Source organism: Pseudopodoces humilis, chromosome 5, assembly GCF_049639895.1.
Source record: "Pseudopodoces humilis isolate 2021_Gansu_Grassland_sample_001 chromosome 5, ASM4963989v1, whole genome shotgun sequence".
In the NCBI taxonomy this organism is placed as follows: Eukaryota; Metazoa; Chordata; class Aves; order Passeriformes; family Paridae; genus Pseudopodoces; species Pseudopodoces humilis.
The window spans coordinates 59,750,761-60,039,118 of NC_142204.1; the positions used below are offsets into that span (position 1 = coordinate 59,750,761).

Sequence of the window (288,358 nt, forward strand, 5' to 3'; positions counted from 1 at the left end):
TCTAACTATTGAAGGAAATATCCATAAATACTAAGGACATTCTTTTAGTGATTGTTTATGGGCTATGATCTTTTATAAACCCTGTGTTACCTGGGTTATGCTTGCTCTATTTATCTATGATAACTTCATTTTATACATGAAAGGGTTGTGTAAGCAGCCTTTTCAGCCACCACCTGACTGGCAGCTTATGCAGAAATGATCACCTATGGTTACTCCTAAATCTGTCTCTGAATTGCTTCTTGCCAAGACACTGCATGTCTGTCTCTGGCATTGTGTAAGTTGCTATTTGGCTACCTGCCAGTGGATGTCACGGGACTGTGATCAGGCAAGTCAGGTTTGCATAACAATACCCTTGGTCCCTCTTTATACCCCTCAACTTACATGTCTCCCACAGACTTTATCAATGACAGGTTTATGTCATAGTCTAGGTCACCAATGAGCAAACAAATCGTGGCAAAAAGATCCCAGTCCTGTGGCATCACTGCTAAATGTGGTTTTGCTCATTGGTGACCTGCAATGATCAGTATTTTGAGGTCAATGGAAGAACGAGTTTTTAATCCACATAGTTAATTACGTGGCAGTTATATATTATTTGAGACTTTGAAACCAAATGCAGTGTTGTACTAATGCCTTGAAGGAATTAACATTGCATTATGATGGTTTTCTTTATTCAACAGACCTGGAAAAATAAAATAACAAAAGAAAAAACACCAGCCCAATTTCATTCCCTTTTTACTACCAGTTAGCAATGCTCTGAATTGAAATGTTAAGGACAATCTTCTTCCTCCACTTGGGTTCTCTTTCTCTTTTTAGCTTTGATCAGGACCTGCTGCTGGCCAAATCCTAGTTTCTACTGCAATACCTGATGAAAAATAACATCTTTAGGTAAAGAATGTGTTGGGAATATTTGGCTGGGGAAAACACAGCCCCAGAGGAGAAGTGGTGTCTGTGTGTTAGCTAGGTAAAGTCACAGGAGAAGCAGGGACCATCACCCTGGGGACAGCCCAGACCTGGCTGGTCATCCATCCCTGGACACTGTGCTGCTCCAGCCAGGACCTGACAACCCATGGTGGCTCAACAAACCTCTGGGAGAGGAGCCTGTGCAGGTTTAGAGCAGCTGAAATGCAAATGTGTGCTGTATTTAGGGATTACCTACAGTGCATCAGAGCAATGCACATCTCCCAGGGCCTGCCCTGGTTGCCTCCCTGGTCCCTCCAGCCCTGCTTAGTTGCTGGGAGTCAGGAGTGTTCATTTTCTGCAGAACTCAGACACCCACTGCAGCCTCCACAGGCAGTTCCCTGGGGCCTATGAGATCCTCATGGGGTATCAGAGAGCTCTGCCTGGGGTGGTGTTCACCTGTGCAGGACAAATACAAAGCAAAACTGAGTTGTGCAGGCCAAAGGAGTCTGTAGGGACTCAGCTCTGACAGTGCCAGATCCCTCTATCTGCATCTAAGAAAAGCCAGAGGGATGAACACTGCTTTGTGTATCCTGCTGAGCTTTCCTGTATAGCTTTCACTGGTGACCTGTCAGCTCCTAAAATCTTGGATGTAACTTACTGAAATACACTTTGCCTTTACTATCACACCTGTCCAAGTGGAGGTGGGAGGAAGGAAGTGAGCTGGAGCTCACTTGGAGCATGCTGCTCCCCTGGAGATGCCAGGGTGTAGTCAGCAGCATGGCCAAGCTTGTCCTGGGGCCTGCAGCAAGTCCTTTCCATCAGATGCTGCTCTCAGGAGGGGCCTCTCTGTCCCTGCAGCCCAGCAGCCCCTGGGGTGATTCCACTCACAGATCAGGTAAGTCCAAAATGTTGGTTCAGACTCCAAAAGGACAGCACACCTCTGGGTGATGGGCAGGTGTGGCAGAGCCCATGGCCCGTGGGAGATACTCTGTTCTCCTGCCTCATTCATTGGCACTTCCTTCCAGATGAGATCCTCTCCAGTGGGCTCAGTGTCAGCTTGGTGCTGGTAGGAAATGGGCAGCAGCACCTGGAAGGAAAAATAATTTCAAAACTGGAAGAATCAGGGATTCCCTGATCTCTTTCTCTGCTGGGTGAATAACACACCACACAGCCACAATGTTTGTAAGTGGACTCCATATTTTTAGCAACTGATCTATGAGATCATTTTTCTATTTCCAGTTGTTTGTGACTTGGGACTTTTCTGCTAGGAACATTGTGAGTGGGAAGGAGCACATACCCTCAGCTTCCAGCGAGGGCCTGAGCAGACCCTGTGTACCCAGTAAATGATATTCATCTTCTGAACACTTACCTCCCTGGAGCATCATCAGTCCGGGGCATCTGTTGCAGTTTGAGAAATGCCCTCTAGTGTTCTTCAAGATGCAGGAGAATAAAAGCACATACCAAGAAAAGTCCAGACAGTCTTCAGTGAGCTGACCAATATTTCCATATAAGCAAGCAGTGTGTCTGTAAGCCTGGATGGCATCTCCCATGACCCCTTCACAAGCAAACAGCATCTTGCTTGAAACAGGAAATACAATTCCTGCGTGTGCCTTTTGGCAGTGCGAGGGGTCTCACAGCACATTTCCATATCCTGCAGGTCCTGCACCATTCCCAAGCTCCACACAGTGCTGCCTACAGGCACCTGTGTCTGGCAGCTGGGCACCCTTGGCAGGCCTGGCCTTCCAAGGGGGCAGCTTGGCCATCTCCCCCTTGCCTGCCCCTCTCCTGCCTGCTCTGTGGCATCCCAGTGTGCCTTTACAGCATCTCTTATCTCCAAACACAGAGACCCTGACCCGAGGGCTGCTGTTCATTCATTGAATAAGGATGGAATAATTAATTGACTGAGAGATAAGCCACAGATTTAACTGTACATCAAGCCTTCAGGATTCCCTCAACACCGCCCATGCTGTGCTAAAACTGCGGATTCCTGCACTGGTGCCAGCATTTTAACATGTGTTAAACAGAGACAGCCTCTTGCCACCAGGGCCAGGCTTGAAGAGGTGATTTCCTGGGGTGAGAATGCAGGGCTGGTGTCCGCAGCTCCACACCCTCCTGCCTGGCCCCTCAGACACAGCCTGACCCCCTTGCTCCACCTTACAAATTTGTTCACATTGTGGAACAATGTAGCAGCCTGAGTTCTCTGCTACCTCCCCTTTCTTCCCTGCTGGCAATGTATGAACGTGCACCAGCCTCTCTCATGGGATAAATAATCTACCACTGCAACGAGCCTTATAAAAAGAAGCTTATTCTCCTTCCCCAGCAAACCTGCCCCACATCAGCCACCCTCCACCAGTCCCTGACACCTGGGTGCTGGCAGTGCCACCGTCCCCTCTGCTCCGTGTGTCCCCAGCCAGGCCACCACTCCCTGCAGGACACGGGGGCTTGGCTCACACCCCAGTCCTGCTGACCTTCAGACCTTGCCAGAGCAGCAGGGTTTCCAGCCAGGATGAAATTCTGGCTCTGGAAACCCCAGGGTAAACCTGGGGCCAGAAAAGCTAAATTTCACTTGAGCAGACCCCCGACTTCAAGCTAATTTTTGCACTTTTTGCATGTTGAGGGCTTTGGCAGGGCTTCCATGAGTGATGTCTGAACAACAAGCCAAAACCCTGCATGGAGGCACAGGACACTGCAGCTGCCCACAAGGAGCCTGGTGGCCACCTCTGGCTTCTGTGAGCCAGTGAGCAGCAGCTGTGTCAGCCTTGGGAGTCTGGTGTTTCCACAGCTTCAGCTTCACCAGCTCAGCCACAGAAGTTTTAAGCTGCTTTATTACATTTTCTGTAGCACTTATAAAAGCACAAAATGGCACTTTTAGTACAAAAAGGAGACCATTTATGTATTTTTATTTCCTTTTGGGTTAGAAGAGGAAAGTGAAAGAAAATATGAACTTGCTTTCTCCAAGAAAACAAACTGACCTTTGAGTGTTATAAAAGCCTTTATACAATACTTTGGCCAAAGAGAACTGGAATTTCTTCTGCAAAATATATTTTTCCTTAAAAAATGCCAATTTGCTAAAACTAGAACAGTTTGCAGAAAAGCTTGTTTTAAGTGAATCTGCCCTTTTGGTAGCTACTTAGAAAATTTTTGGACTGCTAAAATGCTGAATTTGTCGGCATAACTCCTCAAATATGAAGTTAATCTACAGGTGGAATTAAAAAAACATAAATTTAAAAAGTAGAAAAAATAAATACAATTTAAATAAAAATGAAGCAATTTTGCATTATTTAAATCCAAAATGTTTAAACTGACCTGTTCCAAAACACTTTGTGATCATCAGTTCACAACAGCTTTGAAATGTGGCTTTCTGGGGAGTGGAAAGTTCACTCCCTCCCAGTTAAAGCTACTCTGGAAAGCTTCAGGCAAGTGTCAGCCACACTGTGGGTTGAAGTTTCATGCCTGTGCTCTAGAGAAAACTGGGGAACCTTGTGCAATGGCATCTCTGCCCCCTATGATAGGTTTTCTTAAAAACGAGATTCACTTAATAAATTATGAAAAGAATTTAATATAAATAAAAGACAATTAGGAGACATAAGAAATAAAGCAAAGGGTTAAAACGGCCGGGTGCCTTGGCGCGCTGCCAAGAGCACACCTGGTATCTCAGGGATCTCCTTTTTATCCCATCCTTGCTGTGAGGGGTTAATGCATATTCAAGCATGTCCCCTCCCTGGTTCCGCCTTCTTGGATCATGCTTTTCACAGTTTTATTTTCTGCTGGTCAGCATATATTTTTTGCTGGTCATCATTATTCTTGCTGGTCAGCATTTTTCTGGAGTTTGGTTTCCTTTCTTTTTGCAAATGGTCAGGGCAGATAACAGTCCGGGGCCATCATCCTTCCCCTGAGGACAGATGGGTTTCATATCTTCCGCTGATAACAGTTTGGCCTCTATTGTTCTCTTGATAAGAGTTTGGGCCCCACTGTCCTTGCCCTCTGGGGTTTCCTTGCCTTGTACCTAGGAAATTCTTTTAAGCTTAAGACTTGTTAGCAAGAAAAAAGTACATACATAGCTAAAAAGTATTTAACATATAATATTCATCTGCGAAAGCCAATATCACAATACAAATTTATAACAGTTTTTATTTCAGCTTTCAGTACGGCACGTGTTCAAAGCCACAAATGAAGCATTTCTGACTCTCCCCCTCATCACCAAAGGCAGTGCAAAACATCTAATTAAAAAACCCATTAAGCTAAAGGCACACATTGGTCTTGCCAGCCAATACTAATACTAACTAATCTTAAAAAGCTTATTACTGTTTTGGTGCTGCTTTTTACACCCCTCCCACCCCCCCAAAAAAGTATTCTGGGCTGGAACTACTGTGAGGTATGTTTAGAGCAAGATAAAGGTCTAAGAAATGCATATATTATTGTCCAGGATACATACTGGGAATAACTGGCTGGCATGGAATACCAAAGGAAATAATTAAAAGTGGGAGTGTGAACTGTTTATTTTCCATTTTGGTGTTTTTTTGGTTTGTTTGGGTTTTTTTCCTTGCTTTCTGCACCAGAGAAAGCACAGAAAACCAACTACATTCATTCTAATTTTGAAGTAAAGTGAGGGTTTTAAGTTCACAAATAAAAATGGAAGCCTTTATCCTGCAATAATACTCTCCAGAACCTGCACTGGCAAGGTACAACTGCACTTCCTCTCTGGATGAAATGGTGCTGCTTCTGGCCTTAAGTCCCATGACACACCAAAGTCATCAAACTGAGGTTCTTTACAGAGATCTTTTATTGTGGCTTAGGGCCAAAAAGGCAACAATAATACTTACATTTGCACAGCGTGTTTCTTAATTCCTTGGGGCTGCAACCAAGCAGGTTGTGTGCAGCTGTGCCATCCTGCCTCTGCTCCCAAAGTACCACATCAGTGTGCTGGTTTCTGCTTGTTACAGAAGACAAGTGGCCTGTCTTTACTCCTCATCTTTTTGATAATGCCTCCTGATTCAAGTCCTCCTGAGAGCTGCTGCTGTTGAGTTTTATCATCCATCCCAGGGCTGAAACAACATAATACCAGGCAAGGTATAATCAGTGCATATCTGCCCTTGCTCAGGTCCTCAGATGCATTAGATGCATCCTCAGATGGACCAAGAGATGCATTATCTGAAACACAGTAGGCAAAGTTTTTCCTTCTCTTGGTTGATCATCCTGGCAGATTAGCATGAGGCTCTTCCATCTGGAATGAATGTCTGCTCTTCAAAAATCCACCCATTGCTTATTTTTTTTCCTTCTTGCTGCTTAGCCTAACTCTTTCCTGAATAGCCAGGAATAAAGTGACATTGTGTGTTTTTGAATTTCACAGAGCTTAACAGTCACAGAGATTAACAGTCAAAAAACAAAAGCGTTGAGACTAAATATTTCTAATTAATATAATTGAAAGAGAAAGAAGTCTGAAGGCATTTCTGCATCTGAAACAAGTGATTCAAGGGTCATAAAACATTCATTGCCATAAAAAATATAAATGTCTGGAGCTTTTGGAGTAAATCAAGTACAAGCTCAAAGATCATCAGTCAGGAACGCCTTTAATAAATGTTTAATTAATCAATCATTGGATTGTCCAATTCCTAGTTCCCTTCTAGACATTTTACCTGTCATATTAGTTTATCTGTGCACAGAGCTCACACCACAGCCCAGTGTCTTCCTCCTATTCCTGTCCAGCTTTTTGAACTCTTGTGTTGTTAGATGGAACTGGTTTCTTTTGAGGGCCATCTTTACTTTAACTATTTATTTTGTTTATTTATTTTGATGACCAAACTAGTATTAAAAATGCTGGTTTTACTCCAGCCCCAGGATAACAGCTTTGGGCAGAGCTGCTTTAAATTTCAGACCCAAGAAACCAGTACTGGGCTTGCTGAGGGTGCTCAGCTGCAGCTCATTGGCATGCTGTATCACACTTAACTTTGCCTCTTTACCGTAATGCTGCTTGCTTTTTTTGACATTTTGTCTCAACAGGACTACAGGGAAATTATTTATAACCTCTACAAATCATAAAAGAAATTAGGTGGAAACCCACATAGGAACACTCTAGTTAGGATCCAGAACTGCATCTTCCCAAAAGAGTGAGCTGACATCTCCTGGAGTGAAAGACTGAGTTTGGCCCCCTCAAAGGACAAGAAAATATGAGCATGTCCCCACCACTGCAGACAGATGGACACATATCCATCCTGCACCTCTTCAAAGGTGCAAAGCCTTCATGCCCAGTGTTGGGCTCACTCTCAGGCTGGTGCTGCTTCCTGGAGGCTGGGATCTGCTGGAGTAATCCCATGGACATGAGGGCACATTTATGTGTTTAGACATAAGGGTGACAACTGAATGCCTTCACGGCTGTGCTCAGCAGCGTGTTGGAGCGAGGCTGCTGGTCAAACTTGTCACTTTGTGATGGGAGTGTGAGCTTTGGGAGAAGCCAACATCAGTCAATCTCAGCATTTTCAGCACCTGTTACATGAAGAGCCATCTGATTCTGTGAGCACCTTCCCCACTCCCATTATGGTCCAAGCAAGTTTCTTCTTAGCTGCCTCTGCACCCCTGTGCTGGGGCACTTGTTGGGAGAGGTGGGGATAGTGTCTCCATCCCTCTGTGTTCCCAGGCTGAGGAGCTGCTCCCCAACTGGCAGGGACACTGCCACCCCCATCCTCACCTTGGGGTTCCCTGAAGAGAACATGTCAGCACCAATGACTGCACAGCAAGTCCACAGGACAGCCCCTGAGTCACACATGTCACCATGCCATTTGTCACCACTGCTTCAGTGACTGCTGGCCTCTCACTGGTTGTATTTTTTTCTAATGAGAGTAGATGGACTTTAAAACCAGAGGAGTGATTTCAGGCAGGGGAAGGTCTATGCATGGCTCAGTCTTGCTGAGCACCTTCATGCACTAAGGCTAAGCTGAATTTTCTGGTTGTGGGTGAGAAATGTGTGGATGTGCCTCTGCTCCAGGAGACACACATCTTCCCACCCAGGCAGCCCCTGGCTGCTGTGACCTACCCTGGCTGTATGAGGGTACAAACAAATTTTCCATGACTTACCTGAGGGGTGGGATGCATCCCTGTGTTAGGCACAGTCACAGGGAGGGATTTCACAAGGTAATCAGGGCTGGCAGGGAACTACCAGGACATGTACCACTGGAAAACAAGCCAGCACATCTTGGCCACTGAGCATCGGTCTGGTGAGGCCATTGTGGCTTGTATGGGCTTCATGTGTGGGTACAGGTATGGCTGGGAGAGGTTCAAACAAAGGAGAAAAAGACATCATGTAGACAAAGAGGAACAAATATGATTTTATTTTCAAGGAAAAACTACTTTTAAAAGAACCCTGGAGGAGTTGGGGTGCTGCTGCTCCGCCATCGTTGGCTTCCGTGAGCAAGGCAGGGACCTGGAAAGCAGCTGGCAAACAGACCTGGGGAGTGTGAGTCCAAGGCACATGGCAACCACAGCTGGCACTGTCTCAACACCAAGGCTTTGTTCTCCTGGGACTGAAAACCCTTAGGGTGGATGACTCTGGTTTCATATAAATCACTGTAAATCAGACAAAGAGTGACATTAGTGCCATCTGTACCTCATTGCTCAGTCTCTCATATGCCATTTCACAAGGATTCCCTAACTTCTTGTAGGTCTCCTTTTCCACACATTTTCAAGAAAGTGAATTAACCTGAGCCTGTTAATGTGTAACTGAAGTTGAAATATTTGCTGGTGAAACACAGAGCTCAGGTTGATAATGACAACTGGAAATGGAGCTAGAGCCAAATGCAGCATCTGGAAACAGAACATCTGGGTATGCACATGAGGCTGAGTTGGTTTGGTGGGGAGCACTGATTTACCTCTACAGTCAATTGCTGCCACACAACTTCTCAAATACTCCCTGCTCCCACTTTTGTTCCAAAGCTAAAAACCACCAGCAGAGCCAGGGAAAGGATAGATGAAATAACAGCTCTTTTTGTCTTTTCTGTTCTTAGCAATATGGGAAGAGCAAATTGTGAGGGGAAAAAAGAAGAAACAAATACATATCTGCCAAGATGAGGTTTGTCCTTTCGGCCAGTGGGCTGAGCAGAGCTCATAACATCTTTTTCAGAGGAATCATGACTGCAGTGAAAATTAGAACACTGGTGTCAGGAAATTCAAAGCTCTCCCACATGAAATGACCAGAGGAGACATTCTAGTCACTGAAGACTATTAGCCTCTTTCCCAAAGGCAACACAGGATTTAAAAACACAAGCAGATTTTCTCAAGTGACAGGACTATATAAATCTCTGTCTCAAGGGCAATAGATTTGAAAGCACCTCAAGTGCAATTGGAAAATCTTTCATTGTTTTTCACTGGGTACAACCAAACAGAATTAAATCTCTATTTTTTTCCTTACTTGGGGCTGTGCATCTTGTAGATAAAGGAAGATAAATGCACAACCATCCACCTCTGGCAGCTTGTGTGGTTGATACTCTATGCACAGGGGCTGTAGAAAACCAACTTCCAGATTGAGGCAACGACTCATCTGTACTGAAATCAGGCCCCTTTCTTTCAGCTAGGGAAGATCCAATATCAACATTGCTGTTATAGCAGCTGCACAGGGAAATAAGTGATTTCCTGTCTGAGCATGTTCCATCACTCAGCATTTTATTTTTGTGCTAAACCAAAGCCAGGCATGCCACCCCACCCTGTGCTGGGGCACTCTTCCGCATCCCCTGACACAGGAAAGGCATTGGGAAAACATCAGTGGGGTAAAACCTGACACAAAATGCCCACTCATACTTGTGCCAAAATGCCTTCTTGCAGCCAATAATTTTTTTTTAACTTGGAGTAGCCAAAGACTATTCTCTCAGCATATACCACTTTCTCCCAGAGATGTCAACCTGGTCCTGGTTTTGGCTGGGATAGAGTTATTTTTTTTTTTCTTAGTAGCTGGTACAGTGCTGTGTTTGGGATTTAGTATGAGAATAACATTGATAACACACTGATGGTTCAGTTGTTGCTCAGTGTGCTGACCTCTAAGTCAAGGACTTTTCAATGTCTCTTGCTCTGCAGGGAGCAGGTGCACAAGAATCCAGGAGGAGCATGGCCAGGGCAGCTGACCCGAGCTGGACAAAGGGATATTCCACACCATAGAATGTCATACCCTGTCTATAAACTGGGGGGAGTTGGCTGGGAGGGGCCAGTCACTGTCCAGGGACTGGCTGGGCATCGGTCAGTGGGTGGTGAGGACTGTATTGGGCATCACATGAATTTTTCTTCCTTGGATTTTATTCCTTTCACTCTACATCTCTTTTCCATTACAGTTGGTGCTGCTAATATTATTACATTTTACTTTATTTCAATTATTAAACTGCTCTTAACTCACAGGCTCTACTGTTTTCAGATTCCCTTCATCCTGATGAAAGAGTGGGAGGTGAGTAAGTGGCCATGTGGGGCTTAATTGCTGCCTGAGGTTAAACCATGACAACTTGGCACAACTTCCAGTCTGAACTTGCTCCAGAACCCAGGAGATAATGAAACTTTCTGTCTGGCTGTGGTGTAAATAATGGAGGGAAAAACCACAGAATAATTCTTATAATAAGACAAAAGGGTTAACCAGCACCCTCTTGGGTGCAGCGCCTCTGATGTCCATGAGAGGGCTATGGGCAAGCGCATTTGGGTGTTTCACACTAATGCAGAAATGCAGAAAAACGCGCTGCCAGCTGCTTGCAAAATCCACGGGCAGCCCCTGCTCCCGCAGAAGCTTTTGCACAATCTCTGCTCACACTGAAGTGCCCTTGCACGGGCTGGAGCAGGGGCAGCAGCTGGGTGCAGTGAGACCTGCCCTGCCCAAAGCAGAAATTCATTTAATGATATTTAATGTCTCGAGGGGTTCTGCTCCCACCCTGGCTCCCCACAGGCTTCTGGACAGTTTTTTGCGTTGTCAGAGTGTTGGAGACAAGCGCCAAGGATTGATTTTCTTAATATAGCAATTGAAATAAACCTTATTTTTATCACACACAGCTGAAAGATTTTGTGAGATCCAAAATAATGTATTTTGCGTCTGATCAGGTTTGAATTTATTAAATAAGGCATATTTCAGAATAAAATGTTCTTCCACAATGGAAAAACTAGAGCGTTTGAACTGAAAACATGTGAAAGTGGAAGCTTGTCTCTAAATAAAAATATTTAATACCATTTTCTTCTCTGCATATATCATACCATTATCTTAATCAAAAATATGCTTTCCAAATTAAATATAGTTTTTAGTCAACACCAGAGAGGTTTTGGGCAAGTGATCTATAAGAAGGGAGAAGGAAAAAAAAAAAAAAAAAAGAAAAAGAAAAAAAGGAAAACACAAACCCCAAAATCTTTTCTAGATCTGAGATTTTGTTTCCATTTGCTTTTGCAGTCACCAAGAGAGCTGTTGGCTCTTCTGAGTGCACCTTGAGGGAAATTCAACCCAGTCCCGAGGTCAACATGAATGTCAGCATTACCTAGATGGACAGGTCCTGCTTGAGAGGTGCATGACCTATGGACTTTGCAGGTTAATTGCAAAGGGCTGAATGTGCCCTTTAGAATGCCCCTTCATCTCATCTGAGACTTTGTACATTATCTTTGGGACATTAAGCACAGCAGGATGAGTCCTCCAGGGAAATTTTGCCGCATTGCCAGCATTCTGATGGCTGGTCCCTTGAAACACGATGTACTTCTATCTCCAGCTTCTGGAGTCATATGATTGTGTGAGGATCTCAGCTTTCATGACAATGAAAAGTAGGTTTTAGTCATTGATACTGTAGAGAAAAGCTGAAAAATGTGACCTCCAAAAGGTTACAGATCAAAAAACCAGTGAAAAGAATCTCAGCTATATATCATGTGCCTGAATTTTAAATGCATGGTTTAAAAACAGCATCATTTTGAGGACCAACTGTTAAATTTTGAATACTTGGAATTTTTGTGAAGAGAGGAAAAAATTGCCTCTTGCTTTTTTTCTTCTTCTCTCCTTGTGCTTCTTCCCTTCTTTCTAAGGCTCCATCCTGTTGCTTATGGTCCTGATTGTTCTCGGTCTGGAGCTGCCAGTGGACACCAGTCAGAAGGAGTGTGAGTACTGGGAATTTTCCAGGTTTACAAAGCGTTTTCCTCGCATCTGCCAAAGCCAACGGCGGCCGTCGCTGAACACGTGCCACTGGAAAATCACAGGCAGGCTGGCTGCCAGGGATGCAGAGCTCTTTGGACCGGGGCACGTCAGGGTGTTGTGAGTGTGAGAGGACACGGAGCGGTGCCTGGGCCGCCTGGCAGAGCGAGCCGGGTGCGAGGATGGTCCCCCAGCCTCGGAAGAGCGCTCTGACTCGGGAGGAAACAGTTCAAGTGGGAGCAATGTGCTTGCTCCACATGGAATAAACAATCTCAGCAAATGGCTTCAATCACAGCTCAGCAAGGACTTCTCCATCACCCCTTGAATCTTGTGCCAAGCCATTAAACCCTCTCACCTGGCAATGGACGTTTGCAAAAAGAGGCTAAAAAGGAAGCTCCTGAGTAATTATGTACTGTGAGTGAAAGAAGAATGTCACCAGGGTGGTGTGGGGCATTTTAGATTTATATTACCCGTATATGTGTGTGTATATATATATATATATATATATATATATATATATAATTCAGAATGTCACCAGTGGGGAATTTTAAATTTATATTGCCCATGTATGTCAATACCCTCTGGCAGTGCTCAAAACTGGGGGAAAGATATCTAAAAATATGGAAGCTTTTGTCCCAGCATTAAATGACACATGACACACAGGATTTGGTCAGGGAGTCCATTTGCTATTCCATTTGTTGTTTTTAATTTATAGCAAGTTAATGAAAAAAAATCAAATGTATCTTACAAAAGGTTTTGTCAAAACTTCAGGGCCTAAATTCTGCCTTCCATTAACAATATGCATTTTAATCAGGTGCTTGAAATTCATATCTTATTGTAGATTATGTGCACACACATTACGAGCCAAGCCTATATATACTTGTTTGAGGAAGATCCCAAAAATCCCAGACCGTCAGTTTTGGATATTAACAGGAAAGCGTGGAGAAGGTAGAAATTTTAGGCACTCTGTACAGCCAAAAATTTGGTGCATGCTCAGTGCAGAAGGGATGAAGGGAGGAAACACAAGTGGATTTGTGGCTTTGCAGAACCAGCCAGGCTGGGGCAGCCTCGCAGTTTGCTGCCTGTGCCCCTCAGAGGTTGTTGCAGCTTTCTGTACCGAAATGCTGCCTGGGGCTGACAGGCTACCAGCAGGACCGATTAAACCAGCTACTGGAAAAATCCCCGGGAAGCTTGTCAAAACACAGCGTTTCCAGCGCTGAAACACGAGCTGTGTTAGTGCCTAGAGCCGACTCCTGGGCTGGTTTGGAGTTTCCCGGTGCCAGGCAGAGGCGGGACAGCGAGGCGGCAGCAGCCGGGTGCCTCCCGCAGCTCCGGGCGCAGAGGAGGCACATCCCGCAGCTGGGCACCGCTGACAGACACCTGTTTGCTGAAAGACACATTGCAGTGGCAGCAGCGTGCATTAATGACCCCAGAGTAACCACATAATCCAGAAATGTAGATCTTCCTCCTAAGCTTTCTGTTCTTCAGAATTTTCTCTGAGTAAAGGGCTGATTTACGAGTATGATGAGTGGCTCATGAAATGGCTTGTACAGCAGGATGCTTACAATAAAACGGATTTAGAGCATAGAAGGCAGCATTATAATTATTCCCCTGCCTGGCTGGCTTCTTGCCAGCCTCCTGCTGCCTTCTATCTCCCATCACCCGAGGCTGGAAAAACTCCCCCAGGATTGATTAACATGAGAGAGACCTGTGAAAAATGGAGGCGGTGTGAAGGAGGGAGGTGATGGCTGAAGGGAGGAACCAGGTCTGCAAGCACTGACACAAGTAGTTAAGTGCCTGGAGAGGTGGGAGAGTGAGGAGAGTCTCTGCAAGAGAGAATGAGAAGGAAATCCTGGAAAATGTCTCTCTATGGATATTCCAGCCCTCCCACAAAAATGCTGCTTTGACACGAGAAAAGTTCGTGAGTGGCAAGGGGAGCCACCTGCCCTCGAGTGCTGTCAGTCAGAAAACTGCTGAGGCACTCCAGGGCAGGAACTGGACACGTAGGCATGCTCCCACATAATTCCCAGGCACATTTCAGGGATTTCATGTCACACATTTCAGGAGTGACAGTGGTCCAGGGATGGTTACAACCAGGACACGGAGCCACCACGGTTTGGAGGCTGAGGCTTAGGAGCAGAAAGTCACATAACACCATGTCAGCTGGCTCAGAGCTCAGGAAGGCCCCTGGCCACATCTCAGTTACTGCAGCTGAAACATCTTAGGAAATGAAGGTTTTCTGCTGCATTTTATACTACATTTTACTCTGCATTCATATTGCCACATGCTGCATTAATAAGGCCTAGAAAGTTAAGAGAACTTTTAAAAAAATTATACTGAGAAAGTCTTAAAGCAGATCTTATACATGATTTCTAAATTCTTTCTCTGAGGCCCAGCTTTTTACAGCACAAGTACTTGAAAATCTGGACTTGTCAGGTCACATGAAGGAGATGTTTTCTTTTGTTTTCCCTGTAATAATTTGCCAACTTTGCAATATCTTCTTTCTCAAATGGTATCCTCTTTTGCTCAATTTTCCTGCCAGAAGTCATGCTCCTGTTGAAGCCTGCAGTGTGACAGGCAGGTACCAGTAGTGGCCCAATTTATTCCCTGACTCCAAGCAGCAAGAAAAGGGCAGGATCACTGTGTGCCTGCTTGATTTGCTTCTGCTAAATGTCAGGTGTTGAGGCAGTCTTGAGGAAAGATGTTAAACATGCAGCTGCCAAATTGCAGTGCAAGAGTACAGTTTGCTTTTTCTATGTGAAGATGATCTTGGCCAAACTCTTGGCTTGCACCAAAAGAGAGCTCACCCTTGCATTTGAAGGACTATGCACTTTTGGACTAAGGATTTATGAAGTGAGTAGCATTTGCATTTAATGACTTTAAGAGAGGCTTTTTCATTTCTATAGGCTGCTTGAGACTTGTTTAGTTTGTGTTTCATTTTCTGGAGAATTTAGTCCAGTCAGATAATAACTGAATGAACTACAAAGCAATGTTTTAATTTCTTACATCCTCTGTTTTAGTTTTCACTTTACTTCTCATAGCTTTTTGCATTTTATTTAACCTGTATGCATTTTTTGCAATTTATGATCTAAAATATGTGATCTCACTGTGATTGAAAATATGTGATTTCACTGCTTTCAGTTTCTTAACAGACTCTGTAACAATGTCTATTGTGTCTCATTTGGCAGACAAATATTACCTGTTTGACCATCGGCATTCATGTGTAGTTATTCCACCCAACTCCACAGACTTCCTTTCTCACCATTTAGAACAAGAAATACTTGTACTGTTAAATAGATTAATTTTAATTTTGTGGCCTGATGTCCATGACATGGATTTCAGTTATAAACCTGTCATTTGCCAGGGCTCGTTATCCACTGATTGCATAAACTATTGTTACCAGGATAAATTTCAAATTCATCTGAAAATCACAATTAATCTTTTACCAGCTCTACAAATAAGGTCAGCCAATCTCTCCTGTCCCTAAGTTCATAAGTTTGCTGCCAGGCTATCTTAGTTTTAGCTGCCTTGATTTGTGTTATAATCAGAAATATCTCATTTCAGATTAAAATTACAACACTAACTCAAGTGTGTTGGCAAGCCTTTTAAAGACTCACATATTTTAAATATGTGCATAGATGATAAAGTAGCAAGATCTGAAATAATTACTATTTATATCCTTCCATTGTTTTCTACAAAAACAGTACTTTGGACTTAGATATTGTTTTCAAAATGATTAAGCTGACTCCTAGAATGTTTTTCCTAAAATGTTTTTGTTTTTTCAAGTCCAATAATGCTTCACGACTGTTTCCATCTGGTAGTAATAGTCCTGTTTATTCTGGAACATCTTGGTTTATATTATGCCTCTGTGCAAGAAAATCTATTGAAATCATGCAAAACACCAATCTCTCTGCCAAAGTCAGTAAAATTACTACTTGTTGAAGAAAACAGTAAACAACAGAACTTCATAATGATGTCATTAGCACGTACTTTGTCAACAGTTGTGAAATCTGGAACCTTCAAGAAATATAAAGAAGGAAAAAAAGTAATGCATTCAGTTCAGTTGCATAATTAATTATACATAAACTTCTAATGAGATTTGGTTAAAAATGCAAACAATTTTATAGCAACATTAGCTGCACAGCAGCATAGCAGCAGCGCTCAGCAAGTAGAGTGGATGCTGTTTTATCCATCCATCAAATAAATGGGCACATTTTAAAGCTTCTTTAGTGCTGAGATTCAGTGTGCTACAGCAATCCCTGAACTGATCTTGAATCCAGTTCAGGAGTCCAATTTGATACATTTGGGAGCTCCAAAGGTTCTGTCCTGCCCTGCATTTTCTGCTGGGAGCAGAATTCTACTCTTTGTGTTCAGATGTTCCTGGGAGGTTCCCTCAAAATAACCTCCTGCTTTGCACATGCACAAGATTTTTTTGCATCCATTTGGTACCAAAAAACCCCCAAAACTATTTATGGGTTTATTTTGTGTCCTGATCAGTTCAGATGTGTGACAGTATAACCTGCAGAAAAGAGTGCAGCCATGGGCAGAGCATGTTTATTTAGCTGTCAGTGCCAACCAAGCAACACATAAAACACCACAAAACCCAGGGGGAGGCTGAAGCATGAGCGACAGATATTGCCTAAAGTGGCACGATACAATCAAAACTTAATTTACTAGATTAGTTCTCAGAGATTACTGTCAAGAAATTAAGAGAAGGAAAAGGGGAAGGGCTTTCCCGATATCTAGATTCACTGAAAAGTAAATTAATAGTAGCACTAAAGAGTTGTTCTTTCTGTAAGGCACAGATCACGTGCAGCACTAAGTACAGTGAGACCAATGTATATTTACAGATGGTACTGATGATCCACACCAAACTTAAGTGGTCTGGCAGCAGCAAAGAATGCTTTCTACCCCCTTTCCTCCGTGTGGAAATCAGCATCCCTGTCATTCTTAACGGCTTCCCTTCGTCCAGATGGTTTCAGAGATGACAAACATAAACTGGTAATAATTTATTAAATCAATTAAGTCCTCACTCTGAAAATGGGCCCTTTCCATGTGTGCACTGTCTCAAGGCGCCACTAGATGGTAGGACAGGACTCCACACAGCCCTGCAGCCGCCCCGCCTGCCCAGACAAACCCCTCCAAAAAGCAGCCGAATCAATCCTGCCTGAAGATTCATACCTCTACAGTACAACTTAGAATTTTTATTCCAGCTGCATACATCGTACTCTTTGTCCTTTGTAGCTAACTGATATCTTCTAGAGCTCTGTCTTCAGCAGCGGAGAGCAAGGCACACACCAGATTTAGCACAGGGGAGGTCCCGTGGTACCCAGCTAACACCTATAAACTATGAAATTAATAAGTTAATCAGTGATAAACTATGGAAATTAAGCCACAGGATTTATCTGTAAACTGTGATCCCGTGTGTAAATCGCACTGGCTGAGAGGCAAGAGCAGCTACAAGAAACTTCTGCTTGGAATCATCCTCCAGATGAGGCGCTGCCCCTCCGGGCAGGGCTCTGTTCCCTCTCGCTCTTGGGAAACGTGCACAGAAATGTGGGGGGTGGGGGACACCACCACCCGCTCTTCAGTGGCTTCCACAGGTATCGAGGAGAATAATGAGAAATTTTTCACCTGTAGTGGTAGAAAATTTAAATTCAAGGCAGCAAGGATGTCAATAATAGTTCAGAAATAACTAAGCTGCTATGAGTAAATGAAAAAGAGGCAGTGCAAAATGACTAGATTTTGGTTTCAGATTTTTTTTTTTAATGAAACAATATCTTGTAAAATCTAACTTGTATTAGTCACAGAACTTAAAGCCTGCTTGGATATGAAAGATGACTGGTACATCCGGTGAAATACATCTCAAGGACTTTCAGCAAAGATCAAACACATTAAACAGTGATTTCCAAAGTCTCGGAGAAAAGGCAGAGGTGTGCTACAGAAGTCAGAGGAAAGGAACAATCTAACTTAACGTTTTTATTAGAGAGCCAATAGAAATGAACTGAATAATAAATATACTTACAGGTCTAAAGAGGAAAGATTTAAAGCATCAGAGTGCACAAGCAAATAGAATGATGCAGATATTTGAAAACATACAGACAACTAACAAAATGCAGATCTCTACACGACAAGGAACTATCTGCAGACAGTTAGTGCCAAGTAAGCTTTATTTACTACGGGAGAAAGAAAAGCACTTTCTTCACCTGGTGTTTCCAGCCCTGCTGAATAGACAGTGCTGTGGACAGTCCTGGGCAATGGTTCCCCCCTAGCAGGTGAGTATTAACTTAATCATCCACTCTTGCTTTATCTGTAAACACAGAGCTCAGGACTTCCCTGAATTAATCCTTGTTTGGACTGTGTAGGGGATTGGATGGGCAAAGAACACCATGAACCTTCAAGAGATTTTAACACTGCTATCACAAACAACAATACTGCAAATATTCCAAACTCCCTATAAAGCAACTTCCAGTATTTGTCTTCTGCTGGAAGATATTTTCAGAATCTCACACTTTATGTTCAATATAAATCGTATTCTTTGATTATATGCAGGATCCTATTGGTAAAACTGTCTCTTAGTATAAATCTCTGCTTTCCCTGCATCTACTCTCTTGTGCAGCTCAAGCCAGCAGTAATACCTGTTAGTATTTTCTTCACTTTGCTAAGCCACCAAAGTTCTTTAGAAAATGAGCTCTCTGTGACTCTTAATTATCTGGGTAGTTTGTATTAATCTTCCACAGGCATCAGTAAATGAGACTGCTGCACAATGTTTCAGGGGAAGCCTCCTCTCTCCTCACTCTGGGACACAAGCCCTTTGCTGTCTCTGTTACACACACATCTCTGGGACAGCCAGGAATCCCACTGGTCTCTCCCACAGCTTTGTCACATACCATGAGACCAGATATATAGATGCCACAGGTTTTGTCCTTTTTTTAACCTCCAAAGGATGGGACTCAGTGTACTGAGAAATAAGTCTTTTTCACTGGTAGTATTGATTTTCAGTTCAGTCAGGTACAGTATCTGATTTCTAATTAAATCAGTGATTACACGAATTTTACATCCTTCCAGAGTCATCAAATACCAGGCCAAATACTTCACAGAACCTGAAACTATGTTACAGTGTCAAATATTATCAGACCAGTCTTTTGATCAGCTTGAGCATCAGCTAATCGGCCAAAACTGACTCCCAAGTGAGCGTGCAGCTTGACATTAACTGTATTGTTCTAATTTAATTCTCCATCAAGAGGGTTCTGCATCAGTCACCCTATCTCTTTTCTTAGGATCAGGGATAAATGGATAGGCCTACACTGTCATAGCAGTCAGACATCTGGATCTCAGTTTCAGAAATGACTGCCAATCATTGTCCACATTAAAAGAACTCCTTTATCAGTCCTGTCCAAACTGGGGTTGCTGGGTATTGACAACTGATATAGAAGCTTTAGCAGATGTGCCTCAGCACTCCCCTGAGCCCTGCTGGAGTGGAAAGGATTTATTACATGATTAGCATATTAATACTGTCCTGCTTTTTCCCAAATACAGAATGCAATACTGCCTTTTTCCCTCTTGTTCTCGTTTGGATTTTTTTTTGAGGGGGGAAGTTTGTTTGGTTTTTGTTTTTTTACTGAACTTTTTCAGTGAACCTTACAAATATAGAGTCTTTCTGCTTAAACCTTTCCTTGCAGATACTTGATCCAGAATTGGTTTCAGATTATAAAAATAATCATTTGGAAGGACCACTTGTATTTAAAATAGACTTGTATTTAAAATGTCTGGTATCACTTTGGAATGAAATCCACAAGGAGAAATGTTCCAAAATACTTTTAAAGTCAGGGGAAAGATAAGTTATATGAAGTGAAAAATTAAGAGCTTTTTCCAATTTTGAATTAACAAGCCCACAGCTAGAACACTGTATATAGTTCAGAGTACATTCATACTGGACATCTGACATCTAAGAAGGCTTGAGGAAGAAAAAGCATAGAAATCAGGACTGAGAGCCTTTTTGAATAATGTTTTAAATAATTAAATGGTTTTAATTAACTGACAAGTGGAAAAACAGAGTAACCAAACCAATGTCTGTATGTATTTTTAGGGAGATACATTGCTTATAGCATTTAAGTAGGATATGCAGAAGAATGAAGACAAAAAATTGCAGAGGAATATTGGATGAGAAGACAAAGAGTTACTTGGTTCATTTAGGCTGAACTGAGATTGTATATGCCACTTATATATGGAACAGATTTTCTTTGGCATGGAGGATGTCAAGAAGATGAGCAAACAGACATTTCACCTTGGTCTGTCCCTGGTTTTATACTCCTATTTTACCCCTGTAAAGGCACTGGCTATCCAGGCAGCAAAGCTGACCAAGGTGGCTTGACCCTTCAGCACTGCTTGTCTGGACCATGGTGTGTTTTCTGGGAGATTTATGTATTTAACAAAGCAGTGAAAGAAAGGAAAGAGCCATCCTTTTTGCAGCTTTAACTTGGACTCCCTCCAGGATCTGTAGCAGCAGGCAGATGTCAGCACCTCTCTTGGTCATTGCACAGAAAGCTGGGGTCAAAAATTCTGCTTGAATTGTGTGAGAATGGCAGACCCTGCAGCCATCCAGGCAGTTTGCAGCAGTGCAGCCCCAGGCCAGCTGAACACTGGCTTTGTTACCATTCTCACAGGTAGTCCCCAGCCTGGAAGCTTCCTCCTGTATTCCCACCCTTGGCTGGCCTCCCATGACTTATTCACAGCAAGAACCTCTGTTACAGAGCAAACTCAGTCAAGCCCCCAGTCTCCACAGCCCTGAGCAGTCCTTCCTTACCTGTGGGTATCAGGTCCATGGAGCACCTCAGCATGTCAGCCCCAGGACTGGAGAGCTGCAACTCCTCAGCAGTTCCACCTGAGCCAAGGGAGAGCTGATCCCGGCCGCGCTGGGACAGACACCCTCAGCGCACCACTACCACAGCTGAGTACACATCTGCTGCCCTGTGGAAGCTGCTGGACCCTTTTGGCACAAGCTGCTGCACCTTCTAACTACACCCAGGAGCTGGATGCAAAGCCAGTTCTTCCATTGGCATCTCCTCAGCACCTTCTTCAGGGCTGTCTGGCAGCAATAATGGCTCTCAGCTGGGAGCCAGGACCTTTGCCCAGGATCTGCCTGCAGATCTTGCTATAAGCTGCCAGATCAGGTGGATCCTGCTAGAAGCAGCCACAGTCTCCCATAGCCATCCCTTCCCAAGAGCAGCACCAGACACCCTGATGTTCCTCAAAGGCTCCCAGCAACCCCCAGGAAGCTCCTAAAGGATCTTTAATCAGAGCCAGGAAACTGGCAGTAAGTGCTGTGCCCGTGGCCACCTTGGCTATCCATGGTCTCTGGGCAGGGAAGAGGGAAGAGGGCAGCCCCTCTGACAGCCCTCAAACCTTCTTCAGCATGAGTTTCAGCTCTTCACTTCTACTGATGATTAACATACCAGCAACAAAGTGCAGTCACAGAAAACAATCAAAGCTTAAACAGTCAAAGGTAGTGGATGAGATTTTGACAAGCACATGGATTGTCAGGTGCCTGTGCCTTGTTTGCCATCAAATCATCAAGCTCAAGGTACAGCACATGTAACTGTCCAAAGTGTCCTGGATGGGGAGAGAGGAGGAAGTCACTGCTGCCTCATTGCACGAAATAGCCAGTGCTGTTCCCACTGCCTCATTTTCCCAGCACCCAGACAGGGCCTGGGGCTGAAGAGCCTCAGCTGAGTGTCCGTGGGTGGGTCCATCCCCCAGGTGAGGGGGTGTGGCAAGGGGTGCCCCTATAGGGAGGTGCCGGGGATGCTGCAGTAGTTGGCTGGTGTTGGTTCTGGCTCCTGCTGGCTGCCTTGGTCTCTCCCATGATGTTGGGCTTGAGGATGGACTTCAGCATGCTCCTGGAGCCTCTGGGCTTTGTTAAGGTCCTTGAATGGGTGAGTGGAGCTGGGGAAAGCTGTTTCCTCTGCTGGCCCAGGCCTGGCTTTGCTCTTGTGCCTGGGTTGGGTACCCCTGGGGAGGTGTGAGCCCCTGGGCTGACAGACCCTGCCCCAGGCTGTGGGTGCTGGGTGTCCAGCTCTGGGCTGCTCCTCTGCCACACCCTTGGGCTGCAGATACATAAACCTGATGTGTCAGCTACAAGTGTGTTATGGCAGCTTGTGCTGTTCTGATGATTGGGGGTTTAGGGTCTGGGTAGTGAAAAAAGGGAAAAGAAGAGCTGCTTAGAGAGTCAAGTTGATGTGTGATACTCTGAGCAGGTACTTTCTAATTATTTGAACATATAGCTGTAGGTATGCAAGACTTGTAAAAATACTATGCTGGCTATTTGCATACAAAAAACCCAACAAAATACAAACCCCAAAAACATTTCAATGTGCAACTGAAAAAATAAATGAGAAGCACTTTTAAATGGGCTTTGGTTAGCAGTGTTACTTATGCTTTTGGATTTTAGAAACTCAGCACTTTCTTCTCGACACCACTTCATACTTCAACTTTACTAATTTTGTTGCTATTTCAGCTGAATGTTGAGTTTCCTTCCTTTGAGCTCTAGTGGTGTGCACTAAAGTGTCTGTGTATCAATTCTCACAGGTTCTTGCCATCTTTGCTTTTACCACATGTGGAGGCTTTCAAGGTGAAACTGCTCTTTTAGTTTCCTGTGAAGGTGTGGTAAACAAAACAATTACAGCTTCTTTTACTTACCCATTTAGGTGAGCATTAACTGTTCAGTTATTACTTGATAATTATTTCTTACTCCCCTTTTCCCTGTCTGTCTCCTTATGAACATTGCTGTATAAATGAAGATGTGAATCTTCTGGCTTGGCCTGTAGCAGCAATATATAAATATTAAGTTATAATTGTTCAAAGAACAGTAGTTGTTGGTACTCTATAATTAGGTAGAAATGGCAATAGGTTGTATTATGCTTTGTATGACTCTGCCTTTAGCCTCTAGTCTAGCAGTGCATATATGCTATAGAAATTAATTAGTAGGCAAAACAACATAATTTTAACAGCCTAATTCTTTATCAATTTGGAGCTGCTTTGTAGGCCCAGATACTATTATTTTGAATGTGCCATTATCATATTTTTGTTCAAAGACTGAATGGAAAATTCTTCTCAGTTTATTCCAGCATTTTCTTGGTGAGGGTGTTGGGCACAAAAAACATAAATACTTCAGTGTCATTGTAGTGCTCTTGTAGAGATGAGCTCTTTTCCTGGAGCAGGAGGAAGGAGGCTTCCCCTGTGTCAGCTGCACAACTACAATGAGTGCAGGGTTGGTGTTCCATTTGTGTTCAATAAACATAATAACATAAATAAGTATAGAAATTGATCCAGTGGACAGCCAGTAAAAGCCACTACAACATATAGAATTTGGTCACAAAACCCCGCATTGTAACAGCATTTGGAGGGGAGAGTGAGGCTCTGGAATAATTCTATGCTGGAAACAGAGTGGTCAATGCTAGTCACACAGCTTTGTTTTATCCAGCTTCAGTGCTTGTGGTTTTTGTAGCTATAATGCCTTTTAAGTCCTCATCACCCTTTTTAACTGCCAGTCTCTCAAGTAATGTTAAGTCTGCTTCCAAATTAGGAATTTTTTTGTTCAACTGTGCAAAAAATAAAATTAGGGTTCTTATCCTGAAGATACTATTGTTTATCTTAGTGTAGAATGGGGCACAATATTCAGATAGCTTGGCAAACCCTGGTGTTACATATATGTATATAAATAATCAATTATGTATCTTTCAGAGTAAACTTATACAATCAGAATGCTGAAGCACTGTTGCTGTGATGCATGAAGTATAATTATATGAAGCTCCCACTATACAGCAAACTCTAACTACATGGATATACTCTTCACAGGTTGAATACTGTTGTATTTAGTGCACCAGACCCAAAAGGCTGTGGTGGTACTTGGACTGATGTTTACCTCATGGGCAACTTCTCCTCTTCTGCACAGTTCTTTGTTACACTGGCAGCGTTGGTGTTCCTCTACTGTATTACTGCCCTTGTGGTTTATATCGGATATAACCATGTGTATCAGCAAAATAACAAATTTCCACTAACTGTAAGTAATACTAAGCTATTTTAATGCTTTCTCTTTGAAGCTACAGAGAGATGAGAAATATTGCTAATGCAAGAATAATTGACTGGTGGTGAATATCCAGTAGTTACAAAAGTTAAATGGAGTGTGAACACAAGTGTCTCAGACTGGTCCCTACAGCACCCAAGCAGAAAAGGGGACCCAAAGCCCTTGGCTATCCATATTTAAATCCTCTGTCCTTCTTCCATCACCCTCACTTTACTTAAGCTTGGCTTAAATTCTCATAAAATAGGTGATAGATTTTAGAAACAGATTTCTTAGGTTAAGATTGTCTTTTGCATCTATAAAGCACAAGCATAAACTTTTGTAGCAGGTTATCAAGACTGAATTGTAACTATAACATTGTTAATGACTAAATTGGCTTGTGGTCATTAGCACTGATGCAGTTGTCCTGGTGATATAATTGATAATGTCTCTGCCTTGCTCTCATGTACATTCCTGCAATTTTTTTTTACCTATTAATGAGTATTTCTCTTGTGTAGGACTTGGCAATCAGTGTCTTGACAGCCTTTTTGTGGCTGGTCAGTACTTTTGTTTGGGCAAAGGCGCTTGCTGGCATCAAAGTGTCCACAGGAGCCAGCATTATTCCAGGAATTGACTCTTGCAAAGCACCAGGAACAACTTGCCATTTTCTTTCTGTGACCAACATGGGAGTTCTGAATGTGTCTGTGGTATGTATGCCTTCCACCATACAGGTACAAAAATTGTGTTGGAAAACAACAAATGGTACCCAAGTGTCCTGCTCTACTGATTGCATGTGTTGCTCTGTGTTAAGATTTCTTTATGGGTTGTTTGTCATTCAGGCCCATTAATATTGTGGTAAAACACTGAGCAAATAATTTCTTGGAGGAAACAAGTTTTCCTCTAAAGAAAATAAAGAGAAACAACTTGCAGGCTGTACCTCTGGAGCTGTTCTGTGCAGCATTCCCAGACACATTTGAGGGTCTATTTATGCCTCTAGCTAACAGCAACTTAAAATATCTTACTAAGCCACCCAAGTGGTTTGATGACTGATGTAAGGATGGAACGCTGAGATGGTGCTGAACCCAACTTTTTACTCTTCATAGCAGAGCAAGTTAGGCTTATTGTATGATCTTCCTAGTGAATCCTGATTTTCAAAACTTCAGCTGTTATTCATTGGCCCAATAATAATTAGTCATTTGGTCTGAGAATGCATAGGCAGAGGTGCTCAGTGTCTGAAAATAACTTGTCTAATTCTGTGCAAAATATAGAGTAAGTTTGACTATCTGGTCTACAAAGAACTCTGTTAAATAGCTAAAATAGCTGAAGAGTGTGGAAATGTCTTGTCCAGATGAAAGGGGTGCCAAAGACACTGCTTGTTTCTGGTTTGCCTTGAAGAGACATTCTGGCTTTTTTAAAAAAAGGGAAAACAAAACCAAATCAAACACTACAAACTTAATATTACCTTCCCTCCCCCCCTTTTTTTTTCTTTATCCTACAGGTGTTTGGCTTGCTTAATATGATTTTATGGGCAGGAAATGCTTGGCTGATATACAAGGACACCAACTTGCACAACCAATGGAAGAGAATTTCTGAAAGTCCAACTGAAAGGGTTTAAAAACAAGTTGATATTTTGAAGTGCTTACCCTTTCACATCACACTACCAAGATCATGGAGCCATTAGGATTCATTTCACTAATAACTGATAATTCATACGAACTTCTATTTTGTACTATAGTTTAACATAAGGTCGTGGGTACTCCAACTGAATTGTTTAATTATAATGAAATATATTGTGTCCTTCAAGGCTATGCAGCATTATATTACAGTTTTTGAAGAGCAAAATGAAGAGGTTATCTGGATGCTGACCCTTTCTTTTTCTTAAATTAGCCTTATAGGAGGGATGGCTGAGAAGCCACTGTATCTGGGATATTATTAGTTCTGACAAGTCTTCTCTGAAAAATGGAAAGTAAATTCATCCAGGGCAGGTGAGAGTGCAGTTAGTTTCTTCTTATCACTGATACCTTGAAAAAGTCACCTGAGTAGAATTCATAGCTCTGTCAAATTTGTAGCCAAGATGTGTAGGTTTCCAGATACTCCTTTCAGATCATTGTATCAGATCTGCTGCTGGCCTGTCAGGGAGGACATTACTTCTATGTTTAATATGTTGTTACTGTTTAATGGCTTGGGATAATCTCTGAACAAGGACATTTGTTGAATGAATTCATAGCTCCTAGTCTCCCTAATGTGAGAGTTTGTATACAGCTGCAATAGATGATTTAAACACTTGAAGGAGGTGGGGGAGGAAGAAAAAATAAAGTATGGCCCAAAACATTTACAAATACTGTAGAAATCAAAGTTGATATATTCTGCTACTTACTGCTCAGGCTTCTGTCTATTACTTTTGAGGTTCATGAACAGAGGTTGTGTGTGAAAGGATGTAAAGGTCTGAATATGACAAATTTGTTATTGATGTTGTTCAGCCCGTTCATTGGGAGCAATATTTGGGTATTCCCATGTGGACTTCTTTATCATGGTGTCTGTCTCCCTGGGAATTGCCTGGAACCACCATTTTGACAAACCTGATATAAAAGCTGTTCAGTTCTTTCTGGTCTGTTTAAACTGTTTATGATGAAAATAGACATAATAGTGTGTATATAATGCAAATTGTAACTGTTCAGTGTGCCAGAGCTATTGACCTTCTGATAGTGAACTGTAGTCTCAAAGAGTATAATAAAGTCAGTATGACTGCTGCTGAAAGAACATGCCCTGGGTCCTTACTGCTGTAGCAGTGGATGCAAATGCATTGGCTTTGTAGCTTCTTGGGGCATGGCTTTAGCTGTGGCTGCCCCTGTTGGCTGGAGGAGTTACCTGTGCTACAGGAGGGGCTTTTACACTAGGGCCCTGTGCTTTTTTGTAAGGAGGACTATGTATCACTCCTGCAGGCTACTGCTGCCTAATGCTGCTCAGTACTTCTTTGTCAGTTCAGAGCAGGGGGTTTTATTACTTGTAGCTATCCAGTATTTCATTTTAATTGCCTTTTGGAAGAGGTAATAAGTGTAATTTTCACTTGTTTGCATTACTGTGCTGATTTATTTATTTAAAAACACATTTCATTCTAAAATCTAAAACTCCTATTTTCATATTGTCTAAGAAAAAAATATGGTAATTATACATTAATTAGGTTTTTCAGCCTTTGGGATATAAGCTTACATATGATGTGGCTAAAATATTTTATTAACCTTTAACACTTTCCACAGAAATATGTTCCTGCCTATATCTTATGTGCTTATCTACTTTGTCACAAACAGACCTGTTAGTCACTGGCATGGCCTAGTTATAAAATGGTAACAATATTTTTGCGTATAGGAGAACAGTAATGGATTAGATCAGTTTAAGCCTTATTGATGGCTGAGGTCTAGCCAACAAGTGAAACAGAACTGGAAATCTTAGCACACTTACTGATTGTTTCAACAAGAACTTAAATTTCATATGTGCTCAAAAAGACATCCCTTGTTTCCTTAAGGCTGAAACTTACCTGCACACTATTTTGCAGAAGAAACAGGTGTGTCCCATCCCCAGAGTGCTTTCCTTTAAAAGAGGAGGAGATAGAACATGACAGGCAGGACTATAGCTGGTAAAACAGATTCACAAATAAGGGATTGTGTTCTGTAGAAATCCAGGCTGCTTGTGTCTGTTCCACAGAGCCAAACACAGAGCCAGATGCTGTTAACAGGCCAAGGTAGGTGTGATATGTAGTCCACAGCAAGGAATATTTTAAAAAAGTGGCCCCATGTGCACTTCTGTCTGGTTAGGATAAAGGTTGTTTCCCTTTGTAGGGGGGAGGGACTGGTACAGAATATGCAGGCTTTGATGGCTGCTTGAGTCCTGCAGCTGAGATGAAATGGAAAGCATTGTGCAGCAGGAGTAAGCAGCTGTTCTCATTTACCCTGGACACCCACAAAGGGCTGAGCAGTCTTTCCCTTTGAATTAACATCATATTTGTGCTGGTAACACCGAAACATTCAGTGTCTTATTTACTCGTGGCAGAGGAGGGGGATGACTGTCTGTTTTACCAGCTTTATCTTGACTGCACAAGAATCACCAGCGCTATCAGGAGATGCAGTGTGCTTGATCCCTCTGTACTGAGGGAACAAAGGACCTGGAACTCTGCCAGCTCTCTACAGGTTAGTAATCCTCAGCTGGCAGCAATTTTACTTGCAGCCATCAGTGGAGCAAGCTCATAAAAATCCTCTCATGCTGCAGGAATTATTCTGGTAGCAGGCTATAGTTATGCAACCCTAGCAAGTTAACTGCTGTATGATCCCTGGTGAGATGCTAGAGATGGGGTTTTGATCAGAAACCCACAGTGGGAAGAAAGGCTGTAAGGTGATGGTGAAGGAAAACCAAGCTGAGGGGTCAGAATGGGGCAACAATAGAGAACTCTTTAGTGAAGGATAGAATCTATTGGCATTAGGATGTGTTTAAGGAAGCAAGTACATTGTGATTTAGGCTGCTGTGACCAGTGATCTGGGGATCAGACCCCTGTGACAATGCTGAGAAATGCAAGTCCCAACTCCCAAGAGAGTCCCTGCATGGGAGCTGGTGTGGTGTCAGTGTTGGCTGAGAGCTTCACCACCAGCCTGCAGGAAAAGCAGTGGGAAATTAAATCCAGGAGAAGTCTGGCAGTGTCAAATCCCCAAGAGCCAGTGCCAAAAGTGCAAAATGGAGTCAGTCTGGGGTCTGTACCACTTTGGCCCTGTCACCTCAGCAAACAAATCCCTCTGCAGCACAGGCAGGGGCTGGGACACTGAAACAATAGCTGACAGGCCACCACCATTGCTAGAATGGATTGTACTGGAGACAAAGAGTGCCTTGTGATGAGTGGTGAATTCCTCAAGGCTTTGGGCCTGCTGCACATTTGGCTAGCAGTGGAAGACAGGAGTGTGGAGTTCTCACTGAAGGTGAGAAAGAAGACAGATGCCACCTTGATGTGATCACCTGCTCATGGGCACAGGGTAGCTGTTTATTTTTCCCTATTGCCTAGAACTGAGCAGCACATAAAGCTGGGGCTGTGCTGGTTTGGCTGCCTGCCCTACTCCAAACTCCTGGGGAGCTGGTAGGGTACCTCACTCTTGGAAACTGCCTGAAAACAGTCCCTCATGCTTCCACAAAGGCCCCACTCTTGAGCAAGTCATGACAGTGTATCAAACATTCTGGATCGTCATGGATCTACTTTTATTCTTATGGGAGTATTTAGTGTGTGTTCATTCCTAGCAGATTTACTGTATTGCCTAAAGCAATAGAGACCAGAGTCAGAAGCCAGATTTTTCTGCTTAATCACCTTGAAATGCTAAGCTGAATAATTAATTAGACAAAAGAATGGTACAGGATAGGAACACGTCCCCATCCCTTAAATATTAGGAAGTGAGGTGGTTTTCTTCAAGTTTAAGATCTAGTCCCTGTATATTAGGGACACTCCAGAGTTGCCTTTGAGAGACTGACTCAAATGTGGAATTCCCTTCTATCATGTCAAGCGAATCCAGGTATCCCTTATAAACTGCTTTCCTACAGACACTACATATTTAGAGCAGGGAGAAGAAAGTAAAATTTCAGCTGTGTGTTTTTACAAATTTTCCGTTTAATTTTCAGTTGCAGCTTCCAAAAATTTACCTGTACTCAGTAGCACTCCTCTTGCCTGGATATTTTGTTCTTCATCCTGAGTTAGGAAGGCAACAAGATAGAGCTGTGTTGTGCCATCCTTAAAAATTTGTGATCACATGGACACAGTCAAAGGTTTTGCCCTTTGTTTTAGGTCAAGCACTCTAGGTGCTAAGGAAAAATGTGCTGACCCTGACCATGTTTTTCTTCCATTCTTTCCTTGAGGAAATCTGTCTCTGCCAGATCTTATTCTCTGCTATCCATGTTTTCTGTTAATGCTTCACTGTAGACTCTGCTTGGCTGACACTGAAATGCTCCCTCACGCTTTTTTTTTCCCCCCTAACCTCCTGGACCAAACCCATAATACTCAGTAAGAGCATTCTTCTAGCTCTCTAAGTAGGTTCCCTCTCATTCTACTACATCAGCATTTGTTGCAAATATTAGGGGTATATTTGGACAGCTGGATCTCATAATCCATCAGGCCCATGGAATCTGATTGATTGCTGTTGCTGCCAGGAGATTGTACCTGCTGCTTGCAGGTATCTATGCCCTATCAGCAAAGGGTAGTTTGTACTTGCTATTGCATCCTGTCAACAATTGAGCAACTCCTCATTTATTCATAAAACATGCTCTGTCTTTTCTTGGCTTCTGACTTCAGGCTATCGCTGTCAGCTGTGTTTCCTCCTTACCTGTCTGTGCATTGGACTTAAAGCAGTCATAGAAGAGGCTGTGTGATACTTAACTCACAATCTGAGTGAAAACTGGTACTAGCACAAGCTTTAATCAATTCACCTGTTTTGTTTCAATTCAATTTGTAGTTGGAAGTAGCCCACACTCAAGTCCAGAGTTGTTACTTTCTGTGGCCTAAGATAAGCAGCTGAACCCCCTGGGCTATTTCTTGTCATGTAAAGCAGTAGTCATTTTGTGACACCCCCCCCCCCCCCCCCACCCAGGGATGGTATTCTATCTGTTGTTATACATACTGATCTTAGCTCCTTTTTATTTTCTCATTTATATATAACATCCCCTAAATCATCTTCCTCTGGTGACTTCAAATCTAATTCTCCACTACTTTCTGCAGATACAGCAGCTATTTTTAGTTTTTGCATCCCAATCTGCTTTTGCAAGCAGCTAATTTTAGCTTCACATTTAATATGATCAGGTTCCCTTGGAGTACTCCTTTGCTCTGGGGTGAATGGCTGCACTGCACATGCTAGTCCTTCTGCTGGATTTTCCTGTCTTATGCTTCTGTGGCTTTTCTTTCCCCTTCTTATGAATTGAAAATACTATATTTCACTATTACCTTTATGAGCCTCCAGATTGTACTCCTTTTCAAGTTTTGTAGTATTTTTTTAAACAGCTTTCAGATCAGAGAAATTATTTTCTGCTTTTACACTGGCTCTAGCGGAACAAAATGTTTTAGCTGTTCCCTCAACAGCCACATTAATATAGGAATTGTATCCTCAGGTTTCATTTCATAATCACTCTAAAATAGCTAGAGAACACTTATTCTATATTGTGCCTGATCCTATGAGCTGAAATGGCACACCTCTTCTTCCACAGAGATGGCTTTAGCATGGAAGACCTTGGGGGTGTTTTTTTGTAGATTCTCTTATATTGCTCAGATTTTTCGGTTGGCATTTGGGTGGCAGCAGTGACTTGTCGAGGTGTCTGCCTGCAATGACATAAAGATTGATGTCCAGCAAAGAAACAAAAGACTGGGCAGACTGTAAAGGACAGATGTTGGCTATCTAATGAAAAAGTCTTTTTCTGGTACCATGTGACAGCCTAGTCTGCATGCAGCAAAAGGAGGCTGTGATGCCTTGAGACTGAATTTGACCTGCTCTTATACAAGGACTTAATGGATATTGCATTGGGAGCTTTTCCTGCCTTAAGAAGGGCCAGTGTTGGCTCTGGGCTCTTTATGGACATTCTACTGCCCTGGAGCAGGTCCTGTTTACACCATGCAAACAACTGCAAACTGCAATTCAACTGGACATTTCACTGTGAGCTGACCAGCAAACAAAAGATCCCTGAACAGAAGAGGAAGACACAATAGTCTAATAATGAGTCCAAAGGAGAAAAATGGCAATAGAGCCCTTCAAGCTGCAGCAGCTCAGAGCTGAATTTGGGGTTTTCAGAAGTTCCCAGTAGTGACAGTGGATGCTCATCTTTATGACAGTGTGCAAGCAATGATCCCAGGTACAACACCAGCAGTACCCCTGCAGAGGACTCATACGGAAATTGGCATGATACTGGGAAGGTACCTTCCTAGAAGATCATGAACGCAGGTAGATCAAGCAATTGTGGTTAAAGAATAAAATAGTATGTGCTAGCGGAGGAGATGAGGGAAATTATTTTTAGCTTTAGTTTCCACAGAGACTGTGCATCAAAAGTAAGGAGAAAGGACTGGCAGGCACAGGAGGCTTTTTGCATTCAGCTCCATGAAGAGCATCTTGAGAATGAAGATAGATCAAGAAATGAATTTGAGAAATGCTTTGCTAAAATAAAAAAGCCAAAGGGCCTGTATTTCCTTTTTGTCCTGAGGCCCTGAAAGCTCTTAATCAAGGAAGTAATTTAATTTTGAACTTTACTGATTGCCTGGTTTACTATGTGGCAAATGTAGGCACTTCAGAGCTTTCAACATTTTCTTGCTGGAAGTAGAGCAGGACTTGTGGAAACTTGGAAGATCTCTACTTTCTTCTTCAAGAAGTCATGAACTTATTTTTCCATGAGCTGGGAAGTTACTTGTATGGATTTACAGCAAGGGCAATAGGCCTCCAGACTGGAGTTTTACTGGCCATGCATATGTGCTGGTGCCCCAAAATGGGCAGAAAGGATCAGTCCTGTCTGGATTAATCCCTTGAGCTACCATTCTGTTGCAACCACCTGTCATGACCTACAGCTAACAAAGCTAAAAGGACAGTGATTCTTTCATGCAAGAAGAGCCAGCAGAGTGATTACAGCCAAGTTCTGGCTGGAAGCACCCTGGGGCTGGCTGCTGCTTTATTTTGTTAAGAGGGTAAGTTAATGCCCTTTTAACTCTGTGGAAAAAGCTTCTGGTTCAGTGATGGGGCAGGATCTCTTCAGGAACATGTAAGAGCATGGTATTGATTCAACACTGGCTATGCATGAGGAAATCCCTGTCCTGACTTATGTGTCAGAACAACACTGGAATGCTGTCTTCAAATGTCTGTTATTTTAGTTCTTTGTTGATTATCCAACACTCCATGTGCAGCAGTGGTGGGGAGGGGACAAAAGGGTTTAAGGTACAAGCTGCAGCTCTGCTGTGTCTGGAGGGTGCAGTGATGTGGGTTAGCTGTCCTACAGGCATCACCCACCCCGTGCAGACAGACAGAATTACACCAATGCTCTGCTCACTTCCCCCTTCTCTCTCATCCCCTCCAGCACCACTGGGTTTGGTAGGATGACAAAACACATCCTGGCACCAGGCAAAATAGTTTAGGGAACTCTTCACTGAAGTTTGTATATCACTGAGCTTGATATGCTGCTGTCAGACATTGGTGGGACTCTGATCTGCCTGGGCAGCTTCAAATGGGATGTTCAGATACCTGGGGAGGCTTCTGGGGTAGCGATTGACACAATAAGGTGTCAAACTTCTTCAGACACTTTTATAGCTGTGTAGCAGCTGAATAGGTGATGTTTCATCTGGATTTTAGTCCTTGCCTTTTAGTATTTCCTAGCAAGCAAATACTACTGTATTTTTGGTATAAGGGACTAGGAAATACCCTTTGGCAGAAATTAGTGTCCATTTTTATCTCTTTGAATGCTGTCACTTTTCTAAACTCATGTTTCCCCCCCTGAAATTTTAGGGGTGTCTAATCTCATAGATGTTTCTGCTACAGGCTGCATGCTTTCACATCTGTAAGGACATTTCAGAATAAGTGTATTAGACAGCTAGCCCTGGTGCTGGTAGTTAACAGAAATTCAGCCTCCTCTCTAGGTGTCAGTGTGGTTATACTGCTTGCATGAAGTGGAAAGATGTGATCAGGCTGGATATTGCAGGGAGGGGCGTTTAGAAATTGTGTGAAAATTGATTGAATATGGTTCCTCCTTGCTTTGGTGCCCAGGGCTGTGCAGAGAACTGCCAGAGCATCCTCTGCCTGCTGGTTGCATCCAGTCTGCGCGGATACAAAAAGTAGGTGATGAAATACAGGAGCACCCGTCCGCGTATCAGACAAACAGCAAGGAACGGGTTCAGTTCAGTGTGGCAAAGGGAGGAGCTCAAAGCAAACAGAAAATAGGTCATTTGATCGTTCCTGGAGTGACCCAGTGTGCTCTGCAAGGGATAAATCCTATAATGCGATCATCTCTCTCTGGATACGCCTGCATGGCTATGGTGCCGGGCGGTCTGGCTCTTTTCCCTCGTTTTGCTCAGATTTAGTTTTCTTCCAGCCTGGTCCTTTCTTGTGGGTCCTGCAGCTGCCACCCCTGCACCGCTCGGGCCCCGTGCCGGTGCTGGGGGTGTGCGGGACAGCCCGAGAGGAGCCCCGGGCGGCGGGGCCGGGCTGGGGGCTCCGCGGGGCTGTTCGGGCTCCCCGCTGCCGCGGGTGGAACGCCGTGCCTCCGCTCTTCCGTCTCAAGTGCTGTCCATCCCCTGCCTCCCTCGTTGCCAGCAGGGCCTGGAGAGAGTTTCAGCTGACCAGCCAGTGAGCGGACGGCACAGAGCCCTTCTCTGCTATCGCTTTCAGTACCTGCAGGAAAGGAGAAGCGGCTGGAGCGAACTGGGACCAGGTCAGCTAAGGGGGCCCTGGGGCTTCTCCTCTGCCTGGGGCCGGTGGGACCAGGCGTGCTCCTGTTGTTACAGAATTACGGAATAATTATTGCTGGAAGGGACTTTCAGAGAACTTCTAGTCCAACCCCCTTGCCAAGGCAGGATCACCAAAATCAGGTTACACAGGAACTTCTCCAGGTTGGTTTTGAATGTCTCCAGAGGGAGATTCCATGACATCCCTGGGAAGCTGTTCCATTGTTCTGCCACCCTCAACATAAAATTCTTCCGAATACTGAGGTGGAATTTCTTGTGGGTTTTTGGTTTTCTATGACCGCTGCTCCTCATCCTGTTGCTGCACCACTGAAAAGAGTTTGACACATCCTCTTGGCATCAGCCTTTGAGATATTTTTGTTGAGATCTCCTCTCAGTCTTTTCTAGATTAAGCACACCCAGCTCCTGCAGACTGTCCTCATAAGAGAGATGCTCCAGATTCCTCCACTGTCTTTGTTGCCCTTTGCTGGAACCCCTCCAGTGGCTCCTTGTCTTTCTACCCTGTCCCCTCTCAGGGTGCTGTGCCCAGAGCCGCACTAAATGTGCAGATACAGCAGCTTGTGGATCCTGCTGCCTACATGGACAGAAGGCAGTGTGCAAACACTGCCTGAGGGAGGTTCATGTGCATGGGACAGACACAGCCCCTCTGTCACAGCTGGGCACAGAGGGGCCAGTCCTGTGCAAACAGAGAACTGCTGCTCCAGTCTGCATGGCCCCAGCTGGTATCCACATAAAAAAAAGAAAGCAGAGCTGCATGGCCAGACCAAGCCATGCCTTGCCCATGTCATTCACCAACTGCTCTTCTCAAGCTTCAGAAGCATGGACTCTGCCCCAAAATTAAATCCCAGGCATCTATTGATCACAGAAGCTGAGGTTTGGTACCAAAGAACTGCAGAGTGATACCATTCTTGAATACAATTCAGAGTAAGATGTATTTATCTAGTTTGTTTGCAAGTGTCTCACTGAATAACCTTGAGCCCACTGCAGAAACTTGCTGAAGCTTGTATTTGACTTTCTTTAATCTCCTGGCCATGCCCATGCTTTTCTACTGCGCTGTTTTGATGCACATCTCATGACATCTGATTCCAGATGCAGAATTACCCAGGTCCCAGAAAGCAGACCCTGGAGCACTGACAAAGCATGGGTGGTGCCCCATCTCACCCTGGGCTCTGAGCAGGCAGCAGCAGAGCCTGGCTGCCCTCCGTGCTCAGTTTTTCCCTCATTTTCAGCTTCCTTGGGCACTGGTGCAGTGGTGCAGACCTGCCCTCACCTGAACAACCTGGGCAGAGACTCAGCTGATTTATCTTTGTGTGTACTCTGTAGACATCGATACCTGCTTCAGGCATCCAGAAAGAGCTGTTTTCAGGGCACAGTTCATCTGATCTATTCTAGATGTGAGATGTTAATAAATCACCCCCAGTGTCTCTTTCTCCCCTGTGACAACATGGGGAGCTTGCAGGGACTAGTTCAGACAAAGCATGTGCAGATGGAGCCCAGTGGGGGCTGAACCTGTGTTCAGCCTTTCAGCTGGAGCTTTGCAAAGGGCCTGATGTGGCTGGGGCTGTCAGACAACTAACCAGCTGGGACATGTGCAATATGCAGCTGTGGTTGCTTGCTGTTAAAGCCTTACTTACATTACAGTGTTGCAATCTGGCTCTCATAGGATAACCTAGAAACCAGATTCTTTGTGCAGGAGGAGGAGGATTTCTCCCCTTGTCTGACCCTTCTTCTCTGTGGGGATCTAAACACCCTCTCCTTCTCCTAATGAGCAGTCACACAGTGGCAGCCTCCTGGGCAGACATTCTCCATCTCTGCACCTGAAGTTGTTCTCATGTGTAGGTTTCTTTCAGATCATGAAGAAATGCATTTATTGGCACTTTTATATTCCTTGATATAAAAGAAGTTACATTGCCAGAAGCTGAGACTTCTGATGTTTATTGCAAGTGCTATTTATAACACCAGCATGAAAATGGAGCCTTTGAAGAAAAGCACAAGACCCCAGTAACATGATCTGACATAAACTGCTTGGGGGAATTAGACCCCGTCAAGAAAAGTGACCTGTGCTCTTCCCTAATCACCCTTGAAGCTTTCAGAGCAATGCCAATCCACAGATCTGGAAGCACTTCAGAGATGTGTAATAGGTGGAGACACAGCAATCAAAAGCTGTGGCAGAATTAGCACTGATTTCTGTTGACTTCAGAAAAAATTATTGCATAAGAGGCAGCTGTAGGTCGGGAACTGCTGCCCCCCAGTCAGTCTGCTTGAACCACCAGATGCCTTTCTTCCTCTTCTAGTCTCAGCTTATCAGTGTCATCAGTCTAAAATAAATGGCACCAAAGTTCACACCTTGTATCTGTGTTCACAGAGGCTAACAGAGCTGTTGAAGACTAGAGAAGCTGTTCCCCTCATCTAGTCTGACCCTCTACAGCACACAGCAGCAGTTCTTGACTTCTGAAAGCTTCAAATGATGGAAAGGGCTCATGTTCTTAGCTAATTGTTCCAATTATCAAATGCTTTTATTGTGTAGAGCTGCACTTAATCTTTGCTCTCAGTCCATCTAGTGGCAGTTCTATACACTGACTCTGTGTTCTCAAAAGACTTCTGAATTTAAAAAGCACAAAAGCTCCTCTGACAATGAGAAGAGGTTTCTAACATTTAAAGCTGTACTGCACAGTGTACTATAATCTCTATTCTTTGAAAAAATATATGTTGCTTTTATATTAGAAGTATATTTTCATGTATTGTTTGGTACAATAAGTAACAAGTGTACACCTGGGTCAGTCAGTTCTGCCTTCCCTGCTTTTGTCCTACCAAAGACAAGCCAGAGACATGAATGGATGTGCTTTGGCTCAATGAGACCAAGAATTCATTCTTGGTTCCTTCACAGAGAGGAACACCAATAGTAGTAGGTGCAGCTGATAAGAAAATGGTGCTGCTTTAGCATAAAGTTCATATAAAACCTTGTTATTCCTTGATTTTGTGACTCCTAAGCAAGGGAAGTAATCCTCTGCATGTCCAAAATAAGATTTTATAGGAAAGATCAAGATGAAGAATGAGTTAGAACAGGAGATCAGAATTTCACATATGGAAGCAACAGTGTAAGGAAGGGTGAAGCTGTGCTTTATGGTCAGCACACTTGTTTCCTCATGCAGAGAGTTGCGTGGGACTCACAGGATACTTTACCTTGCTTAAACCTGTCTCCCCCCCACCCCCGCCCCAGATGCTGAGTACACCAGCTAAACCCACCTCAACTGGGTGCAGGCATTCCAGGCAGTGTTAGTGCTTGGATCTGGCATCTCTTATATCCATGGTTCCTCTTTGCTCAGCTGTCATTTTTTCTGAGACAGGAGTATGAGAGCACCATGACAAGAGCAGTTGGTTTTCACCCAGCTGTTGCCCAGCTGTGGGAGAGCATGGCACCAGCAGTGCCATGACACTGTGTTTGTGTACATGGAGCTCAGAGCCCACTGTGATACCAGGTTATGCTGCTGTTAGGGCTTTTTGCCTAAGAAGGAAGGAAATAAGTTTGTGCAGTTCAGCAGCAGGAACAGTAGTAAATAAAGACGAGTATTTATCTGCATCTTTTCCAGTTTCCTGGATGAAACAACAGCCTGTTTATCCCTTTCCTCAAAAAAAAAAATTATTCATCTCTTAATCACTGAAGTAGAATGAGAATCATCAAGGAAGCAAAGCAGCTGTCCCAGAGAAATGCCCAGGAAAGTCAATACAAAAAGCCTGTGTGTTTTCCTGTCATGAAAGTAATGCAGTTAACTTCTTCAGGTAAGAAAATTTAATGTCTGGAGGTGCCAGGTGTGCCTATGGGTAGTTTGGTGTCAGAGTGCTAGGAGGATCTGCTGAGAAACTGCAGTTTCTTTATGGTTGGAAACTCACCTGGATATAAATTGAATGTGCTGTATTTACAGCTAAAAAATACAAACAATGGTGGGTTGGAGCACTGAATGTGTGGTGCCCCTGTTGGTGCCAGAAGATCAAACAATGTTATGACAACTGCCATGGACACAGTAAAGTGATAACGTTCTCAGAGAGTATAAATCACTCTTTCCTGTCTGTATTATTGTGGTGTTCATTACACACTGGGGTCCTGATTGTGCAATGAAGTGGCATTTGGCTGAAGATGATTTGTATTTGTCAGGGAAGTTGCTCCCGAGCCGAGCCACTTCTCTGGAGCACAGAAAAGAGTTACAGCACCATGACAGGTGCTTTTGTGAAGTGTAGGATCCTTGGAGAAATTCCTGTGGATTTCTCCATCCAGATCCTTTGTTGTGTGACAAAAACGGTGTATGTGAGAGACTGAATAAAATGTTCATTGACTGCCCCTGCTCAACTTAAATCAGAATTTTCTTCTGCCACCTGATATCAGTCCCTTGCTGTCAGAAAACTTTGCAATCAGGAAAGTAAATAAACCAAGACATAGAGTATAAAGTCATCATTTATAATTATTTTTCTTCAGATTAAAATAATTTTATAAAATCTTGTTGAGTTTGTTTTATATCAGGTTTTTAGATAGCACTTACATTATACACGCTCACTCTCAGAAAAGATTATTTCAACCCATGTGTTTACTGTCATTATTCTTTTGAGTATATTCCACTTGATTCTGTAAAGCACTAAATGTGCCAGAGGAAATACCAAAGGTGAAGATATTGAATGCTCTTAGTGTTACAAAAGATAAATAAGCTGAAAGTGTTGACAGCCTGAGATACCACAAGAAGCTTTGGGTTTTCTCTACTCCAGAACTGCTTTCAAGCCATGGTCTTTTCTACAGCAAGATGGGAGGGCAAGGAAGGGTTGAAATGAAATACTGAATGAAAATAAAATATTTTTAACTTTTACCAGCAAACATTTCTACCCTGGTGTGCTTTTCACTCATTCAGTTACTCAGCAGGGACAGGAGACCCCATTTATTGTTGAGAAAACACATCTGTGTATGCTGCCATTCCCAAAAGCAATCAGAGGATGTGACCATGCCTGCCAGAGGTGCAGACTTTTCTAGGGGCAAACTACCAGAGTCTGTAGGAGGCAATGGGCACTGAATGCTTCTGTCCATGACTCTGCTTTCTTTCCTCTTTTCTCCTGCTCTTACATGCACCTGCCAAAGGTACATTCAGACTAATCCTGCCTTTGTGTCTGGTTTACAAACCTTATAGCCACCTTTTGTTTTACAGCCAAGAGAGACAGAAAAATCACGTCTGATTCTTTGGCTGTTCAGATCAAGGGTCAGTTGGGAGAAGCCTTGGAGTCTCATGCTCTCTGGCTTAATAACAAAGCAGAGGTCATTTTGGGAGAGGAGGTCAGTTCCTGCCGTAAGGGGCTGGTGAGGATAACTCCCCATCCTCAGACTCCTGTTTCTTCCTTTGCAATCTCAGCCCAGATTGGCCTGGTGTTTCTGATTGCCCTGCTGAGGGCTTGGAAGCTGGTTTTGTTGCTGCAGTCAGCTCTTTCCTCTTCTCTGAAGGTTCTTTTTCACTTGGTGCCTCTGCTGTATCCACCCCTAGGCCTCTCTTTTCTGTGGCACTGGAAGTTACCTGCATAGCCAGCACTGGCTGAAGGGGCTCATTGCTCTTCTTCCATCTCCGGGCCCCCGACTGTGTACTGAACTCGTACATTCTGCCAGTAACTTGCAAGAACAAAAAGACAACAGATTAAAATAATTCTTGCTTTAGCAGATTAAGACATGACAGTTCTCAGCATGGGATTGGAATGAGAAACAAGAAGCACTTGGAATTCAGCTGAGCTGGGGAGGTGGCCCAGAGCAGGAAGGCCTCATTTCTGTGGGGACCTGGGCATTGCAACAGCCACTCAGAGATGTTGGCTGTTCTGCCACTATAAGAATTGTCTTCACAGTTAAGAGAACAAGGATATTTAAAACATTCCTATTCCAAAAGAAATAACTTTCTTATCACCCTATAACTCTATCCAAATTCCAGCTACCAGGGATTAACTTGGGCAGTGTAACAAACACATCCATAGTTGAATGGACAAAACTTCTGTCTTTAACCATACTAAGCAAGACCATGGTATAGTCTGTGCCTATTTTGTCGTGTAGAGTTTCCTACCAGAGGTAGCAAAACCTTCTCAGAGGCACAATATGCTACATACACCTTCCAGGCCATGTCAGCTCACCTGGACTGACCCAGAATTTGGAGATCCAATGAGTTTTGGCTGTGTGAGTTCCTTCTCCTTTTGTGTAAAATGCTTTCTTCCAGATGCTTTCTTCCACTTTGCCATTAACAGAGTGAAGTACTGTGTGTTTCATACAAGTACATGATTCTCTCATATATATAAAATATTGTCAAATGCGTGTTGTTTAGCACACATGGCTACCTTCCCTTGTCAGAAAGATTTCTATCTCTATTCAGGTTTCATTGGTAACTTCCACTTGTACATTAAAAGCAAATATCCTGTCCTTCAGTTCACTGCTACCAAGAGATAAGTCTAAAAATTACCATGTGTCCACTGTGATCACAGTCTAACTCAGTGTATGTTGCTAAACAGAGAATCAGAAGCTATAATGACACTTTCTGTAATTAAACATTAGCAATAAGAGACAAACAAAAGACCATTAAGACTTGGAAAGAAACAGTGGTTATGTGTTACTAAATGTTGCAGTTTGTATCATGATTAATCGTTTGTGACACATTAACACAATTTGAGCAACTCAAGATGAAACTGGATCTCTTTACATGTTATTTTTTCTGACGGCTTATAAGGCGGGCATATTAAAGTGGCCCAGGTCAGGAAACAGGCTCTGACCATCCCTCCTAATCATACTCAACAGATGATGTCCCAGGAATTATTAAATCTCATTTCCAAACCAGAAACCTTTGAACCCTTAGGGTTTGCATCAAGCTGTGGGGAAGAGAAGGAAGAAATGGGGAGCACACATTTCCCTGCTGTCACCACAGAGCTGTGTTAGAGCTTAGTGTTTGTGTCAGGCATGACACAAATGCTACGGCTCTGGATGGCTCTTTGAATGAGCTCAGACATCCTTAAGTCCCGTATGTTTAGGTTGGTTGAGAAACACAGCCCCAGCAGCCCTGCAAGAACACTGGAAAGCAGCTCTTTCAGCAGCCTAGAGACTATTCATGTTTAATATATTAGAAATGCAGTTACACAGGGGAAAAAAGCAGGGACTTTGGAGCCCATTCTTCCAGATCTCTTTATAAATAGCAGGTGAGCTTGGACCTGGATGAAACTGGCCTTGAGTAGGCTTGTGGATGGGTTTAATTGCACAGTAGGGTCCCACTTGTTTGCCCAAATTGTACTGAAGTCTCTATGCCTAGAGTTTCCCATTAGCCCAAGGCATCCAACCACTCTGAGCCAGCTAATAAGAAACACAAGTCACAGGCACTTGGGTGGAAATAGGCCAGATGAATCCAAGCCTTGAAACAAGCCTTCTTCTGGATGATTTCTAGACCTATTGTTTCAGACCTATTTTCAGATCTATCTGTTAAAAACCTATTTTATCTGATTGTCACATTTTACCAGCCCCCCCCCTCTCTGTGCCGGGGCCCTCAGCCATTAGGTACAGGGCTGGGCATCCTGATTCCAGGCCAAGCATCAAAGTAAGGGGCTCAGGCAGGGGCTGTGTTTCAAGGGAATGAGGTAAGCCAGATCAACCCTCAGGAAAACAACAATATTTTTCCTGTAATGAGCCCTGCTGCAGAGCAGTGGCTGTCATCTGGGAAGCTGGATGAACTCCCCAGTTCATCCTGAGGTTTGTAGCTTTCTCCTCATTTTCACTTTTCCCGGCTGGTTTATCAAATATGCCCAGAGTTTGCAGAGCTGGAGCCTGGTGACATAGTAGCTGTCACCAGCTGATGGCTTTCCCTTTTCTCCCCTACAAGCAATGCTTGAGCCTTGAATAAACAGCAGCAATGCACCACTGCTGTAAGGGAGGAGGTTTGTGCAGGAGCCAGCAACTCACCCACCCACCCTGCATCCAGGGAGAGGTTTAGGAGGCGAAGGCAGCACTTCTGCAGTGACATTAATCTCCTGGCCATTTCCCAGACATGAGATTGGTGAGACCATGTAGCTATGACAGCACCAGGGCAGGAGACTTGCAGCAAATTCCTCCTCCCCTCCCACCTTCCTATACCACATCCATACATTCCAGTTTAGCAGAGTAGTGAACAGCATGACCATCAGATTTGTGCTTTCAAGGGCTGTAAGTAAATTCTACTATTACAGATGTTACTGAAGTACTGTCTTGATTTTCATTTGAGATACAGCTCCCATTCTCCTTGGAAATAGCAAACTGGACATATGAAAAGCCAATGTTAAACCATATTTAAATCAACTAATCCAGTTTGGTTACAGCCTAGTATTCATGTCCTCTGATAATTGCTTTTTATTACCTGGGTCTCTGGCTTCTCCATCAAAGATGGTGTTTAGCTTTGTCATTGTCTGTGAAGAAACACAAAATGTGAAATGATACCTATGAATTAGTTAAGTCAGAAGGAGGAGCAGTGACTTGGAAATGGTGACCTACATGGATGGAGGTGGATTTGTGTGACCTGTATATTGCATTCCTTTAGGCTGGGTTTAATCTGAACTGGCAACAAGAACCATTTGTGGTGTAGGGTTTCATCAATAAATATTTAAAGGAGAATTAATAAGTTCTGACATGCTAAATGCCTCCATGTGTGTAACCACAAAAGGGTCTCCTCCACCCAGAGTAGCTTGGGAATCCCCTCTCTGAAAAATCTGGGGAGAGCGAGTTCACTGATCAAAGTGCCTTGCACAGATTCACAGAATCTCCTGAGCTGGAAGGGACACACAAGTGTCATCGAAGTCCAGCTCCTGGACCTGCAGAGAACCACTCCAGGAACCATACCACAGGCCTGAGAGCACTATGTCTATTTATGCAATTATGCAGCCTTTATGCAAACATATCTATGAAAAGGAAGGAGCCCTGAGATCCAGGAGCTAAGAAACATCTCAACAAAATTACATTTTGCTGCAAACAGCTTATCATGGCCAAACTCCATACAGCTGGCATACCTTAACTGGTTGCACCCTGGTGGGTCAGAGTTGGTTCCACAGGTCAGTGGTGTCTCAGCAATGCACTGCTGCCATCAGTGAAGCTGGGGCACTTGTCATCCCACCTCTGCAACTCTGCAGAGTGTCCCTGTCATTGTGGGCACAGCCTGTCTGACCTCCCAAGTACAGCATTTTGGCACTTGGAAGCAAAGGGGCCCCAGTGCAAGTGACCACCCCTCACACCCCATGCTGCTTCCAAACACAGAGACCAGATGGGACAACGAAGTGATTTGCACTTGAGGACAATCATTTTTTCCTTTCCTATCATTTTCATATTCTCTTTGCAAAACAGACACCATTCATAAAAAGGGTCCAATGATGGTATCGCATGATGGGGCTGGCAAAACGCCTTTCCTCTGAGGCCAGCAGTACTTACTACAACCACTTCTTTCTTAGGCTTCTTCTTTTCTACAGAAAAGAAAATGCACACTGTTAATAATCAGAATTCTCTGATAGTGACTGTAGATACTAAAGTTAATACTTTCTCAAAGAAATAGACATTCTTTCTACTCAAAAGCTGAGACATCTTAAATGAGTCTTATTTCTTTTCAAAAGCTGAGTGAGAATCCACAGTTGCCAGTGACTAATCAAAAGACTAGTCTTGAAAACTCAGTAATGAATAGCAGTGGTTATCAAACAAGCTTCCCTTTCTAAATAATATGAGCAAATACAAGAATTCACCTTTGAGAATAACTGAACCAGAAATGCAGATTATTGTTTTACATGAATATTTGTGGTTGCAAAGCATGTGTCAAATATCAGCTTGGAGACAAAACATGGAAAAGCTGCATTTTCAGTCAAGCAAAATTCAGACTGAAGAACAGTTTGGTTGTGTGCAAATTTACCACACTATTAACTCATCCCACATGCAAACAAATACAACAGCAGTGCCATGGGCATCTCGACAGCATGGATTTGTGGATGATACCTAACTAGCTGCTATGAGGGCTCTTCTTGCTCACTCCTTGCCAATTTGTTTAATGGCCTTTCTTTGGAGAATTGTGCCTGGCCACAAATGTGCTTTGCAGCCAGGTGTGCAAAACTCTGAAGTGCTGCAGGTGGATCTCAACCTGAGCAGTGATGGGAAACCTGTTGTGTCTGGACTTTGCTGCCCAGCATTTGGGAACCAGTTTTTCAGAAAGCAAAAAGCTTTCCCTTTTTGGAAACCAGCCAACACTGAAATGTCTCAAACTGGGCAACCAAGAGAACAGCTAATTTTGTGGGGTTTGTTAGTCCTGTGTTTTTTCCAGTTGGAGACACTGACTGAGGAAAGTAGAATTACAAAAGCAGGGTCCAACTAAGCCCATATGAGCAATGCTTTTTAGCAGAAATGCAGTAGGACTAAAAAGAAAAAGTGTGCTTAAAAAATCATGCTTTTCCATGTGTGATTTATCTCCCTGTGAAGTTATACAAACCCCTTTAAAAGCACTAATACTTCAAAATAAATCTTTATTTATGTGAAGTAATGGTGTCAAGAGAGCAAATGAAGTGATCAGAGAACAATGATCTCTCTTGAAGGTGCTATAGATGGCTGGGATTGTTTTTAGAAAGATAGCACATAAATTGTGTGTGAAAAATGCAGTTGTTCTTGGCATCCATGCCAGAATACCAGACTACTCTGAATTTGTGTTTTACCTAATAGTTAATAGATTTGAAGACTAAAAAGGCCATGAAATCACTTTGTCAGGCCTTCCACAACTGGCTAAGATTATCTAATCTCAGTACCCTTCTACTGTGTCAAATTTATATCTAGAAATTAATTTACATATTTTACATGGAATCATAAACAAGGTCTTGCTTTGAAGCATTAAAATATAGAAAAGAGCTACACACCTGGAGCATTTATCCTGTAATGAAAAGAAGATTAAGAGCGTAGTTAACAAATGTCATGGTTTTCCCTACATAAAAAAAAATCATTGTTTTTATTCTCTTTCACTTGGCAAGAAGGATGTGTTCTGAGATTTGCTTGATTTATTTGGTTTTCACAGAAAGCCATTTAATTTATCATATCATATCATTTAATGCTGCTCTCAAACAAGAAAACCCTAAGACTTCTTCAAGAAGGAATGTTCTTAAAATAATAAAGTCTTATTGATGATAGCATAATGGATTTATATAATCTGAAAAAATGCATTTTCAGATATTGTCATTTTGTCCCATCCTTGGAGGAAGGTCAATTTTTTTTGATCTGATGTGCTCAAAGAATACCTTTTAAAATATTTGAATGGTTATAAATGTTTTTGAAAATATAGAAATTGCTTTTTAATGGGAGACCCCAGCTGCCAATAAATCATTTGCCCAATTAATAAATAATAGCAGTATCTTAGATTCATTTGTCATTTTTATCACAAGCTGTTAATGCCTTGCTCACACTATTTGATTATAGTCACGGTGACATAGTAGTTCTTTACATTTAATGGAACTTCTAAATTGATGTCCAAATCCTGAGAATACTTGTAGAAATCCCTTTTTTTTTTTTTTTTTTGTAATCCCAGCCACTTAAAGGACTGCTTATCTTTGTTTTGTGAAGTACAAAGTGAATTTAGAGGCAGCCTGGCTCCAGCCCACTGAAAAGGCAGCCAGCAGGGATCTCTGCACTTCCCACAATGACTCGGAGCTGGTCCCAGGTGCTTCCATGCCTTTTGCCAAGCACGAACACTTAGAGGTAAGCTTTATGGGCCAGAGCCTTGTAACTGGCTTGGTAAAACTCCAGGAAATCTGCAGAAGTTTTGCCAGAACAATGAATTTGGCATGAGCACCAATATTTGCAAAGGACGCCGGGATCTGTAGCTGAGAGGGAGGAAAATGCATCCAGTAACTACCTAGATGGGAGCTCCCTTGGAGTGGGGGTCAAATACAGACCAAAATATTTGTGATCTGACCCAGGCTCTGACTGAGCCTCATGAACATAGCTGCCTTTAGAGATTATAATTGCTAATTCCACTCCTACCTTCTGCTAATGTTAATATTATTAAACCCATGGGAAAAAAATGCCGTGGACGCATTTCCTTGCGTTCATACCATTAACACCCAATACCGCTGTACCTGCTATTAGCATTTCCTACAGTACAGGGCGTACCGCTATGAAAGATGTAAAGCAGCGATATGAGGGCGGCAGAAAGGCCTGAGCCACCTCTGTCACTGCGCTGCTGGCCCTGTCCCGGTGCCGGGGACTCACCGCGGGGTGCGGCGGCCCTTCCGCGCCGGGGCACAGCGGCTGCGGAGCCCCAGGGAGCCCAGCAGCCCGAGCAGCAGCAAGGCGCCGAGGGTGATGACGAATGGCACGTACCACGCCGACCGAGAGTAGAGGTTCTCCCTTTTCGTCACAACAGTGAAGCCAGGCTTTTAAAAGAAGACGGGAAGAGTTCCTCAAGGCTGCGTACTGACAGCAACATCACCTTTCACTGGCTGAACTTCTGCACCGAGGCACCCAGCCCGAGCTTGCCCCGGGGCTCTGCAGATGATGGAGGGAGGAGGAGGGAGACAGTGATTCATCCCATGTGCCTGCCTGCTGACTGCCAAGGCAGCTCAGATGCCTGGGATGAACCAGCGAGCTCCTGGGGCAACCAAAGGCAGGTGAAATGGAGCCCACCCACAAGGAAAAGGGGAGGTTCCAGATCACGTTTCAATATCTTATATTAAAACAAGCATGTCGTGGTGGAGTTTAAAACCCTCAGGTTGCCTGAGAGGCTGTAAGCACGCTGTTGGAGGGCGGGCAAGTTCAGGGAATACTGCCATTACTGAGATAATGTTTTCTTGTTACCAAAGGCAAAACTGGAAGTGGGTCATCTTCACTGCAGTGATCATTCAGCCTGCTTTGTAAGAGGAGTTGAACCCTAAGGAACTGGATTACTGTATAAAAAGAAGTGGAACTCCTTTTTTACCCAGTAACTTGTTCCAGAAGGAAAAACCACACTTCCTGAGCAGTTGCAATCTCCCACATCTTCCTGAGTGTCAGGAGACACATATCTGAGCTGGCACATCACTTGGTGCTAGCAGCTCATTCATTAAGGTCCCATCATGAAACTATCCTCACACATTTCAGAAATTACTCATTTACTCTACGTGGTTCATTACCTAGTGTGATACTATTAGTTTTGATCATCTACTGAAGTTTTTATTTAATTTTCTGTAAGGCATTTGTAATCACACTGAGTATGAAATTGAGCAGGGTATCTATTTCTTTCCAGTTTAAGGATAATTTTAAAATAATCTACTTAGTCTTGTCAAAAAAAGATACATTCAAGCCTTAGAGAAAGGCTCAAATCATCTCAATATCACCACCACCACTTTATCTTCACCTGCACTGAAGTCACAAGTTACTTTTTGTGATGGGGCTTCTTTTCTACACTACCAGCTTTCCAGTTTCTGACTCATCAAGTTGCTGCACTGAACACATGTAAAGAATAGTGATGGGAGAACCTTCTGTAATGGAAGTGTTCTTCTGGAAAACAGCCTGAAAGTGGAAGGCTGATATCTCTGGGGAGACACATTTAATGTTGTGGTATGCGGTTGAGACTGCTTGTATTTGTGGTAAAGCACAGGAAAGAAATACAGAATAAGTTTATTCAGCTTAACTTTTCATTTCCACATCAAGATTTGCTCCCAAAAGAGCATTAGATAAGAACAGGGTTATTAATCAGTCTGAAAATTTGGATCTAAGCATTTTCACAGCAAAGCAACTAGACTTGTATGTGCTGTTTGCAGGATCCTTTGATTCTGGCTCAGTTAGCAGGAGCCTCTAGAAGATCTAGACCATGTTAGGGCAAAGGCCTCTTTCACCACTTCTCTTGGATACTCATTTTCATTCCTGAATGCCAAAGAGCAAAGGGTAATGCCTACTGCAGGCAGGCAGGGAATGGATGGACTGTGGATGATGGAAGATGGTGCAGTAAGGCATGAAGGGATGACAGGTACAAGGATAGGGACAGAGTGATCCGTACCCTCAGGTTGTGTCACATCTACAGGCAAGACAAAAGCAAGTTCTCTGCACATCCTGCACTAGCCTAATGGAAAACAGCTTCAAAATTAAACTGGTAAGACAGAACTCAACTGGGATGGTTGTGCAGAGAAGTGAACAGTACTGCCTGGACACAGGCCCACAGCTCCACAGGCTGTGCAATGTTAGATCCCACCTGGGCTGCCAAAAGTTGTGCAGGCTTCCTCAGCTCAGCTATGGACCATCACATGGGCATGGAGTTCAGGAAAGACCCATCCCAGCCCTCTGGATTTGCTGTCTGAAACCTGCTGAAACTTCAGCAGCACACTGAGGCTGTGCAAAACTGCTTCAGTTCCTGACATGCTGCTCCAAGTTTTACATGACAGTGACCTCAGGTCTGGAAAAGAGACCCTTTTAAGACATGAGGACTTGTTGTTGTTGTCTGTTTCAACTTTGATAGCCACAGATTAATGTGCTCCAATGATAAAGAAGTACACAAAACTGTGAGGCAGCTGGGAGGGTGAATAGTTATGAATAAAAAAAGAGGTAGTGCAAAATGCATGAGGTAATTTTAAGGTTCCAGGCAAAGGTTAATCCCTGCTCTTTCCTTATTAATAAAGCTGCCAAAATCTTTAACTTTCCAGTTGCATGGTAATGGCAGCATGCCCAGTCCTTTGGCTTCATGCCCTTTTTGTTTTAGAAATACAAAACACGTGTTATGACTCTGTACCTGGGACTAATCCTTCATGATACTGAGCACATCCACCACCTCTGGCTTCATCATAAGAGTGCAGGGCTCAGAACCTCCCAGGACTAGATGCACTCTAGGTTTTTGCTTTCTTTTTGCATAGGTATTTACTCCTGTGGAGATTACTCCATAAAAGAAATGCAGAACTGGACATAAGTTTTAGTGAACTTACTGTAGTGGTTGTGGCAGTAGTGGGGTTTGGGATAACTCTGATGCTTAAAGTCACCGTTCCAGTTTTAATTAAGTGTGTAGTTTTGTCCCTGGCAGATACTAAATTGTCATCTGTTATGTGGACATTCAGACTGTAAATCCAGTTTGTATCAAGTCCACTCTCATAGTCAAACCTTGATGCAAGAATCAGACGGGATGTGTTGGAGCCAGCACTTGGTGAAAAGATGAAATGTCTATTTTCATTGCCTGCAAAAAGGTAACACCAAAATGCAAAAAAAATTACTTTAATCCCATATTAAAGTAAATGTGTATAACAAGTGGTGAGGTGTGGTGAAATGTCAATGACAAGAAGGGCTCCTTGATCTTCCTTGTACCATATAAAATAATTTAAAACAATACAGTCATAAAAGCATTGCAATCTAGAATAAGACCTTATATGGGGACATAGCAGAGTGGATGCTGTGGGAACACTTCAGAGCCATAGGGCACACAAGAGCATAGGTGACCTGAATGACCTGGACTTAGAACCTGGGGAGCACCCAACAACACCCTGCTGGGGTGAGGATCCTTCATTGTGGCAGGGCTCATTCTGCTACTGGGGCGTCCCTGGAGTGTTGCTCCAGCCCCTCTTCACGGCTTCTCCATCTGCCTGAGGCAGTGGCCTTCAAAGACAGTTAGACTTGTGACATTCATTGCCTCCAGTGCTCTGTCAACATCATGGGGCAGGGAGGAGAGTTCAGAAATGCTGGCTCCCCACCCCTTGCTTTCTGTCCATTGTAGCTGGATATGGATGCTAATTCTAAAGCAGGCAGCATAGTTCCTGTGAAGTAGCAGGCCACATAGCTTTCTCAGTCTTGCCTGAGAAAGTGGCCTGGGAAATCATGGGGAGGAATTAAAACAATCCTCAGAGATAGAGAAAGCCTTGCAGGTGCTGTTTTTCTGTTCCTTGTTTTCTTGCAAGAGAAAGTCGAGGGGTGGTGAACCCCACTGACCAATGATGGTGATGTGTTAGTTTACTAACCAATAAGAGTTTTCTTTTCTGTAGTTTTCATGAATTGGTCTATAAAAAAGACCTGAGGCAATAAACCGGAGAGAATTCTCCTGTTCGATTCCACGAGAGAGTCTGTGTCGTTCTTTTCGCTGTTCCCAATAGAGCGACAGCTGGAGAGCTGCTCATGGCCCCAGCTGCAGGGAGACCAGCCCCAGCAGCTAGGATCTGGACAGACCACATATACAGGAAATCAGAGCCTTGAAAAGGCACCAAATATGCTTTGGTTTTGCTCTTGTGGCCCCACAGAGATGGAGTTGACATGTCCTTGAAGGCCATGCTGTTTTATAGCACAAAAAGGGCCATGAACTGCTCTGTGGCTAAGAGGCCAATGCACAACACAGCCCAGGTCTGTAGCACCAGGACTGGGCCTGTGGTCAGAGATTTACTAACACAGCCGTTATACAGATTCACATGTTAATACCATGTCTGCAGAGCTCCTTCTGTGGCATCAAGGGACTACAGCAGGACAGAGATTCTCTCTTTTGATGTTCACAACTTTTTGCTAGCACTTGAACAATCTGCTCCCTCCTTCACAGCAGTCACCTCAGCAGAAGGAATTTCCCCAAGGGAGTGTGCTTCAATTTTTGTAAAGCTGAGTGTCATCCCATACTACTGCAGTTCTCCAAGTGGATGCAGCTGATCATGAGGGTCAAAGAAGGATCTTAAAAATGAGGGTTCATTGCATACAGCATGGACCTACGACAAGCAGGTTCCAGCAGTTGTTTTGAACAGTGCACCAGCATCTATGTGATGATGAGATACACAAAGCTTTCCATCATTTCTCAAGATTTAGTCAGCTGTAATTGGAAGGGAAATTTGACACTGCACACCATTCCAGCTCATCCTTCTGAAGTTATATTCAATGTGTAATTAATAACCTATTGATTAAAATGGCAGGCAATCCAGCCTTGCAAGGGGGTGGTTCTAGCTGCCAGTACCAGTAGCACCAGTAGCCATCTTGTGGACAGAGGATCAACGTAATGATATGCAGAGTTGTGGATCACAGCTAGCACATCAGAAAAGTAGCACACAAACTATGTTAGATTTTTGTTTATAAATGTAAGTGAACTATCAGCATTCACTATTTTTTTTCACTGTTTCCAGCTCGCCCACAGTACCTTCATTAATGAAGTAACGGAAAGACCTGGGATCAGAATCACGATCTTGGCATTCAATCCTGAAGCCATTAATATTGGTCCCAACAGCTAAATTGACTGGGATTTGAAGTGAGAAGAAATTGGGTGAACAAACTGGTTCTTCATCATTTACTTCCAAAACATTCACGGTTACCTGGAAGAAAAGAGCAATATCAAGCTGAAGCTGCTTCAATGTACTGGGACAGATTTTCTTTTCATTTCAGAAACTGTTTGGTTTTGTCCATTCTGTTCTTTAGATCAACAACCATTGAAAAGCACTGAAGTCCCTTTCTAACCTAGCTCCCACCAGAAAATGTCTGTGGTCATCTGTCCTTCAATTCTTGTGATCAGCATTCTTCTGGAAACAAGTTCTGTAACCTGAGCCATCTTCCATAAGTGAAGGGTTTTCAAGATGACATGTCTGTTTGAACAACCTGACTTGTGTTATAGTTAAAATGAGAAATAATAATAGTACCACATAATCATTAAACTCCCTTCCAAAACTCTCAACTTGCTTCACAATCATTACTTAGGCCTCTTAGCATATTTAATAACCATTTAGAGTGTGTTCCATGGAAGCAAGAGTGTTTATAGACTCTTCCCAGTGAGCGAGAAATGCTGGTAATGGCCTCTTGCATAGATAGGAGCACCCTGAGTAGCACCAGATGTGTTTGATATCATCCGGGATTAGCTAGTTAAAAGAAAAAGCTTTCCCTTCCCAAAGTTCTTTCTTCTAATGTCTGTTAGTCAGGCAACAGATAAACTTGACATTGTTAAAAGCTTCTGATGCTAAATTGTCATTAATTTTCACCTTGAAACATTGTAGATGATGAAGAGATTAAATGACTCCTAGGTAGCAACTCTAGGGGTGGTGCTTGGCTGGAATGAAAAGCGAGCCTAGTACCTGTGTTACCCCCAAGACATGCGTAAAAATCAAATGTAAAGGAGTCATGAGGGACAAAATGTGAAATCAAAAGGAGCCTGTCTGTGAAGGACACTGGGATTTGAAAGAAGTTACTATAAAATACCTTTGTGGATATAGCATCTATACTTTTTTTCTGAATAAAGTAGGTCTGGGCAGAAAACCTAAGCTCAACCCTTCTGTTAAAGGTTTTCGTGGTACCTGTCATGGTCTTGGCTCTTGCTAGATAACACCATCAGGAAAAAAAGGAGATCAGGGCAAGGGCACAACTCCAGCAGGCCAAGTGGACACAGCTACTGGCCCTCTGACACTAAACCAAGAGGCTGCCCAAGCCCTCCTCCCATCCACATCCTCTCTCTACCACTCCATGAAAACACAACTCTGATACGCTGCAACACAATTCTCACACTACTTCAAACACTTTTCAGGGAAAAAAATCACAAACAAATTCAAAAGTATGTTTGAGGGCCAAGGGACACCACACAGACTCTAGAAAAAATTTGCCACGAAGCATGGCTACAATTAGATTGTGTTACCTGGCCTCATGATCCTGTCCTTTTTCTGTTTTCTAGTACCTCTATAGCCATAAAGAATAACTTAAATTGCTTAGGGTGCAGAAAATAATTTCACTGTCCAGGTAAAATAAGAAAAAAAAAAGTCTGAGAAACAAACATCACAGTTAAAAACATTAAAATATTATTTTATCCTTTTTGCGAGAAATAAACCAACACTGAGTGAACAACACCTCTTTCATCTGAGTAATATATTACTGGCAGGGTTGAACCTGCCTTTTACAGATCAAAGTGTTTTGCCCAATGTCTTATTATTCTTGCTAGGAAGAAGAGAGAAAGATGTAGGTAAAGGCGAAGTAGTAGAGTGGGTTTACTCACTGATGCTGTTGTAGACTTCTCTTGGTCTGAGGCCTGCACTATGAAAATATGTTTCTGAGTTGTTTCATAGTCTAATCTAGCTAAAATCCTCACATCTCCTTTTGTTGGGCTGATCCAGAAGATATTTGTGTAATCCCTGGTGCCAGTTGCAGCTACAATGGAGTAAGTGATGACACTGGGTGGACAGTCCTTGTCTGTGGCATGCAGTCTTCCAATGCTAGATCCAACTGAGAGACAGAAAATCCATATTTCATTCACATTTAAAGTAACAGAAGGTGCAGATGAAACTGAGCTAAAGATTTGGTTTAGTTTTAACTAAAAATTAAAGCAATGGTGGGATAAGCACTATTTCCCTATGGTGTGCTATGGCTCCCCTGTGCATGGGTTGCTAGCAGTAAATACCAAAACACAGGAGTCTCTCAAGAACCTCAGCAGAAGTGCTCTGTAGTTGGGCCAAGGGAGTCCTCACTTGTCTGTGTCAGTCTGTAAAGGTTTCTGTGCACCATAGTCTCTCCAAAAGGCTAATTTAGCAAGAGCAGAAAGACAGTGTAAAACAAGACATCTGAGCTCAGTTCCTGGCACTGTCCCAGATTTCTTGTGCAATTGCTGAATTTGTCTGTGTCTCAGCTGCCATCTGTACAATTGGAGTTTTTGCCAGTTTAGTCTATTTAAGGGTAGTAGGTGGTTGTATGGTGAGACCCTAGTTGAACTGGAACTTTGAGCCATTTGCCTCATCTACATATATGAAAATTCATTTGGAGCGAAAAGGCACTTAACAACATGGCAACATTATTTCTATCATTTAGGTTCTATTTACTGTACCTTTAGTAATTTCTGAAACACTAAATACATAAGATAAATTACGGAAGACTGGAAAAAATTCATTCACTGGCTTTATCCTGATGTAAATGTAGATGATATCTGGAAATATAACAGAAGATTAAATCATAGTTAAGTATGGCTGTGAAATTTTCTCATGCATATATTCAAAATACATATGGTATTCTTCTCTCCATGCTGTTACAGCACAGAAAACTATCAAAAGAAATGTAAAAGGGATACTTGCTTGAGTAGGTAGGATGGGCAATATCTTGCACCCTGACAGTCAATGTATAAACTTCAATGCCTGGATTAGCTGGGTTTTCTAAATCAATAGTTCCATTGATCTAAATAGAAAGGAACATAATCATAATTATACCTCCATACATGAAGTCAGAATACACATGATGACAATTACTCTTTTCATCATTCTGTGAGTGTGATTTGCCCCTTGGGTATATAGAACAGTTCTATAGGAATAACATAGGCAAACAGTCAATTCCAGGATTGAATTCCAGGCTTTTTCTACATACTCACACTTCTGCCAACAAAATTTCTTCCCCTTAAGAGCAGAAATTTTATCATTTGGATTATAAGGTCTTGACCTTTTACCTAGTCAATTCAAAGCTTGTGTAATGAGCTGGCTATTTACACTATCCTTTCTTGGCTCAACAAGGAATTGCCATTGTTAATAGTAATAGCTTGAGCTCATGCTGCAGACATTGAAAAAGAAGGTATCAGGTCCAGCCACGAGGGTTTGTCCAGGAACCAAGTTGTTACTAAATGATGGCTTGCACAGATTTAAATTCTAATTTTCTGAGCTCTCTATCTTTCTGTGGAACCCTCATAAACTTTGGGGCAGCAGGACCAACACACAGGCATCACAGGCTGGTTGTCTCTTCAGGGAGATTCCTGGAGGAAGAACTTACTTTGTATAATTTGTTACATTGTACATACACAACAATCAAAGGCTTGACAGCAATCATATCCTGTGCAGCAAGGAAAATTATTTTTATGTTGGCAGATGAGGCAGCTAAGGCCAGTTCTTATTGACAAGGAAACCTCAGTTCCAAAATTAAAGTAAACCATACAAAATCATTTTATTGCTCCTGTAGCACTCTTGTCTGCTAGACAGAATGCCTATTTTTTGTTGTTTCCCTTTTTTTTTTGTAGTTGCCCGTGGTTCTTTTTAAAGCAAAAAAAACCCCACCATTGCACATGTCCAGGAACTGGTGGGGTTCTGGCCAATGCAAGTCTGCCAGCAGCTGTCAGCAAAAAGAATCCATATTTTGACATGTGAAATCACAGAAGTGAAAATCCTACCACTTTTTTGTGAAATTTTGCCACTCAGAGTGGTTTTAAGATTCTGACCATTTACTGAGTTACTGAGATTTCTCAAGTATTTATATTCTTCATGCTGAATAGCAAGGATCTTCCACAGTCTGTCATGAGTAAATGGATAAGAAATGGCATCAAATTTCTCTGTTTTTCCATATCAAAGTTGGTGCTTCACACTCCCTAAAAAAGAATATTTTTTTTCAATCATATCTAGCACATTTATTTAAAACTGAAGAAAACAGTCTCTGTTCACTAAATTCTGTGGAATCCTTAGAAAGCATCCTATCTAGGGGTACCTAGTTCACAACTAGTCAAAACAGTTGTTCTCCACATAATACCTACTGTGAAATGGATTACAGTATTTTTTTTTCTTGTACAATGAATTAGAAAAATCCCTTATAATATTTCATAAATTGACTTCTCTATGGAGTAATCTAACATAAAGCCACAAATGACTGACCAGAAGTCTTCCAGACACAGTGGACTCCAGAGCAAAGTTATTGCTTCCGAAACCAGATAATCCAGTGAAACTAAATTGGTTGTTTGATGGATCAACATCAATATCTTTACAGTAATTTCTAAGATCAACAAGAAATGTTCCAGGAGTTGTATTTTCATTTGCTTCTTTCCTGTATAAAACAAACATATTTCCTGTCAGAGCAACTTATATTTCTCCTTTTGCACTCTTCATATATCACAGGCCAAAACACTGATTTATTTTTTAAGTGAAGTCCTAGATCTAAATATGCAACAATGGAGAAAGCAACCCAGAATCTGACTCATGTGTTGTGATGGACAACAGCCCTGTACAATGGGCAGGCTAATGACAAACGTCCACTCCAGCTGCAGATCTGGGGATGTACCCTAATCTGCTCACTGGTCTGGGGCAGAAAGGCAGTACCAAGGCAAGGAAGAGACTCCATACCTGAAGGCAGAAGGATTGCATTCTGGTGGGTTGTCATTGACATCATCAATAATGATTGTGATCTCCATTTCACTGGCATGGCCACTGCTGGAGCCATCCTCCACCCGGACTATCAGTGAAATGTTAGGATGGAGCCGCAGTGGAAGCACATCCCGGTCAACTCTCCCGGTCACCTGCAACACTCCAGTTGCTGTCAGAGAGCAGCCAGAAGTCAGATATTCACCATGGGAGAAAGCAACAAACTGTCATGGTGCATGTGCAAGAGGGTAGGCCAGCTCCACCGACAAGTAGCAGAACAAAAAGTCTTCTGCTCTGTGGAAATTGTGGCTGGTTTAGTTATTTTTTTTAAAGTGATACAAAATGGCTCTGACCATTCTGGGTAAGATAAATGGCTAGATACCATTGCTGAAAAATACACCTTAGGAGGCCTTAGCAGTGGGTTTGTCAAACATTTAGGTTTCTCTTACTCTCAAGCTTCTAGTGCAAGCCAGAAATGAGCACATTCACAGAGTATCAAGGACAATGAGCTGCTAATGTGCCTGTGCTGCCCTTGCTCCCCAGAAAGTAAGACAACTACACTTTCCACTGTTATCATTCAAGCATCCTTCAGCACCTCCAAATCTACTCACACATCAACAGAGCTGTGACAGACTGTGCCAAGTGCTCTGGTCAGCCACTCACTTAATACTGTTTTTTCACTTCTGTTTGCCTCTATCAAAAGTATTATGGAACAGTACAAGTACTATTCCCAGAGCACAAAGGAGTTAAAAGAACAGTGAATACATCCTCTGCATTTTGGAATGCAATTGAGGAGGAAGGTGGCAATACAACGCCAAAGGGTATAGGGAATCCAAAGTTTTAACCATCCTTATCCCCCACAGCACTGTGCTGTGTGGCACTTCTTACAACTGTGATAAACAGTTCTAAAGCAATAGCAGACAAGGGGAAAAGCTGTCACTGAATGCCAGCCCTGGAGGAAAAAATCCTGGGGAAAAAATGTACAGACCCCAGAGGGCATGAAGAAGATAGGGTCACCATCCTTTTTGGATGGTCTTGACCGAGGAGGGTCATGAATAGAAAAATGAACTTGAGGTATAGAATTGCTGTGCACCTCAGTGTTAGAGAGGGTTTTAGACAGGAGGGAAGACATCATGGTCTAACTACCTGCAGCTGTTTCAAGAGACCCAGAAAGGTCACTGCAGTCCTCAAAGATTGAAAATAATTCAGCAATCTTACTTCCACCCAAGGAGCCATGACCCTCCAGAAACAAGTCAATATTTGTCAAGAAGTCACCTTTGGTCTACTTTCTTCAAGACACCTTACCAAGCCTTGGTCAGCTGACCAAAGAATTTTACCTTAATAAGGGACTGGGCACATTCCTTATTGCTACAAGGAGCCACAAAATAAAGTCTATTTAAAACTAAGGCAAAAATAATTTCTCCAAAGTAGACAGTCTCTTTTTTTTTTTATTTTTCAGATGTCAGAAGTCACATTTTTGTTTGTCTGACCTGGGTTTATGGAAAAATGTCTGTCAGATGACTGGATGCTGTAGAAAAGTCTGCTGGGAGAATCTTCATCATCAGGATCTTCAGCTGTTACATTGGCAACAATGGTGCCCGGGCTTTGCTCCTCTGGAATTCTGTAGATTCTTTGTTTCCTACAAGATAAAATTCAGCAAAGCATGCATCTTGTTTGTAAGGGCAGCTGATTACAGACATAGCTGAGAAGCCAACTGTAGCAGCAGAGCCATAGCCTTGCTGGGCTCAGTGATGGCTATTTGCACGTCTGGATAAAAATCCCAGTCATTGGTTCTGCCAGCTGGACATGTAGCAGTAGCTGAACTGGCACATGTTCATAAAGCATGACACAGCCACACAAGTAAGAGCTCTTCCTCTGCAAGTTTTCCACAGTAAAAACAACTTAACTTTCACAGAACCATGGAAGTTGAAGAGGGGGTGGTTAAATCAAGCCATCCATCTCTGTACAGAGCCACCAGGTCATAAAGACATTTGCTTTAATTCCTTCATTTTGTGAGAGAAAACCAAAAATTACAATAAGTAATGTAGTTAATCATCTTTTGGGATGAATGCTGGAGCACTCTTGGGGGCAACAGTATTACAGAAAAACTGAATTATTGCTGCAGTAGGCAAAGGCAGGAAGGAGCGCTCTTCTGGATGCCTAACAGAAAAACATCCCTCAAACTCCAGCAGTATCTGTCTATCTGATGCATTTTACATTGGGAAAATGGTTCTCTACTGCTGCTGTTTGGTGTGCCAGTACTCCCAAATTTTCCAATAATTGTGTTTTATAGGTCACAATAAATTGCATTGTGCAAGCAATTGTGCAGGATTGCTTACAGTGGTTGCGGTTTGATGTTCACATGGGTACTCAGGTGGACAATTTCAGAACTTGAACCACATGTAAAAATAGGCATAGGCCAGGACACAAAAATGGTGCAAGGAATTTCAGAAGACTGATTCCTATTACTCACACATGGACACACACATGTCTCCTGATTCTGGAACTCAAAGGGAGTTGAAGGTCCTCAAGAGTTAAAAAAAAACATTTGAAGTGTGTTCCAAGACTAAATACTTTTTGCAGTTTTAAAACATTCTAAGCTACCACTTAGGTAATTGACTAGTCTGTAGTTTCTAGTACAGGAAAACACGAGTTATTTGTTGTTCTCTGAAGACACACTTCATGGGGCACTTAGCAATTGGAGCAGAGAATTGCAGAGACAGAACAGAAGATCCCATGCCTCAAGAGCTCCACTTGCAATTTTAAAATGGTTATGAAGACACACTATCTTCAACTGTTCTGTCAGTTCATATGAAAAGAGTCAAGTATACAGGCGAGAAATCACATAGGGTTTTCCCAGTAAAAACACCTAACTTACAGACAGAAGAAAGCAAGGAGTTTTTGAAGCCTGTTGTGTCAGTTATTCACAAAGTTTTGATCTCATCCTTGGCACTGAAGCCCTCCCTTCCTTGTTCTCCTGTTGCTTCCAGAGTCATGCAGAAAGAAACCGATCCCACTCACTCCCACCCCTCTAACTGTATTCAGCCCAAAGTAGGAAATTCCCTAGGACCACTGGAACCCCAACTCTAACCTCTCTGTGAACAGCAAACTCATCACAGTTCCACCCTCATAGTCCTACCAACCCTTCTGCAACATGGTCATTATGCCATCCCCACTAGATATTTTGGGAAGAAGTGGGATATTACTGAGCACACCCCCATAGCACAAAGAAACAGCTGGGGAGGAGTTGGGGTCACTTCCTACACAGCAGTGTCTGGGATGTGTCCTGTTGTCATCTGTCTGCCACCTGCCAGTGGCTTTTTACAGGATGGTTCAAGCAGACCTTTTAGTCACTGCAATATAACTGCAAAGGCAGTATATGTTTGTTTTCTTCTCCTTTGTTTTCCTGACTCCACAAGTTTTCCATTGATTTTAAAAGGAACAGTTTCAAAAGCCTGAATGCCAACATAGTGTTGTGAACACCAAAACCAGATGTGCTTGCATATACTATGGGAACAATTAAAAAGACCCTTTGAAACTCGGTTCTTGACATCTATGATTGGGGTAAAATAAAGGAGGTTTGTTAACTCCTCAAGTTTCCCCAGCTCTTACTCCAGAACTAATTATTAGTGTCAGGAAGTACTTAGCCCCAGCATGCAGCTCACATTATAGCAGGGGACAGGCCACATATGTGCATATTAAGGATAGATCATGAAATACAATTTAATCTAAAATTCTTTACAAACTGAGCTGCTCTTTTTGATCAGTAGTGTCAATCTAAAAAAGGACAAGATTCAAACAAATACTAGACTCTATTTGTGCCATATGAGTCTTAGAACTTAGGTGTTACAGATTCTCAAGCCACTGCAGCTTTCAACTAATTCAAACAAATAGATATTTAAAAGAGCTCTTTTAGCATTCCAGACACAAGAACAAATACACAGAAATGGCAAAATAGGAGGCAACAATCATCTAGAACACAATGTGCAGACATTGGCACTGGGAACAGGATTCCTTCTCCTTGCAGAAGTACAGTAACATGGAATCAGCTACTAGAGTTCTTGTTATTGCAGACATGAGGTTCAAGTATTAAGTAGGTAGCAAAAACAACATCAACAACAATTTATGCCTATTTCTAACATTTAATTATTTTGTTTCTTCAGGTTCTTCACCCCTTTATCCATCAAGGTCCAGATCATTGGCCTCAGCCCAGGAGCCACCCACTGCTCTCGGTCAAGACAACACCCAGAAGATTGTTCCAAACAAGTGGCTGGAACCTCCTGGCATGGCCCCAGGTGCTATCCTGTCCTCACTTTTGCAGAGATGGCATCATAAATATTCTCAGCAGGGAACTTGCAGAGTCTCACAATCAGGAGACACGATGGCATTGCCTTGAATCCCATCAGTGTCTCATACAGTGACAAAGATAAATCAACAACAGAGTCAGATCAACTGTGATAATTTATCAGGCTCCTGCTTCAGAAACAACTGTCCATTGTGTTTTCCAGAGCAATACAGCTTGCTTGTAGCACATGCATATTTTTCCACATTTTCAATATATCCTGTCTCCATTAGCCTTCAAAAGCTATTTCTGACTTGTGTGTTATGACACAATTTCCTGCTTATGACATAGTAAGAGACAACAAAGTTTCAAAGATCACCTATTATTTACAAGTGTGTCTGGGAAGAGGAAGACTGATCAAAAGGGAGACCTTCTTATGTCTAGACATTTCTGCATGAATAAACACAATTATGATGAAATGCACACCTACATAAGGAGAAAACTCTATATGATTGTATTCACACCGGGTGAAATTAATCTCCTTGTCTGAGCTTGTCCACAGATCTTTGCATAGCTTTAACCTCTGTAAATGCTAACAAGTAAAACAAGTTTGTTTGTCTGTTCTTAGTCTGAAGGCAGCGCCTAGAAAACTTTAAACTATTAAGAACATAAATAAGAATAAATTAGGAACGTTAGGATAAAGCTTTCCAGTATAAGAATAGGAATCATAGCAAAATTAAAATGCTTTTTTCAGTAGTATTTTGTTGTCATAGTTATTTGCCCTTATGTTAAACCCTCCGACTGGTGCCAAAGCAGTAAACCTGAGAAAACACCTACATTTTGAATGCAATGGAAAAATTTTACTCACGTGGTAAAGTAAGGTCTTTCATCATCGATGTTAATTATATTTATATTCACTGTTTTGGTTGAGTTGAGTCCTTCTGGATCTGTCACTGTTATGTTTAAAAAGTAACTGTTAGATAAGAAAAACAGAACAGGAATTATTCTGTGTATGTCAGAAAACATTTCCCTGAATACTATAAACTATGGGAATAAAATACATTCTCACCAGTGTGGATCTTTCTCATAATCAAATTCTTTTGTGGAAAAAATGTGTCCACTTCTCCTGATTGAGAATGGCACTGTTGCAGGGAGCAGTGAATACTGAAATGAAGAGAACAAAAATTCAGTCTTTTTGTCTTTAAACATACCTCCATTCATTCATTCCTTGCCTTGTAGAAAAGGGAAAGTTATTTGCACCATGCAAATAACCTGCAAAAGCCACTGAGCAGATCTGTCCAAGGATGTAACAGCATTTATTTATTTGCAGCTTCTTATGCCTCAGATATGTCAGGTTAGAGGGCATATGGAACTCACTGCCATTGCTTTGGAACACAAAGCAGAGCTAAACTCCCACAGTGCTGCTTCCCTCCTCACCAGCTCAGTTTGACTGGGCAAAGACTCAGGACAGACTTCAAGCTAATTGCTTTCTTTAAACATTGAAGTAGCATCTTTGGGTTCAGTTCTTGAATGTACTGTACTTTATAAAGCCAAACTAAATAAAGCAAAGATACAACATAATTCTTAGTTAAGTGCAGTTACTTTTCCCCAGCTACCAACTTAACATTTTCCACAAGTTTTTCTGAATACCAACAGTATTTTCAGTTCAGCCAACACATTTTCATTACTGAAGGTCACAGTTTGTCCTGAGATTGTCAAAAACTTGATATTAATTTGCCTTGTAAGTGATTTCCTTATGGTCTCATTTAAAAGAATTTACATTGTGATACAGAAATTAAAAATTTTATTTATTTTTAGTCGCTGTCATCTATATGAAACATTTTGTGAGCTATTTTTTTAATTTTAAATTCACAATTTTTACTGTCTCTCTGATTAACTATATCAAATTCTGCCTTCAATATCCCTTAATTTTGGAAGGCTGAGAACTTAAAATATAATTTTTGTCCAAACATTAAGGCTGTTTTTTCTTAGTTTAATATTGAGAATGCTTATTTTTTTCTAGATCAAACCTTTCCTGTGTTTCTGATATGGAAGGAAGTTGTTGAAAGATGATGGTAATTCACATTTCAGACACAGCAGACTACATAAACTCTGGAGTTTTTTGTTTAGTACAACTTACTTGGAGTTTTGCATTTTCAGGATCAGCTGCATCAACTTGGAAAATGCGTTCTGGAGGTGTCCCTTCCAACACGTAGATGGTCACAGCTGCACGGACATAAGAGTACTCTGTTATCTGGGTAAAAATAAAGGACACAGCAGCAAAGAGACTGATGCACTGAAGCTGTCAGGATGTATTACTACCTGCTACATCTTCTCACTTCACAAGTGTAATTCCAAAATCATCATAAAGATCACAAATACTCAAAAGACAAAAAGAAACCAATTACATATCTGTAAACAGGCAACAACCACTGCAATATGAATTGTCCATTCAGGGGAAGGACTGATCTTTCCTTATGGCCGATCTTGAGCTATTCACAGATTATGGGGAAAATTATGCATTTGGGCTACATTTGTGGGGTTTTTACTATGCAGGTGGGAAGAACACAATCCTGTGCTAGGTCCTCATCATCATACCCCTCCTGTCCTGTGCCCTGCCAGGAGACCTCAGAGCCTTTCATCTTAATTTCTGCTTTTCCTTTACACCTGTGAGGCAGATAAGTAGCTGATGGTCTGCACAGACTTAAATGTTTGCTTTACTGAGGCTGGTAATTCAGTGCAAGGTATGTTTCTCTCCATGCCAGGGATTCTCACAGCTGGTCTATCCCATACTGGACTACTGGCAACAGCCTTATCTCTCCTTGGGCAGAGCAATTAACAGGACAACAGATCTTTAGATCACATTATTTGCTTTATGCCCTTTTGTGTATGCTGAATCTGCTCTTTCTGGACTATTAATTTCCACTGTGACCCCTACTGACTGCTGCTCCTCATCAGAGCAGTAGGAATCCCAGAGCAGCATAATGAGTTGTTCCCAGAGGACAACAATATGAATACAAAGTTTAATGAGAGGGAGATGCTTTTTCATAAACAGCAAATGCACAATTAGTGTCTAATTGTGGCTGGTACTGTTAACTAAAGCCACGCAGTTAGACAGATCAGACATCTGTGCTCACCAATTTATGGCAGCTCTAGCTGAGAGTTAAGCTGATGCCTTTATTTGTAACAAGTTCCCACATAGTGTGTTTCATGCTGTGTTGATCCCTTGAAGCGTCAGATTTAATTATTATTAGATTCCAGTGGCACCCATGATATGCAAGACACCAGCTATACCAAGAAGATGACACAGCCTCTTCCCTGGGGAAGCTAATTTGCTTTACAAACTAAGTATTGTATGGAATCAGCAATGCCAATGTTCTCAGGAGGCATCAGTGAGGAAGGCTGAATGTGAGCAGGCTGCTCTGAACCCGTCCCCTTGCAAAAGTCAGGCTGCAGCCAAGCTTCACTGTCCCAGCGTGGTCAGTCCAAACCTGAGGGGTTAGCAGCCAGCTCTGAATACCTGCCACAAAGGGATCACAGTTTAGTATTTTCACATGTTTTAAAACTGAGTATTGAAGTATGCTTGGCCATACAGTGCTGCTATGACAGCAAGTTGTCAAACAGGCTCTCAGTACTTTATGGAATGAACTGAATTGTTCTGTCTGCATGTGAGCACATAATAAATCACTATATTCTGATGTATCTGTTACCATTTTTGTAGGTCTTCTTCATTAGTAAATAAGCAAGATAAGATCTCTTAGAGAGTAGGACACTTATTTCCCATCCTTTCTGCTGGAGTCTGAGATACAGAGTGTGTGCCCTTGTTTCTAACACTTAGTTCTAGGATTCAAAGAAACACTGAATTTTGTATAATATGAAATTCATGAGCATGTTTTCATGGTGATACATGAAAACAAATGTTAAAGTTAGATAGGAAAAGTGTAAGTATGTAGATTAGAAAGTTTCTTAAATAACTAGGTGAAAAAGTAGTTTAGAGAACAGGAGACAAGATGGAGGATTTAGGGTGTTGTCTCTTGTCCTTCTTTCTTCTTCATGTTCTTTTCCTAGGGGTTTTTGGGTAGTAGTAAGTGACTGGATAAAAAATACTGTAGTGCAGCACACAGGTGTTAGGTCATTGGGTCACTAAGAAAAATAATTTAGTTGGCATCTGTTAATTGGGTAAATGGACATATAAAAGACCTTGAAGAGGATATTTGTTAGCCATTTTACCCCTTTTCTATCATAATGCACATAGCTCCTTGTACCTTGTAGTGCTGATAAGAAAAGAATAAAATGCTGAGACCGAACAAGAGAAAATAGCCTCCCTCTCATCAATCTTCAGTTCAAAGGGAGAAAGAACCTAATCCAAAAGTCCGTAACGAGACACCTTTCTATTGATGGCAGTGTCAGGTACAGCACAACGTGCAAAGCCTGCACTGGCCACAGCTGCAGTCCAGTCTCTCCAGCCTCATTCCTAAGGCTACTGCACATTCCTCCCCTTTGCATCTTTGCCCCTGGTCTAAAAGTAAACTTGGTTAACATCAATTGCCCCATGTAGGGGCCTCCTTCAATTTGTATCACTATAGATCACAATCTCTGAGGTCTCACTCTTAAGACTGATTTTCAACTTAATTTCTCGTGTGAAGGTGCAGATGCCATATGCAGATATAAAACATCTGCAAAGCCAGATTTTTATTGTTTTCCCACAGAAATTCTTGCACATACAATATGCTCTTGTTGAAATTTATCTTGCTTGTCAGTCCAGTTCTCAACAAACTACAGAAATATGGACCCATAATCAATAGTTATAAACCCAGCAAACTTTAATTTTCTAATCAAAAAGAACATATGTATTTATTGGTATTTTTTTTCCTTTAATTCTTCAGCTGCTTCAAAATGGGTAAACAATTTTTTAACAAAACTTCAAGAAAAATGAAAGGGCATTTCCAGAGATGAAGCATACCAACTCTTTGTGTAAAACAACACTGATAAAAACAGTGTCCTATTCTTCCCTTGTTTTCCTGAAGCAAAATACTTAGACTACTTTAGACTTTACTTTAGACAACTTTAATTACAGGCAGTGTATGAGCTCAATTTTTTTTAAGCTGATGTAATCTTTTCAAGTATTGTTCTTTTCAAATTCTACCATTATCTTACTTTGAATTGCCAAATTTCCTCGAAATACAGGATGTTCATTTTTATCTGTTACGTGAATAGTCAATGTGTTAAGGTCAGTTCTTCCAGTTACATCTTCAACAAAAATCTGCAAATCAAAGCTCTTTGGCATTGTTTCATAATCTAGGACAGGGTTTCCAGTGGTAATAACCTGAAAATAAAAGATTATTATTAGCACATAATGCAAGAGATGAAACTTAGAGTCCAAATGAGTGAACACAAATCAAGAGACACTTTCAATCTGTAAAGAGTGAGTGTTCTAGATAATCTTTTACTTGTTGGCACATTTTGCATCAGTGGCGAAAATGTGACAGAAACAGAGTAAAGAGATCAAAATGTTGTCTGGCTTCATGGACTAACTCAAAGAGCTTTTCTGTGAGGAGCAGTTTGAGGAGGAGATAGCCTGGAAGGAGCTGCCTTGCCTCACAGACAATGCTTTATCTTCAAATTCAGGCCTACAGGTATGTCTCTGTGCCAAGTGTTTTCCTTCCTACACCATGCTCCAGGAGTGCTCAAGGTGTGATGGACTGAGAATTCAGAGGAAGCCTTGCAAGACACAAGGGCAGCTTCACTTTTTCTGTGAATTAGGAACATGAGGAGGAAGATCTTTTACTTGAAATAAAGAGTGTGAAGGCAGAAGACCATATAGTCTAGAAGTTACTAGAACCTTCCTTGTGTAGCCTGTATCTGGGAGAAGACTTGCAGGAAAACCACAAAAGGGAGCTTCATGGGTACATTGTCTGAGAGAGGCACCAGAATTGTTTGGGGAAAATGCCAAACTAATTGAAAAAATATCCTAGGCCTTGAGTTCTGCAAGATTGATAAGGCAAACATTTGCTTTATTTTGTTTAGGGGATTTTATTTCGAAGGCTTTCAGCTCTACATATTGCTTCTTAACACAAAATATGTACTAGCATGAGATTGACACCCTATGAAAAAATGTAAAATGCAATCATTCTGGATTTAGGATGAGTCCAGAGCAACAGGAGGTTACTGAAAGTTGTGTGCCTCAATCTTCACTGCTGAAACCAATAATAAAACAAGATCTTTCCTTTCTTGGACAAGAAATGAAAAGGTGACCATTAAGTTTTTTTACGTGGCTAAAAATGTGTGAAACTTGAACCCAGTAGCAGGGTGCTGTGGAACTGGAGAAGTAGAAGAGCTGGGATTCATGAGTGTGTATGACAAGTAGCATGTCAGTATATTCACAATACTGCAGAATAGAGGAGACTGAAGAGCATGCAGAAGGAGAACAAAGAGATAAATCCTTGGGTTTAGATGAGATGCTGTGGGCCAGAGGACAAACACAAAAGCACAGCACAGTTAGAAGACAGAAGTCAAAAGAGAGACAATTAACAAAGAGTTGGAGGAGAGTGAACAGAAGCACAAATGTTTTGTCCTGACAGCTTCTGTGCTGTCAGGAACCTCATGGATCTTTCTGTTAAAATACTGCAGGAGAAAATAACTGTGTCCTGGATGCTCTCCTTTCCTCCTATACTGTACAGATATGAGTTTCCCATAAAAGTGATGCTAACACCGAAGAAACATTGTAAAAAGCTTGTCACAACCATGGAAAGCTTGATGTTCAAAATTAATGTTTGATGGAGATCTAAATACTGTAAACACATACAATGAATTCAACATTTTAAACTGTCCAGTTCTAAGAAGAAGTTATGTGTTCTGGAGATTATCCCTCCAGTTCACAGCCAAATATTTTCATTGGTGCTGTAACTACAGCTGGACTAAATGTGTCTAAATGCACATCTTCCACCCTCCTTTATGCAGGCCTTGGAAGTGAAGATGTGAATCTAAATGATCTTTCTAGGTTTCTTTTGAAATTTTTTGGGAACAGCATGCAACTGGCATAGGCTGTGAGCAGCTATTCTCCTTTCCTTCAGGTAGGAGCAAAGCTTACTGATAAAAGCAGGACTGCACACACTTGAGCAGCTGCAGGCTTCATAAAGGGGATCTAGAGTCACCCCTGAACTGTCTATCACTCATTCCACATGAGAAATTCACTGCTCCCTGCTCCACCACCAATATATTCAGAGAGCTCCACTAAGAGCACCCAGGTAGTTTCAGGCAAAAACAGGTTTTCATGCATTCCACACATCTTCTGCTCTTGAGAACCTTCAAACAGGAGTAAGGTGAGGAGGAATGGGCAGGACTGAGATCTCAGAAACTCTTACTTTCTCAGAAGTCTCAAAATATATCAAGAAACATGATATTGTTTTCTGCTGCTGCAACAGGACTAAATGTGCTTCATAAATACTGAAGAGCCTGTCCTAGCAGGTACTTAGCTAATCTCATAATTCATTCATTAAATTAGTTCCTTTTCTATATCTTAGCAAAGATTTAATGACAGTAGATAGAGCTGAGGTGTCTGGTTTTGGATCACATCTCTTTTATGAAAAATTGTACAGATCTGCTACAACATAGCATAAGTAATTAAAAGTAGCAATCCTCAACAAATAAATTAACTAAGAACATCCAAGTATTTATCCTTGCTTTGAGCTGCAATTAGCACTCATCAGCTAATTTGCAGAATTTGTATGTAGCTTTCTTTATGTTTTTTTCATGACTTATATTCACTGGCTCAAACTCTTTGTTCTAGTCCTCTGAGTTACTTAGGAAATGTTGGAAAAAGCAACAGTTCAAGCAAAACATAGAAAGGTTCACAGGCCATTCTGGTAATGTGGCTGCGGTATGAAATGGGTCCAAACTGGCACTTTGGAAGAAGCAGTCTCTTCAGCTTCTTTGGCCATCCATTTTCATCCTTGTGTCACCCTTCACTGTGCTAGAACAAGAATTTCTCCATCATCCTTGCCATGAAAAATTCCAAGAAGGACTTTTTGTCTATTATTTTTCCTGCAGATTAACTTCTCAGTCACACTCAACAAGCAGCAATATAAATTCTTGTGTGTCATAATATAAAGATGGCATGGGACATGAGCAAACAGGTATAAAAAAGGACTATTTTGCAGCAGAAGGGGTCACTTTAATTCAAAATGCCAAAATAAAGCTTAGGAAGGGAGTCCTACATTATGGATTCTCTGTCAGCAAAGCCAGTTTAAGGGATGTATCTATTTCCTTCTGACTGTTACCCAGGAGTTGAGGAAAGAGCATGAAGCAGAGTTCAGGGAGGTTTAGGCTGGATTTCAGGCAAATGTTTTTTACCCAGAAAGTGGCTGAACCCTGTAACAGGCACTCCAGGGAGGTGGTCACAGCACCAAGCCTGGCAGAGTTAAAGAAGTGATTGGACAATGCTCTCAGGCACACGGGGTGATTCTTGGGATGTCCTATATAGAACCAGGAGCTGGACTAGATAATCCTGAAGGAACCCCTCCAACTCAGCATATTCTATAATTCTACAATTCTATGATCTCTTCAGCTGACACAGTCCAGGTATTTGTGCAGTCCCACCCTATGCTTCACAGGTGAAAGAAGGCTCTTTTGAGAGGTTTTTTAATCACTTCACTGACCTGGCTGGGGAGCAGTAAAGAGCCATCAGCGCTGGCACAAGTGACCTTTGTACTCTGCTGAGAGGCTGGAGCATGGGAGCCACAGCAGCTCCCTGCAGGCACATCAAATCCATGAGCCAATACCACCTAGGCCTGCAGCCTTACTTTTCCCAAATTTTCTCCCAAAAGCACCAGCAGAGAGAACAAGAAAAGAGCTGTTGTATCAGTTCTGTGAAAACCCAAACACCCAGAAAAGGATATTCAAATCACCTTTTTAAGACTCTGCACCATTTCTATCTGTATCTATTAAAGCCACTCTTCACTGTTCAGGCTCAGATGTACAAGCAAATTGCAATGGGATGACAAGTTATCAGGCATCTGAACACTCATTTCCTGTGACAAATGTGAGCTAATAGTTGCTAATTTATTCAACAATAAAAATCAGCCTGAAGTAATGGAAATTGCTCTGCATTTGCCATGGGACAGGAGTGTGCAATGGATATAGGCAGGTCACAGATGTGTGGAAGGGTGATAACTTCTTACCTTAAGATAACTTCCTCATGTGTCACAGCCTTTGTTCAGAATTAAAAGATACTTTGATCTGATTCAGCCTCATTTATTTTGGAAGTGAGACAAATTTATTTTAACTCCTGGTGAGAGTGGCCAAACAGTGGTTTAACTAAGGCACTTTCGTTTCATTTCACTTCATACATATTAAGCTGAAAAACTATAGATAAAACCCCAAAACAGAAGCAGATCCTCCAGGTTCTTCTTCACCTCTTATTTTCTAAAAATCACAATTTTTCTATCACAGAATTAATGGAATTATTGTGATGAGTGATTTTTCCAAGATGCAATTAAAAATCATAATTACTATTGCTGTTCGTCTGTCATATCTATTACAGCATTTTTGAATATTACCACAGTCTGCATTTAAAATTCTTTTCTGATTAAAAGATGTGACACTATGCACTGTCAGTGCTCAGTAATCCAGGAAACATCAGCCTACAACAGAAAATTACTCAAGTTAAACTCACCCTGAATTCAAGACCTCCTTTTGATTCAATGTCAAAAGCTTCTGTGAGTGGATTTGAATTTACTATGGTAGGAAGAATTGCAACGCCTTCAGCAGCCAATGGAGAAACAGTCACATTAAAGTCATAGACTGAAACACCAGCTGCTGAGTTTTCTTCAACAGTGCTTGTTGCAGGTAAGCCCTTAAGCAACTGGGTTCTTCTTCCTGAAAGATGAAAATGAATGTAAAATTACTTCTGGGAATCTTGAGCTAATAAGTACACAGCTTTTGTCAAGAGCTGCCATTAAGGAACACAAAATGCCCTGACTCTCTTTTTACCTATGAATGGGGGCATTGCATCATAGTAAATCCAGTGTTAATGCCTAAAAAATCCATTTTTTCTTTTATTCAGTCCTATAATGTTGTCATCTAGAGTGTTATTGTTAAAGAATTATTTTACTGCACCATTTGCCTTCATATATGTTTTTATACCTAAGCAAAGAAGCCAAATTTTTTTCTATTTTTTCATTTTTCCCCCTGTACTAATTAGTGCCTCTGTTCACCGTTACATCAAAAAATACCTTGAGAAACAGACCCAGATACTAAAGAAATAATCTTTTTTTGTGGACTATACTATCTGCACCACCTGTTCCCTCCATTTTCCCTCTTCTAATTCTTTCTATGGCAGCTGTGTGCAAGCCTGGCTCTTGAGTAGTGTGAGTTAGTAGCAGTTTCAGGGGTGGTTCTGTCATGTCTCCTGCTTTGAGCAAGGAAGAGCAATCTGGAGAAGTCTTTGCAGAAGATGCAGGCCCACAAAAGCACACTATGGTTCAAAACTGCATGAAGCTGTACATACTGGGGAGGCATCTAACAGATCTGCGCAAGCTCCTTGTTTGTCCAGACCTCTGGTCTCCCCAGACCGAACTTTTTGCTGCCCCTGTCATTTAGCTTCTAGATTTTGGTATTTTTGACAAAGGCCTGTTGTGCTTCATCTTATGAAGAATGTCAGAAAACATAAATCAGGACTGCTTTTGGTGCCCTGAAGCAGCACTTCATTAATCTCACATCCCTGAACCAGCAATGTACCTCAGCACCAGAGTACGGCAGGGCTGACTCTTGCTTGGGGATTCTTCACTGGCTCGTCCAAAACACTCTCCAAGAAAGCTGGCTGTGTTCAGCCAAACTTCCTACACACTGTGCCAAGAAGGAGACAGATACTGCCCACTCAAGGGTCTGGACAGGCTCATTAATTACTGTAATTACAGTAATTACTGTAGCAAAAGCCCCATTAAGTTGTTCTGGTTTTTTTTGCTGCAGAGCTACAGGGTGAAAAGTTGCTACAGGAACTAGTCTGAGACCACTTGAGCTGCAGCCTAAGGGCCCCTCCACAGCTGCATGGAGATTCTCATGCTCCCACACTGCAGATACAGCAGGTTCATGAGTCACTGATCCAGCTGGGATTACTCTGGCATTTATGGAAAATATGGCATTGGAGAAACTCTACAGGTACAGGCTGGGATGTGGGAGACTGTGAGGTGGGAACTGCCTGAAAGAGTTAATCTGAACAGGTCAATCTGACACCTTAGTAGGACTGAGTTCAGCTGAGCTGTTACTGATTTATACCAGCAGGAGCAAGATAACAGTGAAGGACTAAGTTTTTATTACTGTTATTAGAGATTCTGGAAAACATCATCAACAAAAATCACCCATGCAAATGAGGCTGAGCTGAGAAGGGCTTCTGGAGATACATTTCCATAAGTGGAGCTGAACTTTGAGTGTAATCTCCTGTGGACAGTACTTGATGAATTCAGCTCACTCATCAAGCCACAGTTCATTAATGGAAACCATCTATAAAAACAATGAATTAATTTACTAGTATTTAGAAATGTAGAAAGGAGTTGCTATTTTTGTATTATCTCCAAAGATTTCATTGGCTTTTTATTCAGAATTTGTCTTTCTAAATAAAAAGTTCTTACTTCTTTATTTTTAACTGAAATTTTAGGTTCTTCATCTAAATGCTTCTTCTTTTTCCAACCAATTTTACAAAACCCCTCCTTCCATATTCACAAATCCTTGCTTACCTCTTTACTTTGCAGAACAAAATATTTCTGAAGTAATTTAACACATTATTTATCAGAATTATCAATGACAATCATTGACAAATGATGAATACAATGATATTAGTTTGGAAAAGTTTATGTATATTTAAGACTTATTTGTCTGTGATGTGCCAGTCTTTAGAGTGTGTTTGAGTAACACCTTCAAGATTTTCTCTATCCACCACCATGCAGGTTAGAAAAATGCTATTTTTCAAAGAAACCTGAAAGTCACAGGCAGTGTCCTAATCAATCTGCCTAATCAGGCAGTTTTGGGAACATCAGGAAAACCACTGAATACTGTCAGGTTTCTGAGGGATTGCAGAAATCTTACAGTTCCTTGAGAACAAAATGACCCTACCTGAGGAAGTAGCTTACAGCAGCAACAGTGCTTCATGTGCCATACAGACTTCAGACAGTTTGAATATCTACTAAGTTGCTAATATACGAATACTCATATTGGCAAATTTCCCATGTATTTACACTGATCAAAATTAGTGATTTTGCATCACTAATATAGTCCATAAATTTCTTTCTGTTTGGTCCTGTTTGGTTGCTTGTTTTACTTTATCAAAGAGAAATGTTATCAATATTTGAAAGGAAGATACTGGAGTATAACTACTAGTTGTTGTTTCTTGGAGAGCTGACCTCCTTTCCCACTCCAGTGCTGTCACACTGAGCAGTGGCTATTAGAAATGAAGTGCCTCATTAAACGAAGTGTTTTAGCAAAGAGTCATATTCTCTTCATTATACTGCTGTAACCACAGAGCCCAATCTATTTCAGTAGGAAAATAATTGTTACTTGATTTTTCCCATCTGTGTCTGATCCCTAAATATGTATTATAAAATTCCCTAGAGAAAGTATAACAGCCAACAGTGTTCTAATTTTAGCAGCATGATGAAATCATGTTCTTACCAGATACTACTCCCAGCAAAATTAGGAAAAGGATCGTGCTCCTCATTGTCTTTATGACCCTGTCCTTCATGTTACCAGGATGCAAACTGAAGGAAGATCACAGTATGTTTTCTGCAGTTTAAATCAGCTCCTCCTAAATTCTTCCTCTTTTTCATGTTGAGCAGTGAGAAATGAAACAAAGGACCCACGTCTCTAAGGGAGTTCCCAAACACTGTCAGCTTGTTTGCTTGTCAGGGAACTGCTCCTTGCTGACACTTCATTCACAGCCCTGGTCTGTACTTGGGAAAACAGTCATTAATTGTCCTTCCACTATAATAGTCTTATTCAATGAAGCATTATGAAGAGAATCTAGTATTGTTTAAATCTGGAAATACCATGCCGCTTTCACCACTCTGTCAATGAGGTGCTCTCTTAACACACCAGAATCAAATACTCGTGTTTTTTTTACCCAAACCTAGAACCTGAAGTTTTCTTACTTTTCTGACTACTAAAGAATCACTCAGACAACAAATACTACATATTTGGAGGTGGGGCATGTGCACATGAGGAAGTCTGTACATGATGCAGCTTTTCTGTCTCAGGAACAGCATGGACCCCCAAAGAAGCGCACTGGCTCCCTTAGATTAAACACTTAACTTGCTAGCCTACAATACAACCAAATTTGGTTTGTTTTTTTTTTTTTTTTTACTGAGGAGAGTCCTAGTGTTATTTCATTGAGAATAGGAGAGCAGTGACACTAATACTGGACCTGAATGAAATATAGATGCATTAGGATTGATTAATAGAATAATTTAGCCTGGAAGGGACCTCTGGAGGTCACCTAGTCAAATATCCAGCTCAAAGCAGACTTAATTAAATCAGGTTGCTCAGGGTTTCATCCAGTTGATTCTCAACACCTCTGCACAAACTTAGCATCTCTGCTAAGAGGAAGAATTTTGAGATTTATAGTTAACACAGCTGTGGAGAAACCTGAATGATTTGTGATCTAAGCTGGCATCTCTAGATGTTTCTGCATGACCCTTTCTGGTTGTCCCACTGAAAAAAACAGTTGCTCAGAAAGTTCTGTCCCTTGCTTCTGCGTTTTGTGTAGCACGAGCACGTTAATTGAACATGCTGAACATGAGCAGCCAGTTCAACACTGGGGCAGGTATTACCTATGTTTCCTGTATTCACACCTTAGGCTATGGTACCTATGTGGCCTGGAGAATTCTGCTGACACAATGGACTTGGAAAGGATGCGTCAGTAAAGCCTACTGATTGGAACAGAACCACACCTATCTGATACTGATTTGAGAAATCATGAGAAGTACTCATTTGATGGCTAATCTGCATCTATTCTAAAGTGCTTCTAGGATCTTGTAATGGTTTAAAGTGGATGTGGCCACACTGTATCATCTGGGAACAAAACCTGTAGTACCAAGGAGGCTGATCTTCCTTTGTCCCAGGAAATGTGTGCCTAGACTTCATGTTAGTAAAAAAAGTGTATGGAAAATCTCACCCTCAAATGACTTAGATATGCTGGTAAAAATGTAAATATATTTATATTGTTAAAAAATTCTAACCTGCCCCTTTACTTATCAGGTCTTTGCTCATCCCTTCATAGCATTTCCTGAGTTCACAAAGAAACTTTTGATCTGACTGGACACCTCACAGAGATGAGGTCTGTGTGCACAAGCATGAATCCGGCTTGTACAAGGTGACGTCTTGTACAGTGATCTTCTACTGAATACCAGAACACTGGTATTCCCTCCTTTTGGTTGTAATGTGTAATCTATCCCATTACAAGCCAATTTCTTTAAGTCTTGAAAAAACTATAGAAACATCTGGGATAAGTTTCAAAGTCTTTCAGATACATTTCTAAATTGGTTTAGTATTTATTTTGAGTGTTAGGACTGATTCCATCCTATGCTCTGGATAGCTAAGCCTTCTCCAGAACTCAAAGGTCACAATTTTATCCTTTATTTTCTTTCTTTTCTTCTTAGGCTGGGGTTTGGTGGGGAGGAGGAGGATTTTATTTTGGTGTGGCTTGAGGTGTTTTTTCTTCCTATAAACGTAGTTTTCAGCTTCTTTGTTTTGATCCTCCTTCTGACAACGTATACAGATCTACTTTCAGCAAGGATTCAAAGTCCATAAACATAAACCAGACATTATTTATGATATAGACACTGTAGAGAGATACAGGAGACATGTATGAGAAAGGTACATGTGCTTGAAATGCTATCCTGTCCCCAACTTCACCTGGAAATGCAAGAGTGATTGTTTCAGGTACTAAGCGAATACCCATGGAGTAGTTAATTTCTGCTTTCCCTCTAAATATGTCTCCAGGGCTTTCAAATAGTTCCTGCTAAGCCTCATGGTTCAAGCATGTTGTGAGGAGACTGTAAAGGTGACCATGGAGATGAGGGGAGAGCCAAGCATAGCACACAGGAAGGGGAGTGTGGAGAGCAGCTCATTTTGGTGGAGTAAGGGTGAGTATAAAGGACTCTGGCTCTTTCTTCTGTCTTGAGTCACTTCCAGTGTGTCTCATTACTTTCCTCAGATCTCTCATTTATTTTATTCCTCTGAGTGGAGTTCTATGGCTCTCTGATTCAGTCTGACAGGCTGTGAGGCATGAAGTGAAAGGGGAGCCAGAATTAAAAGAGAGCCCCAAAGAGGTTGAAAATCAAGTAGGAAAAAAACATATGAGCTGGTTAGGAACAGGTGAATTAGGAAAAGGTGAGCAAGGCAGAAATTTACTGCCAAGTCTAGCAACAGCAGCACTTACACTGCCAGGAGGTCAGGAATGAGCTTTCTGGGAATATAATGCAAATATATGAAGAGAGGTCAATGCAACATTAGCAAGAACACAACCAGGGAGTTTTCAGGCAAAATGGAGGGAAGCTCAAAAAAAAGGGTTTTTTTTTAATTCTTTGGCTTTCATGATGACTTGCAATGTAATTTGGGTGCTTTGGAGCAAAAAAAAATGCACTTCTGAAAGATGTCTTCTGGATAATCAGGTAAAGTGGGGAATATGAGGAAGATGAAATATCTTTCAAGAGATGAAAGAATCCTGGTTCCAAAGAAAAGATCAACAGATGGGATGCACTGCTCTTAAGTTGGGAGAGAGAAAGAACATGAGAAGTGAGGGTTATGAGGTGGGAAAGATCAGGACTTGACGTTCAAGCTTCCAATTGCCTGTGCTCAGGAAAGTGAGGGATTTCAACAGAGGCCAGCTTCAGAGTAGTCCACTTGCATAACATAATGTGCAGGTTCAAGATGTTCAATTGTTTTCTACGCATTTAATTCTCAATTGACTTCCAGTTTGTCAGCATCAAGGAAATGTTCTCTTACTTTTCAAACACATCAGAGGCTCAACACATAATTTTTCCATTAATGGTTACTTCAGCCAGAGAAGTGTCTCTCTTCTCTTTAACCAGAGAAAGCAGATATTTTGCTATCACTGTGGTAATTACTCACCAAAAATTAGGCAGCCTAAGGAGAATTTTCATACACCTGATTCAGCCTCAATTTATGATTTTTATTATTGTTGTTTCATGAATTATATTACTGAGACTGTTAGGTTTTATTTTCATTTCCTTTCTCTTTAAACATTACAGCTTCTCCAACCCCTGCCTTGGTAGCCTTTCCTAAAATATTAAAATGGTACCTTAGCATCCTACACAAGAAACTTATGCACCATTTCCTTCAATTTCTCAGCTTCCTTTGTACCATTTCTTAGTAACAAGAACAAATAAAAGTCATAGAGTACTACCCATTCTACATTAATCATACCTATTGCAATCCCATACTAGCTAGGTCAGTAACCCATACAATTATGAAAAAAGTCCCAGGCAGGTATTTTTCCAGCATTGACTTGTAAACATGTAACCCCCTTTAGTCACTCCATTGACAATTATCTTGAAGTGCTTGTTAACAAGAAGAGATTCCATCATGCTAATTCTGTTTTGGGGATCCAGGTTTAAGTAAAGAACATCCTAAAATCTGTGAGTACACACAGAGGGCTGAAAATGATGCTGTTGTCTGTGTTGAAAACAAGTCTTCCCATTATTCCAGCAGTTACACACTCGAGAGATGAAAGCATTTGCCAGAGAAGAAGGAATCCTAAGAGTCTGTCTTTTGCAACAAAGAATTTGAGCACTTATTTTAGGACCACTGGGAATATGAAAGGCATTAAGTTAGCAGAGACTGTTCCGTTCTTCCCATTCCCTCAGCTCCATCTAGATAAATGTGGACTGAGGCAGACAGATGATTACAAGGACATGAATTCAAGAAAGCTCTAGAGGTACTTGAATGCTCCCAACGTAAAGACCAAGTGACATCAGCAAGGCCACACAGAAACTCCAGAAAAGCCAGAGGTCTTAGTCCCACTCCCAACAACAGTCATGACAACTGTAAGACATCATGACTGTAAAAAACACATTGTTGATAAATGTTTTTCTCTTTAAGAACTTCTTGTGCTGCTTAAAAATATTACATTTTCTTCTTCCTTAACAAAACACAGAAGTCAGCGATAACAAGTTTTAATATTCTTTCACCCAAGCAAAAGTAGATGTTACCAGCAAGTATTTTGTGTCTGGTGATTTGAGATCAATAATGTGTTGTGGCATAGAACATTTGGTGCCTGCAAGAAATCATGTCACTTGTCCATACCAGATACATATAACACTTGACTTTTAATCATGTCTTCCAAACTAAGTTCTAGTGCGAGTAAAGATACAGTGAAAAATGTGTTAAGGCCAATGAAGTCTTCTTTCTGCATTTACTGGTTATTGGATGAGGGCCTGAACCCATGCAGCAATACTTTGTACCTCATTTTACAGCACTTACTGCATATTACACATTTGTTATTGTAATTGCTTGGCCACCTGAGCTGTTTGGTAAATATATAAACCAGGCTGTGAATAGCAAATGATCCATGTGCAGCAAGAAGGAATGCTCTGGGAAAACATGGGTACACAAACTCTAAGGTTTCTATGTACACAGTGTGATGCACTTCATTTAGTCAAGTATTTTATTATATCAAGCATTACTTAAACGGGCCTTCCCTTTTTATCAGCAAGAGGCTGATTATTTGATTATTTGATTGTTTTTGCAAAAGCAACGTTGCGTTTTAGCACATGTAAAATACTTTCTATTGATTTTGAAAAAACAATCCACAGAAAACTGTGCAACTAACAGAAAAGGGCATGGCTGGGCACAGGGTGAGGGCTCAGGTAGTGGAGTTTCACACAGAGATAGATGGGTTTTTACACATAAGTTACTCCAGCCTTTGAACAGGAGGAGTGAGAATAATTCACTACCACCTAACAGTGTGAAATTTTCTTTGTTTATGGTTTCAAAAACTTTGAGATCTTCAGCTGGGCTCTGTGGCTCTCCAGGGGACCAGAAGAGGGGTGTGGTATAAGCAGGGGTGTTTTACTCTGCACCTTTGTTTCAGAGTACTTAATTATTGGAAAATCATGATCTTGTGAATTACTGTGATCGTGGTCTCACAAAAATCAATGACAAGCTTGATTTTGAAAGCAGCAATTTCAATAAACCTGGACTCCACTTTTGGAGTGGTCCAAAGGCAAAAAAATCCTAATCACACAAAGGAGATAGGCAATATTCATTGCTGGCCCTGTTCCTTGCTGTCTATAGGCTCTTTAACTAGAGAAAACATTTAGAAATATTACACATGGATAGGGTTAAATTCATCCAGGTACAGACACAGAATTACTTTTTCACAGTTGCTGACTTTAGATTATGCTGATTTTATATGAGAGCAAACATGAGTGGAAAAACTAATCCACTTATAATTGACATGAGGCAACATTATATCTGAGTAATGACTTGACTGAATCTGCCACCACATTAATACACAAAAGGCAGCAGGAAACCAGTGCAATATTCTGGATGTTTATATTTCTTGTCTGTGGATTTGAGCAGCAACATCATGAAGCAGCCTGAGACCATAAGAGCTCTCTTAATGAAACAGAAGATCCCACACAGTAAACCTAGTGTCCAATAAATGTTTTGACAGAGAACTGTGAAGCTGTAAAGGTAGGTGGATGAACGCACAGAGATTTTAAAAAGCCCTACAGCCCAGATTGAGTTTAGTCATATAAAACCTGGCTGTTATAATATCAGCTGCATGGGTGATAACAAGGAAACAAGGTCAGGATGTGTCCCTTTGCTGTGTATTGCTCCCCTGACCACTGTAGGAGCTGAGGGAATATTGCCATCTAGTGCCACACAGAAATCCAGCTGTCTAAACAGAAAAGAGCCATTTAATTCATGTATGCAATGATGACAAAACATCCTAAACCCAGCTATATTATGTGCCAGGGACATCCTTTTGGTCAGTGCCTTTGCCAGGTTTGTTATTAGAAATGATACATTTTTCTCCTTTAAAAAATTACTGTGTGTGGGAGCTGAGTCATAACACTTCAGAGGAAAGACCCTGTTCAGTTGTTCTGAGATAGTGAAAAAAGTGCAAAATATTCTCATAGCTGCTTAGCAAGTAGCTGCCAGAAGGATGGGATGCTGTTGAGAATGGGATTTATCTTGCCTGCCTTAAATTTACTAAAACACAGACCAGACAATATATGTTATTGTTCTATGGTCACCCTAGACTTCTTTTGGAAGCAAAGAGGCACTGCTAGGGCCCAGCTGGTGTGGCCAGCTTTAGCTGTTGCATTTAGGATGTGATGTATTATATTAGGATTAGGGAAGTTATGTACTTTTGAAACATCTGTTTCTCTGCAGAGACAACAAAGGAGTTTGGGGATATCTGGTTCTGATGTTTGGAGCCTTTGAACCTTCAGTACCTGTCTCTCAGTACCATTTTTTAACTAGATAGGCAATAATTTTGAGGACTTGTTGGTGGAAAAAACACCACTTTTAGACTTCTAAATTCCATTATCTCAGTTGTGTGATTCTCATTCAGGTTGGGGGGACACATGTACTCACACAGAAACTCCTGCTGGCCAGTACCAGGGTACAGTTGCTGCTGGGCAGGTGCACTGGGACATGACACATTTCATATTCACCTCTGTGTGCAGCAGCATTATGAAGCTCCTCCTGTTGTCATGCCAGAAAGGGCCCTTAGGGGTGACAGAGCAGTTCAGTTCCCTTCAGCCAAAACCCTGCTGATCCTGAGATGAGGGGGTTTCAATCAGCACATATGTTTGAGATACTTTTAATGAGGCCATCAACTCACTTATCTATGCTACCAAATATGTGCCAGATTATAACAATTTTCACTCATTGCCCATCTGGAGCAGATTCAAACCAGTGGTTGATTTTCAAAAGCAATTTGAAAATCAAAATCAGTTAAGTAATCAAATCTTCCAAAGCTGCAAATAATGTCCATATTTTCAAGCCAGCAACATCATGTTTATAAATGTTGACTTAAAATTACTTAAATGTCCCACCAGTACCCCTGAGTTAATTGCCATGTTATTGCTTGTGGCTGTGACTTTCCCAATATTTCTATCTACTAGACATGTAAAGGAAAGGATTAAATCAAAAAGAGCATAAGAATCAATAATATAAAAAAAATATTGTTTTTCAGCCTGAGAAAGTTTTAGACACCCACCACTCCTTTTCTTTTAAATAGAATGAGTGCCAACTGAGCAAGAGTCTGCTAAGTTAATTGGCTTATATTTTAAAAATCCATTATTTCACATCATCAGATATAAACCTCTACATCAAATATAAATCCTTTCATTTTCTACACTGATTTAAAATATGATGCAAAAAATGTGTATCTGAAATTCCTCCAAATGAGGTATTATTTAGATAATAAAATGTCTCACAATAATACTACTGTATAAAGTTACTGATGTCAAACTCTGCCAGGATTTTTAGGGTTGTTTTCTTTGCTTTTGTTCATTTGGCAGTCTTTAAATGTGGTATTAGAAAATAAATAATGTTTATTATTTTTGTGCACAAAAAAATGTGCACACTCCTGAGTGTCCATAATGTGAATTAAAATTCCATCTGAAAAGGAACCCGAAAAGCAAGGGATTCTAGATTTATAAACAGGTTTTAAAGCACATAGAAATGTGACTTTCCAAAGCCCTCACTCTTAGCATCTCAGTTCCCCATAACTAAGTTTAGCTAAAAAAAAAATCTAAGCTAACAGCTTCCAGAAATAAATAGCAAGAAACTGGCAGCAAATTCTGGAACTCCCCCATACCTCTTAGTCCATGGGGACACTGACTGACCTTTCAGATGCAATACGAACCCAACTGATTTCCTCAGGCTTTTGTGTGAAATGAAGCCTGACTCAGACAGTTTGGGTGTTCTAGGCAGGCAGGAAAGGATTACTAACATCAGCTCAATATCTTAATTGCTGGACTTAAGAGCCTGCATACTGCTGGATCCAGCACAGAGAGAAAGCTCTCACTGACTTCACCAGGATCTGGATCAGTCTTTTAAAGTTTGAAGGAGCTGGGGAAGTGGCAGGAAAGATGGATGGCAGATTTTACCTGCTGTACAAACTGCTGGGACTATACTGACATTGCACCAGCTGAGCCTTTACACCAGGACATGCAGTTTTATGAAGCTGTGACATAAAATAGATTCACAAATTGTTTTCCTGTGCTAAGGAGCAGCAGTGAGATGACACACCAAATCTCTTTAAGAATCAAGAAGTGAACACCCCAGAATGTCCACACACCCAGCAGTCTGGCTGGATGAAGTCTTAACATAAAAAAGGGTGGTGTCCATTTAAGTTGAACATCAGCACCTATTTTTCTTCTGTTTCAATCAACATTAATGGCAAGCGGTGGGGCTTGCATATTTTGCTTTACTGATATTTGCAAACATCTGAGATTATTTCCTTGCATGAAACATTTTTCTGGGCATGGACATTTTTCTTAATGAAATCAGACTAAGCTGCACAGTCCACTCAGTTGTGTCATATCAGCCTGGGCTGTCCCATGCTAATGCACCTGCACAAGTGCTGGTGTTGCTGCACAGGGAACTGGATCCATGAATTGAGGCTGGATAAGAAGTGACCAAGTGGATGATATGTACAGGAACAAATGGACAGGAAATAGGGGTCTAGGCAAAAAAATTCCTGTGGAATACAGCCTGGAACACACCCTTTGTTTATGTTCAGATGTGGAGTAATGCTGGTTCAGTTTGTGGGATATAGCAAGAGTGAGTTTTAAAGGTCCTGAAGCCCCTAATGTTGTTGTTGCTTCTGTTTAAAAAACAAACAAACAAAAAAGTGCTAAACATTATACTGTTAGTTTTTTTCTGTTGAATTAAATGCTCTGTGAAATAGCACAGGGACAGTCACCATGTCCCAGCTAAATGGTTTGTTTGTAGCAAATTATTTTCTATTTTTACTGAAAAAGAATTTAATAAAGTCAGAAACAAACTACATCTTGACAGATTAGCAGGATTGCTGCTGTTAAAATAAATTTGTTGCCAGATTTGTTTACAAAACTTATTTTTTCAGGGATGGGTGAACTTCCTGGAATTTGCCAATCTTTTGAATAAATATTGAGGAGGATTTGTAAAATGAAAATTAATTAAAACTTTTCCTGTGAGTGCAGACCAGACATTTTTCCCAGTGTAAATAAATTGCTTGAAAGCTAAAGGGAACACTTTGAGGGAGGTGGGTGGAGAGGCAAGGAAATTTGAGCACTGTCTTTCCTTTTCCAAACAAAATTTGGGGTATAACAACTATGACTAATACAGGAATTGTAATTTATATATCAGATTTGATATATCCATTTTTAACTTGCTTCACAGTTTTGAACTGACCTCAAGATATTTGACTTCAGCTTTCAAGCTCCTCAGAGATTTGTTTATTTTTCTACAAATCTTTTTGGTTTGGCTGCTTCTGTACAATACGTGGCAGATGTGCTCATTTCTGGATGTGGAGCTTTTTGATACTGGCTCCTATGTATGGTTTGCGTCGCTCTAAGAAGGCTTTGCAGCTAGCTTGGGTGGTATCACTACCTCAGACAAAGAGATAAGCTTACTGTCATCATCCATTCATTCTTCTGGGATAAGGGAAAGAATCAGATAATGAAATGATTATCCTAGCCAGGAAGAAAACAAGGACAAGTATTTGCATTCCACCTTTTAATTCACTGCAAGTTGGTTTTATTGGTGGGATTTTGGACGTTTTATTATTTTTACAAGTTATCATGACAAAAATACTCTTCATCTATGAAACAGCAGACAGCAAACCTTCTACTCTTTCATGCATAAAGTCAAGGAAGTGTCACTAAAGTCCCTTAGAAGGATTTTTCAGTGACTTCTTTGGAAAGGAAATCCAAAGATAGATTTCTAATAAAAAGACAAACATTCCTCCAATTTAGACTAAGATTTTTCACTTTTTTTTTTTTTTTCTTTTCTTTTCTTTTCTTTTCTTTTCTTTTCTTTTCTTTTCTTTTCTTTTCTTTTCTTTTCTTTTCTTTTCTTTTCTTTTCTTTTCTTTTCTTTTCTTTTCTTTTCTTTTCTTTTCTTTTCCTTTCTTTTCTTTTCTTTTCTTTTCTTTTCTTTTCTTTTCTTTTCTTTTCTTTTCTTTTTTTTTTTTTTCTGGCAGAATGTCCCTAACCTGAGAAAATAGTCTTGGACAAAAGCCTTCAGTGCTACAATTTGGAACACATTGTTTCAGACAGGGGCAGAAGTCAGTCTAGCAGTGGATAGTCTGCAACGCCCAGCAAGAACTTGAGGGACACCGTCACTACTTATCTAGGTGAATCAAGTACACGGGCCATCAGTAAGTCCTACAAATAAATTACAAAACAGTTCATGGATTTCACAGAAGACACAGGATTTTAAACCATGCAGTATTCAGGCAAACAGTCTTTCTTTGATTCTTTAGGTATCAAATCAGAAGGATTGATTCTTCCCAATCACTTTTCTCTAAAAATTTTCCAGCTTTTAAAATTACCATGAATGGTCTTAAAGGTTTGATTAGTTAGAGCTACCACACACTGCTGCTGTACTAATTAAATTAAACTCCACTGGGTCCATCCTTCCAAAGCCTTGTGCATTTGAGCAGTGTTTCCCATGGTCATATGTATGAAGCTGCATGTTGGCAGGATGGATAAGAATCTCTGCTTTAAAGACAGCCTCAAGCTTTTGCTTAAAGAGGCTAACACTGCCACTAACAACTAGGAAATCCTGGCAGATAGTCCACATGAATATCTCTTTCTATATTTGCACAATGTCAAACACACTATCAGCACTGAATAAATAATAATCATAGAAACCTGGAGTCAGCCAGGAAATAGCTGTGAATGAGACATTCATATTTTAAAACCTGAAACTGCAATATTATCTTGTTGTGATTCTGGGAAAACTATTCTTTTCCTTTTCCCCTCTTGTTTTCTTTTCCCAAAAAAGAAGAAATGCTAATACTGCTGCCAAAGGTACCAAAAAAACTCTATTTGGTCCTGTATTACAGAATTAAACATCTGAAGTGTTCTGCCTGCTAAATCCTTTTAAAAAGAAAAATGGAGAACAGTGCTGATTTTAAATCCAAATAATTTATTTCTAAGTGAAAAAAAATTAGAATACAACTGCATTATATGGGAAAAAAAGGAAGAGAAGCAGAAAAGCAAGGCAATCTTGCTTTTGATAATGTCTTGGCAAAGTTGAATTTTTTTCTAAATTTAATTGAAACTCTCTGTTTAAAAGGATTTATATTAGCCACAAATCTTTAAAACAATGAGCAAAATTCATGAGGAATTCAGTCTCCATCTCTATAGAAAAAATAATGAAGGACAACTCTCTGTAGTAAAGCTAGTTGAAATTGGTAACTCTTATTTAATTCAGAATCTTGACAAACATTCAGGGTTACTCCTTCTTCACAAAAGAATCATTTATTTCTCCTTTTCTGTTCAGATGAAGGGCTCCTGTGGCAGACTAAGCATGTTTTAAGACTGTATTTTTGTGGTTACAGATGAGAAGAAACAGATTCTTACTTTAAAATCTGGTTTTATAATTGTTGATGGGGATACACACAATTTTTTTTTAGTATATTGGTCACCTTTAACAGAAATACAAAAAGATATGAGATCTGAGGACTGTCCCAGTATAATCAAATTGCAATTAAGTTAGTCCAGAAGCATTTGTCAGAAGATATAATGGCAAGGATTATAAAGGAGAGGAATAAACTGAAAACACAGAATGCCAAAAATCACCATCTGCTGAGATGATGGGAGTATCATGCTCAAAGCTGTTAAGGTGTTACTAGAGCTGTTGTCTGTTACAACATTAAACAGTTAATTGCAGTTCATGGGTTTTAAGTAAAAGGACTGGGGACTGCTTTTTACCATAGCAACCACAAAAAAGAAATCTCTTCCAGCATGTGTGCAACATGCGCCAACAAAAAAGCAAAGAAAATAAATATATTTGGAATTCGGCATTTCAACTATAATTATTTGGAGAAATTTCTCTTTCCAAATTTACATTCAGAGCATCCTGGAGAGAATTAGATGCTCATTCCAAATTTACCAAATGTCTTTCCTGAGGGACAAGAAGATGTATTACATTCTGTATCTTTTCCCACTAACAACTGTTAGGATGACTCCTGCTGCTTAGGTAAATAGAGTAGGGAAGTGAAAAAATACAAAAGAAAGGAAAACTTGATCATCTCACTAATGTGTGGCCACGTGTGCTGCAGACAGGATGAGGGTATAAATGCATTGGTCAAGATCATGTGTACCATTGCTTACCTTCTGCAAGCCAACCATATCTGCTGTCAGGTCAGATCACTGAGGTCAGCCTACTTGTGATCTTTGAGCGCAAGAAATATGTTATGGTGACAACACTGATTGTTTAATCCCAGGTCAGGTCAAGTTTGAGACAGGGACAGGAGAAAAGGAAAGTGACAGTTACATCATCATAATGCCTAAAACACTAACACATAATATTTTGGTGCCAGTGGTATGCCTTATCAATGTTACTTTTTGAAATAAAATGCTGATGAATTCAAACATCTTTCCAGACATGGCTCCATTTTGATGGAATAGTTGTTTTGAGATATGATTTTTCCAAAGCCTTTGCAATGTCCAGACAGCTGTAGAGCCAGCAGATCAGAGAGGCAGCCCAGCAAGTTACCTGGAGCAATGACCTAAAAGGTGAGCCAGGCAGGTGAAAAGCAACGGGGAGCTAGAAAGAGGGAGGTCCTGCCAGTTGCTATCCCTAGAGGATGTCCCAAGGGCAGGAAGCAATAGGAAGGATTGTATTTCACTAGCCCTGAAATAACTAAAGGTTTGAATATGGAAGTGTTTTTAAAACATCTATTGTAGCTGCTGAAAACAATTATGTCTGTGGCATCTGCCAACTCTCATAATTATCTGCTGTTGTTTTAAAAATGTGTATGGGAAATTTTACAAAATCTAGGACCAATAATCCCATGGCTGACACAGCATGCTCTTAGACTCTTACACCACAAATGTAGTGTGAGAACAGAACAGAACAGAACAGAACAGAACAGAACAGTTGGCTACATTAAGATTCAGATTGACAAAGACAGACTGAGGGGGTTTTGTCAGCTAATGTAAAAATTTTCATAGGCAAAAACATTAAACCCTGAATAAATGGAGTAATTCACCCTCATATGAGCACTTTCAGAACCCAGAGATGCTATTCAAATTTTCTCTCTACAAATCCAGAAGACACAGGTTCATGGCTCTATTCACCTGTAAGCTCTCCATACAAGACATTTCTAACCCCTCCAATGTAGACTTACCTTTCAATTTCAATTCCTATTGTATTGCTAGTATATATTGTGTTTCTCAAGGTGCTGTTGTTAGGTCTTGTCACCACCAAAACTCACTCTGCTTCCATACAACCTCTAACATTGTATTTTTTTATAAGAGCATGACATAAGTTTTGCTCCATTGGTTACAAACAGCTTCAGAAATATTCAGAAGTACCCAGCTCTACTGCAACATGAGCACATTACTCAATAAAATGCCACTGCTTATGCTATTAATAGATTTCAGTGAGTTGTATCAATTTTGCTAATTATGATGATGTGGGAGGGCACAGAAAAAGGGCTCCATCTCTCCTGTAAACAGAAGAGTAGACACCTCTCTTTATAGAAAACTGACAGTCAATATACGCTTAGAAAAATAATCTGCTGCAAAACTTTTCAGCCCACTATACATAAAACATTCTCATTTGCCAGCTTTTCTATGTCACAAGCCACAACATATTGTATTATTTTGAAGTCATCAGTACCTGCAGTACCAATACTCTTCTTAGTGCAGAAGGAAAAACAAGCATTGTTTTATCAGATTACTACAGAATCTTTGAATGTCAATATGAATGCAAGTAAAATTTTAGGAGCTCAGGCTTAGTATTCACAGAAAGAGATTCCAATTCCATAGAAAGAGGAAGAGGAGTTCATGCTTAATTAATGGTTTGAATTTGAGTATTTTCAAATCATCTATTATTATTGTTATATATTATTTGGCATAATTAAACACAGACAGGGAATCCACAGATGCCTGCTGTCTCCTAAAGAAAAAGCACTTTTTTCTCTGTCAATTAAAGGATTTGGAAAACAGCAGCTAGTTCTGTTTATAATCTTGGATCAAATGGGTATCTGAAGTTGAATTACAAGATTCTCAAATGCTAATTTTGTAATGATTTTTAGTTAATTTTTTTCCCCTTTTGTTCACTTTTCATTGGTCTTGTTACTTTTGCATATACCAGATGTCACATGCTGAGTATCTACAAAACAGGATTTGCTTCAATGCACAGATCTGTACCACTGGATGTTATTAGTCAGTTAAAATGTTTGATGGCCAAAGATGTACAAAGACTCTCTTAATCTGAGCCTGCAATGTTGCAGTTTTAGCTCACAGGCATTCCAGAAGTATACACCCTTCATAAGTAACATGGGATATTTTTAATGATGTCTGAACTTTTGTCTTCTTTACTAGCAATGGTTTCCATTTAAACCCAAAGCAGTATTAGTAGTATGCTTATACTTGGATTGCTTAAAGAAAGAGTGCCTCAGGAACACTCAGGTGGTTTGGAAACCACTGGTTTCCAAAAAATAACAAAGGACTATGTATTTTTATCATTAAGAGGAGTATTTAATTAAAAGATTCACTTGATCTGTAAGACTATAACTGAGGTCCATCCACATCAGGTCTCTGCAACCACATTGCCTTTGTAAAAGGTCAGGTGAAGTCTGATGACAGAAGTTCAGGGCAGCCCATGAGAGGTTTATACATGTAAGTTAATGCTTAAACATCACACATAGGTTTACTTTACATTTAGTTGTCAAACACATCACTAACTATACCCCAATTCCTGCTAAGGCCTTCGAGATCCATTTTGACCGAGTACAGAACTTGCAGTGCTTACCAGAAGATACTACATCTGACTCTTACGGGTTGTAATGGGAATCTTATTAGGACAAAGCTCCTTGCAGAGTTAGCACAACGATGCAAGAGCTACAAGAGAATTCCCTGTATAATAGATGAGACACAATTGATTTCTGGCACTCCACTTCCAGCCTCAGCCAGACATACAAGATGAACAGGCTTGCTTTCTTCTGTGATTTCAACATGTCTGCTTCCTGTACAAGCTGGAAGTAGGACATACCATAACAACTGGCAAAACATTTCAGAACCTCGAGCAAGATGTGATTGGAGCCAGCTTCTAGAAGCAGAGAGAGCTTGAGGAGCCATGTGAGCAGGCTGGGCCCTCTCTGCTCTCCACTGATCCAGGGACCAAATGTGACCTTACCAAAGGTGTAACAGTGTGATTCTCACTCTAACCTCTTTTCTGGCTGGTCCCAAACTTTCACAGCCAGGCTGAAGGACACTCGAGTGACTGCCAAACACTGAGGGACATCCCTCCCAGGCTGAAATCTTCTGGCAACCTGTGGGTGCCTCCCCTCAGCCCACTCACACATGGCACCCGGCCCTGCCAGACATGAGTCCCTGTCTACTGCGGGGATCAATGAGCTGCTGAGACAGGGGGACTGCCAGGGCACCAGCACTTGTGGAAAATTATGGGAGAGGAGGCAGACCCCTGCACTGAGGCCAAGGGACTCCAGCCAGGGCCAGGGGAAGGACTGCTGGCTTCCCAGGGAGAGGAAGAGAAGAGTTGGCTGCTGAGAGGAGGGGAGAAGGAAAGGGGACATGCCTCAAGACAAGAGGAACCATTTGGAGAAGAGGGCAACTCCAAACAGCTTTGTGATGGAAGAGGCAGCTCACTGGTAGGAGAGGTAACTCAGGACGGGGAGGGATGTGCCCCCCACTAAGGGAGACATGGGAAAGGAGAGGAAATTCTCCTAACTGCAAAGTAGGGGATAGAAAACAAGGCATTGTATATTAAAATACATGATCACCTCTGGTGAGGCATCTGGACCCAAGTGGGACGGTGGCAAGAGAGTAGCTGAGAGTGAAAACCATGCCCCAAACTGCTGTTCCAGTGGAGCAATCTGGCACAAGATGAAAACACACCACACAAGGTTAGGGTAAAGTGACAGAAAAGTGGGAACAAAATTCAGAAAAGGGAAGCGTTTGGGAGAAGGCGAGATACAAACAGGACAAATATGGCATCTGTGTTGAAAAGGAACAGGAGAAAATTGGCTACAATGCAATGAGGGAAAGGCAGAAAGCTGCTGTTTTGTGCTGCCACCACACACAAACATGGCTGGTGAATGGAAAGTTATAATATACATTATTCATCAGGGCAAACTTAATTTTTAATGAAAGAATATTTCTATGCCTACCTCACGAGAAATGTGTGAAGATCTTTGGGGACTCATGTTTTGTGGTTTTGGTTATTCACAGGGGCATTTTGAGAGAGCAAAGCACAGGAAAGCAGCACACTATTTGAAAGCAGACTTCACACTGAGGCAAGGTAACTTTCTCCATCCCCAAGAGGTTTTATATCTCAAAATCTAAAGAAGTTTGCTCTGTCTTTCAAAAATGCAGGGAATTCCTACAGCTTTCTTAGTTTCTGTCCCAACTAGACAGTTAAGAGCCTTCCTCTAAAATCTGGATATGGCCTTTGATAATATGATTTTATTTTTTAATAAAAATATTATTTTTAATTTGTTATTTTAAAAATATTTTTAAATAAAAATATTATTTTTAATTTGTTACTATTATTTACCAAAAATTCTCTTTCAAATAAAAAAAACCCAAACAACAAACCAGACGATAAACAAAACTGATGAATATTTAGTAAGTATAAGACAAGTGATTTGCTGCACCAGTGCTAGATATGCTTTAAAATTTTAAGAAACAGTAAGAAACATGCAGTGATGATACTTTAAAACAGTTTGTCTGAGATTTTTCCTGGGTACCTGTCAATACAAGCAAACTGAATTTTAGCCTGGCAAGTACTCTTTGGCAAGTACTCTGTTATTCATGTCTTCCAATTTCCAAAACATCCACATTAGTCCTCACTCTTCTTCAGTAGATGCACTCCTCTGACCTGGTCTCATCCTCAGTTTCTTGCCACAAGAGCAGCTGATGAAGTGTTATACCAAGGACTCTGGGTACTGTGTTTTAAGAAGGGAGTTTGAGATCCATGTTTCATACAGGTTATACTATAGCATGGAGACTGGATTTTCAGGTGTTTGGTGGAGGTCAAGACATGGGGAATGTTTTTGAGGGAGAGAAAGTATTGGCAACTGAGATGGATCAGAAACTGAATTTTCAGAGACTCCTTGCTGAAACCCGAAACTGTTGCAGAAAAAAAAAAGAAACTGTTTTGTTTCTCTGAAGTAATTGGAAAGTTCTGGAGTTCAGTGAGGATACATCTCTGTGCTGCACAAAGAGGGCCAATGGTACACTGATAGTTACCATTGCCAGCTTTGGTATGAGAAATACTCCGGCAATGGTAATAAAGAAGAAAACTTATCTTCTGGAAAAGACAGTACAGTAGTAGGTTAATGCATTTAGATGACAACCAACACTTGAGAAAAAATTGTTTAGAACAAACTTTAAGGCACTGGAGCAAAAAGATGTGCAATTTTTTTCACAGTGCTTGCATAAGTCTTTTGGGTTTGAAAAGTGCAGTAACTATTGATTTCCATCTCTAGTTCGTACCCTTACTTTTGGTATAATTTCTTCTTTAAACTTCCCAAAGTTCAATGTAATAAGTTACTTAATTGTGCATTGTCTGTTCAAAAACCTGTGCAGTACACCTCCCTTTAGATTTCCCATTTCATCTGATTAGTGCTGCTGTAGCGTTTCAAGCATTGCTTTGTTTTGTGTGAAGCAATTTACAAGCATCTTTTGAGAAACAACTTTTTGTTGGGATACAAGAGTATCACACTTAGAATTTCTTTTTCAGTTCTTCATTTTTTCTGACTGTTTCTTTTTTAAGTGCTAGTTTCTTTGGCTAAGATGGAATCAAAAGCATAATTCAGATTTTTTTTTCTTCTGTTATTTCAGAGGACATTAAAAATAGATTTCTCTCCTATAAATGTCTATTTAATACCATTTTCTAGCTCAAGTCTGCTATGATGGTACTCATAACGTTTGAGACACCTTCTATAATTACAGAGAGATCAGAAATATTACAGGGACTGCACTTTTGGCCAGAGTGGCTCTAGGGAGACTGGCTCATAGTGGCTTCTAGATTTGGCTTGCTAACTCCTGAGTTGTTGCAATGGCCATCCTGTATAGATCTTTTGCAGAACCCTAGATATAGGACTTTTTTAAAAACATCCAATTTATTTAATTAATTCAGCTACTCTAACTATCACATACTAGATATTACTAGCACACTAGAATGTTACATTGTATTGAAAAAGTTTCAGAATCCGTTTTAATACAGAAATGCAGGACTATGCATTTGGTGGATTTCGCACCTTTTCAATACAAACTTCTCCGGTAACCTGAGGTGTTGCTGTAGCATTAAATAGAAACTTCTTTTATCCACTGTGGAAAGACAGACTGCAAACAGATGACTGCAAATAGATAATCTACAGGTTTAAAATTAGCACAAGTGTAAAAGTCCACCATAAAAATAGTTTGCACAAAGGTAAATGTACAAGTTAGTTTTGCACTCCTCGAAATGCTGAAGGATTAAAATTTCTGCACCACTGTGACTGACAGCCAGCTACTTTGCTGTTGCTTTTCTTATGCAAACTCCATCACTGACTATCTGTAAGAAAATCTTGTGATTCACTTACTGCTCCATTTCCACCGAAGCAGATACCTGGGTTCATAAAACTGTCTGCTATGTAATAATTTCTGCAATATAAGACAAAACCACCATTGAGGTAAATCCATTGCACAACAGGATCCTGGGAGGTACTTAAGAATCTCCTTCCAAACTGCTTAAATCATGACTCTGCCACAAGCATCATATGTTTATAATCTTGTTATGATATTGAGGCCTTATACAGCTGTTTTTTTATAATACTTTTGTAGCCTGTTTAAAGCCATCTGGTGAACGTATTGCCAGGTATATGTGATTTTGTTGTTGTGACTACACACACACCCTTAGCACTCTCATGGTATTTTCTCAGTGTATGACAGTACAATTGAAGTTAAAACATGTCATTATTTATTTGTACATGATGGCTACATATGATGTTCCTGATAGTCACATGTGAGCATTGCTGTTTTAATTTGTCATGTCTTCCCATTCACATCCTGAAAATTACATAAAAATGTTGGATTGGTCTCCAAATAAGCCAAAGATTGATATGCAGCTTTGGATCTCTTCTAATATCATAACTTCTACTGCGCTTTTATAAAGCCCACGTCTTTAACTATGATTCTAATAAGTAGATACAGGAACATATGATTTTTATCTTCTGGTTACTTGGCAAAAAGCTTGCATTTGGAGATCATCTTATTAAAAGACCAATGATATATGGATTAAAAAGATTAGAGGTTTATCTGTATTTTGCCATTTATTAATTAAAGGCCATAATTTGCTTATAGTTTACCTTTTTAATACCATGTTATGATTGGATCACTGTAGTATTAAGAAACTGCAACCAAAACCAAGGCTACGTTACCTTGAATTCTGAAAATCACATAGAAGAAGAAGGAAGCTTCTGCTTGGCAATTGAAATAAAAAAATCCTCAGGGTGCAGGGAGGGAAAAAAGGATCTTTCCTGACTGACTTAATTATTTTTCTGTGGCACAGTGACTTCTTTGAGGTTATAGAAGAATTAAATTTCTGTATTGGTGAGCAGGTGGAAAAAAAACAGAGGATGCTTAATCTACACTTACATGTGCAGATTTTTTTACTGAATTCCTAAGGAAATAAGTCTTCTGTGAGCATGTTTGTGACTTTCTCTCTTTTTATTTTCTCCCTACACATAAATTTTGGCCCAACTGATTAATAAAAACAAATCTGAAAGAGGAATTAAAGTCTTAAATAGGTTTGTCTTTCTATGAATTTTGTGGAAGCAGATGCCAGGAGAAGAAACTATCTGAATGGTCTTGCTACAGTAAAGCTGCAGCTCAAGTTCACATTCACATGACAGAACTACTTATACTCCTAACAATGGGAAAACTTTTAGGATGTCAGGTCAGCTCTCTTCCTATTTTGCCATAAGGCTCTGGAGCACAATCCCAGCTGTCCATGCAATATACACTTGTTCATTTGACACCGATGTAGAGTGAAATAAAGGTGTTCTTGGGGAGAAGCCCTGGTGCAGAAGTGAGGATACTTTTCTGCAGCTTCAGGACTTGCACCCTACAAGACAACGGAGACAAACTGACAGCTGGTTTGCTCAGGGATGGTGTTATTTCTTGGTGAAGTTCATAGCAGCAGCATAGATGTAATGAAAGCAAAACTCACACTTTTTAAACAAAAGATGCTGATCACAGGAAAACTGGGCGTATGTGTAGATGTGTCAGTTAGGGACATGTTTTAGTGATGGAATTATGGTTATTGGTTGGTCTCAAAGGTCTTTTCCAATATAAATGATCCTATGATTCTGATTGTGGAACCATTTGTTTAATGATACTGTTGTTCATAAATACATAAGGTAGGGAGGAGAAATTCTTTGGGGAGGGCTTTGGAAACCTTTCTCTTAAACTGTAAGTTACTGGATTGTTTCTTTCTAGGAAGGAATTGGTACATCTTAAATCTTTGATTTTATGCTAATTTTCCTTCACGCGGTCTGTTTCTGTTGAGAACCTTGACTGTAGTTCTGCAGTGTGTCATGGTAAGCAGCATGTAGCTCAGTGCCATGTGTTAAAGCTGGAAAGTTTCTTCACTTTTTTCCCACCCCCCCCCCTTGGTTTAAGGCAGCTTGTATTAAATACTTTACCCCTCCCTTTTTTTCTCAGTTGTGTGGTTAGGAATTCTTTTACTACTTGTGTATGCTGTGGTAGTGTTTAATACTAGTTAGACATTTGGCCACCCATGCTTCCCTGAAATCTAATGTTGCCTTTCATTGATGGGGATTTCCTGGGTGCTCACATGCCTTTCTTTTGTATCTTCTCTCCAGATACACATCTTGGGTAATCACAGCAGTTATGTATAAGCTGTGCAGTTTAACTTCTCTAATTATGAGACTATTTGGCCACTGTCAAGACATTTACCCAATTATCTTGCAGTGAATTTGAACACAAGTGTCAAACACAGTTGACTATTCAGTTCATGTCATTTATCATTCCTTCTAAGGAATTCCATCATGCTATTCCTGCTATTCCTGACCAAAGAGTTTTTCAGTATAGTGGGCAGTCTCAACCTCAACATAAGCAATTTATGCCTATTCTTTATTTTTTCTTCCTCATTGATGATTAGGTGTCCTTATAATTAAAAAACATCAAACATATTCACTACCAGCTGAATTTTGTTAGATTAATTAAAACTCTTCTCAAATGATAGAATCTTAATTCCTCTGATCCTTCTCATAACCCTTTCCACACATCGTTTTTTGGGGGGGGTTTTTTTGGTAGGAAGATTAATTTAAACTGGTGGATGGAACTGCACATAATATTCCTGAATAGATCTTGCCAGGGCTACATCGCAACTACCCTTCCAGCTTCTGGAAACTCCACATATAGTCTGTGAAAGTCATATGCCTATGAAGTCTACGAAAGGTCATGCATTCTCTCTGCTTCATGATGGCTGCTAACAAGCCAGCTGTGGTTGCCTGCTTTTATTTGAAGGGTATTTTGGTGAGCTTTCTGCTTCTTTGATGATGTTACTGAAGTTTCCTGTAGCTAATGTTTACTTGACTGGAGGCACTCTGGCTAGGCCATACAGAATGAAAGCTTTTAGTCTCACCTCTGGGTATTAGGGATGGGACTTGTATATTCCAGTTACTTTTTGGAAGAGGTGGAGTATGTTGACAGTATACATAAGGCAACAGTGTCTGTCCTTTGCCCCAAATCTTTATCTGTTAGCACTGTAAAGAGCTTAGTCTTAATGAAGTTGTGGGAAATTTAGTTAGATCCACTCTAGACTGCAGCACCTTACACCTTTCGACAGGCAGCAGTGCTGACTTCAGCAACTCCTGTCCTGTCCCTCTGGCCACAGCTCCAACCTTTGAGCAGGCCTAAAATGTTTAGAGATGTTTTTGTTGTTGTTGTTGTTTGTTTTGGTTTTGTTTGGGTTTTTTTTGGGGGGGGGAGTTGGTTTTTTTTTTGTTTGGTTTGGTTTTTGGAGGTTTTTTTTTTTCAGTCCACATTAATTCCGTGCTCTATTTCAGTATTGCCTAACAATGGTTTGAACCAACAAAATGTGAACGAGTGTCTGGGAAAAGATACAGGACGGGGACTGGACCACGCAAAGCTCACTTCACCACCCTGAGAAGTGTCTGTTGAGCCATTAACTTCAGTCATCACCACCCCTGAAGGGGCTGCAGAACTGTATGAAAGACACTACGTGAGGGACATGCGAGGCTGCTTAAATGAAACCAAGTCCTTCATTGGGAACGTTTATATTTGGCTTAAGAGGTGTGAGCTGAAGAAACAGGCTTATGCTGAAACTCCTAATCCAGAGCAGGTATACTGAGTATTAAAATTTTCACAGTTATTTTCTACTCTTACCTTAATGGTGAAATAAGCAAAAATTATACTATCCTAAATTAAAACCATGTATGTCCCATAGGTTATGTAGAGCGAGAAGAAAACCTCAGTATTGTTTGAGTAGACGGACCTGCGAGTTCAGAGCTCCTGTACCGTAGCCTAGAACACCAAAACGAGAAAAAAAATCCCATTTGCAAACAAACGAAGCCTACTACAGATCAGGCAGTAATCGGACAACAAAATGGCTGTGGTTGTGGCTATAGGTGATCCACAAGAGCGCAGCTGGAAGTAGGGGAGCGGGGGAGCCCCAAGCCCGCACTCCGGGTCCGGTTCGCGGCCGCGCTGGGGCGCGGAGGGGCCGTGCCGCAGTTACCGAGAGCCCGTCCCAGGGACTTACTGCGGGGAGCTGCGAGACGCGGGGCGCGCAGCCCTGAGGCGCACACGGCCGGCGGCTGCGCCTTCCCGGCGGGGCTCCCGGGCCGCCGGCCCCGCTCCGCTCCGCCAGGCCGGGCCGGTGCCGGAGGGGCAGCGCGGGGGGTGCGCGGGTCCGGCGCCCCTCGGGGCGGGCGCGGGCCCGGTGCCGGCGGCGCGGGGCGCAGGCGCGGGGGGCGCGGGCATGCGCGCTGTGCGGCGGGGAGCCCGATCTGATAGGGAGCAGGGGCTGACACTACCCCCGTGTGGGCGGCGGAACGTCCCGAGGATGACGTGCGGCGTTCTCGAATCCCGTGTCTCGCTCGCTCGCTCGCCGCCGCCGCCGCCGAAGGAAACGGGAAAAGCAACAAAGAGGCAGGAGCAGGCGCGGCGCCATGGCGGCCCTGGAGCGGCCCGTGCCCAGTCCCGAGGCGTCCCTGGGCCAGCCCTGGGCCGCCTGGGTGCGGGAGGCCGCCCCCCCGCACGCGCACGGCGCCGCCCCCCCGCACAGTAAGGGCAGGGACCGGCCGCGGTCCGGCTCCGCACGCCGCTCCCCCCGGAGCGGGGCCGGGGTCCGGCCGGGCCGCCCCCCCCCTCCGCTCCCCTCCCTCCTCCCGCCGGGGCCGGGAGGTGCCGCCCCCCCGGGCGCTCAGCTGACGCTCGGCCGAGCCCCCGTGCCATGTGTGCGGGAGGCGCACGCCGCGCCGCGCCTGCCGTGCCGCTGCCCCGCGGCGCTGGGCCGGCGCCGCGGTGGGGGAAGGGGGCGAGGGGGAGGATGCGCGGAGGGGCCGGAGGATGCCGCGGGCGGGGAGGGGGGGGCGAGGGTGCTGCCGCGGGGGGCCCGGCGGTTCCGCTCCCTGGCAGATGCTCCGACCATTGTGCTTTTCCTGTTGCAAATAGAAACACTGCTCACCTCCTCACCTCTCCTCCTCCCCTCGCCAAACAATAAATGCACACCTCAGGGCCCTCGGTGCTTCCTGACTCTGCTTCTCTTCTGCAGGTGTAGATCTGGAAGAGACTGGAAAGGAGGGTGGAAAAAGCAGGGAGGTTATGAGGCTTAATAAAGAAGGTAAGTGGCTAGTGCTGGCACACCTCTCTACCTGTCTGTTTCTTGGTGGTTGTGAATGACTGTGGTTTGGCCTTGACAGGGTGGTCTGATAGCATATGGATTTCCCTGCCGTGAAGAACGTTTCAGGGTTGGATACATGCAGATGACTGTCACTGTGTCAACTTCTTTTGAAGTATGGGTATAACAGGTGTATACATGCAACTGACAGACATGGTAAAAGATAAGACAATTTTGAGGCAAAAGACAACTACACGTCAGTGGCCATATTGGATTTTTTTGTGGACCCTGTCCCTTGGTGCAACATTCCAGTTGCTTGAGTGAAGATAAGCATATAAACTTTAAACGTTATATTATTAGGAACTTAGTAGAGATGTTTTCCCTTGCAGTGAGAAAGGGTTTGTTACAATCTTTAAGTTCATTCACTTTAGCTCAAATCGCATTTTATTCTTCGTTTGCAGTGCTGAGTGCATCAACTGAGCAGCCAGCATCAAATATTATCTTAGGTTACACTAACCCATGCATATTATGCAAAAATAAATAAAATTAGTAATTTGGGCCATGAGTTCTTCTGGTACTGTCAGTGTGAGCAGGCAAATTCCAAGTTAGTGGTATTTGCCAATATGCCAGGCCTGTCAGAGCTCTGTCAGCTTCAAAAGGAGAAACATTTTGTTTGTGATGTGTGTCGTTAACATCATGCTGAGGTAACACCTAGTGCAACTAGTGAAATGGTTCAGGACGCTTTTTCGAGTAGCTTCATGTTTGTTTCTGTTCGTTAAGAAAGCGCTTTATGTACACAACCTCCCTGTCTTGGGAGATACTTCTTGGGAAGTCAGTTCATAATGAGCAATCCCATCACAGTTAAACTTTGGTGTGACTTACTCATGGTGAGAGAAATCCCGCTATTACCTGTAATGTCATAATATATATTCTGAAATTATGTTAAGTTTCTCATTACATTGCAGTTGTCATTACACATGCGTTCGATTTTGAGCATCTTGGCAGCTCAAAGGAATCTTATGTTTTCTAAACAAGCTCTTGAAAAAGGAATGAATTAATGAGTAATGTAGATTAGTGTGATAAACTATAAAATTGCATGGAGTATTCATGAAAGTTATTTAAAATACCATAAAACTTCCTTTTTGAAAGACCTTTACAGAGATGCCAAGCTTGATTGTGTTCCTATCTTGATTCTTACGTGCCTGAATCTCTCTATTTTTTCAGCCCAAAGATAAGTTAGCAGCAGAACTGTGATTTTCATGTAGTTATTTATAGGTAAAAGGTTCAAGGCTCTGTACATCTATCAGTAGTGTTGACTCAAAAATAATTAAACAATAATTTTACGACTTCAGCTGTGCCTTCATAAGGAGCTTAATTTGTTAAGATAAAATGTTTTGTGCACAGAAGTCCTTGAACACAAATTCATATTATAAGCTTGGGACATAAAGACTGAAGAGTCTCTACTACTCTACTATACATAATATGCAAATTAGAATCTTTCTGATTTCCTAGAAAGATTCAGTTTAAATTATCAGTTCTAGTCTTGTTTGGTTTTGGTGGGGGGGGACAGAGACTCCATCGAAGGAGCGCTATTTAAACTCACTATCCAGAAAAATTACTTCCAAACAAAGCATAATGTCATTGCTGACATTATGATCATGACAGGTGTGAAGCACTTACTGGCTTTTATAGTACTTATGTCATAATACCATGAAAAAAAACCCAAAATTGACTGTTATATTTAGAAAATAAAAAGCCTTAGGGATATTATTGCTTTCAAGTAGTAACTTGTGTTAGATCACTTTGAAAGAACTTCCATGAAGTTTGAATAAATTAGTATGTATTGAAACATTTCTACTATATTCACTTAGGCAGCCTGTTAATACAGGTGTTTTCACCACACCCATCTGTGTGTCTGAACACCCACTGTAAGTCTTGCTTGGGCCTCCCAGTCCTTATTAATAAAAGTGGAGAAAAATGTTGAGAGTTAGATTTGTCTGCAGGAAACATTTTTCATGTATTTGCAGAAATGCTTGTGCTTTTACTCTGACCTTGCTCATGTGTTGTGTGACATTTTTTTACCATTTGTTGCATTTTTTACCTGCTTTGTTCATAGATGAGGGTTGTGGTTATGTTAGGTCTGAATATAAAACCCAACTCCTTTTTTTTACAATCTTACCAGCTTGAGTAGACCTTTTTAATGGCATCTGTGATGCCAGGAGATTGTAAGTGGTTTCTTAGAAAAATCAAATGTTACTTGTAACCTACTTGTATCAAGTAACCAGGGGCGACAGACAGACAGGATTTTAAGTATCAAAAATTACTGTCCTGTTTGATAAAAGTAGTGTAAAACCTGATCTCTCTGCTCTTACTTCTCATATTTGTCTGCACATCATCTTTAGTTGATGTGACCAGGTTTATGCTGCCATTCCTTTGTGAGCAGTTTATCAGGAAGGCTCTTTAGGTGAATGAAACTGTGTGCAGAGCAGAGTGGGAGCTAAAGGGTGGGAATATGTTGGTCTTCAGACCATGACAAGGTCATGGTTTCATGTTGGTTTTGAAGGAAAACAATGCTGGCAGGTGGCAAAAAGTGCTTCCAGTTAGCTTGATCCCTGCTTCTCTGGCTCCTTTCTGGTTGTGTACCATGTGTGTTTAGAGTGGTGGGCTGCTCTTCTTCCTCACTTTGGCCTAGGAGGGGATGTGGAAGGCAGCATTTCCTGGAGGTGGGGGGTAGGAACACTGCCTGCCAAGTCTCTGCTGTCCCAGGGGGTTGTGTCCCTGGGAGGAGGGGTCACAGTCTGATTGTGCTCTTCATTTCTGTAATGCAAGAGATGCATTGAGGCCTTGTGCCCCATATTAAGGGTAAAAGTAGAGACAGAAGTATTGCTCACTGCTTTCCTTTATTCTGCAGTGTATATGTAGGTAGTATAGAGGGAGAGAAATTTCCTGAATGTTTGTTCAGTTTTCTAGACAGAATTGCTTTTTGCATGCTGACACTTAATTCTGAGTTTTCCTATAGCAAATGCAGTCTGTCCATAGTTGACTATTACTGGCGTGTGGATTTGTAGAGAGGGGATTACAAAGTTCCAAGTGCTCACAGAAAACGAGAAATTTTATACATACATGTTTGTGCCAGAAAAAAAAAACCAAAAAACTTATCTGCTTGTCTAATCAGGAAACAGAAACAGTATTGTGTAACTTATCTGACAAATCACTACTAAGCAACCGACTTAGCTAAAAGAGAGGTTATCAGAATTAGAGCAGCATTTAGAATTTATGTTGAATTCTAAAAGGTTGAATGGCATATTTGAAGAATTGAAGATTTTCTTGCAGAGAGCAGGCATACTAAAAGAAGTCTGTATTTGAGAGTTTGTGTTCTGTAAAACACCACAGTTACTGTGTGCCTGAGTCAGGTAGTGTGTTCTGTTATTATCAGCCATAACCTGTAAATTATTATAAATTAATTTTGGAGGCTTGTATTTTACTTTATACAATATCTGACAAAATAATGGAATAATGGGATTATTTTGGTTTCATGTACAAAACTTGTATTAATAATTGGTTTAGTAATGTGCAAGCATTGAGTGTTTGCAGGTAGACACAGGCTGTAAAGGAGCAAAAGATATCCTGTGTATCTTTGTGAATTACAGCAGAGTTAAATATGACCTATGGAATTTAGGTCTATGTCTGGATACTTGGTTTCATAGTCAACTTCAGTTTCCCAGTTCAGTGCGTTTGTATTATTGAAGTTTAAAAATTCTGATTGTTTTGTTCCACCCCAAACTTGACCATTTTACTTTATGATTACACTTGCGAACTGGAGTTTTAAATGTATTGGATAATGGTTTACAATATATTTTTTCCCATTTTGACTTCCCACACAAATATCTGATGGAAAGTTTTTTGATAAATCCTTTGGCAACATAAAAACAAAATTAAAGGAATACTGATTCATTTTGCTTTCAGTATCTTTTTAATTCTTCATAAAAATATATTGATGATTTTATTATTCTTGGAAAAATAAGAAGTTAAGGAGGTTAGGTTGTGGTAGGGAGCACTTCTATGGGGGGAAAAGGGTGCGACATACAACATTCTACTTTATGAAAAGCAAGAGGAAGAGAACTAAAATTATTATAGGGAGATTGTGAAAGAAGAGAAGACAAAACCAGCTGGTTAATGCAAGCATAGAGAGTGGAGTTAAATTATTATTTATTTTTTTGTTTACTAGTGGTTTGCTTGTGGTGCTATTTGTCTCCTTTAAAAACATACTAAACAAAAAAGAATAAAACCATTCTTGTTTTACTTACTGCCTTCATCTTCCACCTTCTTGTGGTAGTAGGGAATGTTAGAAAGGGCTGAGAGGGAAAGAAAATAATAACAAGGTTTTAAACACATACTTGAAAAGAAAGAAGTGAGGTTATTGAATTTAGACCACCACAGTTGGTGATTTGGGGTTGGTTTTGCAGTGGGCAAAAGAGAGAGTTGAATGTTGTGTAATTATTTGTCTCTTCTCTGTAAGCTAATATAATCTTCCAGAGATGCTGATACTTAAACACTTGTAATATTCTGTGGTGCTTGATGAGTGAAAAAACTGAGAATTAACAGGGCAATTGCAATTTGCAAATAGCAAAACTGTGGCTGTTTTCAAGAGAAACTTTTTCTTACCATTCTTATCTTTATGCTGAGAATAAGAACAGTAAGCAGAGGTCCCCTTGGGGTCTTTGTTTAGGATGAGAAATGACAGTGGGATTGAATTCTGGTGAGCATTCTGATATGTGACTGATCAGTTCTATATATGATATCTGGCTCTGATTTTTTTTTGTTTTATTTTTTTTTTAATATGGATAACTTCTGCAGGGGGGTGGCATGTCTCCTGGTTATGGCTGTCACCTCATTTAATGTGTTTCAAGGAATGATGACAGAGGAAGAATGAAACATCATGTATGATAGCGCCCAGAAAATTTAGTCAGAATTGTAGTTTATCTTCATAGTTACATAGTTATTTTCTGAAACCTGTCCTTTAGATCTTCATCCCACACACTGGATAAAAGGAGTGGAGTAATGGTAAGGCTTTCTGATCAGGCATTCTGTGTTTTGAATCAAGATTTTGATGTTTTTGAATATGCATCTAAAACTGTTGTACTGTAAATGACTTCATTAAAAAAACTGGTTTTGTTAGGTTCGCATATCTTGATGAAGCACATTATTTGTGCAACAGTTGTTCTGAAGAGGTTACATCTCCTGTTGTTTAAGGTACCTTTTTTTGATTATGTGTGGGGAAACCATGTGTGATTCCCTGTCAACTGCCAGCACTGTCACTAAGGATCTGTCTCTGACATTCTTTCTACTAGTTGTAATTTATAACCAGACTTGAGAAAGAGGGAAATTTATGTGTTTACTAGAGGGTACCCTAAGCCCTGCTGTCACTACAGAAAGCAAATGACTTTGTGTGTCTAATTTTGATTTAGATATAAAAACATGTGTGTGTTTTCTTGTTGATCTGCCTCTGTATGTAGTTAATAGTTTATGGATGAAATATAGATTTCTGTGTGTTAAAAATAGATTACACAAGAGCTGAATTATTTCCACTGTAAAATGGAGTAATTTCTTTGAAATATACCTTTTTTTTTCTAGTTAATTAAAAATTAGGACATGATCAGATTCTGTTTTACCTTTGGGCAAAAATACTAGCCATTTAACCAAGGCTGAGGTGTATGAATGAGATGAAAGCAGTGGAAACTCCTATAGAAAACATTTCAAATTACATTTTAAGTTGTGAATCACAGGAGTCCTGTTGGCAGAAAGCATAAGTTTCTGGTAGACAAAGCAAAAGTTTCTGGTAGTCACTGCATGAATTACTAAGAAGGATTACCTTCAGTAAAAATAGTATTGTTGCCATGAGTGTTTCTTAAAGAGTTAACTCCAGTATAAGTTTATCTGAATGCCATGACTATTCATTATTAAGAGTGATTTTGGAATAACTAGCAAGAAAGATTATTGGTTTGTATGGGCATGATTAAGTTGCTGGATCTTTCTCTCTTCCAAGTTGAACTTCTTCAGCTTGTATTTGAAAAAGCTGATTCAGGAGTTAATGGTGCAGGATGCCAGGTGAAGCTGGTGTCTTTAGGTAATTAATATGCAAAAAAAAATGCTTGGCAAATGCTGTCATGACAGTAAGGGTGTTTGACAGAGGTCTGTTAGCAAGTCTATAGCAAGAAATCTTTGATGGTTCTCTTGCTGGATGAGAAGGGTAGATACTATGAGAGTAAAAATGGCCCAGTTTTTTATCGCAGTGCTATGCAGCTGACTAAGCTGTCTCAAATTGAAGGAAGAATCCAGCACAGCTACTTGCAACTGATACGAAACAGAGAAAAACCAACTATGGCATGAATAATTTCTCTCTTTTTCTTTTCTGTGTTCCTTTCTATGGTTGATGTTAAGGGACTGGTTTTGTCATAACTTTTTGTATGGCTTAAAAAAAGTCGTGCCTGAAAGCCAGTAATGTTGCTGGGGAAGTGAGTTTTCTGATTGCTCTTGGTCTTGTGCTCATAGAAGTAAATGTCTTCCTTATTTCTGAAATGTTTTGCTTGTTGTTCAGTAATTCAATTTCATGTTTTACCAAGTTGTATTAATAATACAGTGCTTAAGCCAAACACCTATTCCTATCTCTCTGCTTTCTTGACAGTAATTAGAATTTACAATTATTTGGTCTTCTAACTTTTTAATTTCTGTGTTCATGTATTTACAAAGTGTGTGCTGTTTGGCAAAAGAGAAGGGGAGTTTTCGTAGATCAGAAAGAGCATCAGCCAGAAGTAGCAAAGAACATACCAACAGAAGTTCCAGGTTCTGCACAACTGCTGGTTCCAGTATGTCTAGTGCAGTTTCACTTAATCTGCAGGCCCCTCCTGAATCATCCGTAAAACGGAAGCAGTTGTATTGTGACAGAGCTGTGCGTGGTACACAGGGGGTTAGGCTGGTTTCCCTTTCCGTTCCCTGGGAGCAGGTGTTCAGCAGAAGAGACAGAAGAGTGACTGGTGAAGTAGCATCAAGACATAAGAATGACTGGCAAAGGGCAAGAGTTCATAGGGTTTGGTTCCATGTGATCTTTATGTTCCTTATTTTGTTTATATTTGCTTATATTATACAGTATTTTATGTTTTCTGTCCAGTCATTCTTTCTCTTCCTTTTCCTACTGCAGGGGACTAGACATAGGGGTCAGACAGAGTTTGGGAATTTGAAGTTATATTTGAACAATGCTAATGTCATATCAATAGCTGTTGAGAAGTTTGCTGGATCAAAATTCTCTTCTCTAGCAAGACAAAAGAGGATGGGAATGGACCTCTCCAGTAACAGAATAAGGTGACGAGCTTGCCATCATTTTGAGATGAAATGGCCAGAATGGAAGCTGAGATTTAAAGAAATGTAAATAATTTGTGTGTTCACTTTTTAATCTCTGATGAGTATCCTGTCCTCAGGTGGCTTTCAGGCTGGCCACTAGTGATTGTCAAGATTAGGTAGATTATCATGTGATAACATATGTAGTTGTTTCTTAAGATATTCTTAGTTATGTTTTACTGAGACAGGATGATACAATGATTTACATCTAAAAAGTTTGTTGGACCCATGCCACCACAGCAAACACTGACAGAGCCTTGTTTGTTTGGGTCTGATAATGGAGATAGGCAGAGGACAATGATCTGGAAGAATATAAGTAATTGATCTGTTATTGCAATGACTAGGGAGGCAGTATTATTATTTGCATGATCCTAATGCCTAGCTGAGGCACCTAGCAGCCCCATCAGGCACAAGATGCTACTCTGCAGGATACCAGCAAAGGGAGGAAGGGTGTGTACTTGTGTGTGTTGTGAAACTGTGCTGCAGAGAACTTATTTTTTAATGTATGACGAAGCAGAAGTTTTAATATTGACAAACAAAAGCACTTAGTTTCTCAATGTGGTTGACTTTAGCCTAAACTAAAGTGACTTTCTTAGAACTGTAACAAGGAAAGCTTTAAAGTGATATCTGGATGGCAGTGAAGTAATTTTGCGAGAGCTTGGAAGGTATCCTTACTCAGGTGTGGAAATTGGTCTGAATGAAAATGCAGGCTGGTTGTTGAAAGCTTCATAAATGGATACTGATGCCATGAACCAATTAGAAATGTGAGCAAATGGTGTGACAGCAAGTAGGATGTGGACAGTTTAGTGTACATAAAACAGAGGAGACTGGAAGGCAAAGATGAGTTGTTCCCAAATTCAAATTTGTAATGGAGGATTGTGCATAGAAGGATGCAGAGAGTAAAGTAGTATGAGAGTATAGGAGAAGGAGCTTTTGGAACAGTGTGAACAAGGTGGATAATGTTTGTCAACATGTAAAATAAGAAAATACAACTAATGTGAGGTGAAGGCCCAGACAAACCTTTAGCTCTGAAGATGCTTAGAGAAGACTTTGTCCTAGGGATGCAAGACAGGAAGAATCATTTAGATTTAGCTGTAACCTGAATGAATGGTTTAACAGAGAAGCTACCGGCAAAGATGACATACTAGTTTATCATAGTGTTTTTTATCCGAATGATGGACAAGTTGATTATGCTGTCCAGGGTGATCCAGAGAGGAGGTGTAGAAAAAAGGGTAGGAGTGGTGAGATCTAAATTCTGTTCTGGCTGTTTCGAGCTGAAGCTAACAGCTACTCAGTGGCAAGACGTGTCAGATAGAATGAGATTTTTTTGTTTAGATGTAAATCTACTGTATTTAAGACCTGTTCTCAGGAACAATGTAAAATTCTCAGACATATAAGTAGTAGTAAAAGATACAGCTCAATGGAGACCTGCTAGAAGACAAAGAAGGAATGAGGAGCCTGCCAGTACTCTGTGAAGGGATTGGTACAAGAAGGATGGACAGTAGGAGAGGGGAGTGTCATGGAAGTCGGAAACAGAGAATGAATTCTTCAAAAGGAGAAAGGCATTTAATTTTTATGAAGAATGCACAAGGGTGATGGAAATGATTAATTTGTGATACTGCAATAGTAAGATAGTAAGATACTGCAAAGGTTTTTAGACATTTTAGTGAAAATAGTTTCACTGGATTGCAAGGGACAGATGAAGGAAACTCACGCTGGATTTATAGACAAAAGTGTAATTTGTTATCAAACAGAACATAATAAGCTTAGAGGTGAAAGAAGGACAGGAAGAGTAATGCAGTTAGAGAATCACGGGGTCAGAAGTAGATTTCCAAACACAGGAAAGATTCATTGGCTGTCCTGCTGTTCTGTCAGAGCGGGAGGAGAAAGGAGATGTGAGGTATGGGCTCATGCAAGTGAGGCAAGGAGAGAGTGGGACAGATGAGTTTTACCTCTATTGTACGAGGAAGAAGGGAGAGCTGTAAAGGGAGAGAAAGAGAGTGGGAAGGGAGAATGTGAAATGGTTATTATGTTTTCTCGCTTTCTCTTGGAATAAATATTTGCATTCTATTGCAGAGAAAGAAATAGATACAAAAGAAAAGGTTTGAGGAGTGAGTCAAAAGTAGGAAGAAAAAAGGCTGAAATTGCAGGTGTGGGTTCAGCTCAACTGGAGGAATGGCACAGATTAGTAAGCAGCAGGAGAGAGACAGGGAGAGAAAATGTGCAATAACCTCATTTTCAGACTGGTTCTTTTTTCCACTGCAAATTCTAGGACAGGCGAGAACGTAGCGAAGAAAATGGATGTTTAAGATGAGCATGAGTTCAGGCTTGGTGAAGTTGGACGTGGTATTGGCAAGCAGAGCAAAAACCATCACAAAAAATAAAGCTCTTCAAGGAGAGAGGAGTGTCTGGTCATATCTATCACATAGCATGATGGACATGAAAGTATTCTGTTCCTTGCAGTGCATCATAACTAGATAATATATCTACATGATTTGTTACATACTGATACTGACTTGTGCTTCCTGCTTCCAGAGCTGAGACAAGGCCACGGGATTGCATTATCGTGGACTGGGCCCCCGGTAATGTCGTACTGCTCAGGGTGTATCGTGAGAGCTTGGGCGCGGTGCTGCGGTAACCATGGTTGTATGGCTTTTGCTTGTCTTGCAGGGCAAAGCAGCTTGTTCCTGTCTACATGCTACAGGCAGGCATGCTTTATGATACAGCACTTTTTTTTTTTTTTCTCTGAGAAAGGACATAGTAATTTTAGAGGGGTTACATGGAATGGCTGTCATTCATGTCATTCAGTGTCTAAGAAGTTAATCCTAGGTTTTCACATCTCTTTAGTAGATCTAAACATCTGTTTAAAGAAGAGGAAAATGCTGTGGGGGAGATTTGTTCCTTCACGTGCAGAGCATTGAGCTGATCCTTTGACTTGGAAGGCTTTATTCATTACCTTGCCTGCCTTTCCCAAGCAACTTTCTGCATGTCCCTGTATGTTATCAATGTTCAGTCATCCCAGCAGCTTATACACGTCACCATGCAGAGGTGCTGAGAAAACAGGGAAAGAAAAAAGTCTTCAGATTTTCTTTTCAGGGTCTCTCAGGTGGTTTTTTTTTGTGCACTATCATGAAGTTTTGTGGTTCTGATTGTATTCATGCTTTTGCTGTATTTTTGGCTTTTTAGAGGACTTGGAGAACCTTGGGCAAATATATTAAGAAACTGAATGCATGGCAATGGAAAAACATGAGGAGAAATGGGAGGAAAAATATTTCAGCTCTTGAAATTATGGTGAGCTGTGTGTATAGAGCTTTTAATAGAGTCTTCGAACATTCTGTGCTTGGTGTAAGTTTTCTTCAGCTTCTCTCATAACTCGCAACACACTGGGTGTGAACATTACCAAGCCTTTTAGGTATTTAAATTTTGAAAGAGGTAATGCAGCTTTACATATTTTTGGGTTTCTTTCTCATCAAAAAAAATTATTCTTGACTGCATTGCTCAAGGAGGCAATGCTGCGAGTTTTATTTGAGTGGCATTCATTATTCTTTCCAGCTTTTCAAGATGCCTGTCACTATTCTGTTTGTTTTCCAAGCTCCTTGGCAAATCAAAGGTATTGTAAACTTTTATCGCTTTCCTGGAAGGTAAGAGTATATCCACTGTGGGAGTTCTTGTAGGCTTTTCATTTGTTTTGAGTTTTTTTAATACCTTGTAATTAAGTGTGTATTTGGAAAAGTTCTAAAGAGATGTGTCATGTATGTTCAAATGATGTAATGTATATAAGTGTTGGCTTTAGAACAGCAAGCTATCATCTCTATTTCTGAGAGCTTCCAATACATTTCAGACAAAACTGTAAGTAGTGTATGTTGTGAAGACAAAAATCAGTCTATGAATGTTGAACAATTTCATGCAGTGAGCTATTTTAAGGAGGAATTTGAAGGAGGTAGAGAATAATTAGTTGATGTGGAGGAAGGAGGCATCAAAGCTGATAGTATAGCACACAGGAAAGTAGCATACAGAACAGATTTCTAGTGAAAACAGTTCATTTGTAAAAATAAACTCTCCCTGTTTTGTTAATATTGTCTTACTGTCTCAGAGTTGGAAAGCAAAACTAATTGTAATTGCCAGACTGCAAAAATAACATAAATATTGAAAGATAAATCTTAATCTTACTTAACTCTGTTCCCTAAACATGCCCTCTGTTCTCCAAATACTTAAACATTCCCTTTATTATTAGGCTTCAGCCTCATCTGCTCTTTTGAATAGTGCCCTAGTTTTGCTACTATAGGCAGAAAGTGAAGAGAAACTAACACATTGTGTATGCAACAACATTTGTCATTCTTTTACACTCTTTCTTCTGTATTAGTTCTTTTCTGCCTATTTGTTTGTATATTACAGGCTTGAAGAGTAAGTGACATGCAAAATTCTGAACTGTTTTGACTCTTGTTCTTGACTATCTACCTTAGAACGGGCCTGTGTCAAAATTTTTGTTTCCAAATTTTGTGTCCAGATTTCTCTGAAGTTTAAATTTCTTTCAGGAGAACCTCTTTCAATGTGGGCTTTCCATGGCAGGTTTCTGACATACCATGTGTAAGCATAGTGTGCTATGAAAACAATATGCAGAACAAGTGGCTTTAAAAAGGCTTTCTCATTTTAGTGTTGTGATGTTATGGGAGAGACTTTCCCTGTGTTCAAAATCATTATATTGAACCTGCTTTGAGTAATAATCAGGATGATGTGTATATATCCAGGGGAAGGGTATGAAGTAGGATTCATGTCAATATGAGGAAAGGCAGAGGGAATGAATTGATGGGAAGAAGTCATGAGAAGAAGCAAGTTGACTACTGATGTTTATAGATCACCTCTCTTTGTAAAGTGGCCCAAGGTGTCCTACCAGCTATGTGTAGAAATTTTTTGTCACTGAAAGAGGATAGGAAAACATGGCTGCTGCTGCTGGAAGACCAATCATACCTGCACTGGAATTAGCTGAAAGAACGCTAAAAGCTACTATTCCCTACTCATAGGATATAATCCAGTACTCACTGAAGTATGTCGTTGCATAACAATTTTGAAAGGAAAGGAATGATGCCTTATTTCTAGATTACAAAGAGAATACAGAATAGAATGTATTTATTTATGGGGGGAAAAAGAAAAAGCAGAATACCAGAGCACATTACCTTTCCCTATGATTGGTTGTGGCAGGCTTTATTGACTAGCACTCTGTTTAGTGTTTTTCAAAAGTCGATGCTGCCGCTGGCACCAAATTTTACTTACATTACTTTACTTACTTTACACCATATTTTACTTACATTATATTTACTTACATTAAAGTAAGGACTGACGTACTTCAAAATGTATTGCTGAGGTTTATCTTTCTCTCAAAGAACAGTTACCCAAGCCACACTTAGAAGAATAGGTCAATTCTTATTACAGCAAAAACCCACAGCAGTACTTCACTATATTTTAGTAAGTCACCACATATTCTAGTATGGTGCTTTTCAATAATTTTTACATTACTTAAAGGAAGAATTGGATGTTGCTTGCTCCTTTTCTGTGCAAACATTACTGTCATCTTTTTTGCACCCGCTCTACCAGTGAGGACCATGGACTTCACCAGATATGATAGGATATGATTTTATAATCTCTAATTGGATTTTTTTGGCAGTTTTCTTTTTGTTGTGTTGTGAAAATGGTCATCCTAGATACTTCATGATTTTACTTCAGGATAGGAAGGGGAACTAGCTGGTGATACAGTAATAATTGAAGATTATAACTGGCAATTAATTTTCACTACATGGGTAGATTTATAACATTAGCAAATCCTCCATGACTAGCCTGCAGCTCTGCCTTTTGTCTGGAAGAACACTGACTTTAGCCTGAAGCAATTTTTCCGTTGTGCCCACTGGATTTTGCTGAGAATAAAACCTGCTGTGACCACCCAGCGCCTCAAGAGGTGAATATATAAGTAAGCATCAGAATGCCATAGTGCAAAATAGGTTGTAAATGTTGAGTTTATTGAATGAAATAGTAGTTTAAAGAGGGAGCTTTAAATTGGGTAACTATTACATGATTGCAGTGTAATCTTTCTCTGCAGTTTTTCTCTTGTAAAATACAGACCCTGAATTTATACATTTCATCATACTTGGAGCTTATGCAATAGGGGTTAAAAATACATATATTTTTCTTTACAGCAAACAAGTAAACTTGGTCCATTCTGAATTTTTTATATTTGGAAGAACTAGATAGAATGTAAGTAGAGATGGAAGAATTGCTTTTGAGAGTTGATTAATTGAAGTGTTACTCCTTGTGCAAAGTAGTCTTGAAGGAGGCTGAAAGTGCATGACTGGGAGAGTAGGGGGAGGTGAATACTGCTACGTTTTATACAGCTTTACTGAAGTGCTGTATCCCAGTTCCCATGTCCACATCTGGTGTTGGAAAAACTGGAAGGAGTTCAGAAAAAATCTACATTAATTTGAGGCCTGGATAAGCAGCTTTAGAATGGAAGACTTAAGAAGCTCAATCTAGTTTATCAACAGACAGTAGGGGCTACCTGATAAGTCTGTAAGTACTTAGACAGGGCAAAGGTATCTGACAGTTAGATAGTTCTTTGTCAGGTAGATTAAGGGGATTCTCATGGCTAAAAGCTGAAGCTAGATCAGTTCAGAGTAGAAATAAGATGCAGTTTTCTAATGATACAATTAAATAGGAACAGCTTATCAAGGGATGTAGTAGACTCTGTTGCACAAAATCCTCGAATAAGGCCCTGGTCATTTCCCTGGAAGCACACAGTGCTTTAGCCATCCATAAATCTTGGGTTTGAGGTTAAAATAGTATGATTAAATTCTGTGGCCTGTTTTAACATAGAAAGTCAGTACAGATCATAAGGAAGATTTTTGTTCTAACTCCCTAAAATTTCATACATTGTTACTGCTTCTTTTGTTAAAAAAATTTCATGTTAAGGATGAGGTGATAAAAGCAAAAAGCAGCTTTCTAATGTGGTGAGTGAGAAGGGACTGTCCTTTAATAGCAGATAAAAGAGGAAGTTACACTTTCCAATCTCCTTTTGTGTTCTTCTCGTAATCAAAACCATTAATATCCCTCCAGTCATTAATTCTAAACATAACTTAATCATTTACCAATGTAATTGTTGGCCTTTTCAGAAGCATTGCAGATAGTTTGTGCCTTCTCATTGTAAGGTCAGGTAACGGACAGCTGGACCCAAACACTTTCCTTGACTTGGTTTGCAAAGCAAAACAATCTTTGTCAGCAGGTTTTCCCTGGTGCTGCCTTCTTGGCCGTGGATTTATTAGGACATAGGAGATCAATCTTTGTGGTAAAAGGCTCTGTAATATCTAATGAATTGTATAAGAACTAATTTTATCCTAGTTTTGCAAAAGAAACAGTAGGAGTTGTTTGAAGGATATCAGTATATGTATCATTTAGTTTGCCTCTTTTTTGTAAAATCACCATCAGTTTAGGTGAAAGTATCACATTTTTTCTTGGTTATGTTGACAGCAAGACCAGTCAGTGCTGATTTAAGGTAGATTCAACCTAGATGAGAAATGTTATGTATGTGGGGTTAAAGGAAACACCTAACCTGCTCTCAGAGGTTTTCCCAGCACCAGTGGCCCTATAACTCTTGTAAGCACTGTATACAAAATAAGCAGAGAGCAAATTTGCTGCATCTCAAGTTTATAAATTCTTCACCCTCATCCCCTTACCAGTATTGCTGCCTCCAAAAACTGTAAAAAAAGACAATGTGAATTGCTTGAATGTGAATGGGAAAAAGACAGTGTGAACTGAAAAGAAAATAGGTAATATTGAATTTATTTGTATTAAATATCAAGGTTTGGGGCTTACACACCCAACAAAAACTAAAGAATTTCAGTACTGTGGAACAGACTTTGTTGTTGGTTTTGCTGCAGTTGGGAGGGCTAAAACAAACTGAATTGGACAATGAGGTTTGCTCCAAATATGTGTTAGTATGTGTTCTATTGCAGAGCCATGTGAACTCTGAAGCAGAATGTGAGCTTTTTCTGGTTGGGAGTGTATAGGGTCACACATATCCTGTGCTACCTTGTAGTGGTACCATGAGGAGACTCTAAAGGCTCAGGAAATCTGAGTTTTCCTCAGTTCCTTGTTGTTGCCTGTGATGATGTTGCACAGCCTGGTGGGTATCTGATCCCTCAGTTTTTGTTTGAGTAATTACAAAATATTTAGATGTTTACAATTGGAGTCACCTTTAATGTTACTTGTATAGTAAGCTGGACTGAGTGTTTGGACTTTGTCATGATCTTCTCAATAGGTATGTCCTGTTATCCAACAAATGTTGGATTAGGTCAGGATCTGCTGTAAAGCTGTGGAGTACTAACAGCTTTGCCAAGATGAATCAGATAATTGGTCTGCTTAACCTTCCCAGCATCATTCAGTCCATACCTGTATTCACATAAATTGTATTTGAGACTGTGGCAAATATGACAACAAAATATATTTGCTTTGACATAAGGCACTAAAAAGGATCATTTCTAATATGAAAGCAAGAATTCAAGGAGACTTGAAACCCTGCAGGAGGGAGAGATTGATTAAAAATTGGAGGAACTAGTCAGATAAAGTTATTCTGCTGGCATGGTGTGTCCAGCCAAGGCAGTGGTTTGCTGGGCTATGTATTAGGCAGATCGGTATCACTATTGCTGCTGGATAAAGATCTTTAAAATGTACAGAAACTCAGTGGTTCTGTAGAAAGCTCAGAGCTTTACCTTCCTGTTAGGTGCTGTTACTCAGGCTGGAGGTTAAGAGCACCAAAGTTCTTACTTCTCATTTGCTTTCTACAGGAACAAATTACTTGTTGAAAAAAATTACGCTGTACATTGTCATGCCATAGTCTCAAAGTTTAAAATGGATTAGGACTGTAATCTTACAAAAGTTGTGTTCCCTTCAGAAGAAATAAGATGCAGAGCTTCGGAACCTCATATCACAGCACCAAACTATTCAGGGCATTTTCTTGACTTTTTGTATCAGTGTCCTACCTACAAAAAAGCTAGGCATCTTGAGCCATGTGTTTCCATCTGATATCTGTTGATTACAAAAAAGCCCTTCTTCTCTTCCCCACTTCCCTTGCCAAAATGTCACTGCATGCTTCTGCAAGAGACAAATGGCAGCAGTCATACCAGAAGAGTTCCTGTCCTGAAATGGGCAGAAGCCTGCTTACTTGCTAAACACTATGTTCTTGATATGGCACATAGGTCAGGTGCTGGCTCCAGGAGAGAAGTATATCCATCTCTGTGCATCTGATGGAACTGAAACTCTCCTTTCTTACTGCCAGTCACCTGCTGAGAGAGAGCTGTGCTGATCTGTCAGGAGGGAAAAATGTTGTTTTTACAGTAGTGACTCCTCAGGATGCTACAGACAGGATGGGTTCTGCAGTGTGGACATGGAAGCGTGCGATTGAAATGCTTTGAGCTTAAGTGGGTGCTTAAGGATGCAATAAGCTAGTGCAGAATCCTGACAGTTGCATCAGGCCATATTTAAATTGTGTGCTGGATACACTAGCAACAAAGTGCAGTACAAATATACATTTGCAGTCTGAAAAAGACATAAAGCACACAAGTTAGCTGGATTAAGATGAGGGATGGCACCAGAGCATTGCTATATGCTGAAAATCTGCAGTCAGATTTCCTAAAAATATATGCATATGTGTACACACATGTGCTGATACCTAGAAAATTGTCTGGAATAATGTTTGCTCTTGGGTTTCAAGGTTTTTGTTATCTGGTGGTTCAAAATTACCTTTTTTCAAGGTATCACTTATATTCCTTGAGCTAATGTTACAACTTTTATAAGTGTGTGGGGGCTCTTTTGCCTAAACGAGAACTGGTTTTAATCTGTGATACATTTGAAATTGTTTGTCTTACTTGGCTAGTCATATTTTAATAATTTTAAAAATTACAAGAAATCATACTATTATTTATTTGTTTCTCTTCTGAGTTTCTTATTTTGCTCCAGCTGTCTCTTTTAGCTGGTTTTAGCTATAAAAGGTATATATTATATACCCTTAAGCGTAACTAGTGTTTGGGAGTTGGTTGGTATGTGTCTGTATTTTATATAGCTGGTATTTTAAGACAATCTTTGTCCATTGTCAATGTTTTAGGAGAACTGTTTTGCTTGCCGGAAACAGCTTCCTGAGAATTTTTTCAGTGATATTGCAATAAAAACAACAATTGAAAAAAAACAAAAGCCTATACCTGGGGTTTGTATAGATACAAAACTTTCACGTGAGATACTGGTTTGAAAGATGTCTAGGGCTTAAATATGTTTACTGTCAGTACTTAGTGTATTGTTTTGCAGGTGTTTGGAACAGTTTGCCCTTGTCTTTATTAGCATCTGAGCTGTTTCCTGCCCTGATCAGGCAACCTGTAGTTGACATCTGCTGCCAGTTAAACATTGTTGATTCCTTAGTAGAGATCTTTCCCTGTGGTCTCTGTGAGACACTGGGGACAGTGAGTCTGGCTGGACACGTGTCACTTTGATTTGGCATTACTGGTTTGTTTCTCTCTGCTTATCATCTCCTTTGGGAGTGTAACAGTAAATGGATGGAAAGGGGGTTCTGAAGATAGTCAAATCTCCTGATGTCCTAAAATAATAAAATACCTGTCTGGAGACTTTTTTCCTATAACAGCAAATAAGGTAAACATGATACTTCTGTATTTTAAAAGTGCAGCCACCTTTTAAGGATATTGTTGGTTTCATTTTGGTTTGGTTAACAATTTACCCTTTCAGAACCAACACACACAGTTTTAATGCTTTAGTAACACACTACTCTAAAGCTCTTGGCAGGCTGCATAATAAACTTAGAAATGTGAGGTTCTTTTTCTTCAGAATTTGTGTTTAGATCAAAGGAGTTGGTAGAGTAGCAATTTGATGCTACCATGTATGCTCTGTAGCTGGAAGGAGGCTTTCCTTCTCTTTAGTAGGTATGAGTTAATTATTTTATTTTTATGAAAGAAAATTGACTCAGAGTGCTCCTATGGAGTTGGTTCATTCAGAGACATTTCTTGCTGCAATGCAAGGAACTTGCTTGTTGTGTTGTATGTGATATCATCTTTTACATAGTTTTGAGTTGCTCCTGGCTATTTTTTTTCCCACCCATAGCTTTGGTTAAATTAGAGAGGTTTGAGCAAGTGAAAGGTTGGAGGGGGCTAGAGGTGAGTGGAAATTACCATGGGGTAGGATAGGCAAGAAGAGCCAGGGGGAATTCGTACCATGGCAGGGTCTGGGAATGGATCATCTGAAGTTTCAGGGGATGTGTCCTGCCTGGTAGTGTGACCTCTTGCCTAATTTGCTTTGTGTAAGTGCTTCAGATATGCCTAATGTGAAGACAATGGGAGCTCGCAAATCATCAGAATGTGTTTGAAGCAATCAAGAAGTGTGGTAAATGATTAAGGTTTTGTTTGCTTAAAGTGTTCTGAGTTTTGATGTGTCTGGGCTACTGACTGCTTACAGTTCCTTTGGTATGTGTGTTCTGCATGGGCAGATAAAGGGCAAAGATTTCAATAACAGCAGCATAGCTCCCATTACGAATGATCTCACTCACCTTACATGTCCAAAATCTTCCTTAAAATTTCAGAATACTAACTGTTTTGAAAATGGGCACATCACTTTTTCATCTAAGTCTGGAGGCTGTAACATCTAGAAGTCTTCTGAATGTAACTGAGAGCCATGCAGTCAAATCTGTGCACCTGAGGAGATCCTTAAATTCTTGTATGCAGATGCCATGGTGATACACAGTAATCTAGTCATTGAAATGTACTTTGTTCTGTAACTTTTAATAAAGTGAAATGCAATTCAAGTGTGTGAAATAAAAAAATAGTGCTGTATTATTTGCTTCCCCTGCCCCCCCGCCAAAGAAAAAATATTCACCTGGAAGGAATGCTTTAATTTTTTATTTTGGTTTATTTATTGTATAGCATATCCTTTTGGTGGACTTTTAGTAGAGATGATTTTATTCACAAATTCATCAGCAGTTTTGCAACAAGTTTGACATTTTGTAATGCTCTGTTTCCACAGAGAAATAAGTCCTTGTAAGGTTACTGAAACATGTAGTTGTAAAGCACTTGGAATGTAAACAGTGATTGTGAGCTAGCTGTGAGTATGTTATTTTAATAAGAATTGGGGCATGTTTTGATAATTGACTGGGCATGAATCATTACTAGTGATTTTTATTTTATAGCATTACAATTTTTTTCATTATTTCTCTTTTTTTTTCTCCTTTCTTTGACAAGGGGAGTTATCTGTTAATTTCTGGTAGCTACCCTGTTGATACTAAACCAAAATAAATTAATTGTGAATAGCCTAGTGGTCAGCATCTAAACTGTAAGTGGGAAATAGTTGAAATATTCTCCTTGCTGTAAAATATAATTCTAAAATGAAACTCAATATTCCCACTTTATATATGTGGAGATACAGACAAAAATTTTGAATACAGGGTTAAATCTTAGTTATGCCTGTGTTTTCTACTGAAAATGTTAGTGTATTGCTGTTGAATTTAATAGCTGATGAATTTGCTAGTGTTAGCTGTAAAATTCAGCTGGTGCATGAAAAAGAAACCGCTTTCACTTAAATGATGAAAGAATAGCAAAGTAGTAATTAACAAGTTCTAATTTGTGTTTATGAAGAATTTAGGATGATACAATCAGGAAGAAAAGAACAACTCTCACTAGCATGAAATCTTGTGGAAAAAAGGTAATATTATAAGTTTTTAGTACCCTTCAAGTATTTCAAATATAGGTAGAATAATAAAATTATAAAATAATTTTTCAGATAGTAAAAAAACTTATTGAATCGGTAAAGAAATTTATAGGTAAGATGTCCAAACTGCCTTAATTCTATTATATGGTCATGTAACTATGCAGTAACTATGTATCCTAGTAACTTACTCAGAGGATGTGCTTCTCTGTAGTTCATGCTTTCTTTTCCACAGTTCTTTCAGGCTTTTTTTGCATTGTAGAAAAACATTGTTATAATCAAAATAAAAAGAGTCCAGTTTTATAAACTACAAGAATTCTTTACTCTTTAATGCTTGCAATTGAGAGAGAAGTTTTAAACAGTCAAATGACCACATTTTAGGTATCACATAATGTACTGCACTTGAACATGAAGTAACAAATGTGGTATAAAATTAAGAAGCTTTGAAGGTGCTTTGTATTCTAACACTCTGGAAAAAAGTGTATTTGGGACTTAAGAGTTCTTGTTAGGCAGATGCTTTCTATGATGAATACTTGAAAAAAAAATGGACTGTTCAGCCTTTCTGCTCTGATACAGAATATCCTTTCTGTTGGAAAGTTATTGGAAAAAAATATTTATGATCATCTTGGAAACAAGTTGATATTTAACTACAGAGTAGTTGTATAGATCATTTACAGAAGCTTCATTAACAGGGAGTTTACATTAACAAGTTGTGTCTGCCATTCAGATACACAGTTCAACAAAACTCACATGTCTATCCAAGATGAGATTGTTGAAGAAGTACACATCACTAACTTGTTTTTGTGAATGTGTGAATTTTTGTGAATTTTGTGAATGACACTCCAAAAATGTGCTTTACAGCTGTATATGGTCATTCTTTGTGCTGTGGTGAGTGGGGTGTTAGTGCTTGTTAGTGTTAGACTATTATAGGTATTTAGACTCCTTAACAAAGAATTTCACAGGCTCTTTTGATTAGAATAATGATTCTGTCTGGTGTTGTATTACCCTTCATTACTTTTCATTAAATCCATGGACCACATTGATCTCTCACCAACCTGCTGGCAAGATTCCTGAGGCTGGTGCCTTCTACAGCTTTGGTGCTACAACGGCATACACAGTGCAGTCCTGCGCTGTGTTGCATCCCTCAAAATGTTGATGTACCTCTCTATACTGAAGCAGCTTCAGCTCATGCAAGAAGATCCAGAGTTTACTTCTGATCTGCAACTTGGAGAACATGCAAAATTTTAGTGGACAGATATTCACTCACATGGCTGCTGTACCATATTCAGTCTACTTTCTGTTGTGGGGTTTTTTTTTTTTTTTTCAGAAGCTGAATTTAGTTGAATTGAGTCTTTCGGAAAAGTAGTAATACCAGTGGTTTTTTTCCATTTGAAATGCTTTGATAGGAATTAGCTGTCACTTATACCATTGTAATTATCACATAAAGTTGCAGATGAGTTGCTAGCATTTATTCAAATGTGCATAATAATGGATATACTTCTTTTCTTGTGTGATGCTTTTCGTTCGTAAATTTGGAAGTGTTTAATTATAAGTCAGAGATGTATGTACCTCCTCTTGATGTACAGGGAAGGACACTAAGAATTTGAGAAATTTTTCTGAAAGCTTTCCCCTTAGGGGGATGAAGGAATGCAGGGTTTGGGTCCTTCTGTGTCCACTGTCCTGTCTGCTGGATTATGAAGTAATTAGTAACAGCCCTTCAAAGACCTGTACTGTTAAAGTAAATGGGGATAAGGTTTGTTCCTTGTGATAATGTGGAAGATATTTTTGTTAAAAGGGGTTGGTGAAAAAGTCTCCTAAGTGGTCTCTGTCTGTGCATCTTGATGACTTTTTGTTGCTTTATGATGCTGGAGTGTACTTTAAATTCATGAGACAAGGCAGTGTATTTTTGCTCTTCTATCTTCTTTTTCTCAGTTCAAGGCACTATCACTCCTGAAGCCAGGTATGTGCCACAGAACTGAGTGTCTCTGAAGAGCTGTATCTTGAACTTTATCTAGGAAACCTCTTCTTCCAATGACCCTACAATTAGATAAATCATGGAGTACTAAGGGGCACAGCAGACTTGAAGAAAAAAATGTGGATTCTAAACAAACGAAAATCAATCTTTAAACAGAACTGGTTGGTTGATATTTTTTTAGTTGTTGAAGAGCTAGCACAGCACTCTCAGTACTGGATGAAATAAATGAGCAACTGCTTCCCTAACCCCAATCCTCAGAAATAAATGAACAATTACTTTTCTACACCCAAATCCTCAGAAAAGTATAATGCTGGAAGGGAGGTTGCTTCTAAGCAATGTTGACAGGCATCAGACTGCAGCATAAGAGGTGTTAAGTGGTCTGCCCATATCAACGAGCTGTTAGGTGGATGAGATTAATGCAGGAAGCTGGGTGCTGGCAAAAGCATCATTTTGGGACCAGGTTGTGTCAGAAAGGGTCATTGCTGACCTTTTGCACATTTGTGCCAAGAACCTTAGACAGTCACTGAACAGGGTCATTTTCAGCAGCTTGCTTTAATCTTGGTGAAGTTTTCTTTGTGTGTGTTACGATGTTCTGAGCCCAATAAATATCTCTGAGCCTTTCATATCCTAATTTCAGTCAGGCGTCAACAGCAATGAAGCTGCAGTGTACCTTCTGAAAGGAGTGGCAACTCAGTGGCTGCACTGAGAAGGAGGCTTACTACTTTCCTGGTTAAATGGGTCTGAAATATTCTTATTTTTTTCATCAGTGTAGCACATCTCAACTCAGCCTGCTGATACTTGATCACCTGCAGAGATCTTCCTTTAAAGAGAAAAACTTCTTAAGTCTTGGAAATGCTACTTCATGGTATTTGAAGAAATGCTACTGTGTGATACTTTTCCCTTGGAAGTACCAATCAGGTACTAGGAAATCATTGCTGCTGCCAAGCAGCAGAAAGTGATCCACTGTTGTGAAGAGCAGTGAGCTGGACAGATCCTTGTAGTAGTCATGTATTTAAGATTAAAATTAGGAAAAACTTATCTTTCCATATTTGAGTAGTTTATTTCACAAAAGCCACTTTTTTCTCCTGTCTAGGAGACAAAAAACAGCTCCAGAGACATGTGAAGCATTCCCAAGTCTCTGAGAGACAAAAGCAAAATTGTTGCATTTTTTGTTTGATAGATAGTGAGTATTATGTATGTGCAGGTGAGAATATGACTTGTGCAGTATTCAGTGTAGCAGAAATTGAAACAACAAGAACATGATTGAGCTAATAAACTGCTTCTTTCTTTCATTAAAAGGAAAGAGTCCCCATTAATAGCTTTCATTATATTAGCATGTATGCCTTTGACAATATTAAACCAATAATTTGTCTCAGGCGTAGGTACTGTGCAACATAACAAGTTGATGACAGATACAAGTAGTAAGTGTGTCTTCCATTGCTTTTCATTTCTTTCTTTTGCTTCTTTGGTACTACTAGATGGGCAGGTTACTTTAGACTTGCCCTTTAAATTTTTTGAAGGTCTTCAGAACTGAAGTATTTTGATGTTTCAGAGGGAAAATACTTAGAATTTCTTCTGCTCATTCTTTAGTTGATAAAATCTCAAGTTTCTTAAGGACTTTTTTTGCTTGATGTACAAGCAAAATACTTATTTTTACTCTCATTTAATGGCAGCAAATTTCATGAGCTTGTCTTGCTAGCGGAGTTTGCTCCTTTAGAGAATGGTCACTTTAACTGCAAAGCTTTATTTTGATTTAAATTGCTTTAAATTGTGGTTGATCCTGCATCTTTGAGAAACTGTTAGTAGCACTAAGTAGTACCACTAAGGAGGGAGGTAGAAGGAACAGAATACCTCTGAATGCAGTGTTTATATCTTCTTTAATATGTTCATACCAAAGATTTTTGGGCACTTTGGTGGCATACAGACTTCTATTGACCTGAGCCCTTCATGACCATGTTCTTTAAAGGTTGTGACTTTTAGAGGTAAGAACACTCCCTGAGGTATTTAGCAGGTTCTTGTCATGGACTCGGTTAGTCCAGCAAAACTGCTTTTATTTCCTGCAATGAGGACGAGACTACTGTACCAGCACAGAGTGCTGCATTGCCTGACTTGTTTTTCTGTAGGCAGCGTGTTGAACCAGTAGGAGCATATTCCTATCCTGGGAAATGTTTGTGTTGTGCATGAAAGTGTACTATATAAATCCCAGTGTAAGAGCTGATGATGTATGTATGCTTTTTCAGACAGTACAAGTATTTGACTGATTGCACTTGCAAAGATAATTATTCCCTTGAGACCAGAATTCTTAGAATGAGGGCTGTTTTCTGGAGTTGTGTGATAGTAGAACTATAGGCTGTTCTTCAATTTGTAAGAATTTTTTTACTATTTTGTCTAATTGGCCTTGAGGTAGATATTTTGTATGTTTGAACTTTGGTTAGAAAGTTTCTCATTCATCTTTCCACCTCCTGTTATTCATTAATATTTTTTCTCATGTATTTTTCCTTGGCATAAAGTGCTCTAACTGAAAAATCCCCACAGCTGAACACTTTAAGCAGAAGCTTGATCTGTATGCTAACAAGAAAGAGAACTAAAACTATTTCATTTGGAACTGTGTGAAGGAAAAAGATGTTATTCAAAGTCTATCAGGAAGTAACTTTCTTCAGAGAGTCGAGTTAGATGAGAGGCAATATTCCTGAAAAGAGGTGCTGTTATAGGTGTAAGAGGCAATACAGAAAAAGCTCAGAGAATTGTCATAATTGTGTCCTTTCAGGTAGTACATTTAGACAATACATTTCCACTTAATATCCAACTGTTGATTAAGAATGAGGAGACGCTTTCTATCTTGAGTGAGAGGAGAGTTAAATTAAAAGATGTTCTTGGCCTTGGCTCTTGTTGTAGGGAGAAGTGAAGATCAGTGAAATACTTAGCCTTTTGTAAAATTACGTAGGTGAGATTAAAGATTTTATTTTTCTCAATGTTTATTTGCTCATTTACTCATCATTTTCCCTACTAAAAAAAATGGTCATTTTCTGAGAAATATTTTTCTGATAATGCTATTTTATTTTTAATGATAATAATAATAACAATAATGTTATTAAAGAGGTGGCCTAGAAAGCTGTGAAAATTTCATTTTTATAATATGTTCTTTAAGCCTTAATAACTTATGTCCTTAATCAAAAACCCCAAATTTCTGTCAAGATTGTCATAAACTGCTTGTAAAACACACTGCAAGTTATCTTATTTGTTGCTTGTTCCATTGTCATAGTGAGGTTCCAGCCAAAATGAAGGGCCCCATTGTGGTCCCAGTGTATGGACAAATAGTAAGAGAATACTGAAAGGCTGCAATCTAAACAGGCAGGGCAGACAAAGAGCATATTATCCTGATTTTAGAGATGGGATACTGAGGCACAGAAAAATCTAATCAGGGTCATGCAAGAATGTTGTTAGGGAGCCAGGAATTAAGCCAGCTCTCTCCTTCAGTCCAGTTGTACTGCCTTAAACCAGAGTCACTCTTCTGCAGAAGATAATACAGCTTTGCAGGCGAGTGTGAGCGTGCCAGTTGTGTCTTGCTGAGTGTTTATGAGGGAAACACCAGTTGGAGGATTAAAGTCGGTTTCATGGCAGCCTGCACAGAAGAAATAGGAATGAAAGATTTTTTTTTTGGCCATGGGATTTTTCTCTGTAGGACTGTTTTCCTGCATAAATAATTTTTTCGTAGTGTGCATTGACAAGAAAGAAAATGAAAGAGGAAAACCTGTTATCCTTGTAGTATTTAATTACTAGCATCCCAGATGTTGGAATTAGTAAAAGTATTGCAAACAAATTGTATTTAAAACATTTCTGTCTTTCTGCTGCAAATTCAGTAATCCCTAACAGGACTATTAGTAGTCCCTAATATGACATATTCAACATTTCCTTAAAAAAAACAACCAAGCAAACAAAAATGTCAGTAAATGTCAGAGAAGATTTTTCCTTTCAAATTTTATTTTTCAGATCACTAATATTTGTACACTTAATATAAGATCAGTGAAGCTATGAGGGAAATGGGGAAAAATAAGGAAAAACCACTTTAGTACTCACTCTGACTCACTCTAAAGATGATGTGTAGTACAGAGCTACTGTTGTGAAGTTTACAGATGGGTTATTAAATTATTTTGATTCTTTGTCAGTGAGCATTTGGTATCTCCAGATCTTTGTCTTACTCCTTCTGCAGGACCAGTAGGTTCATGATGTTCCATATGTTCCATACCTGTTTAGTTTATTTGGATATATATCAGAAAGGTAATCATCTTCATGCAGAAAAATCAAAAGCTGAAACACTGTGTATTTCTATGTGTTATTGTAGTTAAGTTGCAGGTGACATCTCTTATATCAAGGTGTGTTTTCCCAGCATGGAAGTTGTCAGAGTCCACCTGCTGCAGAAAGTATGGATGCGGTACAACCCTCTAACTGTTGCTAAAGGTCTAATGTCTGATTCCAGGGAGCTATACATCAATCTGAGCTGAAATTAGGTGCCATCATCCATGAAGGGTACTACTTGTGCTGACAAGTCTCATTTGCAGGGAGGCTTCTCTTGATACATATTTGAGAAAGAAAGAATTGCTCTGTTGCTATATGGTGGTTTGTGGAGACTGCCTAGTCAAGGTGCACAATATTCACTTTGAACTATGAGAGAAATTAAGATGATTTCCAGCCGTTCCTCCCCTTATGTCTGCCCATGGGATGGGCAATGTGATGGAAATCAGAATTCTAATGTAGAGACTGATGATTTTCCTGCACATTCCCTATCCCTTGTACACCTGTGTGAAGCCATGCTCACTCTCTGAGGTTTTTGATAGTAATATATGGGAGATTTAAGAGAAAGCCACTGTATTTACGGGGTTAGAAAGTCTCTGATCAGCTCTTTGCCATGCTTTCCATACTCAGGAGTCTGGAGACAGTTATGCTGTATGTTCTACCGATAGAATGTCACCTCTTCTTCTGGATGTGGAGTACATAGTCTGGATACTTATAAATAATGTGTCTTTTTTTCCTTGCCCTCAGTAATTTAATTTTTGCTGTCATTTGATAATACTATTGCTGTCCTGAAGATTTCCAGACATAAGCAAGATGAAATTTGTAGCTGAAGGTGATATCTTTAATTAGACTAAATGCATCTGGCTGGGAAAATAGAGATATTTGGTCTCCTTAAATCCCAAAAGTCAGATCTAAATGTTAACTTGTTGTTTGAACACACTGTTTACATTTGCATTACTCTTCTAGCTTGCTTTTGAACACATTAAAAGCGTATCTCTTCCTTGTGTTTTGCTCACCTAGCTTTTTGAGGCATATTTGGTAACTGATTTGTGGAAAAACTGTTTTTGTTTCAGGATTTTTGTTTGGGTTTTTTTTTTTCGTTTTTTTATGTCTTTGGATAATAATATGTTTAACTGATATCTATTTTACAATGTAGCAGGATTTTCTTCTGGGTATTGGCTTTGTACAGTTTTATAATACAAACTTCATAAGTAGTTATAGTAGTTCCTGAAATATGTTGTTGTATGTAAAATAAAAGGCAATTTAAAATCCAGGTTCCAGGAAGAAGCTCCTTTAGATAATTTCCCTGAAGTACAAACTGATAATTAAAGAAAAACGTAAGAACAGTTAATGATTTTGTAGATGTTACTGGAGTTGTTACAATTGCCTGGTTTTCTTATGTTACAATTACACTTACCTTACTGAAAACTAGATACTGTGTAATTTAGTGATGTCCATTTCAATTACAGGCATTGGTTTTGTTGTCTTTCACCCTGCTAAACTGTATTTTGTTTTATTTTGCAGCCTTGTTCACTCTCCAGATTCTTCCAAGCAGATTTGCTAGAGAAGGGTCAGTGCAGAGTATTGCCAGGGTGGTGAATAGACTGTCTTTGCTGTAGCTGATCTTTTTCCAGTGCCATCCCCTGTCACTCCAGCCCTGAGCTGCAGTGTCCAAGTACAGATGTTCACTAATATTTATTAATATATTTTAGGAACTTTTGTTGTTGCACTTGCCCGTAGTTTAAACTCTGATGGTAAAAAAAATAAAAAGAAAGTGTTAACCAAATTTCTCATAGTCATCCAAACAGACCTCAGTGGTTTATAACCTCCTCTCTTAAATGTACATTGGTTTCTGAGTACCTGCACCCTTTATGTCTGAAACAGGGTGGTTCTTTCACTGAAGGGCAGGCAGGAAAGTCACTGTGTTCAGAAACTTATAAGGTAGAAGTTACCCTGTATGGATACTTTCACAAAATAGTTGAGTAGTTAAATGGCAAAATGGGAATCTGGTTTTAAAATTAGTTCTGTAATAGAAAATGTTAGAAACATAAGGAATTATGTCAAAGAAGGTGATATGCTTGTAGTGGTTGGACCCTAGCTGGAGGCAGGTACTGACCAAAGCTACTCTTATCACTATCCCTTCTCAGTTGGACAGGGGAGAGAAAGTATAACCAAGACTCGTGGGTTGAGATAAGGGCAAAGAGAGGTCACTCACCAATTGCTGTCATAGTCAAAACAGACTTGATGTAGGGAAATTAGCTGAATTTATTACTAGTCAAAATCAGAGCAGGATAGTTAGAAGTAAAACAAATCCTAAAAATACCTTTCCTCTACCTCTCCCTTCTTCCCAGGCTTAACTTTATTTCCAATTCTCTACTTCATCTCCACCCAGCAGCACAGGGGGATAAGAAATGTGGGTTATGATTCAGTAGATCTTGCTTCTGCCATTGCTTCTTCAAGGGGAGGACTCCTTCCCATGCTCCAGTGTAGGTCCTTCCCATTGGAGACAGCCCTTCGCTACCTTCTCCAACTTGAGTCCTTCCTGCAGGCAACAGTTCTTCATGAACTGCTCCAGTGTGGGTCCTTTCCCACAGGGTGCGGTCCTTCAAGAACAGGGTGCTCTAGTGGGGTCACAAGCTCAGCCAGCAAACCTGCTCTAGCATAGGCTTCTATTTCAATGGAGTCACAGCCTCCTTTTGGGCATCCACCTGCTCCAGTGTAGGGTCCTCCATGGGCTGCAGGTGGATCTCTGGTCCCCCATGGACCTCCATGGTGAAATAGGCTGGTCTTCAACATGGACTGCTGAGGAATCTCAGCTCCAGTGCCTCTTTCCCCTCTACTGACCGTGTTGTCTGCAGGGCTATTTCTCTCACATATTCTCTACATCTCTATTCTCTGTTCACGATTACTTCTGTAACTTTTTTCTTCTTCTTAAATATGTTGTTACAGAGGCATTGATGTGCTGATGGGCTCAGCCTTGACCAGTGGCAGGTCTGACTTGGAGCTGGCTGGCACTGGCTCTGTCAGTCATGGGGGTAGCTTTTGATAGCATCTCAGAGAAGTCACCTCTCTAGCTCTCCACACTACCAAAACCTTGCTACACAAGCACAATGCAATGTTTCTGCATCTTTTTATGTTACAAATTAATAAATATGTTTACTGCTATTTTTAACTGAGAAGCAAGTATTTTTACAAATATTCTTTTGGATCCAAGTGTCTTCCTTTAATATTGCACAGATGGCTGTGTGACAGATTTCAGCATAATCTAGAGAGGCACCACTGCAGTTTGTACTGATGTTGGTCCTGCTGGCCTTCCTGCTGTCCAGTTCTGGGTTCTACATTTCATTCCCATCACACTGGTGGTAGCATTCATGAGGTTCTGCAGTGTGGCAGCTTATGGAATCAAACTGTCAGAGAACCTTTTCCTGTTTTGTTATGTCTTTCATATTCCTTTGCTCCTGATTCAGTTGGCTTGAATTTGACGCCTTGTGTAATCAGTTAATTGATGGTACAAGCACATGGGAGGGGCAGGAATATGAAGATGGGAGTCCAAAAGAACCATACTAGTGGCGAACTTTGATTGGTTTAAATTTTGAGTTGTACAGAGAGTGAAATAAAGGTTCCATAAGAGGATGAGTTATCTTCTGCCTACCCTAGGAGCTAAGGGGCCCTGTGCCTCCATATAAGGAAGTTTTTAAAGGTAGGTTTTTCAAGGAGGAAAAACTTAATTTAGGTACTGTCTTAAGGTACCTTACTTTAGGTAGATGTTTTAAGATGACTTAGATGTCTTAAGACATGAAAAACTGAGATTTCTAGGTGTCACAGGTATGCAGCATACTTTTTGATGTGTGAGTTTTGTGTTTTCTAGTATTACTGTGATATGTTAATCTGGTAGCCCAGGCAATTCTGGTCCTTTATTGCCTTAGACTGGGATGGCAAATGGCCTACATAAATTGCATTAAAGCCTTCAGAATTATGGAAGAACTGCAATGTCACATTTTCCCATGTTTATTTCATTCTTCTCTTTACTGATATGTAGTGTCTTATGCAAAATAGTAGTGTCGTGTTGCATAGCTTACTTTATAATCCCTTCCAAACAAAGGTTGTTACAAAAGATATGTAGATATGGTTATTCCACAATATTTGTTTAGATCATTGGTTCCCAATTATGAACTTCTGTTTTTTCTTTTATTATGGATCTTTGGGAATGGAAGGCACTGTTTCCAGCTTCAATACCATTTCAGAATGCCTAGATAAGGCAGTGGAGTACAAAGTCTTTCTGCGTCATTGCGGATGGTATTTATTGTTTACACTATAATTAATGAACTATTCCCAGCATTCTTTAGGATTGCTACTATCCTTATGATTGGTCTAACCTGGGAGGCAGCATACCATTCAACCATACTGGACTCATTTAAATATGTCATGACCTTGACTCTTTACCACACTGACACTTGAAGTCCATTTGATGCTTTTTCCCTGCATTTTTTTTTTTTTTTCTTCATCACGGTCATGTTTCATTTATTATTGCTGTTCCTGAGAAGGCCAGTATTTCTGTTTTCTTCTCACTGATTTTCTTTCTCACCTGACTTTCTAGCATGCTGAATCTTAAGTTCCTTGTATTAGCGCCTGAAAGGCATCAGTCAGGACTTAGGACAGTTGTGTTTGGTCCTGTGTTAGTTGTGTCATGAATATTTTATTTTTTCCTCAACTTTATGATTACTTTAACCATGACCAGCATTTTTCCATCAGAAAATAAGTGATCTTGAGCATTACTTTGTGGTTCTGACCCTAAAGTTAGCCACAATTTCAGTAGGATCTTGGAGTAAGTGACATCCAATGATCTCTTTCAGTTTAAATAATTCTGTGATTAATTTGCAAGTGTGACTGACATTTTCAGGGGTAAAATGCAATTTATACTGGCGAACTAATTACTGAAGTGACTTACTGGTTTTTGTGTAAGAAAGGAAAACTGCACTCGGGGGAGAATAAGCTCATGTTAAATGGAAAGAGTGTGACATTTATTTCTATGATAAGACCAACCTGTCTATGCAAGCGTGTTTAACTGCTGTCTGAATAATGCCCTAAAGATTGTCTTTTTATTGTTTCAGTTTCAAATTTCAATTCACTACTCAAATTACTTAGTTTTTTAAGTAATCTCAAATGTAGAAGTAATCTACTGCACTGAAAGATTTTGTACGTTACTCTAGTTCTTGAATGATGTACGGATTTGTCGCTTCTATGGAACAAAAGGGAAATATTGGGCACAATTCTAGATGCAGAGTTTAAAAATGTGTAGCTCCAGGAGCTGGAATAATCACGTGTATTTGGTGTTGTCCACTGCCATTTTTGCCTTGGCTTGTTTCTTAGGTTTTCTTTTTTAATTTTAAATTAGTGTGCAGTGTGTCTTGAATAGTCTTCCTCTTCCCCTCCTCACTTGTCTTCTCTTGGCACATAAACATCACTAATATTTTTCAAAGCAGGCTTTGTGGGTATATTTAGTGGAGCAACAGATATATAAGTGAACATTTAAACTGTATAATTTATAGCAAAATATCATCATTAAAACTCAATTTCCCACGCAATACTATGAGGTCTTACTGTTTGACAACCTTAATTCTGCAGTGGAAGAATGTTTTAGATTATTTCTAGGTTGTGTTTTATTATACAGTGGGATGTAAATGATTATGAATTATATAATAATAGAGAAGGAACTTCATATAAGTCATCTGCCTTTGATTGTTACTAAAAATGATTCCTTTCTGTGTGTTATTGGAGAAGATAAAAAGTTGTATCTGACACCTGCATTTTTGTGTTTGTGCCACAATTGGCAGAAGCAACATTTTCTATTTTTTCTATGGTATGTGTGTTCCTAATGCAAATTTCACCAAGTTGATGTCTTACAAAACTATGTTGTATGGTTAAAGCTCTCTTTTTATTTGAAAATGTTAGTAATATAAAACCTACAGGAAGAATTTTTCAAGTGCCATAGCAAAGTATACAGAAAGCAATATTTTAAGATTTTAATCTATGAAAGTAATTTCAAACAGTTAGCATTCACAGTCTCAGATTTCGACCTATATACAATATCTTTCCCATGATATGGGCTGCTTTTGCATCCTGTTAGTTCAGTAGCTCATTTTCAAGCAGGATTTTGTCATTGAATGTGACACGGCTATGTCAGTTATGTTTCGTTTTGAGGGGATGACAATTCAGTACTGCAAGGAGTGAGGTATTTGTGGATGGCCCTTTTGGAAGGTATGTGGGTACTGAAAAGTTACCACTTCTTTTTGCCATCAAGAGTCTACTTTGAATCTGCTGGAAGTATCTTCCAGTAAAATGAGGTGACTGTGCTGGGGACTAAGGAATGCTTTCATCTTGCAGAAGGGCTGGGCAGCCCTTTCTCTCTCACACTGGTAGCTGTCTGTATTGACACAGAGGGAACAAGCAGCTCACCATGCCAGTGTGTGGTGAGTCATGCACACTGTGGTCAGTTTGTTTCACTTTTAGATGGTAGGCAGTTTTTTGGTAGAAAGAAATACTCTTTGCCATTGCTTTTCTGTCCTTCTGTGTTCTTTTTTGTAGCTTGATAATTATTTCAGTACCATTTGATAGTCACTCACCTTATTCAGTAATTATCACCTGTCTTTTTCAGCAGTCTTGCCTCTTTGCATGAAAAAGTCTTTCCTGAACTCACTTTAGAGACATGTTTTCTTCCCCAAAAATAATGTTTTCTGAAAAGCTTATCACCGTTGCTTCTGACTAAGCAGACACAGAGATGTGATTATTGCCTTTAGAAGACAGTTTTTTGTTTGGAGAGGCCGTTGTCTTTTTTTGTTGCACACAGAAGGTCCAAATTCTCAAATCGCTGCAATCTGATCTAAGAATGATACCACTGTCTAAAATAATCTTTCAGTCTTGGTTACTTTGAGTAGGACATGGTAGCATTTAACTGTTCTTATTAAAAACAGAAAAACCTGTATGAAAATATATATAGCTGTTTATCTTTTCCACTTCCTTTTAAATTTCAAACGTTCTTTGCTTTATTCATTTTAAATTCTCTGATCTGGATTGCATTTGTAGTATTATTACATCTAATAAAGTGCATCCCCAGTTGGACTTTCTAGTGAGACAATATTAATATGTTGTGCAATTGCAATTGAAAAGTAATTTATATAATTACAAATCATGAATTTAATAATGAGAACAGATTGATACCAATCTGGTTATAAATTTTATATTACTAGCATTCTCTGAAATAAACTAAGAGAGGTAGTTGAACCTGCTTGGACTTAAAGAATTTTCCTTTCTTAAAAACTCCTGTATAGTGAAAGCTTTAAGGAATCTTAAAAGATGATCTTTTAAATCTGAAAGGTGGTGTTTAAGATTTTTATCCAATTTGGTTCAATAATAACAGTATATTTGTGTGCTGCGGTTCTTATTTTCAACCTGCAGCCTTGTGTCCTCAAGATTCTTGGATTATTTTGAGTAGACTTTTCAGAGGGGGCTGATAACTTCATACAGAAGACTCTCATTTACAGTGGACACTTGCACCTTCACTGGGCTATTTCTAGGCACCTGCAAAATGAAAAACTTCCAAAATGCTGCTTCAGGATGTCACTTACTCTGCATCTGTGCATCCTTTTGATGCTGTGTATCTCACAGCAGCATTTTGGTGTGTTCTCCTACATGTCTCTGCAATTTTTTTATATATCAACCCATAGGGAGTATGAAAAAAAAACCCTCAAATGGTGCTATTTACCTCTAAGGTGCAGTGGTTTTTGCCAGGGTAGTGGAGCAAGCTCACAGGACTTTTCCTTCACTACTCTGTCTCCTTGGCAGTGCCTGATGAAAAGGTAGATGGTTTTGTGATCCTGTGAACTAACCTGATTCCTTTTCCCACCTATGTCCTTGAATGGTTTTCGCCAGTATTAATACCTTATGTTTTTTAAAAGTTACTCCCTGCAGCCAGAAATCATAAAAACAGAGTCAGACCCAGCCAAAGTTTAGACACCTCAGAGCTGGATATAGTTTAAAGGTTAGGATACAGATCTGTGAAGGTTAAAAGAACTTAAAGAATTTAAACTGAGAAACAGTTGTAACTTTTCTGTTTGTGAAGGCCAAAAGTCTCTGTTTTCATAAGAGATTGTCACTGTACCTTTCTAACAACAGAAAAAAATAGTTTGAGATTTTAACCATTTAAAAAATATTTCATAAGTGTAATTAAATGCATGTTTTTGAGTTGAGACTTCTTTCATTCCCAGAAGAAATATTCCTTTCTGTGAAACTTAGAGTGCTGTTATTGGAAATCTGTAGGTTCTGGTCAAAACTATCCAGGTAAGAATTCCCAGTGTAAAATAATTATTAAGGTCACTGAATTATCATATTAAAACAATAAATAGAATTTAAAGGTCTGTTTAGTGCCTGCTTAGGGTTTTATTTGTTTTACCAGTAAGGAAGATTTGATTGAACCTAACTTTACACTTCTTGCTTCACTAACAGTACTAACAGTGTACTAACGGTAATTATACCAAAGGAGTTTATACTTCACCAGTGGCATTCTTTTAAATTTAGGCTGAATGTGTTGGTTGCATTCATCTGGCTGTACTGCATTTGAAGGCTTGGTTAGTGCAAGACCAGCACTGCAAAGGTGTCATGTCTGGTTAATTATTCAGCTGGATTTCATAGCCTGGTACAAGCAGTACCAGAAAGAAAGGGTTTTGGTTTGCAGGGGATAAAGAAACAATACACATCATATCATACTATGAAATACCTGCAGGTTAATGGGGCTGGTTTGTGCCCAAAAATTCTTGAATGAGCCTCTTTAGATCTATCTGTGTTACTGCCTGTATTACCATGAGAGTGATGCCCCATTCCTCTGGGCTCTTTGGGAACTGAAGACATTTTACACTTCATTGTGCCAAGCACTGCCATCATAAGCAGTGATCTAGAGTGCCAGAGGCCAGGGCAGAATTACTTATGAAAGTAGTTCTAGGGCCAAAATAATTGCTTTAGTTAAGAACTAGTGAACTAAGGTACCTGCTTGAGTCAGTTTTTGAAAGAAATTGTTATTTTTTAGAAATACGTGACTTAATGGAGAAGTAGGATTTCATTGTTGTTTATCAATCACAGCTGCTGTTGTACATGTTTGGTTTCTTGATTTTCCTCCTGTTTAAAAGGCACCAGATTAATATTTCAGTCTACACTTGTAAGTTCTGTAATAGATTTCAGATGCTCCTGAGTAACACTGAAATTTACAACATATTTATTTTTATAATCTGAGAGGTAGTGTGATCTGTGGGGCCACTACTTGGCATGGTGTTACTAATGCAGCAACACATTTATTAGCAACACTGGGTATGGTGACATGATCCCACTGAAATGCATGAAAGTGTGGAGTTTCTGTCCTCCAAGCTGAGCTGTGGTGGATGAGTATGTGTGCTTGTTCTTTATAGCAATGAAGAGTAGAACAGGTTACCTCACTTGTAATGTCAGAGTTCTGAGGCCTTCAGTTAGTAATTTAAGCCATTTTACTCTGTTTATAATGGCTTAAGAATGCATGTGTTGCATTATGTGTTTTGGCTGAGGACAAGTGCCTGTCATCATCTGACTGTATCTGTCTTTGGAGTTCATTAAATTCCTCGTGCCATCCCCAAGAAATACCTCATTAACCAACTTTGTCTCTTCCCACAGTATTTCCGACAAACCTCAGCGTGTCGGAACTAGGGAAGGGCATTTGCACAGAATCAGAAATTTCATGTGGAATTGTATTCCTGGCTGTATTTTAAGCTGTAGGATCCTTGACCTTGGTTACTATAACTAGCTTTTAAGCAGGAACCTTTCTCAAGCAACTTAAAGTCAAGTTTAGAATATTGTAATATAGAGCATAACCTATGCAACATGTTTTCTCTAAGGATCTTCAGGCAGAGATTTTTAAAAAAATACTTCTTTACTGTTTCAACATTTGACCAGTACAGAAATGTTTATTCCACTTCTTGGCAGTGAGTGTTAAGAAAAAGTGTTGCAGTCTGTGTTCTGACTCAGACTGAGGGATGAGACTGCAGCATTAGTACAGGACCTTGAAACCCAAAAGAGGGAAAAAAATCTCTTTAACATAGTAAGAATCTCTTATGGAGCAATGTATACATTTGCTTTGTGTAAATTAATATAACAGTAATGGCCCTACAGTATTTTTGATTTTTTTTTCTTAATACATATTTAAAGCATAACTTCTAATTCTTGTATATATTTTTAACTTTCCCACAGATATGCACTTATTTGGCCATTATCCAGCTCATGATGATTTCTATCTTGTAGTGTGCAATATCTGCAATCAGGTAGTCAAGCCACAGGTTTTCCAGTCACACTGCGGTAAGTGAATGTTTTCTTTCCTGAATTACAGTGCCAAACTGGCGTATGGCTCTCTTAAGAATCGTTGCATACAATAATAACAGAGGCGTTGCAAATAGACTTTTCTGGTTATCATGTGTTCTTTCCACAGAAAATACCAGCAATGCCTTCAAATATGCATTCCTGTAGAGGAAGTTAAATTAGTTGTTCTGGAAGCTGAGCTTTTCAAGTTGAACTTGTTACACTAAATTAACCTGTTACAACAAATAAATCCTGTTAGTTAGAGACTAGCTAGGCTAAAACTATTAATACCTAATATTGGATTGTCTTTTATCAAAGCTGTAAAGTGACGTCTATGATACTGATCTACATTAACTAGAAGTTGGATGTTATGGATTTTTTTCTGATGGAATTAAAGTGTAATTATATATAGGGGATATTTTTATATTTATCATAAGGTTTAATTTTTTACAAAATTGGCATTTTGAAACACATTTCTTAAATTAACATTTTTCAAGAGAGTCTTGAAAAGCATATGCATATATTAATTTCTCAGTTTGACAACAAGTTTATGATTTTTATCTTGACTATTTGAAAGCAGAATTACTCCAGTTAGAAATTTTTGGTATTGATTAACAAACTACTTTCAATTATTTCTGAAAAACTTCATCCCAAGGTCTGGTTTATTTATTACTTATCTAGTGGTTTATTTGTTATTTGTCCAGTGATTTGTTTCTGTGGTGATTTTTTTATTGTTTTTTTTTTTAAGGCATGCAAAGAGTGATTGGAATAGCTAGCTTTTTATGACGTTTAATAAAATTTAGTTTAATCAAAATAATTTGAAGGTGGTTGCATAATAAAGAAAGGCAGCTACTACTGAGGATGCAATTAGTTGAATACATTAAGAAAAAGAATAGCTCTGCAAGATTTTACTTGTCTAAATACAAGTAAACTTCACAAATCCTGTAACTCTTCTAGTCTTTTTGGCAACAAACTAACTCAGTAAGGGAAAAAATGTAAGTGGGATGCACAGAAAAATAGTTTATTTATTTTTAAAGACATATTACCAAAATACTGGGTTGTGTTTGTATGGATAGCCTGCTAACAACAAACCAGGAGCAACTGCATTCATATTGGGAGGCAGTTCTAAGACTTACCACCAGCTTTGACCTAGACTGAAATAATTGTGAAAAAATGGTTATAGTGAAATGCAGCTTTCTATACAGTGAATGAGAAAAGATCTAGAAGAATTTTCTAGGGTGAAATGAGCTTATTAATTTAATGATGGGGGCAGATGTTGATTTTAGTGTGTTAACAAGCCATCCTGCTATTTTTTTCAAATTTTATTTCTTGTCCTTAGTCTTACATGCTTCCTTTCTGTCCAGCTTTAGGTATCTTATGATTCTTTCAGTGAGTAACAGAGAAGCTTCTCTGCTTGTGGTTGTAGGTACAGTGGGTACATAAACATTGAACTCATGCATCAATAAAATGTGCTTCAGGGCAGAAGAACCTGTAGGATGCCTTGCTGTGACCTTCCATAGCTGTGCTCTTTCCTGGGCATTAACCTGGCTTGGTGAGCAGTGTGAAAGTTGGTCCTGTTTTCAGGTAGTAGGTGCATAGAATGATACTACTTCTAGATGAGAGTAAGTTCCTTCATGTTAGAAAGGATTTTTGAGCTCTTTGTAAGTAATGCATTGCCATCAGTTAGTGTAATGCATGTAAACTACAAAGATCCCATGAGTTAGTCTGCTTTTCTCTTTTCTCCATTACTCCATTATTTTTACTGTTCCCTTTACTTCATCTTCATTATAGCAATCCTTTTACACTGGGTGATTGAATGTTAAGTTCTGAATTGCTTGATTTAAGAGCTTAAGGTCAAAAAAGACTTGGAAAAAAAACTGGACTGTGTTAAAAAACCCACAGAGAATACTGAAAATAATTGACCAAAAGTCTGGATGATTGTACTTAATCTAATCAGACTTGTTTCAGGAAAAGTATACTGGAATATTGCTGAAAGGCCTGTGGAAGGGCTTTAAATATATAAATACATGATTTTGTTTTAAAGAAGAAACAATAAAGGAAATGTACTAAAACCATATAAAAGTATTCTTAGAAAGTTTCTTCAAAGTCTTGAGAATTGTTGTAAAATAACTAATAGTTTATTTTCAAAAAATCAATATGTTAAAAGAACTCCATATTATATATGTTAAATGCATCTACTATTTTATTATTGTTTTCATTAGAAATTAGTAAGATTTAAAGAAGAGCTACACATAGATGTTATTAATTGATCTGTAGTTGCATTGTCTGGTTAGAAAATTATAGAAATCTCCCATTAGAAAACACATCAACCATGAACTGCTTGTGATTGAATAATTTTTCGCTGGATGTGTTATGGTTCCAGTAGTCCATTGAGAAAGGTCTGGACAGGGCCTCATTTGAGACATTGATTCTGGCTGCACAGAGCTCTTCTGTGAAGCAGGAATATTTAATCCTCAGTTCTATTTAGAGTTTTATCACCTTCAGACACATTCATTTTGGTGGATCAGACTTTCTTTAATTAGAGGGTGCAGCAGAATGCTTGTAAATTCAGTGATGCCAGGCATGTCTGTCAGTAGACTTTGAGGTGTTTTAGACTATCATATTTACCACAAAATGCACTATTATACAGTTACTGAATTGCAGCTTCCAAGTTGTAGCACGGACAATGGAATGAGAAAGCGTTAGAAGGCACTACTGTTTTTTGGCTCTCGTAGGTTGTATCATGGGGAGTCTTTATTGCTACTGACAAGGGCTTGTAGAGATTTATCCCAGAATCTCCCACAAAATGTGGTTTGTTGTTAATATCCCTGGTAAGATCCAATCCATATCCTCTCAGTAAGAAATTAGGTCCATGCCAGGCACATGCTTTATGTTTCTAGGTTCCCTGCCTTGTAACTTGAAGGTCTTGGCTTCGGAGCAGCACTGGAATGCTTTAGTTTAGCAAAGGTTTTTGTAATACTCCTCTTGAGCCCTTGCTGGCATCTGCCTTTCTCCAGAGTGTAAGAGGACCCACTGTTTCATTTGCCTCTGATTTCAGACATGTGGCAGCCATCCTTGCTGATGGCTGTGGGAAGTTGTGAAGATTATAGAGGCAGATGTTTAACTTTTAAGGGTTTGATTCCTGTAATATCAAGCAGAAAAAAAGAAAAATCTGGTGTGGCTCAAGCTGTTTTTAATAGCAGGCAGTTCATCACAGAACCTTAGGCAGTAAAAATCAGAAAGGTAAAATAAGAGATCTGGCTAATTAGAGGACTGACTTGCTGGGCTTGAGAGTGTATGTTGGGAACGCAACATAAAGCTTGGTGTTGCAAGATAACAGATCTATTCTAGCCCTTAAGTCAGAGAAATACTGATCTGTTTTTAAGAGCAGTTTCACATCCTTGCATCTGCAGGATAAACATACCCATTTGTAAGTATTAAACCATTCATTTATATATGATGTAAGTGCACCTGGAAGAGAGTTGCTGTTATAGGCTGCTGGATAAACCATGTAAATCAAATAATTTCTTGAGATTGTTTGGTATTACTGTGCACTTAGAAAATAGTATATCATAATGTCATCAACAATAGAGATGAAATAGTGGTGTTGGCTTCTGAAGTAATTTCTTTTGAGTATCTTCTTGTTACAGTATCTTGGATTTACTTTTTTTTTTAAATGTAGCTGTATTTATTCCTCCATAAAGTAGATTGAAATAAGAAGTCAGTCTGGATATGCAGCTTGTTGCATTCCTAAGTGTACTTGACATGTGAGGAACTGTAGTTTTGATTTTCAGAAAATTTTAATTTCTTCTCAAGTGCCAACCTCAATGAAGATCACTTCTTGGAACATCAAAATATTGTACCATAGTACAATACTGAAGTATGATTTTGTCCTTGCTGTTTGTTTAGGGATTTTTTTCCATCTGTTTTCTAGGAGACTTTTAGGCTGACAGTCAATGCTTAACTCTGTCCCTTTGACTTCTGTTAGCTCCAGTTGTGTCATTGTTAAATACTGGTGAAGATGTCACCCTGTCCCATTTCCCAGGAGGCATTTCCATTTTTCTTTGGTGCCAGAAGGATGAAAGCTTCATGTTCTTATGCTGCATTGTCCTTTATGAGACTAAAGAGCATCAGATACTGTTCTGGTTATTTTTTTTTAATGTTTTGTACATTAATAGTCTTGTTAACTTTGGTCTTTCCTAGTTAAAAGGAAAATCTCTCATAAAATGTAGCTCTGGTACAGTGAAGATCAAGCAGTGTACATTTAGAGAGCTTGTCAAGACATCTTGACTTCTACTTCTGTTGTGAGGAAACTAATTAATGATGGGAAAGTTTTTTTTTTAAAAAAAGAGAAGGCTAGGGAGGGTCAGGGGGAAGAGGTGAATTAACCAAGGTAAATAATGCAGCTTGGTTAAACAACAGCAGCAGTATAACCATCAAAGAAAACTTCCACACATGTTCTGGAACAGTTTCCAAAGCTGTGGATGGTATCCTAACAAATTGTATAGTTTAGATCCCCATTTGATGAAGTAGCATACAGAGTAAACCAATTTTACTTCATCACAGAGAAATGACCACAGAGATCTCTTTTTTTTTTTTTTTCTTTCTAACATCTTTACTGGAGGCTCATTGATACCCATTCTGCCTGCCTATAAGGTTCTTTTAACAAGCTTCAAATTAAGGAGTTCTTATTCGTTAAAAAAAGAAAAAAACCTGCATTTTGTTTTCATTACTTCTGAGTTATAAATCCTTGGGTTGGTATCTTCATGTCCTCATGAAAGTTGCAAAAGAGTATTTCCTTTTTATCCTTCTGTTTGGCTGTATATGTGTCATTTAAAATAAAAGCAAACTAAAAAGTAATGGAGCACTGAAGAATATAAATAAATTATTTTGTCTTCCATATCGTAATTATTTTCCTGAGAGAGGTTATATATTTTGAATTACTCAGACTAGCTATTTTACATTGTGCTAGTAGTTACAATTTTATGAACCATGATTAAAGACAAGAAGGCTAAACTTAAAGTATGAACAATAATGAAGGGCTTTTTTAACACTAGCTTGAGCATTACTATTTGGCACCTTCCTTGCATTGGGATTTTGATCCAGGTGTCAGTGTCACATTTGACAGATTATTCTGTTTTTCTATTTTCAATTATTTGGTACCTTATTTTTTACTAAATACAACTCTTTGGGGGTTTGTAATTGTTAATATTTTATCCCCTGCATTTGACCTTTTATCAGAAGCACTTTTGTGCCCTTAAAGGGCCATGACATTTGAGTGATTCTCCTGTTACTGCGATTTTCTTTATTCATACCCCTGTCAAAACCTGTTCTATGATATCATTATTGATTAAATAACTTTCTACTTGTCACATGTTTAGGTTTCACTGCATAAAAAAAATAAAATAATAAAAATTGGTCTCATCCCCATGGCTTTTTTTTTCAAAATGGAAACAGTAACAGCTAGATTGACAAGATTAAAGTTTTTCTTTTGGTAGGGGTAGGGACAGAAGGAAGATGGATTTGAATGTTTTATGTACCTTATATATATATCTTTTTATTTATGTGACTGCCTAGGATACACTGATTTTGTCTCACACTCTAATTTCCATTATTCTAAATTGGAAACCCCTCGTTCCCAAAAAAAGTTTTGGTTGCTTTGCAGTTTTTTGTCACTGTTGGACACAAAATGATTCACACAGACACCGCTTGATGTGGGATAGAGGAAGAAGAAGGAACTTTATTCTGTTGCTTCAGTATTTATAGATTCTCAACAACGACCAGGGATTGGATAGTCAGGTTACCACCTTCCCAACCACACTAGTTATAAGAAATGTCCATCAAAAGACATAGCTTTAATGCAATGTATAAACATCTATGTTTATAGTTACTTTCCTGGGAAAGTGTCTAGAAACTATGAAAAACAGTATCAGAAAGCTTGATTCTCAGGGAGACAGTTTTTCTATCAGGAATCTTGTTCTCAAGACAAAGGCACAGCCAGAAGCATAAACCTCTGTCTTCTGTCAGTGATGGAAATCTCAGCTGTAGTTCCTGCAGTGGTACATGTGGGTCTGTCATGTCCCTGTTCTTTTAAGATTTCCAAGCCCAGCATAACAGCAGACACTGCGACTGGGATCACCAGCTGTCTTTTGCACCATTCCTAGAGTAGTTAAATACATACCTGCATGGACCATCGAGGTCAAACGAGTATTACCCTTGAAGAGGCAAAACTAAACCAGCACTCCTTTGAATTCATCTTCTTCCTTACATATTCTTGGAGTGATATATTTTTAGACTTGTCAGCAATTCTTGAGGCTCTGAATAGGTACAAAAATGAAAAATTCTGGCTTTGTTTATTCTGTTACAAAATCTTACTTTGTTTACATGCTAAATGCTGATAAGAGTCTGACCAGAAAAGCACTTAGCTGCATGAAAGGCAATCAACTGACATTTCAATACTTGATTCAAATGATAAAATAAACAAAAACCCTCATAGCTGCTTGTAAGTGCGAGACTGTTGGTCACATAGGTATTGGCTACTGTGCTCATTCAGGACTGCAAGCAGTCCTGGGCTTTTTTTTATATTTCCACAGGAAGATATATTGACAAGACCATGTTCATTTAAGAAAAATGACAACAAAATCCTATCTTCTCTGTACTCACTTGTCCAGGAAGCAAGAGATTTGGATTTAGTAACCTTACCACCTAGGCATTATTCTCTCACCTTCCACCTCCTAAGAGAGGAAAACACCCACCGTAACCCAGGCTAAAGCAAGACAACACATGATTTTTGCAGCAAAGGTGTATCAGATGAAGTGAACCTGGATGTGGAAAGTAACACCCAGATCAAAGGGAAGGACTGTGATGGGACTGAAAAATGTGCATCTGATGTTCAGAGCAACAGCAGCACAATGTATCTTCACCTGGCAGGTTGCTGAGACCTGCTCAAGGTTTGTTGTGCTTTCTTTACTTAGTCTAGCATGTGAATTAAAAGTGGAGCTGTGTTCAGACCTGTTGACCTGTTTCCTTAGAAGCAGGTAGTGTAGTATTGGATAGGGTTGGCTTTTTTTTTGTATTTTCTACTATCATGTGTTCTTTAAATTGTTTTCTTTCTTGTTACTAATTCATCATCAGTGACAGAGCCTAAAACAGGGAAGTTCAGATATGGAAATAGATATGATACATGAAGAGTTACAAGGTCAACAAATAGTGTAAGTAGGAAGCCAACAGCTTCCCACAGATAACTTGGCCTTTGGTTGATGTGCCAATAATTGAAAATTTCTTCATTCAAAAGATTCTTTGAATGAGAAAGCAGGAACACTTTGGAGCATTGAATCTCAAAGACTATGCATTGAAGAGCAGTAACTATTCAACAGGAGAAAACATTCAGCAGTGAACAGAATGCCACACATATATGCAGTTGCTATTCAGCATACTAACCTACACACCCTCCCTTTATTTCTGGTCCTGTGCTTGAAATTGAAGTCTGGAAGTAAAACATCAATTAGTTGTCTTTTCCCTTGATGTTTTCTGTTAAGTACTTTACAGTGCCTTGACTGTGCTGGAATTTTACAATGCTGATCTTAAATCCATGTAGGAAGGAGAGTGAAAGAATAATAATGACACTGGGCTTTTCAGTGCACTGGTAGTCTTATTATTCTAGTTTACACATAATCCCTACCATTATAAATTAACTCATCTCTTTCACATTGTGTATTCATTGATAGTATTTGATTAGTGAACCCTTTTGTATGTTTTTGCTTTGGATAAATTGTGGTAAACGATGCAGTACATACTTGAACTGGGTGTTGTTGTCATGGCAGTGATGGGCGATACATATCACATGTAATTTCTTTCAGTCAAGATTTTAATGGAGTTGTAGTTTTAAATAGTAACCAATAAGGATTCCTTTTAAGGAGTGGCCATTAATAGAACTCAGCTGTTGAAGGTTGACTGTAGCATTAGGCTTAAGTTTAATCCCTTACATACTGTAATTTACAGGGCTGTGTTCAGTGCATCAGTCTTGGCTGCTTCGTTGGTGGAGGGATGGGGGTTGTGGTAGTGGGAGAGAGAAGTGTAGTGAAATTTTTCTGTCATAATCTGTAAAAATATGACAAAATTAAAATTTGGAGTATTTGGTTTGAAGTCTTCCATGGCATGTCTTACTAAGGTGGGTGCTTTCCATCTTAGAGAAGGAATGTTTTTTAAAATAATTTTAAAAATACTTGATGGTCCTATTCCTAGACAAAGTCCAAAACAGAATTAAGGGGTTTTTGAAGTCACTGTTTGGAAGTGTTTTGGTGAGCAAAACATAAGCAAGATCAAATTCCTTCTTATATCAAATTGTGATGTACTCTAAAGAGAGAAAATTTGGAGTGGAACCTGAATTTGCCAAATACCCTTCTTCACTGTATTCAGAAGTACAAAAGCCTTGAGAGCAAGTCTTGTCTCTCTATTATCTTTTTGTATTTCCTGCATGTGATTAGACAAAGAATATACGGCAGAGTTTTTTAGTGTGGGGTGTAGGATTTTTTTAGTAATAGTGTTTCACTTTACACGTGTTGCTGAAGGTAATTAAGATGTGAATTAGCTACTATCAAATATTATAAGCTTCATTTCAAGTCTGTAGAAGTCATGTCTGCATATAGCCCTCCCCACTGACCATAACTTTTAGTAGCTGTGTGAATATTTTGGGTTTGGTTAATTTTCTGAATGTAGCAATTTCTACTGTGTTATCATTCAGCATTTTCTTGCAAAGCATATCACAAGTCTAGTAATTTCTTGCTGTCCTTGTATCAAACTTTTTCTGTAAGCTGTCTCATAAAGTTGATTCCTGACTATTAATTACTGGGCCTTTCCTTGCATAAACAGTAGCACTTTTTTGGGCAGCTGAACATCTCCTGTGCCATAAGTTATGGTTGCTGAGCCTGCAAGTGAGGTGGCAGGTGGGGCTGGAGTTGCAACTTGTCTTGGGCGTTTCAAGGGCTCCTTTCAGAGCTGGAGAACTGGGCCGGGGAGGAGGTTTGATGACCCCAGAATACAGCTGTGGCCCCCACAGCTGCCTTGTTATGCACACTGGGGAGTGCACAGAAAACTGGAATGGCAGTTTATTAGGTTCTGGAAGTACTGCTTCTGAGAGTCTGAAGTGCTTCTTGCCAGCAATGTTTGTGTTGCCTTTCTAACATCTACAGGCCACTTGGGGTGTAGTGAGGAATACAAAAATTCTATTGGCATGCAGGCAGATGACAGGGTAGTCTTATGTCCTTGGTCACAGATGTACAATGGAAAGCAATTAAATTAAATATTGGGCTGTATTTCAAGAGCTTTATGTTTTTTTCTAGCTGGAAGTAGTTACATTAAATGCCTTTCATAAAGAAATATTTTTATTTGGTGTTTTAGAAAATCCCCTTATTTTTGGTAGAGGAAAATCTCAGCTGTGATAAACTCACTAGTACAAGGCTTACAAATTACTTTTCCCACAGTTTTCAATAGTAACATTTATCCTGGATTTTGTATACCTTTTAATTTTTAAAAATATTTCTTCTTGTTTAATGTTATTTTTTTCATCTAGTATGCAAACATGTTTGTCACATCCCTAGGTTTAAAATCTATTGAGTTCTGTTTATTTCATTGTAATAATAGTACACAACCTTTTGGTACGTGACTAGTGCCAAATCTATTCAAAACATTTTATTTGTGGGCATACAATACTTTAAGTAAAGTTCTCATCATTTCAAATGTATCTGAAGCTCCTCGTGTTTCTCATTTCATACCCCTGTAGTGATTCATATAATTATCTTAATGGCTTATTACTATTATCTTTAACTAGTGATATTAATGTAATAATTGACACATTAAAATTTAAAATATTGAATTAGGCCTTGTTATATTAGTACAGGTAGGTTAGACACACTGTAGGCTGCTGTTTTCAAAATAAGTTTTTTTTGCATTCATTTAGCGAGATTAAAAAATTATATTACTTATGACACAGTGAAAGAAATGTTTAAAATGTTACACAAATGATGATAGACTACTGGTTCACTTTAATGCATACATATTTTCATTATGGTCAATTTTCAGATACTGGATTTTGCTTTCTGCACCAAAAACTACCTATTGTTAAGAGGCCTAAATAAAATTTAGAAAACTTGCCTTGTTAACCATTTATGTTTATTAACTAGGAACATTTTCTTTAACTGGTATTCTGGGAAATAACATATTTTTCCACTTGCTTTTTTGGGCACACTTCTTGTTTCTCTCTAAAATACTCTTTTATCATGCTTAGCATCTGCTCTGCAACTAATGAAGTATAACTAACACCATACTTACATAAAATATCAAGCATTGCATGTGAGAAACCTTTTTAAGGCAAGCATTAATGTATCATTATTTGATATGCGTGTTTTCAGTTTATTCCCTCTGTCTTACAAGGTTTTCTTATGTCATCAATGTTATGCTTTACTAGTTGGGTAACTAGAGAATTTTGATTTTTAATTTTTTTTTAAATTAAATGTAGTGTCATGTTTTACGTTTGAGATTGGCAGTTGAAAATGTAATTCACTTTTTAATTCAATTGGTTAGGATTGACAGGGGGGAGTCTCTTTTCGGTGCCACTTCTACTTAAAAATGCTGAAGCAGGAATACATCTGTGCAAACTGAAGCTTGGACCAGTAATTGGTCAACAATATTGTAAAAGTCTACATTGATTATAGATGTTTCAGATAGATTTATTTTGTATTTGATGGTAACAGGACTACAGGAGCTGTGATGACCAGTGCATCCTTGTTTGTTCTTTAAGCTTTCTCTGTGGAAGTATCTTGCGGAGGTATTGTGTATGTCCTAATGAGTCTGAAAACAAGTGTTTCTCATTCTGTGATTCTAGATAGATGAAGACTGTAAAATGTGAGTGGAAGTAATGCCTTTGAGTCTGGCTAGGACAACAAAGGACTCATTTGCAGTTTAAATAAACCTTTCGGTTGATGTCTAATACCAGATGTATGTAATGAGAATGCTGAAACAGGCAGTAAAAGTTTCAGCATTTTTGCATGGGCAGGAAAGGCATAGTCAAGACTACACAGATAAGCCTGTGAAGAAGAGCACAGTGCAGAACTGCATGTTTAGTTAAATGAGTATAGAAATGCAAAAAAGGAAACCTTGAAGAGAAAAATCTGGTATTTGTCACTGTGGAGCTAAATAACTCTGTTGACACAGTGGGTTTTTTGAAGTTAATGGAAACTTGAGAGCTAGGTGGTCCCTTTGAAAGGATTCTTAAAGCTTAGCTGTGCACTGTGTGAAGAAATACTTTGCTTTTTGGTTTGTTTTTGAACCAGCAACAAATGATAATTTCCTGTCCATGTTAATAATAAATGTGCACCATAACCCTCCTTTGTCATCACTCATCCAGTTTGACAAGTCCAAATGTGTCTAATTGTCACTTGTGGAAACTCCCAATGTCTTTCCTATGTATTCTTATATCTTGCCTAACTCTTCTAAACCGTTTTTGAAGAGAGGAAAGCCATAGCATGATGTGCTGTATTCCTTGCCTAACATTTATTTTGCCTCTGTGACCACCACAGATCATTGAGATTATAATTTCATAGAACTGTTACAAAACCAGTGTTTCATTACTGTGTGACAATAATTGAAAAACCATCATTTTATATATAAAGTGAACATAGTTTTATTCTTCCATGTCTGTCACTTTATATTTCTCTACATTGAATTTCATTTACCCTTTTATTACACTGGTCAGTATTAGGTCTTTCTGCAATCTGTTGATTTTCATCTTTAGTACTTTAAATAATTATATACAAAAAATCTTGTTCTCTTACTAACCACCACCTTTTTTTCAGTCATTTCTGGATATGCTGAATAGCTCAGGCACTAATATAGGCTCTTGCTGCATGCCATTGCTAAATTCTTTCTTCGAGGACCATTTTTACCCTGTTCTCCTTGGTCTATCAGTAGTTCTATAGCCTTTGGGTGAAGGTTGCAACCCTCCATTCTATCTCAACAGCACGTATCTTTAAGAAATATGTATACATGGCCTCGTTTCACTTAAATGTTTAAGTAGACTGTGTCAGTTGGCTTTCCCTTGTGTTAAGTCATTAGTTCAGTTGGAGATGGGTTTTCTAAGTACTTTGGGGCATCTGGACCGTAAAGATAATTTTTGTCATGACTATGAACAGGTTTATTTGTGCATAAGTGTCTATGTGTATGCATTTCTATATGTATTCACATATATTGTCTGACCTGTCCATTGCACCCCAAATGCTGTTGTAGCCTTAATTCTGTAATAACTACTAGGGAGTGGTTTATTGCCACTTCCTGAGTAGATGCAATTGGTAAAAAAATAGGATTTTTTTTTCCTATAGCTTTCTGAAGAAAAAAACAGAGGTTTTTTACAGTAAAAAATGGCTTGACCATAACTGATCTTTCCCTCATTTTATTACCAAAATAATTTCCATGCCTGTAGAGGTGAAGTGTTGCACTTGGCCTGAGGTAAAATCTCTTCTAAGAGACTGGGGAAAAAAAAAACCTAGAGTAAATTAAATTCTAAGTCTGCAAATTTATTTCTGTTCCTTTAGCCACTGGTGTCGTGATTAGAACAGTTAATGTGCAATTTGGGACATTCTCTTTACACTTTTCTTCCCAAATCTGTGGGGAGCTGAATTGAGTGCACCTTAAGAGGCTACCTGGTGTAGATAGGTGTTTTTTCTCCTTTCCATAAAGAAATGCTAATGAGAATTGGGGTGTTTCATCTGCTGGGGTGTGGTGGAACAATTTTGCTTGTGAGGCTTTGCCTGCTTCTCCTGTTGCATGTTTTTTATGGAAAAGGAATGCAAATGACTGAGAACAGAGCTACCTGGGCTTCTACTATTGGAAAATACAAGTTCCAGTCCACACTAATTTCTTCTTTCCTTTTGGTGTTTTTATTTTGCATAAAATAACAGCGGTTGAACAGAGTTAGAGGGGGAATTTGTCCCTAACTTTGACAAGTAAGACACTTGGTATCCAATTTGTGGTTCAGGAAATGTGTTTATAAAAGGTTGAAATAGTTTCAGCAGGATAGAGAGAGAGCAACTTCTTCACACCCTTCACAAGGCTTTATCCATGTCAGAGACCTTTTATGAAAAGGGGAAGATTTTGGTTCAGACAGATTTCAGAAAGGTGAGTGCTTTGATCAGGGAAGTAGTCATCTTCCTTTCACCAACTTTGTCTTGTTTAAAGACCTAGCACTAAATGGCTTTATAATAAAAAAATATATTTAGAAATACTTACTATTCTGTCAGAATTTTAGATACAAGTCCACTCTCTGAATCAAGCTAAAGTAACTGATTGTAAAGTTGAAATAAAGGCAGTTACAGAATTGTCACATGATCATATGTTGGTGTTTGAGGGGGAAAAGCCATATTATATCAGCTGCTGTGTTTGCTGGTCCAGTCATAAAAACTGATATGTTGGAATATAAACTAATTTTGAGGACAGGCCAAGTGCTTAGGCAGCAGTTACCAGCAGTGAGTTGGTAGACAAAGCCTGAGGGTTCCCTTACGATTCCATGACATTGTTCATGTCCAGTTGATCCAGCAAAGAGCTATGGGCTATACATACACTGAGTTAAATACTCCCTAATGAATGGCATGATAATACTACAGGTGCTCTTTAATATTTGCCCTGTTGAGGTCAGAGTCTTTTTCTTGGAGAGGTGAAGGGATGGGAAGATGGTTAAAAAACAAATCACAGCAAAAATCTAAAATCCCTTTATATTGTATCCCGGAAGCAGAAGGAGGAGGTACATAAGGTTGTTACACACAATCCCATTATCAGAGCTCGCATGTTCTAGCTTAGAATCCTGGGAGTCATGAAAATTTCAACTAGTGTTTGTTAGACAGCCATGGGAAGAACTGGAGTATTTAGGCCTTTCTTCTCTTCCATGTCCCAGGTACCTACTACTTCATAAAAAATATCAGGCAGACCGGAAATAAAGTAGCTCAGAATTAGCCTGTCTTCGCATTTGAAAAGGGACAAGATTGAAAGATCAATGGCAATCCTGCAGCAAGGAACACACTTAGCATCGTTTGGGGCTTTTTTGTTGGAACTAGGATATATGCATATCCAGTCCATGTTACATTCACAGCTTTCACTCTAGTTTATTTTCATAAATAGAGAAACAAAACCACATAGACTGAAATACTATGTCTCATAGACATTAGTATTTTTTAGATCACTATGATACTTATTCAGCCATCTTCCAATTTAGGAATTCTTAGAAACAGACAATTGAAAAGATGTTATCTTATGGTTAGCATGGGTCAAGTGAAGATACTTGTCTGTGCATGCTCTGAGGCTGTTCATCTTCAACACTTCATACCAGTATTTATCCATGTGCTTTCCTGCCTTCTCATGGTGATTCCCTTAGCACTCAGAGGGAATTAGCTGGAAGGAAGCATAAGGGAACAAAGCTGAATATTTGCTTCTGCCCTAATTTGAGGATGCCCAGTGATCTTGAACTTGTGAGTGGCCTGTAGGCACTCTGTGTGATGAAAAGTCAAACTACAAAGGCAGATTTTGGAAATGCAGGCAGGAAGACGTGAATTGTCTTTCTTTTTTGCATGTTCAGATCTGTGTCAGTGAAACCTGGCAAAACTGACTTCAGCCTCTGCTTTGCTTTCATCTGCAGAGGGGTCCAAGGTAGTCAGTATCCCCTGTGCTAGCGCAGTTTTATTTCCAGTTGCTTATCATATGATGCAGTTATAAGAAGGAATTATAAAGTTGTTGCCAGCATTTGTACCAGAAACACTCTGTAAGAAGATAACTCAAGTTTAATTTTGTATTTTAACTCACAGGTTTGAAAGTGACAATTCTAGCAAGATAGTATCACTGAGTTGAAACAAAGTTCAGATAACTGATACATAGAGTTTCAATACCACCCTTTAAAAAGACAGCTGTAGAAACAAATTCATTCCACTGAACACTTAAATCCAGCTAGTTTAATGCAAGACGTTTTTTTAAACTGTTATTCATTGACATTTTGCTCCATAGTTGCATTTTATAAAACAATTATTAGAAATATTTTCAGTTTTAAACTTAGTTTAATGTCATTTCAGAATTCCTTGATGTCTTGATTTTGTTGTTTTAGACTCAAATGTTTAATATAGGGTTAGACTGACCTTTTTTTTCTTCCCCAAAACATACAAATATCACAAAAAAGAAAGTACCACTTAGAGTTAGAATTATTTGTTGGAAAACTGACTAATGGGAAGAGAATATACAAATGCCAGCTGACTCTCTGCAGTCAGAGTTGCATAACATCAACTGTTAAACAGGTAAAACAGGTGGTGTTTTTGCATGTGTACAGGTGGTGTTTTTACGTGTGTATGATCTAACAAAAATGTCTCCTCTGCTGTAGCAGCACATCATACCTTCACTTCAAAGCCTTTTCTTCTTCGGCTTTGGTAGATTGCAAACTGTGCTTCACTCGGATCTGTCCAGACAGGATTTTGAGGGGTCCACTGCTACTTTCTTTTTTGAAAAAGTATTACAACCTTCATAGCTTCAATTAACATAATTATCTGAAACTTGTGGGTATGTGTAAGTCAGCTAGCTGCAGCTCTAACCTGGGCATTTTTTGTCTATGAAGGAAATTAATGCATGAAGTGTAGCTTAACTCAGCATTATAAGGTCTACTATGGAGTTGCATGAATTGCCAAGGTACCATTTTCTCCATGATCTTGTGTTTTTCTTAAAAATTTTGTAGCATTCATTCTGTGCTCTTAGGTTATTATAAGATCTGCTTAAAAGACAGAAGTTAATATTTATTTATGAAGTCTAAGTTAGGAGCTATTTGATCACAAGTAATATTAGGAAGCAGTTCAGACAATGAAGATCTCAAGATGCTCAATCAAATACCTCTTCTATCTCTCCTAAAACTGGATGGAATACAATATGGTGTCTTTTTTGATACACACATGTCTGTAAAGCTGATAGAATTTATGTTTGTTTTACTGCCAGTAGAAAACATATTAAGTAAGTGTGAGAATTTGTGACACAGGAAGGGGTCAGACCCTTGCTTCATTCAAAGAGGAAGCTGCTTGCTCCTCAGTATTTGTGTTGCAAATTGTTTTGGGCTTTTAAATGCTCTATTTCACCCTTTCTGACATCCCCCCCCTTTTTTTTTCTTTCTAGCTTTCTTTCTTGCTTTCTTGTTTGCTCTTTCTCTCTCTCTCTTTCTCTCTCTCTTTCTCTCTCTCTTTCTTCCTCTCTTTCTCTCTCTCTTTCTTCCTCTCTTTCTCTCTCTCTTTCTTCCTCTCTTTCTTCCTCTCTTTCTCTCTCTCTTTCTCTCTCTCTTTCTCTCTCTCTTTCTCTCTCTCTTTCTCTCTCTCTTTCTCTCTCTCTTTCTCTCTCTTTCTCTCTCTCTTCTCTCTCTCTTCTCTTCTCTTTCCTCTCTGTCTCTCTCTCTCTCTTTCTCTCTTTCTCTCTCTCTCTTTCTCTCTTTCTCTCTCTCTCTTTCTCTTTCTCTCTCTCTTTCTCTCTCTCTTTCTCTTTCTCTCTCTCTCTCTCTTTCTCTCTCTCTTTCTCTCTCTCTTTCTCTCTCTCTTTCTCTCTCTCTTTCTCTCTTTCTCTCTCTCTTTCTCTCTCTCTTTCTCTCTCTCTTTCTCTCTTTCTCTCTCTCTCTCTCTCTTTCTCTCTTTCTCTCTCTCTCTTTCTCTTTCTCTCTCTCTTTCTCTCTCTCTTTCTCTTTCTCTCTCTCTCTCTCTTTCTCTCTCTCTTTCTCTCTCTCTTTCTCTCTCTCTTTCTCTCTCTCTTTCTCTCTCTCTTTCTCTCTCTCTTTCTCTCTTTCTCTCTCTCTTTCTCTCTCTCTCTCTCTCTTTCTCTCTTTCTCTCTCTCTTTCTCTCTCTCTTTCTCTCTCTCTTTCTCTCTCTCTTTCTCTCTCTCTCTCTCTTTCTTTCTCTCTCGCTTTCTCTCTCTCTCTCGCTTTCTCTCTCTCTCTCACTTTCTCTCTCTTTCTCTTTCTCTCTCTCTTTCTCTCTCTTTCTCTCTTTCTCTCTTTCTTTCTCTCTCTCTTTCTCTCTTTCTCTCTCTCTTTCTCTCTCTCTTTCTAAAAAAAGGATTCTTTTTTTTAGTGCAATTCACATAAGACATTTGCTCTGAATGAAACAGCATCACTGTTGACCTAAGCTGGTTTTACTTGTTATGCTTTGCCTTTCCCATTCTTCTTATACATTTCACTTTAAAGCTCAGCTTCAGGTTACTTAAAGGTTCAGCTGAACCACGCAGATCAGTCCTAATTGTGTTTTAAAATATTCCATTTAATGGTTAGTTTTGGGAATGTCAGATTATTCCTAAATAATTGAACCATCCAAGTGGAAGCAGAACCATGGTTATAGCACAGGCATGTTACGTTCTGCAGGTATAGTTGACTTCTTTGAGATCCCCTTGGTTAGCAGGATGTATACTGATCTTATTTGGAGAAATGGCTTGGGGATTCCAAGTCTGCAAAGTTTCTGCCGAGAACCTCCATGTAACTTCTCTAAAACTTGAGAGGATAAAGTGTGGTCAACATAACATTGGCTAATGCTACTTTTTATACGATTAGAAACTGCAGCAGGATGTATGAAGTGTCTCATTCAGGTCACCTAAAGATATTCCTGGAAATTTTGAAACATTGTTTATTTTTATTGTTTTTTTTAAAAAAAGGGATAACTTTGTAAAAATAACTTAAATTCTGCTTTTTTAATTAAGAACAAGAAGTTTCTTTACATCATCTGTAAATTTTCATGAGAAATGTTGCTAGGTAAAGCTGTAATAATTAATAACTTTTTTTAATTGAAGAATGACAGCTATGGTAACTATTGTATAGGAAGGTGTACTGTGGCCTAAAATGTTTGATTTTCATGTAAAAAGGAAGAATAATGAAAGTTTGAGAATCGGTATTATTACAAAATTTAAGATTTTATCATGTGGGCTTTGCACATACTGTCATGTGTAATGGGCGTAGAGACCTGGGCTTGATTTTCTTTAGGTGAATACACTATAGATATCTATGTGTAAGAAACCCATTCAGTATTAGCTTTACATATGGAAATAAAGGGAATTTTCATAAGATTACTAGTATTTAGCAGTTTATTTTAATTATATTTTAAAAATACTACAGGAGAAAAGGCTGAACAGCTTTATTTGTCTTACTGCCCCATTTATTTCCCTGTGATATGAGAGTATCTGCTTCACATTCCCTGCAAGCGTTCCGTGGTATGCAGTGCCTCCCCCACACAGTGGGACTGAGCTGACCGAGCAGCGCCTCTCCCCATTAGTCATCACTACCGTCCCTGATGCTGTGTGCAGGAAAGTAATTCCTTAAAGCAGTTGCTCCTAGTTCATTTTTTTCAAAGATTATTTCATAATGTATCATTACAGTAGTATATTCTTGTAAGTATGGACTAAGTCTTGGTCACTAAGCACAAGGACTTTTATGTGGAATGAAAAGATACACTGCAAATAAATCACTACTTATTTCCTTTAATCTAGTTTCCAAATTGTTTGACTTCTGCCATTCAAACACAGCTTCCATTCATGTGTTCAGGAAGCTTTTGAATGCATATGAATGGTAATTTTCTCAGTTTTTCTGGAATTTTAGTTCCAGCAATGCCTGCAGCTGGCTGCCTAGTAAAAATGACTTGCATTCCTAGAAATATTGGATTGTGCTGATGGCTAAAATGACTAAACTGTTTTAAAATGTAACCCACGCTGTTACATTAAGATATGTTTTGGTTTAGGTGATATTAATCTAAAGTACCTGCAGTGATGTTTAGTAGTGGTTTTATTAATGTGGATTAGCCATTCACAGAAAAATATAAATTTACATTTACCTACAGAAAAGGTCTCATCTTGTAACAGTTGGCTTTTTTAATATTGATTGTAATCCATCTATTGTATTATGGAAAGGCTTCCTTATGTCTCTTGCTTTTGTGATTTTTCTTTTGCTGATGTGTGGAATATTAATATAGTGTTGTAAGAAATGCAATAATCACTTTGATTGTGCTAAATATGAACATTACTAACAGTTTTACACTGTCTTGCCCCCTGTTTTTTCTTTCGATAGGCAACCTATGTTTTATCTATTCCATATTGTCAGTTTTGGTATAGTGAAACTTTGTTTTAATGTAGAACTTAATTTTAATGTAGTGAGATTATTTTTCTTTTTTTCTTTATTTTTTTCTTTTAAAATTTATTTTAACTAAAAAAAAAAGTGGTTTATGTAACTAAGAGAGAAAATAAATAGTACAACCGTTGTATTTCTAGTTCATATTTTAATTGAAAACTTCAGGGCAAATGCAATATGCAAAATGCTTTTATTTTAAAGTTTAGGATATGGAGAATTTTAATTGTCAGGATTAAATTTTTTTAATGAACTGTATTAGTCTCTCAAGTCCTAATATTATAGTAGTGTTGCGTCTCAAGTCATGGAGAACAGTTAAATTCCTCATACTCTGTATTAATTCACTAACAGTCTTTTCTTAGCTATGCAGAAGTCACTGATGAAGTAGGTCTGCAGTATCTAGTAGACTTAGCAGGTCTAAGTGTTTCTAGTGTTTTGTTCTTGAAAATGAGGTATGCTTTTTCTTGATGATACACAGAGGAAGTGAGAGAAGTTTCTCTTGTTTTTTTAAACAAGTTTTAGTTTTAGTGTTTTAGTTCTTTACAGACCCCTAATCACATGTCTCAAAATATAAGAGTTAGTTACTCATTCTTAGAGTATTCTTCATGTCCTCTCTGCTACCATAACTGGAGGCAGATAGGTTAAGTAAGACCAGTCAGTGTGGTACAAGTGTCACACAATTGATTCCAGACTACCACATTTGCCATTGTTCCCCAGAGTAACACTGTTTGAAATAGAACAGTGGTCAGCGATGTTTTGTGAGAATAAACTCTTGAGCCTCGATTGGTAAAGACTGGAAGAAGAGCAGATGGGTTGGAGAGTCAGCTGTGAGAGCAGCCATAGCTCACAAGGTGCAGCAAGTGCTCTTTTACAGCAAGCACTGCTAACCAAGTGGCAACCATGGTCCTTGTAAAATATGCAAGAACCTGTTTCAACAACACCAAAATCTCCAGTAGCTTTAAAACACGATCATTTCTCTGGGATGTTTTCTCTGTTAGTGACATTAGTGCCCTTTCTACAGCTCTGTTGACTATTGCTGTGGCAGGATGTCCCAAATGGATCTGAAGGCATGCCGCTGCAGAGGGCAGAGCACACGCTTCACACCTCACCCTTCTTACCCAGTTCAGGGATCCTCTTCCTTCCCTGCTGCTCATCTCACCCTGTAGTGACACTATTCAACTTATTATCAAATAATAGGAGAAAGCTATTCACTTGGATTTGTTTTATTTGTTTAACAACTTTTCCCCCTTTCTTTGGTTAATTTTCTGCTGGTTTAGCAAGCTAAGCTCACCCATCAGGGCAGCAGGTGAATGCCGGAGAGGGTGGAAGGCAGAAGCAGAGAGAATGCGTGGTTCAGAGTGGCACTTGCACAGGGAACAGCAGCTGCAATTAATTATTAATTCAGCTCTGCCTGTCTTCTCTAAACTATCTTAAAAGCATATCTTTTGAAAAGGACAACTGACCTTGAAGATGAAAGATTTACCATTTGAATTTATTTTAAAGTGCTCTTTTTCAGAGCTGTGTCTGTTCAGATTTGAGGGTTTGTTTTTTTTTTAGGTTGCTACATACAAGTTGTTGACATAACCAGATTGATATATCACCAACCATATCCTTGGCTTCACTAAAAGCAGCATGGTCAGCAGGTTGAGGAAGGTGATTCTCCCCCTCTACTCTGCTCTGAGGAGATCGCACCCTGAGTACTGCATCCAGATCTGAGGCCATCAATATAATAAGGACATGGACCTGTTGGGGCAAATCCAGGGGAGGGCCTCAAGGAATGATCAGAAGGCTGAAGCACCTCTGCTGTGTAGACAGACTGAGAAAGCTGGGGTTGTTCAGCCTGGAGAACAGAAGGTTCTGGCAACACCTTGGAGCACCTTCCAGTACCAAGGGGGACTACAGGAGAGCTGGAGAAGGACTTTTTACAAGATCGTAACAGATACAAGATAGTGACAGAATGGGGGGAATGGCTTCAAACTGAAAGAGGGCTGGTTAAGATAAGCTATTAGTAGAAATTCTATACTGTGACGGTGGTGAAACATGGGCACAGGTTGTCCAGAAAAGCTGTGGCTGCCCCATCCCTGGAAGTGTTCAAGGTTGGGTTGGGTGGGGCTTTGAGCAACCTGGTCTGGTGGAAGGTGTCACTGCCCATGGCAAGTGAGTTGGAAGTGGATGACTTTTAAGGTCCTTCCAACCCAAGCCATTCTGTGATTCTGTGATCTAAGAATTGGTAGCAACATGCCTTTTTCTTTTTTTTTTTTCCCTAAAGTACTCTTCTTTTAACAAGAATTCACAGCCCTAAAGAGGGATGTGATGAAGAGTAGGTTTTAATGTGTGAAGTAAGCTTGTTAAAATTACCAAAAGACATAGAAAGTCTAGAAGACAACTCTAAAACTTTACTGACTGATTAGGAATAAAGTAAAAATTGTAAATGACAGAAAATTAGATTTAAGTGGGGAAAAAGTAGTGAGGAATGCTAGACTCCATGTCATGAGTATTGCCTTCTGCAGCACCAAATTCAGGAGAGAAGACAGATTGAATACAAGTTTCTGCAAAAACTTTGTGAATTTTACACATTGTTTATGGATTGCTTTTCTTTTACATTATCTGAGCAAATGTATTTAATGAGACTGCACAGATATTACAGAGTTTCAAAGGCTGGGGATCAGAACAAAAGAAGTAAGGAAATTTTTATGTTTAAAACTTTTTTTTTAGTATTTGTTTCATTTTGGAAATATAATTTTATAATATTCATGATATGTAAAAAAGAATTCTTGAAGTCTGAGGTGATGCACATACTCATAGAGCAAATGACAGGCAAAAGCTGTAGTGTTTGATTCAAGAATTAGAAATATGGCAATAAAACCTGTATTTCTTCGATGCATGGAGATGACTTTAAAATATGTTTTCTGCATGTCCTTTTGTGTGTTCAGATAAATCCACTCTGGACTATTTTTGAGGTACATGTCAGCAAGCAATTAAATACTGGTTTGACGGTTTCAATCAACTTCTATGCAACTTGCAGCACATTTTTGCAGTACTGTCAAAACATGCATACCCACAGGACATGAAAATTATGTGAATTTAATTTAAATCTAAATCACTGATTCTAATGTGAGACTAATTGAAATAAACCCTTTATTATCAGTTGAATTAAGTCAGTAAGAGATACCTACTAGTAGCAGTGACTGTGGAATTTCACAGCTAAGAAGTAAAATGTTGGTGTGCTTGTGAAGGTGTGTGCAGTTTTGCACATGTCAAGCAACAGATTTGTTCTTGTTTGCTATAGGTAGTTAAAGGATACATTTGAGGCCCTATAACACCTTAAGGAAGCAGTGTGTATATGAGGACAAAAGTAATAAACTTCAGAAACCACTTCAAGGTACAGCAGCATTGCTTCTGTAATAAATACTATTTTTGTGTATTTTACTTGTGAATTCATTAACTCTTTGTGTATCATTTAGCATTATTTAATTAGTAAATATTATCAGTAAATTATATTAATAAATATTTTTAAATACTCAAAAACTTTTAGAGACATAGAACAGTGGAAAAAGTTGTATGACAAGTACTGAAAGATGTGTTGCCTCCATGAGCTTACTTGAAGAATTCAGGTTTAAGTGTAGGAGGAGGGATGTATGTTTCTTGTTGGGTTATCCTAGAAGTACCTAAGCATGATGTGTACCTAAGCAAAGTACCTGAGCCACCTGCAGTGCTACTGCTGAATCCATGGCACTGGTGAGGTGCCCATGTTTTTAAAGTCATTTATAAGCAATTGAGAACAAAGACTGGGTTTTACGTGGTTGTACAATATTAACTGTAGCTATTTTGGAAAGACAGTGGAATCACTTCTTGGTACTTTAGCTTTCCTAGATAGTTTAGATTTGAAGGTTTACAGCAAGAAAGCTGTGTCCAACTCAAAATGGAAACAGAACTTGTTCTTAATTTTGTGGTTATGATAGTTCATCTTTAATAAGACAAACTGGTCTTTAGGAACCCCTAGGGAGTCTGACCAAGAAACAAGAAATCCTGTGCTAGAGATTAAACAAACACTTCCTGAAAAGATAATGTTTTCCTCAGAAAGCAGAGGGTAGGTTGTCTTTTCTTATGCTGTTAGAAGCTGACTTTAAAATGTGACTTGCATATATTTTGACACCTATATGGACAACACCTTCTTGGCCTGGATAGAGAATGAAAAGGGAGAGAATCCTGTTTGTCATGAATCTCTGTATAAGTAGGATGGAGTAAACTTCATGCAAGGACTGACTGAAATCAGGTGAAAGGGAGTGGAGTAGCTTTTCCCTGCATCAAATATGGACAAATTCTGATAGATGGAGAGGATAAGGAAAAAAAAGCACTGTCTCAGGATATGGATATATCTCAGCCCTTCTAGAATTTCCCAAAAATAACAGTCTAATTTATAGATTAAGGAGTGGATTGTGCAGGACTAAGGCACTCAAGTAAACCAATGTTCCTCATTTTTCCAAGAGATTAAACAAGAATCCAGAATCCCATGGGGTTTCTGGAGGAGCTGCTGTGAAAAGTTGGGATTGCTGGGGTATTAGTCTCATCTGTAAGGTAATGTAAGCATAACTGAGTATCTGTCAAGCACCACTTGTTAGCTGGAGCTTTGTACTCTTCCTCAGTACAACAGTTTGATTTGTTTATGATGGTCTGTAATGCTTTAAGAGAAAAAGGATTGTCTTATAGGTCACAAACACAGCTTTGTAGAGTGTGGTTCTGAAAATGGATCAGATGCTTGACTTGTTGCAGGAGTTGAGTCGGGATAATCGGAATTCATAGAAATATGGGTCCCCTGTCTTCTGCTAAATGTGGTTTAGATAAGATATCTGCAGAAATGATCAGCTAGCAGTTCAGAGATTATTCTGAAATAATTTCCACGTGCAAAATCCGTACCATTTTGACTTTTTCAAGCACTCTTGACTTGCATTTCTCTAACACCTCTCTTCTGTCCTTTGGTGCTGAAATATCCATGGTACTGAAACATAAGAAACCTAATTTAGGGTTCATAGCGAGATTAGTGTACAGATACAAAAAAAACCCCAAAACACTTCATAGAGCTGCCACTCAAATATACATGCTGGTGTTCTATTGGGTTAAAGTTTTTTGCCTGAAGTCCCTTCTGGTTTGCTGGTGCTGAATTGCCAGAGCTATAGCCTTGTTTCTAGGTGGGAAAAGAATCCTGCATGTTGACCTACCTAGCAGTACAAGGAAACAAAATTAATTTTAGCACTATTTTAGGCCTGCACATCTTTAGCAAGAAACATGTACACTCCCAACAGATTGGACTCTGGTTTCTGCATTTTAAAGTTTTAGTCCCAGTACACATTCCAGACTAGGCAGTCTCCGTGTGCTGGATACTAAGAAATGTTCCTGGGTTCAAGTAGCTTAAATGTGCAAGCTGTCTGATAATGCCAGTGTCCATCAGGAAAGCACTTAATATTTAAATTTCGGGCCTCATGTTGAAAATTCTATGGGCGTATTCTGATGGACAGCATGAAAGAGTCACCATAAAGTGCTACTGGCATATCACTTATTTTTCTTCAGTAGACACAAACCCAATTTCATCAGTCCAAAACCAACTACAGAGATTAGATGTTTTCTTTTCAAAACACCCTGATATCCTAACTTCATGCTGACAACAGGCAAATTAATATCTATATCTAGGCTTTGGTAAATAGGCAGTCTTATTAATGGTTTTATATGTAGTATTACTATAACTAGAAACATGTTTATAGCCTGCAAACAGGTTACAAAAGAATCATTCTCAGCTACTCTTTATTTCATAGTCACTTAATTAAAGCTTGCAAGATGAGCAAAGAAAGTGATCCCTCAACAAAAAAAAAATCCTTTCACCCATATTACCTACAATGAATAGTCCTTTTAACTATTAACTAGTTTTGTTCTTAGCCTTTCTGCAGATTGTGGATTCTGTGCAGAAATTTCTGTATGAAGATTCTAGAGCTAGAAAATAATTATTTCCTGTGCACTATTTTCACAGTATGGTTGAATGTAGAATTTGTCTGTCAATTAGCACAGTCTCTGTTACTATCACTAACGATGGGCCAGAGCTGATCTGGCTCTGTCACTTCAGCCTGTGCCCAGAGTGGGTCACACCCCAGGAGCAAGATGACCTGAGGTGCCACTGGAGCACTTGCTGTACGGCTTTTTGGCTGTCAGTCTACGCTCTGAGGAGGCAGGGACAACAGGGAGGTCTTTTGCATGGGATAGTAGAGGATTTATTGCTCTGGGGAATCTTGGGGGCAAAAGACAGAAAATGCGAGCATGCAACAGCTGAAATATGGAGGCAGTTCAAAGGGAGGGTACAAAGCATCAGCTAATCAGAGATACCCTGGGGAGGGTAAAAGGCAGGGTTCACAAAATCATCATTCAATGAGGGAGGTAGGGGGGAAATTGGGTCACATAGACTAATCAAATGTCGAAATGTAGGAGATTTCTGAAGTGGAATTCCAGGCATGTAACGTAGGATTGACAGGAAACTCAGGGTAGATTGACAACATGGGGTGGGAAGGTATAACTTGGGCCAAACCATCAACTTGGGCAATGACGTACCATTAACAAGAAGTAAATGGCATGCAACACATGGCAACATATAACATTGTGTAAAGGTAACTATTTACAGAAGTTAATCTAAAAGGTAAATGTCTGTCGTCTTCAGCTCAATTGTAGAAGTCCTTTCCTATTTAAATATCTGTTTAAATACTGTTGATAGATTTCCCATTTTAGATTGAAAACTAATGCATTGATTATCACTTTCTGAACATTTGGTTTAAGTGATTTATTGATGGAACACTTGAGATGCCCAATATTAAGGTACATAAAACTGTCAACATCTTGATTGTATCTTAAACAGAAGCTAACATCAGCCTTGATTTTCAGAAGATGGATTTTTATTTTTAGATAGTGAAAGCATTGCTTTGGATTTACTTCTGCTAGATTGTTTGCATGGTTACTATGCATATTCCTCACCCCCCCAAATTCTGATGCATTGTTTTGTTTCTTTATAGAAGTTAACCCTCCCTTAGCATTACCCTGTGTTATATTCTAAATATTCATGATCACTCAATGCCTTACTGGCCACTCAAGACCTGTGATATGATCTTTATGACATGCTGACATGAGGCAGCAATCACCATTCACTTTGCAGCAGCCTTGCAGCCCTGTGGATCCCCGAGATTATGTGTTGCAACATGCTTTGACATCTGCTCTGCAGGCATGAATCTGAGATATACAAATAGGTATTAACAGTATGTAATGTCTTCACCATAAAGTGATGAAGGTATACAGCACACCAGTAGTTGCTTTCAACCATCTATTTCTCAGCTTAGCTGGAGCTTTTTATGAGCATAGTACATTTTTGCTGTCTTTTTTTTTTTCTTTGGTCAGTTTTAAACATTGTATCTATTTGTCTTGTTATTTATTTGCATGTTGATATTACTTGTCTATTATTTCAATACCTCTTATTGTTTCTTCTGCTTATTTATTCTTCCATATTTTATTGTGCCTCATTATTCCTTGGCTTCAGTGACTGCCTCCTCTGTGGGGAATGTACACCTGCAGTGAATGATTTCCTAAACAGGAATCCCAGAAGCATTCAGGGCTATTTTGTAGGTTGGCTTCTGCCCCAAAAATATACTGGTTTATTTTTTACTACAAGTCCTATGTTCATATTAAATTAAAAAACAAAGCAACCAAACAAAGCTACAAAACGACTGGCTATGCACCTTCAAAGATCTGTTGACTAAATTTCTGGGCTTCATTTTTGGGTCCAGTGGGTCAGGATGTCTTGAATCCAATTCTCTCTTCTGTCCAATGGAAGTCACTGCTGGAAGGACCCACGCTGCCCTCTGAAGAGCTTACTCACTGTAAGTAGTCTGTGAGAGTTCTGGTTCTGTTTCCATACTCCCTGTCTTCTTCCAAGGCCCCAGGTAGAAGGTTCTGTGATTAAGATAGTAACTTGAATAAACTGGGGCTATTCCTGCTCCTGCCCCACTGGGATCCCTGCATAGTCAGGAAGGTGCACAGCCAGGGAATGCAGTACTCCAGAGAACATCTTCCATCTTAATTTCCAGGGGAACACCACTCCATGTATGTGTTCAAATATATGGAATTTAATCCTGAAACATTGTAAAATACGTTGTGGTGTGAGCTTCCATTTGTTGGTATGTTGCATGTTGGACGCAACTATGAGAATAAATTTGCATTTAAGCTGAGGTCCCATGCTGATCTGCTGCAAATTGCAGGATTTTGCTGCGTTTAGTGGACAAGCCAACAACTCCTTAGCTGCAAAGGGAGTTGCATGTATGTGAGAAGAGCTGAGTGGCTGCCCATTTAAATATAGTTGAAACAAATTACTTGTAATGGTTTCAGGTAAACATTAAACATACCGCCATTCCAAATCTTGAGAGTTATGCCAAAGGAAGTATTTCTGGTTAATGGGGAACCCACCATTTCCAGCAGCAGTCAGCTGGCTGAGAGTTTGGCACAGGGATGCTTTAACACGCAGAGCTGTGCCACAGCAAATCTCAGCTTGTTGACTGAACTTTTTATTTTGGGCGGTGACACCACAGCTCTGATATCTGCAGACTCGTGAGTATGGAGTACTTGTAAGAAGAAAAATAAGTGATAAAGACCTTTGTGTTTATCCAGCAGCTGACTTAAGCAGGATCTTAATCCTTGGTCTGCTTGTACTTCACGGTGTGAAAATGAAAGATAATCAGATCCTCAGAAGCTTAATTTTTTTATTACCAGCTACCATACATTATTGTGTGGAGTTCAGAACCTGAACTTGGAGTTAACGTGGACAGCGTGTGTATCCTTGCCGGCAGTGGCTGAAGCTGTGGCACAGTGGGTCGAAGGATTGACTTTCCCTAAGCCTTCCAAAACTAAATTAGAAGTCTGACGAGTTTTCGGGAGAAAAAAATCGTGCGATAAATGAAACGAGTTTTGCCTTTAACTCTGCTGATCCTGACCTTTCGCAGTTGGGGCTTTCCCTGCTCGTCGCGTGCATAGGGACGGTAGGGAGCAGAAGGACGGATGTCGGGAGCGGGTGTGCCGGCGACGGGTCCGGGAGGGGGAGCTCCGGGCCCGCTGCTCTCCCCCTCCCGGCTCTGCTCGCCTCCTCCCGGCCCTCCGCTCCCGGCAGCCTCCCGGCCGCTGACGGCGCCTGCGGCCCGGCGGCCCCTACCGAAGGACGGCCCGGAGCCCCGCAGGCGAAGCTGCCAGCGCGCCAGGGGAAGGTGCTGCTGGTGGGTTTTGCAGCGGAGGGCTGAATGTGAGTGAGGGTCGCTACAGATCCTGCCTTGCTTTGTTGCTGCTGTGGTCGAGCGGCGTGAGAAACCTGGTGTAGGAAGGAGCCGCACGAGGTTGTAGGACAGAGCTGTTGCTGGAGAAAAACATCCACAGCTTTACATACCTGCGCGGTGCGGCGGGAGGTGACACGTGTTTAAGGGCTGTCGGCAACACCTGCGGTCTCCGAAGCAGCTGAGGCGTTCCGGGGTGCAGGGATGCGATGCAGCCCCCGCCCCGCTCCGGGAGGCTGCTCTGGGCTGAGCCTTGTGCAGGAAGCCTGAGCGCAGCCCTGGCCTGCGGGACTGAGTGTGGCAGTGCCTCTTGTGCACCGAAGGCCTTTTAAAACTGACCTAATGGTTCACAGGAATGCAAGTGGGCAAATCAGGTATAGATCTATGAAGGAGGGGAGAGAATAGCAGTTCATTACTTTAGCAACGATGGACAAAATAGATTTAATTATGAGTATTTTAGACTCAGAACAGGAAGTGCCAATACTGAAACTTCATGCATAACCAGAACTTTGACCCTTGGTTATCTGGAGTGTGAATTTTTTTACTTTTTTTCCCAACTATATCAGCATGCTGTCGTGCAGATATGATAGTTCATGTTGCTTGCAGTCTTGGAATCTAATATAGTCTGTGACTTTTGTTTTTATCTGCACAAATCTACACAAATTGTTGCAAAGATTTTTAGCTTGAGAGAGCAGACACTAAGCTCCATTTGCTTCAGCCTCAGAAAGCTTAAATAAAAATGGATACAGGTAACTAGAAACTTAGCAAGACCCATATTTTTAAGAAGTCACCTTGATTTCTCCCTTAAGTATGTGTTTGTATGTTCTGTGTTTTGTTTTCCCATTTTTTGGGTATATTTCACATGTGGCAATGTAGTTAAAAAAATAATGCAAACTGATTACATTGGTAATGGGTAGTATTTCAGAAATATAAATTCATGGAAGTTTTTTTAAAAATTTGATTAATATCATGACAGTGATACCAAAGTAATTTAAACAAAATACACCAGTGGGGAAACTGCTGAGTCTTGAATTGGCAGCTGTCAACTTTTTTATGCTCCGTTTTATATGTATTCCATAGAGATTTTTAAATAAAGAGCAAGGCAGTTGTTGAGTGTTTGCTTTTGAAAGCCTCGATGTGGATCTAGATGTTGAAGCTTAATTTAAATTTTTTCATTTCAAAAAATTAAATTTCATTTAAAACTTCCATGATACTGAATTATTCTTTGAATATATCTGATTTCTCTGAGTGTGCAGTTCTTGGAAAGAGAGGGATTACCTGCAAGCTTTAAGGGCTAAACAGTATCGGGTTTAATGTCGGCATTACCGCTTTACCTCCGCTATGCTGTGGTATGAATTACAGCTGGATTACATGCTGTGTGCATGGATTACATTCTCCCTCTATTTGTTCTAATGAACTTAAAAGGAGAAAAACATAAGGTTCTATATCTTTATTACATTTTTCTAAAGGATTATAAATCTAAGGGGCACTAGGAAACTTCATTAGACTTTTCAGAGAAAAGAATAAAACCTACTTCTTTACTTGAAACCAGTGTTATCTAATAGATAGTTTATTTGATAGTTTAAAACTTGCTGTGCACTATATTTTTACAGGTAATTATAAAGAGGAAGACAGAAGTCCTACAAAAGTAGTTCATGTAACTCTGGTGTTTAATAATTTTACAGTTAGCCAGGAAGGAGTGGGAGAGCATGTAATAATTGTTACTCCTAAATTGGCATAAAATTACTAACAAGAGAGAGGTCCCTGATACAGGATGGATCAAGATTGCTTGTGCAAGAGGGCTCAGCAGGCCTTTTTCAGTATATTGATTCTATGAGGCTACATCTGGAGACAACAATACATGCTGTACTTGCAGTGTGAGAGCAGCCTATTCTAGGAAGTACATGCTAAAAGACTCAAGGTTGTGTTATACAATGTGCCCCATCTCCATCTATATGCTGTAATTCAGCCATGGATTAATACCAGATTGAGGTGTGCCAGGAATGTTTTGAAAGGAAAGAAGAGCAGAAAAAGAAATTGCATCTTTTTTTGATTCATGGTACAACTGCAGCTATAACATGTGATGCTCAATGCCAGCTGCCACTTTGCTCTGGGGCCTTCAGGCCTTAAAAGTTCACTGTCCTTTTGTAAGTGCCACCTCTGATGTTCTCTGAAAGTGTTTCATAGTCTGTTGCTAATCAAGTTCTTGGCTAGAATTGATATCTTGGAGTGGGAGGAACAGCAAGGGAGCAGAAAGTTTATGTAAGTGTGGTTTGCATGTATGTGCTTGACAGAGATGCAGCTGATCAGCTGGAAGTTACAGGCTGAAATTTACTGTGGCAGTAGCCCCTGATACTTTGGTATGTTTTTGATACTTTGAGCAGGGCAGTGAGTTTTTTCAGTGAGTGTGTGAGTTAGTGCAGTGGTTTTGTTTTTATGGTCTTCCCTAGTTTGATGAGGGTAAGAGGCAGAGGCAAGCCTTGACCTAATCTTATTACAGTAAACAAGAGGTAAAGACTTCTGAACCTTCTGTTGATGTGATTGTTGAATGTTTAACAGTCTTTTGTTCCCAGTTGTTTACAGTAATTGAGTCTTTTCCCTTCTAGTGCTTGTGCTGCTGTCCTCATTAGCGTGTATTCCAAGATAAATACCATATACGAGACTAGCAAATACTGTACAGCAGATCTGTTCTCTGGTTTTGTTTCCTGAATATTTCCCCTTCCAAAATATGTTAGTCCCTAAACTGAGAATAGACTTCATGTCCCTACGTAAAACAGCAAAGACAGACAGCAGGCCTTTTGTTGATGCCACTGCTAATACCTTTTAGGCAGTAGGCATTTAGGGATCTGAAATGTAAGGAGAAATAAGAACAAATAAAACTGCCAGAGTTCTCTTATAAGTAATATCTATCATAGTGAATGTGCTTTTGAATTGTTTCTTCTCTTGAATTACTTTTTTTTAGACCTTAAGTAACCTGAAAAGTCAGGGAATTTGGGACTAGGGAGGAGGAAAGGAAGAAGGGTAATAAGGTTGTAGATTTAGGATCTGCAGATTTCCTCAAGTGTTAAGTGGTCTTCTGATGGGATAGATAACCTCTATCTCATCCTGCACTCAGTGATCCTCTGTTTCTAGCTATCATTTGAAACTACTTGAGCAGTTCAGTGTAAATAAATCTTCTTCTCTCAGTATTTAGATACAGTAGGCAAATCCCAGAGATGATAGGTCAGGCATGGTTAGTTTTGGTTCACTTGTTAGCCATTGCTGGTTAAATCTGCTGTACTGTCTAGCTAACAATTGGCAGACTCAGCAAAAAGCTTTAGAAAAGACTTGCTCTGTGATCCATTTGCCAAATACAGAGTTTAGTTCCTCCTCTGTAATCAAGCTGGAGTCAGTTGATTATAGCTGAGATTTATCATGCCAGTATCCTGCTTGTTGTCCTTTCCCTGTCTCTTTGGTCAAGTGATTCCCATTGCTGGAAAAAAATAAATTGAATCTCAAATTCCTCCAATTTAGAAGGTATCTCTTGTTATCTCTAAACAGTAGGATTTCTTTCAACTATAGAACATGAATTTGATGAGAAGGGACAACTTCCAGAAGATCGTAGTCTCTTCTGGAAGTTGCTGTCTCCTGACAGATGGAGAAAGGTTTCAGTCCTTGATCAAGAACTCAGATAGTCTGATTCAGAGGAAGCAATTGGTAGGTAAGAAATGTCATGTTGGATTTTTTTTCCATTTCGCTTCCTTTTTTTAATCTACCTTTGTATTTCACTGTCAATTATGTTTTTGGAATTGTGGCCAAGAAAACAGCTTCAAGCTGGGTTGATATTGCTGTGGCTGTGTTTTTCTTGAAGTTAGAAAAGTACTTGTTTTAATTTTTCCCTCATTTAGAATATCTGGTTTAAATTACTTAACTTTAAATTGTAATCTCAAGTGATGTCATGGCTCAGTCCCCGTGCACGGAGGCCACCCTAGCTGTATTTGAGGTGCCTGCTGTTTGCCATGCTGGCTGGTGCCTGACTCCTGCCTTGTCACAAGTATCTGGTGCTTGTCTGTACCCAGCTCCCTGGCGGAGGCTGTAGCTCTGGCACAGAATGCAGGAATGCACACAGCCAGCTTGGGCTTCATGCTGTGCCTGAGTTAATAAAATTTCTTGGGACCCAGACCCAAAGGTAATACTGCCATGTGGTGGCTTTGTCTGAAGTCTTTGCCATTATCCCCAGTGCTCTTGTCTTTGTAAATGCTATACAGAAACAACCTAAGTGACTCACTTTAGATTGAAACAAGGACTTCAGTCTTATGCTAAAGAAAAGATGCTGTGTAATTTTTGAACCCACAATGTCCCTGGAAGTGTACGGATGTTTGCACCAAGCTGCACCTCTGCTAATGAGCCCAGCTGGACCTGATTTGTTTCTACATCTGTGGTACAGATAATCTGACCATGAATAATTGAGTGTTGACTCTATAAATAGCCCACTTTGAAATACCTGTCTTAAAATTGTTTTCTCTTCTTCCTGTTAGCTTCCAAGCTTACTCTCTGTAGTCATTTCTTGGCTGACCAAGGGTTACTCTCATCTTTTGGCAAACATATATCCTATTCATATCTTCCCACCTGAAGTGAAATGTTACACCAAGCACGGGTGAAAACAGATTCTAGCACTATAAAAAGCCAGCTAAGTCCTAGTAGGAAATAATCATCCTAATGTTTTACATATGCTCCAATTGACTCTCGTGTTTAAAGCAAAAATGGCTGACAAGCATGAAACATTTGATGCCTTGGAAAGATACTTATTGCATGCTTCTTCTCAGATACAGTTCTGTTACATATATAATAGTTAAATGTCTTTAGGTAAAACTCGTTCATTTGTATGAACTTGCTTCAAGTTGGACTTCTAATCATCTTGGTTTGTTTGCTTACTATCAGTGTTAAAACTCACAAGAATTGTTCTGAGTTGAGCTAAGCCTTGCTTTAAGGAGATTGTTTTTCTATTACCTTATAGAAGGAATTATAGAAAGTAATTAGAATGCCTCATAGGAAAAATACCGTGTCTTCAGCTGGTGAGCACCTACACATTTTTTTTTACCAGAAGTCTTTCTAAAATATAGTATGTGTGTGCTTCTGTGAAGATCTGTGGAAAGTTGGAACCACTCGCACTGGATGACAGGTTGTTCAGGGCATTGGAAGTGGGAGAAGGGAAAACAGAATTGCATAGCTGTGCTGTCACAGCAGTTCATGCACCTTGGTAGGCAGTTGTACTGGAAATCACCTGTCTCTTTTCCCTGTGTCATTCCTGCCACATTTTTCTATAAGAGAGGCATTGTTCTATAGCATCAGTGGGTGAATAAACTTGGAATGCTTTAAATTAAGATCTACACTCCAATGGCCATGGAAAATGCCTTTCTTCAAACAGCATCTGAAACACTCACCATGCTTCAACAAACTTTGGAAGACTCAACTTGAAAAACATGGAGTAAATACCTATTTGAGAAAATATCTTTTTTATATGTATGTGTAGGTATAGCAGACATCTAATATTGTAGACGTGAAAAACTCTCATTATGAACAATGATGGGAAATTTGATAAATTAAGAATGGAGAAATGGTTTATCCAAAAGACATAATTTATAGAATGAGAAGTTCATTGCAGTGATGAATGGTCAAGAGGTGCATGAATAGACAGAAAATGAAGTAGCTGTCACTTGGACTCTCAGAGGTTGATTTGCATTTATTCATTCATGTGCAGTTGCCTGAGTTTCTTTAGTTTGCACAGTTAGAAGTCATAAATGATGTAAGTTAATGTGAAAACTAACTTTAGAATTAAGAAGCTGTATGTAAATACAGAACTAAAGAGTTTTTTTAAAGGGAGAGGAACAGATTAATAATGCCCTGTGAACCCACTTTTGTATTTGGGTATATTTTTCAGTTTTGTCTCTTGAGTTTTTTTCTGTAGAAGGTTAGGAGTTTGGTTTCTTGTTTGTAAGAGCTATTGTATGTAATGAGGGAAATATGATCAAGTGACCTCTTCAGGAACAGTTTTGCACATTCACTTCAGAGGCTGTGTATTAAGGGGTTATCACTTGTGGCTATTCATGCAGCATTCTAAATAATAGATTTTCTTACCTCTGGCAAATAACGTGCTTGAAAGATGAGTGAACTGATTTATCTGAAATGTCTGGAATGAGGAAATACTCTGAACTGACAGTTATGCTGCTTTTGTAGTAGGTTTTTATAAAGCCAATTGAAACTTAAATGTAGTCTCATTCAATTTTCATATAGTGTCCCAAGCTTGGCAGATCGTGTATGGTTACCTGGATTTTGAAATGATGTCAGAGTATTCCAAGGGAATTAATTTGATGCCTGGGAATACCCATGAGGAATGGCAAACACAGAAAAGCAAGTAAAAAAACATATATAGATTTTAGCTTGGATTTCCGAAAATATTATAATTTTATAATAATGTTACTAGTAATAAAAATAATAATGGCAATAAACCTTATGTGATTGTATCTATTTTCTATTTTGTGTGAGAATTTTTAGCTGTTTGCTAATTTGGTTCAAAAATCCAAAGTTTTTCAGCAGTCTTGTGAAAATCAGCAGCTGTGAGGAGACAGCTTAAATAATGTGGCCCAGAGAAGAGTATTCCATGTGGCAGTAGCACATTTGCAGCTCATACTGACAGCTGGCACATGTCTACCTGTAGACCAAACAGAGCTTATCCCGTCTCTTTGGGGAGAAGGACAAAGGACCATGGATACAGGATGAAATTATGAGGCTGCTGGGGGACAAAGAAACTCAGGGTAACAGAGATGGAACAGTTTACCATTCAAACCTACGTATTTTTAAGAAAAAAAATCTCCATTATTTCTGTGCTTAAATAATTCTTCAGCTTGTGAAGAAATACGTTGATTCACCAGGTGCTGGGTTTGGATCTCAAGTAACAGAAAAATCCAGAAGGTTTAAACAACAGATTATGTGCAAGTCCTGCAAAGATGTTATTCTGGGCTAATTTCAGTGAAGTTACTGTTTCTCTAGAAGTTACTTGTACAGAATGATATAATAAGATAGTGATGTGTGATCTAGATATTGAATAAAATCTGGTGTCGTGTTTTTCACAGAGCCAGATGAAGAGCATGTCACCTAAAAATGATAGTCTGTTTTCTTGGAGTCATAGTACAGCAACCTTTTTTTTCCAAGCCACCTCAGTAGTCCCATCTCACTCTGCAATAGCTTACCTTTCTTTAACAGTAAAAATAAATGACATTATATATTTTTGGATTAAAACATTAAAGAAACATTAAACATTTCTGGTTTATGATAGATGAGGGGAAACATTTAATTAGTTCTTCAAGCAATCATGTACATAAATTATTCTGTTATTGTTATGTAAATATACTTAAAGATGAAAACAGAGATACAGTGAAATATTTTACCTCATAAGTATAAATAAATAAAAACATTTGTCATTAGCTGACCTTGAATGTGAGTGGTCTGCCTGAGGAAACAGGTCTGTTACATGATACAAAGCATGAGAGAATGACAATACTAAATTTTCCTCTATTTTGCAACAATTTGGAGTGTAATTATTTAAGTTGGGTGTTTGAATAAATGAATAGGTGATTTGTTTATAAATTTGTACATTTAGCCAAATAAAAGATTTGTCTTCAGGTATGAAATCACCCACAAAATTCTGATTTGTTGGCAGTATTTACCTTTGAGAGTACCATGGCTTGATTGCTAAAAATATTTTAGCATTTCACCTGATGTGTCTGTCCCAGGTTTAGGGCTGATAATGCATTTCCATCCTCTGAGTACAAAAATGGTGGGAATGTGAGTCAGCAGGTAATAAGATACCAGTGCAGAAGGATGCTGAGGGCTGTCTTCATGGTGTAAGCACTGGACACAAGGTTTGTGGTGGTATTTAGCTCAGACTCTCACTTCATGTTGGATTTACCTGAGCATCTTTTCCAGCAGAAAGTGAAATTTCTGTGCATAAGCTTTCCTTGCTTTTCTTTGGTAGGCTGTCACTCCAAAAAAGTGTGTAGCCAAGACTTGCTTGCTCCATTACTTCTTTTTTGCCTGGGGATTTTTTGCCTTGCTGAGCTGAGAAATACAGAGTTCAAAATTGTCTTTTTTTTTTTTTTTGCAGTAGCAATGCGTCATGTGGCAAACGCTGGTTATGCATGTGGAATTGTGTCATTACAGGAGTGATGAATTCCTACTTAAGTCTTCCTTTTTTAATCAAGTTAATACCCTAAATCATTAATATCCTCTTTTATAGCTGTAGAAACACTACAGTTAAATCTAGGTCTTCCTGCTCAATCATGTGAAGACTGACATTGTCACCAGGGCAGGGTATTCACACTTCTATTGTTTTCCTGTCTGTCTGATACTTCAGTGATACCTTTGAGCTTCATATTTATGTCTCAAAATCCTTATAAAAGAAGCAGGCAAGTACCCAGAAGCTTCAGTTTACATTTAGGATAATTAATTGCACTATTTGAAGCATTTTTTGGAGTTCCATTTGACCCTTCTTTCATTTAGTGCCTTTTACTCAAGAGGAATAATAGTGTTCTGTGAAGTGCTGTGTGTGACTTTCATGAAATTTTGCCATTTATAAGATATTTGGTCATGTAAATGTAAAATAGTGATAGTCTAGAGATTATGTCTCATGTCTTTTATAATTATCCTGACAAATGCCAGGTTATCCTATAAATAAAAGAATTTCCAGGAAAACCTCAGGTTCATCCTACCATGTTACACACAAAAACTCTCCTTTCCTGGATCAAGGACGTAAAAATTCAGTGTCTTCTTCTAAAGATACACTTGTGGGTTTTGCTGCTTTTAATTTTGCACTTTGGCTCATTTCTGCAGTTGCTTGAGTTGTATCAACAATTATAAAAAGAAAGGAAAAAAAAGGAAAAAAAAAACAAACCCAAAAAAACCCTGCAGCCGTTTTCAGCTCGTGTTGTTCTTGGCACAGGTTCAGTTCTGGTGTCCAACTGGTAGGACCGAAACTTGGTGCTTAACAAGTGCCTGTAGTCAAAACAGTTGGTGTGTGCAAGCACAGATCTGGTATTTGCTGCGGCAGGTCATCTGCCGGATTTTTCCCCGTGTGCAGAATACCTAATCACGTTGCTGTATTTCTCTGACGGCATCTGTGGCAATGTGAATCGCTTCACATTCCAAAAGTACATGTTTACAGTCGTCGTAGAATCAGATTAAGTTGGCAGCCTGCTCCTCTCTGTAAGTGGCTCAGTTTACATTTCTTCTTCTAGCAGGATGTTTTGCATAATTTTGCTGATCCTACTCACTTGTAGACTTTGTGAAATGGAGAATCGTTTTAGTGGGTTTCTGTCAGAAAGCGGAGCTTGTGTTTATTGTAAATAAACACCAGCAGAACGGTGGTTATTTTAGCACTTGATAATTTCCCAATTATGTCATTTGACCTGAAATGAAGCTTGTGATTGTTGAGCAGTGTTTTATGCAGCGGATCAGTCTGGGGGTTGGAGCTGGCAGTTTATTTCCTTTGTCAGTTTACAAGAAGTATCAAAATGAAACCGACTGTGCTGTTTCCTTTCCAGTGCGCAGTGCAAGAAGGGTGGAACAGTTTGTGGATATTATTTCCAAACTTTTTCAGCTGGACTTGGAATAGTGTTTTGTCAAAAAAGCTGGTAAAGTTATCCTTCAATCTTGCAACATTATGCTGTAGTTTGCTAACATCAAATACAATTTTGTTTTTGTTTAACCTCACGTACTGGGTTTTGCTAGTGTTTTTTTCAGACTGGCTGCAAAATGAAAGTGCTTACAAGGTGTTTATGAATTCTTGTTATGAACCAGCTGCCAGTTCCTGCAGGATGACACATTTCTGCAAGAGTCTAGGTTGTTCATTTTCTGGTTGCTGGCTGTTGCTTTTCGGGCATGTGTGGGTTTTTTCTGTTTTGGTTTTATTAGGATTAATGCCAAGTACATTTGCAAACTTTGAATCAGTACAAGGTGGTAGGTTTCATTTACCATTTATTGAAATTGTAAGTGTAAGTTGCACAACTTTGCACCGTGGAAAGCTGTGCAACAAAGCACCTCAGGACATAATGTAAATAGGAAAACTGTAATTTGTGCATAGGCAGTGCATAGGAGTTACCATGAGTAACATCTTCATCAACAAGACTATGAGATACTAAATTTCATTATCATCTGCTTAAATATTGTAAATGGGGAATAACAGTATTCATATTGTGTTAAGGGCAGTTGGATCAGTTACTCTATGCTATTCCAAGTAAAAGGACTATGAACTCATGTGTTGTGATGAATACAGGCTTAAAAAGGAGGTTTATTATTCTATAAATATTTACTAGCAGTAAATAACGCTCTTACCTTTTTGAGTTTTAGCAATTTTACTTTGTTTGTTTTTACCAAGCTATAATCCATAACACTGGGTCCCTGAGTTATTAATGGGTCAACCTAAAATTGTTTTTTCCTATAGGCCTCTTGTACACAGGAAGTCAGATCATGCTAAACAAGAGTAGTGTTTCAAAATGACTCGTGCTGACAGAGTTTTAGTGTCTGTCTTCTGACAACATGAAGGGGATTTTTTTTTTGTTTTGTTTCAAGTATCTGGGGAAAAAGAACACTGAAAGATGAAAGACATATCTTTCTCTCTGCTCAAAGTGTATCATTACCTTTTTCCTCCATGATTGTCTGTCATATTTATGGAGAAGGCACTAACTGGGCAAAACCATTTCACTTGATTTGATTAATTTCGAGTACCACATGATGGGTGAGAATGTGGATGCAGGTGGGGTATACTAAGAAATGGGGTTTTGTTTCTAGTCCAGATTAGAGATATCTGCAGTTTCAAGATCACATAAAGATCTTTTTCGGTAGGAAACTGCAATGTTTGACATATTTTACTGGTATCATATTTGCTGTAGCATCATTGTAAGGTTTGCTGTGAGGTAAGTACGTGCTTGATCTTGTGTATAAGAGTCAAGGCAAAAATTTGAAGAGACTTTCTATTCAGAATGTGGTTTTGCCTCATTTTCCCACACACTGTGCTTGTGGCTCTGGAGCTCATGTTGCCCCTCTATTGCTTTGCTTTTTTTTCTTATGATTAGAAGGAGATGTGGCGTTTCCTGCAAAACAGCTGCTAGTATTCCCTGGTGACCCATCAGAGAGGATCCAGTGGAATTACAGATTTAAAGGCAGACCTAGAGGACTTTGGCAGCTGCAACAGAGATCTGGGGAAAGGCAGGGCGTTGCATTGTGCAGGAGGCAGGAAGGAGGATTAAAAATGGAGTATAAGGGCATAGGAGAGAAGCTCTGGAGATTCAGGGACTGTTAGGTCTCCAACAACATAAGGACTTCACATCTACAAACAATTCAGATTTGGCTGAGAAAGTTGGACTGTATCCATGTTTCCATAGGACATGGAGAATCTCCTGGAATAGTTTAAGATCATTTGCAGTGCTACTGAGGCAGAGTTTGCAATGCGCCTTTGAACTATATGGAACACTGGTCTTTCAGACACTGCATCATAGAAAAAGTAACAGATACTCATCTGAAATGGATTCTATAGAAAGCGAGGTAATTCAGTGAGAGTGTTAAACTTTCCTCTGAGATTAATGCCATTAGTACATTAACTGTTTGACAGTAGAAGTCACATGTTGCTCGTCACATGCAATGGCTGCGCTGAGACAGCTGAGAGGTTGCAGAAGGAATTAATGTGGTAAAGAGGATTGTAAGTGTGATTGTGCTCCTGTGCTGTTGGATTTGGCAGCACCTGGTATTTAGAAACAAAACCAGAATATGTGTTGTTATTTATGGGGAATGTAAGCATCCATTTGGAAGTACTTAAATGAATCAGAAAAATTATCTTTTAAACTACAGCATGTATCCATAGCATTGCTAAACTGTACAGAATTTAGGTTAGTATCTTACCAGTGATGATAACTGGTTTTCTAGTTGCCTTGCTGCATTTTACAATTTCTAGGGGCAAAAACTTTCATTCTTCTTTAGTTTCATCAATGTCCACTGGCTGTATCACTGGTGTATGTGAACAGGGGCAGCCATGTCCACAGCTGTGTGAATACAAGTTCACCTGCTCTACTAGATCTAATCTGTCTACAAATGATCTGCAAATGAGCGTAGAAAGTGTTACACAGATAGCTGATTGTCTCCTGAATATGTTAGTATGTGAATATTTAATTTTATCACAACTATTTGATGTGCAAATGTATTTTATTCACATATTAATTTATTGCATAGGCTGTATAATAGTAGATTTGTACATTATGTGTCATTCCTTGTATATATGTAAAATAGGAACAGACAAACTAGTGAAAAAATTTTTTAACAGATTTTACCACAAAAGTCAATTTGATAGAGGAGGCCACCACCACCCTGGTATAAGCAGTGTATTCTGACTGCTGATAGCCTTCTTTTTTTGTCCTATATTCCCGTTATTTCTCTGAAACGTTACCAGTGTCCAAGGGTGATTGACTACCACATACATTGTAAGGAATGAAGAATCAAGAGGCAACTTGATAGTTCTTGAGAAGGAATATACCAACATATAGTTACAATTTATGCCCTCACCATCGAGATTTGTCTGAGAATTCACACCTTTGTCAAATACAGCCTCTTGCAACCATGCTTGCCCAGCTCAAAGAGGGGACTTTCTGCCCCTTTGGAGGGAATTACTCTTCCAGCTCTCCACAGTGCCATACCTGCAAGGTATTGCTGCCGTCTTCTTCTGCTGACATTGAAGTGACATTAACTTTTGTGAAAAAATGTGCAGATTTTACCCGTCCAAGCAGTGTCTCAGAACACTTTTGGTTGTGTGGCACTGGCTATTTGCATTCTTTCTCCTGTATGACTTTACAGAGGTCACAGTTTCCATTCTAGGAAATTTGAAGTAAAGCTGGGTAACGCTGATGATGCTCAAATGTGTATTGTATTTGTCTAAAAGGTGGAAGACTTTTTGTAGCATGTTTTGAGGGAAGAGGGGAATTTGAGGAGGTAAAAGGAAATGCTAATTAGGGCAGTTGGTTCTGATCACAAGAATAACCACCAGTTTGACACAATCAGCTAAAATAATTTTTTTTTCCCCTTTCCTATCTTTTAAGTAAACATCTGCTGCTTAAAGCAGTGGGATGCACTTTATTATAGTCTAATTACAACAGTTTCCACTATATTCTATGTTAGAGTACAAAATCCAAGGTTAATGTACTAGTTTGCTCTTGAAAACTAATAAAGTGAGAAAGTTGTCTTGGGAAAAGCACCAAACATTTAGCTTGACTAAAAATACAGTACAAAAAGACTCTTATAAAATAACTTGCTATGGCATGTGATGCTTAATGACTTTAAAATATAGATTTAGATAATCAGTATCTAGAATGTTCATCTTTCCAGAAGATTAATTTTAATAAGAGTAATATATTTAATTTCCAGACATATCCATAGGGCTGATATTGATGACACAGTTTACTCGAAATCAGGCTTAAGAAAACCAGTAGCTGTGGTAAAAATTGGAGTAATTAATCCTAAGTTCATATAGCATGTGTGTGGAAAACATGTTTTCTCACAAGTTTTACTTATATATGGCTTGATTTTGTTGGTAGCATAGCAGTTCCTCATCAGTCCCCAAGTAATTAATGGGAAAGTTTCAAATTTTGATTAGCCTACTTAAAATTGATTAAATAGATGCTGAGAAAGTTGGTAAATCTTGAAACAATAGCATTATGTAATACAATAAATAGTCCATGAATGGAACTGTGCATTTCAGAATCAGATGTTTAGCTTACACAGGTGTTACCACAAATGTGAGGTGAAATGAATGTAAATCTACTGCATCCTGCAAAGGACTTTTAAAAGCAGAGGCTTCACACTGAAGTGTGTGGTGGGGTGAAAAGTAGCAAATGATAGGGGACATTTTGGGAGTCACAACAGATACTTTTGTATTTGAAAAAAAATTAAGACTGTTTTGTTCTTCAGTTGCAGGAGAATGTGGAGGGAATTCCGGTATTGGTAATTAAAGCTGTGAATGTGAAGATATGGAAATGCTTGATCTTAAATAAAAAATGTCTTTAGTTAGTTATTTTAGATCTAATAGAAACATTTTGGATTTTTTTTTAAGCGTTTCTCTTTGTTCTTGAGGTATTTGCCTATTGCAAGTTTATCATGGATGAATCCTTCTGCTACTGGCAAGTTTTTACTTGTGAGGATGCCAGACAAATTGTCATGTTTTGATTCTCTGTGGGAAAATTTTTCTCAGTTGTCCTTGAAATATCAAACTAGTGAGTGCAGGGTTGATGATGCAAGTACAAAACCTTCCCATGTATTAGCAGGTTGCTGGTGCTTCCTTAACCTGCTCTTGGTTGACTGTGTGATGCTGGTCAAGCTAAAAGAGTAGCACCTACTTGGATTCTTCAAGTGCTGAAGGCTTTAGACAAGGAAAAATTGCTCATGTTGAATGAGAAACTCCAGCTTGTCTGAAGTACTCGGCCTATGATTATGTTCCGCTTGCTACATTTGATTACAGTGTTGGTTGTGGGAGTACCTGCCTGATCCCTGCTGTGATCAGGCTCTTGGTGTTCAGGCACAGCAAACTGGAGTCCGTGCCAATGAGCCAGGCCCTGCTGACCGGAAAATTCCTCTTCCCCAGCCAGTTCATGCCAGCTGCTGCTGCCTTAGGCTGGCTCACTGCAGGGTCAGCAGGCTGGGGAAAGGGTGCTTCACAAATGGGGCCAGCAGGACTGTTCAAGATTTGTAGCACCCCTTGAAAATATTACAGCAGGGATCAACTCCTGTCTCTTGTAAGTATTTTGTAGTTGTGCCGAAGTTTGCAGCACAAGCCTGTTGCTTGCTGCACACTGATGTAGCCAGCTGACCAAGCACTGGCACTTTTACCCTGGAGAAAGATATGATTTGTAAAGAATGGCCAAAACAGTCTTTCTGCTTTACAATATAAGGGATAGGACATTTAGATTTTAAAAAATACTAATAATGACTCAACCAAAACAATTTCACTGAAGCCTGTCTTGTGCAGGGTCAGCCAGGCCTTGCTTTTTTGCAGTGCTTGAGAGGCCTCTGGTTGTGAGTGTGAGCCACGTTTGTTACTGAGACATAAACTTCCAGGGTTTTTTGCACATGCCATTTGCTCTGTGTGGAAAAAAACCCAAGCTTTTACCTTGAATGGTGCTTGGAGATAGCCAAGTGAACCAGGCAGAGCTCACCTCTCTGGAAGGGCCCGGAGCAGTAGACCTTTTGCTACTTTTCAGTCTTCCTGTTGTTTTCCTTACAGTTTCTCAATAGAATTGAAACAAGATAGTCATAAAGTAAACTGCCCAATAACTAGGTCAGTTGAATTCATCATAAACCTTTATAGGAGCAATCACATATCTGTCACAGAGCAGTTTACTGAGTCATCTTAGCTGTTACATACTCTCCTTTCTTCTTGGCATGAAAGAGCTGGGACACCAAGTACACCTCACATAGATTTTCTGGTAGATTATTGCTATTTATTTTACTATGTTTTACATTTTTTTCAGAGCACTTCATGAAGCTGATTTTATCTAATTATCATTTGGCTTGATTACATTCACAACAGTAATGAACTGGTGTTCTTTGGAGTGATGAAAATCATTGTAACTAGCATAGAGAAGAACAACTTCCTCTTTCCTAACTTGTATTTTTAATTTTAGCCTATGACATGTTGTAAAATTAGTTTCTTTTCTGTTACAGAACGAAGACACAGTTCAATGTGTAAACCTTCCCCTTCTCCAGCTTCTCCAGCCTGTAATTCCAGGACATCCCTAGTACAGATGAAACCGAAATCCTGTATCAGTGGCCATAACCCTGTCAGCAGCAACTCAAAGCCATTCAAAACGCCCAAAGACAATCTACTTACCTCCAGTAGCAAACAGCACACAGTCTTTCCTTCAAAAGTGTCACGGGATAAACCATGGTAAGTACCAAAATAATAGTGACCAAAGGTGTTGGTGTTCAAAGTACTCTCTCTCTCTCTCTCTCTCTCTCTCTCTATATATATATATATATATATATCACAATCATCACAAAAATCTGTATTCTCATTTTACCTAAGTTTACAGTTTAAGCCTCTATATTTCTAAGGGAGGAATTTAGGATATTCTTGAATGAAGAAAAAAGGTTACATATAGATAAGAAGAGCAAGAAGGACTGGATTACTTTTTCACTGTTCCATCGAGTGTGTTTTTCTAAGATGCATATAGCAAGTGAGGTATTGACCCAGTTTTCTATCTATAAAGTCCATCTTCCATTACACTATCAGCCCTTAGAACTGATGCTTTTAAACAGTTTAACAGGATAATTTTTTGTAGAATTCTTAATATTGGCTTAACTGATGTTCATGAAAACTTACTGGTTATAGTCAATTATCTTCAATAGCAGCTGCTGTTGGAGTTCATTCTGTATTTTGATAATGTTTGATGCCTTATGAGATGACAAGAAAATTCTGCAAAAATCACTATTTTGGGGGTGTCTTACATCATGTACTGTGATATATGTACACATACAGGCTTTGACACTGCCATGCCCATCTTCCCGTGACTGTGATGATAGCAGCAGAGTTGCAAAAATATAAATGACAGCAGAACTGGGTCACTATTTTATCCCTTAAGGAACTGTTCTGTCTTCATTATCTACAGGAAAGATGTTTTGTGATTAGGCCATTAGGTTGGTGACTTGAGATCTGGGTTCAGTTCCTGGTTCTGTTATGCCTTGCTCTCTTCAGTTCTTCATCTGTAAATTTGGGTTACTGAGACTTCCTTTTTCTTAAGATTTATCTACTTACTTTATAAAGATCCTTCTCTTTTGTATATAACACCTAGCATAAGAAAGTCATGATTTTAGGTAGGGTTTCTGGGCACAACTGCCTCAAAACAGCAAATCATTTAAAGCAAACTGTTCACTCATGAGACAAAGAATAAGCTCAAATTATGTTAAAGGCATAGCTCATGCTTTCTGCCTGAAATGTGCACAAGTTGGCGTGATTTCAAAGACTGCAGCTTCTGCCTAGCTGTAGAATTTACCTTGTCCTAGAAAAATATATTCTTCCTATAAATCTGGACCCACCATCTTTTTAAGCATGATGAGCATTGTGGGCAATTATGATATAAAATTCTGAAAATAGGAAATCTGATTGGTTAGACTATACATTCACACATGAACTAGAACAACAGAATAGCCACTGTCTCATCTGTGTGTAAATACCTCTTTTACTGCTCAAAACCAAATATTATTGACTGAATAGTGACTTTTCCTTATGAATGTTGGAGGGGAATTTTATACAAGAGAGGATTCTTTTATAAGTCTAATTAAAAGTAAATCAGAAAGGACTTCAGAGTATTAACATTATTGACTATAATAGGTATATAAACCTATTTCTCATCCTGTTACAGACAGCAACATACATATCCACATTTCAGCAGACTCGCTGAATCCATAAACAATATCTTCCGTTCTGGCAACAGATGTCATTCTGGCAGTCAGTAAAAGCTGGAAGGGAACAAAATAACTGAGCATTTCCACCAATCCCTTTTCCCTTTATTGGGAACATCCTAAACATTTACTGATGATTAACAAGGTAGATTTAACCATTTAAAAATGTTGTACTGCTCCGTTGATTGTTTGGCAATAAATATGACAGTAGTTGTACCCAAGAATTACGTAATTCTTGCAGCCATGCTAGGAGATCATACTGCAGTTTTGTTTTGTTTTGTTTTGGGGAAAAACAAGGCATATAGGAATTAACGATACTGTAATTACCACATAGCAAATCACAAACAGTCTGAAGTGAAGATCAATGAAATTCTATTGCAAAATATAGTGTTAAGTGCCTTAGATTACGTGACTTGTTAAAGAATAAAATATGTCTGCTTATCATCGCAAGTTATAGAGAGCTGACAGCTGTTACAGAAGAAAGTGCTTGTTCCTATTCCATTAGAGGATTATAATATTTATTTAGAATACTAGAAAATATTCAGCAGATCTGATTTAAAGTGAAATTATTAATAAAATTTATTATTTTTTAAGATTCTGTCTTCCATTCAGCTGCTGCATAATCCATAGAATTTCTTATCTTAGCTTTTAGAAAGAAATAATCGACACAGAAACATTTGTCTCAAAAATGCAAATAGGATTCATGTTGTATCCAAGTGTGTTGTGGTTTATCATCCTCAGAAGCTTCCAGGTCTTTGGTGCTTTTGTCTGTTACATTGTAATCTTATACCAAGCATTTATTTGATATAAGTTCTTCTAGACAGTTGTCAAATCAGCTATTTCAGGAATTATATCATTTTAATGATTGCTTTTCAGACCTGGAACAACCTTTGTTGGGCTTGTCTGATTCTTTTGTACAGCATCTTCTTTAAGTTTTAGTTGTTACAATTAGGATTTTGGGAATGGCCTCTGCAATAGCATAGCCCAGTAGATCTATCTGTTTCTGTGCCTGCCTTCATGTAGATCCAACTTCTGTTGTTAAATTTGTTACAGTTTTGGTTGAAACATCGTCTTACCTATTGACCAAGTAGATCTTTCTCTTGTTCATGTCCTGTGTTGTTCTAAGATGTGCTCCAGAGTTTCAGGTTGCTCCATGGCTAATGCTTTAAAAATCTTGATTGGAATGATCAGATAAAAGAGATCTGGAACTGTTTCATTTTTCAGCTGCTGTTTTAGTACTTCCTTTCTTGTAGTTGGAATATAAAGTATTATTGTGAATACATCATCCAGAAATATCTGTCAGTTATGATTTTTTCCCCTGTATCTCTACCATCGTTGCTATTAATACAGCAGTGCTTAGAGATGGAGCAGAGCTGGAACACCACTGCACTGTGCACAAGATAAATGCAAACCATAATTTTCTGCAGCTTGCAGGCAAGGTGGTAAGAGGTATAGCAGAAGGGAAGAAACTGGGGAGGAAAAGGCAAAGAATTGGTAGTAATAATAATTCTGAACAAGTGATCATAATTAGTAAGCATAGGTCAGATGCTTACCCTTTGTAAAAGGAATTCCTGCAGCTGGAGCTCTCTTCCTCACTGCTGACCTACCCAAAGGATGCTGCTTCGCTTGCTGTGCCCCAGCACAGCTTCTGGGTGCTGCCATGGAGGATTTAGGTGCTGTGATGCTACAGGGTGTTAATTTCCAACTATCCATGATCCTAAGGCAGCATAAAATTGGGGTAAAGTGTTGAAGTAAGCTAGCGTTGAGAAACCAGCTGAAGCAAATCTCCTTGGCCTCCCTCCACAAAGTTTAGCCTACCAGAAGTTCTGAAAATGAAAACAATGAGATGAAATTGATATGGTTTTCATCAACACAGAGAAAACTGATTCTCTGTAAAGAGAAAAAAGATCCCAAAGGTATACCTCTGAGCAATCCTTTAAAATTTATAATGTCACTTCTCAAAGTATTTTTTAATAATTTCTTGCCCTTTATTTCTTCTTTTTAGGAAGTACAGTTCTTCATTCTGAGGCTGAGAAAGTTAAGATAGTCATGATTTAAGGATATTCCTTTTGCACCATGGAAGCAAAACTCAGCAGGGTTAACTTGGACCATACAATCTAACATTAAATCACAAATATTTTGTACATTGTAGAGGCAATCCCAGCAATATAGGATAATGTTTTACATTTTTAAATGTTTGTGAATTTCTTCTCTCACAAATTTTGAAGTGTTGAATGAGTGTCTGAGCTTTTTAGAATGAATATAATTACAAATGACCAAAACATAAACCCAACAAAATTATATAATAGGAGGGAGAAATAACTTTTGAAAGCCAAAAGACAGGAAAACAGAAGTAAAAGGTGTGAAAAGAAGTAAAAGCAGTGAAAAGTATTGTGACATACTGCAGTTATTTTTCTTACTTGCTGGAAGGGACCTACAATGACCATCTAGTCCAACTGCCTGACAAGAGCACAAGAAAACAGAAGGAAATGTTACCTTATTTGAAAAAGAGAATAAGCTTCTAAAGCCTGTCGTGACCATGCATTTTGTGTTGTCCTTGTTTTTGAGCCTTTTTCTGGTTCCCTTCTAATTCATCAACATTGGTGTTGTACTGCTGGTCAGCAACACTGGAAGCCATATTCCAATATCAGTATAACCAGGGACATGTGAAAACTATGTCTTACTTGCCATATCCCATTTTTGATATAAGCACAACAATACAATAAAACCTCATATTGCTTATTCACTGTGACCACTGAATATTTTTGTCATTATTTTCCAGCGTGTTGTTTCCCTGTATTTCACTGCTGACTGAACAGCTTGTTATTTCATGTGTAACTTTACATTCATTTGTGTTAAAATGTCTCTTTGAGTTAATGAACTTTACCAAACACTCCATACTGCTTTTCTAACTTTTTCTCTTCATTATTTAGTTTCCCTCAATCCTGATTCCATCAGCAAATGTTATCATCAGTAATCTTATCTTTATTTCTCAGGTCCACTGAAGTTTTTGGTCACATCAGACTTGGTAATGATGGCTAAAAATGCCCCTAGAAAAACAGCCCTAATGAATAATAGATCTCAGAAAAGCTCGATTTGAATTTCATATTGTTTAATATTTGCTTTTAAATCATCTGTTTTATAATGCCTTTCAAGAACTGGAACATTTTCATAGTTATCTCTGAACTTAACTGGTAACCTCATCAAAAAGTGAAACCATATTTCTTTGCCAGGATCTGATTTTCTGCAAAGGCATGTTAACTTATTGTTTATCAGGTTTTTTTTATTAGCTTTTCCAATGTTTCTTCCATGACACTTTGGTTTGGGTTTTCAGCATGGGTACAAGATCAACACTCAGCTAGCTTCTCTAAGATTCCAAGATTCAATTAGAAATTAATATGCCGAGACCCAATACCGCTCCTACTCTTTTGGAACCCATGGCCACATTATGCAGATTCCCATATGTAAAAAGAAGAAAAACATTAATTATTTTTTACCTGGCACTTTGCACTTACTGAAGGAATCAAAAAGCATTGTTATCTGACTGGAGAGACTTATCCTATTTCCTTCTTAGTGCAGAAGAAATAATGTTTCTGAAGTGTTTGCTTTGGTAGTAACTTTTATTGCCTTTTAGGTGGATACTGCTATTCTTACAAGAGTTTCTTTTGTAAAAAAAAGTAAATTTGTCTTTACTGAATACAGACTTTTTTCCTCACTTTTTATGTTTGTTGCATGTTGTTTTTCTAATTGCCCCTTTCAACAGCTGTCTTTAAAAAAATCTTTAAAAAGCTTTCAACAGCCCCTTTAAACAAGCTTATTGTTCAAAAACTCCTGAAATACAGTAAATAATTCTAAAAACCTGCGTTTTCTTTTTCTAACAAACTTTTGATATAAATCTTCAATTTTTTACTCAAAAAACTATGTTTGGGAAAATTCTTTCTTATCATCAAATATAAATATAAATATTTGTAATTTATTTACTTTTTAAGACTTTAGTAGTTGACTCCAGTTACTGTTGGTGTGGACCTTCCAGTTTGCCATTTGGCTATAAATTCATCTTTAAGTGTTATGCTAAGACTAGAGATCCTCACTGTTGAATGCAGTAAAAGAGAGAGAAATTATCATCTGTAGCTTCTGAAATCATAAATAGTTTATTGTAGAGTACCTATAGAATCCTATAGAATGTGTATGTCCACAAATACTGGAGTATTTTTCTTTTTTCTTCTATACTACAATGAAATGCATAATGAAGGTTGACTTGTTATCTGTAACAAAATGAAGGAAAAATAATACCTCCCTGGGCATTTTTCATTATCATGGTAATACATCTGTATGTGCCCTAGCATCTGAGATTCTAAACACTGCAAAACAGAGAAACCCTGGTCATTTTTGTTAACAATATTTCACTACTAGACCAGATAATACACTTGATTCTCAGTGAATATCAGTATTCTGAATTAAGATAGTTCTTTAAAACTGGGCATGCAGATTTGCTCATATGTTTATGTATAGTAGAACTGCTTAATGTAAAATTATCCTATTTTCAGAAAATGTAATTGCCATCTGTTTAAAGACAAAAAATAATTCCTATGCTGAGATGTTACAATTTTTGCCTCCTATTTAACTTAATAAATTCAGAGCAGTTTAAAAAAAGAGAGGATCAAATCCTCCCTTTCATAGCTACATGTTTGCATTCATTGAAATACTTGATGCAGTTCTGATTTTGTAAGGTACATTTTTTGCTTAATTACTGGCCAGTGCTCTACACTTTACCGCAGTTGCATCTGTATTCTGACTAACTGCTACGTTTATAGTACCACAGGAGATAGAATTTTTATATAATTTAATTCCAGCTCCAGAAGATGTCTTGGTCTAAATCTTCTTCACAGTTATGTATACCTATTGTTTATATCAATGTTTGTACATTTCCCTATATTAAAATACCCGTAGAATAAGGTCTTCAGCAGCTACAGAGAAAAAGAAGTTTGTAGGAGCCCAGGAAAGTCAAGACTTGAGTTATTTTAGACCCTGCTTCGGTGTTTCGAAAGTGTGTCCCATGGAGAATGCCATCTCAAAGTCATCTTTTTCTGATTGTGAAAACTTCACACCTGTTACACTTTCCTTCTGTAGAAAGGTGCAGCAAAGTTGCCATTTCTCAGACACGAAAGACTGAAATTATGTATGATTTGTGAATGGGGGGATGTCCCTAACCATACATGCATTATGTTATATTTTTTATTTGGGTTTGTTTCAGTAGGGAGGGGTATATAATTTATATATTAACTGGTAGTTGTGAGATATCCAGTTTTGGAGTTGTTGAGTAGATAAAAAGCTGTCACTGGATATTTCCTCATGAAGGTAGAACCCAGAAATGTTAAAATACTGTTGCAGCTGAAAATCATTTGTCTCAATCTTTTCTGCTGCCAAATTAAGAAGGTTACATTTCTTAGTGTCACAAATATGCAGTGGTGGTAATTAAGTTAGAGTAAGTTAGTTACTGCAAACTTTACTCTGAAAAGGGCCAGCTAAGTTAATAATTATATTAAGAATTTTTAAGTCCCTAAGATTTTTTTAAAATACATTGTAGTAATGGTCAAGTCATCAAGGATTTTAATACTTTTAAAGGGACAGCTGTTAAGATTTCTATGCTTAAAATCTCTTTTCTCCTTGTTTCCAGAACTTGTATGTCATTCAGACACATCTGAGCAAATGAATTGTTTTTGTGTTTGTTTAAAAATATTAATATTATTAGCAAACTGCTTCGTTATCATGGTGAGTTTAGTACAGCATACACATATCTGGTATGTGCTTGTGTTAAAGGCATGAGACTGTATTTGTAAGGGGTATGTTTTGCTTAGTACCAAATACTGATTTTACTTATAAATAGTAGGGGATTGGATCTTAAAAAAAATACAGAGGTTCATTTTCATAATTCTCTACAGGCTTAACAGATGCCTGGCTTTGTAAATACTTGATTGGACAAAAATAGTCAATACTGGTACCAAGTATTTCATCTTAGTCTGGTCTTGAGATACTGTGTCACTTGCATTGAAATTTTTGTATCTGTGGAAAGGGATTAAGTAACCCTAAATCTGTGCTGCAGAAAATACCACATGAATATTTTCCTTTGATCTTGCAGCGTTCCTGTTCCAGTAGTCAGTCTAGAGAAAATTCCTAACCTAGTGAAGGCAGATGGTGCCAATGTTAAAATGAATTCTGCAACCACTACCACCATCACTTCCTCTTCAGCTTCTTCATCCACCATACCTGCTCCAACTTTGGTTAAATCTGGTTTGACATCCAAGCCAGTGCCACCATCACCAGAAAAGATTCTGAATGGCAAAGGAATTGTAGCTCCATCAATAGACAAGAAACACCAAAATGGCACTAAAAGCAGTAACAAGCCTTACAAAAGACTTTCAGGTAAGTGATGTTGTAGTTCACCTTTTGTGGTAGTCTGTTGTTCTTTGTTAATGCTTCTATAGCTCATAATGCAGCTAATAAAATGTTTGGTTTGGCTTGCTTTTTTTGCTGTAAGATGCCTGGTTGCACGTATGAAAATGAAAACTTTCACACTCTTAGCATGTGTAAAGTCTTTTCAAAGTACACATTCTGTTTAGCTTGAAATTACTGGTCAACAGACCAAATACAAATTTTTAAGGAAGTAAATTCATTAAAACAGAAAGGCAGAAGACTTCTTCAAGCCATTATGGGATTTGAGTCTGTTTACAACAAAGGAAAATGTGCCTTGGTTGGGTGACTTTTAGTTCAATCATGATCAAGTTGAACAGGTGTAAGATATTGGTTTACCCTCCAAGTCATGATTTTTTAAAGACTCAGGTTTTTTTACTTGTTTTAGATATGAGAAAATTCTTAAGGAGATATGGGAAGTGCTGGGGAAGTGTTAAAAGTCATAATTTCCCTTCACTCCTCTCCCCATGCAATTCATATATGAGTGGCAATGTTTCTAGCATGAGGATCTTGGTCTTTTTCAGGAAGACAGGACAGTGGAGTTGAGAAAATGACATTAAATGGGAAACACTCTGGATGGCCTTTGGCAGGGTAATTTTGAGGATGTAGGTCCTGTCCAAACCTGCCACCAAAGCACAGAACACCACATTGTGGGTGGGCAGAGGCTCTGTTAGAAAGGTTGCCATCCACGTGGAGTTCCCTAGAGGTGACCCATGCTAGCTGCTGGACAGTGAGGAGAGAATTTGCCCCTGAAGGCAGAAACCAGATTTTTGCTCTGAATGAAAGGAAACAAAGTGTTTTGAGGGTTTTTATTTTATGGGTCTTTTTTTAAAGCAAAAGTAACTGACTCAAGTTTATGGCTGAAGAAGCTGTGCAAGGTCTATTCATCAGCTGGCAGTACTTTGTGACTCGGGCAGGAACTTCTTGTGTGTACTGAAAGGCTAATTTTGCTAATGGCAGCATGATCCGCATTAGATCGTCACTTTGGCACAAAGTTAGTTCACATGATTTCTAAATGTGCACTAGTTATGAAGCAGTATAAGTTGTACTAGATAAATGCTTTAATTTCCAGTTAATGAGTGTGTCCTATTTTTTGCCTGAATATCAGGTTTATTTTTTTCGTTTTCTCAGATTTGGCAGTACTGCTACCTTGGCTGGATTTCAGACCAGTGTGAGGTGTTTGCTAGGGCTGTGTTGGGCATGGAACAATGCCATTGCCTGAAAAAATTCAGTACACTGATTGCTTTCTTAACTAGTTAAAGGTGGCATATAAGAAAACAGAACTGTTGTTCATTTATAGCTTTCACAACATGAAAAAAATGTTACAAGAGAGTAGTTTAAGATTAGGCTTTAACCCTTACATTTCACTTTTTAAAATCCAATGTATTATTCTAATAAAAACTCTCTATATTTTGCAGTTAATTTAGAATATTGCTTCCTTTTAACCTACTATTTCCTGTAATGGTTTAGATGCTGAATTTAGCTGATTTAGTTAATCAATTCAGAATTCCTCCTTGAGCAGTTGAAACTGTTAGTGGTTTTCCTCATGTCACCACTTAACACTGCAGGGCTGAGAGTGATACTTGTACATTTTTGTGCAAGTGCTTGCAGAAATGTGTTCATAAAGGAGAATCAGTTCTGTAGCTTCCTACAGCTTGCTGGCTTTTTCTGTGGAGGTGGCTCTGGCACTGTTCTTTCTCTAGGCTCTGACTTTCCTTGTCTCTAGGCTATGGTGGAAATTTCTGCACAGGACTGATTGAGCACCTGGATAGGCTGGTGTCTACCTTTTTATGACTAACAAAAACACAGAACTGAGACTTTTTACAGCTTCTCTGTCATGGTCAGATTTGTGATCTGTTCAGTCTTACTTCCATTGCCTTGAGTATTGATGAAACAATGAAATAATTTAGGGATTATAGGCAAATTGTAGAAGTCCTGAGAGCACTGGAGATGAATTGCCTGTAGACTGTGTGTCACTATGATGTATTCCTCTCCATTATTGTACAGGACTGTGCAAAGGCTGAGAAAAAGAACTTGGATGGTCAATGAGATATTTAAGATATCCCATAATTTCATGCATTTCATGTGAAGAAGATGAAACTTCAGCTAAGGGATTTAGATTTCCCTTGGTCCACTGCCCTAGAGCTGGACAGATGTTAATTTTTGAAGCTCCCTAATAAGTTTGGCCAGTTTGCATCTGTTTCCTTCCCTTTTTAACAACCTCTACTGTCTCTCACACTATTTCCCTGATTGTGATTGAAGTTCGTTTTTTTTTCTTTGCTGAGACCTGATGGTTGTTTGTGTGATGAATCAACCTTCCCTCTTTTCAGGAGCATTGTCCTTGTTGAGAGAGAGGAAACAGCTTGTGGAACCACAAAAGACAAGTCTGTAGCTGCCCAGCATAAGTGGATCAGTGTTTCCTAGTAGCAACTGCAAAAAACTTTTTTTTTTCCCCTAAATCTTCCTCAGTTCTTGTTCTCTTTGGGATGATGTTAAAGAATGCAGATGCCCAGCTTACGCCAAGTGAAACTGTTCTGTTGCAAACAGAAGTTTATGACAGTTCCGTTTTGGCCCTTGCTCTTCTCTTGGTGAGGTTATAACAAGTGCTCTTCACTTTATCCACTGAACATGAAGAAATAGAATCCATTCCAGAAAAACAGCTTTCTCAAGCTGTGCCTGTGCAGAGGGGTCTGGGGCTTGCCGCACTCCACATTTCCTAGCATAATAGTCAGAAGCTGCATTTTAGATGATAAGAAGGTGGTAAGTTTTTTGTAGTGTGTTGCCCAAACCAGTGTGTTGCCATGTCTGTAGCTGGCAATTAGATGGTCATGATTTCTCTGGAGCAGCCATAAATGCTTCAGCCAGGAGAACTGGTTTCCTGTTTGTTCAGTATTTTCTGTTTCTCAGGGAAACCATAATATTTTGTTGTTTGGTCAATGGCAGAGGCTTCCACTCTTTCCTCCTGTAGCTCCTTATATTGATTTTATCTGTATATGTTTTCCTAATGATTGGCTTTGCTATAATCAATCTTACAAGTGTTAGTCGGTTGGGCCATTTATTGACTAGTACCAATCTGGAGCACTTTTGAAATTTGAAGTGTTCCCTTGTTGATCCAAAACAGTCCATGCTTGGTGACTTTCAGAACACATTCCATAGCCTTATAATTGCCTTCAGGACTTTTCATTTGAAGGCTTATTTATTAGCTCATATTTTCTCTTTAGTTTTTTCAATTTGCATTGAAGGTTTAAGGTGGGTCATTCAGGAAACTGTAAAATAGGAACATCTTACACTCAAACTGCAGGAGTAACTTACTCCTTTAGTCCATGAACATGTGTTTTCATCTATTAAGTAGAAAAAAATAGTTATTATATTGAGTCATACACAGTTACTTTTGTGTTTCTGTTGTGTTGTAAATGCCAAAGAAACTACAACTACCTATAACATATTTCAGTCCCTTTGTAGATTTCACAAAAAAAACCCCTGTACCAGCTGCTTTTTCCAAGCTCACTTTTTTGTATGGCTCTGCTAATAGGTTAATAATATCACCATTTAATGTTTGCATAAGTATTTTTAAGTTTAGATAGCAGGATACATAAAACTGCTAGAAACTGTGATATCTGAAGGCTAGTTGCTGTCTAACATTAAGCTACTTGTCCTTACTTTTCTTATTCCAGCTGTTGTACTTGCTGTGATGCTGTCGTAACATTGTAACACAGCTGTGACTCACTGTCTTCTTAGCTCCCATTTGTCTGCTTATAAAGAATTTTTAAATCCTCTGATTAAATGTTGTATTTGAGTACAGGATATTTAATATATCTGAATGTAGCATCACTGTATAGTTAAAACAGGGTTTGGCAAATAGTTTATATTCCCCTACCAAACAAAAGCAAACCAGTCTGGCAATTGCACCATAATTTGTCAAGGTGTATGAAGGTAATGGTAGAGGATTTTGATGGCATAAACTAACAAGTGTAGATCCATAGTTTTGTTACAGCTCATAGTGCAAACTGTAAAATTGTATTAACATAACCTGAAGGAGGTGATGCTATCTATGGTATAGAAATACTAAAATATTAATGAAATTAAATATGCAGATACAGCATATTAAATATTAATGCCCTTTTAATGTTAATCATGAGTAGAACTCAAGTAAATGCCTTTTTCATAATCTCTGCAAACTTTAAATTCCATCCCTCCCTTCACATCGGGAAGTAAAAGCTAACATACATGGTATTTTTATAAAAATGTAGGGGACAGATTTAGATAAATTTTATTTTTAAAAATGCCACCAGTTGTTTAAAGCACTTGTGATACCATTGTGCCCATCTCTGGAGCCAGAGCTGCAAATGCTTTGAGGCAGCCAGAGTTAGGGAGGGAACTGATGTCACAGGGATTTGGTTTGGTCCTTTGTTTGGGCCACTGTACTGTAAGCAGACTTATTTCCATGAAGTCTTTGGCTGAAATCCTGCTCTAAATGGTTTTAAACATGCAAGGACAAAAAAATGCACAGCTATAAGCATGACGCACATAGCACTGTTATGGGATCAGTGGTTCAGGCTGAGCCTGATTAAATTAATTTCTAACAGGCAAATTTATAAGCTACTCTAGTTAAAACTTCTTTAATAATCTATTTTTTTCTCATTTCCCATTCTCCCATCAAACAGAAAGAGAATTTGACCCAAATAAGCACTGTGGAGTACTGGATCCTGAAACAAAGAAACCTTGCACAAGATCGCTCACCTGCAAGGTACTTTTCTTAGAAGATAAAATATCAGATGCTTTGTTATAGTTTAAATCCTACAACAGTAGTTTGAGAGGTCATACCTGCTCCTGTCTTACAGACAATGGGTATGGTATTCAGGCGCTGTCTTCAGGTAATTCTTTTGTGTAATTCTGTTTCTTTGAATCGGAGCATCTGCATTATTCCACTGATATTTCTAAAAAGATTTTTTTCTTGTCATTTTATTATGCAAAAAGCATTAATGTTTCATGTAGAAACTCAAGTGTTATTTTAAATGCTTCTTTTTTGGTTCATGTGTGCAACAACGTTGAAGTATAGTAATTTTTTAGTTAAAAAATTAACATATTTGTGTATAATAAATTACTTGGAGGCTGTTCTTGTGATAGTAATAAATCCTGTGTCAAAAAGTAGCTGCAATGTGAGACATTTCTAATGAACATTTGTATGTGTATGTGCTGCCTGTCAGTAGAGATGATCAGCTAAATTTGCTTTAAAATATATTCATGTTTTTCAATCCAATTAAATCAGTTTTCATTGTAAGTTAAAAGCTACACTGATTTTCTTAATATCTTAAAATTACTGGAATTCTATTTTCCATCTTGGAAAAGGTAAGTCAGTAGTCTCTATTATATAAAAATCAATGCAAAAAGTAATTTTAGCCTTGAAGTTGGCATTTAAGAATGACTTTATAAATTATCAAAGATAATGTGGATTAGGAGCTTTATTTCCTTAACTGTGGCTAAAGTTGTTTGAAGTAGATTTTATCTTTTAGACTAGTGGTGTATCAGAAGTATAGAGGAATCATAAACAATGTCATGCACACACAAATGCTTTTTAACCACCCTATTTTTAGACTCATTCACTTAATCATCGACGAGCAGTTCCAGGCCGTAAAAAACAGTTTGACATCCTTCTAGCTGAACACAAAGCTCGATCCAGGGAAAAAGAAGTCGCAAAAGACAAAGAGCATCCACCATCTGCAAGGGAAAGCTATCAGAGCCAGCCCACACCAGCACAAGATTCTCTGTCAGGATCCTCAGTGAACTCTGGGCAAGAATCTAAAGTAACATCTCCTGCAAAATCTAGACCACCAAATTCTGTACTTCCAAGGTAAGCAGTTCTGCAGTGTGGAGTGTTGCGTTCTGAAGGTGCTGTAAGAAATTTCTTAGACTTTCATATAACTCATTTTATAAGCATTTAATACTTTTTTAGGTTATTGCACAATAAAACATATTAATATAAGAATTTCTGCTAGCTTATGTTAATTGAACTCTGTCCATGGTAGCCTGTGATCTAATTGGGAATGGGGAAAGGAATAGTGTCCACCTTTGGCTCAGAATCTCAGACTAACTGCATTTTTTTCATAAAATGGTCAGTAATAATTAATAAAGATTATATTCAAATCATTCGGTCACAACTGGGAATTGAGAAAAGTCTGTTTACATCAATCAGTGTAGGTATTAGTGCTAAAATTCTGCACATTTATATAAAATTTTTATCCAGAAATACTTTGCGAATTGCATCAATGGAATTGTAAAAAAGGGTGTAATTTAGTGTTGATTTAAAACTATTAATATGAAACCATCCATAGCATGTCTTCCCTTATTTTGAAGATTTTTCTTAGAAAGGACAAAAACAGTCTTCAGAAAGACAATGAAAACTTCTGAAGGCATCCTTTTGCAAAAAACAGAGTAAGGTATTTGATCTACTGAATTCTAATTATCCTCTGGAAAACTTCCCATATATTTTGTTTATTTGTGGGTTTTTTTGGTACTCATTTTGGCTGGCGTGCATAGAGCTAAATCAGTTGGCTTTGTTCATATTTATATTTTTTCATCATTCATTTCTTTGCAGAAAGCTTAGTCAGGATTGGGTGTTCATTTTGGGACTTTCCTACTATGATAGTCCCTATTTGAAAGAGATACTTCTTGTATTTACTATCTCAGGTCTTACAGAGACAGCTGTTTCCAGTGTTTTCTGTGTGGCCACCAAGCTTGAATGAAGTTTCATTCCTGTGGCAGCAGAGGTGGGCCTTGCAGGGTTTTAGTGAAAAGACAATGAGAGAATACCCACAGATGAGTTGGTGTTTCTCTGCTTAATTCTTGGAAAAGCAGTGACCTTACACTGTCCTTCCATAGAGAGGAGCACAGATAGACAGACAGGTAGAAATGGGGTTTAGTAGGTATTACAGTCAAAGTAGCAAAACTGGAGTGCAATTCCATGAGAGTCAGCTGCAGAAATTGCAGAGGTAGTAGTCGAGGAGGAGGATTTTAGCAGCCAGACGTTGTTTGTACAGACTGCATTTCTGTTTCAGCTGCAGCGCCTCTTGGGTTGTCCTGCCTGGTTTCAGAGCAGCTATGGAAGCTTTGTGGCCTCTCTGTGGTGTCCAGCAAGCTGCAGCTCTGCTGCTGCCGGCAGCACAGCCCTCCAGGGCCACCGTGGGGGCTCAGCCGAGCGCTCGGGGGCTGCGGAGCACTGGCACAGCCCAGGCAACAGCAGCTGCAGCTTGGGCTGTGCTGATGCCATTGGCGAGCAATCCCTGTGCAGGTCAGGACAGGGCTCCTGTCTGCAGGCTTGGGCACTGCACTGTCCTGAGAGCATGAATTCATGAGACTGAAGGAGGATTTTGTCCAGTGTGGACATCTCCTCCAGCCTCAGAGCTCGCCATACATACTTGGTTGTACTGTAATTGAGAACCTTTTCCCACTTCTAATCTAATCTGTTTTCAAACTAGTTTTGAAAGGCAAGGCACCATCATACCCTGTCATGCAAGGACATTCCTACTTTGTTTTATTGCATTTTAGACAAAGGTAAAAAATGCTGTGAGGAGTTCTCCCAGTTAATCCACTCACTAATCTACCTGTAGAGGGGGTCAGCTAAACACTCCTATATTTAGTACACTAATTTTAGTAGGATTTTTATAAATGGACCTTTAGGATTAATCAAGTAGCAGAGTAATGGTTCAGTGTAAGAAGTTTTTATATACCTGTGCTTTAAGTATTCAGTGTCTCTCTTAAGATCTGAAATCCAGCTTCATGACAAATTTAAAATTTCAGGTGATAGACAGGTGTTTCTGTTAAAATTAACTTGATGACAACCCCACAATATATTTCTGACAAGACCAAATGTCAGCTATTCAGTGTCTTTTACTCTCCTTGTTTACATTGGTAATTTCTGGCATCATTTGCTTTGATGCTTGATGGCAGCAGGTAGGTTTGTAGAGCCTTTGAATGCTGATGATTTAAATATATGTTCTCCTTCTAGACCTTCATCTGCAAATAGCATAAACAGCAACAGTTCTTCAAACCACAGTGGGTATGTACCAGAACTGCCACTGCCTTCCATGGGAGGAGATATCACAAGCAGACTGTCCAGTGATGAAGGAGAAGCGGATGGAGCTGAAGAATCTGAGAAATTAGACTGTCATTTTTCTGGACACCATCCCAGACCTCTTGGGGTATGTGTCAGTCTGGCATGCCTTGCCATTGTTCTTGCATAATTAGGGAGGGGAGAACAAATAAGTAATTTAGTAAGAAGGTAAGGAATGAAGAAGTTACATTCTGAAAACTGTTCTAAAGAGAAAAAATGCATTTAATAGAAAAGGGTAAGGATGGGATAAGGTAGGAGGAGACCACTGGTCAGTACACATGATACATTGATGTAGGACAAGATAGGCAGCAGAAAATCAGAAGTTCTATTTTTAGATTGTCCTCTCAGTAGACCTCAAATTGGATGTAGCTCTGCTAAATGGAGGAAAGTTGCATTGCTTTAAATGTGACATGAGCAGATATTCTCTTGGTTGTTGCAGTTCTTACAAAACTGTACCTTGCAATTGGTGGCAGAAGGCTAGTACAGTGCTCTATTCATTTCTGTAGTCTGCTTTAAAGCAGTAATTAAATGTCTTTTATGTGAGTGTATGTGGACTTTGAAACTATTGCTTCATTCATCTCAAAATGAAAAGGCTCTGGTGGTGGCTGAAGTATGTGTTTGAGCAGCTGGTTTTGTCTTTCTCCTGTGTTAGAGAGAAATTCATTGTAAGTAGTAAAAGGTGCTTTGTGGTATTATCTCTGCAGTGTGAATTTGTTTACACTGTTCAAACCAAGAAGCAGTGGAAGAACTCTTGAAGTTCTTAGGAGTTGGTTCTCATAAAAATTGAATCAAAGAATACACTTGCATGTTTTCCATATAATATGCAGAATAAACACTGTGATAACTGGTAACATTGTTTGTATTCCCTGGAGCAAAGGAGAACTTGCTCCTGTCAGACACCAGGAAAAAGTATGACCCAGACATTAAATGACTGTCAGATGAAATCCTGTATTTGGTTCTTACAGAGAAAATGAGAATTACTGTAGTCCACACAATAGTATGATATGCAGAAACCTCCTGTTTCCTTGGTACTATGGCATGCTACTTTGGTTTTGCTGTCTGCTTCTCTATGAATTAAAAACTAAAGGTTCACTGCATGGGTGCCCACACAATTCAAAAAATAATCTAAGTGCAGCCAGTTCTTGTACATGCCTCAGCAGTGAGGCGTGGCTGTCAATAGCCATTTTGGTTTAGGATCCTAGTTCGGTTTCAAGGCAAACCCACTGACTCATCTGTTCTCTGAAATCTTAACATCTCTCAAATGAAGCAGTTACTGGTAGTGAAACCAGTTCTTAGTCCATATCAGTGTGAAGTCAGAAAAGATAGTGTCAATCACATCTAGTTTATGTTAATTACTGAATTTCATATTTGAGTAGACTCTTTTCCTTACAACTTCCTCCTGGCCAGGTGGTAAAAACTGATCAGGGGGAAGGTCAGTAGGTACTTAAATTGCCTCTTGGTGGTACTTGGTGTTAGTGGTAGCTCGCTGGGAGGTAAGGCTAGTTTGTCAGCTTAGGTGGTGATTTTAATTAACCTATTTAACCTTGTCATGAAACAGAGTTAAAATGAACAGTTGCAGTCACCACTTGCTGTCCATTAAGCTGACGAGTGCTTTGAATAGATGCTCTTCTACTGCATCAGTGCTTCTGCTGTCAGCCATAATTGATGTGACTGTGTCCCTTGTATGATGGAGAGTTGTCTTGTTTTCTGAGGATGATTTGTAACAGAGTTCTCTCCTACAAATACATTGCAGCAGTTCTCTGCATCATGTAGATAAAGACTGTGCTGAACCAAGAGCAGATTCCTGATTGTAACATTTCAGTGTAGCAGGACTTTTCAAGAGGTTCTCTAGAGGAGGTGGTGCAGGTACTCCTGAACTCTGCAGAATTTTCAAAATACTACTCCTCCAGTAGATTTTCATGCACTGTCAAGAGTGTAGCCCATGTTCTGTAGTAGCACAGATGCCATGGATGATAATTTACATTTTTACTGAAATGTCAGGGATTTGTTTATTAAGTAGATACTAAAGATGTTCCCATTGCACTTTTTTTCCACTTCAGTTATATTTTTATTGCTGTCATGCAGTTATGAGATTTAAGACACACAGAACAGTGTAACTTGTCTTTCTGAGGCAGTAAGAATTTTTTCTTTGAAAGTACCTCAACAGTTACATTCTTTCTCTAGCACTGGTTCGTTAATGAAGTATGAAATATACTTTACACTAAGCTGAAATATGCACATATTTCATAATTCTTAAAAAAACTATTTATGCTGTAGATAATGAAAACCACATTTTAAAGGTTTTATATGCATGATACAAATTACAGTGGTGTTCCTTGATCTACCAATAAATATTTCATCATGTAGAAATAAATTTTTATAAGCAACATTGAAATACTTTTTCTTTCAGTTCTGTTCATATGGCAGTCGCTTAATGGGAAGAGGGTACTATGTCTTTGACAGAAGATGGGACCATTTTCGATTCGCACTGAACTCCATGGTAGAAAAACACTTGAACTCACAGATGTGGAAGTAAGTGTAATTTTTACACTTCTTTTTTTTTTTCCTTGGTGGGTGATTTACTTTTTTAATTCTTTAAAATTTGTAAATTAAACACTCCATGGGACATTTACTCCGTTTGTAAAATTACATCTGTATTAAGGTATAACAGTAACATGTGTACAAATCTTCTCTTTTCTGTTAAGGAATATACAGCCCAACGGAACAATGTCCTAGTCCAATGTAAATTTCTGTCAGATGTAGGATTCTTTCTAGTCCTTAAGAATCCTGATTTTGCTTAGAATTTTATGCCTTTATCATGCACCGGTATCACCCATTCAGGCTTTGCTGTGCAAGACTCATGAGTTGTACGATAAGGAACTTGGTGCACATCTGTCTGTGCATTAGATGGAATATGATAGGTTTTTAATCCATAGTGCCCTTACTGCCTTTGGGGTCTTAAAAGTTTGATTATTACTCACTGTTGAAGCACCTCTCTATCACATATGCAGCTTCCAAGCACTATAGGCTTTGACTACACAGATCCATTGAAATAGACTGCAATTCTAAAATAGATATTAATTCTTTAAAAAAAAAAAAAATAATTAACAGTTCATGGCATCTACACATAGATTGATTTTTTGGGGGTATTCTGCTACAGAATATGCATTCTTCCAATGTAATGATGCTAAAGTGCAGTGTTTCATGTCACTGTTTATTATCAGGACTGTGTTACATTCATTGGATGCCAGCCATTAGATAAACAAGGTTTGATTTTCATTTAAATATATATATTTTAAGCACTAAAGCTTGGCTTGTCTGACTAACCTGGTAACTTAATGATAATAGTGACATTGTGCTAGGAGATAGAGTTTAGAAATGGTTGGTTCTGCCATAAAAGGGCCAGTTCAGAGACTGATCGTGCTCAATCTGCTTTGTAAATTTGTAAACTAGTGTCTGTCACCTTCCACAACTAAAAAATATTTTAGTTTCCTTATACAGGAAGATTAAAATTAGTTACCTATTGGCTTTGTTTGTCAGGAGAAAAGATGCTTGGGCATCTGAAAAACATGTACCACCACTAGTACAAACTAGTACAAAAAACAGACCTCTGTAGTAGTCATTTGATACCAGAAGTAAACAGGCCTTATCCTGCTCCCACTAAATCTGATTTTAAAAGTTTTCCCAAATTTTAGCTGTTTATATAATCTCTAATACCTTGATGAGCTCCAGCCATACTCACTTGTCTGTGTAACACAGGAAGCTGACAGTGCCTAACCACTGTTTTATTCCTCTGCTGTCCTCAACCCTCCTCTGGACTTTCCCTGTGTTCCCTAAGCAGACCTGGATGTGAGGCTGCTATTCTATAGTTCTGCAGCTGTGGCCAGAGGTACAGGGATGCAGGGCCATGTTCTCAGAACTGTAACATTAACAAAGTACTTTAATCCCTAATTCTCAAACTACTTTGCAAAGGTGGGTAGGAATTGTTGGCCCTTCTTTAAAAGAAACCTGAAGGACATCTCTGATAAGCAGCTTTGTTTGCATTGCAAGTGGCAGGCAGTAGGACTTCCTCATTTCTGGCAGCATGGACTGTGTGTAATCCCTTATGTCACTGTGCCATAAACAGTGTTCTGTCCAACAGTCTCCACAAGAGGAATACCTGGAGAGAACACTTGTAATTAGGATTTGATTTTTGATAAAATAGCACACCCAGGGCTGCTCTTTTGTCATACTTCTGTGATGGCAAGAGTAAACCTTTAAAAATGGGAAAGGCGTCAATAGTGAGGATAACAAGGGCAGAGTTATGGGGCTGTACAACTTCTCAGAAAAGAGAACTAGGATTAAACCAGGAATTAAATTTAAGTCTAAATAATGGGAAAAGCTCACATAATAGTTTTCCAAGAGACATTAGGAAGGTCTGCTTCTTTGATAACACCACATTAGATAAAATAATAGATGATGGCTGAATGGAAAGGAATTTGAATACACCTTACTAATTTCACAGGTAATACTATTATACTTTCTTCTCAAAAGAGTATTCAGCTTTTTATAAAGCTTATCAAGCTCTGTTTAATATTTTGTCATTTTTTCAATATCAGTGAAAATTAATCAATAATTTACCTGTTTAATGCCATCTAACCAGCGCTCAAATGAGCTGTTGGGAATAGCACTGCATTTGGTAAGGGATGATCTTTCCTCTTTATGCTCAATGATTAAGTGCTTCACAACCCCTCAGACTGTCACATTTACTACCTATGAGTTTAGGTTGATATTGAAACTGTTCCACAACTTGAGCTTTGAAGCAAAGCATATGCAATTAATGAAACATGGTGACTAGGGTATGTATAGGTGCCACTGTCAGGCATTTATTTGCATTTTTTAATTGTTTAGTAAAATAAGAGAAGGAAAAAGGAAATGAAATTTGTAATAATGTGTTTAAATTGTAATACTATGCACTTAATTGCTATATATGATTAATAGAATAAAATAGGAATCAAAATTGTAACAATCTAGGATTGCCTTTTTTGAATAAATTAATGGAAATTATTTCCTATCTGCATTGTTTGGATGGAATTTTTTATGTATCTCTCTTCTTCTTTTTTCCCTCCCTTTTCTATTTAGGAAAATTCCTCCTGCGGCAGACAGTCCCATGCCTTCTCCAGCAGCACATGTCTCCACTCCTTTTCCAGCATCAGTCTTACAGCCCTTTAGCAACCCCAGTGCGGTGTATATTCCTTCAACACCTATCAGTTCAAGAATCACTTCTTCTTACATAATGACATCAGCCATGTTATCAAATGCAGCCTTTGTGACAACGGCAGAGACAAATTCCATTATGTCTCACACCACAGCTTTTCCTCACATGGCTGCAAGCCTAAGTATCATGGACTCAACTTTTAAGGCGCCATCAGCTGTGTCACCAGTGCCAGCAGTCATCCCTTCCCCATCCCACAAGCCATCCAAAACAAAAACCAGCAAATCCTCAAAAGTGAAAGACCTGTCATCTCGGAGTGATGAGTCTTCAAGTAACAAAAAGAAAAAGCCGCAGTCGTCGTCTTCATCGTCGTCATCATCCTCATTATCTTTGCAGACATCTTCCTCATCTTCATTTTCAGGGTCCCACAAAAAGAACTGTGTCCTGAACCCCAGTTCAACGTTGAACTCCTATCAGGCGACATCCTCCTTTAACAGTGTGTCTGTGCACAATACCAATAATGGAACAAGCCCACTCAGTGCCAAATCGGAGCCCTCAGGACGGACTTCATTGTCAAGTAGTTCAACAGACTCAGTGAAACACATGAGCATGGTAGTGAGCAGTATTGACTCTTCTAATCTGTCTGTATCTTCTCTCGTGCACCACTCAGGGGACCACTCCCTGGGAGCACATAATGCAGTGTCTTCTCTACCCCTTTCTTTTGACAAATCAGAAGGAAAAAAACGTAAAAACTCTAGTTCTAGTAGCAAAGCCTGTAAAATCACTAAAATGCCTGGTATGAATAGTGTTCATAGAAAGAGCACTGCCAACCTTATTTCTGCGGTGCCAGATCCTACAAGCAGCTCCATCTCTCGGCAGGTAAGGGACTCTTCCAGTTATTTTTTTGTAGATCATGTCTGACTTCCTTGAAATATTTCATTCATTCTGAAAAGAAAATGCCACAGATGGGTTTTCATCACACAATTTGCTTTCTAGGTTAATACAGAAACTTACTTGTTTTGTACCGGTCATAGCAAGATGCTCTGAGAGTTAAAAAAATTATATATATATATTAATATATATATATACACTTTCTCAAAATATTTTATGAGATTTTTTATTCAATTATTAAAGTAGCTGTTTCTATCTCGGCAAGTAAAATTGAATGTCCAGAATGGATAAATAATTGTTAGATTTTTTTTTTTCTTAATTCTCATCTCTCTGAAATAAATTGTGTTATTTAAACAGGAAGATTAGAGTCAGAATTACTGTTTATTTCTTTTCCAAACTTGTTGCTGGTTCATTTCCTAATGTTATGCAAGTCTCTTCATATCACATCTACCTTTCTCCCAGGGAGAGTCTGAGGTGCCTGACCTCAGATGTTGTTTCCTGTTTGAAACTGGAAAAATTAAGGAATTGTGATCTTAATCAGATGACCTTTAGTGGACATTTGGTTACCTTTTTCAGTGTACATGTATTCACAGAATATTGAAGTCAGTGCAGCAGATAAAGTTACACACATTGCTTCATTGATAGTAACAGAGCTTTGGCTTTCAGTGGTGCTATGTAAGGACAAAAGTATATGTGAAGTAAGATCTGGTGGGAAAACTGCCAATACAATCTTTATAATGATCGACTGTTTCATTCTGCTGCCGTGCCCAATGCTGTGCAGTGCACACAAAACAATGCTTGGCCCTGATGTATGGAACACAAAGCCATAGAAAATAGGATACCTCAGAGAATCCAGAGAAGGTAGCTTAGGAATATTTTTTTTTTTGCGAAGCTCTCATTTCCTAAGGATATTGCCCATAAAAACAAGTGGAATTTAAAAAGAAGATGGTAAGTGCAAAGCAATCCATAAGTAATATGGCAGAAATGGGAGAGGAGAAAAGGAATAAATGAATTCTAAAGCTGGTATAGAAGACAGACTGAAGGTCTCAAAGAATGGCCTAGCAGGTATATTTTCTCTTTCCTACTTCCAGCAGAGGTGCAACAGAGATGAACTCTTTGGCTTTTTAAAATGGGGAGTGGCATTGTCTTTCTGTTGTAAGCCTCTTAAACGTGTCCTGCGACCAGAACTGATCTTCAAGTAACTGAAGTCAGCAGAGGTTGCTGCAGATTCTTCTGTCACACAATCTGAATTTTGAAACATGTGTGCCCAAAAAGATTAAATTGCCCTGAGGTTTAAGGTGTCAAATGGAAAGAAAAAGTAAGTAGGAATTGGTATTTTGGTACAAATATGGGTAATATGAAATGGATTGTATCATCTTTTCACAGGACATAGACTGTATCTGTAGCTAGTGCAGTGTGAGGAAATCTTACAGAAGAGGTTCTGAGTTCAAATTCTGAGCTCCCTTGGGATCAAATCTGTTCCTGTATGTCATTCCTGTTTCAATTCCTGATGTATTTCATGGTGTTGCACAGTTATAGAAGTAAATAAACCACAAAAAAATCTATCAGAGGTCTTTGCTGAATATTTGTAAAAATGTAATTCTGACTAATAATTTTTTCTGAAGTAAGAGGTTAAATATTTATAGTGAGTGTTACAATATACAGATATTTAAACATGTTATACATATATGTATGTATTGTGTATATCTATATATGTTATATATATATGACCAGGTGCATACATACATACATACATATGTATACATGCATATATGTATGTGTATCTATATATGTAAAAGTTGGTCACACTTTCCTCTTATATTGCTGGTTTTTGGAGCTACAGCAGTAGTCAAAAATAGGCCTTTGGGGTTAATTGTGTTTCAGAAGTGTGGCTGGCAGCTAATTGTCTTTGTGACAAGGATACCGTATGCAATACAGTATAAATGGAATTTGTACCCATTTAAGCATATGGATCAAATAATATTACATACTCTACATGTGTTTCTTGGAGCTCTGAAGAATACAATACTTAAATTTCCTTTTAAGCTGTGCTGTTTGACTTGCTGTTTTCTAGAAATGCAGTTACAGTAAAAATCCCAATCAAAAAAATGGCACAACTTAAAATCTTGCTCTTGTTCCTTCATGTAATAGGGCAAATTGAAGAGACTAAGAACACAGCAACAGGTGATAGGCTCAGGTATAGTTTTCTTATTTAATTCAACTCTAGACTGGATAGATATTGTTAGACCATTGATTAGATAGAAGTGTTAACCATTGGGTTTTGAAGTACACTTTATTTTTAAAAGACTCAGGGGAGAAAAAAAAGGATTTGAGTTTTGGCCTCCCACTTATACTTTTGGAATAGTGTTTCCCCCCATTAAAAACCCAAGACATCTGAGAACCTTTCCTTCATTTCAGAGTGCTGTACCTCTTTGGTCTGTGTGACTGTTTCTCCATTTCAAAAGAGGACATGTATTTATTTTGGAGGAGTTTATGAGTGCTGTAATGCTGTATGTAAAGAAGAAAGATTTGCAAGTGTGTCCCGATGTTCTGAGTGACCAGGAAAGATAGAAGGTTGTTTACCTTTAGTGAAGATTTGTAGCTGAAGAATGTTTTCCTCTGTTATGTTAACAGCTGTGACAGGCAAAACAAGCTGAAGGGAGCAGGACAGGCAAAGGCCTATCCTTTTAATTTTCATGCACCATGGGAGCACCTTCAAAACTGGTTGTAAATAAAATCTTTAAACATTTATTCTGGATAGAATGTGAACAGAGAACACTGTTTCAAACAATCTCTGTGTGAAAAAGTGCAGGTGTGGAGAGGAAGAGAGAGGCTACCTTTCACTCTGTACATGAAATGGCAGAATAACAAACAATGCTGTGGAAGGGAAGGAGAAAGCTGCTCTTGTGAAGGCCCTGCCAGCCAATGCCACAGCCCCACCAAGTCAGTACGAAACTGGCTACTGCATTTCTCACTGTTTAGGAGACAGGTTCTTGCTACTTCTCCATCAAAGGATTAAAATGATGTTACTTGAAGTCAGTGACTTTGTAAACAACTATTCACTCTGCAGTCATCTGCCATTTACAGACAGGTTAATAGTTAGTTTTTATCAGTCTTGTAACCCCTGCGGAACAACACATCTGACTCAACAGCTGTGTCCCTTCTTGTATGGCAAGAGAAATATCTACACCATGTTTACAGGTCATTGTAGAAAAACCTATGACAGGCTGCTCTTGCAGAGTGCTGGAAACTCACAAACATTGAAACAAGCAGATGGAATATTGCAGTATTATAACTAAGTATTTTAAAATGTATGTATGTGTACTACAATTTACACTCATTTCTAAAGAAATTCTCTGATGCAGTAATGGATAGAAATGCAAATTTGAACCTCTGGAGTTTGGTTCTTGTGATTAATACTTGTTCTATTGAGTAATGATATATGGGAAAAAATGGAATAGCTTAGGGCATGCCCTGGTGCTTGGCCACTTGGTTTAAGCTCCCCAGGAGTGGGGAAGATCTCCTGGGGAGGATCCCATGACCTGGAGCACTCAGTGCTCTCTGAACAGCTGCTCTAAGTGACTTCAGTAACCAGAGAAACCAGTATTTCGGTCTAGAGAGGTGGGGGGGTTGCAGTTTATATTCCCTCAGCAACTGTTTGGTATGTTATTTTCTGACCTGTAACAGTATTTATGTGCCTTTTAAGACTATTTAAAGTGTACAGGCTCTGAGAGATAATGATGATTCTATCTGAAGCGTATCTTTTGCAATAGCAAACTATCTGTGATCCAAATGTAATGTGATTAGTGCCACATTACACAGGGAAGGGAAGGCCATCACCAGCATCTGAATTCAACTGACAAATGTGCCTCTCAATACTGCTCAATTGATGTTTTTCAGATTGGAAAAAATAGCAGTGTAGCTTTGTCACAATCCAGTCCTTCGAGTACATCAAACCCAGTACACAACAGACAAGTAAGTTGCTTTTTAAAAAGTGTACTTAAGTAGTCTGTAAACAGTTTTGAAACACTTTATACTATAAAATCTTAAAATACAATTTATGAAAACAGTTCTTTATAGAAACTGCCTTTCAGTGGACTAATACTAGACTTCTCCTCTCATGTAATTTTTTTCCAGCTGTTTTTCCCTCCAAGAATTATGAATTACAAATTTTTTTGCTTGTTTTTCACCACCTGAGTTATGTCTCAGGTTGACTCATGTGCTGCTCGCTGGCTGTTGCTTTGGTAATAGAGGTTCAGCAGCAGCAGGTCTCTTTTGGTTTTTCTGTCCAACTTCTGCTGAGCAAGATGGCACAGCAGAGTCCCCAGACTGGCACAGGAGGGACAGCATTTAAAAACAGGCCAGAAGTGAAAGCAGCAAAGGGAGAGCAAAAATAGGACAGAGAAGACAAGGCACTTGACTATTCAGAGGAGCTAATATGAAAGCATAACTAACCCATGTGTAATGTGAGTTCTGCTTAAACAGGCTATGAGTTGGATAATGATAATAAATGCTGTAACTCAGCTTTTTTTATCCAGCCTTCATCTGTCTGGAGGACTGCTACACTGGTTTATTTCAATATGGCCCCTACTATTTGACTCTCCAACTTGAGTACTTTATCATGAATTTAATATAAAGTTATTTAGTGTGAAAAGGTTTCCCACCTCAGCAAGGTATAGTCACAAGTAATTCAGAGGATTTTTCTGTACAGACAGTGTCTTAGAATTCTGTTATGTATTCTGGCTAAATTATGTATGAATAGTTACTCCAAATGGTTGTGCTGTTTAGTTTCTGCTATGTAGACACAGGAAAGGAATAGTAATGATAGCCCATCACTGTATGCCAAATTAAAATACTCTGAATCACTCATATCGTGAGATGAACAGTAAATTTTATTTTTTTTTCTTTCACTGCTGAATGCAAAGCAATATATGTATGGGAAAACTACTCCAAAGGGAAAAAAGTGGAAAGTTTCTTCATACTTCTAGGGAGTGGCATTTTCCTGTGTGGCACTGTCATCTGACTGCCAGTGACAAACTCTTCTGAAGTGCAAAACTGTTTTTGTTTTAATGTCTTGCTCCTGTGTTAGTATAACGTACACGCTACCCAAGGGGCAGAACTTGTTGGGATGTGTTGCCTAGATCCCATGGGGAAAACCTAAGAGTACAAAACATTAATTTTGTGTCAGCTCTATGTAAACTGAGATTATTGCAGACCTTTTCAGCTGCCTGTTTTCATAACTTTATCAAAAATAGAAGTGTTTACTAGTTTTAAGCTCCACAAACTCTTTATTTTTAAAAATATGTTTCTGTCAGTTTGGTAGTTGAATGTGGAGCTCAAAGTACAAAAACTAAAAAAATTAAGTTGATACTAAGTTTTATTAAACTTTTTTTTAAACTTACACAGGATTTTAGTATTTGGAACCACAAATAATGATTCCCTTTATAATAAATGCTTGTCACTGTCAAATTTGAGCTGCTTTGTTGGCAGTGTTTATCTCCAATCTAGCAATTGAATAGTCTCTAAATATAATCTATCTTAAACTATGGTAATATTTCATTATAAAGGTGTTAATAATTAGGTAACAATAAGTGGATCTACAAGTGTATGTTGTGTCAGTAAAAACTGGAAGCTGAGCTCTCTTGTTTTGAATGTTAGTGTTGCTATAACCATGATAATCAGGGAGTCCAAGTGAAGCAAGATCTGTAGGCAGAGACAATCTCTGCTATACACCAGGGTTTATAGTTGGAAAAATCTGGCAAGTTTTCATGAATACATCACAACAACAGATTTCTAACAATGCAGTTGGAAGCAGAGTTGTAGCTGCCGAGCTAAATGTGCATATGGAGCAGTTCCCCTGGACTGCCTCTGCTGTGTTCCCTGGCCAGGCAACCTGGTGGAGCTGTCTGCTGGTGCAGAGGGAGAGCCAAAGGGAGGAGAAGATTGTTGTTCTCAAGAGAAGGGAGAGGGGTCCGTAACTCATCACAGGGTTGAGTGGCTGGGTGAGAGTGTGGCATTTGGAAAATGGTGTTGGGCTGTAAACCCAGCCTTGTTTGCACCTGTGACGGCCCAGGCGCAGTCCTGGGAGAGCTTCCTGCTGACCTTCCCAAAGCAGCCAGTCAGAACGACAGAACACACAGCAGTGCTGGGAAGGTCACCTGCCACCCTTAACTGAGTGCTCATTATTGAGCTGTGAGCTGAAGGTGGCCTGTAGTTGTTCTCATGTCACAGGAGTAGCTCCTTTTGATCACTTGCTCCATGTGTTGAAGTTCACTCGGGTACTCCCATGGGACTGGTGGATCACGAGAATTGTTGTGGGCCTGTCAGCTCACTCCCACTGCATTAAAGTCCATCAGGTTAAACTCAAACAGATTCTTCTCAATTAATGTTTCATATGAATATTGCTGCCCTTCTTTGAGACCTGAACTAGGGATTGTATGCATAAAAGCTTGCCTGGTTTTCCAACTATTGTTGCTTCAGTAAAAGAAATACTACTTTTTCCTAAAAAAACTACTTGGTCTTTAACAAAAATTAATGGAATAGTAGTTTTACAGTCAAACTGTTTGTGCCTGTATGTATTAAAAGTTTGTTTTCTCCAGATTTTATTCTTGTTCTAGGTTTTTAACTAATCAAGTCTTTTTGTCTTCATAGTGCTTTTAGGTGCCTGAAAGTGTTAACACTTCAAGACCTCAGTATGCGGTGGTTTTTAAATACTGAGTAACTAGATCATTTTATTAAGGGAAGGTGACAACGTGTATGCTGTGTGAGGATTCCTTGTGCATGAAAACATGCTGTGTAGAGGAAAAGATTCTTCAGAGTTGTCGTCTAATTGCTGCTCTTTATTTGTAATGATAACCAAGTTAATGAACATGAGATTCACCAAAGCTTACTAAAATCAGACCGTCCCAAAAGGAAATATGCCGTTTATTCAAAGCAGTTCCTTTTCTTAAAGGTCTAATGTAGTCAGTAAACAGGGAGGAAATTTAGTTCAGGGACTTGAAAAAAATTCCTGCTTTGAGTACTGTCAGCCACAGACATTATTGAAGTGTTTTATACCAAAAGACATTGTGTGATTTTGAACCTGGCTCTGGTTTCTCTTTTAGAAGACATCAAACCGGACTGGTAGAATAAGGACTCTTCCATAACAAGGAAAAGGAACCAGCCTATAATCTCTAGCTCTCAGCAGCCCTACTCCACAGGGTTTTTCTTTTCTATGTCCTGCAGATGGATTTAATCTTTTATGAATTTGTGGTTTTAAAGAGAATTAAATTTACAGAAAACTGTAATAGTGATTTGTTTAGTTTTTCCACTTGTATTTGCCACTGATCTGTACGTTCTGCTTGGTTATGTTTCATGCCTTTTAAAGTTGTTAGCGTTGCAATGCTCCCTTTGTTTCCTAACCAGAACACAATGCACATTCCAAAAAAAGAAAAATCCAGATTATGATTTGAATTTATTTAAAGGATCTCCAAATTTTTTCATTAAATAAAAATTACAGTAATTCTGTATTTAAGCTTGTCCTATGGATAAAAATTGAGTGCATTTCTTAGTAATTTGCAAACAGCTGGGGCACTGCAACTTTAGGGACTAATCCTGATTGGTGCTCTGTACCTACAGCATTTAATAATTTCAGTGGGAATTCTGAGTGTTCAGCCTCTTCCAGGATCAGGCTCTTAAGGAATCTATACTTCAATCAATGCACAGCAGAATTTTGCACCAAACTGTAATTACTGTTATCAGGGGCCCAATGTGTAAAATCCCCATATCTTGGGGGATTTCCAGACCCTTAAGAACACAACACTTGATAACTTCAGTGAACAGTTTGGGTTTGTGAGAACAGGAGTTGAGCAGATTGGCTTGCATTAATAGAATTGCACTGACAGTGTTTCTTATAGGATTACTGAATAATTTTTTAATAAAATATAGATTTTATAATCAGGAAGCCAATACTAGGTACTGGAACAATAGTACAGAGGAGTTAATTTTTATTTCTACAGTGTTAAAAGTGCACTTATATGCTGGTTTATTTACATCTTGGGGAAAGGCAAGAGACTGCAAATAGGGAGATTATTACTACTTTCTTTTTTAAAAAAAGAAGGGTTAAGGCAAATTTTAAGACTAAAAATGTTTAAGCAATTATAAACAAGGCTAGACCCTTTGAAAAAAAGTTTAGAAATATTCTTAAAATAAATTTTTATAGTGTTAATTTTGTAATAATTTATGTTTTGCTATACTTCAGAGCTAACTGACCGGTATAGTTTCAGAAACAGTATGAAACTTAGGAAAGTTTAAGCAATGTTTATATTTTTAAAATGTTCTTTGAATTATGTTTTTATTGTACATTTCTTCAGACTGAAAAATGTGTACATATCTTTGTTATTTTTGCACAATTTTTGTCTTGTTCAGTTTTAGGAGCAGTACTATGTTGATTTTTTTTAATTTATTTTGAGTTATAAAACTGCAGGATTTTAAAAATCTCAGTAACAAAGTCATCCTCTGTAATCAATGAACTGCTATTTCTAGTTGTTGAGGGAAAACAGTGGTTGTGAGATTCAGTGGTTGCTTCTGAGAAATAATGCTAATCAGTGACTGAAGGAGCAATTTTGTAGTTTTAGAAAGCTTTAGCTGTTTCCATGCATCTTTTAATTGGAAAGCTGAATTATGGAGCCTGTCCTTTGAATGCTGCTTAAATTTTATTTTCAACTGGCTTACACCTGACAGCATTTCAGGAAAGTTAAGCACGACGTAAAATCCCGTGGTGTTCTTTCATCATCAAAGAATCATTATTTAATGAAATGTACCTGAAATTTTAGCCTGCAAAATGAAATGGAAGTAAACTCTTGGAAAAAAGTGGATACAAACTGGACCAGCCTATAATGCATTCTTAGTGTAGCATTCACTCGTAGTTCTTTTTCTTCCCCATTTGCCTGAAAACCTTGTGATTTGTTTCCAGCAATAGAGGCTCAGAAGCTTTGGTTGTTACACATACGCAATGCATAGGCCCGTCAGCCATAAAAAGCGACTTGGATAACTTGTATGCCTTCTTTTGTATCGATGTAACAATTGTAAATAGTGCTGATCGACCTTTGTAGAGAATAGTTTATACAGCATATTCTATTATTGCTGATTCTCAGTGAACTATTGTTTTAAAAAAAATAAGAAAAAAAGAAATTTTTCTATTTACACCTTATATTTTGTTATGCTGTTGACCCATGGCACTTTAACAAAACTCTGTGGGTTTTGCATAGCTGGTCAGTCATGGGATATATTAAATAACTGTTGTTGCACAGAAATGAATTTGCACCTGCTATATTGTGCTTTCCTACTACAGATTTTAGAACCTTTTCCAGAAGACTTTTGAAGAAAGCATGTCCAATCATTCTAAGAAAAAAAAAAATGCCATACTTGTACAGCCAATTTCTTTTCTACAATCCATATTTTGTAACACTAAGTATTTTCATTCTTTGTCCTGCACCTTTATGTATTAGCAGTATCAAATAGAGTTCATTCCATGCTTGTGATAATTGTAAGCAGAATAAATGTCTAAAGTAGGTGTAAATAGTAAATTCTATGGCTTACAGTTTAAAAAAGGAAAACCAGAACAAACATGTATCTGATTGATACTGCCATGGTTCAACACCGGGCCTGGAGATATTCTCTAGTGAGCGATTGTATTTTTTGTTTTTTGCTTTATTATTATTTTTTTTTTGTAACATGGCTTTGTAAATAAAATAATTTATATGTTTGTAAGAAACAGATGGGGTTTGTCATTATTTCTCTTTGCAAAGCAAAAATGGTGTGCATTGCAAGACTGCTCTTTCTCTTCCCAGAGGCTGAAATACATTTGCAGATGCCCTGCACTGAGAATTCCATGGTAGTTCAAAAGATCTGCCCAGCTTTCCGTACAGGGCTGAATTCCCCTGGGATTATTTTTGGCATTCATGTCTAAAATATTTCTGTATTTATATGTCAAGACACATGCAGTAATCAGCTACTGAGGTTTTTTGCACTTATAAACCATTTTTAAATTCCTTTGCTTAGCTGAATGCATTTTCTTATTCCTTACCAGTGTAAGAATTAACTTTGTTACAGCTGCTAGATTTAGGAATTCTCACTTCAATGGGCAGTACAAATTATAACCAGTCTTTTTATCATCATTAATACTAAAACTGCAGCTCTTATCTAGGCATTAAGATTCTTGTTCTGTGCAGAGCCTGTTCCAATTACAGATCAAATGAGACTTAAATTGCTCATTGGCTCAACAGCTCTGCAGAGAGGATTGCAGTTTTTTCTCTCGCAGTCACCCTCTTCTGCAAATCTGGGGACGATGTACATTTTCATGCTCCTTTTTTGAAGTATCTAGAAACTGTCTTGGAGATGCTGTAGGGAAGATGCTCACAATTACAGTACCTTTTCCAAAAGCAAGCAATTTGGACTGCAACCTGCATTTTTGTGTACACACACGCAGAACTGGCAGAGGAGATAGGAAGCTGGGCTGCCCTGCAGGAAAAGGGAATTGAAGGAGGGAAATTTTACCTGCTAGGTAAACAGCTTTTTTTGTCAGGTGTCTTGCATTTTCTGAGACCTGTCACAAAAGCTAATCCTAAATTTCCTCTTTACTGTCCAATTCATGCCTTGATCTGAGATACTCTGAGATACTCGTATTTTGAATGCTTTTTTTTTTTTTTAATCTTTAGTTTATCTTTTCCACTACAGAAAAAAAATTAATATCATGAAGTAGCAGTAGATGCTGAAGTTTCATCTGATAAAAGTGGTCCCCATGTATGGCTAAAAAGTAACACTGTTCATAAGATGCTTTGCTATTTCTAGCAGCCATTAGAAATGAAAACTACATCCAAGAAAACAGAATATGGCTGATATATTAGTTGGATTCGTTTCTTGCCATTGTTGCTTATGGCCAGCAAAAGTTGAAGACCACTGACTTTACTTCCCAAAAATGAATCAGATTTTCAGTTCTTGTGGGTTTGTTGGAATAATCTTTAAGCTGTTCTCGTATTTGGAGCTGGGTTTCCCCTCCTTTTTTTGGTTATGTACAAGTATTTTGCTTGTATCACTCCTCTCCTGCTTGTATTCTCTAACATGCTCTAAATATCACCAATTTTAGAGAAAGCAGATCACACTGTAACTTTACTCATTGCACTGTAGTTTTTATGCTTCTGTTTGTACCTTTGAAGTATTTATATTAGAAGAAAGTCATTGCTGTGTGCAACCAGGATCTGTTTTATTCTTCCAAATCTGTCAGGATTCACAATTGGAAAAAATGCCAGATACTGATTCCAGAAATATTTGGAGGAGCGTCATACAACACATTCAGACTTCAGAACACAAGAATGTTTATTTCATGCAAATTTTTCTATGCTGTTTTGCTCCTTGAATACTTCCTGAAAGGAACAATTCAAAGTATATGCAGATGTCTTTTAAAAGATACTTTCCTAAGTAGAAGAAAGCTAAAGCTGATCATTCAGCAGCAGGTCCCAGTCTGCCCTTTGACTGGATGATCCATGGCAGATGGTACTGGGTTCTTCTCATTTTGTAATGCACCACAAATGACACAGGCTGCATTCTCTTGTGTGGGGGTTTTGTTCTTTATGACTGACCCAAAAATCTTTAGCCCTTGTCTGCGATCTGTTGTCCCTACAGAAAGGAGAAGAGAAGCTTTAGAGGAAGTTTGCCAGCAATAATAGTCAGGATCCAGGAAACTTGATTTGAGGGTAAGGACACCTGTAGGGATTTGAGATGGGGCACCACTTTCAGCTGTGCCCTTGGCCAGTTTCCCAAATGTGACATATTAAAAATACATCAAATAAAATAATTTTTTTAAAATTCAATTTTTTAAAATAAAAATTAAAAATTCAATCTGGGTTTGACTAACTTGGAGCAGTTGCTAACATGGTTGATATGACACCACAAGGGTAGTTTTTCAGAAAAGCTGTTTATCATGGACAAAGTGTGTTTACAGAACCCACAGGTGTGAAGGCCTTTTGGTGTAAGTACAAAGAATGGCCTGGTGAACATGGGAGCAGCCCTGGGAGTCCCATGCCGGCATCAGCTCATTTCCAGCCTGGCCCTACTGAGGCAGCAGATGAAATGGTGATGGAGGAGACATCACTGCAGAAGAGAAACCATCATCCCTTCCCAGTGGGAAATTTCCTCGGTGCTGATTTGGAGAGTTCTGGCAGAGGTGAGTGAGATAGGTCACTACTGGGAAATGACAACACAGGCTCAACCTCTTTGCCTTTCCCACCACTGGTGCAGAAAATTTATATTTATATTTACATTTTATATTTATATTTTATATTTATATTTATATTTTTTTATATTTATATTTACATTTTATATTTATATTTATTTTTATATTTTATATTTTATATTTTATATTTATCTTGCCTCAGTTCTAAGCTGTTCTCAACAGCCTACACAAGAAACCTTCCCCTCTGGTCAGCTCTGCTCTTAAATTGTAATTATTTGCCTTCTTTTTTTTTAGTTTTCTCTTATTTTGACCCATAATCAGTTAGGGAGTTTTGTAGTGTGGTTTCCTGGGCATTTGGGGTTTGTGTTGTTTTTATAATCTTGCCTTTAGCTACTCCTTCCATGTTACTTTTCTTTAGGATTTGTGTTGTAACACCAACAAGGGCTCTTCCTGGTAACTCTGCTTTTACAAAATACTGACTGACTACAGTTAGAGTAGATGTGTGGATTTCCAGTCAAGTACAGGAAAAAAAGGGGTTACTCTTCAGAAACAAACCTTTAGAGATGCACAATCCATACTTACTTCTGCTTCTTAACTGCATTGCCCACCTTTTTGTTGCTCAAAATGTCTATTTGAGCCATGGGTTGTCAGAGACACTGAGGCAATGGCATCTGACTTAGATGGACCTCAGATCTCTCCCACCCTGTGTGGTGTGAACTCCTTCAACAGATACTGCTGGAATAAAAGCATCTGTGCTTTGAAGAGCTATGGGCTCAGGGCCTTACTTAAACAGGAAAATATACTGTATATATCAAAGAATGCAGACTTCTGCTCAGGTAACTTCTTTTTTCCCCTTAGCCTTCAGCAGGAGTCCAACCACAGTTCCAGGAAATCAGCTTCATGGCTTTTCAGCCAACTGAGAACTGGACAGTTCTGTGACAGTAAAGTCTTCTGATATCCAACTAGGCACTTTGTGACTTATTTCTCCTGGACTCACAAACAAGAAGTACTTTTGTAGTTTATTTTCCCCAGTACATGATTTCTGATGGCAGGTTTAGCCTTTATTTTGCAGCTGACTGGGTGAAAGAAAAACAAAAAAGCCAACATTCACAGCTTAGACTGATGACTACGGGCTCTTGTTCTTCTAGAAAGGACTAGAATGGCACAAGTGGTGATCCAGCTACTGAAGTACATCAAGGACAATTTTTTGACAGAAGGGCTCAACTAGCAGAGGGGGGCTATGCTAGACATGCTGCTCACACCTAAGGAAGGGCTGCTGGGAGCATTGACCCTGGTGGCAGCCTTGGCAGCAGCGACTACAATATAGCAAAAGCTTAAGATTCTGAGGGAAGAGAGGAAGATGTTGCAGCCCTGGAATTCAAGAGAGCTGACTTTGTCTCCTGCTACCATTTTGTTGGCAGAATCCCTCAGAAGACTGACCCAGGAGAGTTAGCTGAAGCACAGGAACAGTCCATTCTGATCTGCAGGAAGCTGAGCAGACATGGGATATAGTCAGGAGCTCTCCATTCAGCCATGCTGGCTAAGTCAGAGGCAAAAGGCAAATACAAAGATTGTGGAAGCAGGGGTGGACTACTTTAGCAGAATAAACACTGCGTAGGCATGGTGAAACAGAACCAGGAAAACCAAAGCTCAGTTGGAGTTGGAACTAGTGAGGGATGTTAAAGATACTTCTAGAACATTAACATGGAAGGAAATGTAAAATGTGAGCCCCACGGCATGTGGTAGTTAACCCGGTGACAGAGAACAGGGAAGTGATGGAGGGACACTCATTGCTACCTTTGCTTCAGGTTTTAACTGGAGAAGTCTGTGCTGAGAGCTTTGGGCATAGCTTGGGCGCTGAGGTACTATCCCCAGGATGTCTGAGTGAAGGACTAGTTATCCTGCATCTCTAGAAGCCTATGGGAAAAGTTGGGCTTGATTCAAGGATACAGGCTGATACCATTCCCATGTAGCTGAGCTCTGGAACACAGCAAATGATGTTCTGAAGTCTCCATTTGGAGACAGTAAAAACTTGAAAAGGCTGTGAGTAACCTGAGCTGGTCTTTGAAATTAACCGAGTTTGAGGAGGAAAGGGAGTTGACCACAAGATCTCCAGAGGACTTAATTATTCAACTTAATTATTCCACTGTTCTGTACAGTAAAAACAACCAAAAAAGTTGTTCTGGCTGTTGGAATAATTAATACTCAGAAGCTCAGTATTTCCGTAGTTAAGCAGTTTCCTCTGTAAATAAATATTATAAAATCCCCTGATGAAGAGCTCACCTGTATCTTAGAAGTCCTTGGGGGCACACAGAGGGAAGGTGCAGTGGAGCTGTTCCAAAGCACCTGCAGCAATGGCAGAACCAATCCCTACAGCTCACCCTAGCAGAGCACTTCCCAATGTCCATGCTGAGGAGCAGCACAGGTAAAGCCTTAAAGGAGCTGCTCTCAGCAGCCGTGTGCACAGGAAGCCTGTGGCACATCTGAGGATCTTTCCCAATCTGTATTGCTCCTGTCTTTTCCCACAGCCCTAGGCTTCAGTCTTCTGACACTCCCATTTGAAAGAACATGTCCATCTGCCTGTTTCCCCCTGCAAGGTAGTTCTGGAGCCAGATGCATATCTGACCTGCAGTCCCTGTTTCTTTTCATTATTACAACTCTTAAAGGCTCATTGTAGTCTATTTAGCCCTATTAAATTAGATAAAAGGCTTAAATTATTAGTGATATTCTGTAGAAGACTCAGCTTCTGTCACAACAGGTATTAAGCCTTTTAAACAAATTAATTTATATAACCAGGACACTTTAGACAAATGAAAATAATTTAGTCCTTTAGTTCTTTATTAAAACTCATTTAGCAGCATCTCTATAATAGAACCAGAATAATTTCAAATGTTTGTCAAATCCTGTTTTTCTCAGCTTCCAGAAGTTCAATTTCTCTTACAATAGCCCATGCGAGCTCTATACAAATTATCCTGAACTATCATACTTTTTATCCATATACATGGATAGCTGATACTATCATTATATGAACTGAAGATAATAATTTATTACATAAGTAATAAATACGTGATTCATTATCAGAATATTTTTTCAAGTAAATAAATTGTGCTTCCTTAATAGGGGAATAGACTTTTAAAAAATACATTTCTTGTTAACCAAATTGGGGTCACTCTGTTTAGTGATTTATATTTTTTTTTTAACCATTCCTCAGGGAAACATACTTAAATCTGTAATTCCTGTGCTTATTCTTAAAATTTTAGCTTTAATGTGTGTTTCATACTGGTTATTTGTTGACCACTAAAGGAGAAACAACTTTTGCCAAAAGCTGGTTTCTTTGACCCAAACACTGTCCTACCTACCTACCATTATATCATTTGGTCCTTCTTTTCCTGTCAATCTTCCTATCCTCATTTTCAATAATGTATTTTCCAGATCTCTATTTCTCCTCTGCTGACCAACTCTTCTCCTGTTCGTACTTCTCCACATTTCAATCTGCACTTTGTCCTATGGCTCCTTTTGGGGAAAAAATTTTGCTAGTGCTTTGTGAACTCTGCAGAAAGGAATAGAAAGACAAATGCAGGAATGGATTGAGTAACTGTGGAATGTTTTATTTAGGAAAAGGAGATTTCCGTCACTGCTTGGCAACTGTCATAGGAGGCAACTGTTAGAAACCTACAGTTCCTCTAGCCCTAATTGAGACTCAAACCAAGTAGCATAGTCATTTAAAATACTAAAGAATACATACAGCACATGGCTCTACAGCTTTGGATGCTTTCTCCCACTTTATCTAAAAAAAAATAAGTGAATTCTATTACTGTCTTGTGATAGTTTTGGCAAATAGTTAAATATATTTAGCAGCAGTCTTTTCATAGGAATACTGTTCTTCTTTACTATATGCTCATTTATCACTGTTGGATTTTATTTGATGGCAGACAGTTATATATTTGTAGATTTCCTTAATTTTGTTTTAGTGAGATGCTTTACTTGATTATGGTTCTATTAACAGTGGGTAGTACAGTCAAAAGCTTCTTTCATGTCTCTTCTCTGTTTGCAGAGGCTATGCCGCAAGGCTCAATAATGGTTTTAAAATGCAAACTCTCTTACTCTCCATTACTGGCCACTGGTTTTGCACTTCGTACGGGTGTGGAGCACTGGGAACATCCTGGCAGCCCCTCACACCGCGGGGATGAACCAGGGCTGTGCCCGCGGAACGGTGAGAGGTGAAGAAGGTGGTACCGCCGGTGGAAGGAAACGCGGCTGGAGCTAAGAACGCAGAAACACAGAACCCTTAGGGCTGGGAGAGATCATCCTGCCCAACTCCCCTGCCCTGCAGCAGGTGAGACGGGAGCGCACCCAGGCGGGTTTGGAATGTCTCCAGAGGGGGAGACCCGCGACCGCCCTGGGCAGCTGTTCCAGTGCTCTGTCACCCTCACGTAAAGTTCTTCCTCATCCTGAGGTGGAACTTGTGTTTTTTCTATGGACAACGCTACCCGACCTGTCCCTGGCATCGCTGAAGAGTCTGGCACATCCTCTTGGCAGCGGCCTTTGAGATATTTGTTGCATTGAGAGAGGATATCATTAGTCTTCTCCAGACTAACAGGCCCTCAACACCTGCACACGCATTAAAAAGAACCGCGTGTAATTTGCTTTCCCCACGAACCAACGCAGAGCCGGGACCCAGCCGGTAGCGAGGCGTGGCTGTTCCGGTGCTAACGTGACGACTTCCAGGAAAGTCAGTTTTTCCTTCCCCTTCCCGCTCACCCCAGCGGAGCGTCCCGCTCCTTTGCTCGCCCTCCTCCCGCCCCGTGCCCGCCCAGCTCCCGCCGCGGGCCCCGCTGCCGCCTCACGCCGCCCCGGCACCGCGGCATGGCGACGGCCGAGGAGCAGAGCCGCGAGTACCTGCGGCGGCACCGGCTGCCCGAGCTGCTGCACCGCCTCGGAGCGCTGCTGCTCTTCCACCGGCCCGGTGCGCACGGGCCCGGCCCCGCCGAGAGCGGGGCGGCAGCGGGGGCGGCGGGGCCAGCGGCCTCCGCTCCCCGGCTGAGGGCCCGGTGCCCGCGGGCACTCTGACCTCGTTGCAGAAAGGCCACGCGAGTTCCTGATCCAGGTGCTGGAGAGAGTAAAGGCTGGGAGACGAGCCGAGGGCGAGTACCCGTTCCTCATGGACGAGGCCAACGTGGACGCCATGTTCAGCCTGCTGGATGTCCTAGGCCAGGGCCACATCAGGCCCGCGCAGTACAGGGAAGGTGCGTCCACCTGCACCCCTGCTCACAACAAACTGTTTGCTTGCACAGAATTATTAAAATAGTTTCCAAGTTACCCATCTGTATACTTTAGAATTATCCACACAGCTGCCCACAGGACCTGGAACTTGGGAAAGTTGAATGTTACATGTGGTTGTTTCCTACACAGAAGTTACATGTTATGCTACACGTTTACCTTCTGTTACATCAAGGCACCTTTAAATTTCAGTTTGTCTTTCCAAAGACTCATATGAGAAATTCTCTTTTGTTAACTTTAGCTCTTAAAACTTTGGGACTGAGCACTGAGGATTTGGAGCTAGATGATGACGTGCTTATCACACTGGATGTATTCAAGGAAGGAATGTAAGTTTAATTGAAATCGTGGGGGTTTTTTGGGGGGGGAGGGGGTACATATGCATAGAAGATATTTTACTGAGATTTATTTTTTATTTACAAAACTACATAATTAAAGGACTTGCTAGTTTAAGCTTGACTGTGTCACTTTGCATTGCAAGATTAAAAAAAGGTCAGTGATTGCCTGACCTTCTTGCCATGCTGTAAGGTGAACCAAACTCCATGCCCTCCACCAGCTCAGTTTCAGGATCTTCTCATGGTACCTGCCCCTAGGTCAGAGCAAGGGTCATCAGGCAGCCCAGGGGTTAAAATACGGATCTAGAAATGTGGAACAGGGAGACCCTGTTGTCTTTGTCAGGGGTGGTACCACAGCTGGAGATTAAATAGGTTCAGAGTTCAAATAATTCCTCATAGTCAAGGTATGGTTCTAGAAGCGATTTTTTTAGTAACTGTTGCAATTGCTGAAAGGTAATGAACTAATAATATTAATTATCTAACTAGAGATTTTCTTTTTCTGTCTTAGGAAGAAAAAGATGCTGGAGAGCTGGTCTGTGTATTAGTTTGAGCAGTGGTCTGCTATATATATATATTAAGAACAGGCATCCTTCCCAGTTTTTCTTCTGGTTTGTCAGCTGTGAAGTGTTGATTTTAAGCAATACTCTCTTTTTCTAATCTTCCCCACCCTTCAGAGGAGCAATCAGCTGAAAAGGACAAATGACAACAACGTGTTCATGTCGAGAAGGCACTGAAGGGAGTATCTTTAAGAACTGCTGTTCTTAGTATAATTAGACAGTTAAAAAAAGAAGTAGAGATGTCTTACGCAACTGAAATAGTATTTTGGAGTTTCCTCTTTCAGATTATAGTTTACAGTAAAGAATTGTTACCTGTTGGCTCATTACCACTGAATAAAATCAAGTTTGTTTTTGGGCTGGTGCTGGGTTTTGGTTTTCAGGTATTTTTAAGGAAAAAACAAGGTATGACAAATGTCCACAGGTAAATACCAAGTGGTATTTTCAAATTTAGCACACACTATGCAATTTATATGGAGAAACTTAAAAAAAAGTTAGGAGATTGTTTTTTTCTGTACAAGACTATCTTAATTTGTATGAACAAAACAGTGAAATATTCCTTCTTTCTGCATTGATTATATACATTTTAATACAGAACATCCATTACCTGGATTTTGGAGTTGTGAAACATCTGTGTTTAACTGAAGACCAACCAGTTCATAGGGAACATTAGCCCACATTGTACAAAAATGCATTTACAGTGTAAATACTCAGTGTTCCTTAGAATGATATAGCAAACACTGACAAGGCGGACTGTTCATTAGAGATGAACACAGTTTTAGCTTCCAAATGCAGTGGCAAGGTGGCTATGGAAAATAAGATCTGCACAGTTCAACACCAAGTCATTTTGAGTTGTTTTTTTTTTTAACTGTATAGAATAAGGTGAAAGATCAGATTAAAACATTCTCTCAGCATACATAATTGAAATAAATAAGTATTTAAAGATATCTGCTTTGCTTTTGCTTGGAATAAGTAATCTAGACCAAGTTATTAACCATTTCTGAAGAAATCTTTATTTTCCTGTATTTGGCCAACTAGCTCTCAAACTAAGAAGAATCTCAACATCCCTTTGAGACAGTTTATAAACTCCAAGTTCATTTAGTGCTGCTGTTGCAGACGGCTGGCTTGGCTTTAATGATTCATTTTCTGAAGCTGACTGTAGGACATCCTTCAGAAGCAAGGCAGAGCCAATATTCAGGTTCAGTATAATGCAGGCTTCTTTTATGCTAGAGGAAAAGTTACATGGATTAATGTAAGCAGCACAAATTTAAATGTAACAAAAAACCTTCCATGCTCCATGTTGGTTTAAAAATATTCAGATTTCAGCCCCAATTAGATGAGGATTTTGAAGCTAGACTCTTTAGGAGACTGTGGGCTAGGAAAAAAGACTAGCCAGAAAGAAACTAGCAGCTTCTCATCCACGACAGCAACTAGACTGCTACACAAGACAATCCTGAGGAAGAACATAGTTTAAAGTAGTCCTTCTAACAATAAAGTTTGTTGTGTTGTAACTGTATCTTTGACTAGTTTTTTCGGCCCAAGTTTCAGAGGTTTGTGCTACTTAATATTTCTTCCATAATTTTATCTAGACATCCTGACTGCACAAAATACTCCAAGACATGCCAAAGTCTGTTGCTGTCTGAGTTTTTTCCTAGTTGAAAACGTCAGATGCATGAATGATCCATGCCTTTAAAGTGTGGATCAAAACTAACTGTGAAAACCACTTGGTTTTAAGTAAAACACTTGCATTTCTTTGGACACTCACCAGTAGATCAGAAGTTTGCCTACTTACTGCTTGAAGTAGTTTTCTGGCCTCTTGCAGTAGTGTGAAAATAAGGGGAACAAATTCCGACTCATGTCAAACTGGAGTTGTGCTGCTCCTCCTTCATTGAAATGATTTGCCATAATGATCTACAAACACAAAAGAGGTGCATCTGCTGTTTAAGCCAGTCACTGAAGCCTACATTGCATTGCACAGGTCACACTGATACCCACTTCCTGATAGATGTACAAATCCACTTTCTCTGCAAGCATTTGCCAGAAAATTTTAAACAGTGAGTGGCAGAGCTGCTGCTCCAATTGTAGCAAACGGTCTCGCAGTGTCTGCAACATCGGGCACGCTGTGCTTGACAAAGACATCACTGCTTGCTCTGCTTGAGAGGGTAAAGACAGCCACCTAAAAGAAACCATTGCACTGCAGTTGTTAGAATTAAATTCATATTACAACAACTGAAGTTAAAATTACCCGTTAAAAAAAATCTTACCCATTTGCAATGTTTCAGAGACAATTCTTTCCCATTTCTAATCTAAAAGTTATCAGTCTAATGCTATGTTTGAATTTCATTTAATATTAAACTCATGCTTTAGTTATAAAATCTCTGAACATGTCAGTCTAGGGAACCCCATCTAACTTGAAAATCATTGAGTTGTATTTCTTTTACGAAGTACTTCAGAAATTCTACTCAGGAGAAAATATTCAAGAATCCCTAGGAGTCTGTGAAGACAGAACAGTCATGACAGCCCATTTTGCATAAAATCTTCAATACAACTATGAAGAAAATAATTCCCGCTCAAAATAGAAAACTAGAACGATCCAGAATCTTTCCTAGGGTTTTTAACTAATGAATGCACTAATTGTGGAACTACTTTAGAAAACACAGCATGACAATGTTCCCAAGGTAAGAAGGAAGAGAATTTTCCAGAACTCATTACCCTGCAGCTTTCCCACTCCAGAAAAAAAATACTATTATCTATTCTTGCCTTTATTTACCTCAGTATTTTTAACAGGAAATAATACCGTAATATGTGAAGAGATTAAGTAAACAGAATCACCTCTCTTTTTTGTACAGCTTTGCAGCATCTTTGACCTCTCTGAAGACATGATCTACTTGTCGCATCAGCATGTCGTGCTTCAGGCGCTCCAGGAGGTTGATCATGTCATCAAAGACAGAGCTCTCCATGGACGCCAGCTGTCCCAGCTGGAGCTGGCTCACCGTGTCACTTTCTGCACAAACCTCTAGCTCGGCCTGCTGCAGCTGCAAGAAGAACTAGGCAAACAAAACCAGAGAAGAACACCACAGAAAATAATCTTACCCCTTGAACTTTTCATTGGAACTTTGTTAGGCATAGTTCTAGAAAACACTCTCCTCTGGCGCATTTATAAAATAAAATTTTAAGATTTTAAGAACACTTTCTTATCTTTCTCTGTGGTCTTGATTTAGTGAAAAATAAAACATGCTGGTTTAATCCTAGTGATGGAACTGATACAGGTTGCAGATACAACAGCAGATAGGTAAAGAGAACAGATCTAGAGAAATACAGAAAATATATTTTAAGATTGACAGCAGCATGCTTTTAAAAAAAATTCCTACATTGGCCTCTAAGATTTGCAAAAGTAAACTTTAATAGTAATTTTTTAGCAATAATTATTCATTGAATCATAAATTTACTGTGCTGACAACAGCAAGAAAATTGAATTTATCAAGATCAATGTGACATTGTGGTAATAGGTAACGGTGTTGGTTTTGCTTTTACGCAGATCAAGACAGTGTAGTATATGCAGTTATACAACATGAAGGCTTCTGTCTTGTCAAGATAATCCCCTGCTAGAGCCACAGCTTCCTGTGAAGACAGTAAGAATTTGGAGGTTCCCACAGCACACACAATGCCTTGTTCTGAACACTCCATGTGTAACAGGTTTTTTGACCTTTAGCACCAATAGTCTTAGAAAAACTGAAATTCTGCACTAGGCCATGCTGCCAGCAGGCTGTTGTACAGCAGTCACTAATTCCCAGTTATCAGTGAGTGGCCTTTCTGGGCCACACCTGAACCATGTTGCAACACAGATTACCCACATGGTATTTGTCTAAGGTCTCCTAACATGGGAGGAATTCAAGCACTAGGCAAAGGCTGTTGCTCTTGTTCAGACATCTCCAAAATCAATTCATTTTTTTTTACAATAAAAAGCATTTAAAAAGAACTAGTATTTTGTCTCTTCAGATTGTTCCATTTCCCAGGCTCTCTCTGCATTTCCCTAGAAAGTTTATAATCGGCATCTTAGGCCTCAAACAATAACCCGTCCTTATTTATACATCTTTTACTAAATCCAAATTTATGTCTCATTCTATTTTTTCAGCAATTAATTCTCTTAATACACCTAAAAAGTGATGAAAATAAAATGTCTGTTACAAAACAAACATCCAAAGTCCATTTTTAAATATTTTATTTCCTAAAGAAGATTAATTACTTACTACATTGTCAGCCCAGTCTGCCAACACTGTTGCTATATAGTTAACAGCATTAAGGATTGCACAGTAGCGGAATCCTAAGGAAGCTCTTGTCTCTTCCTTCATTACTTGAGTTAATCGTATCCTGAAATCATCAACTAACTCCTTCTGTAGGCCCAGGAACTGGAGTTTTCTGGAAGCTGTTGGAAGATTCTTATACCTGTCTGGAAAGACATTAATAAAATGTTTTTAGGCTTTCCAACAGTAAATAAAAGCTTTTCAAAAAGAAACATTACAGGCACATTACTGTACCACCTCACACCTATGAGAACATAATATAGTCATTATTTAAATGTCAGTATTTAAAACAGTTGATATTTCAATGTTTTCAGGGAAAGTGTTTGCCCATGCAAAAGCTAAAAAGGCAATGACTTTCTTCCCCCTCCTCATTCCATGAGCAGTTTATATTCTAACACTTGAAGCAATGTGTGGTAACACCACACCCTCCATGGCGGCCCCTAAAGCTTCCTCACACAGAGAAAAGACAAAGCCATTTCAGATGCAACTGTCTCCTGAAGACACACTTGCTCTTATGTACTGTTGCAAAAAAAGAGAAGTTACTTAATAGCTTCTGAAGTCTCACAGATTCGAAAGGACTATTAGCATTTATTACTGCATTGCAACAAATTATATTCTGCCAACTATGAGAGAATATGGTAAATATCAAATGTATATTTTTAATTATTATTTTGCAAACATGTTACTAGGTCAAGATTATTCATGCATGAGTTGGTGTCCAAAATACAAAATGAACAGGAAGGTTTTATTAAGGTGCAGACATGACAACTTTGCAACATTACTTGGTGATTACTGCTGACAATGAATATTTAGTAAAGAGGTCTGTTAGCTGAAAGTTCTTTACTGTTCATTACAAACAAGAGCAATGCCCATAGATATAATTACCTGTTATAACTAACAAGAGAGTCATGAAAGTTTCAGCACAGTCTGGAACTTTCATTTCATCTACATCGGTGATATCTTTGTATTGTGATATCCACGCAGCCTCTGATGAAAGCATAGAGTCCATCTTCTGAAGAGCAACTGAGATGCAAAAAACTTGTAAGTTAAGTTTTTAATTAAAAAAACCAAAAAACTAACAAAAGCCCCTCTAAAATATATCAAAATAAAAGCTTTATCTCTAGTAAATTAAGTTCTGCATTATCAGTTTATAAAAATTACTGACAACTCGTTTCATACAAAACCAGCTTCAATGTATCTGCATTTGCAACACTGTTAACAGAATGAAATGTCAGAATTGACTGGGGGATTTGATTTGTTTTTTAATAGTTGGCTTGTTCCTTTCCAATATACTAATTTTTCATTTCTCAGAAACTAATGCCTCACCCTTATTTCTGTTTAAAGTCCATCTCTGTCTGTGCACACATAACATTTGTCTAAAAATAAGCCCACCTGACTGCATACAGCTTAGGGGCAAGAGTGCCACAAAATACAGAAGTACTGTTGAAACCAAATCAATTTTTATTCAGAATAATTACAGAGCATTAAAATACCTATGGTTTTGTTAGTAGCCCTGTCCAAGTGACTTATCCTATTTAAGAATTGTAGCTGTGTAAGTAGACACATACTTTCTGACTGTGCAACATAAAGGCCAAAAAAATGCACTGGAAATCTTACATTTTTTTTCCACTGTTAGCCACCTTTGGAAGCAGGATTCTTCTGACAGAATATGCATGCAACTGGGAAAGCTCCTAAGATAACCATGAACGCTGTATAACTCTCTCTCAAATAGAAGTACCTCATCCACAAGGTGACAAAAGAGTGTATCATCATACAACAGGCAGGGAATATCAGCAGCCAACTTCTCCAAAATCAGCATTACTAGAGCACGAGAGAATTCAAGCTTTGGAAAGGAAAGAAGTGAATGTCAGAGACAGGAAGTACTGACATGTGCAAATACATACACAAGAAACTGCTACTAGACTTAGTCTCACCACGTACACGTTTCTAGTGGAAATGGGCCTACACAAATATCTATCAGAGGCTTAGATATTTATATTCATATTTACAAACCATTTAATTACTTACCCCAGCATTCACTGAAGATCCTGCCTTGTCCAGTATTGGCTGGATTTTTTCATCAAGGAACTTTGAATGATTTCCAATCCACATAAGTACTTGTGTTAAATACCACTCAGGCTTATTCAAAAAAGAAAAGACATTATTAAATGTCTCCAAACATATATCCAAGTGCTACTAGTATTTTAGTACAAATTTAAAAAAATGCAACTCCTTCCCTGCCTTCTCTTGATCTCAGGTCACCCAAGTCTTTCACTCTGTTTTACTTAACTTTCATTTATATAAAAGCATTGTCAGAAAAATATTTCTGGATTTTCACTCTCTTAAATGTACCAAATATTGTGTCTCTCAAGCAAAAATTCCATTTTTATTTCTCCTTTCTCTACTGCTTTCTTACTCATAAGAGCCTTGTTTCTGCTTCATACGCTTCTTCCTGTTATCCTGTGTGGCCCTCATTTCTTGGTACAACAAAAAGGATGCGCTCCTGAGAAAAGCTCTGTTCTTATTGTTATTGTACCTAACCTCAGCCCCACCTTCCCCCTAGAAGTGGGGAATCACTTCTTATTTCACATTTTAATGCCTTAAAGCTTTTTCAGTTTCATCACCTAAAAATATGGGCTTCAGGTCTTGATGAACACTTCTTTCAGCGTTAGTGCAACTGGAAGCAGTTCCTGTTTTCCTCACTCCCAACAACTAAAGAACCTTCTGCTGAGGTGCACTCACATTTTGTGTGTCTGTTTCTCACCTCTGTATTCATTTTCACTTGTCTCATCCATTTTACCATGCTTGGGTTGTTGGGTTTTTTTGATGATCCTTCCCCAGCTGGGCAAGGTCATTGTGAACTCTGAGCCTCTCCTCTGAAATACTGTTAATCCTGTCCAGGTTGCTGTCTTTTAAATATTTTACATTGTTTTTGTTTTTTTTTTTTATTGCATTATCCAAGTAATTACTTATCAAAAAAACCCAAAAACCAATCCAAACCCAAATTTCAGCAAAGCCTTGTTGAAATATCTTTCTGACCTGCATCTAGATTCCCTGTAAACTTTCCTTAAAAGTTGTTCTTCTTTAAATAGTTGTTCACCTACTGTTGTTTGCAAATTCAGTATCTTGAACATAATTTTCCATTTGCTTTTAAAATAATTTTTGTTCATATCTAAAACACCTTTTTCACACTGACCTACACAACAGTATTTTAAAAGCTCTGTAGTAGCATCTGTCAAGACTGCAAATGTATTTAGATTTACACAAAATGGTGATCATAAGCAGACTTGGGCAACAGGACTTGTAAAAAACAGCTCTCAAACTCTGCTCCAGATGTGTTACAGTGGCATTAGTGCAATAAAACCCATTCCAATGCTAATTCTCAAATAAAAATCCTCAGTCCTTGAAGGCACAAATACACAAAAAGTGAGTCAGTTTCCAACAACTCGGCATCTTGTTTTATGTCAATTAAAAAAATTCAACCCATTAAAAAAAATAATTATTTAACAGTACCTTTAGACTAATCCCATTTCATATCCTAACTGCAGAATCCAATATTTTCAGATACATGAAGGTAGCCAAACCAATGCCAAAAATCAAAGTCACAGCCTTTGAGCTCAGGAAATACAGAACAGTGCAAAACCATTTTCAACAAGACAGAAGAAATTAATCAAAACCTGTGAACAGATGGGAGTCAGTCGAAGATTGTAATACTGCTTTATGAAGGATCTGGGCAAGGGAAAAATATTGCCTCACTCAGAGAATATGCCTGTGTCTCTGAAAAGTCTCAAAGTGCTATCTTGATGTCTGCCAACACTTAGGTAGGCACAAGAACTGCAAAGGATTCAAAGAATCCTGATTTTGGAAAATGTGAAATCCATACAATTTAAACACAACCATCTAGAGGTTGCTTAGAAAGCAATTGAGAAATGCCAAACCACTTTCTCACATACCTTGTTAAGAACATTGGTTTGTTTATTTCCAGTGAAATGATACTTGAATCTTTTCTGAAGAGGATTCAGCATGATCTGTATCGGAAGGACAATTGGTGGTGAAGGGGGTAAAGGGTACTTTTCTGGCAACTGTTTAGGTTTGGTTAATAGCTCATCTCTAAGTTTGACAGTCAAGGATGGACATAAGTGTTGAATTATCCCAGCATCATCATTTTACTAGACAAACACTTCTTAGTTCTACAGCATCGACTGAAGGCAGTATTATGAAAACAATACAATTCCTCAAATATAAAAGATATTTAAAATATTCCACTTTACATAATATTAAATATAACTCAGGCCATTAGACATTATTTATTCAATGACAATACACACTCCTTAAGTCCGTTTGATTTAGGAAACTTATAAGAACCCAGCAAACCACCATTGTCAGAAACAAACACAGTGGCTGTCCAAGAGACACACTTATTCATATTTGTTAAAGGAGAATAAAGACTCCTGGGATTAATAAATGCAATACATGATTTCCCATTTTCATGTAATAGATTTAAGTGAGCCAGTCTGCCAAACCAAAATTGGTGCCAACTCAGGATTGTGTACAATGGCCTTGCACCTTTCCACTACATGATTAAAAAAACCAAAAAAACTGGCAGCCATAGTCACACATACAAAGACTTCATTGAGCTTTAATTTTAACTAATTTTTTGTGAATTATTTAATTCATAAAAATCAGGAACAGAATGAGCGGCAGTGCCCTCTAAGCAACCTCAAAGGCAGACTATGATTGTTGCACAACAGAAATCCTTATGCAGTCTCCCCTTTTTGTAAAGTCTCCTTCCAAGACATGTATGTTTAGTTTTCCCTCTTTTTCTTCTGGGGTGAGACATATTAAAGTGATTAAAGCTGATTTCATATAAGGCTATAAAAGGGAAAGCATTAACTGTGGCTAATAAAACACACATCACACCATTTTTTCATTAACATGCATGGGTAATGGTACCAAACAGTGTAAGGCCAAATCCTCATGCAACCTCAATTGTCAGCTACCATGAGAGCACTGGATCTGATGATTTGGAGTTAAAATGTTGCTACTGACAAAAAGGACGACTTTGGCACTTGGCTTTTTCTAAATGCCAAAAAAAACCTAAACAAAAGCCCCCACAACATTCTAATGTTAATACAAAGCAACATAAATTATGTCTCTAGGGAGAGTAAAATTTCAAATAAATCTCCTTGAGAATGTGAATCTCTAACAGTTTTTATACATGCTAAAATACACCACAAGAATTTAAAAGGATACGAGGTTTGCAGTTTCAGAAGCTGACAGAACAGCATCTCCAAGTTGTTGTACACCTCAGGAGCGTTGGCTGGTGCAGCAAGGCCAAATGTCTGGGACTGAGGTGGCCCCACAAAGGGCCAGCGGAGCTGTGTCAGCACCTCCTCGAAGTCACTGCGACATAAAATAAGCACTTGGATGTGAACTTACAGTACAATGTAAAGATGAGGGAGTCACAGTATCTCTCTTACCTTGTCAATTTGTCCTTAAGGATTTTATGCCAGAATTTAACAGTGGATCTCACAAAAGCAAGAAGATGAGAACAAGATGACTCCTGAAGTTTAATATCCAGTTCTGCCATGAATGCTAGAGTACTGGCTGCCTCTGGAACATTGTTGGTCATCAGGTATTGCTGAATGCTATCACTATAAAACACAAAAAAGTCAAGGCCGAATATTCATTAATGATAACAGAAAATAATAATTTGTGTATTGAAAAGTGAAGACAAAAATTTCTTGAATTTAAAATATTTTAATAATGGGATAAACCAGGTTACCAGCCTCAGAACATATATACAGTACTCAGAAATTTTACCTCAGCTCTTCTATGCGAGAAATCCACTTGAGGTAGGCCAGATGTCGCTCGATCTCTTCGACCTGACCAATCAGTACATCGAGATCCTCCATCCATGGCTCAGCTTTCAGCAAGTGGCTATTGATGGACTCAGACAGAACAGTTTCTTCCTCTAGAAGCTGACTCAGAGACTTTTTGGAATCTTCCGCATTCTTTAAGGCATTCTGAATTCTTTTAGGAACTTCTGACGAAACTGTAAGTACCTGCATTGACATAGAAGTATTAATGCAGACATAAAACCATTGCACTGTGTAGAGCAGTACCATTTGAGATACGGATACATTTAATTTAGTTTCATATTCTTATTCATATTCTCAGTCATGTAACATGTTCAGAAGAAGGAAAAAAAAAAACCAGAAAGATGCTTACCTGTTCCTCTAAATGCTTTTTATTTTCAGATAGCTTTTCAATCAGACTATCTAGCTTCCCCAGTGACTCATAGTCATTTCCAAGTTCTCTTTCCACAAATTCAGAAACATAGTATGGAATATCACAGTGGTCTAGATCTCTAGTGACTTCTTTCTTTTTAACAGCAATGCTTGCCATGTTTTCTTTCTCTGCAATACTGAGGATACAGTTTCTAATTAGCCAACACAAAGACAGCACAAACAAATATTATCTACAGAGGAACAAAACTCCATGAAAAACTGGGCAGTTCAATTCAAACTGAGACTGAAATACCATATTCATGAATTATACTGTTTAAATAAGACAATTTGCTGGCTTAAGTCTAATCTGAGGTCTGATAAAACTTTGCTTACATATCCAACTGGTGATTTATTATATATTAACTACCAAAGAGAAATATATCTGTTAATTTCTTCCTTCCCCAAAAGCATGAATTCTATTTAAAATGGTTCAATAAGTAAGTAGTTCCTATATATATATAATACAGAAAACTTAATGAAAGGTACAAAAAAAATACAAGTTGCAAAGGAAGATGTTCCACTTTCCCTTTTCACAAGTTTAGGATATTTCAGAGACACCAACTCATCACTAATGTGTTACTAGCAAAGTATCTATATGGGCCTCACAATAATTTGGAAAGTAAATGCATCACTGAAATATTTACCAAAAAAACCCCACAGAGTATAACATAAAAGATGCTGATCCACACATTTGCCAGCATCCAGAGAAACCTGACATTGAGATGTTCACAGTGAAACAAAAAAGGCAACAATGACAACTGTTTGGCTAGTTCAATCCTCAACTTCTTAGTATCACTTTCAAAACAGTATTTAAAAATAAAAACCTATACACTTACACTTCGTCTGCTACAAGCTTTAATTAAATTAAAACCCCTATTATACTGACAACAGCACAGAGAAAATGGTACAGCTGATGAGCCAGAGTTGCAGAGGCAATAGAGAGCACCAAAAAGAACTAACTGGGTGACCAAGGGTGCTGCAGAGGAAGAAGCAAAGAAAACAGAACAGGAAAACTCCTGTTTGCAGCAACCTAAACATAATATGGCAGGAAGAAAGATAACCGAGCGATGCTGTTTTCATACTTAGGGAAAAGGATCGGGTTACAGGAGAGAGGAACAGGACTCTAGGCGCATCACTCCCAGCAGCTGCCTGCTCAGCCCCGCGGCTCAGCACCCACCTCGGACAGAGGGCTGGGCCCTTCCAAGGGCCGGCTGGAGGCTCTGCGAGCTCCGGGAGGCTGCGAGCGAAGCGACGCCGACCACGGCCCGGGCTGTGCGGCCAGGCAGCCCCTCAGCCCGGCGGCGGCCCGGCTCGCCCTTCCTCCCCCACCACGGGCGCTGGCCGACGAGCCGCCACTTCCCCTCGCAGGATGGTGCCACGGGGACGGGAAGCCCGCGGGTGCCGCCGCCCGGAGCCCTCAGCGCGCTCCCCGCGGCTCCCTGCGGCCGCAGCGCCGCCCCCGCCGCGTCAGCGGCGCCGCGGGTTAGGGAGCGCGGGGCGCAGGCGCGGCGCCGCTCCAGCGGGCCCCGCTTCCCGCCCCCCGGGGACAGCCGCGTGTCCCGCCGGCTCGGGGACGGTCCCGCCCCGGGCTCCGAGGAACACGGTCTGGGGAGAGCCGTGTCCCGCCCCGGGCTCCGAGTGACGCGGCGTGCGGAGAGCCGCGTCCCGCCGGCTCCGGGACTGTCCCGCCCCGTCCTCCGAAGGCCACGGCCTTTCCCCCCACGGCCTCCCCGCCCCCTCCGCACGCAGCCGCCGTGGCCGGCGACATGACTAAACACAGGCTTTGCACTGGGCTGAAAAGGGCAGGTGGACTCTTTAGAACAGCTCCACTGTATTTCTTTTTCCCCCACAAGAAGGCTGGCTCATTCCCCACCAACAATGGGCAAGGGCCAGGTGTAAAGGAAGCACTTGCTGATACACGCTCAGAATTTCAGATTAATTTATTTTTAAGTACCTGTTCTTTGGTACAGGTATTGGCTGGAAAATACAGGTATTTTTTCAATGAAAAGTCGAAATATTTAAAAGAACTGTACAGCTTTGCAGCTCACAAAAGCCTTGCTAGCAGAATCCGCTACTGCATCAGTGCAAATGCTATCAGCAAAACTCTAGCAATACCTATGTTCATCAGTATAATTTTATTGTAATTCATCTTTCTCCATATAATTCATTGTATTTGAGAAGACTTTCAGGGTGGGCTGAACTCGTGAAAACATTCAGTGCTTGCCCAGAGAAAGCAAGCTAAACATTCTTCCAGGTATGATGCCATTATAAGCTCAAATCTAAAGATGCACTCATGTTACAGCTCAAGCAACTTACTCATTCAGTAAAAAGCACCAGTCACTAAAATCTGTATTATATTACAGTTACCATCTTGCAAAGGACTATTGAAGTTAAATGCCAGCACTAAAAAACTTAAAAAAATACAAATTTCTTACTGTGACTCTTTAAAGATTTGTACAGAACATGTAAATAAGAAAACACTTTGTTAAAATTAAGTAATTTTGCAGTTCATTCAGCGCAACCAGGTAGTATTCAGTTGTGTCTGGTTTTTTATGCTTGTGTCCATTTTCAAAACTTCTCGGATCGCCATGGTAGCGTAAGTGGATGGGGGAAGGGAGAACTCCATCTTGAGTGCCCTGAATTTGCCATCTATCAGAAGATATGAGACAGAAAGCAAGAACACATGATTAAGGGCATATATAATGCTTATTCGGGATGCCATCTAAACTAGACTAACAGCTTCCATAACCAACTTAGCCTGTCCATAAAGCAAAACAACCACCACCATCACACTCCTGTTTATAATCCACAGTGAAAAATTTAATGAAACAATTTTCTAACATTTTCTCTCAGCACAAAGTGGTGGTTTCAGAGTTTTAAAAGCAAACATCTGTTCTTTCAGACTGAATTCCCAGCCTGTCTTCACTTTTCTGGAAAGCAGTATCAAAACACCTTGCGGCCAGAGCTAAGCATTTGAGTCTGTGTGCAGCACCAATAATACAAGCTCAGTATATAGACAATTTGTGACTTAATTCTACCTTTCTTAGTTGCAGACATTTACTGCTAAGCATTTACTTGATTTTACAGATGCCTGTAAGAAAATCTAACAGTCAATATGGATACTGGAGGAATGGCTTGCACCTTGAGAAATTAGGGTCCTTATTTAGATACCTGGCTTTAGAGGTCGTTGTTACCCTTGCTTAACAGACAATAGTTAAATGAAAGCTCTTCCTTAAAGGAGCTTTCAATATGTAGCAGTTGAAAGCAAAAGCCAGCTCAAACTTCCATTTAGCAAACCAGCAGAAAAACTGACTTACCCGTAGGGAGAACTGGTAATGGTTTTCCTTCCAGTTTATCCAAATCCGTAGTAAATAATGGTATTTTAGGATCATCATATGCAACAACTTCCCTTTAAAATATACATAAAATTTATTATTATTAAATTATTTAGGTTAATACATTTTACATAACCATATATTTATTATAATACTATTTTTATTATTATTGCAATTTGGCATTTACAACTGAAATTGAATTAGGCAAAATATCATGTAAAGCTTTATGTAGAAGACTTGGCTTTATGAAGATTATTAAAAAACAATTTTAAGTTAGTGAGAAGTTTCTTTGCATAACTCATCTGTTTGCCCTTGTCTGCTGTCAGAATTTCCAGCTATACAAGAAGTATAGCTCATGAAATTAAGGGAAGAATGATGTCAATGCTAAGGGTACCTAGCAGGAGCGAAGCCTTTCAGTACAGTCACCCAAACTTTGAAAGGGCTCGAACACATTGTATGGTTTCTGCTGTTCATTTAACAGAAATCCCATATGTAACCATGAGGCTGAAAACCTAACTGGGAAGTAGATAAGCTTAATATTAATTAGTGCTGATGTTTCAAGTACATAAATATTTGTATTTTTCTGCTTCCTCCTAAGCCCTCTACATTTTACTCTACGCATCAGTGATGTCTTTCTGCACATTTGTACAGTTCCCTGTTTAAAAGGTATTTATTCAGTTGCCATATGAAAATTAGGCTGTATCTCTAACAGTGATTTAGTAGGTTTAAGTGATAAAAATTTTTATAATTGATAGGTAATTGGAGACCAACCTTCTCACAGCAAGACTACAAAAAAACCCCCATTTTGAATATTATCTATCATTGTTTCAACATAAGTAATTATCTATGAAGTGTTCAGGCAAGGACTTGCAAGGAGTGAACAATTAGATACATGTCTTGATACTCTTCCACCATGGAACCAAGGAATAAATATGGGTATAGTTCCCCTTCAGCTGCATTAAAAACATGAGAGAATTGCAGAGAGAGTCCTCTCTACCTGTTTCAGTCTGTGTGGATGATCCCATGGATCAATCTCATGTTGTTTTATATTTAAATAAACTGTGTTAATTCAAGTGTAATTTCCTTTATGCTCCCACTCACCAATTGACATTCTGAGGCCGAATGATAATCTTTCTGTATGCTCCAGAAAGTGAGTAATCTCTGATTTTATGCCTCATGTTGTTGATATCAAGGTTGTCAGCTACCAGCATCTCCTTGTAGGCCTCACCAACTGCAAGAGAGGAAAATATTTAATAGGAGAGAATGTACTGTGGCAAATTTAAATGGCCTTTTTTCATGGATTGCTCCCTTCCCTTACATTCAGTAAGTTTTCAGCATATATGGGATGCTACACAGAAGTTTAAAAGTACTGCAAATCTTATTACCTCTTTACTTCTACACCCTGATTAGTAGAGGCAGTAACAAAGAACACATCAAATCAAATTTCAGCTGAAAACAAAATTTACAAAATACTTTACTGACATTTAAATGTCATCTCATATATGCTTTCCAATTTTCTAGACTTCAGAGGACTAATCTCAGGTATATGGAAAAAAATAATTAAAGGGCCAGACTACCCATTACTCTCTCCTTAAAAAGCAGCAGAGATAAATCAGTTGACAATTTGACAACCAAGTATAAGAACAGTTCAATCCAATACTGAGGAAAACGTGCAAGGAACTCATGACTAATCTCATCTATCAGAACACAGAGCAGGTGAAACCTAGGGCCAGCTACAAAGAGGCACTATACCAGCATTGTCCAGGCACACAGAAATGGTGTTAGGAAAGCCAAAGCTCAGCTACAGTTGAAAGCAGCAAATGCCATCAAGACCAAGAAGAGTTCAGCTGCAACATAAGGAATGAAAGAATACAAGGAAAGCAATGGCCTGGTGCTATATGGGGCAGCTGTCTAGTGACAGACATAAGGCTGATGGTCTCAGTGCCTCTCTTGCCTGAGCCTTGACCAGCAAAGTGTCCCAGGCCTCTCTTCTTAGAGGCAAAGTTACGAAAGAGAGGGGCTACCAGTAGTGGGAGAAGATACAGACTGAGAGAGCTGGCTCACATCATGGTGAAGGTTTCCCTATCATCTCAGAGATAGTGCAGATCTAGGGAAGTCCCAGACAACTGCAGAATACCAAGTGTTGCACCCAATTTCAGAAAGAGCAGGAAAGATAATTAGGGAATTACAGACCAGTCAGACTCCCTCTGGTCCCTGGGAAAAATAATTATCCTCTTTGGGTACACAATGACTGTTGTGATAAAGGGGAGAAAAAGGACGAGAAAAAGCAAAAAGCCCACCAACCTTACTGTCTTCTATGATTAAATTATTACACCTGTGGGTGAGGGGAGAGCAGGGACTGTTGCCTGCCCTTGCCTTTAGCAAGGCTGTCAATCCACAGCATCTTCGTGTCCAAGTTTAGAACATTACAGTGGGTGGACTGGTAAGGGGGTAACAGCTGTCTGGCTCAGCATCTCAAAGTATAGACACTACTGGTTGCAGCTCTACCTAAAAAGCAGAGTTCCTCAAGGAACTGAGATGTGTCCTGTGAAATAGTGGAGAAGAGCTTGAATTTACCCCAAGTAATCTGTGGGCTAAGCCAAGCTGGGGTGGCATTCAATACGTGCAAGGACAGGACTGCCATTCAGAGGGACTGAGGCACACTAGAGGAATGGGCCAAGAGGAACCTCATGAAATTCATCAAGGACAAAATCCTGTACCTGATTAACTCCTTGCAGTGGTACAGGTTAGTGAGAAACTCTGCTCTGCTGTCATCTGGGATTCCCAGTGGGAAGGAGACTGAGCAGAGCACCCTGGCAGCAACAGAAGGCTGACATTAATGTTTTAGAGATCTGCAGTGATGTATTGCTTTGAAAGTCACGAAGGTTGACTAGTTCCAATCCTCCAATCCTTAAGAACAATCTTAAATCAGACCTGCATTTTCAGAGTAAATATTTCAGTTAACAGTCAGACTTACTTTTATGCTTTGGATAAATAACATCAAATCCAGGCAATGGCATCACTACATCGTGGATAGTGTAGTTACCAACATCTCCTTCTTCAATGTGAACAGCTGTGGCTACAGTCAGGATAGAAAAATGAAGTTACCAGTATGGATGCCTGTGACAGTTCAGCTAAATTTAAAATGAAGCCTTCGATTGAAATAAGCTTACTCTGAGAAAGATAACTACCATGTTTTATCTCCACTTAACAGACAACATTTCCAAGAAAAGAAGTAACAGCCTCCAAGGCTGTCACAGTTACTGGCAGAATCACAGCCTGGCTTCCAGTGATTTAAAGCTACATGAACTAAGGACTGCTAGAGGAAGAGCCCCCTTCCATGTAGCAGGTCTACATAAAGGAGAAATACTGTAGGAAATGCCAGAGCAAATACAAGTGAAGAAAGTTTAACTGAGTGGAGCTTCTGCTTTACAACATACTAATACAATCAAAAACTTCTATGGTTAAAACTTCATAACATCTTTCCACAGTTCTTCATAGCTCAACTAGGCTTGAGGTCATTCTTGAGAATAATCAGTCCTCCATAGTCTCTCTTCCCTATCCAGTTATTTGAAAAGACAGGCCAACAAACAGCTCATGGAAGTGTAATACCTAACTTTCAATTCCTTGCACAATTTGTCTAGAACAGGGCAATGGATTGAGATATCACTGGGCCAAAATTGGTGAGAGAAAAGGAACTATTGAAGCAGTATTAGATAAACAGCTACATGCCTTGTTTTCCTAGGAATCTGAACTATACAGCATCACTGGCTTTGTCTGATTTTACCTCCTTTAAGTATGAGATCTCCTGGCACAGCTCTAAGCCCGTATTCTTCTATTCTCTTGCTCACCATATTATTCCACACATAACTCTGGTAGCTATGAATATACATTAAACGATTATTTCTTGGTATCTAGAGGTAAAGAAAAAAAAATTAAACACTGGAAAGATATACTTTCTGTTTTTTTTCTGACAATCATAACTAAAAAGGTGTATATTTGAAATGTTACCTTATCCAGCAAAAAGACTTACACCATTTCTTGGTATACATATTTGATTTTTGTTTCTTGTTTGAGAAAAGGATATGTGAAGAAATAATGCTTTTATACATTTGAAATATGCACAAAAAAGAACTGTGCTTAAGTTTACCAAAAAAAGCCTCCAGAATTTTTTAATTCTACAGGTCAAAAATATGGGTCTATTATAAAACACTGAATTCATATTCAACCTCTTGAAATCTTAAGTAAACTTCACAGCTGTGAAAGCGCAGTGTTACTCTAATTATCTTCTTCATAAACAAAAAATTATCCCCCAGATCCTACAATGGGCCCAGTAGTTTACTAGTGATGAGGTATTTTCTTCTAAGACTTGTGCTTGATTACAGCACTTGAAAATGACAAGTGGATCCATCACCTCTATATCAGGCTGATTCATTAGTCCACCATCAGTTTGATTTATACTTTTAAAGCAACAGGAAAACACTGAAATTGAACATCTGCACAATTCTCAGATCCATATTATATGTAGCTACTAAGTATAACTGTACTGCTTCCCACATACCAGAAAGATTGTTGTATAAATTGGAAAGCTCATTATGCATACATTAATTAGAGATGTCATCAGTTACTACACAGCAGTACTTCCAGCAAAAAGGCAGGATAAATGCAAAGATTTTTAAACTTAACCTTCTACTCATCAAGCATCAATGAGTTTATTTTAAATCCATCCTGATACCATCAAAAGAATGTTTATTCAGGTAAATACCACCCAGCTTTTACACTCACTATGCCAAATGCAGAGATTATGTTCTTCATTCCATACTTTAAGAGTCCACGTAGAAGTTGTCCTTCCACGCACCTTTTTACAGGTAGTTTCTTAAGTGCTGCTGCTGGATCTTTAGTCTTTGCCCATTCTTCTCTGCATTTGACTAAGTATCCCTTTTCAGCTAGAACAAGGATGTAAAATTAAAATATTTTAACTATACACCAAAAAAAGCATCCATCTCATCTTTTGTTAAAACAGTTGAAAAATTAAATTTTCAGTCATGGTAATTAGAGAATCACAGAACACTTGAGGTTGGAAGACCTCACATGGAGCTTGAGCAGACACTGTAAGTGCTCAGGTCCCTTTTCAGCCCCCCAGCAAGAAACTGAACAGCAAGGAAAGTGAGGCAGAAAGGGAGAGTCTGAAGATTGCTTCTCCACTGCTAAACTGGCTTTAGTTTTTCCTAAAGATACAGTTCTTGGAGAAGAGGCAGAAACACACGATGTATCATTTTTCAGTTCTCACCTCCTGGTCGTGGTTTTAATATCAAATCCATTACTTCATTCCAGTTGTTCTGTAGAATAGCTCTAGGATTCAAACACAAAAGTGTATTAAGAACTGACTGAATCTATTTTAAAGGGATTTAGCCAACTTATAAAAAAAATAAGTATTAGTGTTTAGACTTATGCAATATCCTTGCTATTATGCAAGATAACTGCTGAAGCAAGTTCAGAAACAAGATCTATCTTGAATCTAAATTTAAAACTGGTACAGGCAATATGTTAGAAAAATGTTCCCAAAAATACATTAAGTTACATGGTGATAAGAATAAAATTTAAAAAAAAAAAGAAGGGGGGGAGGATAAAAGCAACACATACCTGCCAATTTGATAAGTAGGAACAGCTGTGGTTCCAAATCTTTGCATTCCATAGTAATTAATGAATCCAATTTCCCTGAGGGAATGCATTGCTTGCTCTATCTGGTCATCAGTTCCTGTTATGTTTCTAGCATTAAAAAAAAAAAAAAGTTATAGACAGATTAAGGGTTTATGCTATTTTGAGATGTCCATTATATTAAAGCTCAACATCAACATTATATAGCACGCATCAACTTCAACAGTCTCCTGCCAACAAGCCTTCTTTTTTCTATCACCAGTTGCACTGATAGCACTTATCTATTTGAAGGAAAAAAAATTCTAACAGAACTATCCTAAATACCTACTAACATACTACCTGAGAACAACAGTGAAATGGTTCCCTTGTAGTTCTCCCAATTTCAGTGGATGGTTCTTGTAACTGAAATTTCCTAATTTGAAGTTCATCAAACATTTATTCAAATGAGCAAGTCTTTGTGCAGTGATTCTAAAAAGAAACAGGCAACAGTGACCAACCTATGCTTAGAAAAGCACATAAATACAGAAATGCTGTCATTACAAAACAAAAACCAGCAAGTCCAGTTTCCCCGATTTTCTACCATTGCCTTTCCAAAATACTTTAATGAAACAGTTAAAGGAAGATAATATATAATTCTTAAGGGTACTCATACAAAAGAAAATATACCTTTTGATAGACTGGTAGCACTGTTTTTTCATGTCTATGTTAAAACACATACTACAAAAATGTATATTGCAGTATTGATGTATACTGTACCCCACAGGCTGAACTCTGCATTACTTGAGTAACTACTTCATGAATACAGCCCAGTTAGCACAGTCATAGATACAGTTAAGTAAAATTAGCTACTGTGCTTGCCTAGTGCAGATGAAGGAACATGGAATCCAATCTGTCACCGATTCCTGCCATTTTTGTTGCTAGTATTTTTGGAAGCATACCCTGTTCTTTGCATCACCAAGCTGCTCTTGGACACTTCTGCTGAATTTTACCAGGATAGTGAAATTTATGAACCAGCATGGCTAGCATACTCAGCTCAGAACAAGCTGGCAACTGGCAATGTCCCCCCTCCTGTGCAGGAAAGTCAGAGGCTGTGGCACCTGAGCAGACACCACACAACACTTAGAGCACTCTGGAGCTCTTGAATACCACATTGAAAGTGATAATGTTAAAAAGTAAATGTAACAGCACCTGAGATGGCTGCACCACACATTCGGTTAACAGTTATCACTTTGCAAAGCTGCCTTGCAGCAACACGAATCTGGGGCTTCTCACAACTCACATATCACTATTTCCTTTTATGTGTGCTAACACACACATACAGAACATTGGAAGAAAATATGAACAGCTCAGCAGTGGATGCCCTCCTGTTAACAAGGATTTGGTCAAACCTCTGGCTTTCAAGCTGTGAATTCCTCACTCAAGGAGTGTGGTTTTCAAAAAGTTGTAAAAAGTAATGGAGGTGGGATATTCCAGCCAGATAAAATGATACTGTAATATCATGGGAGACATCTGCCATTCTCAGTTATGGATCTAACACTTATTTAAAGTGCTCAGAAACCATATAATTACCTTAGAATATGACAAAGTAAATTTTATTTTCTCTTAGAAGTTAACTTAAGGGAGTAGGTTAAGGCAGGAAAAATTCCTCATCCTTTTTTTGCTCCTTCTGACGACTCACAGATGAGCAAAGGCAGCGTTAGCCTTTTCTGGCACTGTTCAGAGAGTGCAGTGAAAAAGAAAATAGGATTCCAGTTGTAGAAAGAGAGAAACAAAAGCCAGGAAGGAAGTGGGACATTATTTTCACCATGCCATTCTGTTTTTCTGCTGTTGCATGAGATCCAAGCAGCCTAAGAGCACGTAGGCAATCTGTCCCACTGCCTGGGCCAAGTACACGTAACCAGCCTGTGACTCAGAGCACCACTGACTGAAAATATCAGTAGTAATCACAGAATACAAAAGCAATGTGGCATTTTCATTAACACCTGTGCTTTACAAGGTCAGGACCTGAACCTGCCATTTGTATCATTGAGTCTTTAAGGTATTTAGTGAGATATCCAAGCTACCACAGCAGAAGTGCAAATACTCCAGACTGTACTTTTACTTACCTGAGAACAGCAATTTCTTGAACTGTTATAGCCCTTTTATCCTTAGTTCCCATGTAGGAAAATATGTTTGGCTTCACTCTTAAAAGCAACAGTAACATATATATATTATCTATATTAAAATAGCAACAAATCAAACAGTTTTCAGCATAATTGCCTAGAATTACTAATCTTATAAATTAAAAATAGAAAAATATACCTACATTCCTCAGAACTGGGTTACAATTTGACATGTGTGTGACATTTTCTAATCTCATCCATGAGTACATAAAACACAAGGAAACTTCTCTGGTTTAATTATATGTAGACAATTCACTTTTACCACTTCAAAATAAAAAGTGCTTTCAAAACATGAACTTTGAAATACTTCTTTATACACGTTCCTTCAATCCACAAATGCACAGCCACCACCAACTTCACTAAAAAAAACCAAACATGTCCATTTCTTCCTTAAACTTCAAACATGTCTGTTTGAGTATCATGCCTGCACATTATGAGAGAATATAGGAAGTTAATTTAAAATTTCATCCAGTCCTTTTCCTGAGAGGAAAATTTTCTTTCCTTTTCACTTCGTACCTTACAGCCTGTGTTAGAGTATTTCCAGTTATTCCAGTTAAGGGCTCCAGGGGGTAGCAGGACTGCCATTACATACAGTTTTACACCTAACTATGCTCTTGCCATTCTGTTCTCAATACCAATACTAAGTAGTTCACTTGTTACTGTCTAGATTACAAATTTTTTTATTTTGGACAAGAAAGGCAAAGGGAAAAGAAGGGGAGGAGTGGGGAAGTTTCCCTATGAGTAGATCACTGAACTGACCCAATTTTAAAACTGCTCTTCCTCTGCAATTCACCATGTTCGTGTCATGCCTCGGCAAATCTTTTTGTTTCTGCACTCGATGGGGTGAAAGGAACTAAGCCTGTGTTGCCATGGAGAAACTAATACATGGAACAACAGTTTATCAACTGTAACTGCTTAGGAACCGATCAGCATATTATCACAACAATATCTAACAGGTTCATAACATACTTGCATATATTCACACATTGGGGAAAAAATGGCTTTTAATTCAGGTTATGTACCTTGAGGCTTTCAGCTGCCAAGACTTTCTCAGATCAGCCAATGTCAACTGTGGACTTTTTTCATAGAAGTAGTAGTCTTTAAAATTTCTTAGGCTCGTTTTGTTCCATTCTCACTGCCTAATTCTAATTCTAATTCTCACTACAAAAATTCTAAGTTTTAAATTTGATGTTCTAAAGTAACTTTTTATTTTAAACTGTCTACAAATTAGAGAATAGAAATCATGTGTGTTGATCTTATATAATTCTGAAGCATAACATTTACAGCAACAAGAAACATGGATGGGGAGGGCTGCACGCCAGCCAGGATGGCAGAAACAACAGCCTTACCTTAAAAATTTGGATAGGACATTAATGGCATCCATAGTGTCCTTATTCTCCTTGTACAGTACAAAATGGCAGTAGCTTCCCCTAGATTTTGGCCAAGAGTGCTTTCTTGGATCTTTAAAAGCAAAAAAGGTTAAAGTGTGACTTTTTGAAAATTTAATGTATTTGCTATTGCAGCTACATTTATTTTAAATATGCAAGATTCAATTTCTGCTATTTCCATCTGCTTTAAAAGAAATGAAAAGGAAAGAGTTAATTACTGACAGCAAAAGCTGTGAAGCACATTGAAAGATACCTCCCCTTCCACTGGACTGTAAACTTCTCTTTAAGCAGTTCTGCCACCTAGAAAATCCTGAATGAAAGAGTGACAGTTCCTTTGTCATTAAATTATCTGAAAATATAACCTAGTCATTTAATTGCTGTATCACCTGATTAATTTTTTCAAAAACATTATTATTATACTGACTTTCAGCAATAGAAGCTACACCACATTTCTTCTAGCTCCTTATATAATTAATAGTTGAGAACCACAGGAGCCCTATTTGTGGGAAGACTACCATTATTATTTATAGTACAGACATATTCTTTATTTCTGTATTACTTTTTCTGTGTGTCATGCAAAAGAGTGAATCGTATCACTACAAAACCCTAAAAAATTATGCTCAAAAAGTTGCTTAAAGATGGTTGTTTTTTAAAATCCAATGGGAGCAAGAAACCTGGTACAAGTGAGACATTAAGGTACAATCCATGGCAGGTATGATGCCATGCTTAGAGAGAAGGCCAGAGGCTAAAATAACTTCATATCCCACAGACTAATAACTGATTTACAATTCTGTGCTACTATTTGACATTTTCTGGAGAAGGAGACTGTCAATGATTCCTTAAACTTTTTTTTTGCACATAAAACCCCGCCCTGAGATAAAACTTTCAGTTTCCAATAATCCACTGTACATGGCATTAATGGGAAGGGAGACTAATTCTACAGAGGTTTAGCCATCAATTGTGAGGTTCCTTCAATTATAAGGTTTATCAATTCCTTGTTATTTAAGAACAAAACTAAGAATTTGTTTTCCTTTAAATAAGAGGTCCCTTACCTCTTGGTAGCCACTAAGCAGACATACCTGGTTTTGTAAAAAAAGGCATAAGCATCTTTCCTATCAGCAAAAGCTAACTGAAAAAGCCAGCCTTATTTCAATATATAAACACCAATGCAGGAAGGAAGTTCCTGGGAAATACTGCTTTTTCTTTCACATTTGTTTTATAAAGTCCAGATAATCCCACAAAGATATGTTTGTTTAGTTCTTGCTTGCTTTTGAGAAGCTGCCATTCATGCTCACACTTCTGCAAAGATAATTTTGGATGCTACAGTATAAAACACTATATGTAGAAGTTTTAGTCACTTAGAATTATAGCATCACTTGTCTTGCACCATCAGTTTCTAAGCACAGTCCCTCTCCCACAGAGTTTCTCAGGACCTGAACTGGAGACCTCAAGCTCCTGCTGGTCTCTCCTTCTGAGCCATCACTACTCTTAAACTAAGCCAATGAAACACTGCATTCAGCTGGAAGAGCAAGGTTCTCCATGAAGATCTCAGCAATTAGAAGGGAAGAGAGTAAGACAGAGCTCAATTCACAAAGGAGAACCTTCTCCATTCTTCATATTTAACTAATACATCTTGCACATGCTCATTTCAACACAGTTCAGGAAGTGTGCTCTAATGGTAATCTACACTAAAAGGATTCTCTAGGTACTATCAGACAAATGGGCTCCTCATGCTTTGGGCATCACAGCCATGACCCTACCCAAAGAAAGCTGCAGCCACAGTCCTGACACTCAATCATTCCTCACCCAATACTTCAAAGCATTCAACTGAGTAGACGGAGTAGTGGGACAATTTGCAATCCCTATTGCTGTGTTTCAGAGTCATGTTACATTTTTGACAATAAAATTGTATTTCCAAGCCCTTTTTCCAAACATTTTGCTGAAACATAGGCTTGGAAGCTCTTTTTTAACAGCAGGGTGTGTGAGAAATGCTTTTGAAGTTGTATAAAGACAGATAGTAGTGTCTGAAATACAGGTTGAAAGGCAAAGGCTTGGCTAACTGAAATCCATGAAAAATTACCATAGTTGTCAATATGTACTGTCAAAATTGATAATTCATATCACTTATTAATATAAGACTTTCTCTGCACCAAATGAATACTGCCTATACTGCACTATGAAAAAGAGGTAGAACAAACCTAATTCTTGGCTGTTTCAGGGCATTTTAAGTAATACTTATGTGTAGGGATTTTTAAGAAATTGTTACAAGTTTGGCCAGTTCTGTTGCTATTTAGGGAGGTCGTAATGGTTGGCATTTCATTTTTGTTAGTATGAAATGTCAACGTCTCTTACCTGTTGCAGTTCTGACCTCTGTCCCAATGCAGAGCATAAAGAGTACAAAAGAGTAGCATTTAATTTTTAGACTGTCGAAGGGTTTTTAGAGGTGAACATGCAGGTTTATGGTCATGGGATTGTTTATGCTTCAGGGAGCATCCAACAGCCAGGTGGTGGATGACAGCAATTTAGACAATTATGGAATGGAATCGTGCAGAGGCAAACAGTGTACACATGGAAAGCTTCAATAGAAGATGCAACAAACTTAATTTGTGGACAGTGATGAAACAACAGTTTACTGACAATTTAGTAAGACAGTATTGTAAATATGTGGAGGGTAAATTGACTATAGACACAAAGCTTCTGATTTTAAATTTTAAGAAGCATGTTTGGTAATGTTTTATGTTATCAACAAAACTAATCAGATATCTCAGCTAATAATCCAATATTCTACACTTCTGAAATGTTTCTTGCCTGGGGAGACCATTCATGACTAAGACATGTTTGTGGCTATATAAACAAGAGAGATAAATATAATCCTGACTGGGAAGAACTTAAATCTTACATCCATAAGCATTTGCACACACACAGAAACTGACACATCTCCACCAACAAATGCACAGATGCCTGCAGCATCACAGCTGGGGAATCCAAGTTTAAATAGATGATACTTTTCTACATCACAAGATGGTGCTCCACATAATGTTTTAATCCTAGAGACACATCACTAAATTCTTTTCAGCATATTTCAAATACTTATATTCTTTTATATAGTATCCCTTAAATCAGCTTAACAACATTCACTTTACTGTAACAGTGATTAAAGAATAGAAGCAGCAGAAGGAAAAGGTGGAGGAAAATCCATTACAAACCAACAGAGAACAAAACTGGCGGAGAAGAATTTTGTGCTGGTAAGCATACTGACTCCATGCATAAAGCATGCAAACATATGCATTTTCTAAACATGACTAAGTAAGACACATAAACACATAATAATTGGACAATAAGAATACAACATTCCCATATTTGCTTACAACAGGCCTTAAACAAAGAATTAAATTAAAGGGGAAATTATTTTATTTCCCATTTTAAATTACTCTATTTCCTTATCCTTCCTCCATCAACTTTGTCTTTAAAATTAAAGGGTTAGGTTTACATACCATCATTTGTAGTAGGTTGAAATGACAGAGGAATGCAACCAATTTAAACCAAACCTTGGTATCTTTCGTTAAATGTGCACCATTCTGCAGATAGATAATCCTCTAAACTTACAGTAGCAACAAACTTTTAGTAACTTTAAGAGATGTAAAACACTTTAATTTATTCCCAGTATCCAAAACAGCATTTTGCAAGATTAAAGTGGATAACACTTCATTTTGAAAGTCCTTCATTACTTTGACTATTTCAAAAGATTAAGTGTGATCCTTAATGAATAAAGATAATTTTCTGTAAATATAATTAGCCTTGCAAGCAGAATTAACAATCATAGTAAATAAACTATGTTTATATGAAACTATAACTCTGAGAAAACAAAAAGATGCTTGTCTCTATTCAAGCCATTGAGAATTTTGTCATGAATATTCAAGACAATCAAGATTACACCATCTATCAACCTAATGTGTATTTTCCAACTACAACCTCTTATATCCACAACACACACCTACACACACAGTTAAGATCATGAAAGTTAAATTCAAAAAATACTGGAAATAAAGTCTCTGTTTTGCGTATTCCCACTGAAGTAGAAGATAATGTTTTCTCTTCTAATATGGTTTTACTGGATGATTTGTAAAGAAAAGCAAGTAGAAATTTCAATTTAAAACATTTCTTGTGATCTTAATAATTTTAGATGCACAGTATAAGCTGAAATGAGGAAAAAATGAAGCAAGACTACATTAGGAAGCACGCTCACTTAAAGTTCTTACTAACAACTCTTACTTTGGGGATAATTTTAGCATTTACTTTACCCATCTGCTGTGATACTGAAACTCACTTGCCAATGCTTTTTTCCCAGCAGCATGATAAGCAATAATGTATTTCTTTCCATCTCGATCTTCTGTTTTAGTCTCCAGTCCTGGAAACAAGGACTTCACAGCCTGATGGATGATGGTTCTTTTTTCTTTGGTGTCTTCAATTACCTGTGATAATACACATACATGCAGAAACCAAATAAATTAAGACAAAGGGAAGGGTGTCTTAAAGGAAAAAAAAATAAATAAATAACTAGATAAGATTATTTAATGTATGAATGCTTATTTGAAACTACCAGATATAATCCTACTCATCTCTGTGCCCCAAATTTAGCTCAATAGTTATTCTTTGAATATGTGGAATATTTGAACGTTTAAAAATATCAAGGTTTTTATTTAATTTTCTTATCTTTCTTGTTACAGAAGACTACATTTATCTTCTTTTCTATTAAATCATTAAACACTGACCTTGAAAGCAGTGTTCCATCAGGATAGATGTTTTATATAAACCTCCTTATTCTTTAAAACAATACTAGACAGGAAAGCAAAATACTGCAATATAATCTTAACACCACAGGAATTAAAACCTGTATTTAAGTTCCTGTATTCTCACCAAAATCAAAGTGACAACTCACAGATGCATGAATTCAAGTACACCTGTAAGACTTTACAGACTTAAACCCTAAACTGGACACTGTTTAGGTGACCATCTGTCACATCACGTTCAAATTGCACTTATACTTTACATGCTTTATAAAGTGTGTGCCTTCTCATTCCCTCCCTGCCTCCCTCCCTCAGCCTCTCTGCCCCCATCCCAAAATTCATACCATTTATTAATTTTACCTCTATGGCAACACTAGCTTCCTTATTCTTAAAAAGCTGGAGCTCTTCTAAACGCTGCTTGTCTTCGTCTGACAGAACTGTAAATGTTTCTTCTGATGGGTCCTAATATATATTTGGGGAGAAAAAACAGACATCCAATAACCCTCTTCTAGTATTATCATGTCCTTGCTTAAGGAGCATTAAGAAGCATAGCCATTACCAAATCTTTACCTCAAAATTTACCTCATCATCCACTGGAACAGAAAAGTCATCTAAATGGCTCACACGTCCATCTTTGCCTATTTCATGGACAACAAAGTCTGAGTATCTGATAGAAAGAAACATGCATTACATTTATAAAAAAAAAATCCCACATCACATAAAGTCCTTTCCTAAAAAAGCTGTTTGTTAGCAGAATTCATTAAAGAATTCTGAATTCATGTAATTCAATCCACATAAAACAAACTTTACCATGAGAAAGTTGTACCTATTCCTACCCCCCCCGAAGGACAGCACAGGAACACATATCCAAATACAGCAGACTTCTTTGCAGATCACCGAACACCTGCTGTAGTTATTCTGAGTCATTTTCTCACTAGCTTCAAGAGACCAGTAATGCTTATTCCTCAATCCTAGTCATTACTGGCAATTAAGACTCTACTGCATTGCCACAATGTGCAATGCATTAACTACTGCATTATCTGTCACTTCAAAAAACCTGCAAAATAAAGTGCATTTCAGCCGCTCTACAGAAGGCAGGACTAACTCGCTCATGTCCAATAATAAAAACAGCTCAACTATAACAGAGCACAGTTGGTGGCGTGTGTTACAACTACTAAATGATTTTTAAGTAGCATTTGCTAGCAAAGTGGGGAAAAAAAAAAGAGAAAATAATTCCTATTCTATCAGTGTTGAAAGATGAGTAAAACTTCACCAGAAGCTTTCTACTGTACCTCCCCCAAGCACCCTTTTGCCATCCCTCTATGCAGATATACACCATATTGGTAGAATTTCCTCCTGAGGAGTATTATGTGTTCTCTCTTGTATTATCTGTAGCTGTCTAGACATGTTAGTGACGGTACCATAAAAATGCCAAGAATTAATTAATAATAGGTGTTAAAAACTAGGATCCAAAAAAACCCCAGAAACCCACGAATTTTCTACCACATGGTAGAAAATTGGCCAACCAAATTGGCAGATTTCCCAGAAGACTGTTTAGCACAGATTATGTTTCCCAGAGAAGGATTACACTAGATGCTTAATGCTGCACATAAAGATTAAATACATACGTAATATGCATATATCATTTTATTATGCAAAATTATCTATATATGAGGCCAGTATTTAAACACAGGGACTTTTCAGTGTGTAAACAAAGCAACCTTAACTGCTTTGCTATGTCAGGGAAACAGTGATTCTCACTTCAGTGAGCTTTTGCATTTGCATTCTGTTTTATATTTGCATTCTATTTTATTCAAAGCTATTCTTTAATTTTAAAAACCTAGGAGTTTCATTCCAAAAAGCTACTAAACCCCAAACATCTTATTAAATATATAATGTTTGTATATAATAAATTCCACATCCTGAATTTTAAAACCCTTCAATGTAAATGACATTACAACTGAGGAAACAATAATTTAAAGCCTAACTATTCTTGTTTGCAGACATTAGGACAAAAAAGTCAGAACAGTAAAGAACGAAAGAAGGATGATTTTGATGTCATTTTTTAGTGCATCTTGTATCAGCACTGAGAAAAGGTACAAAAGGTGGGTGTACTGTGTAAGGTTTTATGTGCGCTGCTGCCAGACAGCAAAGGAAACAGCAAAGGTAATCATGTATCTCTACTCATATACAGCCTCCATCAGAGCCCCACCAGAGGTGACAGAAAAATAAATTTTAAAAACAAAAAACAAAACTAAAACAACACCAAAAAAACCCTGTCACAGTATTGTCCCAGTACAGTTGGCTTGGACTGGACAAAGTAAATCTGACCATAACACAAATCCAATTCAGCTAGCCTAGTTCATGCCTGAACACGTCCCCAGATAAGTTACAGGGGACCCACGGGCAGCCCTATCCAGGATGAGCAGTAAGTACACCACTGGCCAGGATGCTGGGCAGGGAGACAGATATCAGCCAGTGGCTGTACAGCCTAGGAGATTTGAATTGGATATTTAAATGAGTTCTGAATAATAAATGAGGCTGTTTGTCTCATGAGGACCTGGATCACAAGTTGTGGCACTTTAGTCTCCCCACCCACGACTGGCATGTTATAACCCAAACATCACTCCCACAAAAAACCCCAGAAAAAACCCAAAACAAAACAAAACAAAAAACCCACCAAACAAGTCACAATCTAGAAAAGTCACAAATTAAACATTCTTTCAGTCTCAGCAGTAAAAAAAGTAATGAACCTCATGTAATCCAACTGCAACCTGTAAGTCCAAGAAGGAAACTGGAGAACTACAGCTGTGTTACACAAAGAATTAACATAAACAACAAGACAAAGAGTTACCTCTCTTTTAAGATTCCAGAAAACCCCTTATGAGAGCTAACAAATTTAGTTATGCCAACATCGCTTTCTGTCAGTCCATGCTTCATCATGTCTGCAAAGCTCTCTGGATCTCCATCTTCATCACTGTCCCCTAGGTCCTCTTCTTCCTGCTCCTCACTTTCATCATTGGGGATCATTTCACTTTTCATGTCTTTGAGTTGTTCTGTTACAGTTTCAATACTCTGCCCAGAGTCACTCCCTGCCTTAGACTTCTCCAATATCTTCTGTCTTTTAATTTCGTCTGCACTGGCCACATCATCCTCAGAGTGAGGACGTTTCAAGGACACACTATTCATTTCTACAGCTTCCATGTTTAAGGCACAGGGTAAGATAGAAAGCCCTGGGAAAGAAGAAGAAAGACTTATTTTCTGTCTGCTAAGAGCAATACCAATACATTGTCACTTCACTCCAAGGACTCTGCCCCCTGCAATTTTTCAGGAAAACCATAAACTTTCTGCATTTAAGTTAAACATCAAGTAAACTCCTAGAAACAGTACGTACTTGGGGGGAAAGAAGGAAGATATGAGGGCAGCATGCATGCTGGAACACAGCAGAGCAAGATTCAGTACTACACTGACCACTTACCACCATCTTTACTTACCATGTCTGCCTCCAGGCCTGTGCACACACCAGCTCTGCTGTCAACAGCAGTCTGGTGCCCAAGAAACTGTCTGTTTCCAAGCCTTCTCTCAAACATGGCTACCCTTAATTATTCCCTTTTCTATCAAGATTCTATCTTGCAAAGACGGAGACAAAGAGAATGGCTGAGTTCCCCCAAACTTGAAACCTCATGTCTTCCTTTTCTATGTTCTTCCAACACACAGAATGCCACACAGAACTCAAGGTGGCAGCAATTCAGCCCAAAAGGTAAGATGGATGAGATACCAAAATCATTGAATCAGTGAGACAAGCAAAACAACAAGGAAATTTAACAATCTCTGAGGACAACATGACTACTCATGCTGGTGGAATAGGGCTCAGAGCTGCCACCTTTGTGTCAGCAAAACCACTGCCTTCAGATCTGAAAAGAAGAGGAAAACTATCTCTTTGAGAAAGTTTTATGAAAAACAAATATTATTAAAACATATATGAATGCAATCCTTAGAGAAAGCAGCTGCCCCTGACCCAGGTGTTACCAGCTGCATTGGAGCAAACACAACTGCTCAGATGGGCATGTCAATAAATACAATTGCAAAAGTATTACCATCCCAGTGACCCAACACATTATTGCTATTTAGCAAGCTACAGGAGAGTACTTTGGTTTTATTTCAAAGTGTATAAAAGGAAACTGGAGTTCCTATAATTAGGCATGGATAGAACCTTTCTTCCAGCATCACCCAACTGGCACAGAAGTGTACTGGGGATAAAGTGCAGGTTTTGGTAGCAGGGTCTGGATGGGAAGAGGTCATAACCTGATCCGTGTGGGGCAGTTCCAGCTGGCTCCATAAACCTGCTGCCTGCCATCCTCCAACTCATCAGATGAGCACACAGCGCTTCCACTCCAGTTTATTTGAGAAACACAGAAGCAACCAGTGGCAGCAAATGCAAAAGAAAGTGCAGGAGGAGACACATGACAGAGTGCTCAAAGAGGCACAGGGAAGCATCGAGAAGAGGACAATTGCTGCGGACACATCTGGAAATGCACTCTTGGAAGGAGCCTCTCCACACTGGAGCAGGGATACCCCTGAAGGGACTATGGCCTGTGGAGGTGCCCACCCTGGGACAGGGACACCCTTGAGGGGCCCCACATGGGTGCAGAAGAAAAGAGCAGTAGAAAGAAACCCCTATGTACCAACCCCAACCTCCTGCACTACCACTGCCTTGTCCAAGGGACAGAGCATAACCTGAGGGATCAAAGAGAAAAGGGGAAGAAAGGAGTTTTCCCCAAGTCTGTGCTTAAGTAGTGGTCTTCTCTGTATATCACTAGCCAACTGGAAATTAAAAATTAATAAAATAGTTAATAAAAACTAAATTCCCCATGTTGAGTCAATTTTGTCCACAACAAACAAGTTTCAAAACAAACAGAATTCAGCTGTTACTGAGAAATTAATCTAGGCACAAAGCAGCATTTTAGAGCTATATACATCACCCTGTATTACTTCTCCAGTCATCAAATAGCATAATCTATCCAATTTTAAGGGTATGTTTTTAAAGAAAACCCTGCTACTAACTTGATAATCAGCATGAGCTGGGTTGCTAAGTAATTGTCACTAGTTAGCTGTTAGCCACTGCTGACTTCATGGCCTGGATTCCCCATTGAAGAGATCACCAGCTTAGGGTAAAGAGACAGGAATGACTGCTTTAGAAACACCTAAAATGTTTCGCTCAAATGAAGAAGTGAAAATGGATGCTACAAAAATATATGAATAAAAGGAAAATAAAGACTTATAAAATTAAGTGTATGTATGGCCTGAAGAGTGATAAGACACACACACACACAAGAAAGCAGAACAATTAGAAAAACAATGTACCTTCAAGCTGAGGGCACCAATTTTAGTCTGTCTTCAAATAAAAGCTCATAAAACTCTTCAAGAGGAACGATAAATAAAAGTCATAGCCAAGTGAAGCAATTCACCACTGTTTCCTGATTCTTTTCCCATGTACCATGATTGTTACAGAGGCTGGGTTATAAAGCAGTGAAGTGGAGAAGGCTTTTAAATGGCTTGTATCTTCACATAGCAAACAAAACAGCACTCAGCACAGCGAAATCCTGTAAGACATCTGCCAAAGGTAGTAACAAGAGAAATCTCATGCTTCTTAAATAAAACTGTAATACTTAGTTATTGAATTATACAAACTGTTATAAGAATTCGATACTAGGCAGAAACACTCCACAGCTGTCACACACAGACTATTCTCACAGCAGAAGAGTGACTCACATACTACAAAGTACTGTCCTGAGCCCAACGGCAGCCCTCATCGGGGATAAATTCTGCAGGATAATTGCCTGAAGGAGCACGTTGAAGCGAGCGGGGCACACACTGCCTCACCTGTGCAGATTGCTAGTGACAGGCACCTATTTTTTTTTTTTTTGGCAGCTGCTCAACTGTATCGGCCCTTTTTCCTGACAGGTGTTTCCATAAAAGCCAGAATCTGCATAAACACCAACTCCGCCAAGTCAGTGTTTTAACAGAGACTGAGTTTACTACTGCAAATAAAGCACTTGATTCTCCGCAACAAGAAACGCCGAGCGATTACTCCTGGCGCGGTACCTGTCAAGCAGGCACGGCGGGGGCTACACGGCACTAAGTAACACAGCCGGAGCACCGCAGCGCTGGGTACGAAGCTTTCTCATGACACGAGGCACGTGGGATTAAAAGGCGACCGAGGAGGGGACGATGGTGCAGCAGCAGGACCCCAAGGCCAACCAACCCTTGCGGCGGGGGCAGCGCGGAGGGCGAGGGTGGGGAGGGCAGCGGCGCTCGGAGCTCGCGGGCCGGGCCGGGCCGGAAGAGCCGCTGCCAGCACCGAGGCTGCCGGGGCAGGGCCGGAAGAGCCACTACCAGCGCCTAGGCTGCCGGGGCAGGGCGGGAAGACATGCTGGGGCCCGCCGGGGAGCGGCAGGGGAAAGCCCGGCGCCGGCGGGGGAAAGTTGCCCCGAGGCGGAACCCCCCGGCCCCGCGCCCGGGCGAGGAGCGGAGAGCCGGCCCCGACGCAGAGCCCCGGGCGGCTGCCCGGGAAGGGGGGGGCTCCGCCCGCCGCCGGGCAGGAGCCGCCGAGGGAGAGCCACTTACCCGCACGCCGGCACGGGAGGACGGCCCGGCGTCAGCACGACGGGGCGGGAGGCGGAGGCGGCGCGGGGCAGGCCCGCCCCGGCCCCGCGCGTGCGAAGGCGGCCCCAGGCCGCGCCCGCCCCCGGCCGGCCCCGCCGCGCCGAGGCCGGGTGTGGGAGAGGAGCCGGGGGCGGGCGGTGCTACCTGCCAGGGGCTGCTCCTGCCCACGCTGCCCTCACCGCCGGCCGCCTCGGGCTTCCTGTGGAGCGCCCAGGGTAGTAGGCAGGCGATGATTTACAGAAGAACGGCAGCTGTGCAGAACAAAAGTTTAATTTCCAAAAGCAGGGAATCTTGTACACGAGCCTTCCTGATAGTCCCCGGCATCTGAAACACATTGCGCTAATTGAATGTTAGTCCCAGGACAAGGCAATGTTCGAGTGCCATTCAAAACCTACACTGTACCTATGCAAATCACTTTAAAATTCAGGCCTGTGCTATCAGTCTTTTCTGACATAGTCAGAATGTCATCTTCTACCCTTTTTTCTATTTTAGGCACTGGTGCAAGGAAGGTATTTTCATTAACTTTAACACGTAGATTTGTCCTTATTTTTAAGATCGTGTGTGTCATGTCTGAATCCCAACCTGTCTCGGAGTACCTCTTAGCCAGGCTATTAATACCACTGTTCGCTGTCTCATACTTTTCATTCTTTCGTTGTATTGCATTCACACTCTTCTTGTGTGATGAAATTTACAAGTGGTATACATTTTCTCATCTCTTGTACTTACTTTTCCCCTTGGAGTAGAATAAGAAAGTAACACAACAGAGTACTTTTCTTGGGATTTAAAAAACCCCAGATATGCATGCATTGCTCCATGACTAGCTTATTAAAAAGACCCCACCAAGGAAAAAAGGAAGGAGCCAAGATGCAGCTCTCCCTAGTTCTCACCAGAGATGGATCCACAGAGTTTTATTTTATAAAGCCCTAGGGGGATCAAATCTTTGTCTTTTCTACAGAGCTTTAATTTATCCAGCCTTCACACTCGGAATTTCATTCACCTACTATATACCAGTAGAGATATCAGGAATGGATTCAGTGCACTTCTGAGGAGAGGTGAACAGTGGACTGTAAACAGCAATGGAGGTTAGTGTGGATGCTAACTCTGTAACAGAGAGCTTGTGAAACTGCAGGCCGTATAGCTTCTCAGTCCTGCCTGAGAAAGTAGCCTGGGAAATTCATGGGAGGACTCAAAACAATCCTCAAAGACAGAAAACAGCCTTGCAGGCGTTGTTGTCTGTCTCTTGTTTTCTTTGCAGGAGAAAGTCAGGGGGTAGTGTGCCCCACTGACCAATGATGGTAATGTAGTAGTTTACTAACCAATAAGAGTTTCCTTTCTGTACTTTCCACATATCAGTCTATAAAACAGAGCTGAAATAATAAACTACGAGACATTCTCCTAATCGACTCCATGAGAGTCTGTGTCATTCAATCCCAGCCGTTCCTAATAGAGCGACAGGTTAGTGATTGACAAGGCAGATTATGGCACTTCTGACAGCTGTAGTGTCATGGAGGAAGCCAGGGCTTGGACTATCTCCAACTCCAGGCTGTCCAAGTGGTAGGGGCAACACAGAATCATGTGTTGTTTGAACATTGCTGTCATTTGGCCATTGACTGTAGCTGTGGTATATTGAAAAGTTTCCTCACCTCTCCCAGGCAAAAACATTTAGCTGAAAATATCTGGCTGGGGAAAACCTTCATCAAGACTTCTACCATGCATTGGTCCAACTTTTTCTGTCATGTAACTTCTTGCTTTTTCTATCTTCTGCAGGAGAGCTTCCCTAAAATACTTATTTTTCCTCCTCCAAATTCCTACATTAAGTACCTCGTCTTCAAAATCCTTGTTAGTAATTAAGTAGCTTGTATCTTGCTTGCTTGCTTATGATAATTACCCTTCTCTTAGGTCTCCCTGTTGACTAGTGTTCATCTATCACCTACTACCATCAGCTCAGATAGAATTTGGAGTGGTATGAAGTACCTCATGCATTGAAGAACCAGCATTTTGAAGGACCTGCAGGTGCTACCACAAGGTAAATAGCTTAATAAGATCATTCCTATGCGTTTCCCAAATCTTCTAATATACTCAGAAAAGTTTTTTACTCCTTTCTCAATACCAACAAGCATTCTCTGACATATTAAAGAACTGTCTGTCTGCGTCTGAGAATCTACAGACAAAATCCTTGAGATCACCTTTCCTATGGTTCAGGGGCTGGAAAGAGGGAAATGCTAGCTCTGCTTCAGAGATAAAACTGATACACCCTGGCAAGTAAAGACCATCAGCAGAGACCACTGAAGAAGGCTTGCTCAATCAAATAAATTCTGTTATGATCTACCCTTAACATGGTTTCCAACTGTAAGCTGGCAAAGGGCTCATAGTCATGACCCCTTTCTCTTTCCATTAGTCAAGTGCTCCTTTTACACACAGAGTTATAGTGTAAAATATAAAAAGAAAATAATAATATGGCTGCAACTTGAGCTTGATTTTTTTTTCTTTCTGGTTAGTTTAACAATTAAAAAACCCTCAGTTATAAATGATCTAATATATCCATTGGGTGGTATAATTAAAATATTATTTTAATCTCTATTACAATGTATCAGTACATTCCCATAGAAACTTTGTTTAATGTAACCTAAAGGTGGTTTGTTTTCTGGAAAAAAAATATGACCAACCATTACCAAACTGTAATAAGTTTGTAATGTCTTCCTACTCTCAGGCTTTCCAGGAGGGGAAATCAGGATAGCACATCTCAGCAGATGGGAGCATAAATCTGGCTAGGAAAAGAACACAAGTGAGAAACATGTTGAGTCAATCTCCTCCAAAGATACTCATTGAAAATCTTAAGGTACAAAGTTGAGATGTTCCCAGTCCATAGAAAAAGCTAATAAAATGGAGCAGCAATAACTGCTCTCACTCTTCAGTTTTATGCCTCCCAGGGGCACAGGCAATCAGGCAGATAAGTTGTAATTTTACACCCCTTTGCATCAGCTGCACTTAACTAGTCTGATTTTTACCTGTCACTAATAGCACCACAGAGAACTAAAATGAAAGAACTATTAAAAGCCTAATGTATTTTTCATGTGTAGGTTGTTTGCATTTTTCATGCTTATTTTGAGGCCTTGCATGAAGCAAAAAGTGGGGGTGATAACTCATTACCATGCAAAATTTAAAAATATAATATTATAAGAAAAGGATTTTTTTGAAAATACAGAATTTTATTCACAATACAATTTCAGCGAGAAGGTTCTTTGAGGAATTTTGAGAACAGTCCGAAATGAATCATACCAATTTCCAAAATGACAAAAAAGGGTTTTCTGCAAACACAAATTATCCAAGTTTATTGCAATTTAATAGGCCATCACCTTAAAATTGATTCTTCCCCTTTTCCCTTCCACCATTTCTTTTAAATAAAAAGCTCCTTATTTTTCAAATTCATCTCTAAATCCTTTTGTCAATTAGTTGGCAGTAGAAGAAAGGTAGAAAATCATCTTATCTAGACAGACAAGGAGAATTTTAGTCAGAGAGGGTTTTTATTAACCAAGTCTGTTCGTCTCTAAAAAAATTAATGTGCTCTACAGGGTCATTATAAATGAAGAATGTATATGACTATAGAAAATCAACCTTAAGCATAGGATTGGGAGGTAACTGTGAAATATGTTTTCTCTTTTTACTTTAATTTCCCCATTAGACAATTGATTGAGGAGTGCTGTAAATCTTTGCATCAGTGCAGACGAAACAGGATGTGATCACCCACAGATCAACTATCTGAGTGGCAGAGTTCAGTTTTTGCAAAAGATGGTAAAGAGTAAATATAATATGAAATAGGGATCTGAGCTGGAGGAATAATTATATATTTCTGCCCCTATTCACAATTATCTCTGAAGGCCTTCAAGAGGTCAAAGACCTTCCTGTGTATTTGTGCAGAGGAGGAGGGGAACAGCTGAGACAGGACTGAAGTGTGAGCTGCCTGCAGGGCTGATGAGGGCCACAGAAGAGCGAGGGTGGGGAGAGATGCTGGGTGGGACCCTCTTGTGCAGCAAAGCTGCTGCCCCACATGAGGCAGGAAAAGCCAAAGCTACAAAGGTAGAGGGAGAAAACGAGTTCTCCTGTCAGCTCATGCTGCTTGAGTGCTGGCCTGCGGGGTAGCAGAGTGTGCTCTTTATATGCCTGCCTGCTTTGCCTGTGCCTGCTGTCACACTGGGTTTTCCATGAATTATTTTAGCTGCCTTTGATCACTGTTATTGCTGTGAAATTTTGTACCCTATTAAGCTTCTGGTAAAATGCCTGTTTTTCTCAGTGTAACTGGATCTGTCCACTAGAAACTGTTTAGAAGTCACAGCATTCATATCAAAGATTCACAGATGTGAAACTGAAATGGATTATGGGAATACCTGGTGTATTTTTTATTCAGAGTTATGAATTACTTTACAATCTCATTCCTCATCATCCGTACAGAAAATCCTGGTACCTGAGTTCGGTTAACTTCCAGATTATAGCCACAATATAGTAGTCCTTTGCATGCCTAAATCTGCATGTAGACAATAAAATCCAGAGTAAAAGTAATCCTTCACCTTTCTATCACCCATCACTTTCCTTCTGTCCTCTGGCATTCATCATTCACACATGGAGTTGTTCAAACTGATGAGCACTGGCAAAAGTAATTCCTGCGTCTTCCTGGCTGCTCGACAAAATGAGCACAGCTGATTTCAGGCTACTCTGTAGAAGCAGTACAGAAAACATTAATGATTTCAGGTAGGAAATAGGTAATAAAGTAAGTGTCATTTCACAGCAGCTTGTTTTATCTAAGCATTCACTGGGCTGGTGCATCCATACTAGGAGCACACAAATAAGGTGTCCTATACAGGCAAGGATGAGGAACGGAATCCTGAATCCTCTCAGGTACCTGCTAGGTGGCCAGCTGGGAACATGGAATATGTTCTGATAGCAACCACCTTCACTGTATTTTTCAGTGCACAAAATTACCCTGTAGCTATGAAATAAGTGCAATGTTATGGATAACACTAAGTTTGGTTGTGGGGCCCAGTAGAAGCTGGAGAGTGGGCTTGTACAGTGGTTCGCCTGATTCTGTTTCTTCTGTTAGACACTTGCCAATGTTGCTGATAAATAGTAGGGAGGAAGGAAATCTGAAAAAGCCCTAAACCAAGTGATAAAATAGAGTTTTAGATTCCTATTTCTGGTGCCAGTTTGTCAGACAATCCATGGAGTTACTAAAAAAGGTTTAAAAATAAGAGAGAAAATTCTAAATATAATTTTTAGTATTCAGATAGCCTCTGAATCTAATAAAGCTTTTCACTAAAATGAGACATTATATGCAGACTGTTTTGTTACATTTACTTCTCCAGAAAGGCACCCAAAACCTGTGCTATTTGTGCTGCTCTGTTTCTGTGGAAACTGTGAGTTGAAGTGGAATAGAAAAAGCAGGGAAAAGAGAATGAGAGGTGAAGTGGTTTTGGCTGTAGTCCCGTTGGCCAGTCACAATTTGAGCTGGGCTAAGTCAGACAAGCAAGCCCTCAGTACTGAAGTCCAGAGTTTCCTTTCTTCCTCTTCTTAACTTGTGGTGAGGGAGGAGCCTGGTTCGACAGACACCATTCAGAAAGTGGCTGCTTAAGCAATTCCCCTGTTTTTTACTCATATTAAAGAAGTAATATTTACAGATATTTTATGCAACAACAATTTTAGTCAATCGGGAATGTTAGAGAATAGCTACCTAAAGCAGTAGAGCGAGATTTGCTCTGAAAGGAGCCTTCCATTGATGGACAAGTTTCACAGTCACTGCTCTTTTGAAAAGCACCATTGTATCCTTGAAAGGACAGTCTGCTCTTCCAGGACTGAAAAGATACCTTTTCATCTTTCTAGGGCTTCCAACACATGCATGTTTTTGATGAATTGCTATGAAAGACAGACAACCTTGACTAATAAACTCAGCTCCTCATTTTCTGTTCCCTGGTAATTGGTTCACTGCCAGTCATACTGCTTTTTCCAAGAATAAAAACCTTTCTTTAAAGTAATATCTAAATTAAGATCATAATATATTGTGATTTTTTTCTATTGTTGACCAGTATTTGCCTGGCTGCCTGTGGGTGTGGGTGCAGGTAAAAATTCTACAATTATACAGTTGGGATTGATGGCTTTATTCTGTAGAAACATAGGCAAGAGTGGATCTGTTTCTACTATATACACACAAGAAAATGAGCAGACTATCATTGCAGTCTGGTGCTCCAGGTCAGAAAATCTGGGCATTTTCTTGTCTAGCCTCAGTAAATGCTGCTACAGAAAATCAAATGGAAATGTGCAGCACATAACATTATGTCCAAAGTAATTCTGAAATTACTGCTGGAACAGATAAAGCAGCTTGTAACAATGCAGATTCTGGAGGAAAAATTAACTGAGAAACTGACATCATCTTTTCAAATTTAGATTAAGTGTGTGCAGACCCAAAAATTTCAGAATAATTTCTTACAGATAGAAGGTGAAAGGAAGGGCCAAACAGGGAGAGTACCTGTACATTTTCAGGCTTCTGCATGGAGCAGTGAACACCTACTTCTTGTTCTGCTGTTGCTTCAGCTTCTTCATAGACTTTAAAGTCTATTCCAGTATCCCTCTAATCTCTATGCATGGGAGTTAGCGGTCAAACATGAAGAGAGTTGACTGGAACCATTCAGGGAACCTTGCAGCCCTTTCCTTTTGTATGCTTGTAGTGTGTTACACTGTGCATGAAAGCAACAGAAAGAGAAAAGAGAAAAAAGCAGAAAAGCAGGGAGTTGTTACCAGGCACTGGTGCTGCCTTCATTCTTTTGTGTATTAATGTTTTCATAAACTGCAGCTGAGTTGCAGGTCAACCTAACTTTTCAGTTTTATTTTATTTGTAAACCATTCTGCATTTTAGAACAGTGTTTGTTGTTTACAGTTGGCAGGTCTGATGGCACTTCTTTTTAGGTTTTTCAGGCTTTGAGTTTGACAGCTTAAGAAATATCTGTTTGTTGAACTGCTTACTGCTGTTCACTGATTTGTAATGAATAGGAAGTTCAGGCCACACAAAGACATTATGGATACAGTCAGAACATGCCAGAAACACAGTACATTGAAGGAACACTCCATTAACCCAAATCAGGCAGTGCAGGAAAGTGATCACATTTATATCAATATATGCTTTAGGAGACAAATTAGCCTTTTATTCACTGTAATCCATAAAATTCTCCAGGCACAGAACAGAAGGCATTAATCAGCAGCTATTTGGCTCTACACACCTCCTTACAATAGGGTCTGCAACTGCCTTTTTTAAACAGAAAAAATGTGAAAAACTCTTTCCAGTGCAGTAGGAAAGTCCCATTTGAAAATCGCGATAGCTGAGCTTGGTAAACAGCCTCCACAGAAACACTGTGCTCACTGCTGCACTGCAAGAGCACACAGCAACCCTGTGTGGGCAGTTTCTGTACAGAGACTTTCCTATGGACAACACACTCCTCTGCAGACAGAGTGCTCTTTCATAGGTCCATTAAGTTTTCATGCCACTGTTAGTCACTGCAGTTCTACAAATAATAATTCTGCTCATTTTCTTGGTGTTACTTTTCCCATTACAGAAATACAGTTGAGGACAGAGTGGCAATTACAACGCGAATGATCACGTACAAATACATTTTATTTCCAATGCTTTCTCTCTTGCTGACAACCATAGAGTCTAATAAACCACCAAAGCTTCTTAACACATTTTGAAGCATCCCTCTACAGAGCTGTTCAATCCCATGTTTCCTTAGATACATTCAGAAGAGATCTCTTAAAAAAACCTTCGTAAGTGTGCATTTTTACAAAATGCATTTATGTAGTGTGTGAACAGCATATGCATCCTCTAGCAGCACACAGTATTTGTCATTGAACTGATACTGAGAAAAAATGCTCTACAACACATTGCAGGCAGATTTTCAGAAGGGTTTAGCTCCAAGTATCTAGATCAGCTCCAGGTAGCTCAAGGTAACCAGCTCACAGTGCTGTACCCAAGTTAAAATAATTTAGGTTCAGGATTTTTCATAACTTTTAAAAAACCTGCAAAAATTATAAGGGCAAGTAGCTTGAATCCCCCCATGCCCAATAACAGCATATTGATAAAGGCATGCTCAGTTTTTCTCAGCAAGGTTTGAGACACATACTCAACAAGCAGGCAGCTTGAGTCACTGTATGGCTGCAGCTGAAACAATGTGCCTTAAACAAAGCTGCAGCTCAGACTAACAAATCCACTATTTGCTTTAAAGAACAAGATGCTAAATTTTGATTATCTGCTTTAAGTCTAGATGGTTCACATAACTAACCTAGAGGCAGGTGTACTTTCTGAGCTAAGAATACCTACAAAAATCTCTATTTATTTGGCTTCAGATCTATTGGTACTCACTGTTAAAAATATGAACAGGTTTAGACATTGGAAAGAATGCAGTTCAGCTGGTCCAGAAAAGAGTAAATGAGAAGATCTCAAGCTTGGTGCAAATTACAAAGTATTATCTTAAAATCATAACTTTGCAATTTTTCTTGCTTCTCTCAATCACAATGAAGGCATAAAATTAAAAGTCCCTTTTAAAATCTCTCTTACATATAAGTCACGTGTTCATTAGCTAAAAATAATTTATGTTCAGATAGGTTTAATTAAAAATAAGACAATGCTGAACTATGAAACCACTACTGTGTTTCATGAATAGTAAAGCAAATGTAGTTGTTTTTTGATAAATTTGTATTGTGTTCATTACAACTTCTCACCATGATGCCATCAAAATATTCTTCCAGTCTTTTTCTTTGCTTCCCGTATTTCCTCCCAATGCCCTCAGCTCCCTTCTGTATCTCAGATGCGTTCACACCACCTTGTAATTCTAGTAATTTGTACATAATTCTAGTAATTCGTACATCATTTGTACACCCTCTGCTTGCCTTTCTCCAGCTTGTTTCCGAGACCACAGTAGGAGAATGGGTTGGCTCATTCAAATCCTGCCAAATAGAGTTGAAGGCTTTTCAGTTCTCCTTCATTTGCTGTCAAGAGACACATTAGTAGTGGCTATCCCTAGTGTCCTCACAGTAACTTTGAGACTTAATAACTGGCAGAAAAACCCACTGCCAGCTTCATTTAAAATCAGGCAATCAATTAAAAATATATCAGAGGGAGACCGACCATTCGTACAAATCTTGTTTTCTTGGAAAATATGCTAAGAAAATACTAATAGAAATCCCACTAAAAATTAAAACAGGAGTAAAAAACCAATTAAGATAGCTTTATGGATGTTTCATGTAGATGTTTTAATTAACTTAGAGTATGGGATTGCTTGCACTTAGTAGAAACAAATAATTTTCCACTTCAGAAAAATAAATTAAGAAGGAGGTTAAATGAGTTACAAGATGAATAAATTACTTAGCGTGAAAACTCAAAAAACTTTAATAAAAAATTTCTGGCATTTCAAGTGTTCTGGTGCTAATATTTCTTGACATTTTTAAATTACTGTCTTGCAAGCTGTAGTACTTATTCAAAGAAGAGCAATTTGACATATATCTCTGTTTAGGTTCTAAACTTTCAGCCCTACAAAAGGATGATTTTCAAATTTAATTAAATGCTACTTGATTAAGAAGCTGTGTCTGTGGTTAACTGAGTGTCTGTTCTTCATTAATAGATGTCTTTGTTGTGCTGCTTAGGAAACAAACATAAATGCAGCATGACAACAATATACTTATCAGATAGCTTTTTTGCAAAGTTTTTGGACATTGCAAACAGAAGTTGGGAGTTAGGGTACCACGACCTCATTAATTAAATTAAACCGTCCTTCAAAGATGAGTGTAGTAAAAATAGAGATGTTTAAAGTCTAAGTGCTTAAATATATGGGGTGAAATGTTGCTATATACAAAGAGGGATTGTTAACCAGATGTCAGGCCTAGAAATACCCCCAAAATAACTCTTAAGAAGTAGGAAATTAATGGTACACTATTTTAAGGAAATCGGGGAAAGAATCTAAAGTGTTTATGCTCTTTTGCTGTCTGTTCAGGAAGCATGATTAAGCAGTGATTAAATTTAGAAAAAAAAAAAGGTTTTTATACACACAGTATTCAACAAACACATTATTAGTCTAAAACAGTATAAAACAGTCTAAACTTTCTCAATTCCAGTCTAAACTGCAAAGTGTTGTGCTGCTCAGTATAACCAAACCCTAGTTCCTTAGTTCCTTCAGATCAGAGACAGTACCAGGGCACAGCATTTCTGCTTACTGGCCTCATGCTCAATTCTTATTCCACCCATGAAACTAGGTGGTAGAGAAAGTCAAGCCTGGCTGGATTTCGTTTCTGTGTAAGGCTGAGAAATAGTTGGGGATTCTGGGTCCTGAATTTCAGATTGACTCAGTGGTCTACTGGCCAGTGAGACTGTAATGTATTGCTACATGGCAGAGTGTAATTTAAGGTCCAAGATCACAGATACAGTTCTCAGCTCCGTAGATCTTGAGTAACTACAGATTGTTCTAACAAATTCAAGCTAATTTTAACCAGTTGACTTGCATTCATCCAGCAATGTAGCCTGCTAATTTTCTAGGTTACTAGTTCATTAATTCACTAATTTAGCACAGAGTAACCCCAGGTTCCCAATAACAGGCTGCTGCTGTAGTACCCAGACTAGCTCATTTAGAGCTAACATAGACATGCTTATGCAAGTTGTACCTGGATCTTTGTCTGCACTGGGCATTAAAAAAAATACAGGAAGGCATGTTTCTTCCTGATAACAAAATCCTAAAATTACTGTGATGAAACTCTGAAGCATTTCTTCTCAGAGAGAAGAAAACTTAAGAGTTACACAAGGCCACTGATGTCCAAAAATAGGGCAGGAGAGGAAGCATGGCATATACTTTTATACCTTGCAATCTCTTCCTGAAAAAGGCACATTAGGAAATATTCTTGAGATTCCCTGAGTCTAGTCTTATCTGCCTAGCTAAGTGGATAAATTAAAGTTATTTGGTATCCATCCCACCTATTTAGCAGAATGAACATCAATTGCAGCATGTGCACTGTGCTACTATTTTGTGGCCTTGCACACTTCAAGACTACTTCTATTTTTGTCTGTCTTACTCATTTTCCATGAGGGACCATACAGCAGTTTAAGTCCCTGTTTTCACATGGCTTTCTCCATTTCTGTACAGCTATTTCATTTAAGCAATGCGAAAACAGAGCTCTGGGACAGCTGTGTCTGGGCATGCTGTGAGCTAGCTGGAGACTCACACAGCCTTCTAGTGGTCCTCTAGGGTGGGCACAGGAGAGAAGATAATTCAGGGTGGAAAACTCTTACAGATAAACATTTTTTGTAAGTCTGATAATAAAAGAATCAAGTAGGAAGTCATTCAATATCAGAAAAAGAAAATAAAGTACATCTGTGTCTCCATTCACATTTGACAGCTTTTGAGGCAGAACAGTTTGTATCAGATTTTAGACTGGGACAAAAAGGGCTGTACTGTAAGAAATTCCTACAGCAGAGGTAGTGAAGTGGTAACTGTGATGTGGAGCAGGTCTCAAAAACAACCAAATGGACAGAGACCATGTCATTACCAAAGGACAGATTCACACAGAAACAGAACTGATAACAGTCACTGCCTAAAATGGATAGAATTACAGCATCATCACAATATAACCTATGCAGGTATTAATTAGTATGAGGGATAGCAGATGGTGTAGTATGACTGTTCCTTTGGCTAAGGTCAGGAGTTCTAACTTCTTCTCCTTTTCCCCCTTGGGACCCTTATTCTATTGGGTATGTGTACATAGAATCCAATATAAATTCCAACTGGTGAAAATTTACCTATGCAATTAGCGATTTTCTCTATGCATGATTTAACTGGTAACTATTAAACTCACTGAAAGCTGGGATTAGATGCTTAGTGAGAACCAAGTGCCTACCTTTTTATCTCCACCTGAATTTTGTGAGTGTCACACAAGTACTAATATTAAAGCACTGTTCCAGGTAGTGCCCACGCTAAATCCCACTTGTGTTAAGTGAAGAAATAATTTTGTATTTGCTGTGTTTGGTGTCTTTTAGTTCAGAGGATGCCTTCCAGCCAATAAGATAAGAATCAGATTTATTTTTAGCTAGCCTTAGCATTATAATTCAGGTTCCTTTCAATGTTCAACTGTGTGTTTTCTCTGTTCTTGCTTGATGAGTCTTACAAATGACTGAAATATGAGGAAAATCACAGTGGTCAGTGAAACTGTTGGAGAGAACTCTGTTCTACAGCTTACTGTCTCTCTCCATTCAGTGGTTGGCTAATTACCTGCTAGACTAAAATGGTCTTCTACCAGATATTGGGAAAACTTGTTTCCTCTTCCAGTTTGGGATCTCCAACTGATTAATATATTCTCATGGCTCTGCTGTTTGAAACCTTAACTGGTAAACATCCCTTTTATCTGACAGCTCCCGTCCCTCAGCAAGGGCCTCCCTAACCATCAGAGCCTCTATGTAAGAATGCATTAATATGAAATACTATAGGCTCTATACACTGGCAGTATGGGATACAACTGTTTCTGAACAGAAAAAAGAGATGAAATGAAAGCACAGTAAGTACATAAAATATTAATTTAAGGCTCAGCATGATACGAAGTGTTACAGGGTGACACATTTTTTTCTTTCTTCTCTCTGTGGGCAAAATCAGATACACATTTGGTGAAAAGGACCCTTATCCAACAACAATTTAAAAACCTCAGCAAAACAAAACCAACAAAAAACAACTTGCTGCAAGTAAACCTTGGACATGGGCCTAATGTGCATCTTGAGTTTTGAAAAGTAAGATGAGAAGTAGTTGCCAATAGTTTAGGGAACAACTGGAAAGTTAGAATACGTATTACAAAATCAAGAACAGTTTCTTGAGTTGCTCTTTCCCCTCATGCCCAATAAACTGTAGCACCCATGTTTTTATCAGGTGATATACAGAGAACATATATTTCCTATAATCAGTTTCTTCAGCTGGCCAGGCAATTCCAGATTTTAAAGAGTAATAGCAAATCATAAACACCTGAAACAAAAGACTATTTGGACATATGTAATACTTTTATATGAAGACCAGGCTAACTCTAGAGAAAAGGATAATAGTGTGCTGGCAATGCAGACTTCCATTGCAATTGAGATTAATTTCACTGCAAATAAGATTTCTGCATACTTTTTTATTTGCAGGTAAATTCCCAGTACTATTTCATACAGTACTTTATTTTGTAACAGAATTCTTAGTCCTGAACTATGCATTATTTTGGGGAAAAGAAAGGACAAGGAGCCTCATTCAAAAATTTGATCAGGGCAGGCAAAGATCACAGTCTCTTAGAATTATTTAGGTTGGAAAAGACCTTTAAGATCATCAAGTCCAACCATTGTTGTTATAACCAGAACAGACTTAGATAAATTAGTGTGTACAAAAAAACATCAACATCGTCATATTTCTGCATGGATTTCAACTACAGTTCAAAGGAAGAGACAGAAAAGGCACTCTGTCCTGGGTTTTCAATAGGAGGCATACTGTGAGTGTACTGAGTTCACAGTAACATTTCTTGCTTCTGTTCCCATATAAATGGTCCAGTGCATTGTTCCACTGAATGCAAATAGTGCCAAGCATGTTGGTAAACACGTTGGTTTGGATCTATCCTGCCATCAACTAATCAGATACATATTGTCACCATTTTGCAATTGGTTCTTTCCATCCTTCTTTTTCTGCAGTTTTCTGCAATTTTGTGCTTACATTAAGAATAATGTATAAATTAGGACAGAGGAGGAGGTTTTAGGAAATGGATTTATATTCCTATTGCAACCAGTATTTGAAGAAAATAAAACCCCTTATTTTCAAAACAAGTTAAAGTCAGGTATCTGAACAAAAAAGAAGTCACTGTCCTGCACTGAATTTATTTCTTCACTAGGAGCTGAAATAGCTTTAATAACAAATAATTATTATTAAATAATCCTAATCTAATAATTCTTTAGTTTTGTGGTTTATCTGTACCAAGGCAGCCCAGCTAGTAAGGCAATTAGTGTTCTGGAAAATGGATGAAATCTTCATGGCTTAGAAGTTACTGTAAATAGACAGACTTACTGTGTGAATATATTCTAACAGTGTAGTGATTTTAAAGGCCTGATTTGAGTAAACAGTGCAATGAAGACATACTCTTTGGTGACAATATTTACATTCTTAATGTTTATTATAATAGTTTGCAGCTCTGAAGGCAAAAGCATGTGAATATTTCCTACCACAGTCATTTGTGTTACTACAATGAATGGCAAAGTGGGCGTAAAACATGATTAAATCAAACCCAAAAAATCAAGCCCACGGAATTAATTTCTAAGAAACAATGCACACAGCCCAATTGCAGTAGATTAATTCTTTGTGCTTTGAATGAACATAGATGACTGTTTGTAATATTTTCACTGTGATTTGATGTTACACATCTTATGGTAGGAGCACAGGGAATTTCCCATGCCTAGAGGTGGATAATCAGTCTTTCTTCAGTTCTTTGAAAATAACAAGATTCATTCATGAGTGTTCTTTGTGAAGGCTAAAAACGTTGGCTAACAAGTTAAGCTATTTCTGCTTTTATCTTAACGATTATCTGTAAGATTTTCTGCTTTTGAAAAAATTCCTGTTGCTGTTTTGCATGGTATAGGTATGTTATAGACCTATCCAGACAGAATGAAATGGAATGGCTAGATCATACCAGTTTTGAACCAGGCTGGTAGTGCCTATTACTATGAAGCTGGCTGACATTTCACTTTGTAAGATCCAGTTACTGTTAACTTTGTAAAACTTTAATCATATGGAATGAAATATCCCATGCTGAGTAATGAAATAATTAATACTTTTAAAAGAATGCTGTTTTGATAATATGACAAGAATCTTCAGCCACTTCTTGGAAATGCCCCTCTACCCCAGTAGTTCCTTAGATTCAGTATGTAGTCAAAACTAATTAAGCAAAAGAGGCAATGTTCTGTGTATTAATGGCAAACAATAGTGTACTGATAACTATAGCTGCTAATGCAGGTTGCCAGTGTAGCTGAGCCATCCTTTACCAAATGGTTGCTTCCTTTGAAACAGGACAAATCTGCTGTCAAGATGAAGCTCTGGGACTGTACCCAGACAAACTTGTTTGGCCGGTGCCTCTTTACTGGGCATTCCCCTCACAGAAGTTTATTTCAGTAGGCATTGTAATCTGAAAGTTTGTAAAGGAGCGCTGGTCCTCACTGGGCGGCAGTGGGGTAATGGCTGTTAATTTCCCAGAAGGGTTTTGGCGAGGGCGTTGTAGCGATGTCACACTGCAGGATGTGTGAAGAGAGGACGTTTGGGGTACTACTGACATAACATGGCATCATCCTACCAGTCAGCTGGTGTCTGATTTTTCTGAAGGCTGTGAAAACATCTTGTATCAAGTAAAAGTACAGGGGAGGTAACAGGGAAGAAAGAAGCTTTATTCTTCCAGAGAAAATGAGTCCATTGCTTCCTCTTACATTACACTTAAGCTTATGGTTTGTCCCTTATTTTTCTCATCGTGACTATTGTTTGTGTAGTCCAAGTCAAGAGCAAGGGAAACGGGGTAAGCCCTGCATCTGATTTCTAATTGATTCTCATCTCACTGGTTGGCAATCCCTACCATTGAGTAGAAGGCTGAGATTTCATAGAAAGAGGCCTTAATATCAAAGATATGGCATTGAAATCCTTAGGAAAATCTGCTTAAATGTGGGTGAATTATGAGACTTTGTAAAACAGCATTTTGTGCATGTTGGAGACATGTAAGCGTTTAATTATTAAAATCTGAAAATATTCCATGCTGACTTAGCAGATTAATCTCTCACATGCATGACCAGACTGCATAGCTGCCAATCAGAAAGAAATAGTAGGACTGAATCCAAAACACCACTGCATCACTCTGAGAAACTTGCTATAATTGCTTGTGTTGAGTTTGAACAGAAAACTGGGAGCAGTTGCTAATCTTTCAGTGATCCTTTCTTCCCTTGCTGACCTCTAATCAGCATGAAGGAAGAAACCATCCAATTTAAACAGAACAAGAAAATATTTGAAAAACAAGATGATGCAGGTCAAGATGAGAAGGGCAAGCTGGATAAAGAGCTGGGAACAAGGAGTGGAGTCTAATGAAGAAATTTAAGACAAGGACCCAGGAAAATGGAGGAAGCTTAATTGAAGGGGTGTTTGTGAGTCTGCTGGAAGTAATGGGGGAAGCTAGAATGAGTAATTCTGAAAATCTGAGTCCTTCAACACTAGAAAAAATATTTTCATAAAAATATTGCCAGTCTGTTTTAATTCTGTTTCAGATATAAGTTAAGTCATGCCAGTTCATGCCCTATTTTAGACAACTTTCAATACATATCTGGGTTGATGCAGCTATTTCTGGGCATAGGTTAGTCTTTAATTTCACATCAAATTGGTGTTAAACCGGTCTGCTTTGTCCTTTATGCCTTTCTTCTTTTATTAGTAATCCAAATTAACTTGATAAACAAGAGTTCTCTGCTCTGTAATGTAAACTCTGTGTAGCTGGCATGCACTGTACCATTTTATAGATGAAGAAAATTAGTCAGGTGAGTCATGTAATTTGCTCTAGGAAGGGCACAATGAATCAGTGAATGAGCCAGGAATCTAAACTGAGGAATTTCTGACCTCCTGTTTTTTTTTTGGAAATCCCAACTCATGCTTCCTGCTATTTTTTCTCATTACACTACTGAGATAACAGCCTACTTTTCTTGTTTAATGCTCCTACTTGTGCAATGCTCCTATTAATGTTAACTGGTTATTCTTAGGCACAGATGAGCCAATAGTCTTGACCTTACAAGAAACTTGGCTACTTAGTCACTGTTGCTTAATCCTTCCTATCTGTTTGTTGTCTGTGTTGCTTAAAAAGAATTGAGAATTGTCCTCTTTGCTTTGTTTACATACTAGAGGAGGAAAAAACCCACTTCGGTAGACAGAAAATTCTTCAAGTGAGCAAGAGAAGGACAGACTCATTGTTTGTATGCCTACTTGGGTGTGTCATACTTAAAGAAATTCAGAATGGGGGTGGGAACTGAAGGAACAAGAGACAACAACGAAAGGCGAGAGGATGAGAAGGCTGGACTTGCATATTAATGAGAGCTTGCCTGTAATTGGGAATTTCCTTTCACTATACTTTTCTTTTTCCTTTTTCCACCACTTATCGTTTCATTGTTGTTTTTTTTTTTTTCTTCCTCTGCCTTATGTGTTATTTCATGTTTGTTCCGTTCTGTGCAAGAGCAGAGTGAAGTTGGCTCATATCCTGATTTCTGAGAAGTGCAGAAATAAGGATATGAGCCCATGCTACTACAGAGTGGAAAAGCAATGCTAAAAGGAAGTAGCACAGAAATCAGGGAAAAATTTTCTAACATCCCTCTGCTGAAGGAAGAATTTTCAGTTATTCTCAGATGGATGACAGTATCATGTTTACAGGACTGCTGCTAGGTAACTTCTTTTTCTATACAAAAGGAAATATTTCAAAGGGGTAATAAGGGAATATTTCAAAGCTAGGTCAAAAGGAAATAAACCAAATATCTGTGGGTATCAGGTCCAAACTGTGTTATAGACAGGCAAGAATACCATTCCATAATTTGATACTTAATTCTTCTCTCCTGATGTTTGTACCTAAGATCACCTAAATCTGCTATTGTTCCCCGCTTCTGCATGGGTCATATGACCTGAACTTCACAGCGCCTTTCCCCTGAGTGAATGAGCTCTATGGTAAACACTGCAACAAAACAGATACCTGTTCCCATAAAGTGTTCAGAGAGAGACTGACAGATACATTCTGGTTCAGTTCACCTTTATTTTTTACACTGATTTTGCAAATGCTGCCCTTTGCTATTTAGTCTGCCTTCTCTCTTGGCTCATCATTTCCTTTTGAAAAAGATGCATGTTTAAATAAAGATGGAAAATTTCCCTGAAATTAGTGGATTCAAATAAACAGGGTAGACTCTTTCTTAACAAAAACATAAATAAAATTATTCTTGTCATTTTTTAAAATTTCATTTACTATTTGTGTTCTCAGGGAATTATTCTCTTGAAACAGAGAAATAGCATGGGGGTTTGTTGGTTTTTATTTTTTCATTTTCTGAAATACGTTTAGCCTCTACAGACCTTAATTTACTCTCCAGTCAGTTAATTGTACATGGTAATCCTCTATAAATACATAGAGTCTCAGTGATTTTTTTTGCATTTCTGCATGACCATTCTCTGAGTGATGCTTGGCAAGGTAGGGGAGGAAGAAAACAACAAAACCCTGATAAAATACAGTCCCAAAATATGTTTCCACTGGAACTGAATGGAATTGTGTGTGTAGTATACACCCACCTGGTGCCAACAATTCTTTTCTCTGTGTGCTGGTGGGTTGTTCCCTTGCCCTGATTATGTTGCTGACATTATGCTCGTGAGGGAAATTCCTTCCTGACTCCAGACCAAGTGGATTTATAATCCTGTTGATGTAAGCAAAGCTCCCTGTACTTATCTAAGACACAATTGTCCAATCAGTTCTACATATAAAATTCCTGCTAAAGTAAATAGAATGGCACACGAGTTGCTGGAAAAGATGATCAGGACTCTGGGATGGTTTCTGTTCTAGAGACATAGCTACAATATAACTTTAATGCAGCACTGGCCTGACAAAGAAAAAAACCAAGTCTTACTGTTTTCTCCATCATCAGCTGCTTCTCTCTCTCATTCTCTACACAGGAACAAGTGTTCATACAGGCCCACAATTTAACCAGTGAAGCTAAATTAGCCTGGAAACAATGAGTAAATGCATAGTCTGCTTTCTTAACATTCAGCTATTATTAATTTTCATACGCCTAAACTTTCTCGGCAGAAAGCCTTCAAAATTTCAATAAGGCCTTCTGTTACCTAACCTATCACACTGAACTAAAAGACTAACTACAGTAAGGGAGAAATGTAACCTATCAGCATTGCATATTACTGGGAGCAGTTTATACTGGAAATGTTTATTTCTTGTGTACTTTTATGATGGAGGATGGGACACAGAAAATATTTTGATTTAGAAATGCAGCTGGGGTGCCTCATGAAAGCTGCAGTTTAGAAACTTCATGGTCCTATTGTTTTCTGTTCACCAGGCTCTCTAGTCAGACAAAAAAAGCATTATACAGTGTAGTGCCTCCTTTTTTTGGGTTGTCTAGCTTTATCTTTCTGTGGCTCTACCCTTCCTAAGCTGAACTAACCTGACCTAGGGATTCAATTTTCTGTCTAGATGAAATCTCATTGATCCAATTACTTAAAACCAGCAATTACTGCTAGTTCCCTTCACTCTCATAATGCCTTGACTGCAGCTGCTTTCAGGATCTTCATCCTTAAGGATTCTTTGTGTTGTCATTTAGGGGAGCGGTTCTGCCTCAAAATTTAATGACCATCCCCCGTTATCTTCAGTTACTATGCCTTGGAATTCCAGTGCCACGTGAAGATAAGACAGACAAGCCTCACACTTAGACTGGAGCTTTGGATATGACCCAGATCATAGTTGGCCCCAGGCATTAAGATATAGATGGCACAAAATTTCAGCCATAACACTGTGAAGCACCGAGCCATGCTGTGCATAGCTCAAGTAAGAAGGGACAGTGTTCAGTGGGTGATTACTATGCCAAATCTGAGCAGCGTTTGGTACCATGAGCAACAAAATGCCGTTGGCAGGAAAAAAACAGTTGCCGAGAGTTGTCCATCATGATACTCAAACAACTTAGTGAGAATCAGAATTAAGGAAATCTAATTTCCCTGGCTTTGGCAACGAGGTTAATTGGTTCTGGCATCTCACCCCACATAGGTTTCGGGACAAACTAAAGCTGATCACGCCCCAGCTGCTGCCATGGAGAGAGCCTTACACCTCTCTCCTCTGCCCCTTGCCACCGCTCCTAACGTGGCACAGCAACAGGGCGGATCGCTCCGCTACTCCGACCACGACCCGAAACTTGGCAGAATTAATTCCCATTGGGCTCGACAGCCCGACAAAGCCCCACCTCGGCGGCGGCCGCAGGGCCGCTCCCGCCTCAGGTGCGCCACCCGCCGCCACCTGCCGCGCCCCGCCCGCGCCTTTCCGGCCGCGGCCCCGCCGGCTCGGCCGCGCCTGCGCAGCGGCGGCGGCGGCGCGGGGCGGGCGCGGGGCGGCGGTGCCGATGCTGCCGGACGGTGCCCGGCGCGCGGTTGCGGCTGGCGGCGGGGCCGGGAGCGGGAGCGGAGCCGGGCGTGGAGCCGGGGAGCGGCGCGCCCGCCGAACAGCGCGGGGCGATGAACTCGCGCAAAGGTACCGCGCTGTGCCTGCCGGGCGGGAGCGGGGGGGGCTGCGCGGCCGCCGCCGCTCACGCCGGCTCCCGGCTGTTCTCTTCTCCCGGCAGTGCTGGCCCCGCAGGCCCGCAGGCGGGGGCCCAAGCAGTCCGCGGCGGCCGGTAGGGGGGGCAAGCACCCGGCGCCCCACAAAAAGTAAGTATGGGGACCCCCGACCCGCCGGGACGGAGCCTCTCCCCGCGACCCCTCTGTTGTCTGTGCGTCCCTTGCGCGTCGCTCCCGGCGCCCCGTAACCCAGCGGGCCGTCCCGGCTGCCCGGTCCCGCCGCCCGCGGGACGCTCGGCGGCTCCCCCGGCAGGGCACAGCGCCCGCCTGGACCGGGCCCTCCCACGGTGGATGTCGCCACGGCCGCTCGGGGACCGTCCCCAGCCCGGGCGCCGGGCTCAGCATCCTTCGGGCAGGGCCGCCCGGTGCCCCGTGGGAACCCGCGCTAGGCGCTCCGGCCGCCGGCCCTGAGAACCCCCGGCTTGTCGGGGATCTGCCCAGATAATGTTTTCCCCTTGATTCTCCCTCCAGTTCTCTCACCTTTGTGGTCTCCTTTCCCAGTGCTTTCTGTTCCGACGTTTCTTTCTGCATCACTGTCCCATCTATAGGCAGTCCTTTTCTCATCCTCCTCGGTACCATCAGACTATTTCCCCTTCCCAGATATGTCTCATCACCAACGATGCTGATACTAGTATCTCTGGTTAGCTTTAAGTTTCTGTTGGTCTTACAGATAAGAACAGAAGTTGTTCTCTGTTTTCCCCTTGTCTTCTGCTAGCCATTGGTGTTCTTGTCACTGTCCAGTTGATCTTTTCTCATGATACTTCACTTCACTGAATCACATAGGAACATTCTTCCATCTCTAAAGTGTTCACACTTTACTCTTTCCTAGGACGGTGTGGCTTTGGACTGCTTCATTTTTTGTCCTTGAAGAATTACATGCTTCTGTCACTAACTTTCACTGTGTTTTGTTCAGTGGGACTTTATTGGTGACTCATTAAGTTGCCAGTAGGCTCTTGTCTTTGTTTTTGTTACTTGGGGATCCAGTCTACCTGCTTTGTTCTGACAGGAAACTAGGTCCTGATATCACTCATTCCCCTCTCTTCCTAGCTGGCTAGTCTTAGAACTGGGAAGCAGTGTATGATGGATGGATGCATATGTATGTGGTGGGGAGAGATGTTGCTATGTGCTATGGCAAATGATTCAAGGGCCAAAGTCTTTTTCTTTGTTACTTCCATTGGAAGAAATAATATCTCTCTGACCATAAAGTGTTCAGTTTACTTTTTTTTCTCGTTATAATGAATGGGTGCTTTTTTCCGCTTTTGGATGGGTAAAGATAACATAGATGAGGTGGTGGTGTAGTGGTGATCAGACTTTAATGCTAACTTCTGTTCACATCCTGTTCCACTATTGCTGTTTCCTCTAGCATTGTGTAAAAGCTGTATTATGCTTTCAGTTGTTTGAATGTTGAGTTAGTGTAATGGAAACAAATGTTATGTTCAAGATAAGCAGTGATTGATTCCCTTGTTTACAAAAACCTTCAGTTTGTAGTGTTACATGGATTTATTTTTTGCCAGTTGAAAATGGAAATAGGTTAAATTTCCTTGTAGCTCTACGTTCAGAGCTATTTTTGAAGCTTTCAGCTAGGTTTTAACCACAAGGTTGTCATTAAACTTCTATTCTTAGGTGATAGGGTGTTTAATACACTTCTTAGTGGAGATATAGTGGGATGTTTTGCTGAATGAGTTTGTTAAAAGTTTGCTTTCACAGAGACTCAGTAAGTACAGAACTGGTGGTCTTTGTGTTGGCTGAAGAAACTGGCTACTGTTAAGTCGGGGTGCACAGTCAGGAGCTGGCCGTTTGCCTGAGTCAGCATTTCCAGATGCTGTGCTCATACCTCATGAATCGAGTGGTTTTGCTGTAGTTGACAAGAGCCATCTTTTCTGCTATGGATGTTTTCTTTTCAAACCACTTTTATGCTCTGGAGGTGACCTACTCTGTTTCATGCTTCTATATGAAAGCAAAATTCCTTTCAGTTTTTTAAATCTCCTTGTAAATAGTCGAGGCCCCGAAGTAAAACCAGTTTACAGTATCTTTTTTGTCCTGTTCCTAGCCTTGCTTTAAATTCAACTGCTACAGCATATACTAGTATTTTAGAGGCATATGGTGTCTGTGATGCACAGCATCTGCAAATGAAAATGTTGATTTGAGGTGTGGAAATTCTATACCATAAGAAAATTGTGACTTAGTTTTGAATTCAAAGCAGGGGGTTTTTTTGGTGTGGGTTTTTTTTTTGTTTTTTTTTCCCCCTTAACTGTGGTTTTTAGGAGAACTTTTCTCTGCCAGGTCAAAGCTTTATGGAGTAACTTCCATTGTTGCTGTTAACAATGTGCTTCAAAGGGAACTGCAGGACTCTTGTAAAATTGGCTAGGAGAGTTATATCGTATTGTGGCTTACTTGAAGGCTTTTGTTTGAAGAGTATTAAGTTGATGACACAAGAAGAAGAAATTGCAGTACTCTGAATAGCTTTTTGTCTGTTATGACCTTATTTACCAAAGAAGGCTGTAAGATTGGTCCTGTAGCTGCTCAGTGTTGACCCCCTAAGTCAATGAGAAGAACTGGTGGAGGTGAAGGTGTTTTTTTGGTGTTTTGTTTGTTTGGGTTTTTTTTTCAGTAGTGTGGGAAAAAAGGAAAATAGAGGCTAAGTGTCACATATTTTGAAGAGGAAGCACTTATATCTGGTGCTATAGACTATATCTATAGTTGCATGTAATAATAAGCTATACTTGGTAAGGGTTTACTTTGAAATCAAACATCCAGGCTATTGAAACAGAGGATGCTCTGTGTTACTGTATAGAACACTCACTGTATTTAGATAAGTTAGGACTTGGTTTTGCTCGTAATAGATGAATTTGCATGCAGTGTGTGCAAACTACTTAAGTATTTTTTCAGCTGCACAAAAGAGTAATGAAAATTATGAATTTGGGTCCTCTGTGATTTATTGCTCCTTAAAGTGGAGGTCTGCATTGAGAGAGGTCTGTGAAATAGCGATTTTGACAGATGCCCTAGTCTGTCTGTTCAGATATAAATTTGCTTACAGGCAGACAAGCCTGTTCATTGTCCTTCACTTAGTGCTAACAGATGGCCTCAGGTACATCTACCTTTTGCATTCAGCGCAGTGGTAGGCTCTATGTTCAGACTAGTACTGGCTTCAACTGGGGTAAACTATCTTTGATATATTTTTTTGCTTGAGTTTATTTCTAAATGAGTATGACAAAGACCAAGTGAATATCCAGTTAGAATTGTCCTCTTTAGCACGTTAACTGTTCATCTTTATCCAAAGCTAAAAAAAGCATTTTGTAAGTAAAAAAAATCCAGATGATAGTCTGTGAACCTATGGAGAGAGGAGTGTCTGTGCTGCATATTTTGATACAAATGTATAAATCTAGATACCAAAATTGATTTTGGTTTTGTTTTTAAGCAGTACTTTAGAACAGGTGGTATAGACCACGTGATATTATTTTGCAGAGGTGCAGTACATCCGTGTTGGCTAATGGAATGGCATTCCATTAGCAATTAATTCCCTGGCAATGGGAAGTGCCAAGTTTCTGTACTGTGCACTTCCAGATGTCTAACTTCTTGAACCCACAAGTGTTGTACAGCTATCAAGGTTTAGGATATATTACATTATTATGGAATCTTAAACGTGTAAAAGTCATGCACTACTTTTGCTTGTTTGTGTTTCTCTACCGCAGTGTTTTTCAGCCTCTTTCAGTAAGTTTTTTTTTTCTTAGAAGCAGCATCTATTAGGTAGTTCCTGTTCCCTTGAGTACTGACTGCATGTATACTGGGTGCTGACCAAAGGCTATGGATGTAGCTCTTGGCCTTTCTATGTGAAATTCACAGTCTGCAGTGGTCTTAGTCTGAAGTGTATTAGCCCCTCAAGTGTCATCTTTGTGAAGTTGTTGGCAGTTGGTTTTTTTTTTTCTTCTTGGGATGATTTACTGAAGAATGTCAGAGAAGCTAAATTTTTAAAAGCTTTTAAAGAGGAGGATTAGGAAAGATTCAGAAGACTAGAACCCAAAGTTATGTCAATATCTAATGAAAGCAAGTAAGGTGACCTCAGTTCTGTACTGAACAAAGGGATAGGACTGATAAAAATGAAAATGTAACTATATAGAAGTTGTATTCATAATTGATCACTTCCCTTTTAGTAGTAATTGCTTTTGTTGTGATTCTACCAGACTCTTATCTTTGCAATCTAGCCTATATTTTAATAATCAATAACTAATTCTGTTCTAATTGCCTATAGGGACTTTGGGAATGGACACTGTTTTACTAGGTTGTTTAAAATACCAGGTTGTTTGTATCATCCTTTATATATTTGTATATATATATATTTAATATTTTTATATTTTTATATATTTGAAGTGATAACCCTTGCTTCCTGGTTTTCTTAGCATGACTTTTTTTTACCCCCTTCTCTACAGCCCATTTCCTTGTTTTCTCATTTTTTACTTTCTATCTGTTAACAGTTACAGCATATGGTAAGTGTGAGAGGGATGATCCTATTTGAAGTTGGCTGAGCTTTGATAGAAGTCTTCTTGTGTCCACTGTCTACCCCAGTAATACATCTTTCAAGATGAAATCTGTTTTTGGAAACTGTTGTGTTTGGATGGATCTCTGAATGTGCAGAAGGAATGTGTAGAAGTGTCTGGAAAAGTACGCCTAACATAATAAAGCACGTGTTACAGAGCAGAATTGCAGGAGTCTGAGAATAAGATAACCATAGAAGAACCTATTGTATTTAAAAGAAGATATTCTGAACAAGCGTTTTGTCTGAGAAACATTGTCTAAATTTCAAAGTGAACTTCTATAAAGGTACTAACTAACCCTGGTGAAATAATGCTTCTTGACAGTAGTGGTGCCTCACTGTTTTTCCTCAACAGAAATTAGTCAATTAAAAGTCGATAATTTGAATGCAGAAGATTAAAATAATCAAGGGCTTCAGTTGCCTTGAGCTATTATCAATGCTTAGTTTGCAGTTTTCTAAAATGGGAGTATTCCATCATTAGAGGTCAATTATATTTTCCTATCCCCAAAGGAAAAAAAATTATATCTCTACTGTTCTTGTTGCAGTGATAAAGGTCAGGGCAGTCTAGCTACAGGATATGTACCTTAAATTCCTATGTTAAAATCACTTGTTTACTACTTTTCAAACTGCATTAAAGTTGTATTGGTTTTGTATTCGTGTTTCTAAAGAAAGCTCTCTTGGGACATATTTCTTCCCTTGCATTGCTCTGCTTTTTCTAGTCTCATGTTTCACCCCAGTAATTTCTCTGTGTAATAACTGTTGTGTCTGCTGCTTGTTACGCTCCTGTTGTTGCTCACCTGTATGTGAGCACCTTTATCACAGACTGGGATGTATATGTTTTTAAAAAAACATTAAAATCCAAGTAAAAATTAAAAGAATTCCAGTTAAGTACAGCTGATACTTTAGTTAAGTAAGGTATTTACTAAAAATGTAATAAATAAAGCTGACTTTTTTTTAAGGCTATTTTAATGTTTGAAAGCTAATGTTTTAAAATAAATTGTTCTTCTCTATAAATTGTGGTTTACATTTATGGTCATGACATAATTCATGTCATACTGTTTCAAAAAAGATTATGTAGAACTAAAAACTGTTCAAAGAAAGAGGTAGTAAAGGTGATTGAGGATATTGGGCAGCTTAATTTATGACTAGTACATTTTAGATATGTAAAGCTGATTAAGGAGCATTTTGATATGCCTAAAAATCATAACAGGCATAGAAAGGGAAGAAGAAATAACTTGCCTTTATTCCTTACAAAACAATGGTGTTCAAAGAATGACTAAAGTGAAGAAAACCTCAACCCAACTTCTTTTTGTACAGTACAAGAGAAAAAATGTGGCTTTGCAATATGTTGTAGAGTCCAAGCTAAAGGTGGGTTTAAGAAGGATAAGACTGCTAACCAGAACCATCAGTAGTTTTTAAGAATGCTATTGTCAGTGCAGTGTGATTTTCCAAGCCTCTGTTTGCTTAAGACCTGTCAAGCAAATTTGTCGTAATACAGAGTGAGCATCCACTTGTATGCTCATCTCAAAGCATATGTTTCTGGCACCCAGTGGTATAATACTGGCCTAAGTATGTGTTTGACCTAAATTAGTGTGGCAGCCCTTAGATTTTCAAGGCCACCTCTGTGGATCACTTGCAGCATCTGACAGTATTCACAAGCCCGAGAGCATCTGTGAGCCTGGATCCAAACAGGGTGGTTCACTTGTGTACCTGGATCAGGAGGGAGCCGTGAAACTGGAGTTAGCTCCTAAATCTGAATGTACAGTGAATTAGTAAAGGTGTATTAGAGCTTTCATGCCCCAGAACAGGAAGGTTATGGTGATAGGATGAGGAAGCTTTCCAGGGAGTGAAAAACGCTGAAGGAATGGGCATGCTTGAAATGCTACTTTCCTGTAGGCTTTGATGCCATCTGCAGGTCTGAATTTGATGCCAAAATGAGCCTGGGATTGCTTTAAAGTTGTGAATCTAAGAATTCAGATTATTTCCTCAGTTGTAACTTTAAAATAAAGTTTAAGTTCTTATGTAACTGTTCAACAGTTAGCTCACCTGTGAAGTACGAGTTAAGACACCTCAGGAGTTTCAAGTTTCTTATTTCAACCTGCCATGTGCAAGTGTCAATCATAAGATTATAGGCCATGCTAGACTTTAGTGTGTAAGGGATGGCCAGTCACTTCTGCAGAATAATCAAGAGCAACAGACTGATGGAGTTGGAAGGGAGTGATTAAAAGGGAAGCATTGCTATCAAGTTTCACTAATACACAGGTATCAGCATGTTGCTTGACTGCTGCCAGGTAACTCTGAGTTACAAAACAAACACATGGTGGTTTGATTAGAATGAGGCTGTATGGGTCATTAAAAGATTTTTCTTTTTAGTGCAGTGATCACAGTTTAGCATTTTTATGAAAGAGTGCACCCTGAGAAGATCAGAGGCTTAAGCTTTCTTTCAAGTTCCCTTCCTTGGTGTCAGAAGGCACAGTATGACAGATCCCTTTTGCCAGGACCTACTCCCAGGTGAATGTTGTAAAGTGTCAGGGAAACCTGCATACAACCAGGAGCTTCATGATACTATTATGAGTTCTGGCTCAAAAGAATAAAATTAATCTTCATGGATAATAGTATCTGAAAAAGAATTCTTTTTTTAAGGTAGCCTATTGCTTGAGGTGACCTGTTTTGTGTATTAGTAACACAGTGTTTCAGCACATGTTGGTGTCTGAGTCCATGATGCTGGTTCCCAGACATCTAATCAAATGCCACTCAAATACTCTTAGAGCATTGCCTCTCTTTTTCAAGTTAGAGATTTTAATGTCTATTTGTTTGTTTCCCAGTAATCTTTTCTATGTAGTAACTTGTAAGCTGGATTGTGTCAACAGTGTTGAGAAGATGACACGCAGATTTTGGTAGTTGCTTCCATGCTCTGCGTTTCAGAGACACTCTTTAATCAGGAATGGTAAGTGCTGGGAATTGGGAGCTCTGTGATGAGCTCAGCAATGTTGTTGTGGGCTGACATAATTTGGACACACCAGCCAGTCAAGGCTTTTGGAGAAGCTGGATATGAAAACACAATTTGTGAATCTCAGGTGGACTTAAAATGTGAGATAAAGCTACACTGAGGCTACTGCTGTATTTTAGATGACCAGATACCTGTTACATAACTGCTTCAGTGTTCAGTATGGATCAGTTACTTTCAAGTGCTGCATTCTTGCTGCTAATCCAAGTTGTTTTGCAAATCCAGCTTTTAAAAACAAGGTTGAAACTATTTATTCCAATAGACAGTACCTTCATTTGTCTAAAGCAAGTGTTGTTGAGAATTGGTCAGTTTATCTAAAAATGTTGCAACAAAGTTTGACAAATTTTTTACATATTGTATAAGAAACATGGTGCAGGAAATAAAATTATTTATCCTGTTCTTCTAATGGAAAAGTAGTATACTTGTATTTTCTAATGTTTATTTCTGAAGCCAGAAAATCAGTTTTGTGTAATGAGAATATTTGTCTTGGGAATAAAGATGTTACTCTTTCAAAATTATCATTTTGATCTAATTTTGTGTTTCCAGAGTGACTCTCCGTGGCTTGTGTCTCACAGGGTGTGCCATATCTTGTCCTAATTGTAGCATTATGAAAACTTGAGATAAAGTAGATCAGACTGTCTCGTTTTCTACTTGTACCTTCTCTGCAGGAGCTGCTTGTCTTAATCCTTTACTTGTGCTTTGCCATGCCAGTGAAAACAGAGAATTGTTAATAGCTGCAACTAAAAGTAACATTAAAATAAACTACAGCTGATATTTATATTGAAGCAAAACCACAGGTTTGTTTTGAAAGTTTTGCTGTTTTCATTATAGTTTTTTCTATACCTCAGAGTGTGGGATCACTGTATCTATCAGTGTCTGGTGAGTGGAATTAATTTCATAGTTTAAATTCTAGGCCTTCCTTAATGGATTTGTCTGACATTCTGCCTTTGCAAATGATGAAAAAGGAACATGATAACTTGGGGGCTATACAGGTAAAAAGGAATAATTCACTCTTCTAAGTGTGCTGCAATCTGAGCTAAACAATTTGACATATTTGCATTGTTATGCTCCTTTCCCACTTTAAAACAATTAACATTTTAGATAAGTATGTTAAGTAGTAAAGCCACTTTAAAAATAAAACTATGAAAATGTAAAAGAAGGTCCTTTTATGATGGTTTTAACACCCGAAAGTTAAGTATCAGCAAATAATTATCTTTTCAATTTATTTCTGAGATGCACAGATTGCTAAGAATCACTTTATCTGATTTCTTCTAGTGGGAATTTTTATGGAGGACATGCATTTAAGTAGAAGAATTTGACTGAAATTTTAAATCAGAAAGTGGCATTATATATATGTTGACAGTGTCCCCCTTAAATCTATACACGGTGTTTAATTATGGCAAAAATAATAAAAACAATGCAAGAGTTAGCTAAAACTTAAAAGAGCAAACCAGACCTCATGGGACCTCTGTGAGTTGTTTCTTAACATCAGGATCTGATGGGCAAAGTGCAGAGAACATGCTTGTCCTGTTGGTTTATTCAGAATGTTTTTAAGACCTAGTGATGTTAATATGCAAGGGCAATGGAACTGAATATATGCCAGCTTCTTCCTAATTACAGTTCACAGCTCAACATATTAAGTTGAATTGAAACTGTGAATAGTTTAAATTACTGTGTTAAACTCTGAACTGTGGTGCACCAGATACTGGCATGTTTGACTTAGCAATGATTGCTGCAAAGCAGCAATATCCAGTAAGAAGAATCTTAATTCTCAGAGTCTGCTTTTCAAAGTGTTTCTCAGATTTTGGTCGGAGTGGTATTTCAATGTTGATGCCATGAAATTTACATTGGTAATAAAGGAGCTGCTTCAAAATAATACTACAGAGCTAAGCAAAAGATTTTATTGCTTTTTGGTGCTTGTATCCTTAATTGATTTTTTTCTCCACAGTTTGTGTCAATTCTGACAATTATTTTTGAAAAAATGTTATACTTCCTACTTCATGGTTGATTTGCATTGGTATAATAAGTAATTGTTTGCAATTGCATTGGTAATAAGTAATAGTTACATATGTGCATGTACATAAAGTACTGCCTTTACATAAGAAACTTAATTTGGGAGTCTTTAAATATAATTTAAACTCAGTAGATAAAGTTGCTTTAGTCTCATAGCAGGGATGAAGTGTGTAATCTCTTAGTGTTCCAGGAGAGGCTGAAAATCACAAAGTAGAAAAATTGGTCCCCTCTCACTTCTTTGCCTAGTATTATCACCTTTCCTCTTTGGTTTGCTTCTTGTGGTGTTCTCATCAATGTGTGGCAATTACAAACAAGTGAAATAAAAAGGAGCAAGCTTCCTTGCTTTTAAGATGATAAATGGTTTCCTTCAAACTGAATTATTATAGATCACATGGAAATAAAACCTAATCAAGAACTAAATGCATATTCACCCCATTTCACAGGATAAAATATAATTTTGGCTTTTATCAGCAGAAATGGAAAGCACCGAAGGCCCTATATGCTGCCAGTAAATAGAATATACCTAGAATACCAGAATGAAGAGTCAGTGAGCATATAGTGACAGATATCTTAGAAAATATACATGAATCTAAAGGGGGAGGGGGTGTTTGGAGAAAGGAAATAGAAGACAGGGCAGAGCCAGAGTAAGGGGACTGTTACTTCAGCAGAAGATGGAAAGATTAATGTACAATGTAGGGTTTCAGTGATGGGGAAAAAATGTGCATGCGCTTCAGTTAACGTGAGCAGGCACCCAAAGTGCTCTAATAAGTCTGTGAAATTTGGAAATGGAAACCTGGTGAGGTGAAGAGAACATGTCTTTGTGTTTGTGTGAATAAAATGGCTTGCTATTTCCCCTCTGAGTAACACATTCCCTTATTTACAGGGTGATAAATTAATTCTGAACTCACTCTTCTTCATGGAGGCTGGGGAGGAGTGAATCTTTTCCAGCTGTGTGCTTTCTCAGCCTGAAGTTCTTCACTGCTTGTCTCCCATGTTTGCAGCATGAACTGCACCCACCAGCTGCTGAGATATTCTATTAATGCAGTTTGGACATGTATTCCTCTGCAGGTTAAATAGCTGCTAATGCATCCATCTGTACCTGCCCTTCCAAATCTTGGAGTATCTCCTCACTGCTTTTTTGTACCCAGGTTTTAGAGAGGTTGCTAGGAAGTCTTAAAGGTCCAACCAAATAATTACTGACAGCTGAGTTACAATGATACCTGTATTTGTTTCCACTTGCTTACAGATTAAATGATACATGCCCAAACTTTGTAGTACCTGCTCTTTCTCCTGTGCTGTGCCTACCCTTCTGGGATGGATGCTTTCTTTTGGGAGAAGGGAGGGATATTGCCAGTCATCAGCCTCCTGGCCCTGCTGAGCGGTCTATGAACTTGATGTTTGTAGCTTTTTACTCCTTATTCTGGAATCTATTGGAATATTTTTTATGTGATTCTGCAGGTTGTGTCCGTGCTGCCTTGTGAATCCATGTTGCAATCTATGTCAGGCCATCCAGATTTACTATATAATGGTATATTTTACATCAGTTTGATGCTTGTTCTTTGTTACTTCTGTGAGTGGCTTTGCCCAGCTCCTAGGCTGCAGTTCTGCAGCCAGCAGCTGACCACTGATGAGGTGTTTTCAGCCCCAAGTGTCTGTATCATCCTGTCACATTCTAGTCCCCTGCAGTGGTTCCATATCTTGAACCCTCTATATTGCCTGTATAAACAGCAGTGTGGCAGCAGGACCAGGGCAGGGATTGTCCCCCTGCACTCAGCGCTGGTGAGGCCACAGCTCAAATCCTGTGTTTGGTTTTGGGCCCTCACTACAAGAATGATTTTGAGGGGCTGGAGCGAGTCCAGAGAAGGGCAGCAGAGCTGGGGAAGGGTCTGGAGCACCAGTCTGTTGAGGAGAGGCTGAGGGAGCTGGGGGTGTTCAGCCTGGAGAAAAGGAGGCTCAGGGTGTGCCCTTATCACACTCTGCAGCTGCCTGGCAGGAGGGTGTGGGGAGGTGGGAGTTGGCCTCAAGTTGCATCAGGGGAGGCTTAGATTGGGTATCTGGTGATGTTTCTTCACTGAAGGGATGGTCAGATTGCCAAAGGAAAGGAATGCCCACTGAAGTGATGGAATCACTGCCTCTGGAAGCGTTCAAAAGGCATGTGGATGTGGCACTTAGCGACATGGTTTAGTGGTGACCATGGTGATGCTAACTTAATGGTTCCAGTTGATGATCTTAAAGGTCTTTTCCAAACAAAACCATATAATTATATGAAATAATAATAATAGAAAAGCTGCATAAATACTAATTGTCTAGTTTTTCTTTTCTCTTATAATTGAGATGCACTTGCCAGCATAATTGTTTTGAAAGTTGTTTTCCCTTATATTAGGACTTGTTCTGCATTTTATTTTCTGTATTTAGGGTATTCAGCTCATCTTGACATAAAACATACAACAGCAGACCTACATTAAACTGAAAACTAGAGAGATGGGAAATATGTTCCTCTTTGCTATTTTATATTCAAGAAAGTGAAAAAAGGAAGCTTTATACATAGATTTTCATAGTGGTACTTCCCCTCTGGAATTATGTGTTTGGAGAGTTTTTCAGTAATGCATTATTACATAACATAAACCTAATGATTTTATTATGCTGTTTTATTCTGGCCATAGAAATAATTTTATTTTGAGGAGTATGTGCTACCTTAGGCTTGGTTCTATACGTAGTCCTTGGGGATTGCCTTTGTTTTGGGTGGAAAGCAGAATTAGATATTTCTGTACTGGTGAAAAACCACATCTGATGGGTCTTGGGAAAATTATTGTAGATGTTGATGTTCTGCTGGTTTTTATGATTGTTTAATATTGCTGAAACAGGCCGCTAGGTGGCAATATCAATTAAAAAATTTCCAATACATGCGATTCAAGTTGTTATCTAAAATGGGGCACTAAGGAGTAGGTTTGATTAAAGTGAAAACATTACAACTTGTATGCAAAATTTTCTTGATTTAGAGAGGAAGTGTTCTGCCAAAGCGCTTGGTGTAGGTGATTGGTGACTGAGGACAGCTGGGTGTATTTGCTTGGGTAGAGAGCAAATTTTTTGTATTTCTGCAGTATTTGTTAGACACTTGCAAAGGTGAACTATTATCATCCTGCTTCTTGATGAAACTTGTTTTAACCTAGCAGTTAGAATCAGTTGGGTTGTATCAGTGTTTACTTGGGAAACAGATCTGTACTGGTGTGAACATGAAACATTTCAAACTACTTACTTTAAAATCAATGTGAATTTACTTATGGCTGTGGGTGAAATCATGAAATATTTAATTGTCTGTTGCAAGTAGATACTTATTAATGGATGTGCTGATTATATCATCTTTGGTGTGGGTGCCACTGTATAGCACACAGGCTGGGTTTGTATGCAAGAGAGAAGAGTGACGAGACTTGCACCTCTAAGCACATACAGAAGCCATATCCCATGTCACAGGGCTTATCTTATCAGAGGTGCCTGGTCCTTTTATTTAGATATGTGTATCTTTTTGCAGTATCTTTATTGAAGATGCTTTTGCTGGTGTTCCAGCTCAAGCTCTTGTTTTGGTTATTACTTTGGGAATATGTACAATGAAATTGCTGGCGTGTGGTAACAGTGGCTTTTCTGCTTCGGTGTGGTTTTACTGGAGCTCCTGTCTGCCTGCTCCATCCTGCCTATACCACTCCACATGCATTTTTGAAACATCTGTGTAGTAAGCTGTGCTCTCATTAGGCTTTATTCCTGGGTGCTTTAGCTTTTTGGGGTTTGTTTGCAGTGCTTTGTTCTGTCAGAAATGGGTGTGTGGCATGTGACCCTGCTGTGGCCCTTGGGTATTTTTGAGGTGGTAGTGCTGTCTATTGCTTTAATACTTAATTTTTATTTTGTTAGGACTGACAATCTCATTTTATCAGGCAGTGGCTAGAGGAGCTAATTTATCTTGGAGTGATTTATATTTTGCCTTTGTTCTGTTTGTCTGCTGTGCATTAGGGTTTTGCAGTGACTGTGCTTCTTGGTCCTTATGTCATGCAATTTCTCCTCATCTGCTTCTGATGCGGTTGATACAGCACAAGCATTCCCTTCAAGTTCTGGTTTGCAAGTGGTGT

The 288,358-nt window shown here is 39.3% G+C and overlaps 6 protein-coding genes and 1 long non-coding RNA gene across 19 annotated transcripts; 4 read left to right on the forward strand and 3 right to left on the reverse strand.

Moving 5' to 3' along the window:
* The first annotated feature begins 21,825 nt into the window (after positions 1-21,825).
* On the forward strand, positions 21,826-26,843 carry SYPL1 (synaptophysin like 1). The gene is made up of 5 exons (XM_005526074.2): positions 21,826-21,957; positions 22,610-22,728; positions 23,879-24,083; positions 24,602-24,790; positions 25,582-26,843. The coding sequence occupies exons 1-5, from the start codon at positions 21,886-21,888 to the stop codon at positions 25,696-25,698; spliced, it is 702 nt and encodes a 233-aa protein (XP_005526131.2). The 5' UTR covers positions 21,826-21,885; the 3' UTR covers positions 25,699-26,843.
* A 12,996-nt stretch (positions 26,844-39,839) lies between these two features.
* Positions 39,840-97,059, reverse strand: CDHR3 (cadherin related family member 3). Its single transcript, XM_005526075.2, has 20 exons — positions 96,839-97,059; positions 96,572-96,600; positions 70,503-70,705; positions 65,976-66,155; positions 62,970-63,083; positions 61,899-61,993; positions 61,698-61,802; positions 58,038-58,186; positions 56,530-56,719; positions 56,065-56,233; positions 54,514-54,613; positions 54,270-54,368; positions 53,448-53,674; positions 51,618-51,789; positions 49,450-49,694; positions 46,769-46,932; positions 45,424-45,437; positions 43,967-43,998; positions 42,906-42,954; positions 39,840-40,165 (listed from the first exon to the last, which is right to left on the reverse strand). Exons 1-20 carry the CDS (start codon positions 97,057-97,059, stop codon positions 39,840-39,842), a joined length of 2,883 nt encoding a protein of 960 aa, XP_005526132.2.
* A 73-nt stretch (positions 97,060-97,132) lies between these two features.
* On the forward strand, positions 97,133-211,042 carry ATXN7L1 (ataxin 7 like 1). 7 transcript variants are annotated; one of them, XM_088055419.1, is made up of 12 exons: positions 97,133-97,313; positions 97,853-97,921; positions 134,586-134,690; positions 178,927-179,149; positions 186,803-187,086; positions 191,799-191,881; positions 192,729-192,985; positions 195,140-195,332; positions 197,655-197,776; positions 200,366-201,317; positions 205,230-205,304; positions 208,433-211,042. In XM_088055419.1, the coding sequence occupies exons 1-12, from the start codon at positions 97,142-97,144 to the stop codon at positions 208,472-208,474; spliced, it is 2,577 nt and encodes an 858-aa protein (XP_087911545.1). In that variant the 5' UTR covers positions 97,133-97,141; the 3' UTR covers positions 208,475-211,042. The 7 variants fall into 7 exon arrangements, with proteins under 7 accessions (XP_087911545.1, XP_087911542.1, XP_014110671.2 ...); XM_014255196.2 differs by having other exon boundaries at positions 97,139-97,362; positions 207,981-211,042; XM_005526001.3 differs by having other exon boundaries at positions 97,139-97,362.
* A 7,259-nt stretch (positions 211,043-218,301) lies between these two features.
* Positions 218,302-222,694, forward strand: EFCAB10 (EF-hand calcium binding domain 10). 2 transcript variants are annotated; one of them, XM_088055519.1, is made up of 4 exons: positions 218,302-218,506; positions 218,622-218,786; positions 219,062-219,146; positions 222,556-222,694. In XM_088055519.1, exons 1-4 carry the CDS (start codon positions 218,407-218,409, stop codon positions 222,587-222,589), a joined length of 384 nt encoding a protein of 127 aa, XP_087911645.1. In that variant the 5' UTR covers positions 218,302-218,406; the 3' UTR covers positions 222,590-222,694. The 2 variants fall into 2 exon arrangements, with proteins under 2 accessions (XP_087911645.1, XP_005526133.2); XM_005526076.3 differs by lacking the exon at positions 222,556-222,694 and adding an exon at positions 219,661-220,061.
* RINT1 (RAD50 interactor 1) lies at positions 220,694-231,752 on the reverse strand. Of its 2 annotated transcripts, none has more exons than XM_005526003.3 (14): positions 231,478-231,752; positions 230,242-230,437; positions 229,834-230,075; positions 229,491-229,664; positions 229,264-229,413; positions 227,964-228,120; positions 226,039-226,149; positions 225,628-225,853; positions 224,896-225,033; positions 223,957-224,156; positions 222,539-222,753; positions 221,702-221,882; positions 221,499-221,617; positions 220,694-220,932 (listed from the first exon to the last, which is right to left on the reverse strand). In XM_005526003.3, exons 2-14 carry the CDS (start codon positions 230,416-230,418, stop codon positions 220,719-220,721), a joined length of 2,304 nt encoding a protein of 767 aa, XP_005526060.2. In that variant the 5' UTR covers positions 230,419-230,437; positions 231,478-231,752; the 3' UTR covers positions 220,694-220,718. The 2 variants fall into 2 exon arrangements, with proteins under 2 accessions (XP_005526060.2, XP_014110697.2); XM_014255222.2 differs by having other exon boundaries at positions 220,825-220,932; positions 221,472-221,617.
* Positions 231,753-232,420: 668 nt separating this feature from the next.
* Positions 232,421-254,366, reverse strand: PUS7 (pseudouridine synthase 7). Of its 5 annotated transcripts, none has more exons than XM_005526004.3 (17): positions 254,258-254,366; positions 252,995-253,244; positions 250,485-250,863; positions 248,213-248,297; positions 247,991-248,092; positions 247,171-247,315; positions 242,805-242,916; positions 241,399-241,476; positions 239,633-239,761; positions 239,279-239,404; positions 238,926-238,987; positions 238,421-238,581; positions 237,423-237,549; positions 236,613-236,714; positions 234,737-234,866; positions 233,618-233,709; positions 232,421-232,949 (listed from the first exon to the last, which is right to left on the reverse strand). In XM_005526004.3, exons 3-17 carry the CDS (start codon positions 250,832-250,834, stop codon positions 232,813-232,815), a joined length of 1,938 nt encoding a protein of 645 aa, XP_005526061.2. In that variant the 5' UTR covers positions 250,835-250,863; positions 252,995-253,244; positions 254,258-254,366; the 3' UTR covers positions 232,421-232,812. The 5 variants fall into 5 exon arrangements, with proteins under 5 accessions (XP_005526061.2, XP_014110629.2, XP_014110623.2 ...); XM_014255154.2 differs by having other exon boundaries at positions 237,423-237,514; positions 238,494-238,581; positions 248,201-248,297; XM_014255148.2 differs by having other exon boundaries at positions 248,201-248,297.
* Positions 254,367-274,480: 20,114 nt separating this feature from the next.
* Positions 274,481-279,526, forward strand: LOC148184363 (uncharacterized). Its single transcript, XR_015772488.1, has 3 exons — positions 274,481-274,603; positions 274,695-274,779; positions 279,162-279,526. It is a non-coding gene; the product is annotated as an uncharacterized LOC148184363 (long non-coding RNA).
* The last annotated feature ends 8,832 nt before the right edge of the window (positions 279,527-288,358 follow it).

Excerpts from the sequence above, each read along its gene's own strand:
- SYPL1 (XM_005526074.2), top strand. The coding sequence starts at position 21,886 with ATGATGTTGGGCTTGAGGATGGACTTCAGCATGCTCCTGGAGCCTCTG. Across the intron at positions 22,729-23,878 it reads TCTTTTACTTACCCATTTAG|GTTGAATACTGTTGTATTTA; the intron begins GTGAGCATTAAC and ends TACTCTTCACAG. Across the intron at positions 24,084-24,601 it reads ATAACAAATTTCCACTAACT|GACTTGGCAATCAGTGTCTT; the intron begins GTAAGTAATACT and ends TCTCTTGTGTAG.
- CDHR3 (XM_005526075.2), bottom strand. The coding sequence starts at position 97,059 with ATGCCCGCGCCCCCCGCGCCTGCGCCCCGCGCCGCCGGCACCGGGCCC. Across the intron at positions 61,994-62,969 it reads CTGAAAATGCAAAACTCCAA|TATTCACTGCTCCCTGCAAC; the intron begins GTAAGTTGTACT and ends TCTTCATTTCAG. Across the intron at positions 53,675-54,269 it reads TGTTTCAGAAATTACTAAAG|TTGGATCTAGCATTGGAAGA; the intron begins GTACAGTAAATA and ends TCTGTCTCTCAG.
- ATXN7L1 (XM_088055419.1), top strand. The coding sequence starts at position 97,142 with ATGACGTGCGGCGTTCTCGAATCCCGTGTCTCGCTCGCTCGCTCGCCG. Across the intron at positions 195,333-197,654 it reads ACCATCCCAGACCTCTTGGG|TTCTGTTCATATGGCAGTCG; the intron begins GTATGTGTCAGT and ends TTTTTCTTTCAG. Across the intron at positions 205,305-208,432 it reads ACCCAGTACACAACAGACAA|AAGACATCAAACCGGACTGG; the intron begins GTAAGTTGCTTT and ends TTTCTCTTTTAG.
- EFCAB10 (XM_005526076.3), top strand. The coding sequence starts at position 218,407 with ATGGCGACGGCCGAGGAGCAGAGCCGCGAGTACCTGCGGCGGCACCGG. Across the intron at positions 218,507-218,621 it reads GCTGCTCTTCCACCGGCCCG|AAAGGCCACGCGAGTTCCTG; the intron begins GTGCGCACGGGC and ends ACCTCGTTGCAG. Across the intron at positions 218,787-219,061 it reads GCCCGCGCAGTACAGGGAAG|CTCTTAAAACTTTGGGACTG; the intron begins GTGCGTCCACCT and ends TGTTAACTTTAG.
- RINT1 (XM_005526003.3), bottom strand. The coding sequence starts at position 230,418 with ATGGCAAGCATTGCTGTTAAAAAGAAAGAAGTCACTAGAGATCTAGAC. Across the intron at positions 229,665-229,833 it reads TCTCGCATAGAAGAGCTGAG|TGATAGCATTCAGCAATACC; the intron begins GTAAAATTTCTG and ends TGTGTTTTATAG. Across the intron at positions 225,034-225,627 it reads GCTAACAGTGGAAAAAAAAT|TTGCTCTTCAGAAGATGGAC; the intron begins GTAAGATTTCCA and ends TTTGCATCTCAG.
- PUS7 (XM_014255148.2), bottom strand. The coding sequence starts at position 250,834 with ATGGAAGCTGTAGAAATGAATAGTGTGTCCTTGAAACGTCCTCACTCT. Across the intron at positions 239,762-241,398 it reads CAAGAAATTGCTGTTCTCAG|AATCACTGCACAAAGACTTG; the intron begins GTAAGTAAAAGT and ends GTTTCTTTTTAG. Across the intron at positions 234,867-236,612 it reads TATTTATCCAAAGCATAAAA|TTGGTGAGGCCTACAAGGAG; the intron begins GTAAGTCTGACT and ends CCTCTCTTGCAG.